Source organism: Sphaeramia orbicularis, chromosome 3, assembly GCF_902148855.1.
Source record: "Sphaeramia orbicularis chromosome 3, fSphaOr1.1, whole genome shotgun sequence".
Lineage (NCBI taxonomy): Eukaryota > Metazoa > Chordata > Actinopteri > Kurtiformes > Apogonidae > Sphaeramia > Sphaeramia orbicularis.
Window position 1 is genome coordinate 47,356,705 of NC_043959.1, and position 244,472 is coordinate 47,601,176.

General features: G+C 37.8%; 8 protein-coding genes across 14 annotated transcripts; 4 read left to right on the forward strand and 4 right to left on the reverse strand.

The window, feature by feature from the left end:
- Positions 1-27,159: 27,159 nt before the first annotated feature.
- On the reverse strand, positions 27,160-54,251 carry aldh1a2 (aldehyde dehydrogenase 1 family, member A2). 3 transcript variants are annotated; one of them, XM_030123327.1, is made up of 15 exons: positions 53,921-54,251; positions 51,468-51,588; positions 50,039-50,192; positions 41,909-42,013; positions 40,875-41,015; positions 40,301-40,430; positions 38,287-38,348; positions 37,430-37,558; positions 35,560-35,673; positions 31,221-31,323; positions 30,379-30,563; positions 30,095-30,259; positions 29,827-29,984; positions 28,353-28,427; positions 27,160-28,087 (listed from the first exon to the last, which is right to left on the reverse strand). In XM_030123327.1, the coding sequence occupies exons 2-15, from the start codon at positions 51,512-51,514 to the stop codon at positions 28,015-28,017; spliced, it is 1,641 nt and encodes a 546-aa protein (XP_029979187.1). In that variant the 5' UTR covers positions 51,515-51,588; positions 53,921-54,251; the 3' UTR covers positions 27,160-28,014. The 3 variants fall into 3 exon arrangements, with proteins under 3 accessions (XP_029979187.1, XP_029979179.1, XP_029979190.1); XM_030123319.1 differs by lacking the exon at positions 53,921-54,251 and adding an exon at positions 53,170-53,254; XM_030123330.1 differs by lacking the exon at positions 53,921-54,251 and having other exon boundaries at positions 50,039-50,187; positions 51,468-51,489.
- On the forward strand, positions 53,287-67,145 carry aqp9b (aquaporin 9b). The gene is made up of 6 exons (XM_030123352.1): positions 53,287-53,505; positions 54,258-54,384; positions 57,819-57,956; positions 58,052-58,170; positions 59,060-59,277; positions 65,646-67,145. Exons 1-6 carry the CDS (start codon positions 53,404-53,406, stop codon positions 65,806-65,808), a joined length of 867 nt encoding a protein of 288 aa, XP_029979212.1. The 5' UTR covers positions 53,287-53,403; the 3' UTR covers positions 65,809-67,145.
- Positions 67,146-70,858: 3,713 nt separating this feature from the next.
- On the forward strand, positions 70,859-82,825 carry lipca (lipase, hepatic a). The gene is made up of 9 exons (XM_030123343.1): positions 70,859-71,124; positions 73,088-73,266; positions 75,244-75,423; positions 76,193-76,310; positions 76,398-76,631; positions 78,139-78,381; positions 80,020-80,134; positions 80,519-80,737; positions 82,377-82,825. The coding sequence occupies exons 1-9, from the start codon at positions 71,043-71,045 to the stop codon at positions 82,489-82,491; spliced, it is 1,485 nt and encodes a 494-aa protein (XP_029979203.1). The 5' UTR covers positions 70,859-71,042; the 3' UTR covers positions 82,492-82,825.
- Positions 82,826-83,397: 572 nt separating this feature from the next.
- adam10a (ADAM metallopeptidase domain 10a) lies at positions 83,398-113,005 on the reverse strand. The gene is made up of 16 exons (XM_030123284.1): positions 112,797-113,005; positions 108,322-108,472; positions 99,030-99,148; positions 98,200-98,358; positions 95,902-96,002; positions 95,400-95,558; positions 95,042-95,134; positions 93,135-93,318; positions 90,454-90,617; positions 88,535-88,718; positions 88,300-88,450; positions 88,022-88,205; positions 87,800-87,911; positions 86,801-87,021; positions 86,545-86,671; positions 83,398-86,230 (listed from the first exon to the last, which is right to left on the reverse strand). The coding sequence occupies exons 1-16, from the start codon at positions 112,846-112,848 to the stop codon at positions 86,124-86,126; spliced, it is 2,268 nt and encodes a 755-aa protein (XP_029979144.1). The 5' UTR covers positions 112,849-113,005; the 3' UTR covers positions 83,398-86,123.
- A 2,573-nt stretch (positions 113,006-115,578) lies between these two features.
- mindy2 (MINDY lysine 48 deubiquitinase 2) lies at positions 115,579-137,370 on the forward strand. Of its 2 annotated transcripts, none has more exons than XM_030123296.1 (9): positions 115,579-116,487; positions 116,779-116,836; positions 119,863-119,927; positions 127,462-127,620; positions 127,986-128,088; positions 129,723-129,865; positions 130,423-130,596; positions 131,700-131,897; positions 133,270-137,370. In XM_030123296.1, exons 1-9 carry the CDS (start codon positions 115,579-115,581, stop codon positions 133,456-133,458), a joined length of 1,998 nt encoding a protein of 665 aa, XP_029979156.1. In that variant the 3' UTR covers positions 133,459-137,370. The 2 variants fall into 2 exon arrangements, with proteins under 2 accessions (XP_029979156.1, XP_029979166.1); XM_030123306.1 differs by having other exon boundaries at positions 133,273-137,370.
- Positions 137,371-138,165: 795 nt separating this feature from the next.
- sltm (SAFB-like, transcription modulator) lies at positions 138,166-149,514 on the reverse strand. The gene is given in 24 exon segments (XM_030161265.1): positions 138,166-139,561; positions 139,647-139,804; positions 140,214-140,352; positions 140,446-140,608; positions 140,611-140,674; positions 140,676-140,699; positions 140,701-140,743; positions 140,975-141,148; positions 142,893-143,017; positions 143,250-143,303; positions 143,305-143,431; positions 143,514-143,659; positions 143,740-143,796; positions 143,901-143,998; positions 144,149-144,303; positions 144,385-144,497; positions 144,692-144,841; positions 144,925-145,034; positions 145,130-145,173; positions 145,746-146,367; positions 147,630-147,657; positions 148,275-148,330; positions 148,425-148,512; positions 149,358-149,514. Coding segments are annotated over 24 exon segments (2,985 nt in total). The 5' UTR covers positions 149,493-149,514; the 3' UTR covers positions 138,166-139,449.
- A 2,300-nt stretch (positions 149,515-151,814) lies between these two features.
- On the forward strand, positions 151,815-181,878 carry rnf111 (ring finger protein 111). Of its 3 annotated transcripts, XM_030131274.1 has the most exons (16): positions 151,815-151,912; positions 152,243-152,304; positions 155,431-156,393; positions 161,070-161,202; positions 168,730-168,884; positions 171,462-171,656; positions 172,498-172,892; positions 173,172-173,427; positions 174,237-174,603; positions 174,687-174,812; positions 175,284-175,401; positions 176,113-176,193; positions 177,450-177,545; positions 177,833-177,919; positions 178,323-178,426; positions 180,354-181,878. In XM_030131274.1, exons 3-16 carry the CDS (start codon positions 155,514-155,516, stop codon positions 180,469-180,471), a joined length of 3,111 nt encoding a protein of 1,036 aa, XP_029987134.1. In that variant the 5' UTR covers positions 151,815-151,912; positions 152,243-152,304; positions 155,431-155,513; the 3' UTR covers positions 180,472-181,878. The 3 variants fall into 3 exon arrangements, with proteins under 3 accessions (XP_029987134.1, XP_029987136.1, XP_029987135.1); XM_030131276.1 differs by lacking the exon at positions 177,833-177,919; XM_030131275.1 differs by lacking the exon at positions 151,815-151,912 and having other exon boundaries at positions 151,919-152,304.
- A 1,657-nt stretch (positions 181,879-183,535) lies between these two features.
- myo1ea (myosin IEa) lies at positions 183,536-241,243 on the reverse strand. Of its 2 annotated transcripts, XM_030131272.1 has the most exons (29): positions 240,962-241,243; positions 225,319-225,462; positions 223,902-223,991; positions 222,536-222,630; positions 217,876-217,963; positions 214,991-215,080; positions 213,822-213,953; positions 212,956-213,090; positions 212,516-212,648; positions 207,730-207,926; positions 207,516-207,596; positions 206,793-206,879; positions 206,616-206,699; positions 205,698-205,865; positions 203,590-203,675; positions 201,128-201,209; positions 200,825-200,931; positions 199,162-199,260; positions 198,008-198,152; positions 194,073-194,187; positions 193,816-193,985; positions 193,031-193,176; positions 190,580-190,726; positions 190,234-190,391; positions 189,045-189,125; positions 188,729-188,936; positions 188,512-188,547; positions 186,514-186,683; positions 183,536-184,838 (listed from the first exon to the last, which is right to left on the reverse strand). In XM_030131272.1, the coding sequence occupies exons 1-29, from the start codon at positions 240,962-240,964 to the stop codon at positions 184,762-184,764; spliced, it is 3,354 nt and encodes a 1,117-aa protein (XP_029987132.1). In that variant the 5' UTR covers positions 240,965-241,243; the 3' UTR covers positions 183,536-184,761. The 2 variants fall into 2 exon arrangements, with proteins under 2 accessions (XP_029987132.1, XP_029987133.1); XM_030131273.1 differs by lacking the exon at positions 188,512-188,547 and having other exon boundaries at positions 240,962-241,242.
- Positions 241,244-244,472: the final 3,229 nt, after the last annotated feature.

The following is a 244,472-nucleotide window of genomic DNA, read 5'->3' on the forward strand; positions in this document are numbered from 1 at the left end:
TTCATACTTCAGTTAAAAGTACATGCTCCTCTAAACAAGTGCTGGGTGACTGTCATGCGTCGTCGTGTATGTTGATTTAGTTTAGGTTTTTTGTTTTGTTTCTTCCTGTTTTATTTTGGTGATGGTGGTTGCCTTCCTGTTTTGTCTGCACTTTGTCAGTCTTGTCTCTGTCTTCCTAATCCCATCATTGTTTGCACCTGGTGTCCCTCTTGTTATTGCCCACACCTGTTTGTGATCCCTGCCTTCCCTATATATTTCTCCTCACTCCCTTTGTCTCTTGTCAGTGTGTCGTTTCTGTGTTCTAGTGAAGATCATCCCTTGATAAGTATCTTGTATTCTTGTACCAAGTGTTTTTTGTAAATCAGGTTTTAGTTTAGTTTAGGGCATGTTGTGCTTCTCTTTTTGTTCTACAGTATTTTGTAATTACAGAGCACGTTGTGCTTCTCTTTTGTTCATTCGTTTTTGCCTTTTGAATTTAAAAAAAAATAAATCCCTTTAATCACTGAACCTGGAGAGTCTTGAGCATTTGGGTCCACGCCGTGTGTTATGTCGTAACAGTGACAACTCACACTTTCTCTATAGGATCATGGTGTTTACTTGCGTCATGAATCCGTAATGGCATATCAGGGAGGAAAAGTGCCTGATATCTCTAAATATCTGTAAAAATCATGAAACTACAAAAGCATTCTGTCTGACTAAAGTGTAGAAAATACTGTAATCCTGTCTTTTCCTCAGTGATGGAACTGTGAGCGTTCATTGTAGGGCCCCTATGACCAGAACATAATCACTGATTCATGATGTTCACTACAGGGTACAGGGACATTTTGCATTTGCATTTTTTTTTTTAACTATCATGTCATGTGTTCTTTTTCTAGATGCATTTATTTACTGTTAATGTGAATTTGGAAGTTGGTTTGTGGTTGTGTTTTATGTTCAAAAGAAGAGATTTTGAAAAAACTAGACTTTAAGGCAGCAGAGGTGAGACTTTAGTACTCATGGATGCTCAACAGCTTCATATAATAGCTCCTAGGTGTTTTGGACTCGAGGTGTAAGGTAATTGTAATTATAACTTTTATGCCCATGTGTGTTTAAGCTAGGGCAGGCACCCTAAACGCTCATTTACGTCAAACTTGCATGTGAAGTGTGCCTGGTACGTGCTTGGAAGCGCTCTAGACTATATACAGGCAGTCAAACAACAGCTTGATCTGCACAGTCTCATTTCACTGGCATACCGACATAACCCAAATTCCCTCAACAAATCATTATATTTCCTCCCTGCTGAAGTGTCAGTAAATGTTTGAAGAAATGTTCCTTCAAGTCTCGCTGATTAAGAGTGATTATGTTCTCACTTTATTCACCGGAGATCTTATAATGTAATCAAATTTAATCATGTGCTTTGACAGGTAAATTGTATTATAACATTAAAGACTATGAATTCTGAGGTGCGCACATAGTCAAATCCCTTTTAATAGAGCTTTCTTACAGCAGATACTCAGACTCGTCAAACACAGGGGCAGCTAATAACAGTAATACTCCATTTCACTGTAATAATGTCACTGCAGCGTCTGGGACACCTAAATGCTACAGCGCTATCAAGTTACAATGTGTGCTGTCTCTGCTTTGAGAAATCAAAATATGTGCTGTGAAAACTGTCTAAATATCAGCATCTGTGGTCATTTCCAGTTTGTGCTGCAAGAATTGCAACATTCTTCATCTGATGCTGAATTATGCATGTTTGCAAAGTACTGAATATTGGCCACAGAAGACAACGAACCCAGTCTGTCTTCAGAAGACTACATACAAAATGGAAGTAGTTCACTGGTTCAAACTGACATTGTAGTTTTGTAATCATTCCTTGTCAGTAAAAAGAAGTTATCAACCTTGTAACATCCATGGCTAACTGGATACTAAAAACAATGAAAACACAAAAGCTGACATAACATGTTTTAGAAGTAGCATGTTTCGCAGCCTTGTGGGCTAAGTCACTATTCAGACCCTTAACATAGATAGGAGCACAAATACCAGATTATGAAAATCAATCCTCTAAATAAAAGTATGTAAGTATAAAAAGTAAAAGCATTAAAGTGAACCCTGTCTGTTTTTCCAGTGTACAAGGGAGACTCAAAAAGTTTCCGAAGAATGTAATAAGTTTATTTAACAAATTTAAATTTTTTTTTTTTTTTTACATAAGCTCCATTAGTCTAAACGCTTTGCAATCCATGTTTCCATAGGTAGGTTCTGTCATTGTAGAATTGCTGGGGCTGTCTTTGATGTGGTCTTTGTAAAGTCTTAGCCCTTCTGGTTCTGCTTTGTTGAACCACATGTTTTAATCCTTTGTGATTAAGTTATCATGTATGTCAGTTTCAAAGATAATTTTACACAGCAAAAAAGTAGCAGTTTGTTGTAAATGGTTGAACTATCAGATTGTGAAAAATATGAAAATATAAAGACAACACAACCCAAAAGTCAGTGGGGTGACGTCATCCTAACTGTTTCTCTCCAGGATCTGTTTAGAGTTTCAACAGGACCAGACTTGTAGTGAATTTTGCCTCATTTTATGCTTTTTTTTTTTTTAAACTCAGCTTGGATGAGGTGAAATACACTGAGGTAATGTTTTGGTGTTTGTGAGGTGTATCATGTGTAATGAGAACTGCCACTGAGCCATTTGACTCAAAACTAGATACTGATTTATTATCATCAACACAAACTGTGACTTTCTTAACTCATGAAGTTATCTGTGAGTTTTCAGCGCTGTTATGTTTTTGATTAATTCAAACCTACAGCAATACCATATACTCTGTAAGACCATATGATTGTAGTTTTGCTGTTTTGGAGAGCCTGTATCTCTAAAAAGTCATGAATTTAGGAAAACAAGCTAGTTTTCAGCTTTGTAACAATGCATCTTCCAAGGAATCCAAGAGAGTATAAAGAGTATATTTATCATAAGAGGAGAATTGTAGACTCAACCCATGAAGGGCTACTTAATGCATCATTTTATGTCAAATATCCAAAATCAACACACTTTGAGATGTGTGGTTTTCACTGGACAGGAAACAGATGAAAACGTTTGGGGTGAAAAGGAAAACTGTCAAACAAATATAGTGAAGTAACAAGTAGAAAACTAAAAAAGTCGTATTTGAGTCAAAATACTTAGTTACCACCAGTGTGTATTTATAAGCAAATATGTGTATTTTAAAATACAGATTTAATATAGATAAGATGAATTACTTATTGTATTGAAACATTTATAGTTTATTTAATTCCTGTCATACTCTATGACCCAATAGAAGTGTAAAGGAGCTAAACAATTGTCATACTGAACTGAATGTCTTTGCTGGGATTATGATACTTGGGCGATACATTAATCATCCAGAGTCCTTATGTATGTACCCTGTGTTTTGTGTAAGATCATTTGTGGACAAACCTGGCGTGGCTGGATGTTTATTTGATTATAAGCTTAAAGGACTGTACCGTACATGTCGTTATGGTAAAGCTCCATTCAGTGCTCGTCATCTGTTGTAAGCTTGGTCTTTCCTGTAACCCAGCACTGGTACAACTAAAAGACAATCACACAAACAGAAAACAAATAGCATTCAAGGACCTGGCAAAAGGAGAGAAGCAGCTGTGACTGCGTCTGTGGCCCAAAGTCATTTGAGAGTATTCTTTAATCCTGACACCTGCAAGCCATTTCATCATGATTTACAGTGGGGAAAATGCAGGCTGGGGGCAGGGAGGCCACCAGAGGAACTGTTTTCACAACAAATGATGGAGAACACACTGTTGTTTCTTGAGGGCTGGGCATTTGTAGTTTGTTGTTCACTAACATATGGATGGCTTAATTTGACAATGAAAGCACTGACGTAAAATGGGCTTCTCGAGAGACTGTGACTGCATGTTGGACTAATGTATGTGCTTATTGTCTAATGTTTGAGAGAGGGAAAACCAGGAGAGTACTGGGTATAGTGTGTGTGTGTGACAGAGAGAGAGAGCTTCTAAAGATAAATAGGCTGGAGGTTTTGGGACAGGATGTGGAGTTCACATGAATGATCATTAGCAGGATCTCTGCAGACTAGAGCAACACCATTTAGTGGGTCAAATCACCAGCTGCTCACCCATAATGTCTCGATATTAGATTCTGATTTACTTTATACTTCGCCACATGTTGAAATACTTGATTCAGACAAACTTGTGTCAGATTGCAGCTCTTATAAACTTCTGTGAAATCATAGACATGTATAATCTCAGTGATTCAGACCTAAAAATACCTTTCATATAAAAGTATCATTTCCTATCATAACTGCTCATCATGCTTTTACACGTGGAATAAGTCTTTAATACTCACTCTGTTTCTGAGAAATGCCACCATCATTTAACATTGTATGGATAGCTTTAAGAGTGCACAGTGCATGAATAGGTTTAGGGCTTGGTTTAATTCAGAAAATGTCACTCAAACATGATTTGCAATGTATTTCTGTACTGAAATGAATCCTACGAGCTGATAGAAGTCACATTATTTGCTTCAGTCTCCAGTGGGAAAGTCCTGGATTTTAGTCCACATTAGTGTCATAGTATTCCAGACTGGTTTTGGTCTTGAGACTGGTGTCAGGACCACTTTTTTTCTTCATAGAGATCTTGGTTTGGTCTCAATCTCAAGTGCATTTTACACAGTCTTGTCTAGACGAAGAAGAATCAAGATTTTATTTCAAGACCAGTCAAAGCCATAGTAGTAGGGATATTAGTACATTTCTGGTGCTTTTCTAATTTATTTGTTAACATCGTTGCTGTGAACTTTTTGCCCCTTCTTAATTTGATTCAACACAGGCAGCCTCATTCTGCTAAACACTGACATCTGACCCCTCATACCATATCAATCTGCAATATCTGAAAAAACTTGGTTTGCTTTAATGCCCAAGTCTGGTCTTGGTCTCGACCCCGGGAAGCTCTTAATACACCGGGATTGGTCATGACCTGGGTTTGGTTTAGGTGGTCTTGACTGCAGTGCTATCCATCTCCACCCCCTGCTTGAGGCCTTTCTTCAGTTTGCCTTTGTCCGACCTTCACCAAATATTTCACTCAGATTAAAAATATCTCTGTTTTGCATATATGTACGAAGACAACATCATATTGTGGTGAATTTGTTGCATATTCTGCTATAATTGTCTATGATAAACTGTTCATATGTAGTTCAATAATTCAGCTGAGGTGTGTATATAGCATTATCTTAGTCACTGAAGTCATTTGTAAAGCTGAACTGAAGGCATCAATACAGACGGCAGCATTATTGAATTTCCCACTCCTTAATATGAATAATATTATAAATATTTCCATAATGTATAACATTATATAGTACTATATTACTACAAGGTTATAGCTGAACTTTCATTTTACAACCATGTGCTGCACTGGTCTGGCTCCGAATTACTTCTCAGGAGTCATCCTTTCGGCCTGTTACAGCTGAAAACTATTAACACAAAGACAAACAAAAGCACACATAAAGGCAGAATGAAGAGCTTTACTCTCTCAGCAGAATTTCATTTAACATCCTCTACTGATCCTCAACTGCTGTATTGACTCCTTCAAGTCTGCCCAAAAAAATAAACCTTTCTTTTTCTTTTTTTACCACCTCTTCATTTGATCCAGGGAGATGAAGAAGACAGTATGAGCTAAAAGTGAGATCCTCGAGTTCCAGCGGCATCACCACCTGTTGAGCATAATGATTGTACACGGCTCAGAGTCTGCAATCAGGTCTCAGCATGTGCTGCACCAGGCTGGCTCCTTCCAAATGATCTCCCCCAAAAACCAACACATCTACTGTTTCCAAAATACAGTATCATTTTCAGTCCAGAACTTTAAAGTTTCTCGATCCTGTAAATTAAATCAGTTAGTGCCTTTAAGGATATGTTCTTAGGAGTAGAGTGTTAATAAAAAAAAAAAAAAAAAAAAGTCCAGAAAATTATAAAATAAGCAAAGTTTAAACAAAAAATACAATAGAAAAATACATACCATTATATAAACAGTTGGTTACACTTAGTTCTGTTTGGTAAAAGTGAGTATGGTTTTAATTGTATTGAACTTTTCTTTCAGTCTGTCGATGGAAAGTATGAAAAAGTCTGTAATGAGGGTTAGAGGTGTGTTTGTGTTTGCACACCATTCTACATTTACATGATATATTTAACAGTAGAACTGTCATCAAATCATTTTGACCTCTCATGTATCAAAATGCATGAAACTCTGTTTTGATAAAAACCCTATGCCTACCAGTCGATGACTTTTCTTAAAAGTGTGTTATACATCATCTTATGCGTTTTGGAAGACAAAGAAAAAAAAGACTGGTTTTACCTAGAACAGCTGAGAAGTCATTTTGACCTCCTAATGCAAAAATATATATGCATGTTTTGAAAATACTACGCCATCTGCAGATGGTCAGTTGCCATCATCTATATCATGTTGGAGCTGGCTGACACCAATGCATGCATTCTTTACCAGAGCTGCACAAAAGTAAAAATTGCTAAGCATGACTTTCTTCTGCAGTTGTGTTAGGAATTGCCAAATGATCACATGCAAATAAAAGACGCAGCTGAGAATGCACTGCTGCCCCTTCCAACAGAGACAGAACAGCCTCAGGAGAAGTGAATCCAGGATACAGTGAAAATGCACTGCAATAAAAACAAAACAGTCAAATCATGCATTAAGTGCTGTCGACCTGTGTGTGTGGTCAGTGGTCATGAGTAAGCTATGTATTTATGTAAGCTGTGTGGCAGAATTTGGAGCAGAATAGTCCTGTGGTTCCCAAACATATTTTCACCAAGACTCTCTTCCTTTGTAAATAACCCCAAATTCATGTTCATTTTTCATGTAATCATTTCTCATGTCCCCTGTAATGTTCGATGTGTATGAGCAGTGTTAAATTTATCTGTTTGACAGCTTTCTCATATTTTATTAAATATTTTTGTTACGACTACACAAGGCTTGGACCCAAATGCACGAGACTGACACACAGCAACTTAGTTTGAGTATTTATTTACTCAAAATATTGAAACAACAAAAAATATTTTCACAACAGTTGAATCAAAAATTTAACACAAAAAATCTTCTCAATCGAGGTATCAAAAATTCTACCAAAAAGATTTTCACAAACGTGGTTTCAAAAAGTTAACAAAAAGATCTTCACAAATGTGGTATCAAAAAATTAACAAAAAGTCTTAAAAAAACGTGGTATCAAAAATATAACACAAAAATCTTCTCAGCTGAGGTATCAAAAAATATAACAAAAAGATCTTCACAAATGTGGAATCAATAGACTTACAAAGTGTAACAGGCAGCACAGAGGAACAGGAGAAGGTCAAGGGAGACCTAGACATGGCATAGCATGAGAGACACACTGACAACAGACAAGAGGAGGGTATATGAAGGGTAGAGAGGTAATGAGCCCCAGGTGAAGACCATCAGGGAAATCAGGGAGGATACAGACAAGACAGACACAGTGCACACAAACGAACAAAACCCCTCACCAAAATAAAACAGGAAATGAACGAAACCAACGAACATGAAATACTAGCACTGCTGAGGGCGGGGCGTCACATTTTTGTCAATTGATATTTTAAGTGGAGTGAATTTATATTGTTATATTGCGAAAACAAAAGAAACCCTAATGTGGTAAAATTTACAAAATTATGACATTATGCTATGTCTTCCATTTTTATGTGCAACTTTGAAAAAAATTACAAAAAACTCCAGTAACAGACTTCTAATTTGCAATTATAAAGCTTGCAATGGGTCGAAGTCAAAATGACCTCATGTCACATTTTTGAGTTAAAAGCTTAAAATAAAAAGCTTATTATGTAAATCTTATATAGTACAATGAAAATATGTCCTTTTAATCTCATTGAAAATAAGGTAAAGAGCACTTATTTATCCTCATTAAACAATGCAGTATCTTGAAGATTTTTGGGACTAGTCAGTAAATGTTAGATATGTGCAATATATTGGTCTATACAATAGGCTAAATCATTCTATGCTAACGATACCCCTCTGTTTGCACATGATGCAGCATCAATACTGGCTACCAGGTTTGATTCTGAAACATGAAAGTTGGATAAAGACTTTAGAAAATATGTGAAATACAGGCACCAGCTTTAATAATAGGTTGTATCACTAGTTAGATCATGTTTAAAGATCCCCATTTGTGCTGCCAAGATATTAACATACATTAAAACTACAATATGCAACATGTGTTAAGAAATTTAGATTTGTTATATGTTAAATTCCAGTGTGTAAACATACCTTAAAATGAACACATAACCTACATTCATAATATCAGCCTACAGCTGATTTCTATCTTGAGTTTGTTCACTCCTGAGCTCCTCAAAGCCTCTCTTCATTCTTCAGCTCCTCTACATCAATAACTACAGGTAGCACAGAAATGATATGTGTTAACATCAACAAATGAGTGTAAAACACAAAACAGACACCTGGAACACAGGTTCATGTCTGAGCAGAGATTCTACACATTGCACTTTTATCCATTGTTGTGCTGCTGTTTATTTATTTGCTCACCCTTTGTGAAACTGTGCCATGAAGTCTAAAAAAGACTAGACCATCCAGGTGAGTTGTGAACTGATTTTAACAGTTTGAATGGTATGTCATACATGATTTTACACACAAATTTATAAGACAAAAATCCATATGGCACCAACAAAACCTGGCCTTCCTGTGGTGAACAGAAAGTGACAAATTCTAACTCTTTCAGACTGAGCAGCAAACAAACCATCATCTAATAACCATTACACCAAGAGACGGGCAAAGTGCTGGTAATAGTTATAGGGTTAGACTCTGTGGGCTTACAGTACCTCATGCACTAAGAGAAAACCTTTCAACTTAAAATTGGAGCTCAGATGTAGAGTTGGAACATCAACATGCCCTGCAGATCATTTGTTTCCACCACTCTTATCTTTCCATGCCATAATGTAGTGTTGCGTAAATCAGAGAACTGGGCTGGTATCAATCAGCCCCGAAAACGGTTTCTCTAACACGAAACATGTCCAGGACATTATATCTATCGTCTGACCTGGAAATCTTTATCTTGCAAATCATGAATAAAGCTGATGGCAGTAAAGGTTATTTAATATCCGTCAACTGATAAGTAGATCTGATAAACAGATCTAAACTAAACAACTAAATCAACCAGAGAGAATGACAAAGTACACAAAGTGCACTGGAATTGTTACAAAAAAAAAGTAAAGCAAATGCAAATTGCAAAAATGTGTGGCGGCACCACACAGTTTTGCCAAAGCACACATTACTGTAGTCACTGACTTCTACTGTTTATCATCTTATTCTTTGTCCAATATTTGGTGTTTTGTTTTTGTTTTTTTAAACTCCCAGTTTTCACTTTTTAAAATTATTTAAATCTTTTTTTTTTTTTTTTTATAACTGTATATATCATTGTCTTGAAAATAAGCCTCTTAAGAAAAAGTAACAGCAAAGGTGATAGGTCTGAACAAAACCTTCCATTAATAAAATAGAATAAAAGTAGCATGATTGTGTGCTAAAACTTGTAATATACTTGAATTACATTTAACTCTTAAAAAGTATATTATGGCACCACTTTGTCTAGATTATCCCTCAGGTTTTGCTTCAAACAGTTCTACATTTTTTCTTATCTGGTTCATTTTTTTTGTCTCCTCTTTCTTCCCAGAGATGACACTGTCATATTTTGAAACATCTCTCTCTCTCGGTTGGCATGGCTGTGCTTCCCTCTGTCTCTCTGCTTCTCTTTTGTTAAGGACCACACAGAGGGATGACATGTTGGAGGCACATCCAGGCTGGGTGGCCCGGCTGCAGGAAAGATGTGGGTGACAGGATCAGCCTTCAACAGACTATGGGAGTAATGCGTGTAGACAGTGTAAAACCAGTCTTTTGGAGACCTGTAGAAAGAGCAACGCTGGCAATTCTGAATAAATGCACTTGGGAAAAAAAAGAAGAAAAAAGTTCTTTGGGAGCCTTGTTTTAGCTGCAGTATAATGCATTGGACTCCCATGCACTACTAATGTCTTTAAACATCCCAGGCAAAAGGAGTAACCCTAATCTCACTAACTTTCATTCCCACAGGTTTATTAGTGGAAGAAATTCTGTGAAATTCAGCTCCAATGGCTTAAACATTAGAGGAGATCTTCATTTTTGGATTATTAAAACTTTGTGCAAAGACTTGTCTCTGTTGCTGTTATATTACTGTATACATGGCAGAATCTGACCTAGTTAATTTATTATACAAATGACAAAATATACATTTGTGAAACTGCCTTTCTACCACCATTACTACTGTGTCTTTTTTAATAGATTTTTTGGTTAAAATGTTATACAGTTTTGCAATACTGTAATAAATTATATTGTATAGTATTGTATTGTAATAAATTACAATTAAACAAATTGTTCAACATTAAAGCTTCATGCAAAAAATGTGCCTAATGCAGGTGTTAGAGCTTTGTGATAAACTACACATCTGTGAAACTATTTACTTCTTCACAAATTAAGGCTTTACAATGTTTACTGCAATAAACACAAAGCTGTGGAACGAGTGTAAATGATGATAGTTAATATTCATACTTCATAGTCATTATATGTCTTTAATGTGGCAGAAATTTATTTCTCAGAGATTCAGAAAAAGAGTAACAGAATATGGTTTAATGGCTTTTCAGTGGTTTTTGTCAGTGATAAAACACTAAAAAGATAAAATGCTGAGAACTGGATGATCATGTCCCACATATCATTTGTTTCTACCGCTCTTATCTTTTCATGTTATAATTCAGTGTTGTATAAATCATAGACATGTCTTACCAATGCTGTAAATTCAAAGAAAATGTTACTCTTTAAATTAATTCACTTTTACACTTACACTTAAAACAAAACCTTGCAGTGTTTCCAGACATGTACATCCCCTTCTCCTCATACTCTTATTTTCTGTATTTTTTATTTCTGTCTTTTTAAATATGTGACATGTAGCCATTGTTGCTCAGTAGTTGGCTCATCAGCACTAAACCACTTGTGTGAAGTTCAAGGAGGTCTGGGAACCTTTCACATTTAGGTTTCCTATAGAAAATGGAGATCACCCCTTTCCTGATAATCACCTTGTAGCATTTAACACGTACTTAACAAAACAAATGGCTTGTGTGTGTGCCTGATAGTGTGACAGAACCTCGCTGCTGCTGGACTTTGTCAAGGCTGAGATGCTGCAGAAAAATAGACGAGAAGTGTCATCACTAACAGGCCTCTCGATCCCAGTGGTCCGACAGCTTCTACATTCTTTCTCTGGATGAAGAATGGTGCAACTGGTGGTTGTTTATTTAGTTTCTCTATCTTGTCTTGGCAACCCGCTTTTAATGAGAGTCTCCAGTTGCTTCCTCTCTTGTTTTAAAGCTATGAGAGAAAGATAAACATAGGAAATATGGTTTGTTAAAACACTAAATTAAGCTTCACTGTTCTGTCCAAAGGTCTCAAACATGCACTTTAATTTAAATCTGTTTTTGTGTTTCTCTCAACTAGAGATAAGGTGAGTCATGGATATCCCAAGTGTAACCAAATCAACATGAAACTCCTACACCCACAGGCTCAGGATCTGACATTTAATATGAACAGACAAATCATTACAGACTCTAATAACATTTCAGATGAGATGGATGGAAATATGAGGGTGGATACTTTTACAATCGATGATAGAGGGAGGGTAGATGGAGGAAGCCACTGTAATGTTTAAAAGCAGGAGATGTCTATATTAAAAGAATGGTAAAAGCACATGCATTATTTACTCAAGTAATAACTGATTCAGCTTCTTCGATCTAAAAAGTGAAAAAGTACAGGCTCTGAAATGTATACGAGTACGAAATAGACCAAGGAAGGAATTTTTAATCAGTGCTTTCTAAGCAAAGTTACTAGAGTCTTAATACATTCCAACTTAAAATGAAATTAAATAAACACATTTAATAATAAAAAATAATTAACATTAACTTTGCTTCTATATATAATTCAGTTTTCAATGCCAGTACCAGAGTTCAAAGCATTATGATTCTTTTTTTTTTTTTTTTCCATGATTTGGTCTTCCTTTTTGTCGGTTGTCTCTTGTTATGTTTTTTTGGTTTTTTTTTTGACTTCATTTCCATCAATATGTACTGGTGGATATGGCAAGGTGCCGTCTTTTATATGTGTTATTGCTCCATTCATTTAGGCCGAAAATAGATGAATAAATTGCATTCCAAATCATGCAGAATAAAAATAACCAATAATTCCACCAGATACAGTCAAACTAAATTTTTTAGCCTGGTTTTAAAATGTAAAGTGTAGGAAGTTAAGATATTTGTGTCAAAATGTAGGGAGTAAAAATAGTTGTCAGAACTCAAATATAGACACCTGAAAACTGTACTTCAGTACAGCGATGACTTTAAATCTACTTCTTTATTTCCCGCTTGTGTCCTCTGAGCACAGAGCAGTTAGTGTGGACATGTAACAGCCTATTACACTTCAGCGTATGTAGTTTGGAACGTCAAAGTAGAATAAAGCATGTTAACTCGCTCTATAGGAGGGGGAGGGGAAATAAAGCTCATTCAACTGAATCTGCTGTCAGCGGACAGATAAAGACACAATCAGCAGTGTGTGTGTGAGTGTGTGTTTGTTCGCTGGGCACCAGTAGGCGGTCAGGTGGTCCTCCGCACTTTCCAATCAAGCGCCTCACCACCCTGCTAACCACCCTGATGCCATTGTGAGATGCAGAAGCTGCATGACTGATGCAACAAAAGAGGAGACATTGATCTTCCTAGACAAGCTCAGCTCACAGTGCACGGTGTTGTGCGCTAAAGGAAATGAGCTGATCCTCTCGAACAGACCGAAACTAAGCTTTGCCTTTTTAAAAAAAAACATAGTAGCACTTAATCCACAGCTCCAGGAGTAGGGAAAACTCGGGAACAAAATAAATTTGTGTAGCAGGCCTTGTAAGATCCAAGATAAGTGTTCTAACAGTGTTTAATTGATACTAATAAAGAAATCACAAACTAAAGCTGAAAACTGAAACATAAATCTCAAAATTGAATGTTAAGTCAGAAAACTTTACTTGATGTGAAAAAAAAAAGTTTGTAAAATGTGACCAAAGCATCCAGCAGAGCACTGACAGATGTGGCATTTCTAGTGCACCCTTGAGCATGGTACTTCAGCTCACTTATCACAGCTTAATTCAATTGCTCCAATAAAACAATCCAGCTGCATAAACATGTTACAGAATGTGTGAAATCTAAAACAGAGAGCATCTTTAATGCTCCCTGGATAACACGGCCTGCTACAAGGGTCAATAAATCATTTCACTCAGTGATTTAGTGATTTAAGAGCTCACTATGTGTCACATTGTCAAGTGGCACCAAGCTGGGCCAAGGTGTTGCTTTCTTATGTGTCCATTACTGTGAAAGTCCACCCTCCCAAATGGCAGAATGGGAGGCCCATTTGGGGTGGTGAGCTGTGACAGTGTGATTCTGTGCTAAAGGCCGGGGCTTTTACACCTGTGTGTGACACAGGGGAGGTTCAGCAGCGAGTGGGTGAGCCGGCCAGCTGTGCTCTCTTGTGGTAGCTCCAGGGATAGCCTGGAAAATGTCAGGCCTGAAATCCCTTTTCTGAGCCACAAAAGTCACTCTATCTCTTTATAATTCTCCAAACTGATATAAAAAACACTTTACAACTTTTGAAAAACACATGTTGCTTGCTTGGTTCAACAGTCCTGATTTAGCTACGTTTGTTTTTTATGTTGCTGCAGATGTAGGATCATTTTTGAGCGCTTGCACTTAGCATGTAAAACTTTTCCTTTTGAGATGAGGTCACAAAATGAACCCTCCAGCCAGTATTTTGGGATGTGTGTATATGTATGTATGTGTGTGTAAGGGGGTGTGGGGCTCATTGCTTCCTCAGTGCTGTGAGATGTAATTGCTCACTAAATAACCATCTCTCATGGGTGGCCACGCTGCCATTCAGTGCAGGTCTGCACAGTGTCCTCTCCCGCACTGAGGCCGGTCCGACACGTACAGTGGCTTTCCTCTGTCTCCCAGGACAGCTCCACAAGCGCTTCATCAAGGCTGATTGCCGGAGACAATCAATCCCCAGTGACACATCCACCTGACGTGAAGCAGAAATATGTCCTGAACACTCACTGAGACGGGAAACCGGGGGGATGGCCTGCTGTGGAAACTGGAGAGTCCAATTTGGTGAAATACCACAGTGAAGGAGTCTGACAAACAAGACTTTTGGCAGTGATAAACTCGATAGGATAAACACAGCCGTACAGGCACAAACACACAGAGGATACACTGAAACTCTGCCACTCAAGTCATCCCAGCCTCAGCTTTGTCAGTGTGAAGTGAGTGACACTTCGAGAAGACACAACAGCTAAAGACATGACCCAGAGAACAGCCTCTACTTCATCTTCCTGTTTACAAAACACTTAATGGTGCTAGTGTTAGTGTTATTTATACAGAAATCATTTCATCACAAAAAAATCTTTATTTATGACCCCGACAATGACACAAGAATAGGTTCAAGCCCTCCTCCATCTGTTTGCAATCCCAGCGTAATGCTATCATCACCTGTTTCCATGGTCCCGGTCACATCTGGATTGCATTACCCCCCTGAAAAAAAAAGAAAAAAAAAAAAGAGAAAAAAATCACACAAGGTGCATTTTTTCTGCCTCTTTGTGTGCGCTTCACTTTAGTATTTGGCTCATATTTCTGAAACAGGCTACAACAACAAATTAAGATCTGAGACATGGAGAAAAAGCATTTCATATCGAGCAGCAATTTGCTTTAAGATTTCAGATCCAGACTCCCTGGGGGTCTCAGTATATTAAACCCAGGAGTTTAAGCACTCAGGAAGGTTTATTACAATGTAAAGCAAGTTTACTGAGATAACAGAGGGTTCATTTCTCAAAGCTGGCAGTGAATGACTTCAATTTGTTTGTAGTTAAATCCATTAACTTGTAAATGAAGCGGAAGTCCTTTACTGGGCGTCTAATTTGTAGGTAGAGCTCTACTAGACCTAGCATGTCGATATATATTTAGAGAAGGGGTTTAGACCTCAGTTCTAAGGTTAAATCACCACATACTGTATATTCAGTCCCAGCATGCACATGTTTGAAGGTGTCATGTACTGTAGTTGCAGGTTTAGCAGTAGAAGGGGGTAACATTTGCCATATGACACCATGAGGACACACACCACAGAATAATGTATAGTGAGAGAAATTTTGCCCAGCAGAATGTATTTCCCTGCCTCATAACAGTCTGGAATTTGTGTATCCGTTCTGTCTCTCCCATGGACACCAGCTGTGCAGCTGGTGCTCGCTGGAAACTGTAGTGAGTCTGTAGTCGTGAGGGATTTTTAACACAATTCTCCCATGTGCATTCAAGGAAGCAGTAATGTCATGCAATCGGGGTTATGTTATCATTGTGTGGATCCTGGAGAGTGATGTCAGAGGAAAAAGGAAACTAGCTAACTCCCAAACCAAGAGAGCAAAGGTTAGAGGCAGGTTGGCAGAGACCCAGATTGGCTTAAAGACTTTCCTTATTCTTGTTCCCGTTTTCTTTTCTTAAAAGCATAGTTTCTCTGTCCAAATGGCTTACGTGGACAGGATGCTGTGTTCTTTGGCATATCTGGTTATGAGCTGTGATTTATCATAATGGGGCAGTACTTGTCATTTTGGGGTTAAAGATAACAGCGTTTTTAAATGGAATGGCTCTTCATTGATGAAATACACTGTTGTAAAAGGATGAGACAAATGGATGGACGGACAAACTAATTCATCCCCTACATTAACGCAAGCTTTTCATCATCTGTAATGAAAAATCAACACAGTCCAATCTATTATGTGAAAGATCGTTTATGTCACTCCTACTTTAAAAAAATCAAATCTTAGCCTTCAGAAGGGAGTGTGAGGAGCTTTAACACATATGATGGAATCTGCTAAAGCATGTCAAATGTCACTGTAAAAAAATCTGACACGGGCTACTGCGAAACGCTCTCACAGCACACATTACAACAACAGCTCTTTGGTCAAGTCAGGCCTGAGATCAGATCTTCTGTTTTTCCATTGTGCTTATACGATGACTCAGCCTCACTTTAAGGAATAGCTTATTTCGTTTTTATAAATTCAGCACCTAGAATAGCAACATTACATCATATTTTTATGACAAGCAATATTTTAGCAATACCAGAAGTGTCAGTTAGTGCTTCTAGGACTTTATCCCCCAAATTTAGAGTTGAGACCCAAAAATGGGTCACAGGGATGTTTTTATTAAGTCATTACCGGCAGATTAAGATTTAGATTAGAGTGAGAAGGAATTTACTTTCATAATTAATATAGAAGAGTGTTATAAATGTTGATGTCATCAAAGTCATGTAACATGCAGAGGAGAGGCCTCGACTGTACAAGATGTTACAAGACAAACATTTTGTACAAGACACAAGATTAAAATGATGTAAAAGACCCTCAGAAAGACTTTCAGGCATAGTTTTTTGACAGAAGTCAATCAGTCATGCTTGTTTTAGTATTTACTGATGTGTTGCTGCTGTACTAACATTATACACTAGTGTTGTGTTTGTACACTATCCATGATCAATGTTCTGATAAACCAATAGAGTTTATGTATTTCGACGTTGTTTTGATGGTGGAATGGTTAGTAGACAATTTGGCACTTTATGACACTGAAACCACTGCATTAGCAAATTCACTTCAACGACTATAACACCAGTTCTATATGACAATATACCGTCTGCCTTTTCCATTTTACATAGATGTTTAAAGTGTACACTACTCAGGTGGATTATACTCCAGATAGCTCCAGTTTTAGTTTGGTTAATTTGATTAAATACAAATTTATTTGGAAAATGCACAACTGGCAGAGGAGATTGTAGCCTTCCAGCAGTAATAATCTGTAAGAAGGCTAATGTTTAGTTCCTGGCAACCTGCAGGCACACAATAATATGTCCTTATCTGAGTCTTGCTCCATAAAAGGCCTCAGATGTTATGTAAATGCCCAGCGTACATAGTCAGTGTTGTAGCAGCAGTGGTGTCTGTTTACACAATAAATGAAACAATAGAGTCAAATAAAATTCTAAGTCCTGGTGCATAGTCACTTCCTGCCTCATGTTCCCAATTCAGTCATTTGTCCACAGTTGTTATCCACTTAGCCTCAAATTCAGTTTCAGCATGAAAGATGAATTCTTCCATCGATACACTGTGAAAGTTTTTCCTGAGTCACGATCAGAGCAGATTTAAAGATCTTAACTATTGTTTAAGCTCAGACTACATGTGTATGTTAGGGTCAAACTTTGACCTAAAATATTCTCTGTAATTAAAAAAAAATCTCTGCTATGTAACAGTATATTTACTGATGGTGAAGCTTTGAATAGTTGGGTGTAACAAAGACAGATTTAAGGAAAATGAGATCTGTCATCACTGCTTTCACCTCATTTTGTCACTATTTCAAATCTTGTAAATCCTGGTTGTTTATATATGTTTGTTCTAACCTGCACAGCAGTGTTTATTGTTAGTCTTTTCCTACTTTTAGTTTCTGTGTGTTTATTAAAAGCTTAACCAAGGACATGCTGTGCAAGTTAGTGATAGCCTCATATTTTATGTAAGTGTAACAGTGCCCACATGTCTTGTCCCTGTCAATTGAATAGATAAATAAATCCTCCCTATCTGTGGTTGTCATCACAAACAAATCATGGACTCAATTAACATTTGCTTTTTGCCAAAGTGTAAAATGTAATCCTGCTCTGGAGCAGAACTGGGTTTTCTAACAGTGTTGTAAGAGCTGCAAGATGGTGAGTGTTTTTGCATATTTTCTTTAATTTTCCACATGTCCATGGTGGTTGTCAGTGTGTGATTCTTACTTTGGCTTCAGCTTCTTACATTCCTTAGGCTTGTTGCGGTTAAAGTCGAGATTAGGGTAAATTCATTTAGTTAACGCTGTGTCCCCAAAGTGATGGAAACATGACTCTGTGAAACAGTGAAAGAGAAAAGATGAGCATCTTACATCACACTCTGAAACATACGTCCCTCTTTGACTCATACTATGGACAGATGGAAACTATTTCGACATCATTAGTGACTGTGAGCGTTATAATCATTACACTGACATCATTCTGGACGCTGCATTGTGGTTATTTTTGGACATCCTATGTGAACAATTCAACACCCTCCTAGATTTCTAAAATAGCCGAAAGTTATGATGAAAACAGAATACGATGCCTTTAAGAGCTCACTTTCACATTTGCTGGTGAACGACTTCATTTTATATGCACAGCTAACAGCTCTGCACGCATGCACAGTTGTGATATGACACATGACGTTGGATTTCCCTATACTACAACTATATGGGTCTGATCTAGTGAAAGTGAACATCAACAAGAAAAACTAAATTTTCACACATCATTTATCAAGTTTGCTCTTTTTTGAGCTAAAGAACTCTATTTTTATCAAACTGTTATCCTTTTTAAAATGCCACTTGTAGAAAAAAAGTTACAACCGATTTTATTGAATGTACTTTTTACACCATAGCCATAAAAAATATAGCTCAAATTTGATGCTAAAAATTATATCTAAAAAATTTGAAAATGTATTCAATCTGTCATGTTTAAAAAGACTATCTGTGAACTGTTACAGAGAAATTACTCTGTATTTTTAATTTACCTATATCAGTATGGACCACCACAAGTTGTAAATAACACTGTGTTGGTATTAAATCCATTAAATAAAGCATTGTGATTATATCTGGCTTGTTGTTTTAAAAAATAAGTCAACATTTTGGGTGATACATACATTGGTATAGAGTCGTCCACGTGCTACTATGACAGCATGTCATTCTCATGTCAATAAAACAGAGACTTTTCGATATTTTACTCCAAAATTTATTTTCAGCATAGTTGAACACAATATCTAAAAGGTTTTGTCATACTTGATATTGATTTCTTTCGAGAACTGCATGTTTTGAATGTTTGTGTGAAGTTTAATAAACTGATGTCCATTTCAAGTCCACGTGTTACCAAGCGGTTATTTGACATTTTTCACCAAAAAATTTTATCTCCTCAAATTTTGTTAAACATAATGTTAAAGTGTTTATAAATAGCTAGTCAAATATGTATAACACATGCATATAAGTTACTCTGATTACATGACAAAGACTGCTGAACACCAAATGTGTCCACGTGTTACCGCTTGATCTGACCCATATGCGTTTTTCATATACTGTCATATCATAGGACAGCTGTAACACTTCAACAGAGAGCAAATTAAATAATATTGTTTAAAGCAGAGAGCTATGCAGAGTGTGTTTAGATGGAAACACAATAATAAGTTACCCACAATTTGCCCTTTAATTACTTTACAAATACAGAAACAGTCTATTTATACAAGGACACTTTAAGAGTAATAATTAAAACACTTGATTCAAGATTATATACAGCTATCTTAAATATTTACTTTTGTCTACAATCTAGGAATTTTACTGTAATGCATTTTGCACAGTTAAAAGCATTTTGAGGCAGTGTCAAAGCAACGATGATGTGCTGACATATCTGTCAGTTTTTAAAGTTTGCACAGTAGAAACTGTTTACATTCTGTAACACATATTTCTTCATCATTTTGCTCGGCCCTATATTAATCAAAACATAGTACATAATTAAAATAAAAAATTTTTAAATTCTGTCATGGCAATAGAATAAGATACAAACCTAATCACAGGAAAAAAAAGAATAAAGAAGAATAAATACTGTCATATACCATGTGTTACATTCCCTATTAGAAAATCCACGGGATGATGGTGATAATAATTATGTTAACCTGATAATAAAAGAAGAAATGGAAATAGAGGTAAGGAATATGAAAATTAATTACAATAAATAGGTTCATGCAATCCTGAACAGAATTTTAAATAAGTATTGTCATGCTACTTTTTTGGTTGTGCTGCCCAGGGTTACTATCAAAAAATAAATGACAATGAATCGACAAACACAGCATAAAATCTAATGAAGTACCGAGTATGGACGCCTCAGTGGGTCAGTGTGATGGGCATTAACTCCCATCTCTCTGCCCTCATTTTGTCAAAGAAAGCACTACTCAAGCTTGGCAATAGACATGCCGCGCACAAATTTTATGATTCAACGCCTCAATGTCACCATCTCATTTAGGTCCTTAAGGTACAAATGAGTCATTTCATTAGTTGCACAATGAATTTGGCACACCATGGAAAAGCAATAGATCACCTCGGTCGTTTTGTATTTGAGGAAGTTATCTCTCATTGACTGTATCAAGAAACTACGCAGCAGAATTGAACTGTTGAAGCCATTGAGCAGATGGAGAGATTAGCATGCAAATGGCCTCCATAGATCACTTTTCTGAGCATAGGGTAATGGCTACTGAATGATACTTATCAAGCTCCATAAGTGCACCTTCCAATAAATACATAGTCCAGGTCATTTATATTGGGATTCGAGTGTTGATGGATATGGGATTACCACTTAACCTTGGAGTAATTCCAAGAAACCTCTTAAATCATCTAATACATTATCTATCCCATAACGGCTTGACCAGTCTTTAAGGATATCACTTCTTAATGCAAAATATGTTTTATGTGATGAATTTAACTTGAGGTGTTAGTGTCCTATTAGTCACATAGATGAACTCATGACAGCACATCATTGTCCTTTTATTTTCAATAGATTATACTGCATCTTTTATGTACAACAGATTTCACATAATTACAATTTTTATGACATTTATGATTATTTTTATGTTGTCTGTGAAGGAGGAAAATCAGAAACAAGCTTCTTAAACATGTTTAATCTCCTTCAGGTCAACCAGGTTTCATTCTGGGCTTGTCCTTTTAACAAAGCAGGAGTCGTCTGAAATAGAAAGGTTGGTTCTGATCATGTGCTTCCTGTTGGAGGCTGGTTCTTATTTCCAAACCAACACTTGACCCTGACCCTGCCTGATACAATTACACCTGAAGGGTTTCATTCCAAAACACTGTATAACCATTTTGGAGAAAAATGTTGGGTCACACATGAGATCCTATTCTCGGAAACTTCATGTTAGAGTGTGTTAACATTTTAAGATCATCATAGTTAAGTAATGTATTCAGAGAGGTTTGTCTTTTCCACTTTATTACAGTTCTTAGATATGTACACTGAATGTTTTTCAGTCTCTGTAATCATTACCCAGACTCTATAACAATTTGTGCGCAGAATATTGTAGCGAGCTACACTGATTGGTTTGTGCCGAGTCATGTGACTCATGTGGTTTGCAGTGTTACTGTGTTATGTGATGGTGTGCTACATTGCATGTTGAAAATATGTGTTAAAAGTTAGTTCATGTTTTGTGTTGCACAGTTATGGGACTTATGTTGTGCCTATGGGGGAGAGCAGCTGAGTTGAGTGTGTGGAGGCAATGTTCAGTTTGACACCATGACTGAAAGGTCTGTGCTGTGGCAATAGAGTATGTGCTGTACTACAAATGTGTCATTATAAAACAAAGAGTCAACAAAACTGTCTTCCCGTAGTAGTGCAGTGTATTGGAGCCTGAGAAGTGCAATCCAAGCTCCCTCTCCTGTGACTTATTCCTGCCTGAATGATGCAATATTATGAACTTTCTTCATTATTAATGAAATAAAGAGTGTCTTTGCTTTAAAAACACTTTGAAACTCTGGTAACACTTCATTTGAATGGTCTACATACATAGAATTAGTAACATTTCAACAGCTATGTAATTGTAGTGTAATATGTAATTTTAAACACCCTGGTTCTGAATAATAAAAACAGTATTTTATATATGTGTCTTCTGGATGGTAAAGAGCAGAAGTGTCAAAAGTATTCACATTCATTACTCAGGTAGAAGTATAGATACTAGGGTTTAAAAAGACTTCTGTAGAAGTTGAAGGATCAGCTCAAGCTTTTTACTCAAGCAAAAGCGTAAAAGTACTGGTTTCAAAACTACTTAAAGTATAAAAGTAAATGTAAGGGGAAAAAATACCATTAGAACAAAAGCTTAGGCAGTTCCACAGGAGCCTATAGTGCACTACCCCACCTCCCCAAAAAACATTTATCTAAAGGCCATAATGACTATAATGTTATATTAAAATGTTAAAGTTGAAAAATGTGGGATGCACTAGTCTACCTGTTTGAGCTGCATATATGCCCATTGAAAATGAATGCATTTTAGTCCAATGCAAATGTATCAAAGAACCATATATGTGTCCTATTGAGCATTAACATGCGTTTCATGGAGCGGAAGATATAATGACTAGTTGAATATGAGTATTGGAATGGTGCAAAAAGTCAGGTGCAATGGATCGCATACAAACCAATAGGGTGTCAGAATGGTATATGTTCATACGCCTCATCCAACCACAATCAAATTCACTCTGTCTGGATGGCACGATTTATCTGGGTAGGTTTTTTTTTTTTATTTGAATGATGACAAGCTGAAATGAAAACAAGCTGAAGTAAAATAGGAGTAACGAGGCTATTTTTAAAATTGAAGGAGAAGAAGTAAAAAGTCAGCTGAAAAATAATTACTCCAGTAAAGTATAGATAACCAAAATTTCTACTTAAGTAAGGTGACACCTCTAGTAAAGAGTTGGATTCAGGTTGGAGGTTCTTGCAGATACACACGAACACAGATACTGTTTGGCCTTTGTGTATTTCTGTGAGTTGCGTCCTTCTTTTACTGTCTGAAGTAAAGTCACTATGTACATGTGTTTTTACACTGAGACTGTAGTTATGTAAAAAGGAGATGTATTTGTTCCTCTATAGCAGATGTTCCCAAACCTTTTCAGCTTGAGACCCAAAAGAAAAATGTACCATCTTGTCTGTGCCTAAGTGTTGAAAAAAGTGACCTGAATTACCGTAGATCTACCTTTAATGGACTTTTATTGACTTTCACTGTTAAAACACTGGGCTTGAAAGCTTCTTTATGGCATTTTTCTACCTTTTTTCATTAGGTTCTGTGTTTGTTTTCATTTTCATCTGGTTACATAATTTTTGTCTTGATATGTCTTTTAAATCAGTTTACTTTTGTTTATCTTTAACTTTTCGTCAGTAGACTTGGAAAAATTATTTCCCATATTCAGATATCATATTGTTGCTATTTTCCGCTAGTATCTGGTGAGCCAATGAAAACACAGCTGAGTGAGTAAATGGAAAGGAAAAAAAAAACATTTCTAAGAATATTTTACAGTTTGTTTGTTTTTTTTTTCTTTTTTATATGGACTATCAGCTCGTAATTCATGCATGAAAGGGTGGAAATTTCAAAGAAGATCAAAAGATTAGTATATATACTGTGTATGTAATGATTCATCTGTTGACAAAGTGAAGAAGCTGGTTGTTGAATCTAAACTGTTGAAATGTTACGTTATACATGCTCTGTAATCTGTCTCTGAAATTGAGTGCTTTCTGTGACACCACACAGAAATTTGTACAGAACACAAAACTTAAAATAAACTCTGACTTTTTGCATTAGCATTTTGTTGACATTATAAAAAATAGTTGAACGTAATAACGCTTATAGACACAGGATTTCCCCAATATGTTTACTTTAGAAAGTGTTTTTTTAATAGATACACATAAAGTAATGCATCACCTAAGTGGCATTAATAGGAAGATTTATCAAGTTTCTCTCAAGAATAGAGATAAAATTGTTCGTTTAATGCTTCACATGCTCAGACAGAAACAAATCCAGTACAGTTTACAATCTGTTAATGAAATGTGAGTGATCAGACCCATACATTACTATATGAGGTGAAAAATCTGAACTTAAACATCCGCTCTGTATCGCTGAGTGATAATATGCACCTTAGTTTCCACTTCTCCCAGTGAAAAATTCAATGTGCCACATTCTCTAAATACAGACCAAGTAACAAAAACCAGTGTTTACACGCACAGATTGAGAAAACTTTAGTTTATATTAATGTCAAATGTCTTTTCCCCTTTTCTCTATGCACATAAGCTCTTCAGTAACACTTTGTGGAGGAGTCTCTTCTCTCCAGAAATGTTCACTCAGTGAGTTCTGACTAACGCTGGAATGAGAAACATGTTAAGAGATGCTTGCACAACATTTCAGTGAGAATAATCAGACCATCCCTGCACGCACACACACAAACACACTCACTGAGCCATTCAGCAATTCAATACACACCACACCGCTCAGCATACCAGCCAAAAAAAGTGATAAATGAAGAGAAATGAAGAAGGTCAGACAACTACAAACATGATCAACCAGACAAACAGGAACAGCCTTATTTGGTTAACTCCTGTGGAAAAATATTATGGAACACAGATAATAGGAAAAGCAGCGCTATCTTGCTGGAATATTGTTGAAGCTATTAACATGGCTTTTGAAGGATAAGGGTCCATCTGGACAAAGGGTGAATGTCCCTGTCAGTGTGTGGTCTGTTTCCGAGCTGATGTCCTTAACTGCAGGGTTAGACTTGTACTCACTAAGAAAATAAGGCTTTGAAAAGAGTTCTCGCTGAGGAGATATGGACGTCATTGGGGCTGTTTTCCTCAAAATACTTTTCCAGGCAGTTTTTTTTTACCCTTGGGAAATCTCAAACAGTACATTATGAAATCACATTGATTAGCTTCTATTCATTACTGAAGAAAAAAAAAATGGGGAAAAAATCGAGATATTTGCCAAGATGTACAGCACCAAGGCAAAAAAAAAACAACTACCTGTGCTATAAACATTTTTTGTAAACATGACACATAATTTGGCATTATTCCCAACATGATGCACAACATACCAAAAGGTACATGGATGCACTTTTGACCGCAGAGTTTGTCCATAGTTTGAACTGACGCTTCCTGTTGTGTTAACAGAGCGCTCCAATAAAAGGATCACTTTTTCATCTTCTTATTGGAAAGACCACAGATACCAACTGGGAAGAGAATTGTGGGAAAATGTACCCTGAAATTTTAAAAGACATTTGCCAAGGAACGGCTCCAGTGGGGTGTCTATGCTGATCTCCACGAGCAGAAAGGACTGTAACGAGACACATCCCATAAACTCTCTACTTCAGTAAATCTTTGAATTATTGTAACTGTGTGTCTTGTTTGTTCAGACAGAAAATTTTATATCCTCTTGAGACCCAGCAATGCAATTTTGTCCTCTGTAGTGGACAAGAGATTCACAGCTTTACTTAAAAAAAAAGTCCAACGAAAAGGACACATATACATATATATATATATATATATATATATATATATATATATATATATATATATATATGTGTGTGTGTGTGTGTGTGTGTGTGTGTATGTATGTATATATATATATATATGTGTATATATTTATATATATATATATATATATATATATATATTATATATATATGTATATGTATATATATATATATATATGTATATATATATATATATATATATATATATATATATATATATATATATATATATATTTATTTATTTATTTATTTATATATATATAAATATATATATATAAAATGTCCTTTTCATTGGACTTTTCATTGGACTTTCATTGGAAGGTCCTGGGTTCCATTCCAACACCAGTCGACGGGGGGTGGGACCTTTCTGTGTGGAGTTTGCATGTTCTCCCTGTGTCTGTGTGGGTTCTCTCCAGGTACTCCGGCTTCCTCCCACCATCCAAAGACATGCACTAATAGGTTAATTGGTTCATCTAAATTGCCCATAGGTGTGAATGTGAGAGTGATTGTTTGTCTCTATATGTCAGCCCTGCGATGAACTGGCGACTTGTCCAGGGTGTACCCTGCCTTCACCCCTATGTAGCTGAGATAGGCTCCAAGCGACCCCCGTGACCCTAGTGAGGAAAAGCGGGTTCAGAAAATGAATGAATGAACATTACACAATATCTGAGGTCAAACTTGAGCTGATAGTCAGTCTTTGCTTTCAGTCTTCTTCATTGTTTGTTTTTTTTTCTAATATTTTACCCCTATTGCACAATTAAGCTGTATTTAACTTTTAACCACACATCAGTTCTTACTTGCCTTTTTATTTTACAGTATTTTGCTGACTTTACACAGCAGCTCTTACAGGTATCTTAAGTAACTAGGTTTTAAGTCACATATGTAATTGTGTTAAAGTTGTTCTTAAGCAACTGCTGACCTTTGAGCTTGTTCGTCCACCCACTTACCCCTCTGTCGGCCATGACCTGAGTCATTTCACTGTTTCTACAGAAACTTACAGATAATGAAGAACCAACCAACACCCACATCTCATTTGCTTTATCTGTTGCACGAGTTCACCTTATATTTGTTGACCTCCCTGTGGTTGTAATGACAGGTGATCGTCGTTATGTCATGGGTCTGCTGTACCTGCCCAGTAGGTGGAGCCAGAACAAAGACACATTTTTTGTCAAAGTCTTGTATTTTATGGTCTCAGAGAAGAGAAAAAAAAATTATATGAGCAGTTTGGTTTCTAAGCGCTTTTGTGTGTCAAAAACACCCATTTCAACTTGTTGAAATAATTTTTAAAAATGGTCTCAGGTCAGTCAATTCAACTATTACAATCACACTGATCTACATTTTTAATCTCCCATACAATAAAACTGATGATTTAGTTGGTTATACCAAATAAAAATAAACTAATGCAAATACTGTTCAGAGCAAAGACTGAGAGTAAAGGTTTTTGCAATAGAGTAGAAAATGTTAGATCTGGGAGATATTTGTAAAATTATCCTAAAAAAACAAGTGAAAAAGAAGCTAAAAGCTGAGACATAACTCTATTTTTGGGTGTAAACTATGAAACAACTGTGTGTAATTCACTTTTGATTTTCAGTACAGGTTTAGAAATCGGTCTTCAAGGGTTGCAAATGTGAATGGCCTTTCTTCTTTTTATAATGGCTACATCTTCCTGAACATGATAAGTTATTACTGAACACACAGGTTTTACTGTTTATACTTATATTATGTGAAATGACTGAATAAAATAAACTGATAAAGGCTCACATAACAAATTAAACAATAAGATGTTTTAACAGAGCTGTTACTATAAAGCTGACATGTGTATATTATGTCTATGAGTTGAATGACACTGTGTTGAGGTTATTTGAGCTGAATAAAAACCAATGAATATTGACACAAAATGTTTTACAGGAAAAAAAGTTTTTACTGAAAAAAACTATGGTCATTTTGAAATCTTATAATTTTTATAGCATATGATCGTATAAACATAAACATAGATGGACATCATGAAAATCAGTTACATAATGTTTAAAATACATCTACTCCTCTTTTAGCAGGTAAGAGTAAAATGCTTTTAAGAGGTTAAAATCTTCACGTTTACATCAGTCAAAGGTTGACATACAGTGTTAAGTCATACAAGCTAAAATATAAACAAAGACATTTAGAAATCAAATTTAATTATGAATTAACATTTCATTCATTCATATCTGAGGCTGAAAAACATCAGTGGTCTTGAATGAGCTGACATGCTTGCATTAATTCGACAATGACACATGAGGTTTTTACGATCATACCGCTCGCTACAAGAACATGCCTCCCAACACATGACAAGTTGCTAGTAAAGGGCTGATTGCAAGTGCGGCGAGTCTTTGAGCATCCAGCATCGAGGGGGTGAGGATCAGGGTGTAGCGGCTGGCGGGGAGGTTGTTATCGGGGTTTCTGTCAAAACAGCCCCCCGCATTGTCTCTGTGAGTGCTTTAGTGTAGTTAGTGGTGGAGGTATATGAGGGGTAGCTCAGTTGTTGTCAGTTAGACTAAAGACAGTCGAGAAATTCAAGGCAGGTGGAGATAGCTGAACGGGGGTTTGTTGACTGTCTGTGGCAGTTGTGATAGACGGACCGGGAGGGCAGCGAGTGGTCACAGCCTGTAGTTACCATGGAGACAGCTTGTTTCGACAGTTGGAGTGGTTTGCTGCCACAGAGGGACCAACAAGAGGTGGATGAGGAAGATGCTACCTCCTCCCGAAAAGTGTGACTGTCTTAAGAGTTCTTAGCAACCAACTTCATCGTGATGGTCTTCACTTCTGAGTACTCCTTCAAGCCACTTTCTCCCCTGAGAAAAAAAAAAAAAATGAGGACAGGAAATGGTTACAACGCCACTAGTTTTGTATAAACTCTCCCACTGACAAGGACTTTGAAATGTGGCGTATACATTCCCACAGACTCATGATACAGAAATAATACAATAACCTCTTAGATAAAGATTTATGTGATGTTAAGCAATTTTAAAAAGTACATTTTCAAAACACATAGTCTGTATTAGTAATAATGTGGTTAATTGTGTATATTCTACAGGCAGACAACCAAGTCATACTCACAATTCACGGCCGTTGCCAGACATTTTATATCCTCCAAATGGACACTGTGTGCTCAGAGCATTAAAGCAGTTTATCCTAGGAAATACACAAAACATGGATCATTCTGGTGTGCTTGAGTCCTGTGGCTTGCTTTTGAAAAACGTTGCACAATTCTGTGCAGCACATTAATATTAAAGCTGCATTCAGTAAGACTGATGTTAAAATTAGTTGTAATCTCCATTGTCTGGATTTGATCATATAATTTCACTAAACTATGTAAATACGTAGTAAACACAGCTGAACATGGTTGTATTGATATGTACAGTACGTATTTACTAAATCCAGCTGCCTGGTGCAGAATTAGTAAAAGATACAAATTAGGGGATGGAAAAAGAGGATAAAGTGTGTGAAGTTTTATGACTGATGTCGAAGCTGCATCAGCACATTATCTTGTGTTATGCAGCTGATAAGATGGTTTTTACCAGTGCGCCAGAAGTAGAAACAAAGCTTTCAATAAACCAAACTGAACACACACTGGTTTGAAAAAACACCTGAGGTTTGATCACTGATGAGTTAAGAGAAAATATTGTGTAACAGAAACTGATCCCATACTGCAAATGAACCTGCATATGGTTATGAGGTGACGGTACTTTCTAAAATGTGGTAAGGCTGTACAAACTAAGCTGATGGGGAAATATTAAATGATAAAGGAAAGGTTATGACTAACTATTAGATGAAGAACTGGAAGTATTTTCTTAACATGTTACCAGAATCAGCAGATGATGTAGATGATGTACCAGTAAAATCAGGTGGCGACTAAACCACAGCTGATCACTCCCAAATGTCTATATATGAACAGCTCAGAGTGGGCAGTGTGAGAGAGCAGATTTGTTGAGAAAGACAAGAAAAGAGGATAAAAAAAAATAGATGTGGTCTTCTCAAAGTACCAAACAAAATTCTTAGCACAGGAAGAGAAGTGGGATAATGATCGGATGGCAATGAGGATGAAGGACAAGGTAGAGAAATGTTTCCTCAGCGAGCAGAGGATTGCAGTCAAGTATGACAAGTGGTGAAAAATTCTTGGCAGATGTTGATTGTTAGCTATAACTCCACCCCTACTCAAAACCATCTGCAGCTAATTACAAAAAGAAACAAAACAATTTTAGGTCAACTCTAGAAGTATCATTTTATGGCCATTTTATTTATACAAATGATAAAATTAGGGTGTCATTTTACATTTACAATTTATGCTTTGCCTTGTTGTCTTGCACTGACTCGTTTCTTTTAATACTTTTATATCTTAAATGTCTGAGTCAAAGAGAAAAAAAAGTGGAAAAAAAGGAAGAAAAACATTTCTTTGTGGTTTATGTAATGATAGTAAAGTGGCATACTGCCAGTTTACAGTTTGTGGATGCCAGAGTCTGAAATGGTTGATACTTTCCACATGAAAAATATTACTGATTGCAGCTACAAAAGCACAGCAGTTGAAACTCACCAGACGGTGCCAGCCTGCATGGCTGTGGAAATGGTCATGGCTTTGTTGATGTCGGTGGTGAACACAGCACCGACTAAACCATAATCTGTGTTGTTAGCTCTTTCTATCACCTCATCGATAGTTTTGAACTTCATGATCTGCTGTACTGGTCCAAAAATCTGTGAATGAACACAATATTTAGCTTTCACATATATTTGTTTGCATTATTTTCCTAAGACTGGAAGATCTAGGAGGCTGTTGACTTTGTACTCATCTGCTGGTGTTTTACCTCCTCTTTCGCGATGCGCATGTCATCCTTCACATTGGAGAAAACAGTGGGCTCAATGAAGAACCCCTTCAAACCAAGAGCTTTGCCACCACACTCTAGTTTGGCTCCTTCGCTGATGCCACTCTGGATGAACTCCAACACACGGTTCTGCTGCTCCCGACTGATCTATGGAGGTGAAGAACACATGTTACAGCCCAGGACAGTGAAGATGCCGAATAAATGACTATGAGTTTTATTCAGCTGTGCAAGGGTTAAATGACTGTAGATGTTTTGCTGCACTTTACCTGTGGACCCTGTTCAGTTGTGGGGTCGAAGGGGCTGCCGACTATCCTCCTCTTGGCCCTCTCCACGCTCCTGCGGACAAACTCATCATATATGGGCTCCTCCACGTAGATGCGAGAGCCTGCTGTGCAGCACTGGCCTGCATTGAAGAACACACCCTGGTGGGCCTGTTCAACAGCCAGATCCACTGGAAACAAGGAGATGTGACCTGATCAATGACTTTATTACACAGCCTCTTAATTAAAAACTGTCCAACAGAAACCATTTTTACACCCATGAGTCTAATTATTAAGATGGTAACATTAAGTCATCTTCTTTAGGTGAAAAAAGTCATATTTTAACACTAACAGATTACACTGTCTACACCCAGAAACTCCCTCTGATTAAAAAATGTAACAGGGGCAGTGTATTTTTTACTAAATTTGCCCATTATTCAGTGGAGCTATCCTGTGCAAATATGATACCTGACACCTGGGAGACAGGACCATGGGTTAACAGACCCCTGTGATTTATGGGTCTCGACTGAAGCACCCGACTGAGTCAGGGTCCATTCTCTTGATTTACAGACCTTAGGGAGCCCCTCTCACGGCTGCTGAAAGCATTTGAAAGCCTCAGCACCCCCAGTTTGGTCAGACACTTAGAATTTATATGAAACTCATCCATCCACAGGTTTTCATACAATAATGACACTTTTTTTTCAGTATTTTAGCATTTTCTGCTAATTTCTACACACTGAAAGTCCAGAGAAAAGGGCACATAACCACACAAAGAAGGGCTGGCGGCAGACCACCCTGTAAGGCTGACGGGTAAATTGAGTAAATGAATAAGAACTGAATAAACTTACAATCAGCATCTGCAAATATGATGTTGGGGTTCTTTCCTCCCAGCTCCAGCGTCACTCTCTTCAGGTTACTCTTCCCAGCTGCTTCTTGGATCAGCTTGCCGACCTAGCAAGGAAACAGATCTGGGGTTTACTCACGGAGATGCAGGCCTTTGGCCAGATCAGTAAATCAGCTGGAGCCATTAAAAAGCTTAAGAGGCTGGTTAGCTCCAAACAGGGGAAGCACAGGCCGGCCAGCTGAAACATGAGTTCTGCAAACACACACAATGAATATCTATTACAGGTTTTTGTAGATAGCAACAGGAAAATAAAACGGTGTTTCAGCCGGGAACTTCTGATGTCTAATGAAGGGCAGGAAGAGCTGACCACAAGGTGTGTGGGCGGTGGGCTGTGATCTAACTCACTGATAGAGGAGGGGTTGTTTGGTATGAAAGGCTCTAGTGTATCACTGTGGAAGATGACAAAGGATTGGCTGTGGTTTTCTTTATCTTTCTATCATCTTGATTTCCACCTCACTCCTTATCAAGACTGACCAAGAGAAGACTAATAATTAAAACATCTAGAAAACACTGTTTTTCATAAGACTTTTTGGAAAATGTTCATTGGCCAGAAAAAAATTTTCCCTACAAATGAAGGAGCCTTTAATTTTACTCGTATTTGACTTTTAACTTTACAATATCACAAGGAGGCATTGTGATACTGCTCCAGAAGAGCTCTATAGTATATGTCTGCATCTTTTATTTTCAGTGATAGTTACAGAGCTTGCACATAGCTGATAAAATACAACTTACTTGTAGCATATAGTAGAATGGTCCCAGAGAGGATATGGGAGTCACACTATTAATAAGAGTTGTAGTAGTTGATGGAAAAGCCATTATATTTCTTTACTTTTAGTAGGTGGGAGCCATACTATAACATCAAAATAATTATTAATTAATTGTAACTGGTATTACTGTAGGCTATCAAGATTTTAAGGCCTTAGGAGAAATGATCTGCTTTAATTGATGTTCTTTCAACACCAGGATATATTCACCTCAACACATAACAAGTGTGGGAAACCCACCACACTCCCCAGTACCCCTACACCCTAAACCAGTATCCATCTTCCTGTTACTCATGCAGCCTGTTTTATTTTCCAGGAGAACAGACAAGATGAATGGAAAAATATCCTTCGATGTCCAACTAAAAAAACAGGACCTCCACCATGGAAAAGACTCATCGTGTCACTATTGTCTCTTAAGAAACAAAGACAACAAGGGCAAAACAGAAGAGAGTAGACTACATTGGTCTACAATAGAATAACCCAAACTAGATTAAAGTAGAATAGAATAGAATAGAATAGAATAGAATAGAATAGAATAGAATAGAATAGAATAGAATAGAATAGAATTAACCAGACTAGACTAGACTAGACTAGACTAGACTAGAATAGAATAGAATAGAATAGACTAGACTAGACTAGACTAGACTAGAACAGAACAGAACAGAACAGAATAGAATAAAACTAACCAGAATAGACTAGACTAGACTAGACTAGACTAGACTAGAATAGAATAGACTACAATAGAATAGAATAGAATAGAATAGAATAGAATAGAACTAACCAGAATAGACTAGACTAGACTAGAATAGACTAGACTACAATAGAATAGAATAGAATAGAATAGAATAGAATAGAATAGAATAGAATAGAATAGAATAGAATAGAACTAATCAGACTAGACTAGACTAGAGTACAATAGAATAGAATAGAATAGAATAGAACTAACCAGAATAGACTAGACTAGACTACAATAGAATCAAATCGAATCAAATCAAATCAAATCAAATAGAATACAATAGAATATCATAAAGACCCAAGCATATTAGATATCTAGAACAGAACACCCTGTAGTAAATGTATTCCTGTTATACGATGTTTCATGCCTCTGTCTCTCTGAGTGTGTTTGCCTCTTGTCTTTGATCACAGACTCAAAGCGTCTGACTAAAGTTGGTTGGCGTGCGTTTTCTCAGGGGTAAAGAAAACATGCTGTGCTCTTCTGTGGTGACTCTCAGACACATGTGACTCATTCTGAGGATGACTTGTTCTTCTAAAATTCACCTGTAGCTACAGCAGCACCTTCTCTCCACTGAGGAGATGCTGCTGTGGTTATCCCCCTCTGCTGCTACTACAGTGCGGTGACTCACTGTCTGGGCATCAGCAGTCTCTTACAGCTCTGGCTCGTTCTCTCAGTAATTGACTCCAGATCACAGGAAACAACAGGAAAACTAGTAAAAGAAACTGGGCCACTCACAAAGGAAACTTTCAATCAAGATGAGATGATAAAACAAAGAAGATGTTTGTGTGCAACTTCAAATGCACATATTGATTGTGACAGAGAATGACAGACGGAAAATGATATGTTAGATGTTATATTATAATAAAAATAATAAAAGACACAGAATTAGTACCATTCATTCAGCAGAGTAATTTTTTTCTAGAAGTCAATATTATATAAGATCAGCATGTTAATTATATAATACTTGAGTTGTTACTGATATAAAATGGCCCCTTATTTTCTATGATCAGTTGTAATTAGTCATATTTTTTAAACCTACATGAATTCCATGGGTTTTTCTTAATTTTTATTTTCATGGGCAAATTATTGCATACAGACAAACTGATGAGTGAAGAATGTCTTGCTGAAATAGACCATAACAGAATATTTTAAATCAATCAAATGGCGCAGTGCATGTGCAACAAATATGGGGAAAATGTAACTGCCCCTCTTTGAAATATTTTTGCATCCTGTTATAACTTGTGGACATAATTATGAGTGGCTGATGGCTAAAGTTAGGCTTTTCAACTGGAATTCCTGCTTTGTTGGGAAATTAAAATACAAAAAACTGTAAACTGGACCCATAATTGCCTATCTTTCATGGATGTACTCCACCTCATGAAGGTTAAGCAGTTTAGAAAATGAATGAACAAATTTAGGTATTTATGTATATGACTTCAGTTCAACAGTTAACTAGGTTCTTATCAAGTCGGAAAGTGCATATTTGCAATAGAGAATTAGGTGTCAATATCCTATCCACCTATGAAAATCCACCATCAGCTGAACTATCGATAGTGGAACCTCAGTTATGTCGACATAAATGCTTCACTTCACTTAAAATTGTGTCTGTTTGGCTTGTTATCAATAGAACAAACACAGTACGAAACTAAATTATTAAAAACCACAGTATTGATAAGCTCTACTGTTATTGGTTCTGCAATCAGTATTGTTGATGATAGATGTCCTATTTATCATTGCTTAACAAAAGGTATTTTTCACAAGTGCAACAAAAATATATGCATATAATGACTGAAACTGTAGAAACATCCACAACATGTTGAAAATCCACAACATACAGGAATATAAATGTTAAAACCAATGTTAAAGCACAGTTAAGTAACACAATGACAATTCTATTCCTGATCTGAACAAAATCCAAACAGAACTGATAAATGTATGGTTAATATAGCAGCTCCATAAGCAGCTTCAGTAAGACTAAATCTTATTTACTTTCAGTGACGGTGATGTTTCATATCTGTATCTGTGTGAGCTTATCAGATGTTGCTCACAACACATTCAGTATACACACAGTTTCTCCAGCACACTGCCAGACTCAAAACAGACATCTCCACAAACCAAACATTACATAAACCTGGGTCATTTACCAAACATACATATAAAATACAGGCTGCTTGCATCAAAACATAAATTCCACATGAGGAATGCTGTAAATGGTTTTACCAGGAGGGTTAGTTTGCAGTTAGAAACAACAGATGTTTATAAATAATCAACACCAATGGAAATATTCTGTCACTCTCACTGTTCTCTCCTGTCTGAGAAATTCATTCTGACTGCTATACCTCTGAGCGCTCAACACCTAACATGGTATGTCCTTGATGATTTAGCTTTCCATTAACTGCTTTCCAGGTCTGCAAAGCTGCAAGGGTTTATCCTGTACGTTTCCTGATAGTACGTTCCTTTAAATCAGCAAGGACAGAGGAGGGAAAACAGAAGAGCCACAGTGTATCCACAGAGATGCGTTCCTGCTCTTGACAGTGCAAATATGTGCATGTGTACGAGATAAAATCAGAGCCCCCCATCATGAGGATTAATGACAGGGCAGGCATCTTATGTAAGACCCCATTTGTTTGTCATTTAGACTTCAATAGAGGCACACAACATCCCCTAATTACACAGCCTGCTCTTATGCTCTGCACATGTTGGTCACTGTGTCACTTCTGTTAGCTGACAAAAGAAAGCAGTAGGCAGCTGTTGATCTGAGCCACATTAATGGGGAAAAGTACCTCAGTTGATCCTGTGAAAGCCACTTTGTCTATGCCCATGTGCGAAGCAATTGCAGCTCCTGCCGTTGGCCCGAATCCTGGCAAAATATTGATGACTCCCGGTGGAAACCCAGCCTGTCAAAACAATATGAGAGGAAACAAGCTTTAGCGGAGATGACAGCAGAGCCAAGCAAAACCACAGGCAGTGTGGGGGAATCCGGACCCAACCCAACCTCCCTACCAGCAGAGAATGGAGAGAACATCAAAAAGAAGAAGGCAGCAGACAGATAGTCTCCAAAAAGAGGCGAGGCCACAGAGGGCAGAGGGAAGACAGGGAGGATGTGGACACTAAGGTTTCTACAGCATGTTTGGGTTTATAGACACTGCCATGGGACGCTGCATTGTTCCTATCCTGTTTAACTTACTCATGATATTAGTATGTAACAACAATGGAAGCACAGCACATGCACTTACTGATATATTTTATAGGAAAATGAACTATAGTGTCTGCATTCTCTCTGAATAATCTCATTTATCTCCATTGTTTGCACATTACATTTTGCACACATTATGCTATTGCATTGGATCTCTGTATTTTCGCTGATATTTAACTTTGTATGAACAATTCTGTTTGTAAAATATTCTCATAAGCAAGTGTCTACATGAACTTTATGTTGGAGTCTGTTTTGAGAGGATGTGGTGGATTTTTGACATGTCTGTGTATTTGTAACTTTACAGTATCTAGTGTTATAGTAGTGCTGAGTAGAAAAGAAACACTTGGCAGAGGAATGAGGATTTTTGTAGAAAACCCAAATCTTCTACATGGATATCACTGTTGTGGCTGGTATGTATGTAGGACATGAATCTTACAAACTGAACCTTTCAGTACTTGACTCCTTCTTAGACTAGCTATTATAATAATGCTTAGGAACATCACTACAAGTATGGATAGCTTTTGGTTGATGTGGGGAGTTTTTCCCAGGTATCTTTCTGAAACATGTACAGCTACAGTATGTTTATAACCTGCGATGAACTGGCAACATGTCCAGGGTGTTACTGGCCTTTGCCATAGGTAGCAGGGATAGGCTCCAACACCCCAGCGACCCTCTCGAGGACAAAGCGGTTAAGAAGATGAATGAATGAAAATGCCAAAAAAAATGTTAAAATCCCTTCTATATCACCCACACTGAACCTTGCAGATTATCCTGCTTATCCACGAATCACAAATTGTATTTGAAATCACTAAAATTCCATTTGCACGCATTTCAGATTTCCATATAATTACTCATTTTGCAATGATATAGAGAACTCTTTTTATAGTTGATTTCATGATCATGGTTATGATCAAAGTCTGAAAAACACACAGGTGACAGTGACAGTGTGTTGAAGATAATATTTATCTCCACAGTTTAAGCACTGCACCAGAACTGGAGAAAGATCTGGCTGAACCCATTTACAATCTGGAGTGGGAGGAGAACTCTCTGGTTTCTTTGTATTTCTTCTACAGCAGCCCTGGCTCAGTGCTGAAATCTCGCCTTTGTGAAAAATGTTTGAGGGGTGGGGGCTTGTTTTGATGTATGTAGGAATATGAGACCTGATGTCAAAATGTCTAAACGCCAAAAAAAGTCAAGACTACCTGCATTAGTGCATGAAAAATTGTATGAATGATCAAATCTTGCCACTTTCAGATGTAGTTGCATTTTTGTGAGTGTTGCTTCACATAGTGACATGAAATTTGAAAACACACCGACAGGGGAAGGGGAGGAGGATACTGGCCAATGGACAGATGATTCCAGCACATTACTTCCTGTTTCCTCAGAGTTATGTTAATGTTGGACAGTACAGTGGGTGAAATAATAAGACATGTTACATTTGTGATTGTGTTGTTTACCTCCTTGACGAGAGCTGCAATGTAGAGGCAGGTGAGTGGTGTTTGCTCAGCAGGTTTGAGGATGACAGTGTTTCCACATGCGAGCGCCGGGCCCAGCTTCCATGCTGTCATCATCAGAGGGAAGTTCCACTGTGTATGACACACACACACACACACACACACACACACACACACACACACACACACACACACACATACACACACACACACACATACACACACAGGAAAAAGGCATGATGCATCTGACTGACACGCTGGGTGGTCACAAGTCAAGCTCAATAACTCATCGCACTGAAGTCACTTACTCTCATTTTCACTCTGTCTAAACATAGTTAAGTGAGAAAATGTTCTCGGCACTTGTACAGTATTTTCTCTTCCCACAGTATTCTGAGAAAGTGGGGAAATTGCAACACATCTGCAATAGGCCCATATCACTGTACATCACACAGGCCTGTGTTATTTCTGCTTTACACAGGAGCCCATGGGGCTCAACAACACAGAACCACACGCTTTCTGCACTCTTGCACAATCACCAGCGTCTCTTTCTCCTTGATCTTTTCCTCCTTTCTCACCATTCTTTTTTCCTCAATGTGAAATCCCTCTGCTCACTCTTGTGCTTCTCACTTCTTTTTCTCTATTACTCAAACTGGCAGCGTCATTTTTGGGGCTTACCAGAAGGATTTACTCAAATACACAATAAAAGGGAATTTCAGGAAAATGCAGTATGTAATTCAACAAACAGGCCAGACATTTAACATCTCTTTTAAATCCAGTCATTTCACTGTTATCTGTATGTTATGTGGATGGCTTTCATGTCCACTTGTATCCATCATGTATATCAGTAAGTTTAGACTCACGGGAATAATTTGTCCACAGACTCCAATGGGCTCATATCTGGTAAATGTCAGATACTCTCCATCTGCACACACAAGCACACACACAAAGACAAAACAGGGTTATTCTTCTCAGTGGTTTCATCTTGAAAAATGACTGAAACATATGAAAACTGTCACCACTTGATACCCCTGGTGTTGTTGACTCAACATGTTAATTTGTAAATGAATCCACACGCAGCATTCTTGGTTCCTTTACCCTGGTGAGAGATTACATTTCGTTTCGAGCCTCCAACAGCACAGGCATGTGTGTAACTGTTTTAGGTCATAGAGATGGGTGTTATGCTGGAAAGGTTTGCTCATTCCTCTTGCATTACTTGAGTAAAAGGAGGTACTTACTGAGGGTGTGCCATGCTTGTTCATTCTCCTCTAAAGTACTAAAAACAATTGATATTAAGAAATATATGCATGTATTTTCTGCAGCAGTCCTTTGCTGAAGCATTGTCATGTTACTTTGGACTGAAATGATGAATGGTGACCAGTGAGGTAATAATTTTCAGAGGAAGACAGTAAATGTTTGACAACGGACACAGAAGTTAAGAATATGGGGCAGTAAAAGCACCAGTAACTCAGCATTTCCCACGAACCCAGAGTGAATGTTAAATCTTTCAAAACTGTTATTGGTTGGAGAATGGAAATATAAACTTATTAGACATGTGATTTTAAGAAGGAACTGAAATAATACAAGGTTTGTTTGAAAATATGAAGCCTGCAAATGACTTATATTTCAGTTTGGAACGTGTAATGTAAACTACATCAAACTAAAGCAGCTAAAGCTACATAATGACACTCCTAATTCATTCCAAACTGTCCATGATACAAATTCAACACCATAATCTTAGCGTACTGCACAAGATGAACAGATGCGGAGGAGTTGTTAATGGCAGCTGTCCTGCACATCATTTTGACAGGTGAAAAAATACGATTACTGACATCCTGACATAACACAGGCTACAGGAATACCCTAGTTTATTTTCTCTAAAAGTCTACAAGAGGAATGAAGCTTAAACCAAAGCCCTGGGAAAAGGCTCACCGTGGTTGGTTTGGCAGCAGTGTACAAGAGAAGCTTTGAGAGGGACAATACCGCGGTATCAGAAGGGCTCCCATGTGTTCTTTCTTTCTTATTCTTATTTCCTTTTTTGTGCTTCCTCTTCAAATAGACAGCCAACTTTCCCCTCTTCCACCCTAAAACTCAGGCCTGTTCATTGGTCTTTGAGGGGCGACACTAGTGGCAGCCTCTGCAGGACAATAACCGCTATTGTTTAGATCAGAAGTGGGAAGCAACAAAGAACAAATACCTTGTTACTGCATTTAAGCAGGTATTTCAGGTATTTGAACTTCATTTGAACATCTAGTTTTCTCAATTTTTCCTTTACTTTAATCCCTAAATTTATCAGAAACATCCACTCTCTGTGTATTCTTCACATTTTCTAAACAGGCTTGTTACTTTAGTTTTAACGCATACAGATTTGAAATAATTTTTTATTTTGCATCATAGTGCACATTTCCAACATCAAGTCTGCTTTCAGCTAAAAATGATAAAACAATGCACAAAAAGATTACACTTTTTTGTGCTGAGCAGTGCATATCTTATATGCAAAACAGGCAAGTGGGAGACTTGACTATGGAGAAAAGGTTTGTCTATTTAATAACATGAACAAAATTATGGTTAGAACAAAGAACACTGGATCAAAGAGATGAAAAGATTAACACTTAGACCTTGCAGCCAGGTCTTTACTTAGTCATTAATTGTTAATGTTATGGAAAAACAGGGGATCTCAGTGATGAGGTTCATTGTTAAGCCTGTTCTGTCTCTGTTATAATTACAGCTCCACTAACATGCCCCCTAAATTAACTTCCCTGGTCATAGTCTACTCCTGTCGCTCCATTCATCCAAACAATCCTCAAACCTCCTCTCTTCATCATTATCACTGCACCTTCAGTTGATTCTATTGCAGTACTCAAACACAGCTCTTACCCATTGGAATAGAAGTGCCGTGGATCTTGTCTGCATAGCCGGCAAAGTATCTGAGCGTCTTTATGGTTCCTTGGAGGTCCACAAACAGGGTGGGCAGGAAGGGCTTCCCACTGTTCAGCGACTCAATAGTCTTAGGAGAAACAGGGGAGACATTTAAGAAATATGTGATATAACCTTGTGATCCTCACATAATTCCATGCTGTTCCTGCCTTTACATTGTCCCATGGGTGAAATGTGAAACTAAGATAATACTAAACTACAAATACAGACCCAAGTTACAGTCATGTTCATTTTAAGGCAAAGCAAATATATTTATATAATTTTTTTAACACATTGGCAACTTACAGTAGTTTTTACAAGGAATTTAAAAAAAAAATATTTATATGAAAATAACTAAATTAAAGCACAATGAAATTAAATACACCTATAAAACTATATAAGACAAAGAAATATTGTCATTACATCCAAGAACTTGATTAATTGTATTATTTCCATCATTATCTCTAAAGCAAAAGTTGGCCACATTAGTAGATCAATAATAAACATGTTAAATCTCAGTCTTCAGTCTATTTACTGCTAGATAGATGCTGTCCCTCTCCACCAGGTCAGCCAGTTTGGACAACAGTCGACCCCTCTCAGATGCATCCATCCTTCGCCATACGGAGCCCAAAGAAAAGGCGAGACGAGCCGCCTGCACCGCCTTATCAACATCAGCCTACAAGAAAAACAGTTTCCTTAATATTCTGTTATGGTTGGATTGAGAAGCAGAAGCTGTCAAAATAAAGTTGGATGTAACAACTCTAATTATCCTACTTTAATACATGGGTGAATCTGGACTCGCTTCCTTTATTGGGCAAATGACTATTTTTGGTAATTTCCGTATACATTATAAGACAGTGAAAGCAACAGTTACAGTGAGGACGGTGAGTCAACAATCTCAGGTCCAATGTGGTCTACAGGGTCTGTAAGGTCCACCTCTGCATGAACAGTGAATGTACCCGCTTTGTTAGGTACCATGAAGTAATGGTGCTAATGTAAGGAATGATGTTCAAAGGGATAATGTGGATGTTGGCAGGTGTCTGGATCAGCATTTATGTCATAATGTTCTAAAAGTGATGTTTTAATGTTCTAAAATACATTTTCCTTTCTCATTACATGTGTTTTTCTTGTATTTTTTATCTTTACTTCTTGGATTTTTTTTTTTTTTTTTTTGCCACATACGGGTAAGGAACCAAATATGGTAACTTCATTGACCTTGATTTTTTTTACATAACAATAACATTTTTGGAAAAATTTCATAAAAGTAATAAAGTCTTGTTATGTCCTCCAATAATACACTATGGTTGAAATTTAGAATTTCAGAGTATTTCTATTACTACCCTATAAAGGGTTAGAGTAAAATTTTTTTAGCAGGTGCATAAAACTGAGAGCTACTGAGAGGTTACCAAATCACACAGTGTGTTTACGCTGACATTTTTATTCTTAGTCTTTTAGTTTCAACATGTAAAGCGAAAGATAAAACAGGAAGAAAAATTACTGTGAAACTGACACCCTCTTTACAGTAATATCTGTCTGTTTCTTTGAATGAAGATGTTGCACAGTCTTTACCTTTTCGGCCTCCTGGACCTCACAGATCTGCTCTCCAGTAGCTGGGTTGTAAACAGGGAAGACCTTCCCACTAACAGAGTCCTGCCACTCGTTGTTGATGAAAATCTGCAGAAGAAAATGCAGTGTTTTAGTTAACAGAAACGAGGGCCTGTTTAAAACGAGTCCAATATCATGTTTTAAAATTCATTAAATGAACAAAAACTGTACTCAGCCTAGATTGATTTAAAGATACAGTTTATAAAAGTATGCAGCTTGAGGAGGAGGTAATAACTAGATTTTTCAATTTTTAAATATTTATGTTATTTTAAGTAATCATTTCATTACACAATGTTGGCTGCAGTGACATGCTTGTAGTTAGGATGTGAAAGACAAACAACCCCCAGGCAGCCGTCCCAGCACTTCCAGGGTCTTGTGTAAGGGATATGGGAGAATCTCTGGAAATCTGGACACAGATTCCTGCCTGTCCAGCATTGCTCTCTGGGGAGTGCTCCACCATCCAGACAAAGGAGTATGGGGGGGGTGTGGAAGGGCAGATAAATCCCTATCAGACACCAGACCCCCACCCACCCCCAAGCACACAGACACACGTTTCACAACATCACTGCTCGTTTACGAGATCATAAAACACGTGCCGCGCTTGGTCTCTGTGATGCGTTAAAGCAAGTCTTCCGTTAAACAACCGCCTCGGATTCCAAACAGGACATATTCAACATCTCCGACATTTTTCTTGCCAGCATCAGAAGAAAAATAATGTTTACAGAGTCTCAAAAGTGAGAATTACGTTTCTGAAGTTCTCCTTGCTGTAAACCCGATGAAAAGGGGACTGATGGAAGAAGGAAGGTGTGATATGAAATTGCAAATATCACTTCATCTAAGTTCAGTCAGAGGAAAAGTTTCCTTCTGGCTGACTTGTTTAGATCCATTAGGCAGACTACTCACACACTGTTTTTAATGGCTGTCAGTCTGTCTGATAGATAAAGTGTAAGGAGAACATCTGCTGGCACAAATCCCTCAGTGTATACATACACTCTACCGTCCTTCTACTTTAGAGGAGCTCAGATGCACAGAGAGCAAACCTGAGAGCAGGGTTCAAGTGTCCCACTGGCCTGAGCCTCCCCTGCTCTTCAACATGTTTACCTCTATAAACGTTGGCCTTTAAGTACTATTTAATTGGCTGTAAACTGTTAGCTGTGTTTACTTTCGGGCTGATATAAAATGCCAGGGAGTCTGAAAACTGTTGCAGTCACAGCAAACACATCAGCTGGCCTCCCTCCTCCTGCTCATTCCCACGGTTCACAAGCTCATAAGGGGGACTCTGCATATGAATAACTCACATGCAGACATTTAAGGTGTTCAGTATCTGTTTGTACCAACCCACAGAACCATACGTTACAGACTCAATCCTCTCCGGTGCCTTTGTACTGCCGCCCCCTCCCATCCCCATCCCCCACACACCTTCTCACACACAGATAGACACAAGCCAGAGTGGCTTCTCTCTCTCTTCCAGCTCTGTGTTCTCAGGCGCCTTCCATCAGAGGCCACCTTTAATCTGCTGCTCATTAAGAGCACTTCATAAAATTGTCAGTAACGATAAGGAGCAGAGGGCCAGCTACAAAAACAGAAAGTCCCGTAGAGCACTGAATTAGTTTTTAAATTTATGGGGGCCACTGAAGTGGGGCACCCTAAATCAGAGGAGCCCCCTGACAGCCTCAACAGTCTGAGCAAGAATGCAGACCATGGGTAGCTTTATGCATGGCGTAACCCCTCTCACAAGACGCTGCTAAAGGAGGACGGATGAAGCACGAGAACAGTGGAGCAGGCCGCCACCTAAATCATGGCCAGAAAAGGACAACTGTCAGCCGCCGTTTGGCTCGGCCCTCTCTCTGGGCTCGGACTGGTGTTAGACTTTTGTCTCGTTCCATTGAGAGACTTGATTAAGATGACAGGACCGAGTCATAAATCAACTCTCAAGGTTTCTTAAAATTGCTTTTAGGATCATTTGGAAGAGGGGCAAAGAATACAAGGATGAAAAAACAAGTGCATGGGTGCGCATTTTCAAATGACTAATAGTGTTTTCTTTCCCATTCCCTGCGGGGTCGTTACTATCACTTCACATGATGGTTTCATGTTTATAAAAATCTCCAACACTTATAACTTCTAAGAGTCGAGGGACCAAGGAGTTGATGACAAGATTTTTAAAATAAACAATTTTCTGTTGTTGCAATTAAGCAATTTAACATCCTCTTCACTCCTACGACCAAAAAATCTGCAATGAATAAAAAGGATATAATGACAGAAATGGAACGACAAATGATGCTCAGCGTATATGAGGAGGCTGGTGTGGATGAGAGTGAAGCAGAACGCATATAGGTCAAAACTTCCAAACTTCCTGCATGGGCCAGACCAGCTGCAAACATTTAGCAACTCCCATGCTTTTCTGCAAAAGCTGTCAGTGGGGATAATAAAAAGATGAGGCACGTTGTACATGTCCATGTGTTTTTTCCACAGTATATTTAAAATCAGATGCTAATTCATGTGTTGGTTAATTTATACAGAGTTTAACAGACATCTGAGCATCATCACCCATAAAAATATAATACATTTTCACAATAAGGGCAATAAATGTGAGGATATTAATTTACTTTTTCATGTTAACTAAGCTTTGCGTGATTTTTTGTGATAATTCATTCTTTAGGAGTGAACTGTAATGGGAAGTGAGAAATGCCAAAAAATACTTTCTGCAGTCAGCAAAACATCTGTTTGGCTGCTTGCTTCTCATGCTTACGGCTGAAAGAATATGTAATGGTACTCAGCTCTTGTCTTTTTTTTAAGAGTGGGAATAAGGGGGAGGGGGAGGACAGGAGGTGGGACCACTTTGGTTTGGGGGGGGCTGCAAAAGGGGTGTGAGTTTATATATGTGTGTGTTTATACACAACATGCCAAGATTCCACAGCCAGACAAATCCGAACCGGGCACCTGCAACTCTCGTCTGCTCAGGAAGTTTCATATCCTCTGCTATCACAGGACCTTTATTTCCTCTCTGTTTCTGGAAAGGTTTCAAAAGTCTTATAATTACTACTGTTACAAGTGAGTGGAGAGCATGTGAAAGTGGAGACCAGCTGGTGTTTTTTCTCCTACTTCTCTCCACATGTCTGACACCATGGAGCCTTCATGTTTTTCATTCACACACCCACAGACAATGCCACCCTGCGCTCATGGGTTTGGCAAGGGCGACCTCGCTGTCACTGACTGGCAAATGTCTTTGTCTGGTCGGTGTGTGTGGCCAAGTGGTTAGCGCTGTTCATCCCGACTCAAAAGTAATATGAGAAACATAAATGTGACATAGGACTATAATTAAAAAATCCTTTTTATTCACTTTTTCAGTTGATTCACACTAAATGCATGTCTTCCAGTAGTCAGAAACCACATCTTGTCACAAGAGTGCCAGACAGTTTAGATTTAGAGGCTTTGTCGGGCTTATATGATGCTAATTACTTAAGGCTTATTTAAAACCTGAAGGCGTTCATTTGATTTTGCAATGCCCTTTATCACTGCAACACAATCGTTTGACAACTGTTAGACAGATTCTTACTCAGCGGGCACATATTTAAGTCAGTAAATCTAAAAAGGATTCAGTTCCCAAACTTAGCCTCCATTTTCAGATACATGAGAAAAACAAAATGTCCTTCACTAAAAACGTATAAAAATTATGTTGTAGACAAAGCAGAATTTTATCTAAAATCTTGATGAACTGTGAAAAAAGTAAGGAAAGTAAAGCCTTGAATCAACAAGAAAACTGTCACCTCTTACTCTTTTTCCCCCTACTAAGCTGATGTAGGGTTTCCTGTGTTCTTATCTATTCTCTAAATTACAAAAAATGCTTAAAGAACATTGTAAGTTGTTTTACTCATGGGATTAGTGAACAAAGAGGAAGAACTTTTACAGAAATATGATGCTTTTTCACAGAAAAACAAACACTGAGAAAAGCTTCTCTGTCTCTGCTGCGTCTCATGCTCTGTGGAGAAAGAGCCTATTCATGCAGATTTATGAAGCCAAGTGTTTTTCATAATGACACCGTAAGGATTTACACGTTCCTTGTCAAGAGGGCTGCAGACTCAGGGTATGGGAAGTTAACAGGGTAACCTCCCTGTCACTGCTCTTCCTTAAACAGTGATTAAGAGACAGGGGACATGATGTTGACGTGTGTGCTAAGTTGATAATTTACACTCACTGCACAAGTAGGCATTTCACACCAATGGACATATTAATGGCGGTGCACACTTAGCCTGTCACAATCAAAGAGATGTGTTTTAGAGAGTATGTGGCCGTGTGTGTGCGAACAGGGAGATTGTGTAAGCAAAGGCAGGGAAGGGGGGAGAGAGTTCTTGCTGCGCTTGTTGTGATAAATCATTTAGTTGCACAGTATCCCCTAACTTAGGCTCTGTTTGATCTTGATCGCAGTAAGATGGTGGTTTTGAAGTGAAAAACTCCAGAACTGCAGGTCAGACTCTGGCAAGGCAGGGCCACTAACCCACACAGTGAGACAGGGTAATAATTTACACCCTGGTGGACAGCACCTAGCATCGGGGAGCCCCAAGCCTCCATCTGTACTATCTCAATCAGTGACAGATTGATGGAGCCTCTTATTCATCCAAACTGAGGAGATGTCTGTGCAAAGACTACCTTACAAATACATGGCTCTTCAGTGGACAGGTTTCTGCAGGTTCCTACGGTGAAAGTACACTAACGCCACCATGACCAAAGCAACATTTTAGATTTATAACTGTGTAACTGAGATCTCTAACTCTTATGTGTAAAAATAAACAAGGGCATCAAATTTAATTATCAAATATGGTTCTTTTTACTTATTTGCTGTGTTTTCTATGTCACCTACACAACAAAGTGCTGTGGCTTAAACTACAATACTACAAGACTGGTTAACCTTTGTAGCTCATGTTCTCACACTTCAAAATTTGCAGGAGATTTTATAATATCAAATAAGTGTCAGAACATGTGCTGACTTATAGACTAAGCAAATCAGTAGAGTTTTTACGTTCTTGTAAAATTTGTCCCACTAAGTGTCTGGTTTAACAACTCATTATCACTGAACGGTGTGAAAAACCACAAAGACTAAAAGTATCACCCCTTCAGAGTGGCAAAAGTTCCTCTGCTTTTCTTTTTTATTCATAAAACAAAGTCTGTCTTCTCCACTTCTTCCACAAGTGAAAAACACCAATAAATAGCTATCATGGCTCTCTTATTTATGGCTTCCTCCGTGTACAACCTTTAAACTGTTTCTGTCTTGTAACCCAGCTGTTGGAGCCTTCTAGTGATAGAAATGTGGGGGTAGTGGATACAGCAACTAAGACAAAGACTCGCTCCTCATGGTTTTAGCAACGAGAGAAAGGACGCGTTAAAACTACCACTTTTGCTAACAGCGATACCAACAGATTATTAAAAGATAGCAGCTATAATCAGCTTGTATTTGCAGTTGAACAGTTCATGACTCGGTGAAAAGGACAAGGGGCAAACCTTGATTGCGGCAACCCTTTTATCGCTGTAACAGACACAAACTTGTTAAGTAGTGATATTATATCAACCCTATCTGTGCCTCCAGGGCCGCTCAGGTGCAATAACTGCACTGAATGACAAAAGAATAGTCATTTTTCTTTTGCACCATCACGGTTACTTAATGGGTGAACTTTGTAAAAAGAAAAATGAACAAAAAAACCCCTTTCATCGCTTTTATACTATATAAATGTTTTAATCGTGTGAATAAAAACAATGTCAGTGTAAGTCTGCAGTGTCATCCCCATGTTCTGTAGGCCAGACAACAGAGTGGACTGTTTCCCCTGTAGTCAGTAGGGTGGAGAACAGGAACAGGGTGTGAGGAGAGCCCACGCCAGGGGTGCCCATAAATCAGGGCCCTTCTGCCCCCTATGTCCACCAAACCAACAGGGACTGGATGATCCAAATTCCTTGGGGTTAATTCACCAAGTCGCTCCCTAAATTTCCTCCTGTACACCATCTTGTCTTTAACTACACTGTGAGGGAATGGAAAGCTTACAACACAATACAGCCAATACAACATGTACCATCCTCAGTCTGCTCATAGCTCCCCTTTACGGTGACCTTTGCACTTAAAACACTGTGGTATGCGTTAACACAGAGCAATTAAAGAACTGAATGAACTTACCCCACTATCATTAATCTGTACTCTACAAAACGTGCCCTTTAATCTCACCATCATAAAAACACTGCTTCTGCAGCTAAAACACTCAACAAAACTGCACCAGTCTGCATCCTGACTGCACAGACTGGAGATGAAAATCACTGTAAACATTAAGAGGACAAAAACTGCTCTGTTATTAAACTGTTGAACTCTAAATTTACTTCAAAGTGTCCTGATGTGTGCACAATATGCAAAAAATCCATTAAAATCCTTGAGAGATGTTATCAAGCACACAGAAAAACGATTAATCTAAGAAATGTTTTCAACCAAGACTTGCAGCAGGTCAGGAGTCAAACTCAAAGCATAAAGTCTGACAATCTTTAATAAGTGAATAGGAATGAATTATGTAAGAGTATATTTATTGTGCTTAACTTATCAGACAGAGTATAGAGCTTGTGTACACTTTTGCCAGCTCTGATTTAATCCAGATGTTTTAATTAATGTCTCCCTGAAAGTAGGTTTCTTTTGTCATATTCACAAGATTTGTGTCATGACTCAACTAAAGGTCTTTGTTTGACTCAGGCTGCTTTGTCCAGCTGTTTCTGCATCCTTTTTCTCCCACCCACACACACCCAGTAGATAACTGATTGTAAGCACATCCAAAATCCACTCTGATAGCAAATCACTACTTTTTACATTTAACAATTTAGTCAAAGAACCAACTTCACATTTACTGTTATATAATAATGACACAATGTCTGATTTCGATTACTGGTAATTTTTTGGACTCAGCTGACCTGAGTGTGCTGTCACACTTTTCCTAAAATTGTTGAGACCAATGATGTCATTAAAACAAAAAGCATTAAGGCCAGGCTGAATGGATTTGTGCTGTTTTTACTACATATCAGCATTAGATAGAATTGCTTTTAGAATTGCATTTCGATAGAGGTTTGATTATGTTTTCAACCACAAAAATTCTACTGAAGTAAAATTTCAGAATTATCATGTTTAATACATATAAAATAAAAACTTTTCATGCCATATATTTTACAGTATTTCATTGCTGTAAATATATTGTAGTTAATATCCTTTAACAGGTTTAACGTGAATTTAAAAAAGGCTATTATTAGTTATTCATGTTATATCCTGAAGGCATGTAGGCGTGTTTTCAATTAAAATGCATTTAAATGCAATAAAAAAAAAACAAATATGGGAATTAGAGTAATAACTATAATCTATCCACGTAACAACTATAATGTCGTAATTCTGAAAACACACTACAATAAGCTATTTTAACTCATCGCGCCCAGTAAAAATGTTATTTTACAGCATGGTTTACAGCCTCAACCCATGTGCAAAAAATATTTACCAGCCTATTTCCATTTCACTGATCTGGTCTTCTATAAAACGGGTTAGTGAGGTCTGTACAATGACGCACTGACGTAAAATAACAAATCTAAGTCCAAACAAACAAATGCAAGGCCAAATATTTATCAGATAATAAAGTTTTTCCAACAATATTTCCACGAAAAGACATTTTTAAAATTAAATATGATTTATGAACACTCATAAGGATCAGATTTTATATTTAGTTTTTCCACATTTTATTTTCATGGATTTTGCTATGGGTTATATTTCTGCTGATCTGAAGCTGAGCTACACTGATGCACGTGGAAACAGGAAAAAAGAAAAACATCAAGACGTAAAAAAGTTGCCATCGTCAGCTTTTTTAGATGTGGCCAAAGTTTTGTTCGGGGGAAGCAAAACTTGATCGCCGCCAGTTCAGCTTTAGCTCCACGGTTTTCTAGTGAAGCCACAGCTGCTGACACACTCGTGTGCAGTTGGCTGAGTAGTTTCTGAGTTTGCAGAAGTAAAGCCAGGCTGGTCTACACTAAACACACTGACGCGTAAAGCGGAGTTTGCGCGCGCTCGGCTGCGGTGCGTGGAGTGGAACAGACCTTCGTGTACTTGATCTCCGGGTTGGGCACCGGTGATGGCATCAGCTGGAGGGATGCCATGAGAGCAGCGGGGTCGCTCTTCACCTCTCCTGGGATCTCGATCTTGCTGGAAGTCATCACGGCCGTGGCTCCGCTGGTCCGCTGCGCTCCTGGGGTTTTTTGAGCAGATTTCTGATTAGGACTTTGGGTTCCTTCCTGGGTTTATAGCCAGGTGTCAGCCGCGGTTCATTTTCATTGGGCAAAGAAAAGGGCTGTCCTTTAGAAAATTAAATTCACGCATTTACATAAACGACATCGGCCATGCCTGTTAAGGAGGAGAAACACATCCACCCCACCCACCTCACTCCCGGTACACTCACTTTCCACTGCTTTCACTCATCAACAGCTGACGTTTTTCCACTGTAATTCCGAGTTTTCCACTGACAAACACACTAATACGTGTAAGTACATTGTCTAAGCATGTGTCACCAAATGCATTTGGCACTAATGATTTTCTGACTCAAGGATAAAAATAACTCTTTCACCCTGGCACTCATAAGTATCCAATGGCCTCCAGTTGTTTGTTTATTCAGATTACATTACATACAATCATTTCTGAAAACCTCACACACTGTGATCCATCATTTTGCAGCCGAACCTCACATTCCATGAAGGCGTAAAAACAGTTTTCCTCAGCTCACCTCTGCTCTATTTGTCTCCCTTTGCTCTAAGATGTTATGTAAATGTGAGCAGGGGGATTGCTGCTACTTGCTGGGGTGTTGTTGGCAGAGATTTGTCCTGCAGGTGATAATTCCTTCCAGCGCCTCCTTTAAACCTCCCAATAAACATCCACCAATTAGCTGTGAGTCTCAGAAAACTACAGGAATTAAAGCAAACCCACGCCTGTATTAACACTTCCACACACTGCATATCCTCACACATTCATGAGCTCTGTCAGGTAAGGGCCAGCCAGCTTTAGTGACAAACTCAGAAGTGTGTATTATTCTGTGGATTCCAGTTTAAGAGAAATGTAAGAAAAATAAAGGAGATTAAATGAGAGAAAAGCCAGTTCTCTATGGTCAATGGGGTCAATATTAGTTTTAATGCAGGCTCAGGCCTATTGATATCCTTAGAAATAATCTTGTCAAGCATCACCCAGCGGAACGGCCTTCAGAATGTTAGTTTTCATAATCGGAGGCTCTTGACAGGACAAAGGAGTGTGGAGACAGATGTAGGCCCATAATTTGCAAATCCCCGGAGGATGCTTTTTCTCCATCAGCACATCAGGCTTTTTTCACAGCATGGGCGACACTCTGTAAGTGTCTGTTTCACATCAAAGAGGACGGGCCTGAAACGGTGACATTGATTAATGCATTGAAAACATCCCATCCTCAGCCTGTCGCCTCACCTTTTCACAAAGCCCAGTGAACGGAAGATAAGACGGACATACCGGGAGACGCACAAACAAGCTTCAGCCGCCGCCTCAAATGTATTCATGGAGCTCCCTCTGTTGGATGAACCGCTCCACGGATGATCCACTGTCACGCTCGCCCTCCCACATCCTCAGGACACTTCACCAAAAATGGAAAAGAAGTAGTAAAATTCAAATATCACTGAAAATGTGATCAAAAATAATAAGCATTAGTGGATCAGAATAGGTTTGTCCAAATTAAAGTTAAGAAATGTATATTTTTTTATTATTTTCAGTGGTACACGTGGCCACATTAAGCAGTTATTTTGTCCTTACTTCACATCAATAAACATGATGACGCAGAAACTTTATTAAGCGAAGGATAATATATTTTCATATGCTCTGAAATATTTCCTCAGTGAAAATGATATTTACCCCCCTAGACCAACACCATCAACTGATTTAAAATATTTGATAAGTTTTCAGTCTAATCATATCAATATATTGAAATAATGCAAAATGCAATTTCTCAGCTTTTCATCGTCATCATCATCATCATCATCAGATATGACCCATTTGGACATCTGGTCATCTGCAACATTGATTCATCAATATGACAGTTGTAGGCACTTGTTTTTAAGTTCAATCTTATATTTTGTTGATCAAGTGATTTTTTTTCCCTTCATTTTCTCTGTATTGATATATTAGCCTTTGAATTTACTCTGAGCATTTATGAATATCTACATGATCAGTAAATGAAATATAGGAATATACCTGATTTTCACCGAAAAATGCAAAACGTAGAGGATAATATTATAATAAATGTTGATAAATCACTAAAGAAAGGTTAAATTTAAAGAAAATTTCTTTTGGAAGTTGACACAAGCATATTTGTAAGTCTATATCATGTAGTCTTTGTTGATTTGATAAATTCATTTGGCAAAGTAAGTTGTTACATCCCCAGTTTTATTATATTATTAAATCATTAATATAGCATTGTATTGTATTATAAGTATTGAATTATAAAAATATAATCTATGACTTTGTATAGTTTCAGTCTTAAATTATTTAGTAATATTTTGAGGTAAAGAATTTTTTTAAAAAGTGACAATACATCAGTACAAGCTGATAAAATAATTTCTATCAAGATTCAAGATTTTTTTTTCTCCATTTGTGCACAAACAGTCCAGTTACAAAAGGATTCTTGTACAAGGCTCTCACGGAGACAAATAAAAATAAAAAGTTAAAACCCAAAGGGGAAAAAGAAAACAAACAGTCTTAAAAAGAAAGTGCTTGAAAACACAGTACAAAAATAATAAAAAATGAAATGGAAAAATGCAATAAAATAATAAATAATAATGAATGCATCCAATAGTCTAACCTGAAAGTCAATTATAATGTGAGTTTTTAAAGAATATTAATGCATTGTCCGTACAAGGTTTTTTTTTTTTTTTTTTTTTTTTTTTTTTTTTCTCCATATTAGCAAAAATAGTCAGCAAATACAAATTAGTCTGCAGGATACTGAGTGACACCTACTTCTACATACTATTAAGTTAGTCTAACTTTGCTTAAAGAATATATATATAAATATTTTTTAACATACATTACATGCAGTTTTGTTTAGTTTATCTCCTGTTTTTACCGTGCATTGTGCGTATGCCTGCTAAATATTTGTTGGATTTGCAGCCCAATTTGTGGTGTTTTTGTTGCCTATTATGTAAGAATTTCCAAATATACAAGCAATGTTTTGGGCCACTGTGAGGTCTGGCTGGCCACAGTGTGATGATGTGAAACCCACGGTGCCATTGTAATCCAAGTGGACCCCTTGTGGCTGTGGAGGGAACATGTGCAGCAGAGGCTTAACGTGCCGTGGGCTGTGGGAGGCGGCAACCTGCATCGACAATTACAGACACTCACTCCGAGTTGTTAGCTGTTTGTTCTGCTCGGAGGAAGACATCAAGCACCCAGAGAAAAAATGGAAAGTGAGAGCAAGAGAAAAATGAAGGAGAAATTTGGCCTGAGGCGGGACATCTTTAAGGAGTTCCTGGCGGAGTTTCTGGGGATATTTGTCCTAATAGTGAGTACCTCCCTCTGCACCTGTCATCCAGCTTAAACAGCCGCTTTAGAGCTTTGGACCAGTATGCTAATAAGGTGTCAGACTGAGTCTCCAGGGACTCTGACTGCTGTCCCTTACATGTCTCATAGACGTCTGTATTAACTGATATGATGCTCTGACTTCCTCTGGGATGTACTCATCTATAATTTGCTCCTGACAGACTGACTATAGACATTATAACAACATGTGACTGAAGCCAGACTGTTGTGTTCACTCCAAATGCATCTGAAATATCTAATCATTATAAGAACAAGTCTTCCTTCTGAGATGAACCTGAGTGTTTGTTCATTTTTGCTGCACAGATAAGTGGTGTTTACACTGTTTTCTTGTCATTCCTTGAAAAAGTTGCATCCTTTTCATGTGCTTCTATACTCACCTCCACCTGTCAACCTCCAGCTCCACCTGTCACCTCTCCAAGTCCAGTTTAATGACTGCGATGTCACATCAGAGGAGGGATGCAGCTTCCACCAAAGCCCTCTTTAGTTTTGGATGACTGCTCTCAAAACCTTGTGTTTGAATTACTTCTGCCTTTTACCTAATAAGTAGGGGATTAATTATTTTCCCATCCACGAGTTGGACAAATTGTCTGTGGCAGTCGGAGGCTGTTGTTGGACAAGAGGGCTAGTGTTAATGGTGGGTATAATTGGAATAATTAAAAACAATGAGCCTTTCTACCTCCACCCTTTGTGTTTTTGTTCTTGTCTGTGTCCCAGCTCTTTGGATGTGGTTCAGTGGCCCAGACAGTGCTGAGTAAAGGGGCTCTCGGGGAGCCCTTGACCATCCACATTGGTTTCACTCTGGGAGTCATGATGGCTGTCTACATGGCAGGGGGAGTGTCAGGTAAAAATAGTTCACACTTCAGCTTCATCCTCCTCACAACTCAGTTCGATCCTGCATGAATGTTTACACAAATGCAGCCGATGAAGGCTTTTTTTCTGCTCTCTGTGGTTTTTAATAAAAAGAAAATGAATCAAACAGAAATAGAATGAAAGGCACAGAAAACAAAGGTCATCCACCACTGTTTGAGATGTGGTTCACACACTGAAAAGCAGAGCAACACCTTCATCAGGTTACTCAGTGTTATCTACAGGGGTTGGACAAAATAATGACCTTCACCTCAAGATGATAATGCCCCAATCCATACAGCTAGAATTGTTAAAGAATGGCATGAGGAACATTCTAATGAAGTTGAGCATCTCGTATGGCCGGCACAGTCCCCAGACCTCAACATTATTGAGCATTTATGGTCACTTTTAGAGATTCAAGTAAGACGTCCATTTCCACCGCCATCGTCTCTAAAAGAGTTGGAGGGTATTCTAACTGAAGAATGGCTTAAAATTCCTTTGGAAACAATTCACAAGTTGTATGAATCAATACCTCGGAGAATTGAGGCTGTAATTGCCGCAAAAGGCGGACCTACACCATATTGAATTAAATTTTGTTGATTTTTTAAGGTGTTTCCATTATTTTGTTCAACCCCTGTACATCTACAAAGCATCAAACACAAATATTTCTGCTGAGGAAACTGTCGTGCTGCCATCATCCTGGACCACTGAATTTGCCTGCTGGACTGAATTTTATTTGCACTGACACACAAACCAGTTTAATACTTACAGTGTTACATAATGGAGAACATCAACTGGAAGTCAGGCAATAAAGACAGATCCCACAGCAGACACTAAAGCGTGAAATAAGTGCTATTCCGTGATGCGTTTTGCATAAAAATGGGGTGTTTTTGTAGCAATGGAGGTGTTGTGTCCTCATTTCCAAATGGGTTTTTGTCAGGTGCATTCCTTAAGGATTAGCAGAAGAGGAGCCCACTGTGCTTTGCCGGTAACGACAGGGATAAGAAGGAAACGTGAAAATGTCACAGTACTTTACATGAGCTAAAATGGTGAGTGTCCATTAATCAGTAATCAAAAGATTCATTATATCAAGGTCTGTTTATGTGCAGGCCGCATGAGCTGACTTCCGTCACTCTTGGGAACAGAAAAATCACCCCATAAATCAAGAGGTTGCATTAATATAGTAGCATGTGATGGTAGATAATCACATTTAATGAGCTAATAGTCCAAATAAAAGTCCACCTAAAGTAGACTTTGCATTTATAACTAAGTGTTAGGTTTAGGGTTGTACAAATATACACTGTTGCCCATAAAGTTGGAATAATTTTTTTTTTTTCCTTTTCTCATGAAATGATTGTGACACTAATTTATTCTTGATAGATAAAGTGTATCTGAAACTCAGTATGTAATCATTGAACCTGGTCAAAGGTGATTACTGATGAATATAAATAGGAATAAACAGAGGAATATGTCTGAAAACAAAATGATTCCAACTTTATGGGCAACAGTATATTTGACTATAGCAATATTGCGAACATTATAGTATCTATTCTAAATAATACTGCATCAATTTCCATAATTACTATTTTGAATGTAAAAAAAACAATGTGTCAGTCAGGTCATTTTGTGTTTAAATCCTGACTGATACGTAAATGCAAAAGCAGGTCCCACTTTTTAATACATAAAAAATGCCCTTCTTAAATCACAATTAATCTTAACCCTTGAATTCACAGATTCTTTGCAAAGTTTGCTGCTTTATTACACATTTTAATACAAAATTGATTTGCAGAACCAGAATGTGTTTCTGAAATGTATGAACCTATTCCATTGAAAATCTAAGGATAGAAACCGGGGAAACCAGCTTTTTCCTCGCCACAGTATCTTGTTCGGGATGGCTGTTCTCATTCGGACTCATTTACAGGGCTGCTTGTGTTACATGTTTAATGACCGGGGAAGTGTTGTAAAGCTTCAGAGGAATAGTAGGGAAGCCTGAGGACAGGGAGGTTAATATATGGAGAACTTTTGCTGCATGAATGGGCCATTGAGCCCCAGGGTCCACAGCGCAGTGGGAAGCTTCTGTCCAACGACATCTCTGAAGATGATCATAGGTATTGGACTAATGAGCTTTACTGGGGCATGGGTCTCCAGAGAGGAGGGGGTCAGGTGTGACAAGCCTGGCTTTCTAGGCTTCCCTTCCAGAGCAGCCCCATAAGAGATTAAAACACAATTGTTTTCACTTTGTTGTTTCAGATTTTAGATGACAGTGTACCGTAAGTGTGACACATCATGGTCACTCTAATGACCTGCAGTTTACATGTGCCTTAAGCAGATTCAGGCAGATTATGTCAGATGCAATTCAGCCAGGCAGGTCTGGCTGGCTGTCGTGGTCAGTGTTTGTGAACAGGATGGGGAGATTAACAATGGGCGCATGGCTGATACCCCCAGTGGTGTTACCACAGCGAGGTCAAAGCCAAGATCCCAGAGTGTTAAATAAATGACCCCACACTCCAGTAACATTTGGCTGGAATGTGTTTAAACATGCCTCTTTGGGACAATGTAGGGTATGGGAAAACAGGCCGTCTCTGAAGGCACACAATCCCCCTGCCCTGTTTCTAAAAAATATCTCCTGAAGTTTGAGTAAATATTTGGAACAGTCTGTCATTAATTCAAACTCAACCTTATCCTGTTAAAGATGGCACAAGGGAAATTCAGTGAGATAGAAGCTTTATTTCCTCGATTTATGCTTGTTTTTCTTTTTTTTTTTTTTTTGTTACCGTAAGATAAAAAACAATTTAAATAAATGATGATATTATCATGGGTTTGATGGATTTGATTGGATTTGATGACCCTTTAAAACCCATGTGGGTTGCTTAACTACACATCTGGTTCCATAGCTGTACACATTCATCAATACTCCTTACTGTTAAATCTATATCACACAACCAATATTACATGTGTGTGTATATATGTATATGCTTACATCCACACTGAAGCTTTGTGTGCATGCATAGGTGTATATATGTATGTATGTATATGTGTATATTCTGTAATGAACATCCTATTTATTCAACTGTATATTCAACTGCACATTCAATATTTAATTTAACCACCTTATTTGCACTAGTTGTACATAACTGCACTCATCTGTACATATTACTTACCTGTACATATGATATTTAACTGTATTATACTGCACTTCTGCTGTTTTGCACTTCTGATTGGATGCTAACTGCATTTCGTTACCCTGTATTCTGAGTAATGACAATAAAGTTGAATCTAATCTAATCTAATCTAAAAGCAATGTGTACCAGTTAAGTGTGAGTCATTACATTTTTAGTCAGTTTATTACTTTTTAAAATAATTTCTATGTTACTTTAGTGCATTTCATCCAAATATTTTTCAGCTCATATAGTTTGTGCATTGCTGCAGGAGGCCATGTGAACCCTGCTGTCTCTCTTGCAATGGTGATCCTGGGAAAACTCCCTCTGAAGAAGTTCCCGGTGTATGTGGCAGCTCAGTTCCTCGGGGCTTTTGCTGGATCATGTGCTGTCTACGGGTTGTATTATGGTGGGTACAAATGCAGTGACATGTTTTAAAAAGAAAAGTACATAAAATCGGAACTTTACTGATCTTTAGTTTTTGTGTTTTTTTCCCTGACACAGATGCTTTGATGGATTTCACCAATGGAGAACTTGTTGTTACTGGTGCAAATGCCACAGCCAACATATTTGCATCATATCCCGCCAAACATCTGTCAGTCCTCAATGGATTTGTCGACCAGGTAGAGATAAAATATGATCTCAACTAGCCATGTGAAAAAAATTAGGCCTTATGAGTAATTTCCATTGAATATAGAATATAACATATAATGTGATAAACACTGTCCAGTGAGTCTCAGTACATGAAGTAAGTTGAGCACAAGATCACGTGAACATTTAATGCAGTTACAGCATAAATATGAAGCATAAATAGACATGTGGGTTGCTTATTGAAGTATGAACATTTGTGCTGTGAGGCTAAGAATAACTGCCATCTGCTCTGGATGCATATGATGTAACATGTATGTCAGTTTGTATGTTTATCCGGATGTTAAAAGCCCAGAACACAGTGTATTCATATTAGTTATAGAGACTGCACTTGTCATTAAAACATACACATATGTGCTTGTCAGTCAACACACAACATCAAACACATTAATACAGGACTTTTGTTATTTCCTACCTTTAATTTAGAGGGTTTGATCAGTGCCTTTATAGGAGCAAATTAGGTTATGAAACAATTAAATAGAGAATTTCCTCCAAATTTTTTTTTTTTTTTTCAAAAAATGTAGGAAAAAAAAAAATAGAGGGCAATTAATTGCACTCTGGTAAGGTTTCTTAATGTGTAGCCATTTGGGGTTATAGTTTAAAGCTACACTAGAACCAGGGGAAAGTTGAAGCCCCCATAATAAGCTTAAATAAAATGGCATAGGTCAAAGGTCACCCACAGCCAACGACACAAACAAAAACATCCTCTAAAAGACAACAAAACTCAGTCTGTCACTGAATCATCCCCATCCCTGTCATTATTCACCCCTTTAGTTTTATTTTCTTTTGCAGCTCAATGATCAGAACATCATACTCAAGCTTTGTATCATTTTCAACCATTTTTATGATGTTTTTGTTTTCAAGGTAATTGCGACTGGCATGTTGGTCCTTTGCATCCTGGCCATCACAGACAGGAAGAATATCGGCGCTCCAAAAGGCATGGAGCCTCTGTGCGTCGGCCTCGCCATCTTGGCCATTGGAGTGTCCATGGGTCTGAACTGCGGTTATCCCATCAATCCTGCTAGAGACCTCGGCCCTCGGTTCTTCACTGCTGTTGCTGGTTGGGGAATGGAAGTATTCAGGTAAATCCCATCAATGACAGAGCACATATCTGGAGCTGTTCTTGGTTTTATATTGGAAAGATTCATGAAAAAGTAAAAGGGGCTTTTCTGAGTGCCTGAGAGCTCCATTATCTGGTTCTTCTCTCACATTCACCAGTGTCTGAGATGGAGTTGATGTGTGAAGTGGGTTTAACCATGCGCTGCTCTTTCTCAGCCCACATGCAGAGCAGTGTTTGTAGCTCTATCTCTGCTCTCTTCACAATCTGAATTAATATTTCAAAGACGTGGATGTCGTTTCCTGCCTTTATGAAAAAAGGCCAGTGGAAATGAAGCAAATGGTGAGACATTCTATGCACATAAATATGAAATATTCAGTGCTTCATTACAGGAATGGCTCAGTCTTCTGTCCTTATTATCCTCCAGCCATCGCTGCAGTTTGTTTTAGTGTATGTACAGTAATACACCTCTAACAGTAAGATCTAACAGGCTTTGGTTGGTGTTTACTGATAAAATACAACACTTACTCAGTAAATTATTATTCTGATTCTTACATTCAAGTGGCTAATACTAATACTGGATGTTAGGGGTGGTCAATATGGCAAAAAGGATAAAAGGTTTCATATATGCCAACATATCAGTAATTATCACAATATATAGCATGTTATTATTTCATTCAAGTGTGATTTTTAAACTTAAGTGAAAGATGAAGCAAGTAGATGATTTAAAATTAAGTGTATATTGCAAAAAAAAACAATGATAACATCATAAAAGACATAAAATGACAAAAAAACGAAAGACAAAACAAGATAAAAACAGATCAAGACGATTAAAAAATGTATCAAGACACATCTGTAGTCTCTGATTTTATGATTCAGTATTCACTTTGTTTGAATTGTATCAAATCAAGAACTATTTAAAATATGACAAAGTCTTCTTTAAAACCCCAATAAGATGTCAAAAGTTTAGAAGAAGAACCTTCAAAACAGTTATATTAATAAAATGTTTGTGCAACATCAAAATATGAGTAACATTAAGTAAAACTTAAGTTAAGAAGTTAAAGACCCCCTTTGTTGTCTGACATGTAAACACTACATTTTTACTACCTTTAGTTTCTGTGCTTCACAAGTTGCCTTTCCACTGAACATCTGTGCAAAACTTTACCGATATTTATCAAATGCCAAAAAAACAGAAGTGCATAATGTCTTTTTTTCCATTAATCACAAATGTGATGATTTGTTTATTTATTATGGCGAGATGTCAGGAGAAGTCATTCCATAAGCATGGCAACGAACATAAATATCTGTTGTTTTGAATCTAGAATGCTCCTTACCCCTCTATCCCGTACCAAATTCAAAAATGATTGGGTTTCCTCGTGTGTCCTCACACACCGTGACATGTTTGTTTTAAAACTCTTCTTCTTGGCTTATTGTAATGTCCATCAACATCCATTTTTTTCTAGTTGTGCAAAAAAGTCTTTCCATTGCAGTTTTGCGTGACACACCAATTTTCGTTGCACCAGAAAAACCACCTCTAGCAAGCACCCAAACTTTTCAGCAAAAAATGAGAGTTTGGGCGAAATTGTTGTTTTTCCATTAGGCAAATTTTTATGAACAAGTTATATTCGTGCAATTTGAGGGTCAATGGAAAAGTGACTACAGATTAAAACTACAAATGTCTCCACTCTTGAGTGTAAATGTTTTTTTCAATAGTTTTCCATGTATTTATTCCGTTTTAAGTGCTGTCATATAAGCAACTTACACATGTTTCATTCAGCTCTGTCTTTAGTAGCATGCTAACATCAGTATTTAACATAACTATTTATTTCCAAATCATATTTGTTTATTAAGAACCATTTATTCATCAGGTTTAAAGTTCTCATATTTCAGTGAGAAATACCCACACATGCCCAAATTCCACATCATTGCCATCCTGGTATCACCTGAGTAAATACTGTCTATCTTACAAACAGAAGAGGGAACAAGGTACATCCTTGTTTCACTTCACTTTGGACTTTGTCAAGAGTAAATAAAGTGTCTTACTGATATATATGAAGTAAATGACAGTAGCTGTATTTATGTGCCAGGAGTTTAGTGAAAATATAGTCACTGATCCGCCATAAAATATTGTTACTTAACATTTAATTCACAGTAAAGTGGTCGAATCCTCCTCCTTTTCACTCTAACTGATGTGTTGTTTAGTTTGTGACTCATTCGTTCTTCTTGTGCCAGTTCAGAGGTTTTTTTGCCCCTGAAAAGACAAACATATGTCACAAGTTGTGCCCTACAAAATCCAAAGTGGTGAGCATTTCTCACTCAACGCTGGCACATTTCCACTTAGGAGCTTTGTAATTAAGGAGCCATTTCTGCCAGAGTAGGCTCCTAGCTCCCAGAGTTTTCCAGGTCATGATTATCTCCTCAGAGTGTGTTTTCAATGTAACAGGGTTGAGTTTCTGATTCTGTTTGTGCTTTTATTCTTGGTTTGCCATCAACCATACCTTGGCCTTTTCTTTTTCACCCTTGACCCTGGACGTGGATGTCAATGCTAATTCCACCAAAAGAATCAAATGAAGAAAAAACGTCAGACAGACAAATGTGAGGCTATGATGAAAGCAGACATGAGTGTTATTTAATCTTATGTTATGTCAGAAACCATCATATAAAGTGTTTGGATACTTTTTGTCTCCATAAACAGCTGTAAAATTCAGAAGATGGTTCATCAGTTTATGCATTTAAAAAGATGACTTTAATGCATATATAAGCCCTTGGTACTACCAGCTTTATATCATGCATAAATTCTGTGCTAAATCTCACATAAGCTTTAACATATGTGACATGAACAGCTACTAACCCCGTGCAGTCCATTAAAGAGTTGATCTAGTGTGAAGGCTGGTTCTTGGCTCCATGCACTGTTCATGTCAATGTGACCCACTGTGTGTCTGTCTTCTGCCTGATCATCTTAACTGTGGTCATAGATTAACGTCTGTAATCCAGCCACTACCTTCTCTGATCTACTTTCTGAATGCTAACAGGAGAGAAAGATGACAGTCAGACACTTGTTTACGTTCAAGATTGTATATTGGCTCAGTTCCATGAAGACCTTTCACCTAAAGACTGATCAGTAGGATGCTCATTTCCCTCTGGATCAGTAAAGTCTGTCTGAGGTCAGACAGAGTGACAATGAGGACACATGTAGGTCTGACACACACAGCTACTTAAGACTCAGCTGTAATCTGGGATAACTGCGTATAACTTTACTCAGGTAGGATAATGGTAACATAAACATACACACTGGAGAGGCAGTATACTGTTGTTTTGTTTTTCTCACCATTTCTTTAAACGTATTTTATTCCATAAATCTGGAGAATTCCAAAATTAGAGATAAAGATATACAATATGTACTTTGTGGGTGCCCTTCATCTAATATACACTGTTGCCCATAAAATTCGAATAAAATATTTATGCCTGTTCTCATGACATGATTGTGACAATGTGGTTTATTCTTGATAGATCAAGTGTAACTGGAGCTCAGTTTGTAATCATTGCCCCAGGTCAAAGGTCATTACTGATGAGTATAAATAGGAATAAAAGAAGGAATGTTTCTGAAAACAAACTTATTCCAACTCTGTAAATAAGAGTGTATATCGTCACATGATCATTTCAGCTACAACTATGAATCATACATTTCTCTAAAAGCATCAAGTGACTTGACCTTGTCTTTAATACTGTAGAGGGTGAACGAAAGTCAAACAAAGTTAGATAATTTAATATTGTAGTGCCAATGCTTAGTTATCTGGCGCTATCACACTGCTGACTTAAAGGAGACAGAGTAAAAGGTTTTAATTTGTTTTTAGATGTGTCCACCACAAATCTATAATAAATTTTCTCCATCCGCATGATGTTTGAAGTGTAATATCTCAGGAATGATGGAATGGCTGAAGGATGAACTAAATCTTTTTGGCTCATCCATGGCCTTTGATTTAGGCTACGTTCAGACTGCAGGCAAATGTGGCCCAAATCCATTTTTTTGCCCCTATGTGACCTGTATCTGATCTGTTAAAGACAGTTTGAACAGCACAAATCTGACCCAGGCCACACCCATATGTGGTCCTAAATCCAATACATATCTAATATTTTGCAATGCGACTTCAGTCTGAATGGCCAGGTCGCATTTATTCGACCTTAACGTCACTGAAATGCGACAAATGTCACAATTCTGCATCCCAGGATGAGGAGCGGCAGGAAAACATATTTACTTCCGTAAACACAGTGCATGCCTGCATGGTCACGTATTATGTCAGGACCTCTTTTGCGCATGCGGGCCACTTCAGGGTTGCATTCAGTTCATACTCAAAACTGATAGAAGTCACATTTAATGTGTAATATGAATGAGCACACAAAAAATTGGATTTCACCAAAAAAATCTGAATTGTGCTTTAAGACCCGCTGTCTGAACGTAGCCTTAATGTTGTTAAAGGTCAAAGGTCAAGGATATTTTGAACCCGCCTCCCCTTTCAATAATTGCAATATCTCAGGAACATGGTGAGTGTATTAGTTTAAATATGACACAAATATTCACTAGGACTTGGAAAATCAAAAGGGTCCATGAAAAAAACTAAATGAATAAAATAAATTTGATGAAAATTAAACAAGTAAGTAAAAGAAGATGTTGAATGTTGCATTATAGAACAGGTACGGGGGGTTTAAAGATAATGTTGAACTTCGAAAAACACTCAAGACAAATACACACAGCCTTTTCAGAGCGCCTGAAATACACCATTTAGAAAGCTGTATCTTTGTGATTACACAAATAAATGTCACCTCCCTCAGGCTATACACACACTAATACAATCTCTGTCCACATGAATGCTTTATCAACGTTTCAGAAATAATGTCTGAACATCGTACCACATCTGAAACATATGACTAGGAGGCTCATAATACCAATGGATGTGAGAATTGTCTCAAATTGCTTAAATTACAGGTTTCCCATGGTAAATGTAATCAGTAGTAGGATGTTAACATGTACAATAGAACTGCAGAACAGCTGCTGGCAGATACAGCCAGACAGTATCAGCTGTAATCCAGTACTCATGGTGGATTAACAATGGATGGTCAAGTGCCAGGGCATCTACATGGTGGTGTCCATGGCACTGACAGGAAAGGTGAACCAACAGTCACTGAAATGTGGCTGAGAGCCAGGTGTATATACGAAGTATTTTGAGCTGATCTTAGAATACATGTCCAAGAGATGTGTGGGATTTACAATACCAAACCGAACATCCACCAACTACCAAAAGCATCTACTGATCTAAAATGTTTAATACCTGTTGATCCATAATCCTATCAATACATGTAAATATTTGGGATAAAATGCAGTTCTTTTCATGGTCATCAGATATGACCCATTTGGACGTCCAGAGGCTCCGTAGTGAGTGTGGAAACACTGTCATCTTCTACAACATTGATTCACCAATAAAGAGTTTTAATAAATGACAAAGGATGGAGACACTGGTTTATATGTTCAGTTTTGAATATTTTTCGGAAAGAGTAACTTTTTCTTCAGTTTCCTCTGTTTCTGATGTAATAACCCTCAACTTTAATCTGATCTCTTATGAACATCTAAATGATCAGAAAATTAAATATAGGAAAATAACAGATTTTCTACCCAAAAAATGCAAAACAAGGAGGAGAAAATTATAATCAGTGGTGATAAATTACTTCAGAAAGTTTAAATATAGAGAAAAAATCACATGGAAACTGCCACAAAAGTAACACTGGGTCTTTATGGGTTAAATAGAGCAATTCAATCAGTCCACTTAAAGACTGTTTCGTGCCACCTGCACTATCAAACTTGTCCTTTACAGTTATTTGGTGAATTTGTGGTTCTGTGTAAACTGAAATTAATTTTTATTTTTTTTTCCCCAAACGGTTTAATCCTCAAAGGGGTCGTGGGGGGCCTGGAGTCTATCCCAGCTACAGCCCAGCCAGTTGCAGGACTGACATATACAAACAAACAACCATTCACCTTCACATTTACACTTACTCACAATTTAGGAGGAAATAGAAAACCCACTCAGACAGAGAAAGAACATGCAAACTCCACACAGAAAAGACCCCCCACTGCACCCCCATGCTGCCCCTGTAATCAGTACTTCAGAATAAATATACAAGATATGTCAAATACAAATTCTGCAACTGTAAAACAATGTTAAGACACTTGTCCTTCACTACTTGATGAATCCCACATCTGTCTTATTTGCCTCCAGTTCATACTCTACATTTGTGGTCTGTTTCTCCATCGTAACAGAAGCCCCTCCCTTTAACTTGATGTAATTCCAGTCAACCAGAAGTTTACATTTTAAGACAGGATGCTTTATTGTTGTTACACAGAGCTGGTGGCTGCTGGTGGTGGATCCCCGTGGCAGGACCGATGGTGGGTGGAGCAGTTGGAGCCGGCGTTTACTTTCTGGTCATTGACTTGCACCATCCTGAGCCTGAAAAGCAGGAGGAGAACAATATTCAGGACAAATATGAAATGGTGACTATGAGCTAAAATATAGAACAAGAAAAGCAAAGCAGAGCAACAAATCTGTTGCTGTTTGAAAGTAGAAGTCTTTTATACACTAAAGTAACAGTTTACAGTAAGGAGTCTGTTTTAAACACTTAAGGTTTATGTTGTAATAACAGGCATGAATCTGAATATGCAACGCCACTGTTATTTATAAAATATGCATGAATGTTTTATGAAGCCTTTGACACAATTTTTATAGAAGGTTAAATCGATCTATTGCTGTCTAATGCTTACAAATTACATTTCATCCATTCATCATAACCCTATATTCTGTTTTAACTCATTACCCTACTTCTGTATTATTTCATGTGTTATTGATTATAAGTGTAATAATCTCATGTCATTAGAACAATTATTTGCCAAGTTCCTATGAAGCTTTTTTTTCTTTTTACTGTTAACCTACAACTTTATATTTATTTAGCACTTCAGAAACAGCTGTTGGACCTTTGTCCAAATGTATAAATGTACTCATTACTAATATTTTAAACCAGTGTGTCACGATATGGTATGAAATAATGTGCTTTGTGGAGTGACTTCCTTATTTTATTTCACTTCATCCTTTGCATGGAAATACACTCACATGACTGATTGTTTTACCTTGTTTTGTTATGTAAATTTCTTTAAGTATACAATCTCAAAGGATATAATGATTTTAAAATTTTCATTCCTCCCCATAAATTGTCTACCGTATCAACTGACAAGCCATAACTGATTAGAAAATGTGATAAAACACATATCTTAGGGGAAGATTTCTGTTTTCAAGAAATATATACTGCTGACACTGATATTTCAAAAAAAAAAATTGCTTGAAAACTGTGAAGTGAGAGTGTATAACACTGGTATTTTTTCTTATATAGTTTGTCATTTGCATAGAGATACATTTATTTGTTTTAGAATAATATGCATGACAGAATGGATGCATATCGTATGATGCTGATATATGTTTCTTAATACTTGTGATATTATTGCAGTACACTGAATGTCGTTTTACATGAGCGCAGAAGTTAAGCAGGCTCTTACACAAGGCATTTGGCAAAGTGACAATCACCTTTTTATGTGAGGGAAGTTTTCTGGTTTTGCTCTGCTTTGGGGAGCATCGTCTGCTCGTTTTTCTGTCGATGGCTAATTTGCAGTGAAGTGGTTTATACTTTTATTCTTATTGTCCTACACTTTGGTGTCTTTTGTTCTTATTGCTTATTTTGAGCTGATTTTACTCCTATCATTATTCTCTGAAGTACTTTCTGTTTGGTTTTCTTTTACACCTTTCAGTGTATCCTATTGTAATATGGAATAAAGTTTGCTGAAGTGATTTTTATTTACACTTGTCGTGGCACTTTCTTTAACCCTTACTTGTATGCATTTTATTCTGTTCATGCATATGGTATGAATTTTTGGCAAGATTGTGTATTTTTACTTTATCTTGTTCTTTCCAGCTCAGCTCCTACAGTGTGTCTGAAATACACAGTGTACAAACAAAAGTTACACTCATGCTGTTAAGTCACCTTATGAAGAGCACATTTTTATGCCCAGCAAGAGTAAGGGTGAGTATTTGACACTGCACAAAAAAATAATAATGCATAAAAAGTATTGTTGCTGGTTAATCACTGCCATATAATTGTAATAATTCAACACAAAAAATTTACATTGGTTGTAGTATATTGAAAATAATATAGTTTTTTTAAAAATCTGAAAACATGGTGACATCATGACAAAAACCTGGCTTTTAAAGCGTTAAAATATTTTAAAATGAATTAATGTTTGAAATCAATAATTAGGGCAGATGTACGTGAAAAAATTAACTCAATGAAGGCCGACTATAATATTAATTTATAATATTTTTTATAGCTTGGCTTTAATAATGATCATGATGACCCAATCATATTTTGCAAGGCTGACAGATCATAATTACAATGATGTCAAACACATTTTATCTCACTTACAAGAACAAATTCAATTATATGACAGCTTCCATTAGTGCAAACTGTGCTGCTGTCTGATATACTAGATCTGATGACTTTTAAAAAGAGTAAATTCCTGTCCCACACCAAAAAATAAAGAAACTTAGTTTAAATGGCTGAGGACCAATTTTAGCTTTGCTACTAGAGCTACAATCATTCAGAGCATTCATTCATCCAAACATAATACCAATGCACCATACGCAAAACCATCAATAATCAAGTAGCATCTACAGTGAACATAGAGTAAATTCTAAAAGAAGACAAGTGGAAAAGCTTACATAACCTCATGGAGAATGGATGAACAGTTTCTTTCAGTTCAGTGGTTTCCAGTCTCAGTGCATCCTCTGTAATAACTGTTAATAAAACAGGCCACACACCAGATACTTTTTGGTCATAATAAAACTATGAAACAGTGTCATTTCTTCACTGTTGATATAGATGTACAAATTTGTTCGGTCACTGGCTGGCTGCCCATCAACCTGACCAGACACAAAACACACAAAGGAAAACACACACAATACTTGGAAAAGCAAAGGTTTGTGTTTAGTGTGCACCTGCAGATTTGACATCAAGCATTAAACAAACTGTGACTTTAACTGTTTTACTGCTGATCTGAAGTAAAGCTATGAGTTACAGGCTCATGTCTGACATGTACTACACATGTTAGATAGAGGATGCACTCACTGGAGCATGAGACATAGAAGCTATATTTGTACATGTGAGTGTCTACACCCCCATGTATGACTGAGAGATGAAAGGTTTCAGATTTAGGTTTCCTTAACCCTTTAAGACCCAGTGTTACTTTTGTGGTAGTTCCCAAATGAACTTTTCTGTCTATTTAACCTTTCTTAAGTGATTTGTCACCATTTATTGTACTATTATCTTCTGTATTTTTTCATCGTAAATCATGTATTTTCCTGTATTACAACCTGTAACGCCAAACATATCATATTTGATACATGAGTTTTGAAGCCTTCTACATGATCAGTCTGATATTTTTTTTCTTGAAAAACCTGATGTATTCAATTAGATACACGCAATACACTGATGATCCACCAGGGAGGAGGAATTTGTTCACCAGAGGCCTTTCCAGTTACAAAAAATTGTCATTAATGAGAAGAGAGGCAGAACTTTGTCAATTTTGAAAAGGAATTAGCAATTTCTTAGACATGTTTCTGTTATTTTTTGTTTTTGTTTGTTCAAAAATAATAATATTTGAGCATTGAGACCCAATGTATCAAATATGATGGAAAATTGAAACTCATACATGGAAATTGATATTTGAAAAAAAATTTTTGGTTGTTCAGAAAGACCAATAAAGGCCCCAGTTTCAACGAACTGGAATTTTCTGTCAATGATTTAATGGTTCTGGCTTCACAGAGTTAATTTACTGATCATGTAGATATTCAGAAGAGCTCAGAGTAAATTTGAGGGTTATTATATATCAAAAATAGAGAAAAATTGAGAAAAAGTGACTTTCTCAGCAAATCTACCATTAACTGAACATTAAAACACCCATCTGTAACCACTGTCATTGATCCAACTCCATAGTTTTTACTGGTGAATCAATGTTATAGAAGATGACAGTGTTTCCACGTTCATTACAGAGCCTCTGAACGTCCAAATGGGTCATATCTGATGACCATGAAAAGATGAAAACTGTATTTTACTTCAGTTATTTACATTTATTGATAAGATTAGTGAATCAACCGGTATTAAACAGTTTATATCAGTAGATGGTTTTGGCTGACAGTGGATGTTTGGGTCTTTATGGGTTAAATATCTCTAACAATGAGAAACAATAAATATCCAGTCAACCAACTGTTCATTACAAATGGGGTAAACACCCATTACACAAGATGGACATGTTATTTGTCATCCAGTCCAATGGAACAGCAAGAACTGACACAAATAATATTAATCCAGTATTAGATGAGATCCTGTGCTACTTTATGGATATTTCAAGGTGTTTGACCACTGAAAACAATAGTCTGGTTTGATTCTGATCCATGTTGTCTTTATTTCATGCTTCTGTTCATTCCTACTGTGAAATCTCAAAATAATGGATAAAAATACTCCCAAAAGAAATAATTGAAAAAAAAAAAAAAAAACCTGAACCAATGATACACCATCTGTTGACTGATATATTTTAGATACTGTAAGGTTGTGGGCATTAAGTAGGATTTTTACCTACATCATTTTAGGAAAAAATGTATTTGATCCTTGAGATCTTGAATTAGCATTACTGACAGCAACAGAAAAAAAAAATCTAAACAAGACAGCTGGACACAAAGGACAAAATACCTGACCATGAATGATAACCAAATGATTTTGTGTTCATGATAATAATTAAGAAAACATTAAGTTCTGATTAAGAAATGCCAGACTGTTGAATTAATGGATGAAATCATTTTAACATTAATCTATGTCATTTCATACAGTAGAAGGGAAAGAAAAAACAGTCCACATGTGGCGTGTAAGTGCTGCAGTTGCGTCATCATCGTGTGAGGGTCTGCATGACCATAATGTGGCCGTTAACCCTGAGTGTGTACTCAGAAAAACTGAAAACAGTCCACTGTCGGGTGATAGTACATGTCAGCTGTGACAGGTTCACTTCTCTTGTCTGAGACAAGGGCAGTCCAAACAGATAAGACGATCTGTCCTCAACTCGAGCTGATCAATAATCTCCTGAAACAGCCACTGAAATATCATTTAATTATTCAATCAATAGGATAATTTAAAAATAGGCAGATAGAAAGATAATCTCAGAACATAAACATAAAGCATAAAGGGCTTCACTTAAACTGTAAAAATATTTGAATAGATGCAGGAAATGTATTCTTTGAGGTTAATCTTTTATGTTTACCTATTAAAAAAAAAAAAAAGTTAGAGGTGTTTCCACATAACAGTCTGTAATACTAGCAGTATTCAGTGTCTGGCTGAAGCTCTCCTCCCCATTCATACCTTTGCTCTCTCATAATACATGTGATTTACACAGTCCAGCCCCCAGCCAATCAGGATACAACTAAATGATCTGAATCCATAAAACCATTATTCCATGAGTCACCTCTCCCTCTGGACAGTATAGTAAAATGTGTGTTGATTTCAATCATTGTGGTAGTGTAGATACTTCTGAAAACTTTCTGCATTCACAGACCAAAGGATCTGAGCTTCATTCATTCTAATCCTGTTGTCCTCACCTGTGGGAGACGTATTGGCCTGAAGGACTAACAGTGTTTGACTGTCCAGGTGTCTGACATGTCTGTGGTTAAAATCCTCTGCTGTTTGCTGTTAACGTATCACCTCTGTGAGGGGAAGAAAATTAAAGGACATGGACCAGGTGAGTGAAATGTCATGTTTAACCAACCCCAAAACTGTTTTAAATGTATTTTTAATGAATGGATGTAAAAACTAATTTCAAAGGGAAATCTATCATTTATTTTACCATTCATTTTTTGGATATAGTAGCTGCATATGTTCAGAGTTGTCGTCTGAACTCCACAGTTCAAACAATATATTATGCAATTGACTTCCTGCCCCAAAACTGGCTGATTATCCCCAAAACGTACCACAAAACATCAAAAATCACCTTCACACATATGACATTTAGAGCATTATGTCCAAAGTATAAGTGGGCATCGCAACGTGGGTAATGGCGTACCCCTTACCCACATAGCCTAAGTGTGGAATATGCAGTATTTTACATCTGTTCTTCTTGATATGCTTGATTTTGGGGGGTATTTTTAAAGCTTCCTTTCTCTTATAAGAATACAAGTTCTGTTTGTTTGAAAAAACACAGCTGTGCATCATGTTTGTAAAAAAGAATCCTCCAGTTAATATTTTGCAGTTTAACAGAGCAATGTCACTGTGGGTGGAAACAGCTGATCTCCAGTTTTAACATTTATCTGAAGACTCACTGCACAAAACATGTGTATCATGGATTCACAAAACATTTAACTGTTTAAAATCTACTAAACAACATCATGTTTGAGCAGATTTCTATACATCTGTTTGAGATATTTCCATGGCTCAAGCAACAGTCACCCATTGCAAAAACTGAATGTGGAAAATCTGTCATTGAAAATGCTCACTGATGTTTTTTCCCCACAAATAATTAGAAAACTGTGATCAAAAGGAAAAAATCCCCTGAAATGCTTTACAGAACCCTTAACATGTTATAATACACACACGTATGTCTCCAGTCACAGCTCACAGAATAAAACACAGCACCAGCTGATTTTTTACATGCTTTTAGGACGTTTGTTTTGCAATATTGAGCATAATAAGATTTATAAAGTAATCTTTAATTGCAGTGATGTGATGCTCTTTTTAGTTAGTCATATTGATTACCTCCGCCAGGAGGTATTGTGATGCTTTGTGTGTTTGCATGTTTGTTTGTTTGTTTGTTTGTTAGCAAGATAACTCCAAAAGTTATGGATTTTCATGAAATTTTCAGGAAAATGTTGATACTGGCACAAGGAACAAATTATTAAATTTAGGTGGTGATGGGGGGGGGGCAGATCTGTCTCGGTGGAGGTCTGCACTCTCTGAGTGCTTTTCTTGTTTTAATTGTTTTTAGTGTTCATATGGATACACAGTCATAACAGTGAAGAGACACACGAAGACGGGCTGGGATTTAAGGAGCAGAGAACAGATGGATGATGGATGATAGATGGATGGTTACTATTTCCACTGCTGAGATGTTTTCATCATGGGCTTCATATCAGCAACCAGAGCGAAGAGCATGGCAGCTATATCAAAGTGTGTTAAGGCGCCTCGGTTTCTCATGTTATTACCATCAAAACTTTAAAATAATAAATGACTGACACAGATCAGAAAGAAGCCACAAAGGAAATGTAATGATATATTTGTTTGGAGAAGGATCTGTAGTGTTTGTGATAGGAGGTTTCTGAGCTGTGGGTTTAAACATGTTAAGGGAGGAGGAGTTTGTATAAGAAATTACGAGAAGAGTCTGGCACACTTTCACTTGACGGAACTTTTAGTGAAGCCAAATAAGACTGCATGACCTGGAAGCACAGCAAAGTGCTTCTGGAAAGGGCGTTGGTCATCTTACATGGGCTCCAACATAAAAAAGATTGATTTGTTACTGTTAAATCTCAACTAATTACATCAATACATGAATTTGAATATTTTCTCTGCTGTCAAACTAACATATACAGTGAGTCTTTTTGTAATTATTCACCATAAAGTAAACATATGCAATACCTTGGCGTGTTCAGATATACAGAGTTATCATCCAGAGTAAACAGATGACTCTTGTGCTGTTTGATTTCTGAATGTAGCCGACGCAGAGCAGAAGGCCGTTCCACAGGTTAAAGAGCCGTATGTCAGCAGTTCAGTCTTCAGCCTGTTTTTACAAGGTGAGGACACCTGCGCACTGGACCCTCTGCAGCTGCAAACGCTGACCTCCTGTGGCTTCAACAGCAGTAATCCCCTCATCATCATCACTCACGGGTGGTCGGTAGGTCACCTCACACTGATCTTCCACTTCACTTCACTGAACCAGTGGATACAAAACATGGAGCTTGACCAAAATGTAGAAACAGCTGCTGGCAGAGCTTTAGGAGTAAATGGTGCGTGGCAGTTAGGCGCAAAATTCTGACATGACAACATAATGTGTGAAATAAACAAGGAGACTTGGGCTCAGAAACAGATTTAGATCATTTCATGGCACTGACCAACTGCATAGATATCATTCACTATTAAGGAATGCCTGATTATTATTTCAAACCAAATTTAAATACCATGGAGTAAATCATCAGTGTATGCAGCATTTTTATGCAGTTTATGAATGACATCATCAACAGTCAAGTTGTGCTGGACATGAACCAAATAGATGACACAAACATTTGAAGTTAAAAAACACATTTACATTTTTATTTATGAATCTAGTTTTATCACTGGTCTGCAAGTAAAATGCCCCCAGAATAAAAGTAGCAGAACTTTACCAACTTTGAGTCACTAATATAGAAAAATTAAGATAAAAAAAAAAAAAAAAAAAAAGCCAATTGGCTGTAGTTTCCAAGATACAGTCTTAGGTCAAAATGTGAAATTGTGAGAATTAATGAGAGAATGTGTTTTACTTTAAAGGAATGTTTGTCTGTGCTAGTAGATGTACTTCAACATATTTTTTTTCTAGTATAAATCTATTTTATAAATGTACATAAAACATATATATATACAGGGTGTCCCATAAGTCTCCATACATAGGAAAAATAAACGTTTCTTGACATAAACCATTTTTATTTATATAATATGCTCTATATGACTGCCATTTTGTCAGGAACACATTTCAATGCGTGTCCTCCACTGCTGAAGAACTATAAAGAAGAAATATAAAGAAATACATGTTTGAACCATGTGTATTATGTCTCCTATGTATGGAGACTTATGGGACAACCTGTATATAAATATATATATATATATATATATATATATATATATATATAGAGAGAGAGAGAGAGAGAGAGAGAGAGAGAGAGAGAGAGAGAGAGAGAGAGAGAGTAATAACACTTTTGTCATTTGTTTTCCATTTCATCTTCTTAAAGCAGGGAATATTTGAATAAAACCACAGATTTGTACAGCAATGTTTGAAGCAATTTTGTTGATATTTAGATGTTACATTGGTACTGAAGAAGTATGGTTTAAGAACCACAATGGAAGATTTGATGTCAATATAGGTATTGGCATTAGTATTGAAGATTTCTGAATGGAAAGCAAGAGATCTTGAAACGCATTTTTTTCACTCTGCCACTTTAGTTCTTGTTAAGTTTATAAAAAATAAAAAAATAAATAAAATTAAAAAGAAGGTCACAAGGCCAAATGAGTCCAGACTGACCCAGCTCCAGAGTGATGGATGTATCATGGTTAGAAGAGATGGAGAAGAGATGGTGGATCATTGATTACCCATCATGCCTAGTGCCTACAGTACAAGCCTGTGGGGGCAGTGTTATGATCTGGGGTTGCTTCAGTCGGTCAAGTCTACGTTCAGCAATGTTTTGTATCTAAACGATGACAGAAATAAATGTTGTGACACTGCTAAATTTAACAATGCAACAGCAAAGGCGTACCATATTCAAAGCTAAAAGCTAAATAAGGCCAATGCTAAATGTTAGAGGGTGGGACATTTTTTTGGACAGGTTGTTCATAATGTGTGGAGTAAATTTCTTTTACTCAAGATGTTAAATTGGTTTTGAAAAAGTACCGTTGAGGAAGCTGTAACAAAGCCAAAGCATCAATATCAATATTAGCATCAGTATTGGCAGTGGAACTGGTACTGGTACTGGTATTGTTATTGTATCAAAGACATCTGAACACCTAGCCAGTAAAAGTCTTAAAACCTTGTACAAAATAACATGTAAATATTAAATAATATATTCAGGAATGCTTTAGACCAGAATAATTCTGATTTCTAAACCACAGTCTTGTGTGTCCTAAGGTGGACGGTATGATGGAGGGTTGGGTGCTCAGATTAGCCTCAACCCTGAAGACAAGTGTGATCAACATCAACGTGGTGATCACAGACTGGCTGACTCTGGCTCACCAACACTACCCCATCGCTGCCCAGAGCACACGCACCGTCGGAAAAGACATCGCCCACCTGCTGCAGCTACTTAAGGTCAGATTTACCCATTTATTTTCAGAAGTATTAAGTCTGGAAACATTTTTGTCCTCAAAACTGATAAAGAAATGTTAAACATAATCACCTTAAACAGTACAAAGAGAAAGAAAGCACATTCACCATTAAATAGTTCATATACATGAGTAACATAATGGCTCTTTATAAGTACAGTATAAAGCGTTTGTTAATTCTACCTGAGCACATTCTATAAGTCCAGGGCCTTTAACTGTTTTCCTTCAATAACCTACAAAGGACCATTTATTTATGATAAGTGACAAAGTTATTGAATATGAATGATGATCCTAATATGTTTGTGGGTTTATGAGGTGGTACAACAAAAATAATCATTCTCCCTCAGTAATATTTAATACAAATGATTTATCATTATATAACAAGACACAAAAATAAAAGTTTTAATGGCATCAAAAATGAAGTCCAACAAACTCAGACTATGCCCCCCATGCTGAAGGGAGGCGTTTCTCATAATTAATCCATTAGTAGTTTGACATTTAGTAATTGCTCTTGTTTGACCTTGTGAATTTAGCAAAGGATATTAACTTTATAAATCAAAAACATCTCTAATCACTATTAATAAACAGTGATTGTCATGTTATTGATAGTTATTTCAAGTGTATCATAATGACTAATGTATAGCAAATTTGCAACTAATGTACAAACAACTGGCTAACAATAAACATGTGTTGCCAAGATAATATATTTATCATATTTAAGTTACCAAATGTGTGCATGTTAAATTCCCCAACAGGAATATTACCAATTCCCACCTAAAAAGGTCCATTTGATTGGCTACAGTCTTGGTGCTCACATCTCTGGATTTGCAGGAAGTTATATGGAAAGTTCAGAGAAAATTGGAAGAATTACTGGTGAGTTTTTCTACTCTCTGACAACAACATATTTATAGGTGTTTCAGGGGTTTGATGAATCTTTTCTTTAAATGTCTGTCTGTCCAGGTCTTGATCCTGCAGGGCCCCTGTTTGAAGGAATGTCTCCCACAGACCGACTGTCACCAGATGACGCAGAATTCGTCGATGCCATTCACACCTTCACCCATGAACGTATGGGCCTCAGTGTGGGCATCAAGCAGGCTGTGGCACATTTTGACTTTTACCCCAATGGAGGAGACTTCCAACCAGGATGTGACCTGAAAAACATCTATGAGCACATAACCCAGTACGGACTCCTCGGTATGAAAACCAACATTAAGAAACATATCGGACAAAACAAGGGAACATAAAAGGTGTATAAATATGTTAATAATAATTATGATTTGAGTTTAAATAAGCACTTTAATAACATTAACTGCATGCAATAGAGTCTTTCTGTAGGAGAACATTGTAGAGTATGATATTGGGCAGGTTGGGTTATGTAAATTATATGATAAATTAACTAGTTGTACTCTTTGTATGGCATATTACAAAATAGAAAAAAAAACACCCTTCTACTTTTGTTTGTAATAATGAAGCCAAAACTGTAAACTTTTGCTAGACTTTATGAAGTCTGTAAAGGTAAGACTTGTTTATTTGCATAGTCCAGGGGTATCTTCAGGACCCAGTCTTCCAGAAATGCATAATGAACTGCTTAACATCTGCATTGTGCAAGAAATTTGCTGCATAATTTACCATAGAAATTAGATGAGGAAGTAATGTCAAAATGTCAATTACAGTTAAACTTTATAAGTAATGTTAACATCACATACTAGGCACCAACAAAATCCAAATGTTAATGTACACAAACATGATTGATTCACAACTGTTTTTGCAGAAGTAAAACATTTTTCACTTGAAAGTAAGAAGCTTTATTTCAAGTTTTGTTTTTTTTTATAGAGTTCCTCTCCACCTGAAACACATTTAGTCATCTCTTCTGCATTTCCATGGATTTGGTGAAGCCAATGTTTCTAAAAATGTTTTTTAAAATATCAATACTATGCACGTGATTGAGAGCAAGGGATCTCCCCAACATCATGAACTGCTAGAAATAGATGTTTTCAATTTTCAGATCCAGGTTTGCAGAAGTGAGCATCTGAGATCAACGGATCAATGTAGCAAAAAAATAAACATTTGCATTATGTTTCAATATTAAAAAATGAACATGTATGAAGGCAGTGACTTGCACACTGAAAACACAGCATGCAACATTAAAAAATGATGATGAAAAGAATAGATAACACTGGTTTTTCCCTAGTTTCATGGGAATCAATTCATCTTTTGCTTGTTGACAGTCCCTCAGATGAATTTAATTCTCTGGAGTCTAACTAACACAAGTGGCCCTGGGATTTATGAGGCTTCTCGATTCAAAACACATCCGCATAATATGACAGTGTGAGCCACATTAAAGCATCTGTCATCCTCGGGAGTTAATTAGGAACATGTGCCTCCTTCCTCTGCTCTGTCCATCCCTCAGAGCTGAGGTGCCTCCAGGCTACAGACATGGACTCTTCAGAGCAGACCAGTACAGACATAATGAGATGCTTTTAGCAGATTTGACAGAAGGGCAGTCTGATAGATGTCGGACTTTTAGGAATAATGAACTCAATCTAAGTCAGACACTATGACTTAGGTATTCTACACCTCTCAATGCACAGAAGTTTTATAATGTTACATGGATTTGGCTCTGGTCAAGGCTGTTTTAGATGAAAGAAAAGATCAATGTGTCTCTGATCTTAGATGTGAAATGTGTGTTTATTTCTCCTAGGTTTTGAGCAGACAGTGAAATGTGCTCATGAGCGATCTGTCCATCTGTTCATTGACTCCATACTGAATAAAGACAAGCAGAGCATGGCCTACAGGTGCAGCGACAACAGTGTATTTGACAAAGGCGTCTGCCTCGACTGTCGAAAGAACCGCTGCAACACACTGGGCTATAATATCAAGAAGGTCCGCACCGTCACCAGCAAAAGGTTCTACCTCAAGACACGCTCCCGGATGCCTTACAAACGTATGTGTGTGCATTGATCCTATAAAACAGATGCCCTCTGAATGCATGTATGGTATTAACAGTAGATGTTTCTGTTTGACACACAGCAGGGGTAACTTACTGTGTTTACAGGATGCACAAAATGGTCACACATCATCCATTAGTTAGAAAAATACATGTTATATCGTCAACTTTTTTTTTGCCTAAATAACCAAATACCCAGTTTCTGTCTGCGGTTAAAATTTTTGTGTTTCCTGAAAAATCTGATTTTTTTTTTTACACTTCTACTTGACAACATCTCAGAGACATACACCATACACTCTGCAGGTTTAGTTTGTTTCCAGTTTATATATATATATATTTTTTAATCCTCCTCCTGTTCAGTGAGAGCTATCTATCTTCAAATGTGTTCATGATTTGAATGTTTGTGATGGATGAAAAGAGTATTTAAGCATTACCACAAAGCTGAAAGCCAATCTGTTTTCCTCATGAACAGTTGATTTTTTAAGGATGCATGATTTTTACAGGAGAGTGTCAGCTTATAGATGGAAGTTAAACACTAACAGGGACCATTTTATCACAAAATGACTACTATTACTTTTCATATGTTAAGTATACAGTCATGGAAAAAATTATTAGGCCATTAAAAGTCATCAGAAACAATGGTTATGCAATGAAGTACTAGCTCCTGTGTGTATCATGTGACTAAAACAGACAGAAAAGAAAACATGGAATGCCTAAAAGCACTGTTTTTGGCAGTACAATGCCATAGCTATTGATGCAAGAACTTAAGTGAGTTTGGTTATTATCAAGAAAACATGGAAAATGGATAGATATCAGCTCTGAAATTAAACTCTTATGAGCTATTTTTGCTGTTATCATTATATTTGTCCAAACAAATGTACCTTTAGTTGTACCAGGCATTAAAATGAACAAGAAATTGAAGAATACAAAGGGGTGGTCTAATAATTTTTTCCACAACTGTAGTTTGCTGATGATACCTCATAGTTTTATCTTTGAAAGTTTTGAATGTAGAACTTACTAGTGCCAGTGCTAGAACGTGAACTTGGAGTATTCTGTGTGTTATTAGAACAGGTGAAAAAAAAAAGCTTGTACTGGTATATCAGCCAGTATCAGCATCAGCATTTAAGATATCTTTTCACTAATGGCACTGACAGATATTTGTCAGTCATGATATGTTTAGTTAAGTTTGTTGCAAATTTGTAATTGTGATTCTGTGTTCATTCAAAGATAATGTGATGAAAGACTGAATGACTATTTTTATGTTCATATTGTAGATTTCTATGTTAAGATAGGGGTAGATAACAATAAAAATAATATTAGGAAATAGAAAGTAAAATTGTATCTGCATTAGCTATTGACCAAATATAAGCGTATATAACAATATTGGTGCATCCCCATTAAAAATCACTGAACACTTGTCCCCCCACTGTTTTATAGGAAATTTGAATAAAAAGTGAATATAAAACAACCAGCTTTATCCTTCAAAGCCATTATGTGTAGCATATTATGCAAAAAAAAACCCACCCATTATTTAATATAATTTTTAAAAGATATATCCGACACAATTCGAAGCTGAATGTTTTTTTCCATCTTAGTCACTTGGTCTTCCCCTGTTTTCTTCTTTTTCCTCTGCAGTCTATCATTACCAGTTCAGAATTCAGTTTGTCAACCAAATGGAGCGCATCAAACCCTCTCTCATCATTTCTCTCACTGGAACAAAAGAGGAAAGTGGAGACCTACCCATCACATTGTGAGTGCATGTCCTCGTATCTGGCTTACATTAAATGATATTTTAATATAATATACAGCTGTGCTCTCAACTATATGATTAAAGAAAGCAAGTTACAGACAACAGCTGATACACAGGGCAGCATATTTGGCTTCTGCATGAAAGAAAACTATAAAAAAAGATGGGCGGAATAAATAATTTACTCATGTGTATCATAAAGGGACAGTCTTCCTTGCATGCCAACTATATGATCCTTCATGTTCTGCATATCAGAGAGCCTCAGGAAACCAGTATAAGAAGAGGAACATCTCATGTGCTGCTTTATTTATAGACCACAGCACAGAATATTGGTGTTGTCATAAATAATTGTGAGCTAACTATATATAAAACACAATTCTGTCACAGCACTGATCATGTCACAGGTAACAAGACGTCCACCATTCTGATCACCCTGGACAAAGACCTGGGGGATCTGATGCTGCTCAAACTTCACTGGGAGGGACCGGCTCTGTGGAAGAACGTCTGGAACCGAGTGCAGACCATCATCCCCTGGGGTGGCCAGGGGAGAAACCCACAGCTCACCGTGGGTAAAATCAGTGTCAAAGCAGGCGAGACGCAGGACAGGTAGGTTTATCTGTTATCAGGGGCAGGCGACAGTGATAACAGCCATGGCCATACGCAGGGTGGAATGTTTTTTATGACAAAGTTACATCTTGTAAAAAAAAATAAATAAATAAATCATACAGTTTTGATAGTGTTGGTCAGTAAATAGAAATAGTACAGCACCTCAAGACTTAATAAAGAGTAGATTGTGACTGTACTTCGCTTCCTTTTGCTCAACCCTTAACCCATAAAGACCCAAACAGCCACTATCAAACAGAATAATCTATTGATCTAAAATGGTTAACAACTTCTGAACCTCTAAACCTATTAATATGTAGAAAAAAATGCTGTAAAATGCAGTTTGTCATCTTTTCATGGTCATCCTATATGACCATGAAATGGACGTTCAGAGGCTCTGTAGTGAACGTGGAAACACTGTCATCCTCTACATCACTAATTCACCAGCAAAACCCATGGTGTCGGATCAATGACAGTGGATGAAGACACTTGTTTTTATGTTCAGTTGTTGATGTCTTTGCTGAAAAAGTGATATTTTTCATGAGTTTTCTCTGTTTTTGATATAATATCCCTCGACCTTAAACTGAGCTTTAATGAACACCTACATTACCAGTAAATTAATTATTGAAAAGTACCTGATTTTCACTGAAACCACCACACACACACACAAAATACAGAGGATATTATTATAATAAATGGTGATAAATCATGTAGGAAAGGTTAAATATAGAGAAAATCAATTTGGAAAGTGCCACAAAAGTAGCTCTGGGTCTTTATGGGTTAAACACCGAAGACTGTTTTTGTGGAGAACTTTCCTCTTTATCTAACCTTTCCTAAATGGTTTATCACCTTTCATTATAATATCATCCTCTGTCTTTTGCATTTTGCAGTAAAAATCAGGTTATCTTTAATTAACTGATCATCAGAGTAAATTCAAAGGTTATTATACCAAAAAGAGAGAACTGAGGAAAAAGTGATTTTTCAGCAAAATATATCATTTGCTGAGTGTATGTCTACAAACTCTGTCCTTTATCAAACTACATGGGTTTGACTGATAAATGAGTGTTGCAGAAGATGACAGTGTTTCCATGTTCACTACGGAGCCTCTGGATGTCCAAATGAGTTATATCTGATGTCCATGAAAGATGACAAACTGCATTTTATTTGAATAATTTACATGTATTGATAGGATTATTGGTTCAAAAGACATTAAACATCTTAGATTAGTAGATGCTTTTGGCTGCAGGTGGACTTTAGGTCTTTGGGGGTTAAATGAGGAATAATGTTAATATAAGAGGAATACTTTACAGTTGAAATACTAGAAGTGAACTTGAAAAACTCTCTTGTATTGAGCTATACAGCAAATACAATGACCCTTTGCAACGTATTTAAACTACATTTAACTGTTATATTTGTTTAGCTTGATCTGAAAATTTAACACATCACAGTTTAATAAGTTCCCTGGTAAATAAAGATACAGAACATCTTGTGGTGGCCCACATTTGGCAGCAGGAAACCTACAGTACAATGATATAGACTTTGAACGCCACCTAGTGGACTTTTTCAACTTGTGTCCTGCACATTTTTTATCATGGACTCTTACAAACAACTGCTCACTAAAGCTCACTGTTTCTGCTCCTAGGACGTCGTTTTGCGCGATGACAGATGACGAACAGTCTATTGAAGTGGCTCAGGATAAAGTGTTTGTGCGCTGTAAAAACGACACACCAAAACAACGCAGAAGAAAACTCAACTAATGAACTGAGTCCCTACGTCTGCTCAGATGGGTGGTGAAATAGTAACCTGTTCTTACCCACTTCAGCAATTTACAACTTCAATATAATATCTAAGCTTTGTGTTGCAGTTTTGCTTCATTATAGATGTGTCTCAGGGGTTGAAGTAACTGGATTTCAAATTGTAAACCACAGACATTGAGCACAAAGTCAGAAGTTCAATGACATTTTGATAACAGCAATTCCATGGGACGTAAATGTATTTTTTAAGTGTGTGTATGTGTTAAAATAATTGAAATGCATCTGTTAATTAATGTCAAGCCACTGCAATAAATATTCATTCTTATTTTCTATTTTATTTTGTGGTAGACTCTTTTCTTCACCTGAATGTTAGTGGATATGGTTTCTGTTCATGGACTAACAATTGGATTCATTCCCAGTTAAAAATCACACACACTCAAACATGCTGTAGTGTACTGAATACTAGAATACAACATTAATCTCCATGGAAATGTAGGTGAAATGTTCAATGGGTTGGATAACAGTAAAAGCTCAAATAACCAACCAGCAGCTTGGGAAAGGTCCAAGTACAAAGCTGCAGAGTCAGAGGGAAGACAGCAGAATGAAATAAAAGGAAGTAACCTAATCTAGAAGCAGATTTAATCACAGAGAGCCATGAGTAAAGTTCAACACTCGCTCATGTCAGTTCACGTCCTGGTGGCTGTAGGTCTTTCATTACTGCTTCAAGTTTTAGACATTCACTTAAACACAGCTTAATCTGATAAAAAAAAATAAATAAATAATTAATAAATAAATAAATAAATAAATAAATAAATAAATATATATATAAATATATATGTATATATTTCAAAGACAATATTATTTCACAGCCTCCTAAACATTCTTAATTAGAAACATAAAGCAGGGAAATCAGGTATTTGATGAATTCTGGTTTATTAATTCATTTCAAGTAGTTCAAAAGAATTTTTTATTTTTTGCACAATGCCTTTGCAAATTTAGTAAGATTCTCAAAGTAAGCAGAATGGGAAACAGAATAAAAAGTACATAAAAACAACACAAAAGAAAACACAGTATAAAACAGACATTAAAGTCAGACAGTAGTACTGAATCTATGCCATTTTGGATTCTCTGTTTATATCACTTACACTTCAGTGCATTTTCTCAACATCATTGCAACATGTGAAAGAAAGAAATTTTCCCAGAGTATTAACCCTAAAATCCCAGTATCGTCCACATCATGCCATATCAACTGAATAGGATGACTCAGCAAAGCGGCAATACACACACACACACACACACACACACACACACACACACACACACACACGCTCTAAAAATGGTCAGATAATGAAAAATATTTGACAAAGTAAAAGCACTACCAGTAGCACCAAAAGATAGAAACAAGGTGAACATTTAATGAAATTAAAGTCAATTCGTTTTTTGTTTCCTTTCAGAAACATCACTGTTGTACATGGACCAGATTGAATATATTAAGGAATCACAACAGAATTTTTCATTTTAATTATATGAGAAAAACAATGAAGGCATTTCTCTGTGTAGGAGCGTACTTGTTCACTGTTGAGCTCTGTGATACTCTGCATAGAATCTATCTGATTGATAAAGAAACAGAATACAACAGTGAGCTGCAGCAGTACTCCAACTCTTCAGAAAAAAGAAAAAAAAATCACTCTGTGACTTAAAGGGATTTGAAGAAACTATATATACTTTACTATATTTTTCCAGCAACTCGATTCTGAGTGTTCTGTAATTTCACACATCAATGATGGTGACCTAAATTTTATTTGGCTGGAGACAACTGAAACATCCAGCCAAATTAGGGCAGGACAATTTTAGATCATTACAAAAAGGAAATGTACAAATCTGATACCACACGTTGCCAAACTGTAGCCATGTTGTCTGCAGAACATTTCTTTCTTTTGATTTTAGTGGGTAACAGTGCTTCAGGTAACCTGCCACTGTGTGTGGTCTGGGCCTCAGTGTCAACAGTACACACCTTCCGTCACACTGTTCTAGTAGGCACATTTAAGCTGCGATTACACAAACAGGAGGGTGTAACATAAAGCAACATCACAAGAGAAGAAAGAACAGAACAGTGGTTGATGGGTGACACAGTGATTGTTCACTCAGGTGAATTTCAGTTACAGCAGCAAAAAAATATAACTTTATCTTTTCCCCCCTTCCACTAAGTTCCTCCACATATACAAATAATCTGAGTTGTGAGTAAAATCATCAAAAGCAAAATCCAAAAACATTTTAACATAGACTGGTTAAGCATCTGACACACATTTGTAATGACATGACATCCAATGAAATCAATGAGATCTAGACGTTTCTTGCTCATGTTTTTGAGTAGTTTTTGCACAGACTTATGAAAAACAGCAACTGCATCAATTCAATGGACTAATCAAACAGTAAGAATGTAGAACACTCACAGTGGGACATTTCTAAAATGACTCATTATATATGTGGGTCTGCATTGTCCATAGGGTTTAACTTTTACATTCTGTTTTGCTTTTACTCTTAGCAGTTGCTCATTTTGAAAGAAGACACAAATCAGAGCACAAACTTCTTTACAAATGTGTCACAAAACTGTGAAGCAAGAAATCATTAAAAAATAAAACAGCTACGAAGCAGTAAAATGTGATACAATCAGGTTGATAAAAAGCTATTCTTTCACCATTTACTTCAGCCCAAGACTACATACATTTATGTAAACAAAGCTGCATGTAAAATACATAACCAGATCATCTCCCCACCACAACCCTCCATCTTTGAACAGATGACACCGAATCTTTAAGGTCATTTGTCTACATTCGTATATACAACCTGTCCTCTGCATCCCACAGCAGCCAACTTCAACCCTGCTTTACAGGCGTCGGCCTGGAGGGATTTTTACCCTGAAATACACATGCAACCATCCATCTACCCAATACACCTGTTTGTTTTTGATTTATTAATCCTGAGAAGGTGAATTTAATCAGTAAATAATATTTATACAGAAAATCTATGTCATTAGAAACAGAAAAAAACTACTGTAAGATCTGTACAATTGCACACATGTATGTTTCAGAAATAGAAGCTTCAGTTTTGATGTTGCTTTGTTTTAAAGTAATCTAATTAAATTGGCAAAAAGAGATTTCTTCTGATACAATGTCTTACGGTTGTTTTTGATTGGCAGCAAAAACTCATGTGACTTGCAATCCTGCTATCGTGCTGATGATGGCAGCATCCCAAAGAGGAACAAAAAAAAAAAAAAATGCAGGACAGATGGAAGACAGAGGAAGGCAAAATCTAAAACAAAGCTTCTCTCTCTCATCCATCCTCATATAAAGAAGCATTCGAGGAACAACATTAAGACCACATAACAGAGATCAGTGAACTTCTCTTCTCATCCCTCCTTGAAAAAGTTATTTGTTTCCTATAAAAGCTGTGTGAACCACTGCGAATCTGGCTCTTAGAGCAGACGTGCTGAGTTTGTTAGACTCAAAAAAACTTCAGGCTTTGTCCAGTGAAGTTCTTTGAATTTTGCAAAATGTGGTTAAGATAACTCTTTGGGGTGAAGTGCTCCCATTGTAGGCACTAAGAAGAACCAAGGCAAAGAGCAGACCAGTGTCTCAGCGTCTCATCTGTCCCATTTGATAGTTCTCTCTGTACTGACGCTGGTGACGCTGGCCCTGTGACTGCTGGTTTGCATGCTGCGGTCGTCTTCTTTTCAGCGTACCTAAAAAACACAATGAAAAATACACGATGAAGGCCAGGAACTAGGAGGTTTTAGTTGAGCTTATTGTCATTTCTAGATATCGCGTACATTATGATAAAACAATACGAAGACGAACATATTTAAGAAACGACATAAATAATCTGAGTACATAACTGAGCATGCGTAACAACAAGCACCTGTCTCCATGGGTTTTCTCTATACCTGTAATTCATACTTACACAGAGTTAAAATTGTACAATCATACAATAACCCCTATAAGGTGGGTGAATTTGTATAAATAATTTGCATTTGTACGGAAAAATTATCTTGTGTACCTGGCAGTGGCTTTGGTGGAGGCAGTTTGGGGTTGCTGCTGGGGGTGTGGACGCTGCAGATCTTGATGAATCCAGCCATTAGCATGATAAGAGCGATGCCCATCAACAGCACAGCCCACCAGTGAGCCTGTTTGACAAAGAATATATTAAAGGATGTCTAAATACAGGTGATAGAGCAACACTTTTTACATTGTGTGTCTAATCTTTACTCCTAACCTTCCCACAATTGCTGTATTTACAGTATTTTAATACTTACCACTATCCACTCTGCAATATTCTCATAGAGTTCTGCGTTGAAGATGGCTTTCTTTAGCCTTGCCAAAGGCCCGTCAGCATCGACCAGACGGCACCTCATAAAGACATCACAGTATCCCTTAAAATCATTGCAGGGTGAGCCAGGCTGCAGCGTTTTGATCTGTCTGCTGAAGTACATGGCCCATCTATCTGAGCCTGTGCTGCTGCAGGTGTTGGGCTTCACTGAGGACAGAAAAAGAGAGAGGGTTAAACACAGTGTTTACCCCCCCAAAAATTGTGGTCTGAATATATGCTGCTGACACACCTAATACATTTGGTTGTGATTTTCCAAACCAAAATGAAAGGAGTGGGACCCGTCTATTTCGAGACTGAACATTTTCTGACTAACTACAATAAGAGACCAGTTAACACAGGCTGTAATCAGCCATTAAACAAAGGAAAAAACAACCAGAAGAAGATCAGTTGCAGTAGCACATAGAAAGAGGAGATGACGTTTTTGACAGAACTATCATTACATTTTATTGATGTAAAAATGCTGAAAGTTTTTGTATATTTTACAAGAGGACAAGAATGTGAAAACAGAGCGCAATGGTACTTGAAGGTGAAGAAAATGTGGTGGTGGACACTAATGCAATTATAATACTAATAAACGAAATGAACCTATTTAATCTTTTCAAAAGGATTCCAACCTAACTGACAACACAGCAACAATAAATATACATTCATCTTCAAACCAGTCAATGCTGAGTAAAGGGAAACAAACAAGACAGGATGTCGGTATGCCACACAAAGTTCTGTATTTGCAAAATAGAAAGCAAAACTAAGTGCATCAAATGCATAGAATGTAACAAAGTATGAATTTTGGCCTGGACTCTCAGTGCTGAAAGGTCCTTAAATTACTGCCACAGGTGTTGTGCATCAGATGATTCTTAATATAACTGCTAATGTTGTGTATACCGTTCTCCCAATAATCCCAATAATCTTTCAACATGACACTCACTTTTCTCCATGCAGCAAACATGACACAGCTCGGCTGCTTCATCCTTGCCATCTTGACTTGCGCAGGTGCAAACGTCCAGACCATGTTTCTCACAAATCGAACCAGAGCAGACCTAGATAAAAAATTAAAAAAATAAAAAACACCATTGACCTTAAATATATGTAAGAGCTCATAAACTGTGCCAAGCAGACATGAAGTAACAAGATGATAACCAATACATACACCATTGAGGCAGACTTGTGTTTCTGAATTGCAAGTTGTGAAGTTGGCCTTTGGTTCTGAGGAAGGACACAGGGCTGTGGCTCCATTGCACATTCCCTCTTTGGCACATTCGGACTCCAGTCTGCATCTATCAGCTGTGCCCTTGAAAGTACACTGTTGTGTGCAACATGGGCCTTGACTCGGACTGTGGAATGGAATTACAATCATCCAGTCAAAACATGAAAACATGCTATGCTAATACAAGACTGGGTAAATAAGCAAAGCGTGTCATGTGTTACCTGCAGAGTTTTCCAGGCTGCAGTTTGCACTTCTTGCTCTCGTCTTCATTTGCACTAAAGCAGCAAACGTCTGTACACTGATCACTGTAGCCACAGTCACACTCCTCTCCAGCTTCTACCAGTCCATTACCGCAGATAGGCTGGCCTGACACTGTACACACAAGCACAACAGAGTGAAGACAGAACCTAAATAAAATCACACAACAACTGTGTATGTTAATGAGAGAGCAGTTACCGACAAAACAGTCATCCCTCTTCTTTATCAGAACAGCGCTTATATTGCGGATGCTGCAGATGGAGAACTTGTTGTTGTTGAGCTTGTCCCCTGATGTGGCTCTGGCATACATGATGTAGTTGCCCTGCTCTTTTTTGTCTTGCAACTTGGATTCTCCTGGGGTGCATTCAATCCCAGAATCATGCTGTGAAATACATGTAAATGATGGGTAAGACATGAGCACTTGAAAGTGTTACAAGAGTTGAATATTTGGTTGAATTGGCAAAAAATACTATGTTCTAGGGATGGGTGGTAAGGACATAAACAATTCTACTGAATATATTTTGCAAGGAAGTGCAATATATGATAGATATTCCTAGAATCTTTCTAAAGTGGGTAAAAGTGCCAACATACAAGATGTGACAAAAACACATCACAATAACTCCTGCTGGTTAAAGTAGCAGAACTAAACACACACTAAAGAATCACTGTAAGTGGACTTAAATACATCCAGTAAAGTGCTGCTGCTACAAACAGTAAAACAATGAGTGCACCCTGGCTGTAAAAACTATGTGATAGCTAGTACTGGATTTGTAAATAGTCATTTGTGAATTAGATTTATATGAATAATTATATTAATTATACAATAACACAACAATGTTTATTTTATTTAATAAATGAATCATAGTGAATTTCCCCCTGGGATCAATAAATTTCATCTGTATCTATATTTGATATACCCATATAGAACAAGATGAAATATATCAGGCATACAGTATTCAATATATCAGGGGTTCCCAAAGTGGGGGTTGCGGTTCCCTGGGGGGTTGTGAGATGATTTTCAGATACCTCTTGATGTGATTCCTGAGGTGGTTACGACTGATTAAGGCCAGTATTGTTGCACCTGTGCTTTGAAGAAAAGATATTGGTTTGCTTCAAGGTGTGTGGGCAGTACTTTGAAGGGGCAAAGGTTTCATTAAAACTACATGAAAAACAGTTTGACAGCAGGTAAGGCATTGTTGGGCCTACAGGTTTGACTAATGGTGTCACATTAATAAAAATAAAAATAAACATAAAGCGGCCAATAAACGTTGTAAAACAGACACATTAATGTAAATAAACATTAATATTGAACCCCTGCACATAAAACAGAACACAATGAGTAAAATGTCAAGTACCCACAATACAATGCGGCATATATGCCACAGTATCCAGCGTTTCCGCTGGTAAGGTTCCTTGCTGCCACACCATACATTTGATACAAAAAATCATCACCGTCGCATTAGACTTATTATTCACATGTATAATATATAATAGCTCTAGTATTTTCAATAAGAAGCTGCACAGGCTTCGTGCCGCTGTACAATTTTTACCCCCGTATTTTTTTTACCCCCTAAGAATTATGCACATGCTCCAAACCGTCAGGCATGTGCAACCACATTCTTTTTAATGTAAATATGCGGTAGTGAAACCTGTTGTACTGAATCTACCCCATTTATTTATCATTTACTATAGTAAATTTCACTCTATTTGGATATCCAAAACTACACAGTTCATGGGGGAAAAATAATATAGGTGTAAAACCAGCATGCTGCATGCTGTACCAAATTTATCCACGTTGTGTATGTGCGAAAACACCAGAAGTACAAAAATAATACAGGGGTAAAAATTGTACACGACACTCCACCTTTCTGATGCCGCCACAAGAGATCAATTCCACGGGAAACACTGGTACCATTGCATGACTCCTGTGTGCTCATTTTTTGTTTTTTTTTATGTTTCAGTCACTTTGGGGATAGTGGGGATTGCCAGTGTCTGGCATTGATATTTTGGGGGTTGTGAGTTTAAAAGTTTGGGAACCCCTGAAATATATCACTCTGCCCTAATTTTATGAGGAAATATAAGTACTCAGGCAGAGACCAGTAGAGAATAGTACTTACAGGAGAGCCAAAATTGTGTCCAACTTCATGAGCGAACGTGATGTGTGACACCTTAGGAGGGACGTGGGAGGCATAGTTCTGTACAGTGATGATGCCTGTGTTCAGAGACTTTTTTTTCCCATCAGAGTAGAGTTTGCTTTTCTCACAGATTCCCCCAGAGCTTCCTGTGGCAGAAACATTCAATATATTAGAGCAGAAAACTAGCATTTGAATGTCTATGTCCTATTTCTCTATTTATTCCAGTCAACATTAACCAATGCCTGCAGTGTTGTTTTTCCCATAACCCATAAACCAGACATTAGGAGGGAGCATCCAGCTACACAGATGCACAAGACATAAGCACTTAAAGTAATAAACTCCATGTCCATTATATGAATACATGTAAGGCTCCACATGTGTCTGTGCTCCATCTGTTAGTGTCTGTGAAGCATCTTTGTTGAAGCTAATTATGTCTTGACAACAACTGGTCACATCAAATCAGACATCCATTACTTGTGCATGACCACTATCCCTAGTGGCTTTTTGTTCTGGACTCTCTTTGTCCAGCATTCACCACACGGCTTACTGCAAACCATCTCCTCTCCATCTCTTACCCCGAATTGATTCTTTCAGCTTGCAGCATTGCTAATTTGCTCGTATTGATTGTCTGAGTTTGTAGCTGTATTCCTCATGTTCCAATAGTCTGATCTTTATCAAAAGAACTGGATGGCAAGCCCACTATAACCATTATTCATACATGTTCTGCCTGTAAGAAAAGGACCAGTTTGTTGAAGATTAGCGAAGGAATAACACAATGATCCTGGGGAGAAGCAAAAAATTGTGACCATTTTCCACCTTTAATAAAACTTTAGTTACACTTAGGCACTTTGGTGTGTGTAGCTAACTTTCCTGTTTGGCTCACTGTAAACACAAAGGGTGAGAAATAATTTAATGAAAAAGATTTCCAATATTTTTCAATCTAATTTAAAAACAAAAACAAATAGTTATGCTTTTTCAGAGCTATTTCCTATGTTTGTACTCTGAATAATCTCTGTACATTATCACTGGTAAAAAATAATAATAATATTTTTTGGGCCAGTATGAGTTGTAAAATAAAACTAAAGCAAGGATTCACTGATCAATTGATTAGTTGTGGATTATTAAAATAATCACTTATTATTAATAATCAGTTTGAGGGATTTTTAAGGAAAGAAAGTCAGAGTGGTCTGATTCCATCTTCCTCATTTGGAATTATTTTGTGGTTACTCTCATCCTCTGCAACAATACCCTGAATATCTGTCTGTCATCAATCAAACAATATATTTGAAAATGTCATCTTGAGCTTTAGGAAACCCTTTCCCCATTTTCTCATTTATATTATATGACATAGCAACAGAACAGTTTCGGTAAAATTTACACATATACTCCATGCATCAACTTCATGTGCTAAAAAGTGAAGCCAAAGCAGAAGTATCAAAATCTTCAGTAACCTGAACATCCATGGGTGGGTGCCTCCAAAATGAGTCAATCTCCATCCAATGTGTTAAAATGGCCAGATTTATGGATGAAATAAACATGTTTACAACTGGTACAAAAAAAGGGTTTGGTCTCTATAGTTTGTTTCCCCCTCAGTGACAAATGTCAGCAAAAGCCAAAAATGTCGGAATAATTAAAGGAGTGGCCGCTATGAATGACAGATGAGTATGGTCTGTGTTTGCTGTGCTGTGTCTGTTTAACTAGTATCAGCTTGGTTGCCCAGTTGGACATTTGGAAATCTTTTTTATTGAATAATTTTTGTTTTCCCTGATAGGCAGCTCTGCACTAGTTGTACTTGAGGAGTTACAAAAGGGAAACTGTCAAAGGATAATAGTGTGAAATTTACAGGAACTTAATTACAATAACCAGTGTAACTTAGCGGCATTAGCTGATGTTGGCATTAAATTGTATTCAGTCACAATGTGTGGTCTGCCAGCTAGGTCACTAATTAGCTTAGATTAAAATTGGTCCAGTTTCATTTCTTGCTCTTCTCCAACTCCAGCTACTTGTTTCTGTTACATACATGAACAGGCTAATGGATGGCACCAGAGAGGGCTCGTCTGCTACTTATATACAGTCTGTGGGACTACTACAACTTGTGCTTATTCTGTTTGTATTTACTATATATTTGCCTGGATTTTTCTACTGTACCAAGACCAAATGTCATGTTATAATAATTCATTTTCCTTGTGCTCCAACTCCATTTTGCTTCCCAGTACTCAGTTTAAAAATGTATTCAATTGGTTGTATTTTGGATGCTTTTTTTCCTGAAGTGTGTACTTGTGTAAGTTTGGACAGTATGCTGGTAACAGAATGACCGAGATTGTAAGACTTATAAGGGTCTCCTGGGGTTAATGGATATACGCTCCTATCTGAGATTGGTTCATTATTTCACAGAACATCAGCACCATGATACTGCAGTCCAAGTTATTCAGCCAACACTCTGCTTATTCTGCCCACCACTGCAATTCTGCCACTGATGCTGAGATCTGGAATCTAAAACTACACTGTTCTCAACTGTACAGAGTTACAGATGAAAGGATCAGACACACTGAAAAAAGTATGTGGCATCCTGCACAACCAGCAGGATGTTAGTGCAGCGTATAGAGAAAATTCTTAAAAGTACAAAATCAGCCTATATTTGAAGCTTTGTAGTGTGCACCAACCTGAGGGAGCGCCAACCCATGCCAAGCCAAGCACGCCATCATCGAAGTCCCGATCAGTGAAGACGTACGCCAAGCAGTAGTCATCGTGATTCTGCTCAGAGTTAAGCTCCAAAAACTTCTCAACTCCAATGTTGGCAAACCGAAAAGGGTTGGTCCTGTCCTTTTCATCGAGGGTGGTGTTTATCTGAAAGAGAGTTGACAAAATCAAAATCAGAATCATCTTTATCCACCAAGTGCATGAACACATACCAGGAGTTCTCTGTTGGTAGATGTGATTTTGCTAGTAAATTATAAATACAAGATATAAAAAAATGTGACAAAAGTAAAATAACAAAAAATTAAACTCTATAAAAACTTGATATACAAAAGGGCACAAAAACAACTTCTATGTGAATGTAAATTACAATTCCAATATATATTAAAAAACAGAACATAATTTTACAAATGAATCTAGACTAGTTAGACTTCTATTCCTAAATCATATCCAAAGAATAGCAGAGATCCAATAAGCCTTTGATTAAAATTATTGTAATATTATAAACATTTGTTTAAGTTTCTATGCTCTTTCTATGCAGTCAAAGTCTTTTTGGTCCTATGAGTCCATGGGTTTTTTGGGTTTTTTTTTGTTTTTATAATACTTCCTATGAACAATTTACACTACTACAGAGTGGGGATACATCACACTGTTTACTGCCAAGTACAGAGGCTACCTGCCCTCTGCACTCACAATATTAGCATCTTAGGCCATGTCCACATGAAACCACATCTTTTCCTGTCTGATCTTTTTCTTTGTTGTTTTCAAGAAAGTGCTCTGTATACACAGAGTAGTTTCAGGAAATATCTGCACCCAAACGAAACCACTGAAAAGGATGTAGTACAAATGTCAGTTCTGTATAGAGCATTGTAATGCTCTTGCAAAAAAACAGAGAAGACGTGGAGCATGCGCATAAAGCTTGCTTGGTTCTACCAGGTCTGATCCAATATTTCCTCCTGGTTGCTCCTCTCTGCAGTAGATCCAAGAGTGTGTAGTGAATACATGCAACTGGGGCGGCCATGGCTCAGGAGGTAGAGCAGGTCGTCCAATAACCGGTTATTGGTTATTAATTAATAAGCGGTTCGAATCCTGCTCTGTCCTAGTCTGTCTGTTGTGTCCTTGGGCAAGACACTTAACCCACCTTGCCTCCAGTGCCACTCACACTGGTGTATGAATGCGTATAAATATTTGGTGGCGGTCGGAGGGGCCATAGGCGCGAATTGGCAGACACACTTCTGTCAGCGTGCCCCAGGGCAGCTGTGGCGACATATGTAGTTTACCACCACCAGAGGGGGAGTGTGAGAGCGAATGAATAATGGGTCAATAATGTAAAGCGCTTTGAGTGCCCAAAAAAGAAATCTAATCCATTATTGTTATTATTATTGAATATTGTTAGCTATGGTTGTTACTAATTGTAATGAAAGAGTAGCTGAAGATTTTGATTCAATATTTCGAATAAGCTCAATAGCTGTTGTAGCACGAGCACTACTCTGTAGTCCACCTATTGTTGTTCTTGTTGTGAAGTGGCATCTTGCTTCTGGGGTGAAAGGTTAGAGAGGTGGGGCTATGACATCATTGTTTTAGAAAAGTTGCGGTTTGGCTGTACAGATGAAGACATGAAACCGGCATTGTCAAATTTATCCACTCTGGGACCCGGTTTCAAAAAGTTGCAGTTTCAGTGACTGAAAACGCCACTTTCAAGTGGATGAAAGGCCTATCCGATCCAAAAGTTTTGCGGATACAACTGAAACCGTCTTCATATGAACAGGGCCTTAATCCCACTAAAATAAACATACACCACATGACCACACTCAAGATGGTGGCAGGCATTCATCTGAGGTACAGTGCAACTCTTAGTTGACATTCAACTTACCCTAATCCTTTTAACCATGAAGCTGATATTTCGGATACCCATGAAGTCTGTGGCCTGGTAAATTGAATCAATAGCCTTTACGTGGCTGGAGATCTGTAGAGAAAGGGAATGTTACAAAGAGCAGTGAACAGCTAGTTTCTGCTAGTTGATCTACAGTGAAGAAAATGCTCACATCCTCCAGAGAGGCCATTTCTGAACATGATAAAAACTGCTGATTAAGCTTTTAAATCCTTGGCCAAAGACCCTGATTTTATGAGCGTGAATGAGTCACAGAGAGTACATGACTGCATTGACCAATTTGAAAAAATAATCTTTTGGGCTTAAGTTATGTTTTTCTAGCAGGTGTATGGGTGCAAACCTGGGCAATGACAGCTTCTCTTGTGCCGTAGTATTTGAAGAAGAGGTGGTCTGTCTGGATGAAGAGCTGACAGGTGTTCTTCTCTTTCCCTGCTGCCCTCTTTGTCCTCAGAATGACAGGAACATGGGCACTGGCCTCTTCCAATACACTGTTCACACCCTGTAGAAAACAATCAATAGGACAAAGCAGGAGGGGAGGAAAAGTACTTACAAGTGAGTGAAGGAAAAAGTTAACCTGAGCCATACACCGGTGAATTCAGCCACTGAACAGAGGGAAAGCATTTTTGCCCTAGAGACAGTGCTCAACACAAACAGGTGTTCATAAAAATGCTACCAGGCAGGTGTTTGATGGAAAGTATTAACACCTATATATTGAATCCTCTTACTTTCAGTATAAGGTAGGGGGATATGAGATTGGATCTTTTTAATCTTATGAGCCTCGTCCATCTGTGTGTTTAATTATGGGATGAGTAGGGGGAGGGGCTTTGCTATGATGCACTTACTTTGACTGGCTCCTCTACTGGTGATGACTGATACTTCTTCATCCTCTCAAACACTGAGTGGTCTGCACAGCCGCCCTCTGAGCCATACTTATGAGGATAATCTGGCAGATAGGAGAGGAGATGGGAGATGATTTGGTAAGAGCTTACACTGCAATATGGATCATGAGTGGTGGGATGCAGTAGGAGGATGTTTCCTCTGAGAATAACCCTGGAGATCAAAATGTTGCCTACCCTAAAGAGAAAGTTTTGAAAGGAGAATTAAATTACTTACTTAGAGAGCGTACCTGTGTACAGACCTCATTTTTCTTGTGATCATTACATCATTTCACATTCAATTCTAGGTCTAAAAACAGTGTCTTCTCCCTCTCTTATTAAAGCTTTCCTTCAACTACTGGCTTATGGTGATCCTCCCCATTGTTTGCCTCTTCTCAGACAAGATTTTTTCCAATATCCTCCAAAAGCTAGCGCACATAATGCATTAAACAAATGCTACAATCTGCTGCATAGAAATTAGAATGCATACGTGAGCCTTCAATCAAAATCTACATATAATACAGAGACAGACAAAGGAAAACCTGACTGGAGCGGACTTTAGCAGGATGACACACAAATTCTCACAGAGTTTAGGCCACGACCTCCAATACAACCATTTCCAGGCTGCACACTGTGTACAAAAAGACCTCATTCTTCCCATGTAAACAATGGTCATTATTTCAGTAATAACATGTGAACCTGTGTCTCACTACAGTGTGGCTGCCTAGCTTCAGCAGCTTTGTTCAGTGTATTACAAAAGCAAGATAGGATCAGACTTGGCATATACAAAAATCGACCTCACATTCCACTTCACCGCTGACCGCACCCACAGTAATCAGACACCAAATATTGTAGAATTCCTTTCGTCTACCGCACTGAAAACACTAGGGCTGATAAAGGGAGCATGGACAAATAAACTGGTTGTGAATAATTTCAATGTAAGGATAACTTCAAGTAAAAATACATGCACTAAAAAACTAATTTTCAGTATTAAACTACTTTTTTCACAAGTATATATTAATTTTAAACCTATTTTTTTCAGGTAAGGAGCTTGTGTTAAAGGTTGCAGGTAGGTTAAACAAGAGTGTATGAGCAAATGCTGTTAATCCCAGTGAAATGTAAAGAGAAAACCCAACTACCTTTCTGTAAAATATTCAGACGGGTCTAGAGAGGACTGGTTGTCATTAGATCTGATAAACACAGCAGGATAAACAAAAGATCATTTGAATAATAGAACACAACAGTATTTAGTTTGGCCTACATTAAATCAGCATATTCAAATATTTTAGGTTTCAGTTTAACTGGTGAGGCCTAATGGGTTATTTGCCTCTGAGAAGCCAGTATTTGCAAATCTAATGATCCCATTGATAGTGAGTTGAGACATCAGTCTGAAGGTCAAAAAAGCATCTTTGGTCATTTAGTAATGAGAGCAATCTTGTGCTGGTCACTAAACTGACTGCACACACACTGAAACAACAAACCCAACCTCTGACAATGTGTTTTGAATTTTTACAGTGAAAGCCCTCTTTGTCCTGACTCTGAATGCCTTGTCATTCAACTGATAATCAAAAGGCCCTTGCAATTGGGAGAGAAATAAAAAAAATAAAAAAAAAAAAAAAGACGGACCAGAAGCCAAAAGTCAGCAGCAAGGACTTTGTGTTAACCACCTACTTTTCTCTGATGCTGCCATAAAAAAACAGAATAAAACATGTATTCTAAGATAGTCTGAGACATCAAACCTGAAAGACAGATCAATCCTAATCTAGTCATGAGGAGAACATTGGGAAGCTTGCGGTCTTCCTAGAATCTCTCAGCTGGTTGTAGTATGAACTGGCTATGGGCCATTCCTATGCTGTTCATGTTTCCAGTAGATACAGTTCGCCTTCTGCGCCAGAGCCCAGAGCCAAAACCCCTGCTATGAGACTGCCAGACAGAACGTTAACCATAAACTTGTTACATTATATTCATCACAATTCTGTTTCCTGAAAAGCAGATGCTGTTGGGCTCATTATTGCTCTTCACATATTTATTTTGATCCTTTAATGATTTTTATAAACTACGTGGATCATATGAAAATAAATCATTATTTACTCTTTATACACTTAACACATTTAAAGACACTGTTATAGGTTTAGACTTCCACTTGATCAAAAATTTTTATAAAAAGTGCAAAAATCACTGTGTTCACCTTCTTGAGTGTATAGTGTCTGGCTTAAACTAATCACAATGTTGATTTGTAAAGCAAGTGTAGTGGCAGATACCTACCAATGTCATCTTCATGATAGATGACAGAGTGGAAGGGTACGGTGTCATCCTTTAAGTACCTCTCTGAGGGCTCAACGTAGTATGTTCCTTGGTGGGTTTTAATGAAGCCTTCGAAGCGGCCATCAACCACAGAGCCATGGGTCAGTGTATCCTTTTCTCCTAAAACACAGAGCAGAAGGATAAGCAGAGGCAAATATGCAGCATTCCTACAATATTCCTTTATAAACAAAAGTAAATATTACTACTGAGAATTAAATAAATAAAAATCTTTCATGAATTTGTAATTAAACCCCTTCGGTCAAAAGATTCAAGCAGTTTAAGAGAGCTGTTCCAGTTAATTACAAACACCATTTCCAGCTGCACGATAAGATTTGTGGCAACCAAAAATATTAGCAAGTTGATTAAATCCTTGAACTGAGGATTATTTTATAGATATTGACATTAAGGGCACTTCAAATGTTTCTCTCTTTTTGCCTAACCTTCTCTAAGGAACTGATCATAACAGGACAAACAGCCTTGTTTTTCTTTGGTTTATCTGAACTCTGCTGGGGACAGTCAGCAGGAAGGCAACCAGGAAACAGAGACAGCAGAAGGAAGAACTGAGCGAAAGGTAGAAGTAACTCCTGAGTGTGTTTGGTTTCTGACATGATAAACACTGAACACAAACAACTATAAGTTTCTATCTTGTGAGACTGCAAAGTGGAATATGTACAGTGCAAAGGACTTTACAAATGAAATTAAATGGAAAAACAGGAGTAACATAGGCATGTTAGGTATTCAGTGTTAACATGCTGTACTCCAGACAGGAAGTGGTGCACATTGAAACTTACCAAAGATATGTCCACTGTAAATGTGTGAGGTATCAACAGGGATGTCCTCTCCTGATATCTCAATAATGAGATCTGGAGAAAATAAGTTTGTATCCCTCTTCATCCGCAAGTTAAAATGTCTGAAGAGAGGAACAAGATAAAATGTTAATTAGCATAAGTATTAAACACCAAATGTAAACTGTAGAGGTCTACCAATATACCTGGCCAGATGATATCTTAGGTCGATATGTTGTTTTTTTTTTCCAATACTGGCCATCAGCCTTAATTTTTTTTTTGAAAGCCGATATTTGATCAGTAGTAAAAATGTTATAAGATATTTGATCAGGCACCTGTGTGGGTAGCACTTAAAGTTCAATAAATGTTAAAAGAGTACTATGTGTACACATATTAATAATTTCATTTATATTGCTACATAAAAATCTTAATTATCTGAGTGTTTCAATTGTATTTTATTGTCAATGTGCTAGAAAAAAAAAAAAGACTTTCCTTTCTAGGACACATTCACATGTACATATATGTAGACAAGTGTCTCATATAAATATCACTAAATGTTAAAGTGGATGCACAACAGAGCTACACAATTAAGTTGCAATGTCAGCCTGTGCAATTATGTAATTGGAGAACTAACTGAATACAAAATATGCATAACTAAAGCCATTTTGTGGTTGTCTCATTAACTAAACCTTTACAAACAGAAATGTTTGTGGTTAGACAGGGAACCTTACGCTTGTACATATAGAGCAGATGCCTTCATCACCAAGCAAAGATCTCTATCTGTTACCTGGCTCACCAACACCAACCCTTGCCTGTCAGACTATAAGATATTGCAACGGTAGATATAAACTCACTATGTAAACCCAGAGTTTCTGACAGTAGTTATGAGCACAGTCAGATAAAAAGGTGGAGATGGAACTAGGTGACAAATCACAAACGTGGACATGTTGAGATTAACATTAACGGATTATATGAAGGATTTAAAAATATAGGCCTAAAACTGATCTGATAAAATGATACATTATAGCATGAGTACATCTGACTATGATTGTTTCAGTGTATTCTGTTGAAATAATATAAACATAATATTTTCAGCAAATCAAACACTTAAATATTTTAATCACTTTGCTTTAAAACTACATGTTAAGTTATATCACAAAGAAAAACCAAAGGGTTTAGAAGATCTATCACTTTACCTCAGACTCTCCATCAGATTTTTTCATCTTTTTCCTTTCCTTTTTTTTTTTTACCATGTACTGAGGCAATGAGACCATCTATGGGAATTTATTGGTCAGTAGGCGGTGCTTTTAGACATTTATCTGAAACATTTTGTTTGCAGGATGACTCACTGTGGACATTTACCTTGGTGAGAGGTAAACCACTTCTAATCCTGTTCTGTGATGCACACCACATGTGAAATTGATGCCAATGTTCCAAAAAAATTAAACATGACCTCTGTTGCACAGTGATAGTTTGGATTAAGTAACATTGACCTTGATAGCCAATCAAACAGACTCATGATGCAATTGGTGTTTTTACTCCAGTATCAGCAGCTACAATATGTTTCTTTTGCAGGTGCCTGTTTTTTGTGTCTTGGATCCATGTTAAAGGATGGAAATGCATTTAGATAAACAATACATACTACTACGGATGGTATTTCAAACCCTGACCCTAAACCATAGCAGAGCCAATACACAGCATAATATATATGTCCATCAGTGTCCTTGATCACCAGGGTCGGCAGATATAATACAATATATAACCACTGACCTTTAGTGATAAGGACCACATACATTGAAAACCTGAGACAGGACAGGGCAATTTATAAAAGCACCATTCGTTACACCTTTTTACTGAATTTCCCCCATGTGCACAGCTATTCTCAGTCAGGAGGCAAAGCACATGAAGGGTTTTGCACAGCCATACTGCAGTTTTATATAAGCCCTTCATTAGTAGAACAATGATGTCAAAGGCATTTATCACATGAGGTGCACATGAGCCCGCTTCCCCAAGAACCTGAGGGAATGTAATGAGCATTTCAGTAGAATATTGTTCACTGAGAATCTGTTGCTTAATCACATGGCTTGGTGTCAGGGGTGAGGCTTCATCCAAGATCCAAGAAAGATTTTTCTTTTAAGGAATGTGCATAATGCTGGCTTTATAAAACAATCTGCCCTTTTATGAAGAAGGCAGGACCCTATCTTAAATAATGGAATACAACCAACTTTCAGGCTGAAAAGAATACCTGTGTCTCTGTGTAAGCATTAACCCTCTTTTCTAAAATGTATGAATTAGAATGAGATACTCAACATGGACTGTGGTATTTTTAATCATTATTGTTATTGCTGAGCATCATTCACAAATTTTCAATCAAGGCAGTAATGCTGGCTGGCTTCAATCCTGGTTCTTTTTCTGCACCAATTTTCAATTTCCAAGAGAAAAGTGCATTATGGTACAAATACTGGTTCTATTTTTCAGCTATTATATTGCAGTTTAACCACAGTATCTGTTTCATACCTTTATGCGCCCTGCTATTGTTCCACTCAAAGCAGTTTTACAACATAAAAAACAAGAAATAGTAAAAGTGTCAGAATGTAAAATGTTCGCCAATGTAAACAAGAAAAGCACTCGGAGAGCACAGACCTCCGCCAAGACAGATCTGCCCCCCGATCACCACGAAAATTTAATTATTTCTTCCTTGTGCCAGTATCAACATTTCCTGAAAATTTCATGAAAATCTGTCCATAACTTTTTGAGTTATCTTGCTGACAAACAAACAAACATGCACACAAACAAACATGCATGCAAACACACAAAGCAAAGCGATCACAATACCTCCTGGCAGAGGTAATTAATGGGGCATAAAATAAAAGCTGTGCAAGTGTGTGATCTGTATGCACCAAGTCTGATGAATTTACTCCTTGAGAACTGAATTATTGTACATTTTTAACACCTGATGCCATTTGGGTGCCTTAAAAGTAGTTTGACATCCAGTCTTAATTGGGAATATTAAAGTGTGTGTAAATTGCAGAAGTCAAAGGAATTCTACAGTGGAGCAACTGATTCAGAGTGGCATTAAAAATAAAATAGAAACCAAATATAGACAGAAACTTCTGTCTGTCATTTTATACAGGCAGAAGAATGTGAAAGTAAATGATCTTAAAAGGTCAAACACAAATCAGGATTTCCCTCTACAGGATGCCTCCCTGATCTGTACTAGAATAAATGCTCCCTTCATCGTTCCAGTTCTCCTTTCCCATGTGTCTCTTTTGTTACATTTACAGTATCTTTCATTCACTGGATCAATGGTTCCCTTCACCAACTTACACAAAGACATGAATATTCACCAAAGACTCTAATGTTTCTGTTTCACTGAGATCCTTTAAATGACCAGTTTTTTAATGTACCTTTTCATCTTTGCACATCTTTATCTGGACTTTTTTATCAGTTTCTCTGTTTTTATACCTGGCCTGATCTGTGTTTTAGCATCAAATGAACATCTTTGACTCAGAATATAAAAAATGGTGTATTCTTGTCATTTTTAGTTTGATCTATATGGGAAAAGAAATGCAAAACCTTTGCAGCCAAATGCTGAAATATGACCCATTCTTGGAAGCCATTCCAGTGAGACAAAGGAAGACCTTCTGACAGTGGCCTTAGGTGTTATTCATACCGTCACAGCTCTTACAGTTTTTGGTCTCTCCTCACTTTATTAAAGACCTCTACAGCAACCCACAACTATTCCCTTTCCACCCCCCTCCCATCCCACCCACACCTATACAACCCAAACAAAAATCAAGTAAGTAGATTACTTGGTGACAGGAATAATGCCAATGAAAAATAGATAAGCACAAAAAAAGGTTAAAACCAAGCAGACTTGGAAAGACAAGAGAACTGGGAAAGGTGGGGGAGGGGGTCCAGCCAGAATGTTTGTCAATTAGAAATCCAGTTTGTATTATTAGGGGTGTGTAAATGATTTAGATTCTTAATTGCTAGAGATAGCAATAATTGACAATGATCTATAAATAACACACATTTGAGGAGGAATAGCCTATATGAGATTTTCATGGTATGTCCAAAAATTCCAGTTTCATAGTATATGGTATTAAACATAGAAAAGATCCTTTATGAAATCAGACTGTACCGAGTTCATGTACAGGTGAGATTCTCTGTCAAGCTGCATTTTCTCCCAATACTTTAGAGCAGCAAATGTTCACAGTGTGATAACTATCAGTTTTTATACCATGGTATTCCTTGAAACGGTGTACTGCTGCAGCCCTAATGAGGAGCCAACGAATTTAGCCTGAAGTACCATTTTGCAGATTTTAGGCACATCTTATAATATGCACAACATTCAGGCTTTAGATTACAAAGCAGCCTCTAGCAGATGTATAAATGGATATTTATAATAATTTCAACAGAATAGAGCAGGAAATTGCATCTTTTCAACATGCACATTATCATCCCTAGACCTAGTGTCACGTTTTGAACTAAATCACAAACACAGACAGTGAGGAACCTGTTTAATCTGATTGTTCTCTGTTTGCTTCTATACAAACACAAGATTATGCATGTCTACCAAATACCAATATACAGGAAACACCAAAAGAAGTAATTCTACAGATAAGATAAGATAAGATATATAATAATAAGAATAAAAATGGACACATAAATATCACAGCAATACTATCTTTTATACTCCATGTGTGGGATTAACCGCATTCATTTTACGTATAGAAACATGCTGCCAAAATACCACATTACACCCACTGACATGTGAAGTGATAATAATGTTGATTATCTTGTTACAATGGCACCTGTCAGTAGGTGGGATATATCTGGCAGCAAGAGAACAATTAGTTCTTGAAGTTAAGGAGTGAGAAGCAGCAAAATGGGAAAGCATAAGGATTTGAGAGACTCCTAAAGAGGATAAACTGTGACTGCTAGATGACTGGGTCAGAGTGTAGTAATTAGCCTACAAAAAGTGTTCCGAGGAAGTACAACTGAATTTCAATCCAATCCACCATTGACAGATGATATTGCAACACAGTTATCAACATTACTAACACTTTACCTGTAAATGGTCATAAATATGATGGCTGATTGTTGTAATGTCTGTACCAGACAACATCAGCCTTAATGACAGTGACAGTGAATGTCATCAAAGATGCTGTTTACCATAAGTAGTGGTCGGTATTTATCTCTTGTGTTAAATAGTTTCATACATTTGTACTATAGAAATTGTACTCATTCAAAAATAGTGTGATGAAGCACTGAAGCACTTCAACACATCTCAGCTTCTTTTTTATAATGAAAAGTTCTGTGGTTCTTTGGCAGCAAAGGGGGAATGAATGACAACAAAAAAGTCACTGGCCAAAATTTAATTTTAAACTCCAGTATTTGGCAGAATTCCACAATAAGTGCAAAATATTGTGAATTTTATGACGAAGTAACTGTATTTGGTGTAGTTCTTCCTCACAATGTCCGACATTCAGTCAACAAATAGAATAGAATGGAGAAAAACCTAAAACAAAAAGAGTAGGCCTAACAGAGTCAAATCAGCGCAAATGGTTATATGGTTTACTGTCCATAAAAACAAATAACTGTTTCAGACAAAAAACTTGCTGACAAACAAGCAACATACAGACAGAAAGAGGAGAGGCTGAGTATTGTGTCAGTTCTACTCATCTCATGGCAGCAGCTGACTGATAAATTATTCAGACATATCCCAAATACTGAACACACTGACTCAAGCATCTGACAGTCATAGAGTCTGCTCAGTAAGCAGAGCGGCCCCAAGAAATGGAGCACCTTCAAGCCATGTCGACATAGTTAGTACATCCTCAAAAAGGACAGTATCATCACTTTACATATAAAGCACTTTTTATACAAAGACAAGGCATTTCATGTGTATGAATATATTCTCTGAAGCATCACCTTCTCTCACTTTGTTCAATGTATTCATTGATTAATTTTTGATCATAACAAATAACTATGAAAGCCATAGTGTGTGCTTCTCTAATTGCAAAAGCCTCAAGTACCCTATATGCCAGGTACTATGGCTGGGGACTAACATTTGGTACGAGGAAAAGTAGTTTAATCATTACTCATTTAGGTCATATCTATGAGGGAGGTGTATTTGTGCTGAACCATCTGTGCATGACTGCACCTTTGCTAAAAGACTGTCCAGATGATCTGTGTCTATCACTGTCCCTCTTGATCACCTGAGTCGGCCAAAATGTCAAATTTTCTCTTCAAAAGCCAAGTTCGTAGCTAAAACCATCACACAATATATCAATATATCATATCAAGTGCCTCAAGTGAGGCAAATGAGCTCAGCCACAATCTAAAAGTGAATAAAAACCCTGAAAGTAATATAGGTTACAAAAACTAGGTATGAAATTATTTTGGCTTCAGAGAGGTAGACACTGACCAAAACAGGTGCTTTGTTCACAATGCCCTCATACCAGTGTATTTAACAATTTAATTTATCTCTAAAAATAACTTCTAAAGAGTGATCATAGCGCTCACATGTTTCTGTGTGTGGTGCTGTTGACACCATTTGTGTACAGTTAGAGTTCTAGAAAACATGGTTTGAAGTTCCTGATTTTTATTAGTTATTTTTATTAGCAGATTCACTCCCCTGAAGAATCACATGAATCCTTCTAGAAGGAATCATTCTAAATAATCAAATAATTCTGTGAATATTCCTGTATGTGTAAGAAGATCCTGAGCAAGTAATACTTCACTGACATATGACAATAAATGCTTCTAATGGTAATGTTTGGCCTGATAAACACATATTTACTTAAGTTTCCAAGTCAAACTAAACTCATGACTTCACTACTTTGTAACTGTAAAACATTTGTTTGTTTGAATTCACTGAACAGTCATGTCACTGCTCTTTCAATGTAATGAGTAAATGTTTGAGTGTATAACATACTACTTTGTAGTCTCATGAATGGGATCACAGAAAAAACGATGCAATACTGCAAATATTACGATCTGTTCTGATTTGTTCAGTCACCTGATCCTGCTTCCAATACTCATGTGAGTGGTTATCACAAAAATTCAGAATTTCAGTAAGAAACTAATTTGACACCCACCACCATTTTTTATATTGCAATATTTACAATAATTAGTCATGGTCATTGTTGTTTTAAGTTTTCTTGTAGCACAAATGCAACTTATGAATATATCCTCTACTCGATATGCCAACAGTTTTTGAATCCTGCTGCATAATACTGTAGTGACCTCACCAACATGGCTGGGCCCAGCTGTTTCTGCTACAAAGAGCAAAGACAGGAAAGAGCACAAAAACACAGGAAACTGACCTGCTAGACAAGCCCTTGATAACACACAACATGACAGAGGTCAGGGAAAGCAGGGGGAGTGCACTAAAAAACAAACAAGGCCTGATGACATAAATTGTTTTTATGCTTTTTCAAAGCTTGGCAAAAAATTAGAAAAGGGTATAAGAGAAAAACCGGTAGAGATGAGACAAAAAGGTGCTTCCCATTATTAAATGAGGTCCCTTAACTGAACTTAGACGGTATACAACCTTAAAATATAGGCTACCTTACTCTCTGTGTTTGGGTAGTAAAAGTATAATGAACAGGTACACAACAACGATAGGAACCAGTGAGCACTTGTTGTTGAGTCAAGCCAGTTAGTCCACATTTTCAAACATACACGTTGACATTTTAGTACAGTGACAATCCAGCCAAGAATGTCACTTAGTCTGTGGTGGGGTCTCTGTTCTCTGACTGATGAATGTTAAAATATATTTTTCTTTCTATACTATGAAGCACATTCAAAACCATACTCAAAAATATCATTACTTTTAATTTTAATTTTATTTAGGTCCAAAGTCAGCAGAACAAAAATATATGGTCTGACAATATCTGCAGAATGAAGGATCACAGAATAAAAGTACAATAATCTACAGAAATATCTTCCTATGTACATAAAATTTTCAGTTGCTGTAATATTATATAATTTTACTCACATGTGCAGAATGCTGTCGTATCTAAGAACATTTAAACAGTGTTACTAGCTGAAATAATCTGTTTCCAAAACAGTGGTGGCACCACTGTACTCAGACGACTTGGCCTTGACAAGAGCTCATCTCAAATTACGTGTTATTTAGACGTGAATCACAAAGGGGGGAAAGGATACACGGGTACTCTGCCGTTGGTGGTTGAAAAAAAAAAAAAGGAATAGAGGATTTGATTACAGTTTGCAATAATGTGGCAAGTTGAGTCTTTTCCGAGACTTAAATAACCACAATACAGCGACTGGTGCTTGAAGAGAAGTCCCCACCACTGAAGCAGGAATCTGTTATTCAAGGCATAAATCCAACCTAACACAAGATCAATGATGTTTCCACAAATTTCTAGGGTTAATCACACTGTCACACATCTCCTGACGCATGATGTGACAACAACAGGGTCTTCCACTAAATCGCTCATGCAGACTGATCTGGCTTTTGTCTGGCATAAGAGTAATATTTATTATTTTGCCTGCTATGACTCATTCTACAACCACAATATTTCAAAATAGAAACTGTTGGAGTCATAAATGGAGGATAAAGTCGAAACTGCTTTGATATGTGATATGTGATGGTAACAGGAACACAGAGTTAACCAGTATATCCAGTTTCACACCCAAATGTGGTAATTATTAATTCAAATTAGCTATATTTCAACACATATCAAACAAGTGGTGCCAGGCACAACAAACCCAGCCCCTCACACATATTGTAGCTTATCCAGCATGTGCTTATGTCAGCATATCAACTGCCTCTATATATGTGCCAAGTTTGAAGTAAATTTAAACAAAATGGATGTTCTTATAAATACTTAAAGTTTCACCCATTATAAGTAAATGGGAGAAAAAAAAAAGATTTAAGAAATTCATAAAAAAATTTTAACTTTGACCAACTTTCCCCAAAATGTAACCACATCTATTCTGGGTCATTGGCAACCTATAAACCCAATGTGGTATAAATTCAACCAAGACTTTTGCTGCTAGAGTGTTAACAATCAAACAAACAAACAAAACCAAAAACAATACCGCTTGCCTCCCCTTCAGGGGGTGGGGTAATAATTTAATGACATTTACATTAAGAAAACAAATGAAAAGAGTTTGGGTAACTCAATTCATGTTTTGCAAAATAAGAGTGAGTAGTAATTTACAGTAAAACAGAAAATAACTTTAAGTAGCAGCATAGTATAAGGTCAGACTGAAATAGGAGTGAATAGGAAAGAAGAAACGTCTGTGTGTTCTTTAAACTGACCTTCCATGTGCGTGGAAGTCCAGGTGCAGGATGCTGTCTTGAGGAGACAATGCCCTTTTGGCTCTCTGGTGACGGCTATGCAGGGCTTCTGTGTCATATGATAAACCCTCATAGTGGCGGATATATTTGTTCAAGGGGTTCCCATACTGACCTAAAATGAGAAATGAGGAGCTAATCAAACATGTGTCAACTAATAATTCATGCATGGCAGCAAGGAATGAAACATTTTGCTTTAATCTTTCACAGTAATTCACACTTCAACAATCAGTCCTAATATTTATCCATCTTACATAAAATAGGACTAATAGATCAAAAAGATGCAATGGCTCGCATCCCAAATGTGTGTATTTACCCAAAACAAATTTAAAACCAAAATGACACTTCAAAAATTTTAAATCATTCTAAGTCTTGCTCATTTTAGAATGATTTATTTGCAGCCAACAGTAGTACCAAAGTCCTAATGAGGTTTGTCACACTGTGCTCCCTTTTTTATTCCTTTTTTAGGAATAATCATACAATCAATACAGAAATAACTGCCCCTGTACGCCTGGACTCCAGACAGGGCACCATATAGGCCTTTTCACAGCAACAATCAAACGTCATTGAGTCAGAACACAGGTGTGGACAGACAGATGTGATCACTCATGGCAATATGGAGCATATTGACGTGACCATGCACAGTTGATGCTTCTGGTTTTCACAGTGAAAACTGTCTTTGTTCTGCTTACAAAGACAGAACATGGTCAATTTCAAACACAAGTGACGAGCCCATAATACACATCAGGTGACTGAGGCTTTGTTCACTGCAGCATTAAATCAGTTCAGTGTCTAATCCGCTTGCAGGCTGTTTAAATGCTAATCAACATTTCAAAGAAATGCAAAATTCAACTAAATAAAATAATTGTCTGGAGTAGTTGATACTTGTAATTGTAAAAGTTGTACTATGAGCACTAATTAATCAGTCTTTTTAATAAGAGGCTCAAGAAAGATGACTTTCAAGACTTCACAATGAGGGTTTTGTAGTGAAAGTCATTGGGAATATACAAGGGATAACAGAGGTGCTCCACCTTAGCTGTATTATTGTACTGTTTGTTCATTACTGTAGAGGTTCCTTGTGGTGGGAGTCACAACTCCCTAAGCAGTGAGAGGCAGTACCAGGCTAGCAGCAACTTGTCCATGAATGCAGGGAGAAAATATTCAATAAGCTTTGTTAGCCACCTCCCTCTTCTCCTGTTGGCTGTCTAGGTGGAATAAAAGCATAGGTTTGAGTGATTTAGCAAATTATTTTTTACTACAATATAGACTCAGACATTGTGTTTGAGTTTGTGCTTATTATATAACTAACCTGCTATGGTGCAAATTAACTTGATTTAACCCTCAGGTTCTCCGAGGGTATTATTAAAGCTCTAATCCGAACACACGGGTCGAAACCAGGGTTATAAATGACCATACTGAAAGACATTTCACTCCTGAAGGCTGTTCCAGCAACCCTTCACTTTAAATTATAGCTAGAAGCCACTGTGGCCACAGTTTGATCAAGTTGATGATCAAATTGTTATGAGTAACTGGGTTGTCCCTCAGTTTCAGGGGGCTTTGGTTCTGTGGTCAGATTATGTGCATTTATGTATATTTTATGTGTATTTTCACATTAGACTATTACATATCGTATTATTACAATATTTAAAAAAAAACAACCTCTGGTTGCAGAAATCTCAGCATAGTGTATTCCCTTTTCTTTGGGCTGAGGTGTTATGTTGAAGTGTGACAATGGGAGGGAAAACCTTGTCTTATCGTTACAGTCTTAATACATTATTATCTATATTACAAAAGCCAATTGGCCTCTCTGGGTGGGTGTGTGTCCGGGGGGTTTCCCACAAAATCTCGAAAGAGCTGACTGCTGTAGTTTGGCACACTTATGTATTTTTGGCCAAGGAAGACAGTAGCGAAAACGGCAAGTTGATAGGACCAATATTTTGGGAGATATTAGTAATTTTGGAATATAACTCCTTTGCAATCATGTTGCTATGGCTGAAACACTTTGACAGTGACTGCTGGACAAATGTGGTACAGCATGAATGAATACACAACAGCAGAAAAACTACCACATCTAGAACCCCACGTGGATCCACACAGGTCAACCCGCTAGTTTAATATATACCTTTCCATAATACTTTATTTAATTCATATTAAATCAGTGTATTGGTAGCCAAAAATTAAAAAGAGTTATAAAACTGTATTCATCACGATGTGCAATGAATAGTGTCATTGTGATGAATAAATTCAACACAATAACATTACATTTGATTGAGATTTTTAATAAAATCTATCCAACTATCCATCCTGGCCATGTGTCATTGGACAAACGAGTCTCTATGGACTGCATCACCTTTCTATATCTGTGCCAGTAAATAGATGTAATGGAACATTTTAAAGAAGAAAGAGTTGAGAAACAACAACTAACATTCAAGTTCACAGTAAAGGAATTAGTCATCATAGTTTTGGTAAAATCTGTCAGACAAAGAGAAATGAGGTAACAAAGAGGAAACTACTGACAGGAAACAGAGGAGGTGGTAACAGTACAGTCCATGTCTCATCTAAGCCCCACCTTACTTTCTATGATGGCAGGATGGCTGGTGGCTACACAATGAATCAGACACATCACACTGCAGGGAAATGCAAAAGTCTCTGCACAACATTGAGTATCACACAGGAAACATGAAAAGTTAAAAGTAAAAGGGTTTAAATTCACAAGTAACAAGCAGCTCTATTAAAGTTGAGTACTCTCTGTGCAACAGTTCCTATCCTAGAAGTAAAATGTGACTGCAATTCTCACTGTATTCACTAAGTACCTAACAGAATTGATAGTATCTATTCTTCAAAGACGTGGAGTCTTCTGCTCTTGTACATATATGGTACATACCTCTTGGCCTTAACTGGCTGATATTATAACCTTTTATTTGTTATACAAGGCTGTTGTACATGCACAGTGACAAATCAATGAGTGGTTTGTTGGTTTGGCTGAATATTCAGTCATTGGTACTGTCTATTCTGTGCAGTGCTGTGTTCTAAAAATGTTCTGTTTCAAATATATCTGTTATGTTACTTTGTACGGTATGTCATGTTTATTTTTATCATCTACAATGTCATGTCTAGTTTGATCTTGTGCTCTATTTATTCAAGCACTTCTGTGTTATACCGCAGCTTAAAAAAAAGCGTTTATCTGAGACACAGACTTCCCCAGAAACTTAGGTATGAGAGGACAAATGGTCTTTCTGTGTCATGTAAACAAACCTACTTGATGCTTGTATCTTATACATTTAACTACACTGACAAAATCTGTTTGTCTTATCAACAATAAATTAAAAGCTAGGAAATTGTTAAGTGGAACCAAGCAAAATAACAGATGTTTATATGACTTAGGGTCAGATCAGAACGTTTTTTTTTTTCATGTCACCTTTCCTATAACTTGGATGTAGCCAATATAAACCATTCTTTTACTTTTTGTGTTAGAACAGTGTAGTAGACACTGGCCCTCAGTGTGTCTGAAGCACAAATATGACCCTGGCATTGCCTGGTCAGTGAATGGACATACGTTTGGTAAAAGAAAATGCAAAGAAAGCCTCATTGGCGCTGCCTCAGAGAAACTTGTGACAAGTTATAATTACTGATATGATTCACTGTAATTCTGATTATTTTGAGAGCATGGAGGCGAACTAGTACTATGGAAAATGTCTTAAAATTAGCCTTAAAAATACTTTCCCTCTGTAGTGTTCTATCCCACAACACCTGACGTTGTCTTTTTAGACCATGTATGATACACCGAAGTCAAAGACAACATTTAACGCCGACTTCTGACATCCCATAACTTAACTTAGGCTGTCTAAGAACAATCTGAATGCAAACATCAGTGAGGAGACAAACCCGTGTATAAATCCAGTTTACAACTGTGACTCTGCCCAGAGTTGATAGCTGTCAAACGTTGCAGCACCGCGTCATATCATATAACGTTATTTACAGTAACTTTAGAGAAGGCTAGCTGTCCTAGCTTACTCTACATGCCAGGATATTCAAGTAAAACTAAGGTTAACATTGGTTCTTAAGTCATGTTGTTTAGTCAGTGAACATGTCTGTCCTGTCTGATTTCCAGTTACATTTGCTCCATCCAGATATGTGTCAGGGAACGTCAGCTTTCTACTGCAGACTGATGTTAGTGTTGGTATTAAACAGTATCAACTAAAGGTAAATAACTTGATACCCAGCTAACACTGGGTAACGGCTGGGTAACTTCAGCCCGAGTACAAACGGTTAACAAGTACTGACAGGTTAGCAGCCACTTACACTACAGTTAACATTAACATTAGCCACCTAGCTAGCAAGTTTGGTCGCCTGAGTACAACTGCTTGATCCGATTAGCGCTAGCGCCACAGACGATCACTGAACACTTTCCTCAACCAGTGGATCAGCGGCAAACCTACCTGTAATATCGTGTAGGCAGCAGAACATGAGAAGGAGTTTAACAAATATCATATCGGAACTCCCTGTAAGCCAACTTAACTACCTACGCGATCCAGCGATACCGCTGATTGCCTCTCGTTTGGTTTTGTTTCACTTAAAGGTATAGTCGCCCTTCCTAGTTAGCTAGCTCCCATCACAAACACCGGCTCTGCCTGTCTCCAGCCTGACGTCAGACAGACAGATAGACCCACAGACAGGCCCTCCTCCCTTCCGGCGAATCGTGCCAAAACAGCTCAGACACACCCATCCATACTACTACGGGCTCTAAAACTGTCTACAGTCCACCTCCAGCCCCTATTCACCACTATATGACTTTAGAAAACGGTGTGGTGTCACCGTGTCGGCTGCCGTGTTTAACTAACACACTACGGTCCAGTATTCCTTCTTTGTTCATAGGGTAAATTGTTTACTTCCGCAAACCATGACTTCCGGGTTTAGCCAAATGTTTTGAAAGTTTTTTTATACGCCCACTACTGAGGTTGTATGGGCTGCAAAATTGTGCTTCATATACAAAACAGAAAAACACCAAAAATGGAAAACCTAATAATATTTACATCCAAAACAAGGATTTCCAATACAATTACATGTTAGGACAAACGACATTTTCTAGTTTTTGTTTAATTTAGAAGATTTATTATTATTTTTAAAGTTTATCTTACAGTTACAAACAATTACAGTTCTCACAAGGGTGTCTCGTGGACAATCATTTCTGTGAATTTTCACAGAGTCCATGTCATAATAGACGTGAAGTGGTTTATTCCACACAGATAGACGTGGAGGTGTGAGAGGAGCTGAAGAGCAAGTTGAAGAGTCAGCATGGCAGAAGATGGGTCTTCAGCTGCAGAATCTGAACCCTAAGAGTGACAGTTAGTGTGAGGAAACATCCTAAGGAGCTCACTGCGTTCTTGTCCCAGTGTTTGTGGTGATGTAAGAGAGGAAATATTCTAACAAAAAAATAAATATTTAAAGACATGGCAACATAGATTATGTGAAATGTGTATAAAAACTTAATTTATTGTACTTCTATACTTGTGGTATACTATAGTTTTGTAAAAACAGAACTGTAATTTTTATTATACTATTATGTAAAAACCTAACAAGGACAAGAGTTGAAAATTAGCAACAGCAATGTACTCTGTGCATCAGTTTCATGTTCTGTAAGTCAACTACACACTGAATACATGCAGAGAAACTGCTCCGTGAGTAGGCTATCAGAAACCATGATTGTTTAGAGCAGCACAGTTGCTCATATTTAAGGACTCCAGGAAGAATAGCTGTAGCTATGGTACAGCTAAGGGGGATCCTAAATAAATAAATATTGAAAAAATGTTGTCAATTCAGAATTATTTTAGCTTGAATACATCTCAAAAATGTTGATGTTCTTTGAAACTCCAATCTATGTAATGAAATACAGTTTTGTTGAATACAACATAACGCAACATAAAACTTTAGATTTTTATACTACATCACCCTATGTCTAAAACCCAAGCTCCCATCTACTATATGGTAGATCGGAAAATGTTGTCTTTTTAAAATTAATTTAATTTGGTTAGAATTTTTCTGTTTACACATATAACGTAAGGAAATCTGAAAATCCATATATCACTATGGATAAAAGCCTATGCTGATGTCAGTAATTACAGTTAAAATATGTAAGCATATAGAGTATAATTTTGCGAATTCACTTGGTAGCCATATAATGATATCAGACCTCCAAGTCTCACCATGACAGGGCTTGAACAAATCTTCACAATGCTGTGCACAGTATTAGTATGATGAGGCCAGAAGACCACTGGTGCCAAAAGTGCAGACTATTTGGAGTTTTGCAGTAAATTGCACTTCTTTTTGAATTATTGTAATATAATGTTCAAATTAATTTATGCTGTAATCTATTCTCTTTAAAGTTTGCTGTCCCATGCCCTGGAAAGGCACCTGATCAGTACTACACTGTAATAACGTCACCAGAAAGAAATGGTTGACACCTCAAGATTCATCTTGATAACTTGTATTGTTGTTGTGTCTGACTTCAGTGGACCCATATCACACTAGGGCGGGGGTCACTGACCCTGGTCCTTGAGATTTACTATCTTGCATGTTTTAAATGTATTCCTCTTCCAGCATACCTGATTCAAATGATAAGCCAATCATCAAGATCTACAGATGCCTGATAACGACCGTCAGGTGTGGTGGAAGAAGGAAACATCTAAAACATGTAGGATAGTACATCTCGAGGACCAGGGTTGGTGGCCCCTGCACTAGGGCTTATGACAGATACGTACCTGAAGTGTACTCTTCTCATGCTAACTTGACTAGTTGCTGCCACACAGCGGCTTCAAAAGGTTACTGCACACGGATTGTTTAGTCAGAATGAACAACCTTATTTATATAACATTTTGGGTTCCTAACAGAATTCTCAACATCATTATTGTTATATTGGTGGACGAGGTGTAGAGGCGGTTGGATATGAGCATTGTTTGATATTTACTAAAACAATGAAGGCACCAGTCGAAATTCTGCGCGAATTTGTGCAAAGTATTTAATCTGAGCGGTGAGGTATAATAGTTCTAAATTTCGAGCCGCCCCAAACGCCTCACCGGCTGGCCGTCGGTTTTCTACCGCCCCCTTGCTCTCGCTGAAAGCAATTCACTCTGATGACGTCACTCGCAGAGTTGTCATGGCGTCTTTGGGACCGAAGCTGCTGCTGCAATTTAGCTAAAATCTGTCGACCGTCTTTAAAGCGAAATGGAGAAAAATGCAAGCCTGCATCGACATACTGACGGAAGCTCTTTGTGTGCTACGATCGCGGGAGAAATGGGTGATGTTACAGCTGTTGGCGGAGTGAAAGGAACAGCCGAGAAATGTAAGAATAGTGAGGCTCCTCTCAGTAGTTTGGTTAACGTTAGTTGTAATGACAGCACCACAAATGTAACAGCTCCCAGCATCGTCAATGTAACTTCTACTGCTGGGAAATCCGATGTGCCACAAGTGATCGAGGTCATCCCGGTGGAAGAGGATAAAAAGAAGGACACTGAGCCGAGCGGACTGTGGTCAGGGTCCGAGGATCAGATCAGTAACGGGATGGGGCATGACTCGGTGCTGGCTGCAGAAGATAGCGAGGGTGGTGCCTCAAAGTTAGTAAACAACAAAACCGACGGGCCATTCTTACCTCCAGCTAAGGAAAGCACAGATACCAAGACTGAGGATCTAGCATGTGGAGACAGTGGACCGACAAAACTTGCCAAACCGACTCATCTGTGTCCGGACAACGCAATCACAGCACACGTCAAGCCAGTGGTGTCCGGTGATCCCACCTTATCGGAGGCACTGCCAAGTGGGAGTGACCCTGATCCCAGCCTCGGTGGAGAGTCCAGGAGCATAGACTCCCTAGAGTCCTTCTCCAACCTGAACTCCTGCCCCAGCTCCGACCTGAACAGTGAGGGACTGGAGGACAGGGGACTGGCCCTGGCCTTGCAGAGCGAATACGGGGTCGATGGGACAAAGACTTGCACCAAGGACCGGGCCGCTGGTCAGTCCATATACCACATAAAATGGATCAAGTGGAGGGAGGAGAACACCCCAATCATCACCCAGAATGAGAACGGCCCTTGTCCATTACTGGCCATTATGAATGTCCTTCTGCTTGCATGGAAGGTAAAGACACTGAGATGAGCAGGGATCAATAGAAACATGATTCTGTTTCACTGCAAGTTTGTAAATCAAGAAAAGCTTAGGTTCAGATGGGAGCTCAGTCAGCTGTTACCATAGCCAACTTGATTAAATAGAACATCTCCGCTGCAGCTGTTGATAAATAATAGACTAAACTGTTAGACTCTAATTTTGTTTAATTATATTCCATTTTTGTGTTTTAGCATTCATTTACTAGGAAATGACAGTATGAGGCAGGTACAACATTTGTTTGATCAACAACATTCTCTGTTGCAGGTTAAGATGCCACCAATGATGGAAATTATAACTGCTGAGCAGCTAATGGAGTACCTAGGTGAGTAACTGTACTTATCACCCCCCCCCCCCCCCCCCCCCCCCAGATTAGCTCTGTTTGTCTGACTCCAAATCTACAGCTTATTTCTCACTGGATCCAGATTTTTTAAATGAATTCTTCACTGTTGGGAGACACTCCTCTGAAATGAAGGCAGTTATTTCTCTGAAACATTAATGTAAAAATAAAAAATGACCATGGTTTTGCATGGCAGTATCTATCAACACAATAATTTTCTAAGTAATCCAGAAGATACTGAAGATACTTATCTTATATTTACACTCACTGACACTGAAATCACATCTGCTCTACCTCAAGTAACTTCAAACAATTGATGATAGAAACACAAATCCAAATCTAGTTAAAATGTTTTAAGTGTAAAGGAAATGATTTATAACATATATGTGTGTTTCTATTAATATATTACAACATAATGGAATTACTCAGTGTAGTGGCTGCGGATCTACCATGTCTGAATGTCTTGTTAAACGTGTTACGCTAAACCACATTCAGTACTGTATTAATCCAAGCTACAACAATGATATTAAACAAGGTTATCTCTACTTGGTTTTCTGACCTGATTTTACTATGTTAATTTGTTTTGTGACTTCCAGAGTATATTTACAAAGTACCTAACAGCTGCTTTGACAGTCACATTATCTTGAATGAATGTTACCCATGAAGTCACATTTGTAAACACACTGGCCGGACAAATATACTATCACTGAGTTACTGAGTTTGCACAAATTCTCGTGTTTCACGTTCCTAAATGAGTGGTTGCATACTTATGGTCAGATGTAAAAATATATTCCATCAGAGGAAGAGAGTGGGAAATCCCCTATTAGCCAGTCTTATGCTGCTGGAAAGGAAGCAGGAGTCATATCTTCTCTGTGGCTGTCTACTGCCACAGAGAAGATATAGTGTCTTATTACAGGAGGGGTCCTCACCAGGGGTACAGCAAGTCCTCATCAGGGTCTTCTCTTAGCATGGATACAGATACTGCTAGAACTGATTCAGATCACAGCAGTAAATGGAAACTTTTGATAGCCATCCCAGTTGCTTGATTGTATCTGTTGGCTCCTGTGGTTTAGAAACTGTTCTCCTTTCTGTGAATTTCAGTTAAACCAGTTAAGAAAAAATTATCACCATGATTAATCTATATGTGATTTGGGAGTAAGAGGTTCCTGTGTGTTTGTGTGCAGTTGCAGCACATAAAGTGTATGTTGTGTAATGTCGAGGGGTTGTGTGGTAACTTCTAAACTCAGCACGGGTTGTCTTAATGCGTTATCTTTTTTTCCCCCCAACTTATTTTACTGAGTTTTTTTCAGTTACAGGTTACATATATACAACACGCCTTTGTATATGAAAAGATATAAAGTCCTACGTGACGGCAGTATGTAAAAGCAAAACGAAACAACTTCAACAAAGAAGAAAACAGGCAACAAACAGTACCTCAACATTAAAGGGTACAATAATATGGTCCTATGTAGGTCAATCGGTGTGAATAACATGGTCCATCTCAGTGTTTAAGGTGCCTCATTACGCACATAGCCTAATCTTAGGCTCGTATATGTTCAAGAGTAAACTAGATTTAGCTCATTCCACTCCAGCGGGGGAAGAGCCACATACGTGAGTACAAATGATGAAACTATTCAATCAGGAATAGCAGGGAAATTTAGATCTCTAGCATATGAGAGAAAAGGAGTCCACATTGTGTAAAATTTGGCCTTGGAGCCCTGAAGTGTATATCGTATATTCTCTAGATGTATGCAATTCAGGATGGATTTAATCCAAAGAACATGGGATGGAGGAGTTGGGGATGCCTTAAGACATTATCAAAGAACCAAAAGATGTTGAAGTCTGGATGTGGTTCTAAAACTGGTAATGATCTTCACTCTGTGGCTCAGTAGTACTCAGTGGAGAAAGCCTGTGATCCAGACACACAGAAACAGATAGACATCGATGTTAAGGCAGGGCTAGAGATGAGTTTGTCCACAGTCCACCAGAGTACAGAGCAGTGTGGGGTTTCCCCCTGTTGTGATGTGGACATACTATAGTAAAACCACTCAGCTGGCTGGCCCTTAGCTGGAAAAAATCTTTACTAGTGCCAACATTCTTATCTGGTTGACAGCGCGAAAGTCAACTCATAAAAGTGTTGTCAGAGATGATGAAGCTGTACAGTTCAAACACCCCATGAAAATGAAGTTTGTAGTGTGTACCTTTGTAGAGCACAGCTACAAATACGTTTTGTGTCTATCTGGAGTCTTGAGTTGAGTTTTATTTACTTTGTACATGAACCTTTTAAAATTTTTGGGTCTTCTAAAGACAGTAAAAACAAATTTCTTTACAAAAATTGGTAAATTCAGAGGGCATTTGACTCTTACATGATGATAATGAAGAAATTATCTGATATATTTAGGTTAACCTTCAGTAACTAATAGGAGGTCTGCGCTCTCAGAGTGCTTTTCTTGTTTGTTATGCATTTAGAAAAGTCCTTAGGAGTATCAAAAGTCAGGAGTAGACAGCAGTAGAATGTTATGCGGCAGCAGCCACAACAAAAATCTATATTGCCAAGTACATAAATGTTCTAGATATTAACTATATGTGACCACAGACTTGGATCAGGTATATAGTTTTAAGAAGAAGCGGAACAAGTAAAAAGGACTTGCTGCTTTGAATGTGGAAGGCTTTGTGAAATGATAACCTATTGACTGCTGATGTAAAGTATAGATTTGGTGTATGAAAAACTGAACTGAGTTTTGTGGGATTTACAATAAAAATGTGGTATGTTTGTAGTGCTGACAGTAAATAGGCTGGAGGTGTGTTGTCTCAGGTGACAACACACTGGACAGGGAATTGACAAACAGATACTGTGTTTGGCCATCTCCAGTTGTCTAGCATATCTTTGAAACATCTCAAAATACAAGCACTTGAGTGTGAAATCCAAAATTATAGTCATGTGGTGTTGCATTTTTTCACTCTGTTAATATGGCATGAGTCAAGATGTTTTTCTTCTTGCCCTTCTGCAGGAGACTACATTCTGGAAACCAAACCAAAAGAAATATCAGAGGCTCAGCGGTTAAACTATGAGCAGGTAAGGCCTTACTCATCACTGCACAATATTATTAAACAGCTGTGTGTTTTTGCGTTGTATGTGCATTAGTAAGCTGCTGACTGTTCATGGCACTTAAAGAGCACAGGGCTGTGGGCATGAACTCTCCCTTCCTTTCTCTGTTTCTAAACCTGAACAAATGAGATGTAAGGCATCTCATTTGTGGTTACATCAATTGTTAATATACTTTCAACACAGTACATAATGAAAGGCGCTCACTGATCTGATGTGCACACATGTATTAAAGTAGATTCATGTAGAATTTGCATTGAGGTAGCAGAGAAGGTCAGCTGATGTCCCGTAATATGAAAATAAGTGTTACATTTATTGCAAACCACAGAAAACTGCAGTTTAGCTTTTTTCCAGTGCACTATAGGTTACATAAGATGAGTCTTGCAAAGCCCAGGGAACAACAGGGGTCAGGAGTGTCAGATTATGTTGTTTCACATGGCTGTGAATGCTTAGAGACGCATGGCTGGGTTCAGCTCCAGGCTATTACTGAGGCTGTGTGTGTGGCACACCATGAGAGGCACTTGGAGATGGAGCTCCAACTCCAGCTCCCCTGCTTCCTCCCATCTCTGCTGCCTGACTACGATGTGGGAGGGGCCCTGCCTCTCCTCCTCTTGCGTGGCAGAGCACCAACACATCTGTGAATGATTTGAAGCCACACTTGTCCCTCATTTAGAGCAGAGAAAAAATAATGTGCAGTCTCCTCATTGAAGCTTCCTGCAACCATCTCTCTAAATTTAAGTTGAGCTGAAATACACCCTGTTAAATAAATCAGTGGTGTCCTCAGCATATACAGTTAAAGTAAGGGAGTGGTTTGTGTTGCATAGTTATTATGGCAGTCTAATCCTAGAAACCGGCCTGGGAGCTCTTTTGCATGTGGGTGTCCTTCTCAGTTGGTGCTGCGGTTGATGCAGAATGTAGAGACTACAGTGGGTAGGGCTGTAGGATGCTGGAAGCTTGGATCAAAAACATTTTTGGATGTGCATGTTAACCAAAAGGTATCCTTCCCTTTATCCTTCCCTGAAGAAAGGTGATTGTGTTGTTGTATTGTTGTAAAATACAACTGAAGCTGGCCTGTGTTTGAGTGGAACTGTAGGAATTCACAACAGAAGTAGTTCTATTTATAAATTCAGCTTAAAAACATCATCTGTCACAGGAGTGAATGAGGATTAAAATAGCAGTTGCACGGCTGCTCTTTAGCTATTGTTAAATATTTACTCAGAAGAGCTGTGGAAGTGAGAATGTAGTTTGTCTCGGTGGACCTTAGCTCAGCAGCACTTAACACAAGGCAGTTCATCTGTGATGACTGCCCCACTATTGGAGGAAATGGTTTCTCATTTTTAAGAAGCCGCTTTTATTTTCACACTGGCAGTGTTGTTCACAAATATTCCACTAATGTTTCTTTTGTCTTAAGAAGAGTAGATTCAAAAACCACTTATCTCCAGTCTTTTGTATAGCCTTAAACCTTTCTCTTTCTAATTATGAACATCTGATGTTGCTGTCTGGCCTTTGGGACATACATCTATGTAATAATATATAAGGTGACATAAATTGATGTAGAATGATTAAAGGGTACCTGTCGTGAATTTTCATTGCAGCTATTTCAGAAGATCGCGCATAGTACTAGTGGTTTTGTCAGGTAACTTATGTCATAGCACATTGTCAAGTACATGCGAGTTCTAAGTCACTGCTCACATTATCATCCACTGCTGGGTCGCATCCCTAGGACAACAGCAGAGTATGAAGCTTCCAATCACATAAACAACAAGTGCAAAGACGTGCTTTCCACTCAATTTCGCTCACTGACTGCTGCTTGTTTACTTGCACTCGATCACCCGGAAACAACCAATGGTACACCACTTCCAGCCGGCAGTGGCTGCTCCCCATAGGTTCTGCCCCCACCCGTAATTCATGTAATAAAAAACTCCAGTGAGGTGCATGTGTGGCTCCATGTGGAGAAATGCAAGAAATATAGAAATATTAGGAGAGCCATATCAGTTGTGCAGGTTGCAGTGTTGCCACTGGTTTAATTCAAACAGCATCTATCTAATCATGAGATCAGAGATTAAACTGTTACATCCACCTTTATAGCTGAATATAATCCGCTTATACAGCATAGCTTTGTGTAGCTTAATACTTCAGTTTTGATTTTCCTGGTGTAAAGGAGACACTTGACTCTTGTGGTCATTTGTTGGTAACGGTGTATGGTGTTAAAGTATTGGACGTCATTGTACTGAGATGTGTTTCCTATTACTTCAGTAATTATGCAAATCAGGCTGATTATGTATCTCGCAAATATGTTGAGCTGTGACAGCATTCAATCCGCTACAGGTGTCCTTACTGTGTGACTCCCTTAATGGGACATTACTGTCTTGAAAATTTGTCATTAATTACAACTCCCATAATGGTATTTGTCATAATGAACTGTTTTTTTTTCCTATGATGGATGATATATTGCCCATTAAGGTGTACATTAGGGCTGTGTGCTATGATAATGTATGTGTGATGACAGAAAATGTTAGTCGTTTAATATTATGGTATATGTTGAGGTTTACAACTCAGAATCACAGGTACAGATGGAGGCAGGAAATTTGCATGAAGGCATAGAAACCTTGAGGAGAGTGAGCATGGCAAGGAAAAGGTTAAATAAATGTGTGGAAGTATCAAAGAAAAGGTAATCAGATCTGATGAAGTGCATTACAGTTATTTTAAACCATTTACTAATTTAATTAACTGAATAATTTTTGTATCATGATATACTCTGTAATGTGATATCAATTATCTGGTGACATAAGACTTGAGCTATGTGGCCCACCCCTAGGTCACACATGTACTATTAAATACAAATAAATTATGACATGTAGACATATTCAACTTATAACACACAATTTCAACATTTAACCTAATGCTGTTGCTAAAATCAGTTGCTTTACAAATGTTTTTGTTTTTATTAATTCATTAGTGAGCTAGTTGGGATGGATGCTCATTCCCTAAACTCCAGATGGAAAAATTTCATTATTATTTATTCAGCCGTAATTCCTTGGCTCCATTTTTAAAACATAGTTTTTAGCATTTTTACACTTGATTTAAGTAGATACAGTGAAGATATACAGGAAAGGCAGGAGAGGATATGTAGGAAAGGACCAGGGCTTGGAATCGAACCCAGACCACCTCTTCAAGGTCTTGACTCATGAAGTACACACTCTATCAGGTGAGCCCCCCCTTGGCTGAATATTGATGTAAAAACTACTATATGTGATTTCAGTGTGGGAGCCATATTCCTCTTCATGGCACTTAAATGCCATAGCAGTTCATTTAATCCATTAATCGGGATTCTATTTGGTTTATTTTAGGTAGAAAAAAGCCAGAGAGAACAGAGGCAGACAGGTTTCAGTGGACACCGTAGTGTTGAAGAGTAAATATATGAATACAGGCCACAGCAGATCACTGTGCTGATGTTATACTGAGGAAAGGCCTCCAACGCAGACACAGATGAATGTGAGAGATGCTGTGCTAATCATCTGATCATAGAGCGCTCATCTGCTCATGGAGCCCTCTGCCCTTAAGTGAAGAGATGTGGTCCATTACACAGCTCTGCTAATCCTGCCACGAGTGCTGCTCGTAAGCGTCCTAATCCACACACTCAGATGTGCCAGCCAAAGGCTTTTCATCTCAGCAGTACATGCCAAGCTTCAAAGCTGGAGTATTTTACTGATCATGAATGTACAGTATTTCAACTGTATATTGAAAAAAAATTACACTGTGAATACTTCTTTTGGTTACCAGTTATAGTGATTTGAAGACATTAAACTTCTCATTAGACAGTAATACTGATAGCCACTTAGCCACCGATAGGTACTGATAACCACTTCCCAGACAATTTTTCATAGTAAAGTATGATTTACAGGAGTAGTAAGTATTATTGCAACATTTTGTTAAATTAAAAATTAACATTTACAACAAAGATGTGTTTTTGAGACCATTATGTGTCCTCATTAGCAAAAATAATTAATAATATAATAATATTAATACTTTTTTTTTTTCATGTATTCTCACCGACTCTGGTAGTTCATTGAAAAGAAATCATCACTAAAAGGAAACCCCTTTCTACGACACACATACAGGAGTTGTAGGGCTCAGCTGCCAGGCTTATGTTGATCTCAAAGTTAAATGGCACCAGGGCTTTAGAGCCAGCTGGGAAACGTAGCTGTGAGGCTGAATGGAAGAATGATTCTGTTTCATTAGTCTCTCAGGTGAGTGGGTGTGGTCATGTGACATATATTGCTTTTATATCCCGTGAGGTATGTATAAAGTATTTTCTCTAGTCCTTGCATTACAATGTCATTGGGTGACATAATGTAAGGAGGAATGCCAGATATAGCCTAGTCTTTCAATAGTCTAGATATGTTACAGTTGAATATTTCACAGTTCTATTTTTTTTCTTTGCAAAACAAACTTGTGATGTTTGCAATCTGTGTGATAAGCGAAAAGCACCATGTAGTGGCATTTTTCTCACTTCAGTCTAAGCCACGTGTCTATGACAGAAGACTCAATTGAAACAAGTGGAGTTAAAGGCCACTGGGACATAGTGGATGTTTTTATTTTTTACAAAGCAGGGATGAATAAAACATTTTCTTAAATTATACAACTTATTGGAGGAATCAGTGTTAGGGTTTTGTTAATGTGGTTGATGTAGCCTTCACCTGAGCCTCAAGTACTATGTATGTTTGAAGCCATTCTTACTTTGATCACTTTGCTTTAAAATAGTCATAAAGCAGATAAGTGAGTTATCAGGATCATTTTACTGTATTATTTTACACCATTCTGTGATGGCGATGTGAGGTGGTCCGCTGTTACTCAGTAAATGTATCTTGACCTGTCAGTGAATCTGGTTTTTGGAGACATACTGTGATCCTCTGTCAGTCCTCTAATGCAACAGTCACATATGAAACATACCACAATGCTTTATTTGATGAAGCTCATATTTTATAGACCAGTAACTGACGTAGAGATATTTGTGTTTTCCTGCACATGACAGGTCATTGTCCATGTAGATGTGCTGATGGGAGACTATCTGTAGTGAAACACGTATCATCATCTGGACATAAAGACATAACAAATTGCAAGAGTTGTTTAATTACCCCACCCCCCGAAGGGGCAGCAAGGGGCATTGTTTTTGGTTCGGTTTGTTTGTTAACACTCTAGCAGCAAAACTATTGGTTGAATTCTTACCAAATTAGGTTTAGAGATTGCCAGTGACCCAGAACTGATGTCATTACATTTTGGGAAAAGTAGGTCAAAGTTCAAATTTTTTTTTATGAATTTTTAAAATCTTTCTTTTTTTTCACCCATTTACTTAGAATGAGCAAAATTTCAAATGTCTATAGAAACATCAATTGGGTAATTCCATGCCAAATCACCAGATTTTAGAGAAAGTTCCCGACTCACCATCTTAGATTTGCTTCATAATTTTTTATTTTGATGCCCTTGTAACTAATAACAACTGTGCAAAATTTGAGGCCAATATCTCCACTAGTTTTGGAGATATTAAGCCTACAAAAAAGGGGCATGGCTCCATATTTTAAGTATTACAATCAAACATCCAATAGTTAGAGGGCTAGTAACTTTTGAACTTTTCATACTAAATGGTTCAAATTTTCACACGTAATTCCTGGATATAATAAGGCTAGGTATACATATGGAGAGCTTTGTATGTGACATACTGTATTTGCAGATTTATGGCATGCCAGACATGGCTTCCTGGAATGCACATTTGTCCATGGTAGCACTTTTGGCTCTCTGTATCTCCAGATTTAACCAGATATCTGATTCTTTTTAATATATGAGACAAGTTATAGTACTGCCAGAAAAAAAAGTTATATCTGTGACAAAAATTATATTCTCTCATATGCATGCCCCTAAAAATGGAAAAAAAAAAACGTGTTGAGTCTGTATTTTCACTGCTTATAGCAAATGTCTGACAAGGTCTACCAGAAAACAAATTATATCAGTGAAAAGAACTAGGTCTAATTGATATATGAACCAATTATGAAGTTGGTGCTGTGAAGAAAACTATTTTATTCAAGCTGTTGAATGTAGAAGCTTTATGACATGCGAGAATGTCATTCTCAAGGCTACATCATATACTATGTCATTATTAATTCAAATTCTTTTGCATATAACATGTTGTATATTTGTAAATCTACAAATATTACAAGGGCATCAAAATAAAAAATTATGAAGCAAATCTAAGATGGTGAGTCTGGAGCTTTCTGGTGATTTGTCACAGAATTACCCAATTTTGTTTCAATTTACTTCACACTTGGCACATATGTAGAAGCGATTAATATGCTGACATCCACACATGCATAGACATGATGACATCAGCTGGATTGATGCCAAAATAAACTACAATATGTGCGAGGGGTAGGGTTTGTTGTGCCTGGCACCACTTGTTCAATTTAATTTAATTTAATTTAATTTCCAAATGAAAATGACAATATGACCAATTAATTTAACCCAATTAAAGCAGAGAAAGTCATACCAGTAAAATGATCCGTATCTTAGCACTACTGCAGTTTATTAAATTGCATTACAATGGTTTGTCATTAAGTCTGTTCAAATTTTAAAAAAAAACATAATAAAAGGCTAAATAAATTAAAAGGAAAATAAATTTTAACAATCCCATCATATCTTTACAGCTCAAACTTATAAACACTTCTAATGTTAAAATGTATTTGTTTTCTGGTTGATGTCACTTGTAGAATTAATTGAAATTAAATCTTTAAATTAATTTGACAAAATTGTACAAAATGAAACTTTTGGGGGCTGTCTGGTGGGTTTGAGTCCAGGAGGAGATACAGTACCTTTTTTGCATTTTTAGGTGTTTGAGAGGTTGTCTATTATTGAAACACACAGAGAGAACAGTCTGTTTTTTCCTCTGATAGCACTGTCAAGACACAGCTGCTTTTGTCGATCTCTTGTGATATTTCCCTCACTAATAAAAATGGAAATATCCCTCATCTCATCATAATCCAATTGATGACGAGTGTGAAAATTTACACAGAAATGTGATATCAAGTAGTTTCCTGGCAGAGACTTCCATTTCTTCTTGTGGGTGCCCATTGAGAGTGAGCACAGAAAAACCTAAATTCACTCTATGACAAAACACTCAACTTACAGTGAAGTGAAGCAGAAATATCTGACAAAAGTGAATAGAGGTTTGAGTTTGTCAGAGTAGGGTTTTTTGTTAACAGGATAACATGGTTGCTTACAGTTTCTTGCAATGATAGAGAAGTCACTCCTGCAGAGCTCCAACCATACTAACTTACACAGTGGTCCTGAACTGTCAAAAAAGACTCACTGCAGTGTTTAAAATATACATCAAACATTTTATTTCCAGAAGACGATCTGTTTGTCTAAACCTCAGGATTTCATCTATTTTCTGTATTTTTATTTGAACTTTTATTAACACAACTCTGCCTCCTGGTTCTCTTTGTTTCTCCAGAACATGAGCGATGCCATGGCGGTCTTACACAAGCTGCAGACAGGTCTGGATGTGAATGTGAAGTTCACAGGTGTCCGAGTCTTCGAGTACACCCCAGAATGCATTGTGTTCGATCTGTTAGACATCCCACTCTATCATGGCTGGCTGGTTGACCCTCAGGTGAGATAAACTCCCCTCATCACAGCTCCTTTCCTTTATCCGCCTGAAATCCATCTCGTTTTATTGTGCTCCTGCAGTGTTGCCTCTTTTCACTTTGCTTTATTTCAAATTCACACAGAGTCTTTTGAATGATTTGGTGCCATTCCAGAGAAAAAAATGCACTACTGTTAATTTAAATACTTAAAACAGGATAGTTTTTGTATTGCACAGTGATAGTAATTTCAATATAACACATTAGTCAGCAGCACTTTTCTCTATTAGAAATTTTGCAGAATGCTTTTGAGGAGCTTTTTGTGAAGCAGTGCCAAAGCAAGTGAATGTTCTTTCCCACGTTTTTTTAATCATATTTTTATCTTTCTTTGCAGATGCATGACATTGTCAAGGCAGTGGGTAACTGCAGCTACAACCAGCTGGTAGAAAAGATAATATCCTGCAAACAGTCTGACAACAGTGAACTGGCAGGCGAAGGTGAGTGCTCTGATCACTACTTCATTTACCGACCTGCCCTCCTTCCTTTCACCTTTCCTCATCGTTTTCATCTTCATGTCATTAGAGGAAGAGGAGCAAAGAAGATAAGTTTTTAATAGACTTGAGGGAAAATGTTTAAATGCACGACACCAACATTGCAATAAAGCTCATAATTTATAAAGGGTGCTGAAGTCAACAATCACATTATTTGTTGTTCCCAAGTGCATCTTTGCAGAGGAACAGCATTTAACAGTGTAACATTAATTCAGAGGCTCATTTGTTACACGGCAAATGTTTAGCAGACTGACAAGTGCAAACACACTCTGCATAAAACCACAGACTAAGTTTAAATAAAACCAGGACATACATGCGGCTGCTCAACAAATGACCTACTTCCTCAGTTCCCAGTTTTCTCACCAGCTGTCCATAACTTCTCTGCTAAATGTTTGCTCATTCAACACAATGCTTCCGGAGTGGTTGTCAGCTGGGCTTCTGCCAAGACATCGAGTCCATCATCAGAGATGATGTTGAAATCTTGCATTCAGTCTTTTCTCCTTGGGTTATTCGTCATCAAGCTTCGGATGGAAATTGCTTTGAAGATAAGATTCAAGTGATGTGACGCTGATGATGCCCATCACTGTTGAAGTAGACCTTTACAGCTGCTGTAAATAGCCAGACCGTAAAAGAATGTTTTAATGCGCTCAGGTATTTAATAGTATCAATAGTATTTAATAGTCTCTAAAAGTTGTAACTCCTTTTAGGTCAACCTCTTTCTCTGTGTTTGAGTATGGGGTTGATTCTCTGGGTCTCTGCACCAAAAGTGAACGCTGTTGTGTCTTACAGATGTCACTCACCATCTGCCTCTCTGAATAAACTGGGGCTCACTATAGTAACTGTTACCAACTCCAATAGTAAGACACCAGAAAGTTTAAATAGTTACTTCACAGCCTTTCAGCAGGGTTTCCAGCATTCTTTTCAAACATTGATCTATGTTCATGAATGAGTAAGAATGGTTTTACTGCTGATTTATTTTTGTGAGAGGATTTAAGGACTTGATTATCTAATGACATGCTGATTAAAAACAGAAAATTCCAGAAGAGATAATGAGATACAGTTCAGTTGATACACTGTAAGCACACACCTAATAGCATAATTAGTTGAACTGGCAGATATTCATTGCTTTTTATATGTCAGACCACATACCCAAATATTCCATTAAAGCTATACCTACTGATCTGGCATGTCGCAGAGCACTTAGTAAAAATTTGAACATGAACAACCCGCTTCCCCCTGCCTGACCTCTGACGCTCCCTTCCTCCCCTGACGTACGGGGTGGGAAGCGAAGGTAGAGGCGGAGGTGTCATGGTCCCTCCGTCAGCAATCAGACACACCATCATCCACATGTTGATGTATTTCTTTTACATTTTATTTTGACACACGCTTATTAGGAGCATTTTAAGATTACAAAAGAAAAGCGTAAAAATGCCAGATCGTACAGTATAGCTTTAAGTCCCACAATATTTTCTAGTAAGACTCATATTGTGTCCTATGTTTGTGCAAGTTGATCATTTGCAAAACCCTTCTCTACATATTTTCTTTCCATATGCATTACTTTTCCCCTTCTATCCACTCAGGCATCGTAGCTGAGCAGTTTCTGAACAGCACCGCCACTCAGCTGACGTACCACGGTTTATGTGAACTCACATCCACCGTGCAGGAAGGAGAGCTCTGCGTCTTTTTTAGGAATAACCACTTCAGCACCATGATTAAATATAAGGTAAAAAGGACTGTCTGTGACACTATTACTGAGGTAGATGAGGAGTCATAAGTGGAATTTATTGTAGCAACTTGTGCAATGAATGTAGGTCTGGGCATGTTATAATCTGTCTTAATACTCACGGGTGATGATCAGAAAGCTCTTTTAATAAGTCAGTGTGTTTTGCTAAAAAAATTGCAACAAAAGCTAATATTAGCCACATGACAATCACCCAGTCATAGATTATCTTCTGTATGTACACATTTGTGTCCCATTTCCAACATCTGTGGCCCATAGCTGGCCTGCTGCATCACTACAGCTGGGACAAACCTTTCCTGTTATCTACCAGAGGGGGAAGTGAAGCCTGCATACTTTCATTTTGAATACTAGCCTGTTGTTGCCAATGTAAGCAAAGCTGTGTGTAACACCTATAACCTTCAGAGGACAGAAGGGCCACAGCAGCTCAAGTTCCTTCAGCTGCAGACTTTTACATGATAAACAATCATATAAAGAATATGTAGAGAGGGTACTTAGGTGACTTACAGTATATAATGTGCCTGTATGTGTGTGTTTCTTAGGGCCAGCTGTACCTCCTGGTTACAGATCAAGGTTTCCTTACAGAGGAGAAAGTGGTGTGGGAGAGTCTGCATAATGTTGATGGAGATGGCAACTTCTGTGATTCAGAGTTCCGGTTGCGGCCTCCGTCTGATCCAGAGACCGTGTACCGTGGTCAGCAAGATCAGATAGACCAGGTCTGAGTATTGGTCCAACAAGGCTGTACAGATTCAACATTTAACTGCTGTAAACCGTGATTTGCACCCTCAGTCAGGATAGGAGAGAAGACTAGTCATGTTGCACTGGTCTGTATTGTCCTCAGGCAATGAGATGATTAATTTTACAGACATTACGACACACGTGGTGAAAAAAGGAAAAAAATAAAATTAAGCACATTCACTTAAAATCACAAGAGTTCCGAAATGTCAAAAATATCACCCAAGTTTGTATGTCTATATCTGTTAGATTCAGCTTGTGGAAAATCTCAAACTCTAAAAATGTCAGGGAAATTTCCTCAATAATAAATTTGTTCCCGCTCCCAGTACAAGTGTTTAAAAAAAAATAGACACACAAACACACACACAACAGCATGAAAAGCACTTTGCAGGGCTGCGCAGCGCCACCCTCTGTTCTCATCCAACCTTCACTCTACCTCACTTCTTCCAGCGTTGATAATGCATTGTGGTCAAAGGCATTTTCATTTTGTCAAAGCTGTCTGTTCATTGGTGGAACAGTATGATCCACACAAACGATAACTGTCTGCTCTGCTCCCACACACTCACAGACTACACAAGAACATGGGAGCTATTAGTTTTTATTCTCTTTGCTTAAGCAGGTCCAGTCTTCCTTACAGTATTTTAAAATAAAACTCTTTTCAGCACACGTAATAAATTCAGTTGGATAAACGGAAACTTATAATGATTCTAGTGGGTAGTACTTTTCCTAAACTACAGCCCTTGAGGAATGTTGCACTTCAGTATTTCTGTTTTATTCTAGTTTATACTAATTTGCTACATCTTATTGGCAAATATTATTATTTTATCACATAGATTTTGCTGAAAATATTAACTTTCTAAATTCAGCTTAAACATAAAGAAAGCGTTTTTTTATTATCGTATCACTAGAGAGTTGTAAAATGAATAAACTTTTATGAAAATAAAAGAAGACAGATATGAATTGGTTACTATACCTGATGAAGTCAAGTTTAGGTGCACCATAGTATTTAAGTAAGGATTTTTATATGTATGTTATATAGCTCATATGTATGTTTTACTGATTTATTCACTTATTCATTTACTAGGATTATCTGATGGCGCTGTCGCTGCAGCAGGAACAGCAAAGCCAAGACCTTCAGTGGGAGCAGCTCCCCGAGGGCATCAGTGACCTAGAGCTGGCAAAAAAACTCCAGGAAGAAGAGGACCGACGAGCCTCCCAGTACTACCAGGAGCAAGAGCAGGAGCAGGCAGCGGCTGCAGCAGCAGCAGCAGCACAGGCACAGGTGGGGATTAGCGGGGGGAGCAGTTGGTAGAGGGAGGAGAGAAAACACCTTAAACAAATGTTGCACATGTCATATAAAAGGAAGATTCTGTGTTTGGCTTCATTCAAACTGCAGGCAAATGTGGCTCATATCTGATATTTTTGCTCATATGTGACTCAGATGGGTTTGTTTTTCATAACATTGTGAATAACACCAATCGCATGGAATCTGACCTTTCCGATTGTGAACTTGAATTGAACATTTCCAGTAGTCCCTAAATCAGAATTCTATTACATCACTCTAGATCAGCATTCATCACAATTCTGCAGTAGTAGGAGTCACTCTGGAAGGACAAACATAGATGAGAGCTGTATGGAGGATGTTAGTGGAGGGGCAATGTACAGTTATACCCCGGAAGCATTCAGGTGACTATTTGCTAACACATGAGTGGACGTATCTGAGTCTGTGTCTGGAAACATGTAGAAAGAAATTGCAGAGTGGGGCCACAGAAGAACGGGGGTGCATTGATATCCTCATTATCATCTGCTCATATAGTCGCTGGCTTACACTGAATGTCAAAAATAAATAATGTACTATAAAACCCTGATTTCACCTCTGTACTTTAGGTGCTTTCAGACCAAACCATTTTGGACCGAGAACTATAAACGTTATCTGCCCTTTCTTCCGTTTAGATTTGCATAACACTCTACATAGTTCTTTAGCACAAGGGAGTTAGTGGACTGAAATGTGATATTGGCCACATTAGAGGTAGACCGATACACTGGCCTGCCGATATATATATTTTTTTCAATATCGGCCATCTGTCTTAATTTTTTTTTTCGAATGCCGATATTTGATCAGTAGTAAAATGTTATAAGATATTTGATCAGGCACCTGTGTGGGCAGCACTTGAAGTTCAGTAAATGTTGAAAGAGTACTATGTGTACGTGTATTAATAATTTCATTTATATTGCTGCATAAAAATCTTAAATATGTGAGTGTTTCAATTGTATTTTATGGTCAATGTGCTTTAAAAAATTGACCTTAAATATCAGCCTCAAAAATCAGTAGTAGATATTGGCCATCGGCTGACCAAATTTTTTTAAAATCGGCATTGGGCTTAGAAAAAACCCATATCGGTCGACCTCTCTGCCACATATTTAAAAAATTAGTTCTGTTCAAAGGCTTGCAGTGCCTTTGTGTAGCCCTGCTGTGTTTTTAAAAGGTGATGTTTACTTTGTAATTCTTGGTTTATTACAACCACTTGTTTCAATTATTTGTGAGAAAAGTGAAATATTAATAGAATGATAGACCTTTTTGAAGAAGAAGTAAAAGAAACCTCTGCAGTGTGGCAGCTCTTCTGTAAATGCGGTGTTTTCTGCCCTGTGTGCAGCAGGGTCAGCAGGAGCCCACAGAGGGAGATGAAGCAGACAGAGGAGGTGCAGGAGCAGGTGGGGCAGCAGCTGGTGCCGGGACTGGAGCGACAGCCGGAGCCACACCTAGCCCAGGGAAACAGTCCTCTTCTGGGGAGCGCAAATCGAAGAAAGAGTCAAAGGATAAAGACAAATGTGTTATTTTGTAACATACAGCTGTCAGTGTGAGTGTGCGTTTGTTTTCGTGCATTTGCTTATCTGTGAGAAAGGGGACGGCATTTGTTTCTCCATTGATTGGACACAAAGCGCAGTCCCTGCTTGATGATAAACAAGGGAAAGAGATACGTGAGGGGAGACATGACAAGACTAACAGAGGATCTGCTGTTCCCAAACCACTGGTGCCTGCTATCCTCTATCCTCATGGAACCTGGACATCAGAGGAAGGGACACTACAACGACAACTACCCCTTATCTTTCATAGAGTCGGCCAAACTTTGTTACAAGTTGCACAGTGCACTATATTTGTGATGTGGGGGTCAACTTTATTTGGGGTGGTATATTTTATAGCAAAACACATAATCTGAAGAAGCGACATTTCATCTTGCTCACTAGATTTGTTTTTTTCAGAAAAGTCACTAATTTCATTTCATTTTGTTATTTTTTCAGTTTATAAGCTTTTTGTACGTATCCATATTTACAAAACGTATATAGTCAGATCCACTTTTGGTTTCTATGGTTTTTTTTTTTTTAGTTGATGCCAAGACTCACATTTTATTTATGTCAATGTGTAACAGGTAGCTTTTTGGGAAAGGTTTTTTTTTTTTCTGTAAGATGAAAGGGATTTTTTGTGTTAACTTGCCTGTTGGAAACGAACACTACTTGTGTCCCCTCTTAAACATGATGTTCCTGAGTCATATGAACGTCTAAAGGGTTAATGAATGCCACATAGCTGCCAGATACTGTAGCTACATAACAATGTTCCTTACAGCTTACCTTGTTCAGATTTGCCTTACCAGAGTATGGCAGTGTTGTATTCTGCTCAGTGTGAATATGAATGTGTGTGTTTTCATGTGTGTGGTGCATACAGTACATGTGTGATATGTGATGTTATGGCGTGTGTTATACATGTCTCATACACTGAGCGTCACTGATAGGACAAGGTTTTAGAGTAGCCACTTGTTACATGCTGTATTAGTTATATAACAAATGCAGCATATTTATATAGTCTTTTATGGTCTGTTATCTCAGACGTGTTTGAGTCTGAAGTTGTTTGTGTGAGACACGACTAGATCTTGATGTGTGAGGTTTGTATTCAATCATAGCAGGTTAGAGTGGATGATAGTAGCCTACACAAACAGTATGAAAGGCTCTTCTCTTTCTCATAGGCTCATTTGCAGAGATGTAATGTGTGTGCGGGCACTATCATGATCTTCCCTGTAGGGTCTTAGATGTAGGGGTTCAGTTTCAGCTAGACCATAATTTATCATGCAGTTTGGTCATTTACATGTACTAATCCTCTGGTCTAGCTCAATTAATATTTTGGCGACATGTACATTTTTTTCCACATACCTGCATCCAAACATACAATACAAGCTCATCTGAGTTTAACACATGCGATGTAGACTTTTCCTGACTTTTCAAGCATCATCATATATTCATCAATCAGGTGGAACATAAGATGTAAGAAATCCAAATGGAGCTGTCCTCAGACTTAGGATACACAGCACACTCTGAAAACTGCATTTCACTGCAACACTGAGCATGTAGTCACATGCTGTATATATTTTTAGTTCTTATAATGGGAAACGCTAGCAGTTTGTACCATTATTGTACCATGGGACTGCCTCCTGAGAAACCTTTCTATACATTCCAGTTGGATGCCTTGACTCAAGCCTTCTGTTAGTCAGACTGAGGAGACAGTTGCTGTACGAGGCTGTGAAGTTGTACAGCAGTCTCTGATTTTTGTGCAACAGTTTTGTTCAGCAAGAACAAATCCATTGTGAGGAGAACAGGAGGATGATTACCTGGAGGCAGCGGGCTACCTACTGTGTGGGAACTCTTTCTTATGGGCTTTATTTGATGGCAGGAGTGTTATCTCCATGTTTGTTTGGCCCTAACAAGGCTATATTTTTGTATATACAGTATGACAACGCCTTACAACATTTCAACATATTTTATAAGACAAAAGGAAACAGGCGTATCAACAGAATGAGACAATCCATACATGTTGACATGAGCATCAGAAATCCTCTCAGGCCTTTTCAGATGGGACATGCGCTTGAGTGTTTTTTAATGGTGTGCTTGGTGTTGGCCTACAGTCACTTTCTCAGTTTGAAGTATGTATGTATGTACACACAGCTGTATACACAAAACATTTTGGAATATTTTGACACTGAAGAACTCAACACTACATGAGTTGAACCTCACTGTCAAAAACATGTTGAGCTGCTTGTCTCGTGTTACTTTCTACTACCTGAACAAGTTAAATTGTCTTTGGACAGGGTTAAGGCACAGTTAATTACACATCTGTGTTTTTTCCATGCAGCCTAAATAGATGAAACACATTTATTACAGATCATATATGTGATCCTTAATAATCAGAAATGAAAGCGAGGTGAAGGCAGGAAGGCTTTGTGGTAACATCATTTTTTTTTTTTTTTCCTTTTTTATTTTATGTAGGCTATCCATAGGGGAGCATAGTCCCAAATTTCACTTTGTTCATGTCTCAGCTTGTGATGTGAATATCCTGACTAAACATTCCAGGAAAAATCTTAAAATGAAACTGATTAGGATTTGATTGTACAAGTGTGAAGAGCGAGAAGCGACACATGCCATACACTTATTTTTTGCTCCCTATTCCAAATCATTATTGCCACTTTTTTTTTTTTTTCATTGTATTGTGTTTGTCTTCCCCAAGGTGAATTGATCAGAAGGATATTGTGTGTTCAGTGTCTCAAAAGTGGTTTCTTGTTTACCTTGTAAAAGTGATGGTGGGGTAAATGCTGTAAAGTTAGTAGTTTTGACAAGGTGGTTGTTAAACATGTAGTTGTCGTAATTGGTTTGCACTGTTACATTGATATGCACTAACAGAAAAGAAACATACCTCATTTTATACAGAACATAAAATGTGCAAGAGTGCTATTGTTCTTTGGGTAACTTTTAAAAATTGAATAATGGCCAAAAGAATGATCCCAACTCGGTAGTGGTTTCTCTTTGGCCAGCTAATTGTTCATTTATAACAGTATGAAAGGGCTGTTTAACTGTTTTGGCATAAAATAAAGATTTTTATTTTGGAAAAAAAAATAGTACCATTTCGATAGAAGTTAGCAATTTGATACCTTCATGTTGCTGGTACACTAACTAGCACAGAATAAATGGATGACAAAGGAAAGTTATGAGTTACACCAACAGAAGGATTTCATTTGTTTGGATATTGAACTGAAGCTGCAATTCATTATTTTTCTCAAAGAAAGACAAATGTAGGATGGACAAAACTGGTACTTGACTAAGTCAGCAAAAAACGGTGTAGATGCACCTGTAATTCAGGTTATTTCTCCAGTTCATCACTTAACTGTAATATTTTTCACAAATGGGACGACGAGCCCTTAACAAAAGTAGAAAAGGCTGTTTCATAAGGCTCAAGTGTTGTCTTTGTCGCTGAGGAAAATGTTCATTTGTGTTGTATGAGACACACATCCTGAGTGCTGAACAATCTGAAGGGAGATGTTTTTAATGCAATATGAAATTCCCAGATTTTACTTTGTGGTGCATGTTTAATGTTGACTGAAATGTTTGGCAGAGTAAAATTTTATCAGCTATCCCAAGCATATAATTTCCATTTCTGAATGACCCATTATGTTTCTACTTCACATAAAACATACAAGCAAAAGGAACGCGTTTGTGAATATGGGAGGTTACTCATTTGTGTTGATTTAAATGTTCATCTATTTACATAAATGACCAAATAATGTATGTAGCCTTTCACATTACAGTCACATAATGTATATGGTGATATATATAAATACATATATATATATATATATATATATAACAAAATGCCTTATAGACGAGGGACATTCAACCTGATTAGAAGAACGAGGATAATAAAAGACTTAAATAAATCAAGTTTGTTCTGTTGTCATTGATTGTAATGGAGCCTCAGACAAACCAATGACAGATTGATAAACTCACAAGGATACACTTCTATCACTCGGATTAAACAGCAATTTAACTTCTTTACATTTCATGCAAATTCCATCTTAATACCAGATCCTATTTAAAAAAGACACAGTAAAACAAGTACAGTATATATTAACTTTTGGTGTTACACTGTACACACCTTGGATCTACATGTAGTCATAGCATCACTTGGAATTTAAGAGAAATTAGCGTGTTGACCTGTGGAGATCCACGGGTTCTAGATGTGGTAGTTTTTATGCTGTTGTGTAATTTGTGTATGCTGTACCGCATTTGTCCAGCAGTCACCACCAAAGTGTTCTGGGTATAGCAATGTGATTGTAATGCTATTATATTCCAAAATTACTAACTTCTCCCAAAATATTGGTCCTATCAACTTGCCGTTTTCGCTAGTCTGTTCCTTGACCAAAAATACATAAGTATGCCAAACTGCAGCAGTCAGCTCTGTACAGATTTTGAGTGAATTCCTAGACACACATACAGAGGCCACTTGGCTTTTATAATATAGATATGCTAACACTTGACTGAAGTCAAACTGAGGCTAAGTCAACCATTCATTTTAATATAATGACTTTTTAGTTTTGTTAAATTGGCAAAGTGTTGATATTAGTGTTCAAAAACTGCAGGTGAATTCAACTTACATTTCTTAATATTTGGCACAGAAAACAATGTTGTAACAATGACTTCTAGGTTAAACCAAAAACCAAGAAAGATCCCTATTTGGAATAGAAAGGTTTAATGTGAGAAGCAACCAGTTAGGAAGCAACATTTGACTACAGAGACTTTTAGCAGGTGGTGTGAATCCGTCCGTTCTTTCTCATCAGTGTTCCTCTGACACTGGGGTCAGGTCAACATCTGACAGACTGAACAATTCTCACAACATTTAACAGTTTCAACCAGCATCTTCATAAAAATATTCATGTTGCAAGAAGTGGCTTTTAACTTTTTTGAAATGTACATAAATACAAGGAAACAGAAGTAAACAGTGTCTTCTGACCAAAGTAACACCATTCTATTAACCATCAAGGGTGAAGCCTGTTGTAAGTGGCCTGTCTAATTATCAGACAATAAATCCACAATTCTGAAAATTTCAGGGCTGCAGAGCAGAACAGATTAACTACAAACTATCAAATAGTTGACAGTGTTAGTCTTATTTAGGCAAATTCTTAAGTGTTTCATTCATTCTTAGTTTGATCAAAATGCAGATTTTTATATTTTGTAACATCTCCAAGAATCACACTGTCTACATGCTGCCGGCTTCACACTTAGACTGGAAGTAGTGAAATGACTGATAAACCCCAAGTGCCAGAATTAAAGCAACTTTTGGCTGTCAATCTACTATAACAATGCAATTACGAAAAGAATCTCATCAGTTTCTGTGATAAAATGCATGGCCTGCAAATAAAAAATTGAATGTCAACTTTTATTTGAAAGACACAGGCCTGTAACAAGTTATGAATAATTTGCTACAACAGATGTTGTGTTAGTTCGACTGTTTTTTTTTTTCTTGAAGAATTCACACCAATTATGACCTCAAAATAATTCCTGTATAATCTTTTGCCTTACAGAGAAAACATCGAAAGGATGAACACACCCTGTCAATTTATGAGCTCTATAATACATGAAAATAAGACATTACACAGGAGAACTGAGTGACATCAGGGTCAGAAGAATCAAGACGTTGACAATGCATTACTGAAAATGTACATACACGCAAGTACCAAGAAAGTTGGTGAGATCACTTGAAAACTTGTTACAAAGATCTAAGTCTGTACAATATGTTCCTATATAAGTAAAACTTGTGCACAGGGTTGTATAACGGTAACAGCAGAACTGCCAGGAAAACCCTACACTGAGGTAAACACTTGTCTATACAAAATAAATAGCGTTCAACTTCATAGCAACCAATGTGCCACATAACACAACTGATCTTTTAAAAATAAAAACTTGAGAAAAATCTTCAGATTCTCCGGTGCTTTTAAAGTGGCAGAATTTGGTTGCACTTAGAACTGCCGTTGAGTTCCTTTAAAGGGTTTGAATCCACCCACATTGCCTCCACTGGGAATGGAGCTGCTGGTGATCTGTACAATTCGGTTCATTCCAGATGAGGAGTGACTAGAGAAAAAGCAACAAAAATCCAGTTAAATGTGGTTGAGGACAAGGGGGCCTGATTATTGTCTGATCTGGAGCTGTATTTTACCTGGGGGGTGGAGCCATCATGCTGCCACGGGTATCACCCATTCTGCGATTGTCTGGGAACCCTCCACCTTGGGAACTGGATCCACCGTGCCATTCTTTCCTCAGTCCCTGCTCCCTGTTGTGACGTTCCACCACAACCTGCCGGCCTGAACTGAACGGCTGGTTGGACAGAAATCATTTGGAGTCAGGTGAATCTAATATGAGCTGTACACACAGCTTAATATAGCTTAAAAAAAGTAAAACATATTGATATGTTCAGGGTTTTCTCCTAGTGTGTTTTTTATTCAATTTAAAACTATGCATTATTACATAAATGGGGGCTTCAAGTATTACATTGTATACAAAATTTCATTCTGCTAACTCATGAAGTCGACACATGATTCCAATTTCACAAAAACTAATATGGTATCTTTTCTGTCTAAAATAATAGTGAATTCTCAGTACAAACATTCTTTTCCTTCAGCTTAGGGGTTACATCTACGCCTTATAATAGAGCAGAAAACACAGTTATTACTTAATGAAGGACCAATGGAATGCACTCCCACTGGAAGTCAAAACATCAGCTGACCTGGTCGCTCATCACCATGGGTCTTCCTCCATCTCGATCATTGAAGCTGCTTCTTCCACGGCTGGCTGAAGAGCCCCCTCTCAGTGCAGGGCCCGGACCATCTCTGCCTGATCGCTCTGGACGCATACGCATTGCTCCACTGTTTAGCAAGATGAGACAAGAAATAGTTTTACACAGAATTCACCTTTCACAAACTGAAAGCTATCTTTCTTGGACAAATGATGCATTTTACCGTATATCTCCTTTGTTGGTATTCATGCCGCCATCGTTCTTCCATCCATGCCCTCCATCCCTGGGGGAACGGTTGTGTGACATGGTAGGCATCGCAGCTCTCCCTCCCATAGGACGATTGTGCATGGGCACGGGCCGCCTTTCATCTCTGTCCCTGCGGTCGTGTCTCGGAGTTCAGTGCGTTGAGGAGGTGGAGGCTCAGCTCTGCGGACTGTGTCAAAGCTCTTGGGGGTAGCGTTCAAAGCCAGAGGCAGGTTCGACCCTTCTTTACTTCTGGCTCCACCATCAAACGGTTTCGTCTTTAATAAGAAGGATAAATATGATTAATACCAAAACAGAAAAGAAAACAGAGATAGAGAAGGTTAATTATCTATCCTCATGAAGTTACTAATAAAAGAGTACACTACTCTTTACTACAGTACTTTCTTACTATTTGCTGTTAACTATTTACTAAACTGGAGGGTGACAGTTATTCTTTAATAGTACAATGATTTTTGCAGATTGATTTTCCTGTAGCTTAAACACTCTACCTGTCATATGTGGGCTGCTGCTCTGAAGCTGCATCTGGAAATCGACCCCTCTCTCTGGGGCTGAAATTTGTAAAGCGGTTTTGTTGCCGGTTGTAGTTGGAGCCTTGGTTCAGACGAACATCAGAATCAGACTGCATCTTCTTGTTGCCATTCCAATATGGATCATCCCTGCGCCTGATATAAGACCAATGAAGATATATTCAATAGTATGGTATTATTCACTATAATTTTAAACAATAATGTACACTACCGGTCAAAAGTTTTAGAACGCCCCAATTTTTCCAGTTTTGTATTGAAATTGAAGCAGTTCAAGTCCAATGAACATCTTGAAATGGTACAAAGGTAAGTGATGAACTGCCAGAGGTTAAAAAAAAAAAAAAAAAAAGGTAAGGTTAAACAAAACTGAAAAATAATGTACATTTCAGAATTATACAAAAAGGCGAACAAGAAATGGGTTAACAACTTAAAGCAGTTCTGCAGCAATGGAGGTTGATCAAACCTCGAAAGTTGGTGCTACCAATTCCTACAGGTGTCCCAACGATTGTGAATTTCTTCCAACTCCTCGTCTGCATAAAAGTAGTGTTGGAAACACCCTTGGGTACATACCATTGTGAGCATTATTTGAACAGTACTGTACTGCAGAAAGTAATGTGTTACAATAAAAATGGCGAGGAAAAGGCAATTAACGATAGAAGAGAGACAGACCATCATACCATTTAAAAATGTAGGTCTTTCCTACAGAGAAATTGCCAAGAAAGTCAAGGTGTCAGTAAGTCCAGTTTCCTTCACCATCCAAAGGCACTCCGAAACTGGGGAAATACTGACAGGAAGAGGTCTGGCAGACCCAAAGCCACAACAGAATCAGAAGAACAGTGTCTGAGAGTCAACAGCTGGAGTGATAGGTGACTCACAGGACAACAGCTTCAAGCACAGCTCAATAGTGGTCGTAAGCAAGTCTGAGTTTCAACTGTGAAGAGAAGACTTCCAGTTGCAGGTTTGATGAGTCCATAACACCTTCTTCCAGTCTTCGTAGTCCACTGGCGGTGTTTCATGGCCCAGGCAAGCCTCTTTTTTTATTCTTAAGTCTCAGCAATGGCTTTCTTGCTGCAACTTGACCCATCAAACCTACAACTGGAAGTCTTCTCTTCACAGTTGAAACTCAGACTTGCTTACTACGACCACTATTGAGCTGTGCTTGAAGCTGTTGTCCTGTGAGTCACCTATCACTCCAGCTGTTGACTCTCAGACACTTGTCTTCTGATTCTGTTGTGGCTTTGGGTCTGCCAGACCTCTTCCTGTCAGCATTTCCCCCAGTTTCTGAGTGCCTTTGGATGGTGAAGGAAACTGGACTTGCTGACACCTTGACTTTCTTGGCAATTTCTCTGTAGGAAAGACCTACATTTTTAAATGGTATGATGGTCTGTCTCTCTTCTATCGTTAATTGCCTTTTCCTCGCCATTTTTATAGTAACACACTTCTTTCTGCAGTACAATACTATTCAATAATGCTCACAATGTTATGGTACCAAAGTGTGTTCCAACACTACTTTTATGCAGACAGAGGAGGTTGGAAGAAATTCACAATCGTTGGGACACCTGTAGGAATTGGTAGCACCAACTTTCGAGGCTTGATCAACCTCCATTGCTGCAGAACTGCTTTAAGTTAACCCATTTCTTGTTCGCCTTTTTGTATAATTCTGAAATGTACATTATTTTTCAGTTTTGTTTAACCTTACCTTTTTTTTTTTTTTTTAACCTCTGGCAGTTCATCACTTACCTTTGTACCATTTCAAGATGTTCATTGGACTTGAACTGCTTCAATTTCAATACAAAACTGGAAAAATTGGGGTGTTCTAAAACTTTTGACCTGTAGTGTATGTGATACCGTAAACTTCACTTGTCAAATACAGTATGCATACCCATGGTCCACTTCACGGCCTCTTTTAAGGTTGTTTCTCTTTTCTTGCTCATAGCGGAGCTGCTCCTGCTGCCGCCGCAGCTCTTCTCGTTCACGTGCCATGCGCTCTGCCTCTTTTCGCCGTTCCTTCAAGATGCAAATATCAAAATTTACTAATTACATTTAAAAAAACAAACAAAAAAAAAAAACATGACATTTTTAAGATAGTACAATGAAAATTTTGCAGATTACAAGCCAACAAATTCTGGATAACAGGGACAGACATTAATGCACCACTAAGAATCACTGTAGGTTTTAAACCCTCGGCCATTATTTTATATTTTGGGTCTGGAGTTGTCACTGAACATTCTCACTGTACCTGTTCTATACGGAGCCTCTCTCTCTCTAGTCGCTCTCGCTCCAGGCGCTCCCTTTTCCAGTTTTGTCTTTTCCATCTCTAGCCTTTGCCTCTCCCGGAGCAGGTTCTCCTCTTTCTCACGTTCCCGCAGAAGACGAACGCGCTCACGCTCCCGACGTTCTTGTTCTGCAATTTCACGCCGCCTAAAACACAAGTCAGCTGTTTCAGATCTAAAGGACAGAAAATGTACTCAAATTCTTTCAAACAGATTCAAATTCAAAATACCTGCGCAGCTCTACAGCTCTTCGGACACGTTCCATACGAGCCATACGTTCACGCATTCTCTGCTCTTTCATCTTCTCGAAGGGAAGGATTTCTTTTTCTTCTCCTTTATTCATGAAAGGTCGCTGTTTGTCTTTCATCATCTCTAACTGGAAGGCAACACAAAGAAATTTAAGTGTAAAAGAACATCTTTAGTGAACTTTGTTAGTACCAAATTTGAGTTTTATACCTCTTCAGGAGGAATCAACCATTTAGGCCGCCGCTGCATATTCATGTTGTTGAAAGGCTGAGGGGAGAAAAAAATCAATTGGAAAGTGTGCCCACATAGTAAGGGTAAAAATAAGGTTTAATATAATTAAGAGGATTTCTCTGCATCTGATTTAGTCTTACCTTATCAAAATACCGCCCCCTTCTGAAAGGTCTCATTTTGCCAAAATTAGATTCTCCTTTGCCATGATCCATCACAACCATTTTCCCTGGACTCTTCCCTTTAGAAAACAAAAGAAAAAGAAAACAGTAGTAAAAAAAAAAAAATGTTCTCACAGTCAATACTACATATGACAGACATGCATTTGTCTGTTTACTGGAACAGTAAAACTAAAAGAACAGTAAACTGTAAAAGAAGAAATCAAACATACGTCCATATTTTCTGTCATCTTTCTTGGAAGGATCTTGACCAAAGTTGGATGTCATCGCCTCAGATTTTCCACTTTTGGCTTCTGGTTTCTTGGAAACATCTTTGTCTAATGATTTCTCCAATTTCTTGTCTTCTTTTTTATAAGATGGCAGTGCTCTATGCAAGATGAAAACAAAATGGTTAAACTTTATTCATAAAGAAAAGGCTCAGTTTTCCACCTTCTCTCCTATCACCCACTTGTTAGGCACTTTTGTCCCCACAGAGCTGCGCTTATCACTTGATTTGCTGGCACTGGTTTTGTCCTCTCCTTCCTTCTTCAAGGGCTCCTTTTTGAATGGATCATTTTTTGCCTGAAATGAAAAAAAAGAAATAAATATTAACAACAGACATTTAAATTATAAAATAACAGTATCAACCCCTCTACGCCTCTGCTATGAATTATTCCTTTGTAATTAGTAAAAGTTGTAATCAGTTAGTATTAAACATAAAAGAAACTGAAAATCACAGATCACTACTAGCTCCTGACATACACTTCCTAACTTACCCTTTCAACATATATCTGCTGTCCATGGAGCTCTGTACAGTCCAGATGGGAGACACAGCGTGTCACCTCTGTACTGGAAGACATTGTCACCAAGCCATAACATTTTGAACCAGGACTGCGGGCATTTGTTACCACCTTTGCACTCAAAACCTGTTGGCAAAAAATGTTGTTTATATGTTTTTCTTATTGCACTAAAAGAAAATCATAGAGACTTTCTCAGACATGGTATTTACCTTGCCATATTTGCCAAACAGATTCTTTAGATCGGCTGCTTTAGTGTTCGAAGACAGGCCACTGACCCATATGTTACGAGAAGAGCTGCTACTGCTGCTGCTGGCCACACCTGATAAAACACATTGTACCACCACAGAGTCTAAAAGTCAGCCTAACAAGAAAGTTCTTAATATTTCTGGCATAATTTGGCATTTAAATTCTTACCCTTTTCATCTTTTGCCGCTTTTCCATCTCTGTCTCTTGAAGAGCTACAAAGCAAATGTTGCATCAAGCAAGAAAATCAATGAGCATAAATGAACTCTGATGTTCAGTGACAGGCAAACATCTAGTCGAACAAGACACTTTTTCCATTTTGAAAAAAATAAAAAATAAATAAAATCCTTAAGGCAAGGCGTAGATCTGAACCAATGTCACAAAGGCTTCATTGCTTTTCCAGTGGTGAGATGGATCAAGTTGTCAGCCAATTTATTCCCTCGACCAATGAATTCTTCAGAAGTTTGCACAACTTCACAGTGAAATCATTTGACCAAAAAATAAAAAGTAAAAAATAACAAAAAAAATAAAAATGCCATCACATGGACTAATGCTCTTTTAAATGCCTTGTGCAGAAACTGGAAAAGGTTTTAAAACTGCTGGAAAGATCAAAGTAACAAAATAATAGGTGTTTTTCAAATAAACCAAAGCAGTAAATGGCAGGATTAGGTACATCAGTGAAAATTCCCCTTAAGGCACAAAAAATCTTGAGGCTACCCCACAATGATGCGTTCTTAGTGAGCTGGACTTGGTAGTAGTATCAAAGAACTGACATAGAAAGACAAACCTCTTTGCTTGACCTGATGCCCCAGTAGTGGAGGGGCCTTTCTTCCCAGAATCCTTGTCTTTGTCTCCCGTTTCAGCTTTCTTCAAGGCCTCTCTGCCCTCTTTCTTCATGGGTTCACCCTTGGATCCGTCATCTTTCTTACCATCTTTGTGGCCCTCCATCTCTTCCACTTTCTCGTCATCGTCTGGGCCCATCTCAGCAGAGGCCTCTGGCTCATCAGTGCCCTTGTCAGCCTCTGGATCTGGAAGTTTCACATGTTTACCTGTTTCCAGGAGATCATCCCCATCAACGTCTAGGGTAATGGCATCTTCATTTGGGATAGAGACGGACAGGTGATCATCCTCAGCATCTTTAGAGGAATTCATGGCTTCAGCTTCCATGTCAGCCAGTTCCGACTCGTCTGGCTCCGCCTCCCCATCCACCTCTGGGTCGGCGTCCTCATCCACCTCTGGGTCAGCGTCTGCTTCGACCTCTGGCTCCGTCTCTGCATCACCCTCTGGCTCAGAATCGTCTTCAGCCACCACAGCCTCTGGCTCTGGTTCAGCCTCAGGCTGAGTGAGGCTGTCCTCACTGGGTGCAGGCTTAGAATTTTCACGAGTACCATCATCTGTATCAGTTACATCTGAGGGATTTAATAAGGATAAACATGGCAACAAAACACAACTTTTAACATTGACATGACGCATGTTACTTGACCTAAAAGTAGAATAGAAAGCACATTTAGTGTTAATGGTCATCGAGGGCGTAGACACCACAGGAAGACACAAAACACACAATCTTCACTGAACATGGGGAACTCTTCATTTCTTGTCACACCTAAAGTACTTGAGTCACATTTTATACTGCATGTGCAACAGCAAGTGCTTCTTGAAATTTAGAGCAGTTCTCCAGATGACCATCCCAAAGTTCAAATGACAAGAAAACCTCATCAGTTCATCTCTTGATGTCTTCAGTTATACATAATGCCTCCCCAGCTGAGCAGTCCATGGAAAATCATCCCAGTGGTGGTAAATCTTCCATATCTTCTCAATTTCTTCAATAAATGTCATCAATGTCTTATGAGCAGATTTCTGAAAACTGAAAATTATCTCCCATGTTCAAATCCAAGTGTACACAACTGTGCACAAAAAATGTGTCCACCTGGCTGTAACAGTCTGTCCTTGAAGGCTCAGGCCATGCTGCATGTCATAGCTCTTTATTGTGCACATCGTCTTGGGTCTGCAATCAGCACCATTTTTATGGATTATGTCTATGACATAATCCTAACAATAAGAAGTCTCTTGATTGCTAATGGAATTCTGACACAAGGTCATGTGCATTTTCTTCCAAGGAGTCTAGCAATCCTTGATGAATTCAAAGTCTTACACACATCCTGTCTACAGAGGACTAACCCTGGAGTAAGGTGTGTAACACCTGTAGGAACGGGAGAGATGTCAATCAAAATGTCACCAATAAGGCACAAGGATCCTTGAGTTGACAGATACTTCTTTCACTTCAATCATCATTAAAAAAGCATGTCTGCTGATCCTCTGTTCTTTTCTCAGGGAAGTGTAAGCAGTTGAGTGTTGATAGCCGAAATCCACTGAAGATAGTAGTATTTTAAAATACTGTGCTGTCCAAGAAAACTGGGTAACCGAATGAAGGCAGTAAACATCCAGTGAGTCATACCAGTTGTGACAAAACAGAGAAACTGTCTTCATAAAGCATGTCCTTGGTGCTCATTTTAGTGTACAGTGAGTGACCCAGTACGGTAGCTACCAGAACCATGAAATACCACTAGATGTAGTAAATTATGGGTTCTATTGGGACTTTGTGACAGTGCCCACCAGCTGTGAAAACAAAACTGCATGTTAGTATCTCATATTAGTGTACCAATGTACATACCTTTCTCTGATTCATACTCTTCAGTTTCCTGAAAAAGAAAACACTTATGTAAGCCAAACAAAATTCAACAAAACAAGTAAACTAAGAAACAATAGCCGCAGCACTGCATTTAGAAATATTTTGCACTCCCGTCTTTAAGTCTATAATCCAAAGTGACTCCATCATTTAATTTTAAAGATTAATCATGTCTCAGATTGCGAGACAAACATTTTAAATTTTCTTGATATCCATGTTCATGCTGAGGGAAAAAGAAAGATGTGGATTTAAAATGACTGTTTTCCACACGCATGCTGACAGAATCCTACCAAAACTTGACAAATTGTGATACTAGAGATAACTTAGACTTTTTTCTCATCTTATAAACTTCTGGCAGCCACCTAGATGCATTTTTATGGCAAAGCAAACTTAGTTTTCTCTCTGCAGATTTTAGATAAATTCAGGTACAGCTTTATCATCAGCCTTACAAAGATCCTACAAATAGGTGTCATTAAACAAAGCTAGTGTCACAGTTACTTAGAAACATTACTGTCACCACTGGCAATTTCTCTAAAAATGTAGTCAATTGTAACTAAATCACTGTGAGGGACACTGATTTTACTGTGTAGACATTGCAGGCAATACAGGGTATAAACACGTTGTAATTACCTTGGAAAATCCATCTTCATCAATTGTGGTGTCAGCATCTGAATCCACTTTTTTTCCTAAGAAGTGACAAATAAATATTGAAAATATGACACACAGAGTATAACAACTTAAAAAGGCACTGTGTTCCTAAAATTAACAGTAAAGGATTACCTTTGGCTTTTCCTCCTTTTCGAATGGGAGCATCACATGGAGGTTGAATATTAATGTTTTCTGGATCACCACCTTCATTGTCGATAGCCTTAAAAAAAGAAAAGCTATGTAACCAAACGTGTAAAATCTCTCACTAAATCTTACAACTATTGAGAATAAAGGAAAACCACATACACACTTTAATCACCATAAAAAGCTACAACAATAATAAATAACAATAGTAGGTATGACAGGCATACGTTCATCATTTATTCATATTTTTAACATTTTGTTTTAGATTACAAGACCGGAAAACTGGTTTTGGCCTCCACTTGCCCATCCATTCACTCATTCATGTTCACATGGTACAGCGCATGTGTTGTATGCGCATGACAAATGAACTAAAGAGTTACATTTTAGCCATAACGTGCATTTTGGTCAATCAAATACAACAGTAAAACAAAGGTTTGCTTTAACTAACATCGCTTGCATGTGAGGAGACCTGACGCAACGTGTATTTGGCTTTTCTCTATGTAGAACAGCTTAATCCAATCACGATTGCTACACGGTGAGCTTCAAACTAGGGTCTATCGAGAGGTTCCACGTGATAACAAAGGAAAGAAAATGTACCAGGCTACTTTACTTGTGGCCGTTAATAACAACAAACCGAGGAACCTCTTTCAGACCCCAACCTTGCGTTTACGTCCTAGATAACGTAATCACCCGTGAGATTTCCCTTTATCACTGATGGTTTTATGGAAGGATATGAATGATTTGGTGAAACTTTGGTTAATTTTATTAACAATGTTCCCTTTCACTAGTGGTCATTTTATCACAGCTAGCTAACAAAAAATTCGTCAAAACATTAGCTGCCAGAGTTAGCATTAGCTGCTGTGTATCGCATACCATTGCTCGTCTCATTTTCTTGGACATATTAGCTTTGTTTTTAGTTACCTCTTTAAGTCTGGCAACGAGGACGCTCTTTACACCCGAAGTATCCAAATTCCTTCGTTTTAATTCAGATTTAAGGTCTACAACTCGTAAATCCGATATTTTCTTTGACTCCGTGGAAATGGCACCCGACGCCATTTTACCTCAAGATTACTGAACTCCTGCGCACGCGCAAACTGTGTTTTCAGTTTCTTCTTCGTTTAGATTTGCTGTCATACTATGCCACAGTGCCACCAGTGGAACTACACCGGTGAACGAATAAACAAACTCAAGTCATTACAGTTTTTCTCAGTTGCTCTGTTACATTTCTCAGATCAGAATTGAAATTTTCAGAACTACTTTTTCAGTCTTCACATCATCGTGTCCCTTATGCACATCAAAAAAGCAGTTTCTCATTTCTTTGAACAAGTTGCAAATGCTTTGGTACATCCATGCAAATGATTATGTACAATTCTCTCCTGTTTCCTACATTATCAAATGCTTATGCCATGTTGATCAAAATGTACTATAATTGGTTTCTGTTGAATAGTCTCACCCCCCACAACATTTAGGCATTAGTTCATCACATAAGTCTTTACATTCAACATGCTTGAACAAGTTGTCATAATATGTCAAGCATATTTCTATACATTTCAATTAGACTTTTTTTTCTAAATCTGTCCTGAATTGGTAAATTGTTCCCAGGTGGATCTTGACTTTCTCTAACGAACGGAAATGTGTGAAGCACGAGATCAATTAATGAATCCAGTTTTCTGAAATAGTTCAAAGGTGCATCTCCTGAACCACTAGTTGGCAGGTATATAAAGGGAAACACAAGAGAAGATATTTGTTGTGATGTGGTTGAGAATTTGTGACCCAACAAACAGGAATGTCAGGAGGTGTAGGAAGACTGCAATGTAATTCCTATAGCACAGCATGTACAGTTTTCCCTAAGGAGATTGTTCTATGTTCAAATTTCTACTTTTGTTTTTTTTGTTTTTTTCTTTGTGGTATGCAGTGCTATCTTTTACTTTCCGTATTGCAATGACATGGTTTGTCAACAAATTACAGTACGAACAGTAAGAGCGTAAATGTGAATCTTTTCCAGTCTCTTACAATCAGTCTCCCACATACACTAAGGTGCAACTTACAATTTACAATAATTGTCATCAAAAATTTAGCCATACTTTACATCAGAACATCCCTTCACAGTACACTGTTATATTGACAACATGACTAACCAAATTGACTGTTTAAATTCGTACACAATGACACAAGGACTTGTTATTTTGATGGCACTGACTTGTTCATTGACACAGGTATTTACTTTTGAGAGATGAACTAAGGATTTTGAGCAAGAGACTGGCTTTTGCAGGTAATCCATGGTGTTTTGCTATTTGTATGAATTGTTTGGAGAAATGCACATATTGTTTTGCAAATGTTGAGGATGATTTGAGAAATATATCAAAGCGACTTAGAAAAACTGTGACAAAGCACATTAGTGCACTCTACAGTTTTCCCTATTTTTATAAATGGAAGTTGTCTTGCAATGTGTTCATTTACATTTTTTTTTTACTCTCTATAGCAAATAATTGTATTATGCTTATTTCTTATAGTTGACTCTCAATATAACATACTATTTTATTAGTTAAAATTTCTTGCATCTACATTGTATATTTGTTATTTTTTTGTTTATAATTTCTATTTTGTTGTCTATTCCTGATTTAATTGTATACAGCCACATACTAGTATTCTGAATACAAATATTGTGAAAACCCTACCTGACAATAGCCATGTTTGTGATTCTAACAGATCATCAGGACATTGCATCTCATAAGAAATCATTTATAATAGTGGAGTAGATAGACAGACAGACAGACAGACAGACAGACAGACAGACAGACAGACAGATAGATAGATAGATAGATAGATAGATAGATAGATAGATAGATAGATAGATAGATAGATAGATAGATAGATAGATAGATAGATAGATAGATAGATAGATAGATAGATAGATAGATAGATAGAAACGTCTTACTCATAACAATAACAAATACCTATTGCAGTATACAGAAAAAAACACATATCTATTATTAAAGCAGTCCACAAAACAGTATTGCTCAAGGGGTGCATTCATGCCATGTAATAATTGTCAGCATAAGAACATTTAGTTTCATAAATTGCAGCAAGCTGGTGTGAGCCACTAGTGGGCGCGCTTGTATTTAAAATTGTGTTTTCAGAGCGGCAATGACTAACATTTGAAACCTGTATGAGGACTTAACGTGTTCTTTCTGACATCAGAATGTTACAGCCCTCTAAATACAGAGAGTATCCAGCTGTCCAAACGCCTTCTCATTCGCTGTAAAATGTAAAAAGACCAATAGTAAGCATAAACAGAGAATGAAATGAAGTTGTCGTAAAGTGCCGTAAAGCAACGTCTAGCTGATCTGGCGCCCCCGTGCGGCCCTGAAAGTAACGATTTGTGTGTAGCAGTAGCCAGCGAACAGTCGACCTGCTGGGTAAACAACAGTGCATACCTCGAAAGGCAGGAATGGGAACTTCGTCGAGGGCTAATAGTGAGACATTTCTTTTTTGTCCAGTAGAAACATAATAGAGATGCCGTACTATCTTTAAGATTCGATAGGATGCCTTTTCGAATCAAAATGATTGAGTACAATCGGGCATTTGATTTGAGAAGTGGGGCTAGCCCAGCGTTAGCTTAGCCCTTAGCCGTCCAGGGCCCACTGCCTTCATTTCTCTGCTCTGCTCGGGACTGTGTTGTCAGTTTCACAATCCCAGATACTAACGTCCTCGGATCGCGATCTATGTATAGGCCTGTCTAGTTCCTCTATGGGTAAACATTTAGATAGTTGCCCGTTTTCAACGTTTGTCACTGTTTCCCATAGGATTCGACATCGTTTGTTACAAAAAGGACGGTGACACATTTTGAAAAAGGACTTAAACACAGGTACGTGCTCTTTGTTGTCTTCTGTCTGGGGTATATTCTGGGCTTGGGGGCTAGCTGTCCAGTTTGGGTTCTCCTGATTTTGTTAGCTCATAGTAATCTTATGACCACCAACATTGGATGCTCATCTTTGTGGTGCTTCTCATTATCACGAGTTTTTAAGGCCTGAGTCACAGCACAGTGTTTGTGGGACACAGGCAGCAGCCGAGCTTATTGTAATTGTTAAACGTTGTAGAAACTATGCGTAGCCTCATTTTCAGACTCATTTCTGTCCGGCCAAATAAATCTATATAGTTACGTTTTTTGGTTTCATAGTCGTAGTGGTTGATGGTGCTTTTTACAGACAGAAAACAGTGGGTTTCGTTAGATGCTGCTCAGTTGTCCTGACTAATCGTACATGTTAAACTGCTGGCGTTTCTGTCTCATCATTTTACTTAATTATGTTCTCTGCTTTAAGGTGAAAGTAGACACATTGTCAAACTCACCACAGTTGGTTAATTTTCCTGCGAAATCAGTAATATCGAGCCTTGGTGCATAGTGTTTTTCCCTTCAGGGTTGTACTCTTGAGGGCCCTTAATTCAGGCATGTCATTGCGCAGCTTTCTCTTGAAGGACTCATACTCTCCAATGACTTATTATTACAGGCAAAAAGAACGGGAATGTGCTGAGGATACTTGTATCACATTAACTGAATTCACACGTTCAATAAAATATTGAGATATGCAGCTCTTTCTATCATCAACCTCACCCAACCATTTAAGAAAAGTGGTACCTGTGACTCTTATTTCAGATTAAGTGATAGCTTTGAATGGAGATGTGAAAGAATAGTTGCTTTTGGCATTGTTTTCCTCACTTTCATGTGTATAGGCAAATCACCTGCTGTGCAACGTGCAGGAACACCTCATACATGTGTACATACAGTCTAAAGGGGTCAGATGCCACAGAGATGTTGAGGTTTTGTTACTCTAGCTTGAAATCTTCATTTGGTCTGTATAAGTGTTGAATTTGGTCAAAAGTAGTTAGGCTCCTATAATAAATAAACAGTTTTAGATTATGACTGCCATCTTCTGATTTCACTACAGTTAAAATTTCTAAAATCATACTAAGGCTTTACATTCTGTCATTTTTTTCATGCAAACCTGAGTGTCAAGGCATCCTTGTTTCTTACTGCTGTGAATGTCTCTGTACACAGTGTGGAATGGACTTAACAACACATTTGTTTTATTTTCTTTTGCTGTCCTACATTATTGCTACTTCCAGATGGTCATGTGGACGGTTCAGTGCAGTATGTTCCTAAATTACGTACTGAAATAGTAACTCTGTGATCTTTTTTTCTGATTATATCATACAAACACATGTGGTAAGGTTGTTGCTGTGGGTGATACTACCGCATGCATATAGTGCAGGAACATAACACTTTTGTAATTTTCTTCACACAGTCTCCCAAATGTTATGTGACTCCACTGAAAATTACAAGCAAGGAAATGTGCTTTTTATGTGTCACCCCCCCCATGTTGTCAACCCTGGGATACAAAATGCACTACATATATAAATTTTAATGTGTTACGATTGACATCAAATCAGAGCATCTTAAAGGATTAGTATTACCTAAACAAAGCCCAGATGGATTATGATAAACCCTTTGTTGCACGGGCACACAGGTGACCAACAATTATGGATCACTGAATTGTTTTAAAAAACATAACAATATCTGAATAAGCTTATTTAGCTCTTGATATGTGGTACTTTGTAAGACTACTACTCCATTTTAGATTGTGTAATATTTAACCTCAGGAGGAGTACATCCCCAAAATAGTACCTTTTGTAATACAAGAGTTGAGAGAATTCTGTATTTACTGTATCTGAAGCTGTCGTTTAGGTTTCATACTTGTGTAGAACTCATCGAAAATGAAACTGCACGTCGCTACACAAGAACCACGTGGGAACTGTGAGCTAGAATCCAGCTTGAAGATTATTGACAGTGGAGGCAACACAAAGCCAGCCAGCTCAGTAATCTGCTCCATTTCAGTAACACTCATTTGACAAAGTCATCTTCACTGCAAACTTTCTGTGTGCAATGATCATCGATGTCTATCAGGAGCAGTTACTGAAAAATGTGAGCCGAGTTACTGCAGCAAAGCATTAAGCAACACTTACAGGAAGTTGCAATGATGACATTTTAACATTTAATGTAAATCCAGCCATCCGTTCACCCATCTATCCATCTTCTGCTTAATCATGACCCAGACCAGGATAAAAGATCATAGATGGATTAATAGACAATTGAATTTACAATGAGCATCGCTCCTCAGTAAGAAACTGGCAAAATGAAGTTACATGGGTATAACTCAAGCAGCTGTTTGTAGTTTAATGTTCAGGTATTATAAAGCGAATACAATACTGCAAACATTTACAGTTTTGACATTATTTTATTCATTACACCAGGTACATGTTTTGATTTGAACATATTGGTAATTATTTTCCTGGAAACACAGAATAAATGAATTTTTTTATTAGCTGTTACCATTGGTCTCATTAGAGCTCTGTACTGTTGGCCAGTTGAATGCTAGATAAAAAAGTTTTGCCAGACTTAGTCTTATATTTTTTTCCAGGAGTTATGTATTGTCACAACTGTATTGTCAATTAAGAAACAGTTCTGCTGTGCCAGAGGTCTGCAGTATATGAGGCTGCTGCAGTTGTTTCTCTGTGCCTTGTGAAGGCAGACATAGTTGGCCTTGAACTGTAAAGGGCATGTAAATGCTGTCGGGGGGGGGTCCATAATTTTAACACTGGGTTATATTTATTAGCATATTAACAGTTAACTAGCTGTGCATAAAAAAAACCTGATCATAAAAAAAGGAAGCAGTAAAGTCAGGTTGATCCTGACAAGCTGCCCAAATGTATAACTGATACTGGATCAGAGCATTAATGCCTTCATCTTATTTTCATTTACAGCTAATAATTCATTTCATGGATAAATCAGTGTGCAGGATATTTAGACCTATATTTAGATAGGAACCCATTTGTGCTTTTAAGTTATGCTGTTGTTCTTTCATACATCTTCATTCTGTCACTAGCATAATCATCAAAAGTGCCTCTGTAATGTAATGTACCTCTCCTCTGTTTTTAGGTTTTGTGAGATGCAGTGGGTAGACGCTTAGGAACTGATGTACGTGTACTTGGAATTTGCCCTGTGAGGACGGACCTGCCACCATGAAGAGTGAGGTGCCATCTGAGGCCCCCAGCAGACAGGACCATCTGAAGGAGCCCCTGGTGAATCCCGAGCCGATTGAGGGTGCCAAGAGCTTTCCTAACAACATGGAGGTGATTGGCAAAGCGGGCAGCGAGTACGCAGAGCTGTGCTCCGAGTCCAGGCATCGGCCCTTGAGAGATACAGGGACCCACAGAGACTCAGAACGGAGCATCCCTGGGCGTAGAAAAAGAAAAGGCCAACAGGCCGGCCCGTCAGACTGCTCGCTGAAAGAGGGCCACATAAGTGAGAATTCACTGGCCTCACAGCGTCCCAGGGTAGAACTTTTACAACACCCTAGTGAGGACGAGCATAATCACGAGTCCTCTTTTAGTGACTGTGCTTCCTCCCCTTCCTCCAGTCTGCGATTTGGGGACTCGGACACTCTCAGCTCAGAGGATGAGGGGGAAGCTGGAGCAACAGGGGGCCAGCAAAAGGCTCCTGCCTTGACAACAGGAGGGGCGGCCGGAGTTGGTTTACGTCCTGTTCTGGGTCGAACTCGGGGGAATCGCTCTCATAAGTGGATGCGGTCTGAAGCAGAGCCGGTGCTGCTCAAACGACCGTGTCTGAACAGCCGGCGACCTCTGCATAGAAAACGCTATGTGAAAACAGCTCCTGGAGGGGGTCAGCGGACTCAGAAGCAAAAGGAGCGATTACTACTGCAGAGGAAGAAACGTGAAGTAATTGCTCGTAGGAAGTACGCTCTACTCCACAGCACCAGTAGTTCCAGTGAGGAGCTGAGCAGTGACTCGTCCTCCCCCTCTTCTACCGAAGCAGAAGATGAGCTGTATGTCGACGTGAGCAGCACCAGCAGTCAGCCCAACAGTGCTACTGTAACTACAGGTAAATACAAACCACCAACCTGCATAACACTTAAATATTTTTATTTTTTAACAATATCAGGTTTTTTTTTGGAGACAACAAATAGCTAGGGTTTTGCTTTTCGTTTTGGTTTGGTATGCAGAAAAAATTTACTTTACCAGACGAATCTGCAACTAGTTGATCACATTTCAGGAATGATAACGATTTCAAATAATTTTTACCATCATAAACATCAACAATTAGGCAAAATAGAAATTTTCTCTTTTTTCATCAACAAATGAAAAAGCCATATATTTTCTTGTTGAGCAGCTGCCACTTAGGCATTCTCAAGTGATAAAAATCATTATTAATTGGAATGGTGTTATTAAATTATTAACTTTATCTGTCATACAGTGCTGCATGACATCTGTCATTAACTTTGAACTAATACTGAGACCATTAAAATGATAGTCTAGTCAAACAATAAAATCAGGGATATGACATGTCAATGCACACAGAATATTGACACAGCAATAAAGATCTCTGTCATTAAGTTTAAATGCTCAATTTTGTGTGAAAAAACAAAGTTTCATTGGTATTCAGCATCATGACAATGTAGCCGTCATGACCCAACTGCACTTGGCATCAGTGAGCGGTGTGACTTCTGACACTTCACCTGTACACGACAGAACCAGGACCTCTTGCCTTTCATTTCAGGTTAGATCAGTCACACAGATCCAGGTCTTATTGCAGTAGTTTCTCATCTGTTGTTTCCGTATGGTGTCTGTGTCACACAAGGCACACAGTTCAACAGACAGTCAAAAGATGTCTTGAGTAACAATGACTTAGTACCAGCATTTTGCATAATTGCTTTTAATATGAGTTGAATTTAGCTTTTTTTTTTTTTCCCAAAATACATGAACATATCCAACACCAACTCACACCCAATGCAGGCATTAAGATACTAGACAAATTGAATATTGATACTCATGTTCCCCAGAGGATGATCCTTAGCAACCTTTATGTACAGAACCATCATCTGATCAAATATTTGATGATAACCATAAAATTTGTCCTGTTGTTTACTCAATTTTATGACAATCTTCAGGTGGTATCCTAAAGACCTTTACATAGCAACGTTTTTTTTTTTTTTTTTTTGTTGTACAATTGTTTTGCATGTCTATATTCAGACTGTTGTTGTGAAGAGTGCCTCAACACAGAATAGCTCTAAGTGTCTTTTAACCAGAATGCAGTAGATTTTTTTTCAGAGCTTTTGCACCAAGACCAACCAGCCATGCTTTAGATTCAGATTCATTTATTTGTCATATGCAGGTTAACACACAATCAACAGTACAATGAATTTTCACAACATTTTCACAACACTAGAAAGATAATAAATACAAAATGTAAAAAAAAATATATAAAAATATCAGAAAAATATAAACATTAAGGGAAAAATGGAAATGGTCTAAAGTGAAAAATAATGTAAACATTACCAAAAACTAGAGTGTGTGAGTAAAGAATTATATGTACTTGAATATATAGAACAAATGTTCTGTCACAACACGCAGTGGATAAAATGATGAAGACAATAAACTGAAGGATGATATGTGAGGTAGAATCATCTACATCAAGCCCATCAGTATTTTGAATAATGTATGTATTTCACTTTTGGATGTTGTTGAGTTGGTAGCAAGATGACACTGATAATATATTTGTTTTTTTTTTAGTTTGCTATCTGTCTTTGCCTTATAAAATGGGATACACCCCAAATCTTCTTCTTTGGTGACATTGGAAAAGGAGGGGGAGCACAGAACACAGATCGCTATCACTCGAGGGTGTTCAATCCTCAGTTTTTTTTCCTAATAATGTGCTAGTGCAAATCTGTTCTGCTCTTGTAACCAACAAATGTGGTAAATTACATCACTGTCAGTATAAAGAGTCTTCATGTGAAATATTCATGATTTTTTTGTGCATTTAAATTTCATTTATTCATCACATCACTGGTGTATAAAGGCATTATCATATTCAGAATGATCAGTATGTTCTGTTCATCCAGTGTTTTCCCTTGAAGCCTGTTGGGGTTGCACCACACAATGTGGACAAACACTATGTATTTTATGCATTTTTTTTAACAGACCATTGCGCCATTAGTCATAGAAAGGCAATGGATACAGTTTGCCCTCAAGCTCAGAAGCAATGAGATCTCTGACAATGCAGAATAAAAGCACAATTCAGCCATGAATTAACATTTTAATTGAGTAACAGTGATATAAAAAAGAAAAAAAGAAAGAAATATAGGTTAATACAAGAACTGAATCTAATCTAATTTTTAATCATGGTTAGGAGGAGGCTCATTTTGAAACACCCTCTGGCGAGGTCAGACAGCATGTTGAATAAACCTTCATCTGAACATATTGTAGCCTTTACTGCATAAGCGCTACGATTCCAACTGATCCTCCTTAATGTCCATCTGCTGAAGGGGATATAAGATTGGGAGATGCGCAGATCTGTACAGCAGGGTGGTTTCACACCAAAGAGGTAAAAGAAAGCAGACAACACACTTTGTGTCTCTCTGCGTGTAGTGTAAACATGCTAACAAATAGCCCCAGCCCTCCATTTCACATGTTGCTGGTGCAATGTGTGCCAAGCTTACATAAACCCACAGTCTGGGTGAGAAATGGACTCATCAGTGATCTAGGTTTTGATTTGAGTCATTTTTTATAATGATGGCAACACACATATTGTATGCACACTGTACTGCTGTAAAGGCTCGGGTCATTGTGGATGCATGGAGTGTATTCATGGTCTGAAGGCACTAATGATAAGAGAGATGCTTCTTCTCTATGCTCTCCAGGGCCCCACATCTGACAGCTGTAATGGAAACTCTAGCTCTGTATACCTGTTAAAACAACAGGTTTTTCCACTTTCTAAATATGTAACATTACAGAAGTCATCTAGCTGTTAGTCCTCACATTAGGCACCAGTTATTTTTATTTATGTATTTTTTTTAACAAGAATTTGTGACATTTACAAAATGATTGCTCTCAAAAGCCACACCTCTGACTCTGTTGAAGCCAGTTAGCCTTAGCACTGTTTCTGCTACTGTGGACCTGAGGGAGAATGGAAAGTAAGTTGCTGTGGCTCTGTGGTGGGAGGCAGGTGGGAGAAAACTCAGACACTGTTGAACAGAGGCCTTTGCATAGAAACAGGAGGTCTCTGAGGAGAAAAGAGACATTTGTTTACAGCAGGGTGAAAACACAGAGGCAAGTGATGAAACCAGCCCTCTGAATGTTCAGCGCTAGAGCAGGTGTGTGACGCCATAGAAAAGTTTAATCCTACCAATATTCTGAGGTTAAAAAAAAAACGATATTAAAATGGAAATTTGCCATATCCGATCCAAATTCAGGTCACAACTGGATTTTAGACCTAGATAAGATAGAATTCCACAGCTTCTCTTGCACAGACATCAGTATTTTAATTACAATTTACATAGCCGTATCATTAGGTGTGTTAGGTTTTGTTTATCACATCACACACTGCACATAAGTGTCAAGGCTGTCTTCAAGGTTGTAAGGTGTTTTTGTTTGTGTAACCTCATGGATGCTTCACCACAGTGCCTGGTAGCTCGACTTGCCAAGGGTGCTAAGCAGCAGTCCTCATGAGGAAAATTGGAATAGTAGTTACACTGGGGAATTATGGACTTCACTCACAACACAGTCATACACCACTCAAACAAATGAGTAAATCATCTACACAAGAATAGCTGCAATTACATGAAAGTGTCCATTTGAAAACATTTTATCAAGGGAAAGCAGATCTTGTTTTGCTTTTTGTCAGTATATCGGCAGTCCCACAGTATCTGCAGTATGCGTGTATGTTCTTACAGTCCATAGATTGACAATGATATAGCAGACATCTGCCATATTTTTATGAAGGCTTGGAATGTGAGCGATAATTTGAAACTTGGGCTCATACACCAGATGCATGAGTCAGCAGCAGCTCGCAAATGATATATTCATGTCAAGGCTTTAAACTAAATAAACCACAGAATACTGAAGATAAAGTGTGGATTCAGTGTGTTTGCTTGTGGCTCCATTAAAGCGCATGAAGACGGTCATGAATTTACCTCATTTTATTTTTGTCATGACTGTTTTAAAAAGCTTCTGCAATGGATGAAACCCTTTGGGAAAGATTAGGGTGCCATTCCAGACATTAATTAATGACAAGGATCTCTTCAAAGGTCACATCATAGCGTGTTTGGAAATTCATGCAATTAAGTGTATTTTAGCTCATTACATGTGACTCAAACTAAAACTCAGAGTGATGGGTAGATTTGGTTGTTTTGCAATAAAACAACCAAATCTAATACAGAAGGAGCTGACCTACATTCCTCCTGTGTGCAGTATTAAACTCGTAGCCCAATGATACTGCTGTTAACATGATGGAATTGTGGAAATGCTACCTGGTGATTTACACAGATTATGTGGTTGTACACAAAGCAGTTGAAAAAGAAGGGAACACCTGCTTTTTGAGGAAAGTTCTTCTGGGCTCTGTGGAAGAACATGAAGGGATGCACATCAACTTGAGTATAAAACCCTGAGTAAGATAGCAGAGTTAGTCTTAAGTGTGGACTGTATTTTATTTTGGATACATTTCAAGGCTTTGTGTGATTCTGTACTGTGTGATCAGGTCATTAAATACACTGATGTGTTCAGGTGCTCTGGATGAGGATGTGGTGGTGATCGAGGCAACACCGGCTCCAGCTCCTGCTGTTCCAGCCAGTGAGGAGATCAATGTCACCTCCACAGACAGCGAGGTGGAGATCGTCACAGTCGGAGATGGTTTCAGGTAGGGGTGACATGGACCATACGATCTGTTATGTTATATATATTTATATCATGGTATCACACTAGGCTGTATATAGGATTCTGTTGGGTTTCTGTAAATTGACTTAGAGTCTGGTTTTGACCAACTGTATATATAAAATGTCAAGAGATAACTTTTTTTGTGATCTGGCGCTATATAAATAAAATTTGATTGATTGAGTGATTTAATTGGTTTTCCCCGTAAGTCGCTTTGGAAAAAAGCGTCTGCCAATGCGTAAACATAAACATAAACATATGATCATACAATAAGTATTCTGTACATTTAATTAACAAGTGGTTTAGCAATTTTCAATATGTTCTTTATTTGCACGTTCATACAGCAGGTTAGGGTAATTTTCTGTGAAAATGTGTGTAATTGAGAACAATAATTAGCGTTACAGTGTTTAAAGGCTTAAGTAGGATGGATAGGTTCCACAGTGGAAACATTTTCAATGTTACTGCTGGACACACATTCCATCATATTACTCAACCCTACCAAAAAGATTTTCTATAATAATAAAAGGTTTTCACTTCCTTACATAAAATATATAATGTAAATGTTGTCCAAAAAAACTGACAAGGCATACGATACAGCTAGATAATGATAATATACAGTTGTGGGTAATTGTATTTCACTGAAGGAATAGGTGACCTTCACCAAGTATGCAGGAAAAATAAGGTACATGCATTAGGGTGGCACTGTGGTGCAGTAGTTAACACCCTTGAATTACAGCAAGATGGCCCTGGGTTCGATCTGATGAAAGGTCCAGGGTGTACCTCGCCTTTGCTGCTGGTAGCCAGGGTGGGCTCCCCCATGACTCACTCTAGGGCTAAGCAGTTCAGAAAATGAATAAACATACATAACATTATTATATGTTTCTAAATGATGGACTAATTAACTGTGTTTACTGATTTACTGTGAACTTACCAAGATAAGATGGGACAAATTGCTGCGTAGGTAGGGATGAGAATGTTTATGTGTAATATTGACCATCCGTCATAAGTGATGGTTCAGGCATTCAAAGCCTTTTTAATGGTCAGGTCTGAGTGAAAATGATCTCCAACTGTTACGGTCAAATGAGGTTTGGAGCAGAAAGCTACACTGGGCTGCCCAACATGTTATTTGGACACTTGAGCCTGTTTGCGGTTGTTTGCTGTAAATTCATTTAAGATTAGGAATGTTATTTGTTTGGCAGAAATGTCCAGTGTAATCAGGTCTGTTTGAGCCTGAGGCTGATGACAATCTTTTTCTCAGTCTCTTTTGCATGACTGGTCATGCAGTGTTTCCTTTCTCTCTAGAACATGAGGAGCCCTTTTTCTCTTTTTACTAATTGGATGCGTCGCCCAAAATATTTAGGTATTGTTTGCTTGGGGTTGTTTTTGTATTTTCTGCTTTTTTTTTTTGTTAGTGTAAGTACTTTCCACCAGAGTGTAGTGCTACACAGATGTTAGTCAGTCATATGCCCTCTCTCTTTTGAGGACTGGGAGTGTCACTCATTGTGTGCTGTAGTGGAACTAGTGTGGGTTAAACGTGCTCACAAGCCTGTCACATCTTGCTCATTGATGAACAACAAACAGAAGCAGTGTATGTAGTAATATTTTGGCAAACAGGATTATGTGGATCATCCAGGTCCTTCACCTGCACAGTGGAGGAGTGGATAATGCAGGAGTTAAAAACATTCAATTGTTTTTCCTTTCCATGGTCAAACCTGTAGTATTTACGTAAGTAAAAGTTAATTTAGACTTTTCTCAACACTGCAGGAGCTAGTGGCAACATCTTTTGTATTTTGCCCTCAGAAATTACTATAATAACATTTTCATGGTGAGAAGACAGTGCTGCATTGTGTTAATTAATGGCCACTTGAATGCTCTTTTGTGGCTTCAAGGCTTATACAAATGTTTTTACTTATTAAGGCCTGTGCTTGGTTCCCAAATCTCAGAAATTCCAACAGTGTGGCTGGCAGGCGGGTCCTGTCTCTTCCCACAGCTTCTTGTTGGTTGTTTGCTCATGGGCTTTTCTTTTAAAAATTTTGGCACAAAGATACTGCCAGCAAGAAAGTTGCCATATTTTAAAAGGCACAAGAGTAAACAATAAGAGCATTGCTATATGTAGTCACTGGATTTAAAGAGTCCAAATCGCAGTCTGATGTTTTTGCCTTCGTTAAATTGAAAAGCCACATTCTGCTGCCTGTAGATTCATCTGTAAAGGTCACAGAGCAGGACAACACTGTGCTTCTTATTTTCTGTGCGTAGGTGTTGCCATTTTTACAGAATAAGGGGGAAAAAAACTGAAAAGTGTTTAAAGATACGTATGAGCTTAGGGTGTGGTGTGGTGAAGTTCTTCAGTGGATTTGCTTTGCTTGTAGATTCCATAACTCTGCTTACATTGCTTGGAGAAAGCAGCCATACTAAAGCTGCATGCCTAAATGTTTATAGCAGCAAAACCACATCACTCTAAACAGGGCTGCTCTGCACTCTGGTCATTTAGCCCCTTCTAGAAACATCACACATAAAGAAACCTGCACGTCTGAGTCAAGATTCATGATAGGCATGTGTTGTAAAAGTCACTTTGAGCAGTTTGTTGGTCATATGTTTATTGTGCTAACTATTAAAATTATGTTTGGCTTTTATTTATGTACCTTGCTTTTTAATTAATTACATGAACAGAGAACCGGATCAAATGATCATTCTGATATTTATTTGACAGTAGAATGAGTAATGATGGGAAAATTGTCTTACTGAGTGGACACTGACTCACTTTTAAAGTTATTTCAAAGTTATTTAAACATTACGTATGAACTTTTCATTTAAAATGTAAACGTACAATCAGTCAATCAAAAATCCACTCCCTAATGTACACTGTTACCAAAGCCATATTTTTGCTTTCACATCATCAGATACAGCTCTGGAAAACCACTGGAAAAAATAAGTCAAAATAACAAACACATCGCATTTTTAGACCTCAAATAATGCAAAGAAAACAAGTTCTTTTTCATTTTGAAGAGATAAATCAATATTTGGAATACCCCTGGCTCTCAAAGATGGCTTTCATGTATCTTGGCATTGTCTTTCACTTTGCTGTCAGTTGTGCTATGCCACTCCCGTTATTAAAATTCAACCAGCTGGATTTTGTTTGACAGTTTTTGACCATCTATCTTCTTGATCACATTTCAGAGGTTTTCAGTGGACTTCAGGTCTGGAAATTTAGAGCATTCTCCAAGCTGTAGAAGTCTTGGTCGAATAAGAGTTTGAGTACAGGAAATATAGAGAAGATTAATGAGTAAAAAGTTAAATATTTGCACTCTGATAGCAGTGCATTTATAAAATACAACTCCCATTGTCATTCTTTACAGCCCACACCTTTTTCTTCACCCACTGAGAGTCTTATTCTCATATTCTCATAATATGACTTGTTTACTGCTGTCTCAGTATTCTCTGAATTTCATATGAAGGCTCTTCTGCAGATTCAGCAGTTCATAAACCTTTATCACCTGCACAGTGGGTTAAAAAAAACAAGGATTATGTACCTGATATGGATTGATGTATTTAGGCTTTGATCAGTCCTTATTTGGCATGTTGTTTCGAGGTTATCACCAGTTGGGCTGTGCAGTGTCACATAAGTTAATTACATGGCTTTGGTGGATTGTTATGACTGTCTATGGTCAGTTACTTCTGTGTAGCAGACCATTGATATAACCTATATGCAATGTGCTCCAACCATTGAATCAAATTCACTGCTTTATTTAGCTAAAGCGGTCATTTTCAAACCAGACAAATTATTTTCATACTAATATATTTGATCATGTTATTTATTTCTTTAGTATACAGTTGTGTGATTACAATAGGATAATGTACAGTGAGCCACACCTTGTTGTTTGTATAATAATGGGAAGTGGAGGGGTTTTGAGCATTCTGACTTTAAGCTCTGTCTTGTTCTGAGCATCTAAGAGAAAAAGTGAATTCTACTTCACCTGCAAGTGTTTTTTATGCATATTTTTACACTTCATATATTAATATTTTGTTAAATGTTTACATGGAAATTTGCACAAAGGATCTAAATAAAAGGAGAACAACAATGAAAAATGAATAAGTAATTTTTATTTGTACAAAGTATTCCTGTGCAGATTTTGTTTATGTGTAAAATGTGCATCACTGGTCTACATATCTGTAGCACATCTGTTGGTTTACTGCTTACAATCAGGGATGTCGCTTAACCTTACGTCACATAACCTTTGATGCTGAACTCAGACTGGATACGACCTGACCCATGTGCAGGCAGATGGATTCGTTTGTTTGCTACTTTTTCATAGCACTGTACAGATTTACAGTATTAGTACAGTGCATAGTGCTCTTTACATTACTGCATAACACAGCCCTCAGTCATCAGTCCTCTGATCTCCAGAGGAAAAAGCTCACATCACTTCATCTTGGCACAACCTAAGCTTTGCCAAGCCACCCATTCCCTTAATGTTCATGTTTACAATGTATTGTTTTCCTCTTTGTTATCCCCCATGCTCAGGGGGGGTGATGGTGATAAACAGATATTTACAAAATAATCCCAGGTCTACTTAATTAGGAAACCTTCCCTTGTGAGTAGTCCTCCTCTCTGGGATCAACCCAGAGCTGAGGAGCCTCGCCAATTAGACCCCAAAACAACCGCAGCCACCAGGCGCCCCCTCCGCATGCCACCCTCATAGCTCTGTGATTTGAGGTTACTCACAAGTGCCTGCATGCGCATAAAGGCCCAAATTTGCTTTTGCAATTTGCGCGGTATGAAAGTTAATAAGCTTCCTCCCCAATTCCATTTGCATTGTTGTGCAGCATGTCTCACAGGAAATTGAATCGAGTCCAGAAAGTATGAGCTAATGGGAATCCCCCATATCGCAAACAGCACTGAGAGAGGCATTTCCTGAGATGAGAAAAGTGATCAAAGCAAAGCCCTGAAAATTATTAGCAGATTAATAATCAAACCACGTCATATATCGCAAGAATCCATTCAGCTTCATTTTATTTACATTTAAAGCCTGTAGTCATTGAATTTTGTACAGTTATCGATAGACATGTTTGTATTTTAATTACTCTAGTTATTGGATAGCATTTAAAAATCAACCAAAAATAAAATGTCATGAAATTCATAGTCAAGCTTTTTGTTTTTAAGTCAAAATATTGAGTAACCTGTCTCTGTGGGTACTGAATGAAGGACACAGAAAACACCCAAACAGGTTTGCTCTGTGCTATCAATCTGACAATATGACAAAGACAAGCATGTCGATAGCAACGCACACCAAAAGTCAGTTTACGTTTCTGCTTTATTGAACTGGTTCTGTCAGTGGGAAAGCAAGCACAGGGAGCAAAAACTCTTACATCATTCCCACAAGGATTAATTGGATCACTTTCTCTCTATCTGGCTACTTATAGAATTCTATCTATAGCTTCCACTGGGCTGGTATGTATAACAGGAGCTCTATACTTATGATATAGCTGTGGTTTACAGGGCTGTGCTTTTGCCTTTTCCCTTTACACCTGTGTGTTTTTAAAGCTCTCAGGGAACAGCACTGAAACCCCCTCGCCACAAAGCTCCATGGTATCCTTCTTTATGGCACTCCCATAGTTTGTCATGTCTCTGGTCTCCCGGGCTCGTCCCCCTTCCCTCTGATCACCTGGTTTTATGGCACCGTCGGGGGAGAGGCAGCTATTCCCTCATCTCTCACTCCAGTCTCAAAGAGCAACTAGTGCCTGATGAAGAAAATTAAAAGGGAAAAATAATGAGGAGTGGTGGGATGTGTGGTAAATGAGTAGTGGGCAGTCATGAGAGTGAAAGCTGTCTGTTACAAAGCTGAAACACTGCTATGTCAAGTTTTTTAATTTGCCCTCTTCAGCTGACTGATTATCAAATGCATTATTCAATGTTTTAATGTTAATTTGTGTTGGTATTTAGTTTTCCAGTATTTAGTAAAATATGTTTTCATCTGTGATTTCTGCACCAGGCAGGTCCTGCTCAACTGCTAATTGATTGTTTAACAAAACAAATTTGTTTTATTAGTTGTAGCCTACATCATTTTATTTATTTAGTTATTTTTTTGAGTTTATCTGTAGTACATTAGAGGAACATAGAGGAAAAGTTCTGGGATCTCAGTTTGTGTTCAAGGTAATTGAGATAATTCAAGGTAATTGACAATATGTAAAACATGACGATATGTCTCTTTGACTATTAATTATTGATTTTGGAAAAAAAAAAGGTTTGACAGAGGTGAAGAACACAGGCTTCAAACTCTTTCCCAGTGCTGTGATACTGAAGAGGTCATCAGCCATCTTTACGTAAATTATACAGTTCTGTGCAAACGTATTAGGTCACGTTCTGTGTTTGCTGGGTTGACATGAGCATACATACTTATTTCTCATTCTCTTTTCTTCAGATACAACAAGAAAATACAGGAAATATGTGCATGACCTTGAAACACGCATAAAATCTGGACTAAATGTGTAAAGATTAAAGTCACTATTTAGTGTGACCCCTGCCCCCATGACAGGAAGCAGCACAAACAGAAACATCTGACATGTGTTGAATGAAACTTGGTATAAAACATCAGAAAATAAATGCAATGAATCTCATTTTGTCTGAACAGAAGTGTAAAGGGACGTCACATCAAATCCCACTTTTATTTCTAAAAGCTGTTTTTTAATGCTGCACATATTTCCCATATATCCAGATTTGATCTTAATACAGAGACTGAGAATTGCCTATGTGTGGTCATTAGAACTTTACTAAACCAATAAACTAATGTTGGCCTTGTAGTTATGCACAGTATTGTATATTTGAGAAAAGTAAAGTAAGCAAAGCTTTTGAAAGCTTTTTACCTAATAAATACTCGTCACAATCCCTTTGTTTCAGGTTTTAAAAACTGTATTAATAGTAATCAGTAATCTACAACAGTAGTCAGTAAGACCTGGAGTGAGTTTCAACAGCAGCTTCAACAATCTGAGTCTGAGACCTGAGGTTTAGTAGTGGTTTGGAGTAAGAAACGGAAAAACATTTTTACAAAGCACTGCAGACTGCTGTGGAAATATAGAATTCTGAGCAGACAGTTTTTTAGACAGAGGTACCTATGTTGAACCTGACTTAAGAGTTATGTGGTGTTATGAAATCCTGCTTCAGTTAATGTCTTTAATAATACCATATCTTAAGTTCTTGTAACTGGTAAAATTATTCCTGAAATTAAAGTGAGGTTTTTGAAGTGGTGGCCAATCTGCCATGTTTGTAGTTGTAAAAAAAGTCTTGAATTATACAAAATTTAGATCAACTTAGATCGTCAAAAAGTGAACATTTGTTTAACAGACATATGTAAACTGATATCTGATAGTTAGCATTAATCTGTGGTGATTTACAACTATTTATTTCAGCCTTTACGCAAAAACAGATACTGTCCTGGAGCGAGAGTTGGGCTCAGGGTGAAAGCAGTGACTCTTAATGCATTTGGTTCTAATTGTTCTGATGTCCGTATGTCCACAGGTCACGCTCAGTGGGGGGTCTCAGCAGGATCTGGGCTAATAGCTGCTCCCAGAACCGGCTCCAGGAATCTCGTGGACGTCACAGACTCTCCACCGTCATCCAACCACTGCGTCAGAATGCTGGGGAGGTGGTGGACCTCACCGTTGATGAAGATGGTAAGAATGAACAGAGGAAAAGTCCACGTTCAGGTGTGACTTAACTTAAACCAACAGCATCGAAATCTGAAACACTTTAGGTGAGTTTCCACCACAGGAGCTTTGTCGTAGTTTTTTGGGGTCACAGGTGCATCTCCACTGCAGGAACCGCCCCCGTGAATCAAATTACAGGAACCTTTATAAGGTCTAACCAAGACCTTGCTCAGGGGTAAGTACTCGAAACAGCCTTGAAAACTCCTGGGCGGGGCTTAAAGGTTTACTTGATGCTGATTGGGTAGACCCAGAGCTGGATATTAAAAAAGCAGCGTTTTTGATTGATGCAGATGTGCAGGCAGTGCTTGCACTCTATGGCTAAATTGGTCAAATAACGGTTGCAGCTGATTAAGTTGGCGGTGAGTCCAACTCTGCAGTGAAGATATGGCAGCCAAGAGGGCCAAGTGAGAGGATGTTCCTGTAAATTTCCTCCCTCCCTGCATGTACCCCGTAGTTACTGCGGTGGAAACGTGCCTTTTGACCACTGTCGTTATGGTGATCAGTGTTCAGTGACATGACAGTATGTCAAGTCAAAATGTTTTAAATAAACCTTCAACAGCACTAACATTACTTACAGCTGACATTAGTTTAGAACAGTTTCAGGACAAATACCTGTTTAAAAAAAACAAATTTGTAGATGTATAAAATAATAATCCCTCTGAAAGCATCACCTTCCACTGTCAGTGTGTGGTGTTGCATTTACTTGCAGAGACTCTGCCTTTTGCCAGTGTTGTCTTTTTTCTCGTTTGACTGTGTGTGGGACATTTCTTGGGGGTATAGACCTTTGGGAAGAGAGTTTGTCCATCCACACAATTCATGCAAGGGCAGAACGGTTAAAAATGAAGCTGATGGTCTTACTTTACTACTCCGAGGGGGAGTGAAGTTCTGTCTGAGAGACAAAACTCGGGGCAAAGACGAAATGCAGACACCAGAACATTCCCGTAGAGTTTGGGTGTGGGGTGGTTTATTTATATTTTAGAGCAAAATTGATGCCAAAACAAGTAGAGAATAATGTTTTATTGCTCAGTGGAGAGGAATCCAAGTTAACAGTCCTGTTTACAAACACGAGAGAAATGTTGCATACTTGCAAGTAAAGGAAATACATCTTAATAATCATATAGATGACTTGAGGATTGAAGTAATAAAATGTAAAACATTCACATATTCATTGTAGAAAGCAACCGTTTGTGTTTTCTGAGCAGAGAGATTAAGTTAATTTTCTAAATATGATAATAACAGCGACTAAATAGGGTCAGGTGTCGGTATCTGCACAGCTCAGTTAATCAGTTACCTAAATAAAATCTGGCCTCTTAAGGCTGAAATGCTAACGCAATTATAAGAATAAAGAGTGCATTGCTGTATTTTAATATTACCTACCTGTACTCTTAACGTCAAGTATTTGCATTCATAGTTTAGCACCAAATTTATTTTCTTTATAAGAGAGCTCATTTTAACTTCAGGCGTTGGTGCGACTGTAGTCCAGTGTCCGTCTTTTTATCAGCCCATGTCCAAGACGGATAGCAAAATAGCAGTGCACTAAGTATTAGAGTATTTGCATTTCTTAGAAGAATGAGGGGAAATTAATTTGTGAGTATGAAAAGCAGATGGAGTGCACACATTGGAATGCTAATAAGGTTTGCTCCTCTTGGCTGCTAAGCCTCTGCAGACAAGCACACACATGCTACTGTCCATACCAGGATTATTGTCCTTCACTCAGTGTCCACTTGCATTTCATTTGGTCCTTTTTATCAGGCTTTGGGGTAGATTTAAAATATCTGATTAATGGGTAAATCATTATCAGGGTCCTTTATAATACTTTAATTATGTATACTGTTTAATTTCATGTTTTTACATATTTTTTCTTAAAGGCCGTATCCTCTGTAGGGTCATGGTAGGGCTGGAGTCTATCACAGAAGACATACAGTGGTGGAAAAAAGGTTTTGGACACCCCATGCATTTTTGATTAATTTTATTAAAGAATCAGTTTTAAGTCATTGAACTCTGCCAAGCATTGTTCCATTCTTAAAAGTCACATGCTCCCTTCTGCACGTGATTTATTCCATCGAGGTCAAAACTGGATGTTTCAGCAAAATAATGAAACAGCCAGGACATGACATGTTGAAACTGTCAAGAATTTAGCTTTGTTATTTTTTCTTTTTAACAAAAAATGAATTGTTTTTGTTTGTGTCTGTGTCATGCAGCCACAACTTTTGAAACACAAGATTTTTCCACAAATATTTCATGATAATATTTGAGATTGTGTAAAATTTGAAGGGTGTCCAAAACATTTTTAGGGTTAGGGTCCACCCTGAACACCAGTTCATCACAAGGCTGAGGTTTAAGGACAGACAACCTTTCACTCTCACATTCACACCTATGGGCATTTTAGTCTGATCACTTTACCTATGAAGGTGCATGTTTGTGTGTTCAAGTGTTTTTCACTTCACAACATTAACAACCTGGTGCTTTGGGAAATGTGTTCTCCTGCCCCTTTTTAATGTATTCATTCTAGTAATTCACAATATTGTGCATTTTTCTCCACAGATCTCTCAGTTGTGCCAACAACCTCTGGCAGCATTCACCCTCAAACAGTCAGGTCATCCTCGTCATCATCTTCCCATCATGCCTCTACCTCAGAGCTCAACGATGCCCCAGGCCCTTCCACCAGCTGCCCAGGTTCAATACCTGAAAGTATGCACACACAGAGGCCCAGTGGTTCATCTCGTAAAGCCACAGAGGGTAAGAAATGACTGGGTGTGTCTTAATCAGCTGCTGTGTCCATTTACATTTGCTACTGATTTAAATAAACATTACAATAGGAAATAAACAACTGACCATTTGTGGTTTAATGTAAAGGTTTGAAAGGATCTGTCATTGTGTTGTTAGATCTTAGTGTGGGAGTTTATATCCTAATTGTTTTTCTCTATGTATTATCTTAGATGATAGTTATACTAGTGTGGCACTGATTAATGACCTTGGCTTTGATATATCTCATTTTGTGTAAGTCAAATTTCCATGCGTGAGCTACACACTGGTTCATGTCATACACACAGCAACACAGATGGTAGTGCCACAGCCACATACACACAATCTAACCAGTCATCATGTGGAATTGAAATGAACATCACACATCACTGCAGTTCTGGTGCCAGGCTGCTACATCCGCAAGTAATAGTGCATCTGCTAGTTGACATAGCAGTAACATGTAGAAGGACACTCAGAGTATGTAGCCTCTGCCAAATATCAAAAAATGAGTTTCTTTTTTTAATATTTTTGGTGCGTGACCAAATATCCTCTCCATCTACAAAGTCATAGAACTCAGCACAGTAGTGTTGATGTAATGTTGTGAAAGTAACAGACAGGCACAAGTAAATTTCCCCCTCCTTGGCAGAGGTTATAATGTATGACACACTCCAATTGATTTTCACTTTCACAGGAGCACTTTCTTTGGACATTTTGATAGTAAGAGGGAGAGGTCATGCAACCTGGTGTTTTGGAGAAAATAGGGAAGTTAATTAATTCTATTTATTTATAATTTATCTCTAATTTATACTGTATTCTACACTATTTCTGTCACCAGATGACAGTAGACCAGGTTTGTCAGTAACAGCAGGAGAAAGTGGAGGCACAGCCATGCCCAGACTGCCATCCTGCTGCCAGCAGCACTCCCCATGTGGAGGGCCCTCTCCTGGTCACCTGTCCCTGAGCCACTCCCACTCAAGCTGCTTGCAGGCGTCATCCTCCCAGCAGGCCAGCAGCGCTCAGCATGGTCACGGTCACAGCCACAATCACAGCAACACTCATCACTTCCTCCACCATGTTCATCACCCAGCGCCCCAACCCCCGGGCACCCTGCCCTTCCAGGAGCCCAGCTGTCCCGTGGAGCGACCCAGTGCTCTGCCGGCCCCGTGCGCTGGAGTCAGCAGCAGCAGCAACAGTAGTAGTAGCAGCAACACAGCCCACTACCATGACCAGGTTTGTATTTAGCAAAAACATATAGACGAGTGACTACTTGGAGGACAACAGTATGATGTTTGGCTACCACACACAACCAGGACAGCTTCAGTGTTCTCTCACATTGAGTTTACAAACCTGAGCTGAACAGCACCTTTATAGACCATGTTATGTAAAAGTTTTGTAGTCAGAAGAAAAAGACCAACATAAAAGGTATATTTCTTCCAGAAAGGTGGTTATTGAACACACATTAAGACTCATTTTCACAGCATTTTAACATCTTTTGCTCTCCACCCACAGCAAACCCTGCCAGTGGACCTCAGCAACAGCAGTGTTCGGAGCAGTGGAAACAGTGGGGCTAGTTTCCATGGCAGTACCTCTGCTTTTGATCCGTGCTGCCCAGGATCCACGTCACGGCCTCCTGCGTTCGTGTCACAGGCCACCCCTGGGCCCAGCCAGCCCTCTGCTGTGGACTCGTTCAGCTCCTCTATGGTGGCTCAGCCTCAGCCTCAAACACAGCCCCAGCAGCCCTGCAGACATTACATGCACCCATCCTGTAAGTAGAACAACATGCAACACAGGAACACAATGATGTAGTATCTTGTTTTTCCTGGTCAAAATTGTTATTTTGCACACCAATGTTTGTATTCACATTGTTTACTGAAGTATAAACTATTATTACCACAGAGTGAGAAAACACAACTACAAGAAACTTTATTCAAGTAAAAGTATACATGTATTATCTGCAAAAATGTATTTAAAAGTATGAAAAGTCACTTCCTGTCAGTGTTTAATGTTATTATATATGATGTATTGGATTAATTTTGCTGCCGCATTTATGTATATGTTGCATTTTACTGTTGTACATGTTTAATTTGAGCACTTTATATGCCGTTAGTAGTTTAATCTATAGAAATGCTTAATTTAAACCTAAAAAATCATCATATGTTTGTGGCAACACTATTCTGTCAGAACCACCTATTTCTGCCAAGCCAGCTTTCTGAAAACCAGCTTTAATTTAGCTTAAGGATGGAAATGTTCTCATCCCATTAAAACATTCCATTCTTGACTTTATCACAGACATTTAAAGTCAGTATATTTGGAGATACTTGGTTTTTGCTGCACAGGAAGAGGATGACACATTGTAGTACCTCAAATTTGTGCTTGAGTGCAGTAGTACTTGGTTAGATTTCATCAGTGAGCAATTGACATTCATAAACTGCCTGTAAATGCTGGTTGACATCTGCAGTCCTAAAACCTAATGCTAATAGTTGTCAACGCAGCCTGATGGTTAATGTTCCAGGCAGCCCTTTACTCCTGGTGTGGTGGGTAAATGTGTTTTTTTTTTTTTTTCTTCTACCTCAGATGGATCCCTAGCTCGTTCACTGCATCATCAACCCTCCTCAGCCTGCCCCCATTCCCACGGGAACCCCCAACTGACACCTCAGCCCCCTCCACAGGGCGATTATGTCATCCCCCATAATGTCCATACCTTCCACGCACCACTGCCATCCCACCCCTCGGGTCACGCCGTGCCCCCTGCTCCTCCCCCTCCTCTGCCCGGCCACCACCTCCCCAGTTCAAGTGCCCCACTGGCCCAGCACCTGCCTGCGGACCACCAGACCCTGCCGCACCATATGCCGGCTCTGGGGGCCTCAGTGCAGAGGCTCCATCAGCATGAGATGCTGCAGAGGATGGAGGTGCAGAGGCGTAGAATGATGCAGCACCCCACGTATGTATCCTGTCTCGTGTGCACATTCATGTAAATGTTTCATCTTTAAGCCAGCGTTTGTTGAACCTGTTTCTTCTTTGCAGACGAGCACATGAGCGTCCGCCTCCACACCCCCACAGAATGCACCCCAACTATGGCCATGGACACCACATCCATGTACCACAAACTATGTCTTCCCATCCTCGCCAGCCAGAGCAGAGAACAGCCTGGTCAGTATCTGAAACAACACTGACAGATGGCTAGTTTTAATCTACAGTTCGTTGGTTTGTTGTTCAGTGTAACAAGATTTAGATCATTGTTAGTTTTGTGCAAAGCCAGGGATAATTAATACTTAGAAATCTACAGAAGTTTGTTATATTGAGATCAAATGATGTGGATCATGAGAGGAATTTTAACCTCAAAATTCCTTATGTCTCACTAGATGGAATGTGATTTTGTAACTGATTTTTTATGTGAGTAAAAGCCCATGTGTACTTCTGTATTTATGTTATTACTAAGAAAGACCAGGTAATACAAGAATTTCATCCTCCTGCCCTTTTCACCATCATGGAATGTGAATAATTAGTTTGAAATTGATTGATTCACTCATTGAAATGGGTGATATAAACATCTGGATCTGAAGGGTGTAGTAGAAAAATTTTGTTTTAAATGACAACTTGTTTTTCTGTTTTCGTCTTCAGGGAGCTTGGCATCGAGGCTGGTGTGACTGTGGCACCGTACCCTTCAGGGCACCTGCACTCCCACCTGCCCCACTACCACCCTCCCCCCAGACTGCACCACTTCCCCATCCCCTTCATGGTAAGAGTTAAACCCTGAGCACACTTGCATACATTAGCATAAATGAGAAAGAAACACTTCTATATGAAGTCTGGCTTAGATTAATGGTGCCGGCCCCTTATTTATAACATCAGTTATTTCAAGGATGGTTTGGTGAACCGCATGAATAATGTATTAGCAATTAATAGCAGCTCATCAGGCATTTCAAGTGCACACTCAACAAATACAGAGGCCTGGAGAGAAATCCTGCACAAATGTAGTCGACAGTTTCCTGTTATTGCTTTTTTTTTTCCCTGTGGCCATTTCCAAACAGCAGTTGTCTTCTATAGTCTGTAGCATTTGGACATGTTCACATAGGGCGCTGTTTCACAACTGTTTTTAGCGTATGCACATAGTTTTTAAAGCGTGCCTGTTTATAAAAGGGTAGAGGAAGAGATAGGAAGTGAATTTCCTGACACAGTTCATCAGTTTTAATCAACACACACGTGTGATCTTCTTCAATACATATTTACCATGCAGAGGATTCGATTTGAGAAAGAGAAACCACACTTGGAGCTTTATTAAATTGTCCAGACTGTCAAAATGTCTTCTGCTTTTGAAATCATATTGACTTGGGAAGCATATTATTCACTTATTAGATAGAACAAGTCTCACACCACAGTCTCATTCAATGGTTTTCTCCGAACTAAACAAAATGTGTTGTCCTGGTTTTGTGTCTGATTCATACTGTAGCACACTGGCATATCTGAAGTGACCTACCCGCACATTCGGTACATCTCATCTAGAATGACTGGCTTTGGAAGAACCTATGAGGTGAGAATATTTTTTAGTTTTATTCTAGACATGCCTGTAACAGTACATGGGAAATAATACAAACATGAGAGTACCTTTATTCAGGGTTTCTGCAGCTCCTTGGGTAGCCTTAAAAAGTCCAAGAATGTGTATTTAACAGGCATTAAATATTTATTGCATTATGACAGTATTTTATTAAGTAGCATTATATTCAATGTCACTTTTAAATGTTGATTTTTGGGAAAAATTTGTATTTATCACGGTGCAACCAAAAATCAACAAAAAAATAATAAAAACATTGCTATTGTGACGTCATCTTTGTCACAACTTCCGCACATAGCATTGCAACAATGATGGAGAATGACACTGAAAACTGTAAGTTATGGTTTCCAAAATAATAAGGTACATTAAGATGTTTCCAGGCAAAAATATAGTTGTTTGGAGATGGGCCTGTAGCTGGGCTTGGAGTCCCCCTTCAAGTGCCTTTGTGATATGAAGACACACATACATGTCAACACAGTGACTTGGCTCACTGAACCTCAACGACGGTGATGTTTGCATATCTGGTGGTCTCAGTGGAGGCATAAAAAATGCAAAGTTATGCTAAATTGAGGTGAGTAGAGCTGATATCATTAATGGAATAGTAATATTACAGTCATTAGCTTTGTAATGGAGTCTCCAAATATCAGTGACCTTCTCACAGTACAAAACAGACTCCCACATGAACCTCATGCATTGAAACTTCCACTTGTTGAAACCTGCAGAAGCCCTATTTATTGCTTCCCTTTTTCTGTCATCACCACATGATTCACTATCCTGTGACTTCAGTGACAGAGCTACAATTGAACTACAAACTTGATATGGGTAAACAACTGTCATTATGTCTTGAAGGTTATGGAATGCAAGGTAAAATATGTAACTGTACACAAGGCAAAAGCCTTTCTTTCTTTCCTGCCTTTAACCACTAGTGTTCCTTCATTCTCCAACCCATTTGATATTTATACTAAGTACTTGCTTTAACTTCTTCTCACATTCAGTGAAATCCAGAGTCTTTGGCAGAGAGCAGAGCTTGTTTTGCATCAGTGTTGAGTGTTTTTTTTTTTTTTTGAAAACAAGTTTAATTCAATGAATCACATCAGTAGATTGAAAAGCTAAGCCTTGGTTGATTATGAAGCAAAACAAAACCAAGGCCCAGGTGCATCAGCTATGTAACATAAAATGTTCTGTGCACACGTCTATTAGTCCCTTGATGGATTGTTTGTACTATTTCCATATAGGACCTGCTGCATCTAGAGGAAAGACTGGGGACTGTGAACCGAGGAGCCTCTCAGGGAACCATAGAGAGGTGCACTTACCCACACAAGTACAAAAAGGTAAGGAGAGCAGTGTATGGGAATGTGTACCTGTGTTCATACTGTTAAATGGAGTTTAAAGATACTGTTTGTAGTTGTGCATGTCTGTTACAGTTTATTCTGGGACAGAGTGCGCAGTGGTCTTTTGTACTCGTTTCAGACATCTGATGTTTTGACAGCATTTAGACAAATACTGTAGTGTCTTTTACCAGAGATTGCAGCTGTGAAGACAATGTTGGGGAAAAGTTTCCTTAGCGCTTTCCAAATGTATCTAAATAAGCAATCTAACACCCTGCCACCCAATACAGAAGGTGTTGGAGAGAGACATTGACCAACAGTTAACCCCTGAAGCTTGGGCATCTATTGGGAAAAATATGCACGCAACCCCAGAATCGGTGAGAAATAAATGAACAAATCAATTTGGAACATGTCTCTGCTCACATGTACAGTAGATGTTAGCGTTAGTCTTGGGGGCCAGGGAATTCGGCTTTAGAATAACGTTTGATTTGTTAAGCTTAGAGACACTAGTTAGATTTTCTTTTTTCTGTTTTCAGGACAAAATGACCATTCTCTCTGTCCCCAAAGGAATTTAATGTTTTGTTGATATGTTTGTTTTATACATAGTCACCTCTTTATAAGCAGTATTATATTTATCAGATAAATGTAAGCTGTATTTGTAATGTTATCACAGGTACAGTTGAGCAGTTTCTGTGTTAAATTAGTAGAACTGATTATGCTGTAAATTATAATTGATTCTTCATATCAAAAGTTGTCTTTCGTAATGTTTCTCCCAAACAGAGAAAGCTGCATGGTAAGCAAGACGAAGACGAGGGGGCAGATGAAGACACAGAAGAAAAATGCACCATCTGTCTGTCAATCCTGGAGGAGGGGGAGGATGTCAGGTAAACGCAACCCCCCTGGGTGTTTGCCAGATTTTTGGCACAGTTTGTTCAATTATGCTTTCGGGGGCGTGACTGTGAGCCTGTGAACACACACTTGTGGGATGTGAGGTGTAGTTGTTTTATTTTGCCCCTGTCTCCTGAGATATTCTTTTTTAAAGCCCAGTGGTATAGTAATAAGCAGAAAACCCCAGAGTGCCTAAAATTACAGGCCTCATGGAGCTGCGTTTTGGCACAGACTCAGGTTTTTTTAAGAGGATTTTCTGCCCTCTGTTGGTGTAAATGCAGTGAATGCCCATGCTTTTCATTATGTAATTTACTGTGAGGTGAACAGTGATTTTTAGTAAACAGAGATATTTAATGTAATAAGTGGAACACAGTAGATGGATTTAACCTCTTCAGTGATCATGGTCATAATCAGTTAAACACCAAAAACAGAAATGAGTTTTTATATGGTTATAATTTATACATATTTATTCATTTATTCATTCATTCCTCACATTGAAACATTAATACATAAGGTGTCTCTTTGCACGTCAGACAAATGAAAAGTTCCAATAGGGTTGAACAGTATGGACACAAGATTAAATCTTTATTTGTTTTGATTGATCATGATTTTAAATAAAAAATTTTTACTGTCTCCATACATGCAAAACAACCCGTATGAATGTACAACTTTCTTTAATAAATTCATATACCATATATGTAAACTGCTTAACAAATTTTTTAGACCACCTGTTTAGGACCTTTCAGCATCATGAAGTTAATACAGACTCTTTCATTTTCCATGAGCTCTTGACATTTTATTGTTTGTTTTAGCCAAATTTGAGCTTCTCACTGGACTTCTCTGTGAAGTCAGAAATTAATCATAAGCATAATATTCAACTAGTAAAACTAATTCTGTTCAGGAATGCATGTAAATAACAATAGTTTGACATCTAAATCAACAAACAATAATGCTGTTTTCTTTTTTTTTTGTACAACAGTAAATTTAAAAATTAATGGATAACAATAATACTTATATTTTAGCATTAAAAATATCAATTTGGTGAAGGAGCTTCTACATACAGAAGCTCTGGTGAATGGAGAAGCTCATATAAAGAGCTTCTACATTCACTGTGACAGAAACATGATAAATGGCCAATACTGTTAATTTATGTCACCTGTGGCATAGACACATTGGGTGGTGGTCTAATAAATCCGTTAAGAACTGTATGTGCAGTATTAACCAGCAACAATGAGAGCAAAAGATTAGTACTTGTAGGGTTCAGTGCGTTATTTTCAAAAAATAAAAAGGATTTAAAAAAATAAAATAAAATAAAGCACTTTTGTTTGGCAATGACTTGAGAAATATATTTAACAAGTGAACATTTTGCAGTTTGGATTTCCACTGTGCAGAAAAGGTCTTGAATCTTGAAATATAGACACTGGTTCACGTTCCAAAATAACCAGATTAATCAGGTTAACTGGATGTATCATCTGGCTTTAGCTGAAACTCTAGAGGTGTTTAAGACAGGACAGAGCATCCTTTTAAGTGATGAATGATCAGGGCGACTTTTTAAGTGTGATACCAGAGCAATACAGTTAATCGATTTGTAGTGAAATGCAATTATATAAACAGCAAAATGCTGCAGCTTAAAAGTCCAATATGTGATGATGTTTCAGATTCAGTGACACTGAGCAGAGGGAGATACAATGGAAAGACAGCCATTACATTTGTTTTATTTAATAACATTTTTTATACTGTACTAGTGCTCTAGTTCTACTTAAATGTTCCAGTGCTGGTGTAAAAATATTCTAAACACATGACAGAGATGGTCAAAAGTGAAATATGACAAACAGGTAGTAAAGGCATGTATCAGGAGTGGTGTCTGCCGATATGTGTTTAAAGTCCAGTTTTTAACTTCCCGTTTATCCTTGTCCCCTGCAGACGTCTACCATGTATGCACCTCTTCCATCAGCTGTGTGTGGATCAGTGGCTCCTCACCAATAAGAAGTGCCCCATCTGCAGAGTGGACATTGAGGCGCAGTTGTCTGCCGAGAGTTGATGCTGTTTTTCTAACAACCCTTTTGTTGAAATTTATTTTGACATCCTGTTAATTTTCTCTTCAGTACTGCAGTCAACCAAAGATGGCATGAATTACCTGCGCAGCTCTACTATGAGAAAATATAAAACAAAACAAAAAAAACCATCTGACAAAAAAGCATCGAGCCTAGAGTGCCAGCTATCACATATTACTACAACGGCTAGAATTCTCCATTAAGGGTTTAAAGTTTTATTGTATTTATGAAGCTTTTATGTAGCTTTTGATTGTTTCCTCAAGTGTCATTTTTGTTTTGTTCTTCTGCATGTTTCCTTGCAATGCATTTCTTTGCACATATAACGTGGGCTAACACAGCCTAACAACTTGCAGGTGAGGATAGCTGCTCTAGTAAAGATGCATTTCTGTAAACCTAATGCCTTGCTTTACTAGAATAGAATGTCGACCTCCAGTTAAAAAAAAAACATTGCAGGATTCATTTTACCAATCATTGTATTGATTAGTTTATGTTTAGAAGATGTGGATTGTTAGTGACAGATGTTTTTTTAAGTAAAATCGAGACATTCCTAACTAGGGAAATATGTTAACAGAGCTGCTGTATTAGTGCACACCCAGTATTTCTAGAGTGGAAATAAACTCCAATGTTCACCTCACTCCCAGCTTCGCTACAGTGTCACCTCCCTCTAGCACCTTTCATTCGATTAAACACCGTTAACACCGTCATCTGATGTATTTTAGAGAACAAGAAAAGGAATGTCGCATCTCTCTCTGGACTGTTATCTCTGAAACGAGCAATTGTTGGGATCTGCTGTGAATCTTCTCTTGACACCGGCGGGGTTTTGTTTTCACGGACGGGGCTTCGTGACGGTTAATAAGGTGGTCTCAGGCCAAGCGTGGGTTCTGGTTTTCACGTCAACCTGCTGCTGCCTGGGATCGTTTTTGTCATTTTCGACGCCGGCGGGGGCACCGACTTTTATTTCGACTCCTGTTTGTGTGTTCAGATTGAAATACGCAACTCAATTGGGGATGAATATTTACTCTTTGCTCTCACTCTTCTGACTGTTTTATCCACCCTGCCTTTTGTCTCTCTGTAGTTTAGCAGCACTGTTCATTTTTGCTGCGGAAAGAAAAACACTAATACTGTTGAACTAACTCACTCGCATAGACTTGCACAAGAGAGAAAATGGTAGGAGAGTAGTAGTCAATATGACAGTGCGCTGAGGCCATGTATTTCCACTCTGATGAATATTAAAAAAGAAAAGAAAAAAAGATATTTTGAATGGAGTGTTGAAATGCAGTACTTAAAGCAGGTATCCATGCGTTCATTGACTTAAAGGCACCAGGATCATATTCTGTGGGATTTATATTAGTTTTAAAAAATAATATTAATAAACTTGGATAACTCTTAATTGAGTCTTTTCCTTGGTGTCCTCTGTGGAATTATTTACTTATTGGAGATGCACTCACGGTGATTTAATTAATGACAAGGTATTTAGACAGACTTTTCCCCCAATTTTGGTCAAACATGCTGAAATTTGTGAGACTGGTCATGTCATATCATATCGTTAGCCTCACAGCATAGTCAATCATAACCAATGGTGCAAAATGAAGGATCAGTGTTAGGAGAGTAAACTTGAGCAGATATTACAATTTGGCCAAAAACATTATGCTATGAGGCTAACCAATTCTGTAGTTGTCATTTTCTATGAATTTATTTTATTCTACTCAGTTGATTCAACAGAAATGACCGTATAGATCACTACACGTATAACACACTAAGTGAAGGATCTCTACTGTTAACTGTATTTTTTCTTCAACCAAATATTAATTGTAAAAAGTGAGGTTTACAGTTGTGGCAAATGTTTTAAGAATGACTGAAGTTTGGTTTTTGCAAAATTTTGAAAAAAAAAACAACCCAAAACTGTTTATCCACTTGTTTAAGGTGCGTTGAAGGACAATTAGAATTATACAGGTTTCAAAAAGATTGTGACAAATCACATGTAATGACAGGATATATTTGTGTCATTCCCAAAACTGCCATGACTGTATAATGAGGAAGTGGATTTCAGTTTTGTTTTTTGTCTTACCATTTATGCCACAGAAATAATTTTTACAGGAATCAATGCAAAGATTGGACAAAGTATGAAAAACCAAGTATATTTTCAAAGATGTACGAAGTTTTTTTCACTCCTATCCTGACCGTTCACATATAATTACCTGTATTTACAATGTTGAACAATATGAACTTTTATAACACTCAGCTAGAGGAGTTATCCTCACTGAAGTCTGTACTGTTGACTTTGTCATTGTCATATTCACCTAAAAAAGATACAAGATTGGACTGAAAAGTAATTTCTAGTTGACAGATGGCTTGAAAAAGTTTGCAAACATCTTTATCCCTGAATGTATGGAAATAGGAAATAATCTGGAGACAAGTACATAGAACATTAGTAAAGTGTCAAAATCTAATAAATAAAAATATATGTATAATATATTAGTTAATGCAAAGTATAAACTAGAATGAATGTTTGTGGTTTTAACACTTTGCACATTTAAAAAAGTTTTAAAAGATTTAACAATTTAAAGTGCAGCACTGTCTGCAGCCACAAGGTGGAAATAAAACCCCAAATATCCTCTGAAGGACACATTTTAATCTAAAACATGTTCATTATTTCACTCAGTGATGTTTAAAGATAACGAAATCTAATGCATTACACAATGTATTTCTATGCTTCAAAAAGCAATGAAAATATATTTGTCACTAAACTGATTTGAAGTCGTCTACCTTATTAGAGCAAAATCCATTAATAAACACTCACACTGAGGGAAAAAAGAATTGTATGTATAATAAAATACAGTGAATTTGTTTCATATAATAAAAACAAAACAAAGGAATAAAATATACATTACATGCTTCATTAAAAAGACTTGTCTACTGTTCTATACTGCACAAGGTTGTTTTCAATCATCCAAGATCAAATTATATTTGATGACGTAGAAGATCTATGACAGAAGTCCCAGCAATTTTTTTTTTTTAAATTTATTTTGTTTTTTACAAATGAGGGCATAATGCTGTTATTTTACTGGGGAAAAAAAACAAAAAACCAAAGGAATGTGTAAGTAATGCAACTGCAGTGCAAAAGTTGTGCAGAAACAATAGAGCAAAAGCAAAAGGACCTCTTCGCAGTGCCACAGAAAAACGTCAACGACCAAAACAAATTTAGCACTTGACAAAACACAAATCCGTTCACCCGAGTCTGTCTGTGATAACTGCTATAATATCTGTCTGAAAATAATGCAGCCCTGTGAGCATCAGAGCAGAGGATAGACAGAAAAATTAAGATCCTTCAGAGAAAAAAAAAAAAAAATTAACTTAAATTCTGGCCAACGACAGGCAAACTCCGACATATGAACACATATACAGAATCAGATCTAAAAAACACGCCTGTTTAATAATAACTTCATGTAAACACATCATTGTCCTCAGTAAATAGGCTTATTGCTAGCTTGGCAATCTTCATATAGACTGGCTGTGGTTGGATGTGACGGTGTCTGTGTCCAAGGTAGTACCTGTACCAATAAAGTGCTAATACACCACAGACAAAATGCTCAGGATACAGTACACATGGCCTCTACTCGCTGTCACAAAGAAAATGAAAACGGTGACAAAACAATAAAAACAAACATGACTTTTTTTTCCAGATGATTCACCTTCTGACTTTAGAACAGACCTAATAAAACACACATCGCTTTGGTTTTTAATATCAGTTAAAATGACAGTGTGGTTGTGTTTCAATGTCCATCACCTGCATTAAAATAAATATTCCTCTTAAAACAGCAGTCAGTTAAATGACGAGATGGTGATATGGAGGCGACGAAGCCTTCATCTAAACATGACACGATGAGCCTAAAATCACAGCCTGGTCCCACAGATTAAGCAGACTTCATTCCAGCGCTTCAAAAATGATGGAGCTCAAAACCTCAGCAAGGTGAAAACGACAGTAAGGAGAACACAGAAAAGCTATAAATACAATAAATAGTTTTGTTCAGTACTCAGAGGGGCCGCGGACCCCGGGGTCAAACAGTCTTCTTGCAGAGCCTCATTCAAGTCTGACGGTCTTCTGGTCGGGTTGTAACCGAGTGTTACATTCATGTACAACAAGGCAGTAGTTGAAGGAAGTGTGACGTCTCCCTCCTGAACAGAACATCACGAAGCTCCTCCCTCTTTGACCGTGAGCGTCGTCTCATCCTGAGGAGACGCGGCAGACTCGTCTCGGTGTGATGTTGACTGGGCTCCTAGATCTTGGTGACGTAGTTATTAGGGAAAAGTCCCTGTTTTCCACGGAGTCGCCCTGTCCACCATCCTGATGCATCTGCAGACAAGACAAACAGAAAAGAAAGGGTTAAAATACCAGTTTTATATGGCAATGTCAAGAGTTAAGCAGTTTAGAAAATGAATGAATGAAGGAAAAGTGAATTAATGTCACTATGCTGTTAAGAAAAAGACATAAAATAAGCCATGCAAATCAGAAATGTTATAGTTTTAATATTAAGTTCAGCTAGAAACTTCATAAAAGCTCACAAAAAACACTGAGATAAGTGAATTAACTATCAAATTAAAATACAAAAAAGCAAAAGATAAAATAAGATAAAATTATTAAACACAGCTTTGACATTTACATACAGGTAACACCAGTGGATAAGATAAGATAAGATAAGATAAGAGGTTTCATTTGTCACATGCACAGTTACACATAATACCATCACAGCGAAGTGTATGTTTGTACCTGCAGTCAATAGTAAAACAGAAAAAAAAAAAAAAAAGTATATATATATATATATATATGCAGCTTAGAAGATTAAAAAATATATATAAATATAAAAGTATATCTAAAAAAAGGTCAATTTAAAGTAGTAGCTCTAGAATATAAATACAATATTCATACAGATTGCAGTAAGTGCTAGATGTCAACCTGACTGAACTCTATTGTACATGGACCTTCTTGACTTTCCTTCTTTTCATTTTCTGATTTTTTTATATGATTTTAAGCCTCTATGAATCTTGAATTCGAATGTTTTATGCTTTTATTGTTTAACCCTTAAAGACTATTTGTGGCAACTTCCAAAAGATTTTTTTTCTCCACATTTAATCTTTCCTAAGTGATTTATCACCATTTATTTTAGTATCATCCTCTGAGTTTTGCATTTTTCCATGAAAAGCGGGTATTTGTAGATGTAGATGAGTACATTCAAATGTTATATGAAAACAGCAAAAACTGAAGAAAGTGACTTTTTAAGCTAAATATATGTCATTAACTGAACAGAAAACAAGCGTCTACAGCCACTGTCATTTCCAAACTGGGGTATGGGGTTGGGGTTTACTGGTAAATCAATGTTGCAGAAAACTGTGGTGTTTCCATGTTCACTACCGAGTCTGTGAACATCTTAATGTGTCATATCTGATACAGATAATAAACTGACAAACTGCATTTTACCTGAATAATATAATATATTTACAGGAGGGATGGTTCAAAAGTTATTAAATTTTGGCTTGGCAGTGGCTATTTTGGTCTTTGAGGGTTAATAATTTGGGGATCTGAGCAGAACAACACTGGATCTCTACTGTTCTACCCTGTGCATCAGGATCCAAATACTATTTTCTTTATATCTGTTTTATTCAAAGAGGTTCTCAACATTCTGACCTACATAACAACTCTCTCTCCATTTATCTAGAATTAATCATTTATCAGATGGATGATATAAATCTGAAAAATCCTCTCATTTTGCTGAATAATAATCATTAAATACTTAAAATAATACATCTGTAATGTGCAGCTGAAGTACTGAGAATTTATAGAACTTAAAAAAAAAGGAAGGATAAAGCATTAATTATTTACTTTTTAAAATTCTGCACACCATGAATCATTAACATGATCTGATTTACCTGCTGTTCTGTTTCACTTCAGCTCATCTGTCATTGTCATGGTGGTTTTTGTTCACTCACTGTAGTAACCCTGATGTAAATGCCATATTTGTCGTGTTTCTCACCCTCTTTGATGATGTCAATAATGTCGTCAGCGTTGAAGCTGAGCTCATCTGTGTCCTGAGCGTCGTAGGCGTACAGAGCTTTGCACTGGGGCACCTGGGGTTTGGGTTTGGGAGCAGGTTTGGGTCGTCCTCCCCCTGGTGTCGGCCTGCTGGCTGATGGTCTGTGGGCTCTGGGAGAAAATCAAAAAGTCAACATGACTTTTAGAAGGATCTGCTGCAAGAGACTCCTGAAACATTTCTCTGTGCTACAGAGGCTGTAAAGGTAAACATAGAAGTGAAGAATAACAGACTATAGCTTTACAATGATAATAAACAGAAAGAAAACATCACACAATAGAATAAATGTGAATTCTAATCTTGACCACAACATTTCATGTGCAAAATGGAGCAGGAATTAGCATATCGGCTAAAATTTACTTAGGGGGTTAAATGAGTGGCCATTTTTGTCAAAAAAAAAGTTGTAAGAAATGCATAGAACTGTGTTGAAATAATGCTAATACATTTGTGCACAGACTACTGATATCATTTGGCAGTGGAAGCTATATTTTCAGAAATATTGGATTTTGAATAGCACGTGTATGTGAAAACTTTTGCAGGTGGACGGACGTGACATTACCCATGATGCTCTGGTCAGTACCAGTGCTTTATTAGTTATAAACTTATATACTTACTATTGCTATTTATCCTCTTATTCATAAATGTTAGTATTGTGGATCTAAAACAATAACAGCTGACACAAAAACACAAAATGTGGCAGTGGACGGATGTGACATGGTTGTTACAGATCCCATCATACTGATGCTCGGCAGCCATGTCACTGTTTCCACAAATGATCCATGTGCAAAAACTAGGATCAGAATTATTTATTGTATAGTTTATCATCAAACTAAAGAGTAAATAACAATATAGAATTGTTATTTCTTTATAAAAATGCTTATTATTAGAAAACTGTTGATTTAAAAAGTGACGTGTGACATTGTTAATGTATGTATTGGCGTAACATAAGCAGGATGGATCAGCACCATACTCCATATTGCAACCTGTAAAAATAAAACATGTGATATGTAGGATAGAATCTTCTAAGAAAAACTGGGGAATCTAAAAGAATAGAATATTGGTTTTTCAGGTACATTCAGTTAAAATATAACTTGGCCAATTGTGACATGAAAATATAAAATATAACTAAGTTAAATATAATATAACTTGGCCAATTGTGACATGAAAATATAGCATTAATTGTGATGAAACTGGACATTTTTGAGCTGAAAACATAGTTCATATGACCACCAACATGTTGCAACGTAACTGAAATCCTGTAAATTTGTATAACTTGCATTTACCAACACAAAGTTCCTTTGGGGATTCACTTATATTGATTTCTTATGCACAAAGACATAAATAAGACCTCTAAGCAAATTTTAGCCGATATACATATGAGATCCCATCCAGTTTCCCTCTTATATAACGATATCTGAATACATCATGCATAATTACCATCTTGTCACTGACTGTTTAGATGTTTCCACAGCTCTTAAAAATGTAATTATGCTTAAATAATAGAGATGACGTTGTTTGCGGTGTTCCTGTTTAACAGGATGTAGCTGTTCACACATCAGCCACAAGATGGTGATCTAGTCCATGTTATATGTTTGTATGGCTCCAAACATCAGTGTTATGTTTAAACCCCAGTTCATCCTTCAGGGGTAAAATGTACAATTCTTTTTGTAAAATGTAGGTTCAGATCTTTCATGTAAAAGTCAGCAGCAGAGGCCCTCAGCAGGGATTCTTTATTACTAAACTCCTTTTAAGGATCTTTCATTTCACAAATGGAAGATCAACCATGAAAGTGAACCGTAAAAGAATTCCCAATAGATATATATGAAACTGAGCAGCAGCAGAAAATGAAATATTAGTGGAAGAGGAAGCATCAAAAACCTGCTGCTAAAAGCTTTTCTATGTCTGAACCACCACCAAAACACTGCAAACACTCCAACTCACATTCCTCCATTTGACTCTGGTCGTCTGCCTCCATGACTAAAAAAGAATAAATTGTCCACATTATGCTAAATTACAGATACACAAAGTTTGGCTTTGTTTTTGATGTTTGTGTGGATATAAAATGTGTAACAGTCTGAACTGTACAGAGTGATAGTTTGCATGTTGTGTTTGACTCTGTATTTCACTGTTTGTAAAGGTTAGTGTTGGGGGTTCTCACCCAGCAGCTCCCTGGTCTGGGACCCTCAGACAGTCCAGGTTTGGCTGTGGTCGGTTGGTGTTTCGATCCTTTATCTGGCTGATGTTGCTCGGCAGGAACGGGCGTGTTGCGTTGCTGGATGAGGGATGCCTTTGGTTGTGATGATGTGAGGAGTTCCTCTGATTAGCTACGTGGTTGGTGTTTTTCAATCCGCCGTTCTGGTGAGCAACTGGAAGAGGAAAACTAATGTAAGGATTTGGGTTTGGCAGTGTTTCATTCTGTCAACATGAATGCACAACAAGCCATTCAAGTCCTGTCAGAGCGGTAACCGATGTACCTGGGGGGCCCGGTGCTGCTCGGGTGGGCTGTGTTCTGGACATGTTACTGCGACCCTGAGTGAAGGTCTTCCTGGTGGGACCTAAAGATGAGATGGTCAGGAAATGAACAAACAGATACAGTGATCATAAATGTGTGATGACTGTCAGGTGGTGAGGTCAGCCTGTCCAGCTGGTGACTGAGTTTGAGCTCATTGGTAATGCTGCACACCTGGGCCCGGTGTGCAGATACTATTTAAGTTCCTCTAGTCACATTCATTTGCTTGCTGACTCTCCCTGACCTGATCCCCTCCCAGGTAGTTACAGTTTTGTAGTTTTGGATTTTAGTTTATTTTCATGTAGTTTTTACTTTTTTTTCCTCTAATTCAGTTAGTTTGAATTAGTTTTTAGAACAGGTTTGCTTGTTTTTATTAGTTTTCATTTTTTTCTAAATGCTCACTTTTAGTTTAGTTTTAGTTTTTTTCATATCTTTTATCTTCCTTGCCGACGTATTCAAATAAATCCCATACAGGACTCTGCTGTTTTCTCCAAACTTTAGTCTCCATGTTTCCAGGTAGAGTAGGGACAAGAAGCCAACTCGAAACCACAAATGATGAGAAGTGCCGTATGGTGCCGCCAGATAAAACTGCTCAAGTGAAAAAAAATTGATTTCATATCAATCCAATATTGACAAAGACAAAAACAAAGGGAATTTTAATCATAACTTTTATATGTTTTAGTTAGTTTTGTAAGGACAGTTCAGTTAGTTGTAGTTTTTATCTTATTATAGTTTTTAATTTAATTCAGTTAACAAAAATGTTTTTTCAATTCTAGTTTTTGTCATTTTGTCATAACCTTGGTCTCAAATCCAAGCTTTTGCATATTAAAACCTACAGAATATGTTCTAAATGTTTGTTCCACTGCTGTACTTATGTTGCAAAAAAACATGCCTTTGTACAAGACTTAGGCTGTACAAAACAAAACAAACTCCCATGTCATCATTTATCTTTTCCAGTCCAAAGGCTTACATCTACAGTAAACAATGACTCAAGTATTACTTCAAGTCATGAGTCATCAGTTAAAGTCACAGTTTTTCTCTGTGAAATCATCAACCTCCTGACGTCACTCTGTCATGTGACCACACCTGCTGCTGCCTCTGTTCACCGTAACAACACGTCGTTTCTGTTCTTCTTCGGGCCTTTTCATACTCACGTGTGTTCTTGGGAAGCCCGGGTCCGATGCTGACCTGCAGCGATTTGCTTGAAGGTTTCAGAACAGGCATGTCTCCCTGACCCTGAACAAACACGACCTGCCGGGAGCCGCCTCCACTCAGGAAGCCCCAGTTCTCCTTCTTCAGCTTCATCTCCAGTCTGAAGACCGCACAGATTCAAGTCAAACTACACATCCTTTAATATGGTCCCTATGATTACATGAGGATTTTATTTTGAAATGGAACTCACTCATCGATTTTGTTTTTTCCTTCAGATTCCTACATTTGTAAGACTGTAAACATGGATTCATATTTGTGTGGTTTGAAGATTTCCATGTATTTACTTACGTGTTACTAAACTTGAGTGGTAGCTTCCTCTGTGTCTTTTCTTCAAACCTTCGTGCCAGTAAACTGATGAACTCTGTCTTGAACACACACTCCAGCAGACTGTCATACTCCTGCTCATGTAGGATCATGAAATCATCCTGCATTGTGCTGAAAAACACAAACGGCAACATCAGACATGGCATGAAACCAATCTCACATAAGGAATGACACTTCTGAGATCGTTCTTTTATTTTAAAAAGACAGTCTGCACCTTTACTACACGACTTCAGTGGAAGTTCAGATGGAGAACAGGAATCAGATTTCACATTTGCATAGAAACAGAGAGAGCCACATAAAGCAGCTTGTATCTGAAGAACGTAGACAGCTTGTGCCCGTAACCCGCGCACAAAGATACTTTGTTCTTCCCAGTGAAGTCGGGTTTTTCTCTGATGAGCTTTTTACAACTCCTGCTTTCGCTCATTGCACCACCTGGTCCAGATTACTCCACTGACTCAAAAGCCACATGCCTGCACCAACAACTCTGTGATTCCTACCTCTAAATCCACTTATACTGCGTTCATCAACAACAAAGGCCCCTGATGTTTTCAGTTCCTTTTAATTCTTCTTACTTTCTTTATAATAAACTGTCCTTTTCATGAGTCTTTCTGAACATACATGATTTTTAGCAGCGTTTCTGAGATGTGGACCATACTGACCTGCACATACAAAGGAAAAGATGAACACAGGACGTAGTTTTAATAAACTCCACATGTTTTCAGTGTCCCTTGTGTGACATTTAAAGAAACATGGGAACTTGTGTAATTGGAAATCCAGACTGTGGCTTTGAAGAAGATTCATGACTTTCTGTAAATGTCTGTAGTTTACGTACATGTGGGCCCCTGCTGCATGTTTAGCCGCAACACACATATGGTGTATTGTTTTGGAAACAACTCATTACTTACTGGTAGTGTTCTAGTACAAGCTGTTTTTGTCATGTTTGGGTATGTGATGTTAGAGTGGGTGTGTTGATATATTTGTGCAATTATCAGCACTCAGCTGATTTCTGTGTCCCGGTGTGGACTTTGATGCAGAACTTTTTTTTTTTTTTGCTCAACGTCTTTTTATTGGTTTTGATGCAGAAACTGTACAGACACTATGTTACAGACATGAGTAAGTATAAACAAGAACAATCCCTACCCCTCCACACCCTACCCATGCTCCAACAGAGCCCCACCCCTATAGAAAAATAAATTAATTAATGCAGAGCTTTGAGATAAAAGCTAGTTTCATTGTGTCCAACAGAGAAACATTAAAAACAAAGGACTCCCATCCCAGGGGTATGTGATACCCTGGAGTATTTCTGCTGATGCTAGGGGATACATGTTAAGGAGTTTGGATAAAAAATTGTGCATTTTAAGGAAAAAAAAACCCCAACCAAATAAGATCACAATCTAATGCCATGTTATCCTCAGTAAACGTACAGTAACTATTAAATGGTAGGCTGAGCATTAACATGAGTCACTTGGAACTTCTTTCACACCACATGTTGCAGTTGAAACTATGTAAAAAAAAAATTGAATTTTAGTTTCATTCATTTATTCATTTTCTGACCTGCTTAATCCTAACCACTCACTCTCACATTCACATCTATGTATGATTGACCAATAAATTTATTAAGTCGTGGTGGGAGGAAGCTGGAGTACCCAGAGAGAACCCACACAGACACAGGGAGAACATACAAACTCCACACAACCACAGAAACACCACGCCGACCAGTGTCAAAAAAATAAACAATTATATCCATAACGTTGTATGTTTGAAAGGGTACAGGAAGAAGTAATCTTACAAGGTTATACTCCTTTTTTCTAAGCATGAATAAAACAAATCTACACCTTTATGTCTATCTTATTTATAGTTGCATTATCAATGTACAGATGCTTCACCAACAACAAGGAAAAAATAAAAATGAAAACCACCAACATAAGGGACATAACTGTCAGCAAGCAGCACAGTCCTGTTGAAACCTCACTTTTTCATCCTGTACACCTCTAAAAACTAGTGTTTTATGCATCTTTGTAAGCTGCTTCATATTTAGCTAAGTAGTGAAGTTAAAATAGTGACCAAAATGTGCAAACTATAAGTAACAGATACATGCTAAAAAGGTCAAGCCGGTAGATTGAGAGAAGCGAGAGAAAATATGGAGTACTCCTTTATATATTTTTTCATTTTTTATATTTTTTTTTTACTTTTAATCTTGCTATCCCTTTTTCTGCTGTAAAACTGCAAATTCCTCCTTTGTGGGACTAACAACTCAACAGTGAAAGGAGCTTGTAACTACTGATTTTCATGCTCCAAAGCTCCATTTATTCATTCATTTAATACATATGTACAATCTACGAGACACGTATCTCACATCAGTACATTAAAGACAAACACGAGTTGAACTGTGGCTGCGTTGAAGGCAGGTCATACCTGAGAGACACCGCTAGGATTTTCTCCACATCAATCCGCCTCTTCAGCACCTCTGTCACCTGGCCTTTCTCTGGTCCCTGTTTCACTTTTTCTCTCCCAATCAGGTACACAGACTTTGGCGTGAGGATCAAGTCCCTTTTAATCCCCTGAGCAGAAACAAAAACACAACAGTTCTAAATACTTTTTCTGCTGATGAGTCAAACAATCAGGCTGCATGACTGTATTTTTGTTCATTATGATTTATTATGTTAATATCATCACTATTATTACCTCCGCCATGAGGTATTGTGATCGCTTTGCTTTGTGTGTTTGCGTGTTTGTTTGTTTTTTAGCAAGATAACTCAAAAAGTTATGGACGGATTTTCATGAAATTTTCAGGAAATGTTGACACTGGCAAAAGGAAGAAATGATTAAATTTTGGAGGTGATCGGGGGGGAGGGGGTGGGGGAGGGGGGTGTGTCTGTCTTGGCGGAGGTCTGCGCTCTCCGAGTGCTTTTCTTGTTAACACTGTTGTTAATGATAAGGATTTTCTTTTTCTTTTTTTTATTATCATTTATTGTTGTTACCAACTCCATTGTCTTTCATTTTTTTTCTCTCTCTCTCTCTCTTTCTCTCTCTCACACACATACACACATATCAATGTATAACGATGCATACGTAATTAGTATCTGTTTTTGTTGTGTCTTATTTTATTGTCATGTCTTTCACATGTTTTGTTATGTACTGCTCACTTAAAAAAACAAACAAACAAACAAAAAAAATCAGGCTGCAGACTAGAGCTTTACCTTAAACCGGCGGTCAAATTTTGTAACTTTGTCCGCAAAGTCAATCTTCTCTCTCTTTCCCACAAACTGTCGGAGCTCAGGCCTGTCATCCATCCCCAGGTAGTCGCCTACAAAGTTCCTGTTGAGGCTGTGTCGCCGCCTCTCCTTCCGATTCAGCAGCAGGTCAGAGGCTGAAAAACCCCAGAAACAAACAGAGTTAAAACACAGAGACACAAGCTAGAGGAGGTAGAAAAGCTGAAAAATGTTCCCTGACTCACCTTCTTCCCTCATCTGGACATACTTCTTGCGGGCCACATACTTCCTCCAGGCCTTTTGGATCGTCCTGGCGTAGCCGTCAAACTTGCGTTCCCTTGTTTCTTCCAGCAGAAAGAGCTGTGAACACAAACAAAGAGATGGAGAACAATATAAAAGACAGGCACAGTTCAGTGCTCAAACCCAAACACAGACACACCTAAAGACACAGAATGGAAGGAATGACTGTAGATACATACTGAACATACCTGAGGACAGTTGAACACACAATGTCAGTGCTTTGCTGTCTACTTAACTGATAATACTGGAGTAACTCATGCATAACTAAAGAAATTCTTAAAAAACAGGAACAGCAACAATACGACATCTAACCTTTCTTCATCACTATTGGATAAGACAGATGCTATGGTTACTTATGGTGCTACAAAATACACAACTCTGCTGAAAAAAAAGTCGCAAATAGTTCACATCCTTCCATTGGATAATAATAGTGATTCATTTGTTTCAGCTGCAACAGATTCTTTAACTCTAACTAATGCAGTAGCTTCTCATTTATTGAACAACCATCAGTATAAAGATTGGACTGTGTTTCAGTGGGAAAAGGTCATGTGATCTGATGAGTCCACATTGACCCTGTTCCAGAGTGATGGGTGGATGAAGTGATTACCCATCATGCCTAGTGCCTACAGTACAAGCCTGTGGGGGCAGTGTTATGATCTGGAGTTAGTTCAGTTGGTCAGATCTGAGTTCAGTTACATGTCCATAAAATCAGATCAGCTGAACTTAAATACAGTCGCAGGAAAAATGATTAGACCATCAAAAGTCATCAAAAACAATGGTTATGCAATCAAGTCCTAACTCCTGTGTGTATCATATGACTAAAACAGACAGAGAAGAAAACATGGAATGCCTAAAAGCACTGTTTTTGTCAGCACAATGCCCTAGATATTGATGCAAGAACTGAAGTGGTTTTAGTTATTATCAAGAAAACATGGAAAATAGCAAGATATCAGCTCTGAAATTAACCCTTTCATGCACTGTCCACTCCAGTGGACAGTTCTTCTACAGCTGTTCTCTTGTATATTAATGGGTTTTGTTGTTTTAGTTCCATATCAGTCAACACAGTGGACGCTTATGCACCATCCCATACACTGTAATTCAGATAATTACTGTAACTTTACTGTTCTTGATAAACCTGATCTGCAGTAACATGTTTGAGTGTAAATCAATTGTTATTTGTTAGACAAGAAGGGCTTTTTTTGCACATTATCTCCATGAAGTGAGTAATTACTGGCATTAGAATATGTTAAAATGTGAGAAGACATCAGATTAGCAGCATTAAAAATGTTTTTATTTCATTGTTTTCATATCACTTTCTGATATTGGGTTTTAAACATGCTTCTTTACTTCAAAAATTAAATGCATGGATATTTTTGTAACTCCATAGAAAAAAAAAACTCGATCGCATTGTTTTTTTCATGGCTAAACACTGAAGAAAAAAATCTTGACAAAGGTTCTCATAATTCGTGCATGAAAGGGTTAAACTCTTATGAGCTATTTTTGTTGTTATCATTATATTTGTCCATACACATGTACCTTTAGATGTACCAGGCATTAAAATGAACAAGAAATTGAAGAAAACAAGGGGTGGTCTAATATTTTTTTCCGCGACTGTATACTGAAGGAACAGGTCTGAACATCAGTGGATTTTACGTCCTTAATGATACAAACATATTCATCAGGACGGCGAAAACTGCAAAAAGAGTGGTTCAGGAGCATGAGACATTATATTCACACATATACAAGGATTAGATTCCACAGAGTCCAGATCTGAACCCCACTGAGAATCTTCTGGTTGGGATGGAGAAGATTTTCCACAGTAGACTGACTCGCCACCATCAATACAAGACTTTGGCTGAAAACTAATGCAACTCTGGATGGAAATAAATGTTGCTTATTTATTGTGACATTGCATAAACATTGCTCGTATAACTGATACTACAACAAAACAGTCCAATGAAGTAATTTGTGGGTGACTTTTTTTCTCTTTTTTTTGGCCGGGCAGTGTACGTTATTCCTGTTTTTAAACTGAATATGCTTTCTATGATTTACTGTCTGTTTAGTACAGAAAAAGAGAATGAGTGATGTGTAACAAAAAATATGACACCATGAATCAAAGCAGAATAAGTTAACTAGAACAAATCTAAATATATTGCATGAATTTTTTTATTATATTATTTTATTATTGATAAATCTATATTTTATTTTTATTAATCAATTCTATAATCACTGTCATATCCTCCCACAGTCCAAGCTTATGTGTTTCTTTTCCTTCAAGCTGAAACCCAAAGATTTTGAGCTTATTATCAAATAAGACCAAAAAAAGCTTCAAATTACTAGATGCAACCTGCAAAAGGATAATAATTTTGCTTATAAAAATTACTGAAAAATAGATGCTGATGTATTTAATTATGACAAACTGCAGGTCTTTTCCATATTATTTGGTACAATCAATGCAATGCTTATTTAGTAATTTCTTGACTTCCTGCACAAAGATCTCAATCTATGCCTGCAGACCCCCACTTTTCACCAGTCTATGTCATTTCCTGATGCACTCCGAGACACGCAATCACACTCTGTGCCCCCTCCTTCCCAGACTAAACATCCTGCCCACCGCTGTAACAGGCCTGGCACCGACGCAGCCTGGCCACAGGCTGCAGTGTAACAGAACAAAACTCAACCACACACAAGACCAACACTTCACAACAGATCAAACTTTAACCGAAAACAAGAAAAATGAGTCATCCATCTACACAGCGATAAATACCAAGGCCTCAGTGAGTTTAACAGATGTGTGATTAAACTTCACAGGTGACCAACCAGACACAAACAGCAGGTGTTGTTCAGCTGATGTGAAAAAGTCAAAGTTATTCACCTCGGAAAAAAAGTTTATTACACCTTTATTTCTGACATGGCCTTATTAACAGAAACCTTTGAATGTGTGCATGCATGACGCCCCTGCCTGAGCACTTTTAATATAATAAGTTGATCTGTCACCACTCTGGGGCTCAAACTCTTCTCTCACATCTGCTCTGGTGTCAAACAAACTTTCATTATGTCTTCCAACAGATAACCGTTCAGTCATACAACTAATTAGCTGGTGTCAGTGTCTTATCAGAAACAGAGGCTTGTTTTGAGAAGCCTGGCAGCTCATTTCAGCGGTCCGCCCTGTGTGATATTTGCGTTTCATAAACACACCTCAATTCACTCTGGCATTGTGGGGGATGGGGGTCCTGGCAGTGTAGGGCTGCAGTGGATAAGTACAGGCATTCAGGATCAGCTGTAAGGCCCACATTAAGACTACGATGTCTGTGCTTCTGGCCGTACATCTGTGTGTTTGTGTGCAGGCTTGGTCATGAATGATGTGTACAAATGTTAATAAGAGAGAGCTCAGGCCTCACACAAGCAACGCTTTCATTGAAAACATGAAAAAAGTAGCTATGGTGGAAAAAGACAACCCTTTACGATGTCCCCCAACTCTGTAACCACAGCCTGTACTTGTGTTTTAGTTCCAGTGTAATATTGACTCAGTGCTGACGTGGTACAAGGGTCGGGTTAAGTCTCCTCCCCTACAACTGGGATTCAAGCATAATTTGGGACACTAATGCCCTTTTATGGTGTTCAGTGTGAAAATGGTAAGTTCTGTAAGTTCTGTTTTTCCTCTACTAACAAACAGACTGTCTGTGAACCGGCAGACATGTGCAATAACTTCTACATTAAAATTGGCCTGTGAGTGGAGGGGTGTTACTGCTTTGTAGTCAATTTTCCTGGAAAGCTTTCATATAGAGAAATGGTTTTACACACACACACACACACACACACACACACGCACGCACGCGCACACACACACACACACACACACACACACACACACACATACCGACTCAGGGGCTTTAACGAAGATCTTGGTGCGACCGAGTTGGAACTGATCCTGGTCCATGTTGACAGACCGTAAGAGATGAAGGACGCCTTGTTTCTCATCTCCTCGCCACGTTGGCCATGACTCTTTGGTTAGGATAGCGTACCTATGGACCAAAGAGTCCAGCAGACAAACAATTTAACATAAGCGTGATTAAACCTCTGACACAATTTACAAAAATCCAACACTTGTGCCATTAGTGTCAAAAATGGTTCCCCACCCTAAAAACAGCCAAAACTATTTAAGAAAGTTTTTTCACTTCCAAAGTCTCAAACCTTTTATCAATTTCTCTCCTGATTAGAGCAATAAAATGTGTATTAACCCTTTAAACATTTCTTTTATTTACAATTTTAAGCCGTTTTTGTTGCAAATCACCACGTATTTCAACAACACAAACACAAACTATGGAATATTTTCCAAAAATACAGTGTTAAGTGTATTATTTGTGTTGAAGCTATTACAGCCTTGTATATGTCAATAATTTATAACAACACTGATTTGATGCATTACTGTGTTTTGACCAGTTTTTCACATTATAAAAATAAACTCATACACAACATACTTTCTCAAACACATTCAGGCCACTCCTCAACTCAATACCAACACATCCAGAAAGATGTAGTTGTATATTTCATTGTCATGTAGTAATCTGGAATGGAGCAGGAGAGCACCACTAAAACCTTTATACAAAAAGTCCCTGGGGGTAAATTCATGTAAAACATCAGATTTATCTGATTAAAGCAGATCCATTTTTAATCTTTTAATGTACAAGTGTACGTAAAATGTGGCACACCGTGATCTAAAGGGTGGAACGAGAGATAAAGTTGAAATTTCAAATTTTAATCAAAAATGTTAATATTTGTAAATTAGCATTATAACCACATTAAGATTGAGATTTGCAAGAAATGTCAAAAATAGTCCCAAATGATGACAAAGGGTTAAATAATTAAAATGAGTAATATTGTGTTGTTTTTTTTTCGTCTGACAAAGCATCAGTTTCATCTGTGCTTCCTGTCTACATCCTGTCGTTGTCACCATCGTCATCGTCGTCATCATCCTCATATAAAACCAGTCCATAGTGAGTGTGACTTCAGTTATATTTTCAGGTGTGTTACCTGTTGAGGAACTTCCTGAAGATTCTGCGGTAGGCGTAGCCAGCACGCCTTACCCGGATGTTTTCCTTCAGTCCCAGGTACTCCACCTGATGTTTAACTCTGCAGAAGAAGAAAAGGTATTGACAACACTGAGATAAAACTCATACATCTCTTTATATCTGTTGCACATTATAGATTTGACTTTGTCTGCTTGCCTTTATGCATTTGTTTTCATTTTTGTCTTCATAAAGATATGAAGTTTTGGAATATTTATAATACATATAATATTTAACAATCTACCTTTCCATATTGCAATGTAATATATGACTTATATGCCATCATATTTAATGTAGTGTGTTGCCATATACTACATATGCGACACACTCCTAACATATGCCATTCTCAGTTTATGCTGGAAGTATGTACAGCATTAGGAACATGAGCTTCAGGTAAAATCACAGACCTACAGATCAAAATGACATGTATTGAGTGTATTGAGTGTAACCTCTCATTGGAGTTAACATGTCTTCAACTCTTGTTTTGTTCAGACAATATGAGATTTACACTCTTAATGTCCAGGTGTTTTACATCAGATTTAATTCAACACATGGCAGATGTTTCATATTATTTGGGCGATCACTTGTCGTGGTCATAGAGATCTAAAAAAATACTGACTTTAGCATGTAAAACCATTTAGTTCAGATTTTTTGTTTGCTTCTAATAATACGCACATATTTCCTGTATTTTCATGACTTATCTGAGGAAAAGAGATTGTGAAGTAAATATGTGTACTCATTACAACCCTGAAAAAACAACAGCACTCAAGGCAGCCCAAGACTTTTGCACAATAATGTATTATAAACTGTTATTATATATCATCATAACATACATAGATATAATATTGTAATACAGTGAAAGCATATCTATGTATTTCAAATATAAATAGATTGAATGCATGTACATGCTTGTATATTATATTTGCATTTAGTATATTGCATATATTTCTCATTTTCGAGTTGGAATATTTGACTGATTAAAGACTGTTAAAAGAAAAACAGAAAAATAAAAGCAGAAAATAACATCCTTATCTTCACAGGATCATGTTTGCAAAAAGTCTCAAGAAGTGTCTGTGATGCAGAAAAACAGACATTCTCATTTAATTTATTTTGATTTATAACCACAACTACCTCATGGTCAGAGATATCCGCTATCAGGTTTGAGTCACACTTCTTCACAGGGTCCTTTAGCGGAAGGGATAATCACATCTTATTGTATGCAAAGGAGCTGCATTTTACTGACTTTCCCCTCAAACAAAGACCTGAGCACCACTTAGTCCACTCAGACTTCCTGTGAAAACATTAGTTCCGGGGCTAATTAATGAACCGCCCTGCGCCAAACTCACAACAGGAAGGTCATAGTCCCTGAACAATACTCTGTATCAGAACATGTAGTGCCCATGGCCTCTGACCAAGGAGGACAGAGTGGGAAACTGAAACAAAGGGGAATGTTTGAGATATGTCTCAGCATTTGGTCTTCATGTGGAACACAAAAAGACCATAAATAGCCTCAAAATAAGTGGAGCCCCAGTACCAATAATCTCTTTGTGTAATCAATGGTAATAAATGTGAACTGTTGTAGCTCTAAATGTGTGAATGTAAGGCTGGCAGGACACATTCACACTCACCGACTCTCTTCCCAGTCTCTGGGCTTCTTGGTCTCGTTGGGTTTGATGCAGCGGATGTAGTGTGGAGTACATTTCATCAGTGTGCTCACCAAGTCATTGGCTTGTTTCTAAGGATGCAGAGATCAGGACAGAGGAAAGAACCAATGATCAGATCGTGATAATGACGCTTTACGTAATTTGTGCTGAACTACCGTCTCTTTATCGGCTTTATCGACTCTATCCTTTCATAGGCCTCAGAGTCCTGGCTGACACTGATATGTGAGAGAGACAGGTACATAAAGACACTATTTGCTGAGCACATACCTTTATTTTGCTGCCTGCCGTTGTGGGTCGACCCTTTTTTTCAGCGTTGAGGTTTTCTGGAAACAGTGCTCTGATGAAGGCACTGTGAGAAAATAAAAGTAAAGAAAATGAGTTAGAGTCTTGGAACTATATGACTATTTTTCCCATTTAATCCATGTATTCTATTTTGAAATCAGTTTTCTAATTTTACTCTTTTAATCCCAGTTTGTGTGTGTTTTAAAAAGTGTCTTAGAGCATGTTACATCACTCTGTTATTGAAAGGTGCCATACATTAAACCCTCTTGCCTAACAGCTCCCACAGACCTGAAAATAATGTCTAGTGTCCCTGACAGCCTAAAACAAAAATGCAGTTAATGTTTAAAGGACCAAGGACCCTAGACAGAGGTCACTGGTATAAATTCCTGAACCACTTGGGAAGGTCTGAGCTGCTGGTGGGAAAGTGAGAGATTTGTTCTGACTGTACTGGTGTTATACAAACACTGCCTGTGCTGCTAAACACACCAACGGCACAGCTGTGCATTGGGCTGCTTATTTCACTGAACGCCTAATTAAATAAAACAATGCATGAATTACTTTTAATGATATTCAGGCTTTTTACCTTATAAAGATTTTGTGTAAAATTCATTCAGTACACCATAACATATTAATGCTAGTAAATTAAATATGTGATTGTTCAAGTTACAGAAGAAAAACACTGCACTTATTGCAATGATATTTACAAAAAAAAGCTCATATTTTCACTTTTCAGCTCAGTTTTCACTGTAAATGTGTTCCCACTTCACACTACCTGATATTTAGAGTTAAATGTGTGTAACTTGACTGACTTAAAGCCAAAACTTTATATCACCTCAAACACTTAGCAGCAGGTTTTTGTTTCACACCTTTGTTTTAAGAAGGAGTGTAAAGTGTACAGACATTTTACTCTGAGCTATATATTAAAATGAACAATTACGTCTGAAGTTTATCTTATCAATTATACTGTAAAAGTAACACTTATTGACATAGTTATACATACAAAAAGCATGTTCATATATGACCAGGTCCACTCCCTTTATTAATGATACTTTCTCCTTATCAGATCAGAATTTATCATTTAAGAACCTTTTGAGCTGCGTCAACTGTTTCACAAGTCAAGACTTGCACTAAAAATAACTATTGTTGAAATGACAACGAATTCTAACTTTCTTCATTTGATTTGAGTCGTTGCCTTCACACAGTGCAGATGTTGATACAAGGAAAGGACTACTTCAACATATATAAAGTAATTAATATATAACTAAATTATAATGCCATTTAAACATGTTGATACTGCAGACCTGTACACAAGGAAATTTCCTCTGCCCAGGCCTCCTTAAATCATAATTGCCGACCAATGGACTAAAGGGATATGAATAGTCTTAACTTTATAAATTTAAAAATACCTAAATAACAAAAATATGGAGAATCTAAGCCTCCTACTGATACATAGCATGCCCATATTAGCACAAGTAATATATTTAGTGCTTCATGAATATTGTGTGTGTGGGGGGGTTATAATCATCCTGGTGGACGTCCAGGGGCTAAAATGTGATGACGGTCAGCTCTGTTTAACAAGCACCAATACTTAGTATTTAACTGTATTGTGCATCTGATTCTGAAATATCAACATAATAAACACTTTTTCATGTTCCCTTCCCTTTTGCCTTATTCCCACGTTACTTTTTGTTTTGTTTTAAACTTCAGACTGCAGGCGATGGACACAGAAGAAAGGATCAGCAGGTTGTATGTACAAATACTCCATAAGTCTGTTAATACCATCCTGCTGATAATGCTGGTAATTCTTTTCTTCTCTGTTTAGACCCGCTGCTCAAAGGACTAAGGCTGCTTCCTTCCGTCTCATGCTTCCTCCGTGTGAAACTGTGCCAAAGCCTTTTTATCTGTGTGTACATTTCTATATCTGCATGCCTGTTTTTAGCATTTGATGTACTTTGCATGTATATGATCTCAAACACGTGGCCGAATGAAATCTATGAAGTAAACTCCTTTCACGCCTCGATAAAATGCACACACAAAGGGGCAAGTGGTGGCTGAGGCCTTCAGGGCTAATGCAGACAATGCAGGCTGTTTGCACAGATGGCCACTTTGACACAAAGAAAGCCCAAGAAACCAAAACACACAGAGACCAGACTCCACAATGCAGCGCCACGGGGGGACTGCACTTGTAAGAACAGACTGGGTAGACCCCAAAAGCTGCGGATCTGGACAACAGCCAGACGTGATTCAGGGCAGAGGGCACGGCGTAACCCAGCCCTACACACTTCTGTTACATCCCGCCAGTTTCCAGATGCAGCAGTGCGTCTGAAGGCCTCATTCAGATGTATTCAATTATAACCATATGCATCACAATAGAAGACTCCTTTCAAGTGAGCGCTATAGAAATCTTCACCACATGTCGCTGCAATGTGCAAATAAGAGTTACTCACATTTCACTGCTCTGCATCAGCTCAATGAGGTCATTAAAAAGGACATCTCGGTTCCTCTCGCAGAAACCTTCTGCATCATAGGACACCTGAGGAGAGACCCACAGAAGGATTACTAAAGCGTAATAATCATCGAAGACGTCAAGGTCAAGCTGTTAAGAAAAGCTACTAAATGAAACATGACACCTGTGTGAAAAATAAAATTGTGACTCTGATATTCCAAAGCAAATTAATGGCTTGAATTTTATGGGAGAAGAAAATGAAGGGTTACAGATCACCATTTTGCACCTACCAGGATTAGCCTCCTTATAAAACCAGCAGTGGTTTAAAGTGTACAAATTAAACTGTGTTATTTCTGTTATACTGTAGCCCGAGACAGGACAGGAGGAATTTTGCAGACCGGGTCATGGGAGCCCCTCAAGTCTTTATGGCATGGCTAATTAGATCTGCGGCATGTGTACCAGGCTGAAGCCACCACACATCTGGAGAATGACACGAGACAACCTCTGCCCAGACCACCAAAAATGAAAATCAATGTTTAAAAAAAAAAAAAAACGTCTGGTGAAATGTAATAGACATTTAAATAAAGTAGATTAACATGTCTGACATTTACACACTCTTACATAAGGGGAGCGAGTACAACCAAAAATAGAGAAAGAAAAAAGACGCGAGGTGCTTAAAACTCAAAAGGGTAAAGATGACGACAGGCTGCAGAATTAAAGCACCAGCTGCATGACTGCTACTTATGACAGATCATACAAGTGGACCAGTTCCCATAACAACACTATAAAAAATGACATTTTAATAAGCTTCTATTTTCAGAAGTTACCGTCAGTTCCCTTCTGCATACTGCACGGTACACAGTGTGATCATTTAGAAGTAATATCAAAAAAACAAGTAGCAGTAAACCTCAAAAGTAGAAACATGTTAGTGGGACAAATGTTGAAGTAGTAAACAATTATTCCTTAATTATTCCTGTTCCTGAGGTTATAAAAGCAACCATTACAGTATTGAGTGTGAGATTTTTAGACAAGTGGAACTGTTTGTTAAAAATGTACAATATTAGGCTCAGATTGTGACCAACTGAACTGAGTCCAGCAGAGAAGCAGATTAGATGCACAGTGTATAGTTTTTTCTGAATTAAACAATAAAATATAAGATGTTTAAGATGTATAAGAAATCAAGATTACAGATTAGTACTGCATTGCAAGTTTTATTCACATTACATTTAATGATGTAAGTTTCCTTTATGTCATGATATTCTTTTACAAATAATGTTAAAATCAATGCTGACTATGTTTCCCTTAACCCATGAAGACCCAGTGCTACTTTGGTGTCAGTTCCCAAATTAATTTTTCTCTCTATTTAACCTTTCTTAAGTGATTTATCACTATTTATTATAATACTATCCTCTGTATTTAAAGTTTTTTTAGTGTGAATTAGGTATTTTCCTATATTTAATCTGTTGATCATGTAAATGTTCATTTAAGCTCATCGTAAATTCAATGGTTATTATATCAAAAACAGAAAAAAACTGAAGAAAAAATGACTTTTTAGCAAAATATATCAATAACTAAACATAAAACCAAGTGTCTCCATCCACTGTTATCAATCCAACTCCATGGATTTTACTGGTGAATCAATGCTGTAGAAGATGACGGTGTTTCCACAGTAACTACGAAGCCTCTGAACGTCCAAATGGGTCATATCTGATGACCATGAAAAGGTGACAAACTGCATTTTACACCAATTGTTTACATGGATTGATAGAATTAGTGGATCAATAGGTATTTAACATTTTAGATCAGTAGATACTTTTGGTCATCAGTGGCTGTTTGGGTCTTTATGGATTAATAAGGATGTGATAATCGTTATGCAGCCAAATGAAAAAGCCTGTTATGGATTTCTCTGAATTTGTACCAAGTCAATTTAAACATTGTAATGCAGAAGTGCTAAGTTATCTTATGCATGTTCTACCTTAAATGGACACTGGATTATTAGGTTTAGAATAAATTCTCCACCAGTCATATATATGAAGCAGTGTCAGTCAGGTGAGAGGAAGTGTGTACCAAACTATCAAAGACGTCTTTAACGGGTCGCCTCAGACTGACCTTGCCTGCGTAGTGGTGGATAATGAAGCCTTGGTTCCAGCTGTTGAAATGTTCGTGGGTGTTGATCTGCACTCTGAGCTTCTGCAGCATCGTCTGGTCGGCCCCCTCCCCCACAGCATGCATCGTGGCGCAAACATCATCCACGATGCTCATGATGCCAGGAGGATTCTGGGAACACGAGGAAACACGTTACGTTGATATCAAATGATTACCATACTGTTTCCTATTGATTACAACAGAAAAAGTATGGTTTTGATAGTAATATCTGAACAATCATTTGGCACAGTTAAGGACTAATGACATAAATTCAACTCAGGGCTTTATAATACATTCCTTTGTGCAAACATTTCTACCTGTTTGTAATAATTAAACATCTGATGGTGATTTAAAAGCAAATATGCAGCAGCTTTAACTCTAATAACTCTTAGATTAAGTCTTGTTCATGTGGCCTGCAGAGTGCACAGCGTCTATAACTCAAAGAACATGAGTCTCTGTTGAAAGGGCCCATGTAAAGTTGTCAGTGGATTAACTAAACTGGTCTGGTGTAAAGAGCAGATCTGTCAGTCACTGGTCTGGATCCCCGGCCTCTCTCAGATGGAGGCTTGTTTTAAAGTCCTTGTTGTGGATTTCATGGATTAAAGCTCTCAGTGGGGTAGATAAATCAAATTAAGAGGCATGTCGGCACCCTTTAAAGATATTAGGCTGATAGTCATAATAGAGCAGAAACTTTGGCAGGAACTTGACTATCTTACTTTTTTTTTTTGCTCTGTTTGTTAAGGGAATAACTCTAAAAGTTAGACTGATTTATCTTTGTACGAATAGATTCAAGCCAAGATTAAATCATACATATTTCCCCATGGAGCCATTAATTCTCTGCCTTCTAGGTTGTTGACTTTTATATATTTATAGTGTATTTACTTTGCTCTCAATGAGATCGCAGACAATCTTGTTGTTGAAGTACTCGATAGGAGTCCACTTGATGCCCTCCTGCACATACTCCTCCTACAAAGAGACATAAAGAAAAGCCAGAGTCAGAATCTAAACCACAGAAAAAGACAGGAAATTAAAAATAGAAAAAGTATGGAGGCACGTTACCTGCTCAGCCTTCAGAGTCAGCTCGATGAAGATCTGCTGGAGTTTCTCATTCACAAAGTTGATGCAGAACTGTTCAAATCCATTTTTCTAAAAAAGAGGACATTATGGTTAACAAAAGACGATGCAAGCTTTGTCTTTGTAGAGAACGGATTTCCTCTGAGGTCACTGGGCTTTGTTTAACGTGGGAGCTTAACAGCGGACCTCAATAATATAAAAGGAAGGTCCACATTGTCCAACTCACAGCACATACAATGGACCTTCAGTGCGAGTCGTATGCAGTGGTGGTCTACATCTTCCTGTCTAATGACCTGTGACAGGCAGAACATAACTGACCTTTTCTTACATTGTGTATGTTAACACAAACAGAACTGGCAGAACTGATAACATTTATTTACAGCAGATCATGTTATGTCACATCATTGTATTCAACACAAGGAATATAAAGCTAGTGCAAACCAAAGTAAGACAATATTGCTTATCCAATCCTTTAAACAACTCAAAGGCGTCTTCTCATTCAGCAAACAAACATGTAATCAGATTAAAGACTCATGTTGAAGTCTGCTCTCTCAATCAGGGGATGGCTCTTAATTCACATACTTTATAAATTAGCCTAATCCTTTGTGTTTAATCTGTTTAACTGCTTAAAGTTAATACCTGTTGATCTAATTTATGTGTTGATGTTGAATAATTTTACAGTAGCAGAGAAAGAGTCTAAACACTTACCTGGAAAATTTCAAATCCATAAATGTCCAACACTCCGACATTTAACTCCTGATGATCTTTTACCATGGCTTTGTTGATGGACTGAAAATAAAATAAAAAATCTTTAGTAAAGGGTTCAAGTAGCTCAGTTACTTAAGACACATCTATACAATTATCTTTCTGCTGAACTTTAAGTACAAAATACAACACGTTCTAGACAAATGTCAACCCATACCTCCACCAGGTAATCAAACACTCGAGCGTGCAGGGCTTTGGAGAGCGCATCACGAGTATAACACGCCTGCTCCACGTTCAGTGTCACATCAATTGACTCCAGTGCACTTCCCCACTTGCTGTCCATCTTCCTGCTGGTCAATTTCTCCTTCAGACGGTTCTGGTCGATGCCCAGAAGAAATGCTGGAAAGGCTAAAACTGTAAAAAGAAACAGAAGAAACACAGACCATAAAACACTTTTCAGTTACTGATACAGAGTTAACAAACTGAATGATCTGTATTTTAGCCATTTCTCTAAACCAGTGGTTCTCAGTCTTTTACTATCAGGCCCCCCTTTGGAGGACGAGAAATCTCCAGGCCCCTCTCAACCCAAACAACATTGTAACAGTACTGCAATTATAACTTTTATTGAAAGAAACATCAATATTGTAACAATACGTTTTGCTTTTCCTTGAATAATTTGTTGTGCAAATTAAAAATAACTTTGATTTTTGCTTGAACAATACAAATAAACTCAACAAAACTGTTCCCTGTTTCAAATAAAAACAGGAAATGTGCAATTATCTTACAACTATGACAATAAAGTTACTTTTTTTTTAGAACAACAAACACATTTTGGTGACAAAGATGAACATTTTAACACTATCAGTGGCTGCAGTGAGCCTGTTTCCATTGCACATCTCAGAACATTTAAGTGCAAACTATATAAACTGTGCAAAAACACAAACATTGCCCATTTTTCTTTTCCAGTCACATCCTTGTCCATTTTCCAAACCTAAACTTCTTGTCTAGTCCAGTGACAGATCACCATGGCAGTAGATTTGTTTGTTGTACATCCCTAAAATGAGTCCAGGGTGCTCAAATGCTAAAACATTAGTTCCACCTGCTACATGTTCTAACCCGAAGGGGAAAAAAACACCCAAGAGAGATTTCATGCCCCCCTGGCAAGTTTGAGAAACACTGCCCTAAACCTAGAAGTGTTTTCTGCTTGTTGTTTTATAGCCGTTTACTTTTTTGAGCCTTTGTCTTTATTCGAGACCATGCATAAAGGAGAGAAGGTGGTAAGGTTATGAGCCATGTGGAGTGTACTCCACCAGAACCACCATATCGTATCACAGTTATATCTAATGGTTCATGACAAAGTGCTACAACTTGTACCATGTTGAAAATCTGAGAGATAAAGCTGTGCTCTGTAAAAGGGAATTTCACTAAAAACCACCATGCAAATTAATCATCCTGCATGTTTTCCATATATCTTTGGTCATATCAATAAGCCATTCAAAAAAAAAAAAAAAAAAAAAAAGCTCTAAGTGATAAAACCAGTGAATGCAGCTGTGGTGTGGAGCCACAATATTCTGGAAACACTGATCAAATAAAGCAACTTTTGGGGAGAATTCGGAGCAGATGAGCTTTCAATTACCATTGAATGACTAAGAGAAGAAGAGTATTGGACCAACACTTGTAAAAAAAAAAAAAAAAAAAGAGAGAGAGAGAGTTGCAGACCACAGATCATTTGCCCTGACCTGGAGCTGATATTGTCCCCTGAGAGCCCCTCCCTGCCTTATTACAGTGACTCACTTCCCCTAAAAGGAAATGGCTCTCAGGCCTGTGGACTCACTGTGTCTGGGAATGCATCAGACCACTGCAGTAGCTCCCCGTTTGGGACATTAGGGTGTGACTGACCATACGCCTGCTTAAATCACCAGAAGTCATTCTCAGTGGAAGAAAGGAAAGGTATCGGTTTCATACAGTAACCTGGAGGCTGGCGCTCAGGGTGTGTACGGGAATTTCAGCCACAATGCCCATCTGAAGTTCTCCTAAGAACATTTGTTAGTCAAAGTGGCAGTTGTTAAATTGAACAGGACGTGTTGTTGACAATACAGAGGTTTTCTAAACATGTGAGTCAGTGCATCCTGGTAAGATGTGGCATTTACAGGGCAGGTTCTATATAGATTACAAATTAAAGTTTAATATTTGCATTTATTTTCATGCTTAGTGTGTGTGCTCTTTATTCAAAATAGTGTGGCATAAAGAACTGAAGCAAATACTGAGTGAAGATTTCTCTGGAGATGAATTTTGCCCACAGCGTTTAATGATGTATTGTAATAACTGGGCCGTAGTGTACAGCTCTATAGATATAGACATATTAGATGTGTTGCTTCTTCAGAGCCAGTTCACTTGTTGTCAGCAGCTCAAGGTTTCTAATGAATAGCAAAAGTTTAGTTTTAAATTCATTTTGCATTTCAGTATTTTACTAAATGTCCTTTCTGTAAAACACTAAAAAGCTTTTTTCCCAACATTAAAACTATTTAACCTGTAAAAATCCACTGGATCAGTGGTGCGACCAAAAAACACTTCCAAAAGGTTAAAACGTTTATACAAATGCAGTTGACAGGATCAAAAATGTTTGTGGTGATTTTCACAGTTGAAACATTCAGCAACATTCGCGCGACTAAAAGAAGACGTATTGAAGACAAGAATGAAAAGAATAACTTTCCTTCATATTGACGAAAAAAACAGCAGCTGTCACTTCACTGGGTCAGAAAAAAACACACAATGGAAATGTGTGTAAAGGAATCAGATGCTCATCAACGTCAAGTGTATAAAGCACGAAAAAAGGCAGAAAAAAGTGTTGCAAACAAAATTAATCATCCATGTTGAAAAAGTAGGTTGTGCAGCCAGAAACTAGTAACCCTGAAACAAAAAGGTATTTTACCTACTGGAGCCACCATGGTGATTGTCATTTTTCTTCATATATGAGCCAATGTAGAGTAGACTGTGTTTTACATTCACACTACATCAGCACATTTCTAAAAAGCAGATCATGGTGCCTTTCAAATGAGGCCTCATTCATGCATTTTGCCCTCACAATGCATCAGTTCTTCCTCTACAAGTTTTATTATTTTAGTATAACAGTTAAAAAATGAAAAGAGTGACTTTGTATTGAGTTTAAAAAGACAAATGGAGGGGAATGTTTAGAATATAAAGCTTAATGTGGAATTTATGTCACATTAAAAACTGCTGACCAGTTCAAATCTTCACACACATTACCACCTGACAAACTTACAACACGTCACCGTCTGGATCAAGTTACTTTGAATCTGAAATAAGGCCCGAATCAGCGGAATGATGTGTAAATTATTTGAACAAGTAGTCTCAACACGTCTTTCACCAAGTGATGATGCAGTGGCTGTTTTCGCTGAGTGTGACTGGATGTTTATACCGACTTGGCCGGTGTGTGTTTGGATGTGAGTAACACACTGGAGTTAAAGCACACAGGAAGTGGGACTGGAGGGGGACAGGAAAAGCAGAGATTATGAAGCACTGCTGTTACGTCTGCACAGAACAGACTGAGGCTTTGTACACTGTGCTCTCATCTGCATCATATGGGCCAAAGGATTCTGGGATTGTAGCGGACACAGCGTGAAAAGGAAGGGGAAAGAAAAAGAAAAAAATAAAACAGTTTAAAGATGGCTAAAAGTAGAGAGGACAGAAGGAGAGCTATTTTTCCAAGTAATTTTAGTCGCTGACGAAATAGATCCAGACCTTCAATAATGGTGTTTTATTTTCTGGTAATCTAGCATGGCCTGGATTACTCCAGACAGTTGGCTGCAGCCCTGCATTAACACAATAAAACTTTAGGGAGTGAAAGTGGTAAGAGAGAAATATCTTCCAAAACCAACCAGAGAAGGGCAGCTAAGGACACTGAGAGCAGAGACATTCAGAGAGCGCACTGGAAGGAAGAGATTTAGAAGCTGAACATCACCATCATCTATAAATTTTTAGATTCGAGATCACACCAAACTTCACAACTTTGTATTTTTACAACAAAAGTTAAGCGTAGCTGCTTTTCCTTGTTCCCTTGTACGCATAAAGAAGAGTATATAAGGTTTAGCTTCTGCAGTTCTACATTTAGAAACTTTAGTTCATCCCCCATGCCTTTCTTATTTCAATACTGCTGTCTGCCTGTTATAAATATAATATATATTAATATAAATAAATAATAATACAAACTTTTAAATAATTTTTTTTTTATCCTGTGATGGGACTCAACTGAACTTAATCTGGTAAAACAACATCACAGTTTGAGGAAGAATTAAATATCATTTCAAATAATGATAAAAGCTTATGTTTCCCTTTCACACATATGTAATGATGATGACAATGATGATGATTAGACTATTACTGATCCCACAACGGGAAAATTCACTGGTTAAGGTAGCAACAGATTAAAGTACAAGAAAAAATGTGCATGTATAGAAAGTGCAAAAGACAAACAATAAAAAAAATAATAATAATAGTAATGAGTAATTAAACTCAACAGTCTATATACATATTTACATAAGAGATTAACAGAGTTACACTGTTGTGGTAGTGCTCCTTCCAGCTCCTAATGAAGTTTTAATTAAGTTAGCAGAAAAAGTCTAGTCATTGAGAAAATTAACAGTGTTTCACAGAGTTTCATATCATCAGCTTTAGTCATTGATACTGTCTTAACCTCCTGAGATGCAGGAAAGTAAAGGTTTTGGCTTTTTTGCAATAAATAATTGTCATGAATGGAAACAGTTTATTCAGACACTTCTTTTATTGAATGCCCTTTGCAGTGGACAGTGTTTTTGTTTTGTTTTGTTCTTTGAATAAAGCTGTGAAACTCTTGTCCACTACAGAGGACAAAAACGTATCCCTGGGTCTCAGGAGGTTAAAGGAGTTACGACAGTCGACCACGTTAAGCACCAAACTAATCTGAGGATAACTCCAGTGTCATCATACTGAGTAAACCTACTTACATTCCTCACTCTCCACAGCTGCGTAGTTGCCGGCTTCCCTAAAATTGATGTTTCCCAGGTGCAGGACTCCGGCTACAATCTGAAGCACCATGGCGCGGTCCGCAGCCTCAATGCCAATCACATCCATAGCGTGCTGTGAAAGCAAAGAAAACAGTCGTGCTAAATCAGGGCCGCAGCGTGGATTTACTTATTCCTGTGGTACCTTGTTCATGACCTCTAATTACTCCTGTTGCGGTTTCACTTGTAAACAAAAACAGGAGGATATCATTGGAAAAGAAAACAAAAGAAGGACTGGAGGGGAGAGAGAGGAATGTAAAGAGGAGGCTCTGAGCGTCATGTTGGGTACAACACTGGAGGGAGATTTATAGACAAACACAAAGGGGTGAAGGACAACACATCTTAGGCAATTTCTCAGTGGAGAGAGAAGCATCTGATTATACCATTGTCTCCTTAAAGTCACTCTTGTCGTCGATGTCGTCCACTTTGTAAGAGCCGGACTGATTGAGGTAACTGTAATAATCCAGGCTTGTGATTCCCAGGCTGCTCTTTTGCTCTCCACTGGCTCCTTCTATCATCTGTAAACAAAACATCAAATTTTAATGCTTTTCTGCGTAGTGTATGCAATCTGTTTAAGGATCGGTATATCGGTATATATATATATATATATATATATATATATATATATAAATATATATATATGTGTGTGTGTGTGTGTATACAGGGTGTCCCATAAGTCTCCATACATAGGAGACATAATACATTCCATACACATATGGTTCTAACATGTATTTCTTTATATTTCTTCTTGATAGTTCTTCAGCAGACACGCATTGAAATGTGTTCCCGACAAAATGGCAGTCATATAGAGCATATTATATAAATAAAAATGGTTTATGTCAAGAAACGTTTATTTTTCCTATGTATGGAGACTTATGGGACACCCTGTAGATAGATAGACAGATAGACAGATAGATAGATAGATAGACAGATAGACAGATAGATAGATAGATAGATAGATAGATAGATAGATAGATAGATAGATAGATAGATAGATATGTGGGTGTATGTTTTCTCTTTGCTCCACTTTGCATGTAAAAGAAACTGTGTTATGGCAAAACCAAAAAGTTCAATCTCTTCCAGGGACCTCGAGCCATGTACTATGAAAACAGATCGACCCTCTTCCTGCAGCCAAATGGCACTTCTAATCCAACGTGTCCTGAAATTCCCTCACAGATCCTCTTCAGCAGCCAAATATGTCCGGTTAACTCTTTAGCTTCGAGAAAACAAATCAGCAGTAAGGTCATACCTGGTAGAATATATGGAAACTCCTCTCCCCGGGATTTCGCATGACGACACGTGACTTCTCCAGAAGGAAGTTGGAGATTTTCCCACCGTCTGGTTCGCCACCGGAGCTGAACTGGATCTCAAAGTATTTCCCCTGATGGATCAAAGCATGTTTTTTTCAGTATTTTAGTGGATGCAATAAAGCTTAAAACCAGACCTATAAGATGTGAAAAACTGGCACCTGGCTGTTCTAGGGTTGCTAGTGGTGTGTGTGTACATTTATATAAAAACCTGACCCTGCTCTTTGTCACGGTTTCTCCTCCAGACAAAGATGTAATGTAATATCTATTCCAGCCCAAGTAAAGTTGAGAGCTGAAGCCTAAAACTGAACAGAGACACTATTTATCCAAAGATACTACGTCAAAAGTAGCATTCTCAGAAAGGTAGTGCCAAAAGTAATTTATTTTCCCCAAAATTGTACCACAAAATAGCAGAAAATACTTCAGACTGTGTGCTAATGTGAGCACAGCCCTTACCCAAGTGCATCAGCTGAAAAAGCTCTGAGGGAAAACAGTTTCTAAAATGTGCAATTGTTTGATTTTGCGCTGTTGCTGACCGTTCCTCTATAAGCAGTAAAGGATGTGCCTCAGTGGTTCTGTATGTATGTTTTTTTGTGCAGTGTGTCCTTAAAGCACAGCTCTGGTTAACCAGGACACACGTGAGGTTTGCAGCCTCATGCAATAAACCAGAAAAAAGAAAGAAGCCATTACTGTAAATCATTGTTTTCTCGTTCTTAAATAGGATCCAAAGGTGGGTCACAGAAAAGTTGACTCCTTAAATTATTCCAGAGTAACCAGTAGGCCCTCCTCCTGTTTGATTTCTTCTCTGATTTAAGCAGCTGCATATTGAGATGGTTATTCTAATTTTGTCTACACTAAAATATAAGTCATCCAAGACTGAAGTACAAATCGGTTTTGGAGCACAGAAGTAAATATGGAATCTAAAGGGAAGACCTGCAGAACTGCCACGCTATTGCTTTTCACTGCATTTTTGTCCAACTTGCATGACTTTTAACATAAACCATTGTTGAACCAAGCCACAGGAAACATCAGTTGCCAGTAGCTTAAAATTATCCTCCCTTATTTTACAATTCCAACAGGGTAAAGGCCAATATAGAAATGACAGCCTTACAAATCTGCTGGAGTTGTTGTTCCTCAGAGTCTTGGCGTTGCCGAAGGCCTCCAGCAGCGGGTTGGACTGTAGGATGATGTCTTTGACGTGCTGCGAGGAGACACAATGAGCTGTTAGCTACGTCACACACACACACACACACACACACACACACACACATACATACATACACACACACACACACACACACACACAACATTCAGCACTGAGACACCACACACTTCACACCCTCACTGACTGTTTGGTGTTTGGTGTGTACATCACTGGAACTTTCCACTCACTCACACAGACAGACACACACACACACACACACACACACACACACACAGCGTCTGGAGGACATTATCTGTCCTGTGAGCCATCTGCATGTCAGAAACACATGAGTTTTAAATCTGGGAAGCAGACATTATTGTATAGAGAAGTGGAGTGGAATTAGTCACATTCCTAAACGTGAAGGAAAAACAAACTCTGCAGGTCAGGTTATTTATGCTTATTCATTTCTCTATTCATTCTATTCTATTCTCTATTATTCTAGTTCATTTCTCTGTAACAAATAGCTACTTATAGATAATTTATGTCACATATTCTTACACCCTTATCTTTAACTCGCAGTTTTAATATTTATAGTATATAAACAGTAAGAGCGATGAATTGTCTCTGGTACGATACTAATGTTCTGTCATGAATACAGGTCTTACCAGCAGGGATTTATTATGTCTTTAAAACTATTCACACGAATGCGTCAACACACAGTGTAAACACATTGCATGAGAATGCATGTGTTTTTCTGTGCATACCACAGAGTGTGTGCCAAGTCGATGGGAACCATGATAATGGGAGGTGACACTGAACAGAAGCTGGAAAAGTGTGTGCATTCATTTGTTTGTTCAGTGTCATGGCATAAAGTCCCTAATTGTGTTACCTTTACAACTTATTTTAGTAGCACACATGTAATCAGTAACCATAATAATGACATATGAAACAATGGATTCAGTCAAAACAGTCAGATCACCCACTCCACTGTTGACTTAAATATAAAACTGGAGGATGATTTCTGATGTCAGCAGAGGAAGCTCTCAGTGGATTTAACAGAAAAACCTAAATCCAAATGCCATCATCGTGGAGGCATTTCCTCATCAAACTTAGATCTTTATCAAGCTTAGAGACAGGACATCTGCTGGATTGGGGGGCTGCCAGATGGCTAAAGGGGCCTGGGGGGAATAAAGGGCTGATAATGGGCTATGAGGATGAGGATGGTGGGAGGGGGAACAGTTCTGAGGAGAGGAAAGAGAATAAGAATAAAGCACCGGCAGCTTGTTTGACTTCATGTCTGAACTGACATTATAAATTAGGAACAGTGAGATATACAAGATCTAAAATCTATTAAATTTGATAGGAAAACTCATCATTTCCTCTCCAGTTTCCATTGCATAGACTTCATCTTTTCCAGTCATGTCTCCATATCTTTGGACAGTCGCACACATTTTGTCATTTCACCTCTATACACCACCAGAGTAGATGTGTAGACTCTTAGCTTTTATTCAATATATGTATTACCTTTACCATTTAGGAATTACATCGATTAGATTAGATTAGATTAGATTGGTCCCACAATGAGGAAATTCAATCTTCAAGGCAGCAACAGAATAAAGTGCAAAAAAAAGTTCCTGCATAAAGACAGTGTAAAAAACAATATGAAATAATAATAATAATAATAATAGTAATAATAGTAATAAACATGGCGTGTGCACACTTTATATCCTTCGACCTGACTTATCAGACGCACTACTGCCCCCAGTGGCCTGATTTATCAGTGCATGACAAAGTTTTTAGACAGACGGACGAATGGACGGACGAATGGACGGACGAATGGACGGACGAATGGACGGACGGACAACTAACTGATGACAATACCCTGCAGCCAGTATGACCGAGGGTAAAAACTATACAGACTATATACATATTTAGATGTGATACTTCCATTTCAGGCTCAAAAATAATTTGGACAAACTAAGATTTTTCTAAAAATGAGGAATATTTTTGATGAAAATTTTATGTTTTACTTATTTTCATTGAAATAATAATTATGATCTGACCTGAACTTAAAAACAACAACACTGGTTGATTGATTAAATGGATTCACAGCAGCAGTATTGTTTTTCAGTCTAGTGATGCCATTCAATAAGAGCAAACTTTTTAATGAGAAAAAAGACCGTAGTTATGTAACATTGTTTATTTTAGCCTTAATCACAATCTTTTCCTAAGCCGAACACCTTTTGTGGTTAAACCAGACCTTGTCACAGCCTGGATGTCATACTCACTTTGGAAATTGTGACATTATCGGTGGTATTTTGTGTTATTTCTCCTGCTGTCTGAGCACACAGAAGACGTTTTTTTTTTTTTTTTTTTTCAGGGATTTTGGTAGATAGGCTTTCATTGTCTTGTTGCAAAAAGGTCTATTATAACGCAAACCACCATCTTTTTCTAAACCTAACCAAACTTTGACTAAAAACTGAGGATAGAATGTCAATTTTTCCCTCAGGATGCAAACTCCAGTGACAGCTCTGTGTACAAATCACTGATCCACAATGAACTGCTCCACCTGTGGACCTCCCACTGCTTCAAACTCTACCCCTATCCGCCATTTGGAGCCAGTTCTCCAAACACCTGTGGGGCTGTTTATCATTGTCCAACATCAGTAAAGCTCCGATGTTGCTTTAGGATATCAATCAGTGGTTTTCAGTCTATCCTGTCATTTAGGTATGGGGACATGTTGGTGTTTATAGAATTATTATATAATGGAGACAATGCTTTATCTCAAACATCTGAGACATGTCACTCCTCTTTACATTGTGTCCTCCAGGTGACAAAGCAGCTTCGCTCACCTGCACTTTGGGTCCGCCTCCTGACACTCTGGAGATGTAGCCCATGATATATTTGGCTGCCACTGTCTTCCCAGCTCCGCTTTCTCCACTGAAAAGACAATAAAAACCCATTTGTGTCAATTCTGAAGCCTACGAGGACAATCGGCCTCACAGGTTTTAACTCGTACACTTCATTTACTGAATAAATCCATATTGTTTTGTGCAACTAGAAGCAAATTCCACCTCAAGGAAAACTGGGTAATAAACTAGAGCACATCTGGGCAGACGAATGCAACACTAACAAGGACATTAATTCTGTTTTGTCACATTTACAGATATTTTCCCTCATCTCTCCTGCTTCGCCTCACACTTGTCTATTTTCCTCTTCGCCTTTCACTTTGCCAGGGTCATACTTATTTTGACATATGTGGTTTGGCAGTGGATAACAGTGGAGTCTGTTTTTTCTTCTGTGCCTTAAAGTAGCCAGGTTGGTAATGCCTCTGTGAGAAACACAGCTGCAGACTGTTAGAGGCTGCCAGAGGAAGTCATGGGAGCCACTCTATTACACAGAAGTCTCTATACTGTTTTAACCCTTCCCCTATATACCTCTACATCTCCCTCAGGTCCTCAGTATTGTCTGGGATATACTCCCACATATCTTCCTGCACATGTACTCCTCAATTTACATCCAAAGACATGTCCTTTTCATATCAGAGGAACATTCAGAGCCCCTTTTTCAGAGGAGTGATCTCTCCTTAAAGTTGTTCTCTGAATGGACTATTTTCAGCACACACTCCAGCGCCAGTTTCACTCCCATTTTGAGCCCCAAAATGGGCGAGTCTCATTGTTGTGGCACTCACAGATGCTGACGGCATTGTTAACTTATGCAGAGGGAGATTTATTCACCAAAAAAGGACATAAGTTAAACAATGCATTGCAGGGAGAGTTCAGCCTTAACTTTCACAAATTCGCACAGACATGTTTTTAACCCCTAAAGACCTAAAACTATATTTGTGGTGTCTTCCAAATTAATTTTCTCTACATTTAACCTATAAAATTATCGTCTGCATTTTAAATTTTTCCATGAAAATCAGGAATTTTCCTATATTTAATTTAGTGACCATGTAAATATTCATAAAAGCTCCGAGTATTTATTTATTTGCACAACAGAAAAGAAATGCAAAAGTATAAATACAACAAATTGTGCAAGTGAAACAAAAAAAAACAAGTGGTTTATAAAATGATCTCATTAAAATAAGCATCCACAAAGACAATAGGCAAAAAGGATACATATAAGTGCTTTTAGAATATATATGGACATCAAAGTGAGATTTGATGTGAATGATAAATGGGAATATAAACTTTAATAAAGAAAAACTCAAAATTTACTCTGAAAACAATGAAACAACAAATCATAAGAATAACAACAACGAACTACTGGAGGAGCGGGAGAAATGTTTACCAGGTATTGAGAGAATGATATAACTAAGTAAAGATGAAGGTTATTATATGAAAACAGAGAAAACTGAAGCAGAAGTGACTTTTTCAGCAAAATACAGTATATCTGTACATGAATGTAAAAACAAGTATCTACAACCACTGTCATTTGTCAAACTACATGGGTTCGATTAGTGAATTAATGTTCCAGAAGATGGTGTTTCCATGTTCACTACGGAGCCTCTGAACTTCCAAATGGGTCATGTTGAGAAACTGCCCTTTTCCCTGAATTATTTCAATGTATTGATAGGATTAGTTCTTCAAAAGTCATGAAACATTTTAGATCGGTAGATGTTTTAAGTCTTTGAGGGTTAAGAGAGATGTTGTAGAAGTAATTCACACTGTATTCAGACAAAGCTTTTTGCATGTGCAGAATGTTCATATTAACTCTTTCTGTTTATTTTCATTGTATGGTAGAAAAAAACAAATGCTTCTGGCCCATAAGCAACAGCAGCAAACAAAAAAGAGCACCAATTTGGAAATATTTATGATCTGAGTGATAAAACTACCATCTACCAAATGAATTAAGTATAAGAATTTGTCACTTCGAAACCTTTATTGTGCTTCTGTTATTGGAAAAAAACACTTAGAAAGAAAGAAATAAAGAATGAAATCTGATCAAAGAATCTAAAAATAATTCAGATGGAAACAGACATACACAGACAGTGATGTAATTTGTAATACACTACGGATATTTATTTATAATGTGCATAAAGGTCTCCCATGTGGGCTGCTAATCATTAACTTTCTGTGAAGTGTGACCAGAGAAGGACTTTGACATGAAGAACGATGACAGAGCAATAATAATAAACATGCTAATTTATATGCTGCCCTCAGATCCTTTTTATTAATGTTTCACACACATAGGGAACCGTACTTGCCGATATGTCTCAGTTTATGAACTGCTTCCTAGACTGCGCCAGACATTTGAACATCTGTACAATTTATGTCTGAGCTGCAGTGAAAAATCTATCATCAATTCAGGCCAAAATAATTCATGCTGAAGTTGGAAGGAGATGATGACAATGGGGTGATGTAATCTTTTTATTCTAAAACCAGTGCAACATGAGCTAGAGAGTCAAAGATAAGATGTACCAGAACAAAACTGCTCACATTTTGGCAACAAAAATATCTACTAAACCATGTGCAATAAAATTCACACAAGTAAAGTAGTAGTTTTTTTGTATTAATATAACATTTATTTAACCGGGAAAAAAGCTCATTGAGATTAAAAGTCTGTTTTTCAAGAGTGTCCTGACCAAGACAGGAGCAGCAGAAGTTAAACCAAATAGAAATCACAGCCATACATCCACTAAAAATATACATAAAACACAATAAAAGTCAGTTCTAAAACCATACCTAAAACACCAAGCTAAGAACACACATTAAAAACACCATCAATAATTTTAAAAGGTACTAAAAGTATAACAATAACATTCCTTAAAAGCATCTCAAAGCACAACCAGATTCAATCAATTAAAAAAACATCTACATCCAGATTTATCCTTTTCCCATTCATTTAAAATGACTTTGAATGTATTTAAAGACCCCAGTTCCTTCAGTTTTATCTGCTTCTGTCGGTTGCTCCAGGTAGTGGGAGCAGAACATTTAAAGGCTTTCTTTCCCAGTTCTAAATGAATATTCATGAATATACTGCAATGACCAACACCCTCTGGATAGATCTGTATATTTTAACAGTAACAGGAGCTTGGCAATCAGTCAATGTACCTCGTGTTTTAAAACAGGTCTAATTATAACCACAGCCTTCTCTGTTGGCATCTCTGAAAAGAAACGCACAGACGTCTGGAAATGAGCTCATGGCGGTCATTATGAAAGAACACTGGTTAAACCTGCTTAACATTTAATGAGCTGTTGTGCAGGTGCAATATCAGTTGAAATAATGAAATTTGATAAATGATTTGTGAAATTTTGATATAACCTTTGATTTGCTCTGAGCTTTTATCAACATGTACATGATCAGTAAATTAAATATAAGAAAACACTTGATTTTTACTGAAAAATGTAGAAGATCATATGAGAGTAAATGTTCATAAACCATTTAGATGAGGTTAACTGTAGAGAAAAAAAATCATTTAGAGATCATTTCAAAAATAGTTTTAGTTCTTCTGCTTAGAATACAGAAACTGTAAGATAAAAGGGAAAGTCCTACTGGCTCTATATGCTGAATAACTTACACATTTTCTCAGTAAATGAGAAAAATGGCTAACGCAGGTCGATGCTGACCACACTGCCTGGCCAGCAATTCTCAGCAGCCTTTGTTTCCAGAGACCTGGTTCATCATAAAAACCACTTCCATGCTTTTGTTTGCTGATTTAGTCAATCACAAATCCACCTCAGCGCCTTTATGTGGGAAACTGACCTACCCGCTACTCACCGCCCAAACAACGGGCAAAAGTGCTGAAGCGGGGTTCATTCATCATGAGGTAAGCACTCCAGTAACCACCCTGCTCAGGTGACTGGACCACAGCATAAAGCACTAACCATGACAGCACACTTTTATCTCTGATGCAGCATTTCCCCCTCAAAAAAAAAACAAAAAAAAAAAACAATTGTAATTCACATAGACTGCAGAAAAAAATCCCCTAAATCCAGAGAGAGGCTACAGGATCATGCAGGTGTTACTGTTACAGTTTTCGTTCCTAAAGCAGGATGTTTGACAGCTGTTTTGTTTCCTCATAACATCCTGAGGTGACATCCAGCTGTTCACTGTGCATTGTTTTCACATTTAAATAGTGGTACGTTATGCACTGAAGCTAAAAAAATTTAAAAAATAGCAGAAAAAATACCAAAGAATCACGTCACTGTCAGTCAGCTGTACCAAATTGATGTGGTTAAACCTGTTAGGTCTGTTCTCTGGTTCCCGTCCCTTCATTATCATGACCTGTCAGGGCTCAGCAACGGTTCAGTTTTGTTATAACACCACACAGATCACATTGCACATCCTTTGTCACACTTTCTCTCCCATCCTGGAGCTTGAAAGATCCAATGATATGAACAGAAATGCTCTTTCACTCAGCCTCCTCATAGGAAATCAAACTAAATGCAGGAAAAAGTGATTTGCTGCATGATTTCCATGCTGCTATGTGCTTTCGCTGTCACATGCCATCTGTCCATCATGTCTTTGCTGGCAGACGACCATAGTGATCATAGTTTCAGATCTTACCTGATGATGACACATTGATTCTCACGGTCAATCATCATGTTTCTGTACATGTTATCAGCCAGAGCGTAGATGTGAGGAGGGTTCTCATATTGTGCCTGAAAGATTAAAGACAAATACTATTCATTACATCTGACTAAGCAGTGATCTTACATTGTTGCGCATAAAGCTGGAATAATTTTATTTTTAGATACATTCCTCTTCAGTGATCACTTTTAATCAGGTTCAGTGGTTACATACTGAGTTCCAGTTACACTTCTATCAAGAATAAATCACATTGTCACAATCATTTCATGGAAGAGATAAAAAAACATATTTTATTCCAACTTTATGGGCAACAGGGTATGGTTTATGATGTATAGAAGCACATGAAAAGAATATTTTAAAAAAAGCCTTTTTGGAAAATGAGCGTGGAAAATGTCTTGTCAAGTATGTTTTCCATTAAAGAGGTTTTTTTTTTTTTTTTACTTCTATTTATTCAAGTTTTATGACTTGACAAACAGTAAACAAAAAAAAAAAAAGCAGTTGGTAAAATTAAAATTACAAAGATGCTACAAGACTGTTTTATGTAATATATGCTTGTGCAACATCACTAGCACACTGAGATAGTACATTATGTTTGCAAAATAACTCAGATTGTATAATAAAATACAAAGAGGTACATTTTTAAGAATGCATATCTAACCTTTTGTTGAGAAGATATTCTAGCTAATATGAGGTAGATTTTACCAGTGACAAGCTGAGGCTGGTTGCTTTTTTTGTTGCTTGTAAAACATGCATACATTTTGGTAGATTTTTATAGTTAACATAAGACAAACTGACTATATCCAATAATATCTGGATTCATTCTAATATGGCTCTTTGACGGCAATATGTTTGTTTAATTTTTCACTGAAAATTCTGGACAGATCCAAATGTTCTTCCCTGAACAAACACATACACTAATATGAATATGAACCCTGTGCACTTGTGTATCTGCAAACCTTGTACATTTTGTTATGAGGAACACCGAGTATTACAGTCCATAAGGATTGTTAAAATCTTCATCTGTGTTCCAGCTTAAAGAGACAAGCCAAGAGAGGGGGCAGACTCAAACAGGCTGTTCTATGAAGGTACCGCCAAAGCTTCTCAATGCCTGAGTCAAGTTTCTGACAACAACATCTGCGCCAGTCGACTGGAAAGTTATCACTGCATCTAACCCAGTTCATTTCATAGATTTTGTCCCTGGGGTTTTCTGTTTAAAATAACATATCAGTGCTCTTATGTTATGAATTCAACTCCTCTGGATTAATTCTTTTAAACAGAAGACACTTGCAATCAAACACTGAGAATCATTTTTTCCATATAAGAAAAACAACATGGTACTTACTGCGCCCTGATACATCTCAATTTCCTTTTCCCCAAAGTACGGCATCTGCTTAAAAGGGTTGACAGAGATGAGCACAGGGCCGATGTATGTCTGAGAAAACGTCAGGTTAAAGACAAACAGTGAAACACAACATAAAAAATGAAAAATTAAAAGTTTGAGCCTTTACTGGGCTGTTTTAAGTATCAGTATCTGGAAACACATTTGATTCAAGCACAGGAAATGTTTTCAACAGTTTGAGTGATAGGTTTCAACTCCACTGAAGTTTTGAGTAATAAATATAATCTCAATAAACTATAGACTGCCATAATTTGAGCATGAAAGAATGACCGTGATAGATTTTTGGAAGGTTATTATTGTACATATATATGAAACAGTTGTAATGTTGAATACTCTTCTCTCTCACTTAGAAGATTAATGTGATTTTTTGCAAAATTCTGTTACATTCTCTAACCAGATCAGCCAAAACAAGTGTCACCAATCATCTTGCACTTTTACAAAGATATTATAATACTGGGCAGGAAAGAAATGACTTCATCTTAAAACCGACCACAACATCAGTGGAGTGTGCAGCAGTGGAGTACTTGGTGATCAGCCCTGATTCTAAATAAGTATCCAGTTCTCACAAATGACAGAGAATCGCCCCATCATGTAACACTGTGAGGTTTTATGCCCTGAAGCCAAAATGCTGCTCAAGGCAAATAAAGCTGCTATTGTGGGTGGCCTACAGTGACCCGCAGCCTTGGCGGGGACTCCTCAAACCTAAAACAGCCAGCATTTACTAAACTTCATAATCCTGAGCGGTGCCAGAGCATGGATGAAGTTTATGTAATGAGCTGCTTTGAGAACTCTCCCTATTGCTTTTCAAAGGGGTTATTCATTCATTCATTCATCAACTCAGTTCACGTCATCAACAGCCAGTGTGTGTGTAGCCACAGCTGCCCATTTTAAAACCTAAAACCTACCATTTGTTCAATGTACTGTATGAAAATGATGGTTCCCAACACACCCTGTTAAACCCCATCCACAAATCAAAAAATTACAACTTCTCGAGGAAGGAGAGAAGTAAACACTCAAGATTCATGTACGCTTTAGAATTCTGTCTAATGCAATGTGCTTCCCCTACCCCACAAACGCCTTTTTTTCCACATTTTGCACCGTAGTGTGATAAAACAAGAGTAAATCTGACTCATTTCTGTGCTGGGGGAGCAGAGGTCTGGTCAGGGGGTGCAGAGAGGCCCTTTGCCCCTTCCACACAGCCGAGTCTTAGTGAGAAGGCGGTACCTGCCAAAATTGACCTATTACTCATGCTACTATGACACTATGAATGAGCATTCAGCTATTCTGGGAATAGCAGGGATGAAGCAGGAGTCAGCAATTCCTCGCTGGGGTGCGACCTGAGATTGTGAAGAAAGGATACAAAGATGTAGTCATCCATGTATCTCTTCTTGAGGTTGTCCACGATAGCGTCCTCATTGATCTTGCTGAGCAGCACCATGTCATCCACGCCGCTATGTTTGACATTGTGGCTCTGCCAGTGGTACCGGTAGTGCCCCCGGCTCCCCTGCAACAACAAAACATACAATGTACTATTGTTTTTTTCACTCAGAGACACACAATGAGACCACATGGACTGATCGAGAATCTGACATCAAGGCTACACAGACGTAGTTCTACTGTACATGAGCTGAATGAATCGTGGCATTTGAGCAGAAGGCTGAGGTATTGTGGTTTTATCACACTGCTGAGATAGTGGGACAGAATAAAAGCCCAGCAGAAAACACAGTATCACCCTAGCAAAAAGTCAACAGTTGCACTTTTTCCAATCCCAGCAGTATGATGAGCCATGTTTACTTTGAAACGGTGCAAGGCCACATTTCCCAGAAGTGCTTGGTGTTATTTGTTCAAGTGTTCAAGATGCTCTGACCGAGTTCCACATCCTAACACTCTGGTTTCTCCCTATATTTCTGTTTTGTTTCAGCTGAGTGAGGCTCCGGAGAACTGAGGTCATCTATCATGTGCTATGAGTCAGTGTTGTCTGGCTACTGTGGATGAGGGTCACAATGTGCTGCGAGGAGTGAGTCTCTTTCTCCTGGATGGAGAATCACTCAAAGCCACAGAGACCATCCAGAACATTAGTCAACACACAAGTTAACTCTTCACTTCCTCCCACTTTTGAAAGGAAGTGTGGAGAGAGGAAAGAGCAGCATAAACAATATGGTCAGAGGAGAAAAATCTTACAATCAGCTGACCTTGTGGTAAGATTATGAAGATAATTTTTACACTTCAACTTAATTCTGACATCTTGTGTTCAAGTATTTGGACATCCTGTCTCTTGCTGGTAGCACACTATCACTATCACATTTAATCATATCAAAATAATACACCAAATAATACTTAGTATTGTATAACTGTAGAGACACAGTGAAAATAAATGAGAATAAAAACTATAACACAAACACCACAGAGTGTGAGAAATCAGTTAATACAGTTGAAACTTAAAAGCAAAAAACTGTGATAAAGACCACAACACCACAGCTCAAAATTAACCAGTGGAAAGTCATTGTGTGTTTAGTAATTAACTCTAAATTACTCAGTCAAGGAGGAGGGCCAGCAAGCTTTTAATATCCTCCAGGGTGACTTTATTCTTTACAACAGCTAAATTAAAACCACTTTACAGACTCGGTCATGGCATGGGCGATGAGGAGGAATGTTAACAGCTTCTCAAGCTAATTCTGTGGGTATTTTCCCTCAAGAGGAAAGCAGCAAATTATTGCTTGATTAATCCTCTGGATCGCACCCATTAACATGTTTTATAGGATTTAGGCGCGGCAAGGGGAGACGCTTGCTTCCTTTGCAAATTTGACATCAGGGTGACATCACCTTTAGGAGAAGAATAATTATCTGACTTAAAATGGAGCTAATATCTGATGACAGTTTAGGAAGGTTGTAAACTACAGCAACTGTTTAAACCTTTATGTTGTTATTTTTTGTGGTGACTTTCACATACATTTTACTCCACATTTAACCTTTCCTTTGTGATTTATAAACTTATTGTCTACAGTTTGCAGGTATTTTCCTATATTTCATTTAGTGACTATGTACATGGGGGCAGCTGTTATCTAGAAGGCAGTAGAATCTGTCACATGTTCAATTTTCCAGACCAGCATAGAAATTGTTGGCTGATGTGCCCTTGAGCAAGGCACTGACCCCCAGTTTGCTCCCCAGGTGCCTGTGTGATGTGTTCCTGCATGTTTAGCTAGGGATGGATTAAATGCAGAGTTCAATTTCAGTGTGTGTTGCATGTCCACATATATCATACTGTATATACTGACATGTAAAGATTATTAATACTAGGGCCCAATGTCAATTCACCCCTTGGCCCTCCCCCTTACCCCTACCCCTTGGCCCTTGCACTTGGCACTACCCCTTGAAACGGAGTTGCAAAGGGTAGGGGTTGAAACATTCCACTATGAAATGAGACAATCCTTGGAGACCTGTTCCGTCATCAGCAGTCATCAATGCCGATCATTGACAAACAGATGCGACAACTTTGTTTCCAAAAGAATTCATCATGCCGTCAGAGGCTGTAACTGTCTCTGTTACATGGGCTTTGGGCATCTTTTTGCAGCTATCAATCGCAAACTGCAGAAATGCAGTCTATAATACATCTCATACCCCTCCATTTGTAGAGTGGTCCAGAAAAATCTTCGCTTGGAGGATGAAACAGCCCTCCCCCTCCAACTCATTGAAAATGGGGACACCCCTACCCCTTCATGTGAATGCGCAAAATGGAGGGGTAGGGGTAAGGGGGAGAGCCAAGGGGTGAATTGGGATTGGGCCTAGATGTTTACAGTGAATTCAAAATGTTTAAAATAGAGACAACTGAAACAAAAGTGACTTTTTCAGTCAAATATATCATCAACTGAATGTAAAAACAAGCATCTAAAACCATTCTCATTTGATGAATTACATGGGTTTTACTGGTGAATAAATGTTGCAGAGGATGATAGTGTTTCCACATTCACTATGGAGCCTATAAACGTCCAAATGAGGCTACGTTTAGATGGTAACGATCTGAACCGAAAACACAAAAGTGGCCTTGGGTTCTCACTGTTAATTCTGTGTTTAGAAGTGCGTTTTGGGGGAAAAATCTGCATGCAGACAGACATGCAAAGTGTGTGAAATTTCTTGTTTATCAGTGTCGTATACATGTCAAGTGGCTAGGTGGCATCACCACCACCAAGACCAAGTGCATGAGTAGAACCTTTCTTCTTCTCTTCCCTCTCCTAGCGTGAAATACAATCACAAAACAGGAAACAGAACGTGACAAAGAAATGCACAAAAACTGACAATTTTGTCTGGACAGACGAGGAGGTGGAGTTATTGCTTAACACCACATTAGATTAAAATAAATAATTTGGCATGTTGTTTTCCTGTACTGGCATGCGCCTGTGATGTAAACTCTACACGATGAGAAAAAGCAGTTTTGTGTTTTCAACCCTTTAGATGGTGACATGAGAGTGGAGCATTTTTAAGATTTCCACTCTGGAAGGTGGTTTCAGTTTTTGGCATTTTCAACCCCCAAAAACGCCATTGCCATCTGCTAAAATATTTTGTGGCTTTCACCTGAGAGCATTGTCATGTAAACTGGGCCTGAGTCACATCTGATGCTGTGGAAGCGCTAAGAAAGTGCATTTCGTAGTACAATTAATGATTCAAAAGTTATTTAACATTTTTAGGTCAGTAGATGTTTTGGTTGCTGGCATCTGTTTAGATATTAGTTGAAGCCAAAATGTGTCCAGAAGGCTGGATAAAATGTGACAAGCTCTGTAGTAGGAACACTGATTCAGGTAAGGGTGAAACTCCACAAAAAAAAGGGTCAAAATGAGAAACTCATTAAAAGAAAGGAGTGATTCGTCTTACAGCAAAAGACAGACTTCTTTTATACAGTGTAAACCATAGTAGGTGAAGTACAATAATATGAAGCACCAGTGACAGGTAAATAATAATGTTCTCAACGTATGATAGAAAGTCCATATACAGACAACATGCAAAAGTGTTTATGTAACTGTACCATGTAAACACTGTAAGTCTATAGCACACTCTTCATGGGAGTCTTCAGGATAGATTTATGATGATGTGTGTTTACTTTGTTCTCTAAGGAGCGAACAGGGCCTTATTCATGCACAGAAAATATTCTTAGAGAAACAACTAGAACCCTGCATTTACTTCTCTTTATATCACTCATAAATTCCCATGTTCTTTATATATAGGCAACTACTAGTTACCATTTCACTGGTACCTACTTATTTAAAGTAATACTGTGAGAGAAGTAAGGCTTTTCTCTAAAAACAGACATTAAGAAAGAGTATTGGTCCAACCACTAAGTGAAAACAATTGAACATGCTATATTTAACCTCTCTCTGCTATGTCTGGAATGAAATGTGCAGCTGAAAACGTAGGAGGCAAACGTCAAATATTCTGAGGCTTGTTTCATATGTTTTGACTAGAGCCATGTTTAATGAGGCAAGAGCACTGTAAAATATTCTGACTTACAGCAGAGGACTAAGGGAGGATTTATACAGGAAAGGAGGGCTGCACACACACAAAGAGAGTCCTGGGAGGTTCTGAAAACATAGGCTGTAGTGGGAGTCATTTAGGAGGGTGGGACTTACAATATTAACCAGCATCATTAACAAAAAGTCAGTGAAGCTTCCATCTTTTATCATTAAACTCCTTACATGAAGTGGAAAACCAACAGTAGAGCAGATGTTTCCACTAATAGGCTTCCTGTGCCATAATAAGAGATAATAATAATTTTATGTTTTATGTTGTACAAGTTAAGACACAATCTTTTATATGACCATTTTAATGTATCTTGATTGTAGTGTTCCACTTGTGTTTTTCAGTTCTTACCCAAAAAGTCACCAAATGAATAAAGAATATAAGTCTGAACACTTCATTGTAAAACCTGACAGAACAGTTAAGTACAGACAAACCTGCAAGTAAAGTGAATGCATACAATGAGCCTAAGGAACAAAGGATACGAACGCTTGCAGCAAAACATCCACTAGTCCACATACTGTACATTCTGTTACACACTTTAGACATGATTGAATACATGTGAGCCAACAATAAGTGAAAACTATATATCATGAAGTAGACAGGCTGCAATAGGAAATACAAAAAAACGCAAACATGACCATGAAGGTGAAAAAAAGACAAAGACAAACTGTTTCACATTTTCCCTCACTTTTTTTCTATAAATCTTGTTGGTCTTCTACTGTTGGCAGGAAACTAGTAAATCTGAGATATTTTAGCCTGATATAGACCAATGAGTTGGTTACTTAGGTGATTAATCAGTGTGTTCTGGATGCTTTACAAACAATAGTACTGGCAGATTTGTTCTCTAATCATGGCTAGTAGCTAATAATAGGTTCCAAAATGGAATTACTGAGTTTAGGGGAAAATAATAGTGCAAAAAAAAAAAAAAAAAAAAAAAAAAAAGGTTTCACATTTACTTGTTACTTTGACCTAGATCAGGGGTGGGCAACCTGTGGCTCTGGGGCCATATTTGGCTCTCTGGCCATTTTCCAGTGGCTCCCTGTATCAAAAAAATATAATAACCCTTTAGAAATGAATAATTCATTTTTCCCACAATTACTCCTCTGTTTTGTATTGCACTGGAAAGTATATATTTATATGACGATATACATGCAACAAAGATTCACAAATGACCTTTTTTCTCTCTCTTTCTTTCTGTGAACAATAAAAAAAAAAAAGAGAACAGTGTACTTTGTATCCATGATGTCCTCTGAAACATGGTGTGAGACTGTTCTGAATAAAAATCTGAATTAAAAAAAAAAAAAAAGAAATGAATAATAATTATATTGTAAACAATTTGCTATTAATGTTGCAACCATAAAGTCATTCTGATGTTATGCAGCTGTAAAAATGTAGATTATACTCTATGTAAACTATTCTAAATGAATCCTAAAGTAGAAGTAGTAGTAGTAGTAATATTTTATGACACTGAGGGCATTCATCTGTTCACTAAATTGCAAAGACTTTGCTTTTTTTTGTTTAAATTTCTGTCCAAAAATGGCTCTTCAGATACCAAATGTTGCCAATTCAGGACCTAGATGCTCAGTTGCATATGAAGCGTCTGACTGTCAAATACACTTAATTTCTCACTGTGATACTGGCAAAGATTCATTGAGGTGTTGGTTTTAAAAATCCACTTCCTACTTCTAACAATGTTGTTGGTGGTGTCAGAGTGAACACGCAAACCCACACACAGGGGACATCTGGAGTCAATAGTGGCCATAACAACATCATCACCATGGAACCACAGATTTCCTCTAGAGCGGAGCTAAGCAACGGAGGGTTTAAAGAAGCATCTCTAATGCTTTGCATGGAGACGACACAATGTTTGACAGATATCATAACAGCTGCAAATGTAGCACCAAAAAAAAAAAATCAAAGCGGACACTGTCTGCGTTAGTTTTTTCCTCTGAGAATTTAGGATTATTAGATCATCCAAACTATGGAACCAGACATTTTCCCGGAATTTAATACAAAGGAATTTCAACACCAGTTGCAGATCCATAAGCCCAGGCTTTCCCTTCATGCAAATACCATCACCATATATGGAGAGTGCTGAGCAGCGCTGGCTCGACGTACAGGAAATGGCTGGGTTTGATTCAGTATCATAAGCGGCACTTTTCCCCTCATTTCTCCTTTCTGTGCTGTTCTCCTTTTCCACCCCAGATTCTGACACACAGTCCGCCATGTGTTAGGGCTTTCAGCTCTGCCCTCTGTGGAAAATCTGGATAAAAGCCATGAGAACAAATTCCTCTCTTCTAAAATAAGAAGCAGCCAGTGCCGTTAATTACTCTGTAGCAAAAGTCTCACACAATTTCAGTGACTAAACCTTACGAATGAAAACCGTAGAAGTTACTGCATCCATAGATAAAATGAAGGAATTATTTAAGTCTTTTGCTTATCACCATTAGATTAGGAATGAAAGGCAGAAGAAACTTCACATGAAGTGTTACCTAAAGCCATTAGAGCTAAATCCAGTTTTTTACAGGGTAATGGGTCAAACTCTGATTATAAATGCAAAAAAAAATTTAAATGCAACAAGAAGTCAGTGGATATGGATACGACTTTCGCCTGGAACAGACTGCAGCACTAAAGAAACAGTACCCCCACCCCATGTCTGATAAGCCCTCATGTATTAGATTAGTGGTGCCACCATGTAACAGCTTACTTGACCTGATTTCTACAGCCAGTGCTCTTACATGTTCTCCTACAAAAGCGGTTTCTTCCTCTGAAAAATCATAAACACAACTCAAAAGTCAAACAGGAAACTCTATCCACAAACATAAACTTCATTTCTAAGGGGTCATATATTATTGTTGCAATTTCAAACAAAATGGTAAGTAGAAAGAGTTATCAGAAAAAAGATAAGGCTCCCTTAACAGATTGTGGTGGATTTATCCATTCTGAAATAATAACCAGCGTAAAAGCCAAGAACTGTGTGATGAAGGGCTGCTGGTGATAGAACTGAGGACAAACAGAGAAGTAATCTAATTTAGAAACACGTGTCACAAATTAAAGCTTAAACTAAAGGACAAACCCAGTCATGGTGAACAAATCCAGCAAGTTTCCAAAGAGTCCCTCAGCTTGATGAAATTCTGAAAACATTTTGTTTTTTTGTGTTAGTTTGGTAGCCACAAATCTGTAGGGACTGTCAAGAAATGCTCTAATCTACAGTACTGTGCAGAAGTCCAACATTAGGTTTGTTGGTTTAGTAAAGTTCTAATGACCACATAAGCATTTCTCAGTCTCTGCATTAAGATACAATCTGGATATATGGGACATCTGTACAGCAGTAAAAACAAAGGTTTCATGGTAGAAAACAGCCTCTATAAAATAAAATGGTAGTATTTAGTTTGACCTCCCATTGCACTTAACATGTCTTTAACCCTTTTGTTCAGACTATATGAGATTTATTGAACTAATTTTCTTATACTTTATTCCAGGTTTCATTCAACATATGTTAAGTGTTTCTGTTTGTGCTTCTAGTCATGAGGTCAGGGGGTCACACTAAACAGTGGCAAACCTTTAAAAACCATATAGTTCTGGTTTTTTGTGTCTTTTAAGAGTGTGCACATATTTTGTGTATTTTCTTGTTGTATGTGAAGAAAAGAGAATGAGAAATTGATATATATGCTCATTCCCACACTGAAAAAACAACAAAGCTAAAGGTCTCCTTACACTTTTGCGCAGTAATATAGTAAGTAAGTAAGTAAAGCTTTATTTATATAGCACTTTTTAAAACAACATGTTACAAAGTGCTCCACATAAAGGAGATACATCAAATCAAATCAAATTTTAAGCCAATTTACAGAAACCCAACAGAATCCTCCAGGAACAAACACTTATGACTGGTGACAGTGGCGAGGAAAAACATCCCTTTAACAGCAGAAACCTCGGGCAGACCAAGACTCCTGAAGGATGGCCGTCTGCCTTGACCAGTTGGGCTTAAAGAGAGAAAGTAAAGGAGGAGAAAAGAGAGAGCGATAGAGATAGAGAGACTGGGGGAGAGGGGGAGAGGGGGAGAGGGGGGAGGTAGGGGGAGACGCATGGATGCAGCTAATGCACAGATAACTGAACTAGAATATACAGTATATAGTATCTGTAATGATTTCTGCAGATTCTAAAACATGTCAACCTTATTTCAGGGCAATAATTTCTGCTCTAAACCTCAACAATAAGAGTGAAACCATCTGACTGGAGACCTGCTATCACTTCATTGCAGGTTTAATTAGAAAGCAACAATAAATCTTAGATATAGGGAGTCATTTTTATTGTTAAGTATTAGTGCTGGATATTGCTTCATATGGGTTATAATTGCACTGAGACTGTCAACTTCTGAAGTGTGCCAAAAGTAGACAGGAAAAGCACTGTTTGGGTTGATATTTACTGATTTCCCCCTTTTCCTTTCAATCCAACATATCTGTTTTGATGTGAACTAAAAGGAGTTTAAGGATGTTATTACTCCCTAAACGGTATTTCCACCTGGTCTCTGTTTGCTTGCGTTTGCACTTTGTTCAAGCTCACTCACTGTGAATAAACTGCTGACTGAGATGGTTGCCTCTCCAGGGCAGAGGAGGAAGATAAACAATGATGAGAGACAAGCTTCAATAGAAGTTTAGAAGAAGGAGTGTGTGTTTGTGTGCAGTGTGAGAAAGACTGATCTGGTCTGAGAGATATGGGACGTCCATTAACTTCATGTTGGGCTCTGTACAAAGACACATGCAGCTTCCTCTAAAGTGATGTAGAAAAGGATGCTGTGAATTAATTTGACTGAGAAAAGGTGAACAAAGATGGAAAAGAAGGCAAAACCTATTGGTAGAGCATCCACATTCTGCAGTGATTCAGCCACATTAACATGGAGGTGCATTTGGATCAACAACACCTGCCCATCCTGGAAAAGTCGTCCATGTGTTTTATTCCATTTTTCCCTTTTTTTTTTTTTTTTGGAAGGAGACTTTCCTTACTCAAACCAAGTTTTGTATATTCAACAGATCACAAAACTCTTGAGGCAAATGTCTGATCTGTGGTATTATCTAAATACAAACTGACTTCACCTGACCTGCCCTTAACTGTGGAAAGTCATCTGTACCACAGCGTGTATACACTTACCTCAACTGTTTGGTATATAATCACTATAAAAATATCCCCATGATTCCAAAAAATATCACAATACTGAATTATAATATATTTTTGAGAAGAGTGGCATACACCAAGCGCACATTTAGTAGTATTAACCTTAACAGGGCAACTGCATATATTTAAACATTTATTTCACTGTTCTCTTCCTTGACTGTTTGGTTGCAAAAGAAACTAAACTATAAATTTTAGATGGCACGACTAGAACACATTTTTATCCCCACATGGCTCCACAGTCATGATCTGTTCATTGGCTTTGGAAAGGCCTACATCACAGTGACAGCTCAAATTCTGTGTCGGCTGAGAAGGAAAAACTGGTACAAATTGGTACACAATGACGCAGGCATAGCGAAAACATTATGTGACATCTGAAAACGGGTGTGATTCCTCTTTTAAACCCTAAACCACAGCCACAGTGCCAGTGGGCCTTGCCTGAGTTGCTTTTACACTCACACAGAAGGGCAGCCACTGCAGTGATCCCAGCCAAGACTCAAAGCATCAACTTGTCAGTCAAAATGGCTCTGACTTGGTTTAATACACACAACAGATACAGGCAATTGTAAAGGAAAGATTTGGAGCCAAAACCATTACACAACATACCTTCACAGTTCATGTTAATTAGACCAAATGTAGATGTTTTCCTCCATCTGATGACTGTAACCTGTAACTTGTAGAAATAGTTACAGGTTACATAAGATGCAGAGTAGAAACTGAGAGTCGTCTCTTCACTTCATAACCTGAACAGTGACAGTGGTCACTTGCATGTGAATAGGACACTAGCATTAATAATGCAGAACAACAGGCCTCATCCACCGTTGTCCCATGTCTAGATTTCACTCCATCGTATTGATCTGAGCTCTTTAAGGTCCCATGCAAGTAAAGAAAGAAAAGAAATACATTATCGTGCTAGAATTTGGTAACATGAGCAGACACTGAGTTTTGTGGCTTCAGGGCAGGGATGAGCTCTGTCCCTCCCTGAGAAAGAGGACATAATGATCAAGTGAAACAGATACTAAAAGACTACATCTCCCCTGAATTACACAAAGTTTATATCTTCACACTGGCACTTTTTCTTTATCAGAAAAACTATGGAAATTTAAGAGCATCTCAAAATCCCATCAGTCTTAAGACACCCGCAACCAGGCTGGTAATAAAAGATAATATCAAAGTCTATGCGGTTTAGGGTGGAAATCTAGACAAGAAACGTGTTTCAAAGTCCTGTAGTTTTCTCTTTTGAAGCAGCTTCAGTAGTGGTTTAATGTAAACAAACCATTTGCTCTGGAAAGTCATTTCACAACCATGCCTGGTTTTACCACGGCACTACAGTCTTAAGTTTCATGCAATGAACTCTTAACCAGCATCTAGTCTAACAGCACCTAAATACATGCAAATACACATTAAGACCAACACCTTCAACTTTTTTTATGGAAGAGGAGCTGTTAAAATGTCTGCGTAAGTTCTCAGTTGTCCAGGTTATCATTCATTCTTAGTTGGTTTGAAATTTTGTTCTTGAAAGAAAAAAAAACAGTCCAACTGAACTTCGAAAAAAACTAAGGGGATCTGTTAAAGGGCTTTTCTTCTTAATGCATCCATGACATTGTGGAAGATTTGGTTGTTATCTAATGTACAATGAACCTCTGGTATTTTACACAGATGATGTTTTTAGCAGAGAAGGAAATTGCAATTTGTCCAAAAGATCGCAAAAAGAGCACATTTATCAGAGAGGTTGTATTAAGGCTTTTTTATGTCATTTCCTTATTTATGTAGCCACATTAAAACTGGATCAATTACAAGAAACATTTGCTATATCACTGTGATACTGTGCATCTCATTAAAACACACACACACACAAAACAAGCTGTAGATTTTTTTTTTTTTTTTTTTTTTTTTTACTGTGCCCAACCTGTTTGGATCCAGAGTACAGTGCTGCTATACACTGAAAGGTCAAAGGTCCCTCACATTACTGTGAGAAAGGTCCCTCAAGGACAGACCAGGTCAGACCAATGTTTTTACCTTACAGGAATACATTTTTCCACAGTATATGGTTTCAGTAAACAGCACTGCTTCTTTATAAGGTTTTTACTTTGTTCAGAACTTTAATTAAATAAAGAGATCAAATAAAACGGAATGCATATACTGTATGTTTACTGTATTTCTTCTTATTAAAGGGTGTGGTGGTGAATAGAAGCTCAACTAATTTGGCATCTTCAGCTCAACCAAAGTGCTGTTGATAAAGTCAAGCTCGAATTAGCTAGCCAATTCTGGCTAAAACTGTGCCAGTTTGCACTGGTGGATGTTGGTTCCTGCAGTTCTCATAATTAAAACAAGACAACAATGCTGTATGCTTATGTTGTTCTTGAGTATCTAAAAAGAGGCCAAGAGTTACCACCTACTTGTACAGAAAACATTATATCAAATTTTAGATGATAGCCTCCAATACGTTTTGCTTTATATCAGTCACAAAAAGACCAAGGACCAAGAAGTTCACATTTAAACTGCACTCTGATATAAAAAAAACATGCACTAGATTGAGTCACAGAGTAACTTCATTAATATGAATTGAGTTAAACCTCTCATAAATCAAGATTTGCTTATAACCATTTCAAACTCCACCATGGTTAATGAGAAAATAATCCACATTGGACTTCCTGTCTCTCTGTGAAGGCCAACTAGCAGTTACTGCTTCTGTTTCATTAGTTTAAATAATTCCACTGCCCTATTAACTTTTCCTTTTTCTAGTGTTGGTGGAAGAGATGCAGCCAAACCAAAACTGAACTTGTCCAAGTCAATATTTGTTTTGGCCTCTTACTGGTTATATATTCACAGAGAGAGAAATGTGAATGGAGAATAACATGATTAAATAATAGCACTGTCTGTCCAAACTGATAATGAGTGCATGACATAAGAAAACCAGTTGAATGATAAACATCAGGAACAACATCATGTGCTCTGACATTTAACTATAGATGGAATATGATAGGTGCCTACAGAGTACAACATATACTCTCACAATGCCTAAATAAATTACGAAAGCAGGATTGAAAAGATGCTCAGAATGCCAACACTGTTTATGCATTAAAGTAATAGCAAATTCTAGACTTAAGGCTGTACATGATGAGAAATGCACTGGCTCATCTCTGCTATGAGTCCGGTCACAAAATTTGAAGCAAAGTCACAAATGAGATAAAATGAAGTGTGGATATAGAAATAGGAGAATTCAAAGCTAATACAGCTAATTTTAACTTTTTTTCCAGTCAGTTAGTTCATATCTGTCTGACAAACCTTTAAAAAGCTGTGACTGTATTCTTGTTCCTCATCTGTAACTGTCCACTGTTGTGTGAGTTTTTCCTAAGTCTGCAGTGCTATCATTATACCTGTGTTCCAAGTCAACTTAAAAACCCAATGGATAAGTACAAGTCCCTTTTGTTGAGCTGAATTTGGATCAGTTAAAGCAAAAAAATGTCTTCCTGATTTTTTTTTTTTTTTTTTTACATCTAATGTTTAGTTTGGAAGCAATCACAACTGCTGTATAATAAAATAATAACAGCAAAAAAAGAAGAAAATACTAATACTACTAATGTAGCTTTTTGCATTTACTTCTAGGTTATTTAGCAGCTATTCAGTTTCCAGAGACAAACCAGGATATTGAAGATTAATAATTTATACAATAGAACTGCAAGCAGCCTAAAGGACAATAAATGAAGTTTCCATTGGACAAAGGAAAGGGAAGTTTGCAGATGTCTACAATGAGGAAAATCATACATGCAAATGAGAAGCTATTCTGGTGGGATGCTGTTGCCTTGTAGCTGATATTTGGATACATTTATAAGTATGATACAACCATATAATATTCTAACTGTAGAATTACTGTCTAATATATCTATATCAGCTCAATTTGCAGCTTCCCCCTGCCATCATTTATTGAAATATATCATAACTAAAACAAAAAATAAATAAATCAAATATTCAAAATAAACACAGTAAAAAGTAGCAGGATAGGGGTTTTATTTGTTCTGGCTGTGAGTCATTTAAAAATAATGCTGAAGCATACAGTACATTTAGAGTCAAACAGTGCAGCTCTGAGCCACGGGGGCAAAGCACAGCGCACAGGGGACACAGTAAACAAACCGAGTCACATGGACAGAAAACCACTGGGTGCTCATCTCATCCAGGGTCAAGTATAATGTTTCAGACTTACAAGAATGCTGAACGTCTTGATGTCATCACAAGGACTTGATGAAATATGAATCCTGAAATAGTCTTTGTTTCGTATCATCAGACAAAATGAGCAGGAAAATAGTACATATTAAGCAAAAGTTGTTTAATTGTAAAGTGTTTAGGCTTTGATAGTAGCAGAGCAAAGAAGTTATTTCATATTATTGAATGAAATGATGAAGCAAATGACATTCCTTCCTATTCCTCAGGAAAAACAATAACACATCTGTTGAAATCATGTCAAATAATAAATATTACTCCAAATGTAATGCTTCCATTGAAACATAAAAAGCAAGACAGGATTGTGCATAAAGTGCAGGATTCATAAACATGGTGGTAATCCAAAGCTTGAATGTTGGGTTTCTATGAATCTCTTTCTCTTGTAATTTACAACAAGTGCAACAGTAGAGTAAGTCAACACTTATGAAAATCATAATCACAAACAGCAAAGCAGTGAAAACATAGTTGCAGCTTTGTAACAAAGGCTCCGACGTATGGAACTGATCAGGAGGAGTGTGTGAGTGTACTGAACCACAGCGACAAGCCTAACGAGTTCCCCAGGTCCACAGAATGGGAGTTCGTCCTGTTTTGAGAGAGAGGGCTTGAATTCCTGAGCAAATCTCTACAGCAGTGATAGGTTTGAAAATGGAGCACCAGCTTTGAAATGAAGGGAGAGGGGGTTACTCACTATGCACCTCCCTACAGGAGAAACTAATGCAAACCATCTGCGGTCATACCGACGTGCTATTCAGCATCTGGCAGAGAAGGAACCAGTCAACGATGCTGGTGTCTGCTATTCCAGACAGGATGACAATCACACTATTTTTCTCCTTCTCCTCTCAAACAACAGAGCTTGAGGGCCTGAAAGGGGCAAACCAAGAGTAAATTCTAACCACAATTTGTCTTAACGAAACTGAGAAGCCATTGTTTGGCTTTTTCCCGTCTCTTTTAGTTTAAAAGTTTTGGTTTTTCCCTGCACGCTAACCAAAAACTCAGCATTTCCTGTTGTTATTTACATTGTCTCTATATAGAAAACATCTACCATTCATTCACTCTAAAATTAAAGCTGTCATGTAAAGCTCATAGGAATACAACAGTCAGTAAAGGTTTACAACTTTATTCCGATTTGTCACCCTACAGCTCCATAAAGACAGAAAAAGAAATGGAGTTTCATTGCTTTATTTCACTTTCTGTTTTTAATTTTTTCAGGGTCAAGCACAAAAGGATGTGGACTGCATATTAAGCAACCTTTGACCTCAGGTTTTCCAGGACTAAGCCTAACCTATATGTTACTTACAAGCCACACATTATAAATAATAAAAATACATATACTTCAGAACCTCAAGTCAACTTAATTTTAAGCCTAAGTGGGAATTCCTCCATAAGGGACAGCGTGTTGTCAAAACACACTGAGGCTTCATGACCTCGTTCATAGCTCGGCTTTAGGCGTGTCTGCAGTATGAGTGGCATTCAGTAACCAGGAAAAACCTGTCCATGAAACACACAGATACACACACATACAAGCACGACAAAACTGCTCCAGTACAGAACACACTAGCCACCAGGGACACACGCTCCCTGCCTCATCTTCCATGACTAACCGGTTTTTAAGAAGTAGCCTGACCTAGTGCATCTAATGTTTTTTTAGTGGTATTACATGTCTAAGTCAGACAGATGAGCTGAATTCAACAGCATTGGGTCGCAGCTTTCTAATCACTTTCATTGGAGCCCATAAAAAGAATATGACTGCCAGAGGGTCTGTCAAAATGTAGACAGAGAAGCTGGGATCTGGGATATCTACACAGAGATGAAGGGGGGATTAATAAGAAATGATGAAAAAAATAAAATAAAAAATAAGGGTGGACAGTTTTCTCATTTATAGGTTTAATAATACATAAAGTTGAGAAGCTGAGGAAATACAGCCAATTTTATTCTAAAATATAACTATAATTAACAAAATTCAAGTTTTTTATTTTTTTTATTTTGGGGGGGGACTTATAAATAATGTGTAAAGTATCTGAGTGGTTTTGTGTTTGTAAAATAATAAAGGAGGTAGATATAGTCATGATAATATCACAATATGTCAGGTAGGAGCAGTTACTCACCATCCTCTGCCCTCAACACAACAGTCGTAGTCTTCTCTATTGTATTCCCGATCCAATGATGATGCGAGCCTCGGGAAAAAGTTAAAACTATGTCTCAACCTTTACTTCTTCAGCCTAAAATCCCAAGTTTACAAAAATAAATATTCCCGATAAACTCCTGAAAGCCTGGATGTGGTTCGTCAGTAGTGTCCTCCGTCCATCCTGCAGACAGATCTGAAACTTCCCTGACAGGAGCCCGGTCTTCACTTACACAGCGAAGTGGGTTGTAATTTACGGATGGAGCTGTGCCTCCAATAATCGGCTCTAAAACATGACACAGGAAACTGAGCCACTGGGTCCAATCACAAGAGGCTAAGGACGCGGAATATGGTTAAATATTCAGTAGTTACTGGGAGTAAGACTGAGCATGCGCGGCGGTGGGACCTCCTAACAACAGACTCCACAAGTTTCAGCATCCATCACTTAAATAAATATGATCTCCAGAAGATACCATACAGCAACAAATAATCTTTTATTTTGTTTTATTTTATTTATTTGTTTAAATAGCCTTTTCCTCCTCTTTTTTTCGTTTTACTTACTGCGCATTTGTCTGAAATTTCCCTTGTGTTTACCAGTGTAAAAATGATGCATTTCTGATTTTGATTATATAACACAGGTGAACTCTTTTTCTTTTTCTGTCTTTGTTGAGTTGTTAGTAGATGAAAAATCTGAATAAAAGTATGAATCTTTACTCTAACAGCTGTACTCCGGCTTTAATTCGAGAGATTTTCCTTTTTTTTTTTTTTTTTTTTTTTTTTACTTACTTACTGCACATTAGTCAGACATTTGTGCTGTGTTTAGCGGTGAGAAAAGGGTGCATTTCTTATTTTATTTATTTGCGTACAATACAGGTGAACTTGTAAGAAAATGTTAAGTGGAGACCAACAGTCTACGAGAAGAGATAAAACTTTCTAAAACAATATTAGAGGGTGTCTTATATCACTAATGTGTGTGATATAGTCATCTAAAGGAGTCCCTCTGACACAGTGTCTATGTCCATGGGTAGCTCGAGTATCCACCTCTCCAAACCAGTCTCCAGTCTGGCTGAGGATGCCTTCACATGCTGCTGGGTGGGGATCGCCTCTCTGGGTGTAACCTGTTTAACAGGCTGCCCTCTGTGTGCGGTAGACACATAATGTGTGTGTGTCTGTGTGTGAATGTGAGCATGTCATAATTCTAAGCCTTTAATTTTTTGACTCATTGTAATTTTACTTTTAAAGTTAATGGTTGGACTATCTTGAGGACTCACCCTAGTGTTTTTCATTTAAAACTTTTGGTAGAACAAATAGTACCTCTAGATTGAAAAAGGTCAGATTTATGGAGGACTGGATTTGTTTTGGTGTGATGTTTTATCGCCTCCTTGTGGAAATTTTGAGTCAAAACAGAAACGATTAAAAATGTATGATTATTGTCCACAGCAATATTCACTTAGTTGTGGGATTAGACTCTAATTTCACTTACTCTAATCATTGGAGTAAGTGAAATTAGAAGTTTATTACGATCATCCAAAAAATCTGGTCTCACTCAACATATTTAATGATCATCTGCTGTTATATGCACCACCACATTAAGTATTACTGTTGCTGTATACTGTGTAATTTTGTACATATTTAGAAGTTGTTGTTTTTTTCCTAGTATTTTATGGTAGTTTTTATTCTATCCTATTTAGTTTTTATATTTTATATTTTATTTTCATCCTTTTAGCTTTCTTATGATACAAACACTGGTTAACTATATTTCATTCTATCATAAATTACTGATTAAGTGAGAATAAAGCTGAGTCTGAGTCTAATGCACCTATGTATATATCACACAATGTGATATGTCACAATCTGACATATACATATGATTGCAAATTATTTCACATTTTTTATTCATTATGCTTGGCATAGAAGATCCATAGTTACATCCTTGAGCATTAGACATTTCCGAATTTGTTTATATTTCTGAAAACTTTTTAAAATCAAAATCTTTTTTTTATCTGATTGTCAGGACATAGTGCACAGGTGTTCAGCTGTTACAGAGAAGTTGTATGAATAGACGTATGTCAACATCTTAGCACATTAAGAACAAGGAAGAGTAATACTAAAGAAAAAAAGAAATTAAACAAAAAACAATCCCCAGTCACTGCCATTGAGCTTTTGAAAACTTTTTATTACAACATCAACAGTTAATAAAACAAACTGACGTAGTTTTTGTCCCCAGTCTTGCCAGTGCAATCAACTAAGTTAAGTCACTGAGTCACTGTCAGAGGTGTGTTTTACCTCAGTCAGTCTGAACATTAATAATTCTGTTTTCTCTGTTCATAACTAGCCTTAGATCTTTAAATAATGACTCCTGGCTATTTAAACACTGACACTGGGTTACCAGATCTCTCATCCCCTGAATGGACCACTGTCTGCACACCTGTTCCTACTGTTTCATCAACCCTCTGAATGTCAGCCCCCTCCCCGCCCTTCTGTCAGGTATATGACAGTCTGTTATGCTGTACTAAGTGCTTCAACTGGGTCATATTTCATACTGCAATGAGAAGAAAACATTATACTAAATTGAAAGCACAAATTAATACACTTCGAAATCCTGGATTTATTTCAGCATTTAGCCAAAAAAAAAAAAAAAAAAAAAAAAAAAAAAAAAAAAAAAAAAAAAAAAACAACTTTAATTGTAATCAACCATGGAACGTGTAGAAGTATAGAAGTACTGGAGTGTGTAGTCTGTGTAATCAACCAACAGCGCCATCTAGTTGACAGACATGAACCCGATGTAGAAAGTGCACAGGAAGTAGGATAGTTAATCACAAACGCTGAAAAGTTATGAACCACTGAGGGATTTTTCAAAATATAAATATACATTGAAGCATTGTTCTATCTTCGTTTAACCCATAAAAACTCAAACACCCGCTGACGACCAAAACCATCTCCTGATCTAAAATGTTTAATATCTGTTGATCCACTTATCTTATCAATACATGTAAATAATTGGTGTAAAAATACAATTATTCCTCTTTTCATGGTCATCAGATATGACCCATTTGGACGTTCAGAGGCTCCGTAGTGAACGTGGAAACACTTTGATTTTCTACAACATTGATTCACCAGTAAAACCCATGGAGTTTGATCAATGACAGTGAATGGACACTGGGTTTATGTTCAGTTAATGATATATTTTGCTGAAAAAGTCAGTTTTTCTTCAGTTTTTTTTTCTGTTTCTTATATAATTACCGTCAACTGTAATCTGAGCTTTTATGAACATCTACATGATCAGTAAATTAAACAGAAGAAAACACCTAATTTTTACTGTAAAAACACAAAATACAGAGGATAATATTAAAACAAATGGCGAAAATCGCTTAAGAAAAGGTAAATATAAAGGAAAAACTATTTTGGAACTGCCATATAAGTAGTACTTGGTCTTTTTGGGTTTTATAGGTTGACTATACTTTCAATTACACCTTGGACCTGTCTTTGTTTAT

What these genes read in the sequence shown, in the direction of transcription:
- aldh1a2 (XM_030123327.1), bottom strand. Translation starts at nt 51,514, where the DNA reads ATGAATACATTTGAGGCGGCGGCTGAAGCTTGTTTGTGCGTCTCCCG. An exon ending in TTGCAGCTCTCGTCAAGGAG is followed by an intron (nt 35,674 to 37,429) that starts GTAAACAACACA and finishes TTGTTTTGACAG; the next exon opens with GCTGGGTTTCCACCGGGAGT. An exon ending in TGCGCATCGCGAAAGAGGAG is followed by an intron (nt 29,985 to 30,094) that starts GTAAAACACCAG and finishes GTTCATTCACAG; the next exon opens with ATTTTTGGACCAGTACAGCA.
- aqp9b (XM_030123352.1), top strand. Translation starts at nt 53,404, where the DNA reads ATGGAAAGTGAGAGCAAGAGAAAAATGAAGGAGAAATTTGGCCTGAGG. An exon ending in TGGGGATATTTGTCCTAATA is followed by an intron (nt 53,506 to 54,257) that starts GTGAGTACCTCC and finishes TCTGTGTCCCAG; the next exon opens with CTCTTTGGATGTGGTTCAGT. An exon ending in TCAATGGATTTGTCGACCAG is followed by an intron (nt 58,171 to 59,059) that starts GTAGAGATAAAA and finishes TTTGTTTTCAAG; the next exon opens with GTAATTGCGACTGGCATGTT.
- lipca (XM_030123343.1), top strand. Translation starts at nt 71,043, where the DNA reads ATGTCTGTGGTTAAAATCCTCTGCTGTTTGCTGTTAACGTATCACCTC. An exon ending in TCATCACTCACGGGTGGTCG is followed by an intron (nt 73,267 to 75,243) that starts GTAGGTCACCTC and finishes GTGTGTCCTAAG; the next exon opens with GTGGACGGTATGATGGAGGG. An exon ending in AACCCAGTACGGACTCCTCG is followed by an intron (nt 76,632 to 78,138) that starts GTATGAAAACCA and finishes TATTTCTCCTAG; the next exon opens with GTTTTGAGCAGACAGTGAAA.
- adam10a (XM_030123284.1), bottom strand. Translation starts at nt 112,848, where the DNA reads ATGATATTTGTTAAACTCCTTCTCATGTTCTGCTGCCTACACGATATT. An exon ending in CTATCATGAAGATGACATTG is followed by an intron (nt 96,003 to 98,199) that starts GTAGGTATCTGC and finishes CCTATCTGCCAG; the next exon opens with ATTATCCTCATAAGTATGGC. An exon ending in CAGTAGAGGAGCCAGTCAAA is followed by an intron (nt 95,559 to 95,901) that starts GTAAGTGCATCA and finishes TGTTTTCTACAG; the next exon opens with GGTGTGAACAGTGTATTGGA.
- mindy2 (XM_030123296.1), top strand. Translation starts at nt 115,579, where the DNA reads ATGGAGAAAAATGCAAGCCTGCATCGACATACTGACGGAAGCTCTTTG. An exon ending in TCCTTCTGCTTGCATGGAAG is followed by an intron (nt 116,488 to 116,778) that starts GTAAAGACACTG and finishes TCTCTGTTGCAG; the next exon opens with GTTAAGATGCCACCAATGAT. An exon ending in AGCAAGATCAGATAGACCAG is followed by an intron (nt 130,597 to 131,699) that starts GTCTGAGTATTG and finishes TTCATTTACTAG; the next exon opens with GATTATCTGATGGCGCTGTC.
- rnf111 (XM_030131274.1), top strand. Translation starts at nt 155,514, where the DNA reads ATGAAGAGTGAGGTGCCATCTGAGGCCCCCAGCAGACAGGACCATCTG. An exon ending in CAGTGCTACTGTAACTACAG is followed by an intron (nt 156,394 to 161,069) that starts GTAAATACAAAC and finishes TGATGTGTTCAG; the next exon opens with GTGCTCTGGATGAGGATGTG. An exon ending in AGAATGATGCAGCACCCCAC is followed by an intron (nt 174,604 to 174,686) that starts GTATGTATCCTG and finishes TCTTCTTTGCAG; the next exon opens with ACGAGCACATGAGCGTCCGC.
- myo1ea (XM_030131272.1), bottom strand. An exon ending in GTTTCCATATATTCTACCAG is followed by an intron (nt 213,091 to 213,821) that starts GTATGACCTTAC and finishes TTTTGTTTACAG; the next exon opens with ATGATAGAAGGAGCCAGTGG. An exon ending in TGTCCAGATGAGGGAAGAAG is followed by an intron (nt 193,986 to 194,072) that starts GTGAGTCAGGGA and finishes GGGGTTTTTCAG; the next exon opens with CCTCTGACCTGCTGCTGAAT.